Source organism: Nyctibius grandis, chromosome 28 (assembly GCF_013368605.1).
Source record: "Nyctibius grandis isolate bNycGra1 chromosome 28, bNycGra1.pri, whole genome shotgun sequence".
NCBI lineage: Eukaryota > Metazoa > Chordata > Aves > Nyctibiiformes > Nyctibiidae > Nyctibius > Nyctibius grandis.
In genome coordinates this window covers 1,201,742-1,470,107 of record NC_090685.1, presented here as the reverse complement: position 1 = coordinate 1,470,107, position 268,366 = coordinate 1,201,742, and the positions used below count along the sequence as shown (strand labels likewise).

The 268,366-nt window shown below is 49.1% G+C and overlaps 11 protein-coding genes and 1 non-coding gene across 19 annotated transcripts; 3 read left to right on the top strand and 9 right to left on the bottom strand.

Annotated features, from left to right (window-relative positions):
* Window positions 1-16,854: 16,854 nt before the first annotated feature.
* Window positions 16,855-19,961, bottom strand: GDF5 (growth differentiation factor 5). Its single transcript, XM_068419584.1, has 2 exons — window positions 19,328-19,961; window positions 16,855-17,723 (listed from the first exon to the last, which is right to left on the bottom strand). The coding sequence occupies exons 1-2, from the start codon at window positions 19,959-19,961 to the stop codon at window positions 16,855-16,857; spliced, it is 1,503 nt and encodes a 500-aa protein (XP_068275685.1).
* Window positions 19,962-27,159: 7,198 nt separating this feature from the next.
* Window positions 27,160-52,262, top strand: CEP250 (centrosomal protein 250). 2 transcript variants are annotated; one of them, XM_068419560.1, is made up of 26 exons: window positions 27,160-27,300; window positions 28,025-28,081; window positions 28,795-28,877; window positions 29,447-29,612; window positions 30,337-30,443; window positions 31,686-31,913; window positions 32,496-32,592; window positions 33,082-33,180; window positions 34,189-34,350; window positions 34,663-34,841; window positions 35,293-35,475; window positions 36,416-36,560; window positions 36,844-36,990; window positions 37,177-37,407; window positions 39,632-39,825; window positions 41,992-42,119; window positions 42,304-42,473; window positions 43,804-43,983; window positions 44,261-44,395; window positions 45,043-45,186; window positions 45,627-45,758; window positions 46,629-47,990; window positions 48,770-48,922; window positions 49,333-49,440; window positions 49,608-49,658; window positions 50,977-52,262. In XM_068419560.1, exons 1-26 carry the CDS (start codon window positions 27,202-27,204, stop codon window positions 51,181-51,183), a joined length of 4,947 nt encoding a protein of 1,648 aa, XP_068275661.1. In that variant the 5' UTR covers window positions 27,160-27,201; the 3' UTR covers window positions 51,184-52,262. The 2 variants fall into 2 exon arrangements, with proteins under 2 accessions (XP_068275661.1, XP_068275660.1); XM_068419559.1 differs by having other exon boundaries at window positions 48,767-48,922.
* A 408-nt stretch (window positions 52,263-52,670) lies between these two features.
* Window positions 52,671-71,910, top strand: ERGIC3 (ERGIC and golgi 3). 2 transcript variants are annotated; one of them, XM_068419586.1, is made up of 13 exons: window positions 52,671-52,767; window positions 52,854-52,924; window positions 53,140-53,227; window positions 54,484-54,603; window positions 56,434-56,527; window positions 57,683-57,848; window positions 59,474-59,531; window positions 63,125-63,156; window positions 63,809-63,905; window positions 65,285-65,349; window positions 67,904-68,040; window positions 69,009-69,064; window positions 71,113-71,910. In XM_068419586.1, the coding sequence occupies exons 1-13, from the start codon at window positions 52,680-52,682 to the stop codon at window positions 71,190-71,192; spliced, it is 1,152 nt and encodes a 383-aa protein (XP_068275687.1). In that variant the 5' UTR covers window positions 52,671-52,679; the 3' UTR covers window positions 71,193-71,910. The 2 variants fall into 2 exon arrangements, with proteins under 2 accessions (XP_068275687.1, XP_068275688.1); XM_068419587.1 differs by lacking the exon at window positions 52,854-52,924.
* Window positions 71,911-73,233: 1,323 nt separating this feature from the next.
* Window positions 73,234-77,878, bottom strand: LOC137674323 (CMP-N-acetylneuraminate-beta-galactosamide-alpha-2,3-sialyltransferase 2-like). The gene is made up of 7 exons (XM_068419590.1): window positions 77,635-77,878; window positions 75,785-76,051; window positions 75,320-75,510; window positions 74,869-75,048; window positions 74,391-74,436; window positions 74,128-74,247; window positions 73,234-74,042 (listed from the first exon to the last, which is right to left on the bottom strand). Exons 2-7 carry the CDS (start codon window positions 76,037-76,039, stop codon window positions 73,875-73,877), a joined length of 960 nt encoding a protein of 319 aa, XP_068275691.1. The 5' UTR covers window positions 76,040-76,051; window positions 77,635-77,878; the 3' UTR covers window positions 73,234-73,874.
* Window positions 77,879-79,036: 1,158 nt separating this feature from the next.
* Window positions 79,037-107,062, bottom strand: LOC137674313 (arf-GAP with SH3 domain, ANK repeat and PH domain-containing protein 1-like). Its single transcript, XM_068419571.1, has 26 exons — window positions 106,937-107,062; window positions 101,680-101,752; window positions 101,259-101,404; window positions 100,736-100,810; window positions 97,902-97,951; window positions 97,658-97,787; window positions 95,373-95,458; window positions 94,840-94,915; window positions 93,369-93,455; window positions 93,054-93,154; window positions 91,570-91,639; window positions 91,027-91,114; window positions 90,483-90,531; window positions 89,989-90,152; window positions 89,644-89,777; window positions 88,890-88,981; window positions 86,917-87,094; window positions 85,291-85,376; window positions 84,854-84,969; window positions 82,926-82,993; window positions 82,323-82,430; window positions 82,001-82,205; window positions 81,204-81,380; window positions 80,155-80,300; window positions 79,338-79,460; window positions 79,037-79,111 (listed from the first exon to the last, which is right to left on the bottom strand). The coding sequence occupies exons 1-26, from the start codon at window positions 107,060-107,062 to the stop codon at window positions 79,037-79,039; spliced, it is 2,829 nt and encodes a 942-aa protein (XP_068275672.1).
* Window positions 107,063-109,058: 1,996 nt separating this feature from the next.
* Window positions 109,059-146,695, bottom strand: LOC137674308 (fer-1-like protein 4). Its single transcript, XM_068419557.1, has 45 exons — window positions 146,617-146,695; window positions 146,460-146,515; window positions 145,671-145,759; window positions 143,512-143,611; window positions 141,187-141,278; window positions 140,575-140,616; window positions 140,291-140,461; window positions 139,941-140,001; window positions 138,541-138,672; window positions 138,341-138,403; window positions 137,056-137,140; window positions 136,642-136,801; window positions 136,260-136,443; window positions 135,310-135,496; window positions 134,735-135,099; window positions 133,832-133,940; window positions 132,873-133,071; window positions 131,981-132,101; window positions 131,304-131,404; window positions 130,673-130,760; window positions 129,255-129,371; window positions 127,698-127,850; window positions 127,265-127,448; window positions 126,578-126,702; window positions 126,053-126,187; window positions 124,640-124,813; window positions 124,280-124,396; window positions 123,780-123,941; window positions 123,304-123,463; window positions 122,133-122,236; window positions 121,614-121,745; window positions 120,947-120,995; window positions 119,744-119,850; window positions 119,256-119,387; window positions 118,411-118,521; window positions 117,829-117,956; window positions 117,166-117,336; window positions 116,223-116,377; window positions 115,523-115,701; window positions 114,369-114,454; window positions 113,304-113,402; window positions 112,769-113,010; window positions 110,581-110,861; window positions 109,773-109,873; window positions 109,059-109,239 (listed from the first exon to the last, which is right to left on the bottom strand). The coding sequence occupies exons 1-45, from the start codon at window positions 146,693-146,695 to the stop codon at window positions 109,059-109,061; spliced, it is 6,069 nt and encodes a 2,022-aa protein (XP_068275658.1).
* A 3,657-nt stretch (window positions 146,696-150,352) lies between these two features.
* CPNE1 (copine 1) lies at window positions 150,353-196,491 on the bottom strand. 4 transcript variants are annotated; one of them, XM_068419578.1, is made up of 16 exons: window positions 196,407-196,491; window positions 168,016-168,144; window positions 167,285-167,464; window positions 166,474-166,548; window positions 166,181-166,252; window positions 165,437-165,520; window positions 164,881-164,970; window positions 161,017-161,115; window positions 159,325-159,411; window positions 159,171-159,230; window positions 158,786-158,919; window positions 158,075-158,129; window positions 156,249-156,300; window positions 154,714-154,847; window positions 152,763-152,999; window positions 150,353-151,529 (listed from the first exon to the last, which is right to left on the bottom strand). In XM_068419578.1, the coding sequence occupies exons 2-16, from the start codon at window positions 168,142-168,144 to the stop codon at window positions 151,413-151,415; spliced, it is 1,605 nt and encodes a 534-aa protein (XP_068275679.1). In that variant the 5' UTR covers window positions 196,407-196,491; the 3' UTR covers window positions 150,353-151,412. The 4 variants fall into 4 exon arrangements, with proteins under 4 accessions (XP_068275679.1, XP_068275682.1, XP_068275680.1 ...); XM_068419581.1 differs by lacking the exon at window positions 196,407-196,491 and adding an exon at window positions 195,255-195,272; XM_068419579.1 differs by lacking the exon at window positions 196,407-196,491 and adding an exon at window positions 193,590-193,646.
* On the bottom strand, window positions 184,409-193,676 carry RBM12 (RNA binding motif protein 12). The gene is made up of 2 exons (XM_068419570.1): window positions 193,590-193,676; window positions 184,409-189,107 (listed from the first exon to the last, which is right to left on the bottom strand). Exon 2 carries the CDS (start codon window positions 189,083-189,085, stop codon window positions 186,443-186,445), a length of 2,643 nt encoding a protein of 880 aa, XP_068275671.1. The 5' UTR covers window positions 189,086-189,107; window positions 193,590-193,676; the 3' UTR covers window positions 184,409-186,442.
* A 17,260-nt stretch (window positions 196,492-213,751) lies between the features above and the next one.
* On the bottom strand, window positions 213,752-226,666 carry NFS1 (NFS1 cysteine desulfurase). The gene is made up of 13 exons (XM_068419585.1): window positions 226,545-226,666; window positions 226,349-226,428; window positions 225,412-225,528; window positions 224,725-224,808; window positions 223,905-224,057; window positions 222,770-222,863; window positions 220,480-220,614; window positions 218,898-219,055; window positions 218,130-218,235; window positions 217,873-217,954; window positions 216,373-216,456; window positions 216,157-216,246; window positions 213,752-215,542 (listed from the first exon to the last, which is right to left on the bottom strand). The coding sequence occupies exons 1-13, from the start codon at window positions 226,663-226,665 to the stop codon at window positions 215,479-215,481; spliced, it is 1,368 nt and encodes a 455-aa protein (XP_068275686.1). The 5' UTR covers window position 226,666; the 3' UTR covers window positions 213,752-215,478.
* A 36-nt stretch (window positions 226,667-226,702) lies between these two features.
* On the top strand, window positions 226,703-229,456 carry ROMO1 (reactive oxygen species modulator 1). The gene is made up of 3 exons (XM_068419596.1): window positions 226,703-226,773; window positions 227,346-227,476; window positions 229,103-229,456. Exons 2-3 carry the CDS (start codon window positions 227,346-227,348, stop codon window positions 229,209-229,211), a joined length of 240 nt encoding a protein of 79 aa, XP_068275697.1. The 5' UTR covers window positions 226,703-226,773; the 3' UTR covers window positions 229,212-229,456.
* A 1,497-nt stretch (window positions 229,457-230,953) lies between these two features.
* On the bottom strand, window positions 230,954-262,948 carry RBM39 (RNA binding motif protein 39). Of its 3 annotated transcripts, none has more exons than XM_068419582.1 (17): window positions 262,778-262,948; window positions 259,477-259,539; window positions 257,545-257,594; window positions 253,735-253,929; window positions 248,214-248,279; window positions 248,053-248,106; window positions 246,609-246,726; window positions 245,826-245,978; window positions 245,144-245,281; window positions 243,471-243,536; window positions 242,340-242,544; window positions 242,060-242,137; window positions 236,329-236,361; window positions 235,119-235,194; window positions 234,855-234,960; window positions 232,061-232,139; window positions 230,954-231,955 (listed from the first exon to the last, which is right to left on the bottom strand). In XM_068419582.1, the coding sequence occupies exons 2-17, from the start codon at window positions 259,525-259,527 to the stop codon at window positions 231,855-231,857; spliced, it is 1,569 nt and encodes a 522-aa protein (XP_068275683.1). In that variant the 5' UTR covers window positions 259,528-259,539; window positions 262,778-262,948; the 3' UTR covers window positions 230,954-231,854. The 3 variants fall into 3 exon arrangements, 2 of the variants coding, with proteins under 2 accessions (XP_068275683.1, XP_068275684.1); XM_068419583.1 differs by having other exon boundaries at window positions 248,053-248,103; XR_011049812.1 differs by lacking the exons at window positions 230,954-231,955; window positions 232,061-232,139; window positions 234,855-234,960 and adding an exon at window positions 240,231-240,411 and having other exon boundaries at window positions 235,143-235,194.
* A 4,413-nt stretch (window positions 262,949-267,361) lies between these two features.
* On the bottom strand, window positions 267,362-267,433 carry TRNAE-UUC (transfer RNA glutamic acid (anticodon UUC)). The gene has a single exon. It is a non-coding gene; the product is annotated as a tRNA-Glu (tRNA).
* Between the last annotated feature and the right edge of the window lie 933 nt (window positions 267,434-268,366).

The window sequence follows — 268,366 nt, the reverse complement described above, 5'->3', positions numbered from 1 at the left end:
CTACATAGGCGTACAGAGAAAAGCCTTCTGTCCCTAGCAGCGAAGTCTCACAGTGGTGTGTAGTAGTCTGTCCAACACAGCGGACACTTTCTAAATTGGAGCTGTGTGTCTGATAGATAAGCTGAGTATGCCAGTTCCTGTCACTCACCTGGGTTTATGTTAGTCTTATCTAACGATGCACGGGAGGATTTTGACACATTTCAGTTGGAGGAAAATTACTGTCTTACCTAAGATTCCTCTGCCTATCACTATTATGTCATTCTCCATGTAGCACTACCCTTTTCTTGTCTGTCTAGATGAACACAGCTACCTCATATGCACAGAATAGCACATCAGACTGCTTCCAAAGTGAACACGGAGACAGAAGAGTTGGAGGTGGATCTGAATTTCAATTTCATCTCTAATGCTGAAAGGAGAGGTCCTGCCCCTGGCTGTGGTAGCACTAGCATTCATCTAATGAATGCTGAGCCAATGAGCTGTTTGAAGGCGCTAGACCAGCAGAAAATTGTCTTTTTGCTGTGTTTAGTAGGATTAATTTTCTGTGAGCTTAGGTACCTGAACCAGCTCGCCTCAGGACCAGAGGAATGCCAGGAATGTGTATCTGGGGACAGGATGAGGAGAGCAGATCGGCTGTTTTGGCAGTAGCCAGCTATTCAGTCAGCTTAGCCGTATTGTCAAACTGCATTAAACTCCCACCCTGACTGCGGCTGCTGTCAGCAGTAGTGGTTGTGCTGGCAGTGGTGGTAGTGATTCCTTTCCTGCGGGTAACAGAAGGGGGTACGGGGAGAAATAGTAACAATCACCCCAAAGCCTTGTCCCCAAACAGGTAAGCACAGGGACAACACCAGGATACTTGAACTGCTCGTGATGAGATCCTGTGCTGGAGTTTCACAGCAGAATCCAGGCAGGCCCAGGATGCCTTCGCAGGCCCTTTTTGGATCATTCTAGCCCAGATGTGCAGAATGACTAACACTTTCCTGAAGCTGTGCAAGAACAGACACTGTGTTGGGGCCTGCTTTGGGTTCAGTTTGAGTTTAACTTTGGCTCTGCGGAGCATAAGGTTCTCTAGAGCACACTGGGTCTAGGTTAGGGCTGTTGTGGTGGTTGGCAAGGCTTCATTTTGACAAGTCAACTACTGTGCAGAACAGGAAGGAGGGTATAATTCCAGCCTATTAGTTAAAGCTTCAGTCCAACAAGTGTCCAAACACAAAAGGGTGAGTGTGAAGATTATCCAGACCTGAAGAAACGCATGGAGGAAAAATTCCACATCCACCTGTTATCCAGATATGAAAAGACAGGATAAGGGTCCAAATCCCCTCCTTACCAAGAATGGAGACAACAGGGGACTGTGATTTTTTTTAGCCCAAAAGCAGAAGCAAGCTGGCAGTGTTAAAGGGCTGGTGTTAAAATCACATCGGCATTTCTTTGGTGTTAAAATACTACACCAAAATCAAGTGGATTGACAAAACTGAGCCCATCAAAACAACTGACACATCCAAGTTGTGCCCAGCATTTCTTTTTCACAATTTTGATTCGGTTTACCATGTGTAAGCCAGCATAGGAATTTTTAGCTTATTCTTACTGCTCTTTTGATCCAGTCTCAAGTGGCCTTCTACTGACTTAACCATTTTTCAGGACCACAGCCCCATTTAGTTCCAGGCAGCCGATTTGCAGAGTATGTAAGGAAAGAGAGTTGAGGTGGAAGAGTTGAGTATTACCAACTGTGAGACTGGGACACCTGGTAATGAAATATTTATCAGACCAGAAAGTGACTTTCTGATTCAGTGCACTGCTAATTAGTGATATAAAGTGCCACAAGACAGACTGGAAGAGAGGCAGAGGCCTCTCTAGCATAATTGCAATGACCACCCTTGGTGTGAAAAATTCAGATTAAAATCCCTTAATCTTAATCAGGGCAGAGGTTGAAGATTGATAGTATTGCCAGCAGTACCCCAGCCTAGCTCACGGGCTGTTCTCCATGGGGAGAGTGGGACAAAGGCTCTGTGTTTTGCCCGACAATTCCATGCTGGTCTCAGAATGCCACCTTGTCAGTTTTGAGAAACTGTCATTTTTACATGAAGAAAAGTTGTCAAAATGTTCCAGGCCAGCTATGATGCTTACATGATTTGCTAGTTTTAAAATGTTTGCCCTCACTTGGGTGTTCTAGGCTATGGTAGAGACTGAGACTTTGGTTCTGGGTTGTTGTATTATTCCTTGGTTGGCATAATTAGTGACAGACATTTGCAAATCCTGTAGGTATGTAGCTAAAAAGATAATCTAGACCATCCTCTACTTCCAGTACTAAATGTTCTTAGACCTCTCTGGTGCATGTTTCTCTGACCTGCACATAAAAATTTCAGTAAGGGGATTCCCAATTTCCATATGAAGCTCGTTCCAATCTTTCACTGCGAAAGTTTTCTCATACTTAACATAAAGATGCTCAGTGTGAGCCGCATTCTTCTCCCTTTGATGTCAAGTTCCTAAAGGTATTAGGTAACAGCAGAGTTTGGCTAATACTTTAAGAAATCAGCCTCAGGCTATTTGCTGTGAGAAGCATTGTAGAGATGTGGAGAAACTCTTGGTTGGCTGTTCTGGAGATGAGGCTTCATAGCACAGCTCTGCAAGTTTTTTCTTATTTATCCTTTTCTTATGTATTTTCTTATTTTATCTTTATCATATTACTTGTTTTTTTCACCCTGTTAATGGATATACACATATTTCCTCATAATAAAAGAGAATGAAACAGTTTTGATGGGTTTTTTTAAGCAGCTGGTTGTAGTGCCATCAGAAATAAGAAGCACAATGGGCGTGAGGAGACTATATTGTCAAAAATGCCAGACATAGTATGGTGAGCCAGCAGTCCAGGTCCTGTGTGGCCTCTGCTTATCTCTGACCTGAGGATTGCTTATGCCTTTCAGAGTGAGCAATACAGTACTGAAAAGTCAAAGGGGCTGTACCCAAGAATTTAGCACAGCGAGAACTGCCTGATCTGCCAAGCTGGAATCTCCAGGTTAAATCTTTCCTGAATTTTCCTCTTTTTGGATTTCAGAGACAGGCACCTCTGTGACCACTTCAGGTATTTTTTACTTGCCACATTTCCCCCTCTGCAGCAGTGATGATGTTCTATGCAGACCACTCTGCAGTCAGACTTTCTCTGTGTAACTCACTGGGAAACCCATTTTCTGTGTGTGTTTTTTAATCTGTGTATTTCTGTCCACTTTCAAAAGACCCTCCATACACTGCACAGAGCTCCTTGGGCTATTGCAGTCCTGAGATTACATATGCATTTAACCTCTCCCAAGCTGATTCAGTGGTCATCACTACAATTCTATTTCTTTTTTGACTTACTTAACAAGGAATGATAAATAACTTTTAAACAAAGGCACTTAAAAATATTTGATGTTCCTGTCCTCCTAATTTCCCATCAGCACATGATTTTATTTCAAATGTTATCATAGAACATGCTTTTTCCATTTTCACAGAGAAAAGCAGACTGATCATGTTTATGTAGGCCTATGTTTTTGTATTTTAAAGTGTAACTATGCAGGTTAATCAAGCATTTTGAAATATTCTAAATATATAAAGTCCCATAAGAATTTCTTGTATTTTTTTCTTCTCAGTCACATGAAGAGTCAAAATCAACTTGATAAGGCAATTGTTTGTTAGCCCAGCGTTTGCTGGGGAGAGCTCCCTCCTTCTGAAAAACAAACATACTTTAGACTAGGGCAAAAGTACAGATCTTTCAACTTCAATCTTTCCTCTGCTCAGTCTAGAATTCCTGTCTAAGTGCAGATTTAAAATTATATTCATTTTCCTTCTTAACCACCTGCTCCTGCTTCTGCAGAAGAAAAGGCAAAGGAAATCTCGTGATCATGAGGAAACAGGATCTCTCCATGTTACCTGGGACAAGCAGGACTGGGGCACTCCAGATAACAAGAGGGAAAATAGTCCGTATGGGTATTCCAGGACGCTCTGGAGATCATGATAAAGAGAAACCCAATTGAAAAATCTCTTTAGGTCCAGCAGGTCTTATTAACTCTGGTTCAGTGCCAATACTGCAAGACTGCCAGCTGGCCCCTGCAGCTCTTGGAGTGTCTCTGCAGCATACTTTCCTGGTGCTCCAGGTTCTGAAAGGGCCTTGTATGTACCAACAGAGCCAGTGCAGGTCTGGCACTCCGTCCTGTCTAATGCACCCTTTTAGGACTTGAAGCGTAGATCAGTGATAACAGGCCCTTGGAGCCTTTCTGTATGTGGATTGACTTCTTCCAGAGCTTACTTGGATGTCTCTGCACTGCTCTTACCAGAACTCCGAGTTCCAGAAACGCAGTGAGGGGCCGTCTAACCGCATGGGGAAACCCAGGTTCTGCTGGATTTCTAGCTGTGGCTGCGTGCTGAAGGAAAATGGCATTTCTAAGGTTGAACTGGTAGTTTATAACAAATCTGTCATTCTTCGCTTTTGCAAAATTATTCTCCTTTGCACACAGAGTAAATCTGGACACTTTGAGACCAAGTCCACCCTTAGGATGACATTACGAACTGAAAAAGGACTTTTAATGGAAGCTAATTATATTTTAGCAACTTAAAGATGCTTAGTCTTCTCCACAAGACGGAATAGTCAGTTTGGGGTGTCAGTGTGCAAACATTTGCTACTGCTGTTTCTCAGGATAAATGCTATTTAAAAATATGAAAATAAGAGAATTTTTCAATAAAAGTAAAATCCTTACAATGCATTATGGACCTTGCAAGGTTTGGCAAGTATGGAGATCAATTCCCTGATCTGGAATTCCTTGGCTAGGGGTGCAAAGTGGTCCTTGCTCTGGTCTCCAGGAGGGAGTTACCCCTCTCCTGCACCAGTGCTGCAGGAGGAAAAGCAGATGTGAAGCAGAAGAGGCTCCTCAGTGCTGCACCTCACTGAGTTTGGTGAAGCCTAGCAAGCAAAACCTGAACTTCATGACTGAACTGTTCAGGGGAAGTAGAAATAGGACCTGATTACTTTTTCCGAGCTTCTGTATCCTAGTGGCTGCTGCTACTGTTAAATATGATAAACTCCTGTTTGTTCACTTGAGCTGGCCATCAGTACTCCCTGTCTGCTGGGGCAAGCCCAGGACGTTTCCCTCCCCACCTGTCAAACTCGGAGTGTGCTTTGGCACCCTGCCATCGCAGAGTCTCAACGACTTGAGCAGGCCGCTTCAGAAACAAGACATCCCAGTACTTAAGCCGCCTCTGCTTCATGAGCTTTTCTTCCCATCTGTATGCTCTCTGAAGAAGAAAGTGTTTGCTGGTCAGAGAGGTTTTCCACTTGCGCCTCCTTCAGCTTTCCATTACCGCTAAGAGGTTATATGGGGTGCAGTGCTATACACTGTACTGTACTATATGCAGAGGTGTTCAGACTTAATTTATTCCCTTCTCCTGGATAAAGATTATTGCAGCTGTGTGTTTTGGAAAACTATCAATGAAGGGAGTTCAGCTCATACAACACACTTTCAATAGGGTACTGTACTCTATATTTCCAGGTTCTGTTTTAATTACACTTGCATATTACCTTGGAGGAAGCTGAAATCTGGAAAATGTTTTCTCATATACCATGTCTTAAACCTTCCTGACCTTCTGTTTTATACCAAGTACATTTATGTTTGTGATGAAAACCATATAATATGAGACAAGGTTTGGCTATCCGGGATAATCTATCAGAGGCAAGCTGTCAGTCCCTCCTAGCAAAGACTGAGCAATTTTCACTAAGAAATGTCCCCGTCATCCCTCACCCCACCACCTTCCAGCAGTCATTCCCTCTTCCCTCCCTTCACGTGGCTCCCAACAAGAGCCACAGGAGTTGGCCACGTGCTGTGAATAGGGCAGAACAGTAGCCCTCTCCTGTGGCAGCGAGAGGCTCCTTCTGCTCTGATGAACCTTGAGGGACTGAGCAACAGGATGGCTCACACAGTGTCAAGGTATCGTCCATATCCCCAAAAAACAAGCCAAAGGCCCAGCCTCATTTAGAGGGGCTGTGCCCAGCAGTGCACTCCCACAGCTTCTCAGAGGCTGGTGAGCAGGAGCAGCACAGAGTCCTCGGTGTGCCTCACACCACTCCTGCCGGGCGCTGCTGTTGAGCTTCCGTATTGGCTGCACTGGAGACCACTGGAAAAAAACAGCCCAATCTCCAGAATTCAAACCTCCTCGAGCCAGCCGGCACTGTGCAGGGAGAGCAGGGCACTGGTGAGAACTTCTGCATGCTACTTACCCTCTGGCCAGGAATAAGGGGTTACAAGCAGGATACAGAGGTGCCCTATGGACTCGCAGCAAGAGGTGCAAACCTCCTCCAGCGATCGGCCAGCATGTGCTTCTCAGGGCTGACAGCAGAACAAAACCTGTATGAATCAGGCATTTGCTCCAGAGCAGCTTTCAGGTAACCTTTAAATCCAAGCCAGAGACAGCACATCTTGATCTTCGCATCCTTAGGTTGTCTGGAGAATGTCCTGAGAGAAAGGGTTTTAGCAAACGTGTGAGCAGCAGAGGCTCTGTCAGTCCTCTGCCCAGCTCCTGAAGCCCAACACTTCAACGTTTAAGAGGTATAGATTATATATAGATTATATAGGTATAGATTATATAGTTATAGATTGCTGTCAGCATCTTCTATTACTTCTTGAAGAGCTCACTCCTGCTGGAGGCACAGGAAGGTGGTGGGCCCTCCAGCCTGGGACACAAGTGTCTGCTCCTGAGTCCAGCACTGACAGGGCTCGGAAGGTTGCGCCTTTACTTGTCTCAATGCCTCACCCTAAAAAAAGAAGTAACTTCTACTTCATAATGAGTAACAGAAGTTATATAAATCTTGTCAAGCAGGAACTTTTTAGTGGGACTAAGCTGCTTTTTAACTCAGCTGTAAACAAGGATTTTTAACTATGAGGCAAGAACTTATAAAATGGAAAGTTTTTCAGTAGAAAGCAGTGATTATGGAAAAGCAGTGTTGGTCATAGTAGAAGGCTGAGTTTGAACTCCTAATGTGGTGCTGGCTGAGAGGGAAAGCTGAACCCTGGACAATAATGAAGGTCAAAATCCAGTTAGTAGTGTCTCTATGGCATCGATGAGACACTGTTACTGCAACTTTAAATGAGTTCTGGCGTTCACACTAGAAAAAGCATTTGGAGAAGTGAGAGTCTAAAGAAAAAAACACAAGAAGAAGAAAAAATCTGGTAAGGAAGGTGCACAGCCAAACATAACCATGTTGATCTACCTCTTCCATAGAAAATAAAAGAAAAAAATTCATCACAGTCTGCATTGGTAGAACAATGCCTGTGGGAATAAGTTTTTTCATGTAGCAGACAAAGAAGCCAATTCACTGATTCAAAGTGGAAACTGGACAGTAGGTAGAAATAGCTGCTTATTAAAAAATGAAGTGCTAATATTCACAGAATTAGCTTAGAGCTGCATGTGGTGAGCTTTTTAAAACTTTCGGTCTTTAAATCAATCCTGGATCTCTCTTTCCAAATGCGTAATACCAAGCTATTACGTAGCGTCACTTAATTCCAAGGAACTTTAAAAATAGGCTTCCTTTAAAAAAAAAAATTGTGGGAAAAGAGAGACCACATCAGAAAGCCATGCTTCTCCAACAGGACAGTGGCCAAAGCCCTGGTAAGTTCTACTCAACGGATTAAGCCAGGAGGTCCCACTGTACTAGTTCACTGCAAGTTTTGGGCTTCATACAGAACATAAGAATAGTTTTGCCAAGTCAGACCATGGATCCACCGAGCCCATCTCCTATAGGCAACAGGAGATCCCTAAAAAGAAAATAAGGACAGGGCAAACGTGCAGCGAGGTTTTTCTGGCACGGCTTCTCAGCTTCCAGCTACCAGTGGCTCAGAAAGTTGCGTGGACTCATGTTCAGCAGCTTTTCGTGGATTTTTCTTCCATGAACTTACTCAGGTTTTTTAAACATATGTCGACTTTTAGCATCCAAACCAGGGTAGGGTCAGGAGTTCTGCAGCTGGGCTACACTGTAGGAATCAGTATCTTTCCATTTGTTTCAAACCTGTTCTGAACTGGTTTCATTTGGGGCATTGTGATTCTTGTTTGGGAGAAAACTTGCTCCCCGTTCACATTCTTAGTCCTCATCACTTTTCCTTCTTGCCTCAGTCACCTCTCGCTGAAGGGCTCCAGTATATCTAATTACTCCTCTCACAGAAGCTGTTTCATACTTCCAGTCCTTCTCATTGCCCTTCTCCAGCTCTACTGTATCGCGAAGTGTTCAAGAGTCATGGAAATCCCTGGAGTGCCTGCATATTGTATTCTCATTTGTTCTCTATTTCTCTCCCAGTCATTCCTCAAGTTGCGTTTGCTGCCTTGATATTGCTGTAAAAACTGAGCTGGCATTTCAGGGACTCAGAGGTAAAATTTTTTACTTAGAGTAAGCAGGGCTCATCAGGCTAAATGATCTTAATTGTTCTTCCTGCCCTTATTGCCTATGAATGAAACTACCATCCTTCAGTCACGTTATAAGAGTCAGTCAGTATCAACAGTCTCATAATTTGCTTATGATTGCCAGGTCAGCACAGTGACCCTTTATAGTACTGAATTAAATTCCTTTTCTCCTGAGTCTCCCAAACCTCTGGAATTTCCCCAGAATTCCAAGATTTATTAAAAATCAGTAGGCTTATTGCTGCAGGTTAAATGTTTTAAAACTCTGACAACGCCAGTGCATGCTCCTCATCACTTTCTTATCTTACTGGCATGGGGAATATTTCATTACTGTTGCAAGAAGTAAATTACTTCTTATGGCTTTTTCTCTTACCAAAAACATTATAATGTTTTGGGAGACAGATAGCCCCACTGTGTTTATATTTTGAGATAAATAGCAGGTCATTTTTCTTAGAACTCCAAAGAATTAATCTGTTTTTAAAGTTTCTGTGCCTCAGAAAGATTCCAGCTTACATTTTCTGGAACTTATTGATCAAATATTATTCCCACAACATCATTCCACAGGAAAAACAAATGAAGTCATCAATAAACTTGTCCCATCTCTGTAGTATTTCTGCATACATGTGAGATTCATCTTCCATCACTGACCCACACCACGTGGGTTGAAATTCCAGTATAGATGCTATGAAGTGAATATGCGTGCACTGTAGGCACTAGATGTTCAAACTTCTCAGCCTTGACCGAGCCTGGGCACCCTGGGCACATAGCTCAGGGATCTGTAAAACTACTGTGACATGGATCATCACTGGTGTCAGTGACACCTTCTTGCAAATGTGTTCATGTGCTAGAGTAGCTGTCTGGATGCACGCCCAGAGGCTGAGTGCCAACTATGCTGCTGCCAATCGCTCGAGTCCTTTCTTTCTCTCTTCTCTCCCTCCTCACACTCGGTATTTCTTGCCTGTAGGACTCATCCAGCAGCAGTTCTCACAATGTACCTAAAATATCAGGCTGGCTGTAATACAGCTCTTTACCTAAGGACCCACCAGTAAAAGGAATCAATTGGATGTGGAAGCATTTACTACAAGTCCTTCCTGTGTGCGACTTATATCAGAAATCTAGGTGGATCACCTCTTCCCCAAAGGGCACGCGCCCTGCAAGGTGTGCTGGGGTAGATGTCTATCTCAGCCCTCCTTTGCAAGCTGTCCAATTTCATATTGTAGGATACAGCCAGGAATGTAACTTTCCCAAGTAGCAGCCTGAATGCAGCTGCACAGTGGGAGACATGAAGAGTTCCCCCCTCCCGGTGCCTCCAGCCAGGTAGAAGTGCAGCAGGGAGAAGGAACAGGGCCCATGCCCATGGGCAAGTAGAAAAAAAAAAAACAAAACCAGGGACTATTATCTTTAACAGGAGCCTCTCCACTGTTTTATTTTCCTAGACAGTAAGACCCTCTCATGCCTGCAGCTGAATCCCAAAAGGATAGAGGGACCCAATCTGCAGGTACCTGTCCCCAGAGAGGAGACTCATTTGGGGCACTGTGCCTGGTGTCACCCATCAGCTCCCTGCTCAGCACACAGACGCTTCAATCTGCTCTCACAGGGCCTGGCTCTTCCCTCTGACTCTCTGGGAAGCCACTTACTTTAGCGCTCTGGAACAGCCCACTGGAGCCAAGGGCTGTTGCGAAAAGCACCAAAATGCCAAAGTTCGGCACTTGAAGTAACTGTCCAGGGCTGCACAACCAGTTGTTTTAACCACAGGCTGCACATGCCTTGGAGAAGACAGACTGCTTGTCTGCCTGTGGCCCAGCAGTGAAAATCATGATCCATCCGAAAATCTTGTAAATGAAAGCACCTCATCATCCAGACTCAGGTTTCTCAGCTGTTGCTCTGGACCTCCCGTCACAGCACCCATGGCCACAGTCAGTATTGTGCTGATGCTACCGCTGCTTCTGGCTGTTCAGTGCTGCTGCCAGAACCTATTTGCCTTTGCTGGGCTTCAGCACCCTGCTTTTGCTCTAAGCCTTCAGCAGCTTCTGGGCCAGAGATCTGAGTAAAGACCTGAAAGTCACTACCATGAGAAGGACAGGTAGAACTACTCACACAGAACCCTCAGAAAAAGGTTTTTTTTCCTGGTAGGCATGTAGCCAATCTATTCCCACCAGCAGCACTGCCACCGAGCCCATCTCTTGTTCCATTTGAGTGTACACTCACTCTACACTTACTCCTGAGTTCAGTCCATCTTATTATTATTTTGGGGTTGTTTAGCCTGGAGAAGAGGAGGCTCAGAGGTGACCTTATTGCTGTCTACAACTACCTGAAGGGAGGCTGTAGTGAAGTGGGAGTCGGCCTCTTCTCCCAGGCAACTAGTGATAGGACAAGAGGACACAGCCTCAAGCTTCGCCAGGGGAGGTTCAGGTTGGACATTAGGAAGCATTTCTTCTCAGCAAGGGTCATTAGCCATTGGAAGGGGCTGCCCAGGGAGGTGGTGGAGTCACCATCTCTGGATGTGTTTAAGAAAAGACTGGACATGGCACTTAGTGCCCTGGTCTAGTTGACATGGTGGTGTCAGGGCAATGGTTGGACTTGATGATCCCAGAGGGCTCTTCCAATCTGGTTGATTCTGTGATTATTAAATCTTTCACCCAGTCCTCAGCCCCTGCTGTCCTCCACTCCTGTGGACTGCCTATCTATCTCCCTCACCCCCCAAAGCCACTTCTCCCAGAGCCCTTTCTCCCAAGCCACATTCCCTCAAGCGTTTCTTTAGAGCACCTCCTCCTGCGGCATGTGCTTCTCCCCGCGCTACCATTAGCCTTTTATCCTCTCTAGCTGGGTTCCTGTAACCTGATCACTAACCGTATGAGTTCATGACTTCTTTGCCATCTAAAGTTTTATGAGGCTTATTGCACCTTTGCAGAAAAGAGAGCTCCCGTGAAGATATACAGCCCCTTCGCTAAGCCCGTGGAGGACCCAAGTTGTGTTTCTCTTTCAACATTTCTGGAGAAAGATTAATGTTTTGAAGCCAGTTGCACGAGCAAAATGAAATGTGTCTGTTTTTTTCAATAAAAGGCTTATTTCTGACTTTATGCCATGATAAATGGCATCTTGTAAAAAACAGGCAGACGGTAACTGAATGTGCAGGAGCAATACCCTCGTTTTAATGGCATTTCTCTGGCAGTACAATGGGCAGAGTCTGCTCAGCCTGGACTCCTGCATGGCAAAGCCTGGCACAAGATATTATAGCAAAGAGACTCTTTGCTATTAAAAAAAAAACAGCGAAAAGAGCATTTTCCGTCCCCTAGCAAAGGGTCAGCCAATTAATCACTGTTATTATTAACGGAGTCATGTTTTTCTTGACAGCTGTGCCCTTCAAAATGACATCAGGGAAAACTGAATCCATTTGCATTACTTCAGCTAGCCAAATCATTGCAAAAAGTCGAAACTAGTTCTGAAAAAAGCCCCCAGCAAAACAGGGACATCAGTGAGCTCAGAATGACAGAATAAATGGGCTATTCTGAGCACTCAGCAAAGTGTATTTACTGCACTGTGTTTACTGTTTTTCAAAAAATGTTAAGATTTCCTTATTTATTAAATTTGCTGAGAAGCAATGAAATCTCCTGCAATTTTATTTTTAAATATCATTTTACTACCCAACAGCAACAGTAAACTCATAACACGTGATTGACCAGGACTACAGAGTAAAAAAAAAAAAAAAAAATTTGTTTGCTTTGTACATTCTTATTAGTCTTGGCTAAGATGTTATAAAAGCAGTATCTTTTAACACCTTTTATTATACAAGGGTCAAGGGGTTTTTATGTTTCTTAAAGACAGCTTCAAATAGCCCACATAGCGGGTTACTGCATCTTTCATACGGCTGCTGTATAAACAAGCGCGTTTTACACAGGAAATGACATAACCATGTAAAAGTGTACATGGAGTTTAGGCACATATTCAAACGCTAATGGGAATGCATTGTTTTAAATGGCATACTTTTATGTTTACCTATTGAGCTTAGGACCCATATTTTAGCCAAATACAACAAAAATTATCCACACATACCTGTCTTATAGTGTACTGTTTATTTGAAATTTGGACCCTCACAAAGACTCTCGTGGGACAGATAATGACCCTAAAAAGTAAATACAAATGAGGCATTCTCAGTGAGAGAGTGAAACCTGCCATCATAAAGGTGGAAAGCTGAACTTTTAACCCATATTGCTTTACAGCTCAGGTTTCTGTGCGTTTCTACCATCCAGTTGCTAACACCAATTCATCCATGGGAAAAAAGCCGTAACGATAATTTAGGGTGTCTCTCTTTGCACATTATATAATGACCAGGCTCGAGAAAGTAGTGCCAAACTTCTGCAATTTCAAGGACCTCTGTTTCTTTCCAGTTTCTTTGCTGTGTGTTAGCCCCAGGCTGTGCCCTATCCCTAAACCTCTGTTTTCAGAGAGGAATGAGGGTTGAGCAAAGTCCACCTGGGTTGTGCTTTTGTGCTTATCAGTGATAATTAATGTTTGTAACGGCTCCCGTTGGCACGACTTGGGAAGTTGCGATGCGTGTTTCTGTTCTCACGCCAGATAACTGAAACTGCAGATTTCCATGTAAAGTCTTGACAAGATTTGCAACGGTTTGTGAGTAGAAAGCGAATGGCTATGTGGAATTCAGAAAAAAAAATGACAGCTCCCTGTGCCAGCATCTTTTTGTTGCTATTGAAATTTTAGGTGAATTAAGAATACCAGAAACTGCTTTGAGAAGAGCAGTGAAAGAGGTCACTCCCTTCAACACTGTCGATTAAGTGATCATAACCATTCAGTAAGTATCTTATAATTAATTACACACACAGAAGTCTGTGCCAAATGATCCCAATGGCTCAAACAATACACCAATAAAGCACTTATAGGCTAGTATACTTTTACACCACGGTGAAAGTCAGTAGACTACTCCAGAATAAAATAGTGTTGAACTGGAATTCCTGGAGTTACTGAACAATTTCAGTAACAAAAATGTGAAAGGATACTCTGGACAGCACAGCACTGGTTTGTAACCAGTGTTATAAACCAAGGATATTCAATTTGAGAGTTAAAAGTGAAAAAACTACCCTGATCCCGCTGTCTACTATGCCTGCCATTATAAACTCCTCACTTTGAGCTGGACCAAACTTGAGTAGGGCCAGGACCATCCCTTCTGGATGTCACCACATTTGAGCTACCAACTAAGCAAAATGAATGTCATGTTACCTCCTAACCTGAACATTTGGTCTGAAATTGCTCTTGTTTAGGCCAAACCCAATATCTGGCAATTTGGATGCAGTAACGATCCATTATAATTCTAGCATTTTAGTGTCTGTAGCTTCAAATTTGTTTAAACTGATATTAATGACCTACCAGTGTTTTTTCTTTTCTTTTCCCTTCAAGGTGTATCTACTACCTAGCAGAATTTTTGTTTCTGAATGATTACCAAAGGGTATTTTTTAAGACTTCAGTATGTCAGTATTTCTTTTAATTTTTCCTCAGTCCATGCTGTTTGCTTTGGGATAATTGCAAAACCTTAGCATTATTTTTTCCATTTAGATGCCGATACATATTCAATTTAATTACCATTTACCTGAATCTTTATCTTGCTTTATTCACGTATTGAGAAATTCATACAAGGACAGGAAACAAGAACCTCAGAGAGATACCTACTAGGTTTTTAAAGCTTTTTATCATGACCAGCCACACCAGGATCCTCAGGCCGATCAACAGCTCTGCAGTGTGAAGCGGATAGCAATTTTCCTCCTCAGATTTCCAAACTACCATGCACTGCATGTAACACCAATACTACCTTCCTCCAAAGCTGTTGCAGCATCTCATGAATCCAGCTGGAACTGAAGCAAACTGCCCTTTGCAGGCAGTTATAATCCCAGGAGTTAACTTGTCTGTTAAGACAACTTAGATTTGCTTCAAGTGAAATGAAATAGGCAGGATTTGCTATTTTAAACTGATCACCCTGAGCCATTGAGGAATGTGCCTGTGTGGCTGATAGATGGCAGGACACAGCTGTGTCTGTCACATGTGAGAACAGAGATTTCACTGCAAACAGGCACATGCATGGGGAGCAGCACACTTTCATGCAAGGAAGGAAGGAGACAACATGGTCATCTAGCCAACCTCTCCAGAAGGTAGCTGTGGTCAGTGCTAGAGAAAGGATACTTAAAAGCTGCAAGCCAGTGACCTAGAAAACAGCCAGGAGCAAGAACTGCTTGAACAGAACGGGCAAGAAAAGTCCGAGATGCCCTCTTGGCTGTGGACATGGCAGGAGAATGTTTTCTCTCCTACTGTAGCAATGGTAAATCAAATCTAAATAAGCTTGTAATAAAGCTTAGAATTAAAAACTCCCTGTTGTTTTCAAAGTCATACGAGACTGGTTGGTGATAAGCAGTTAGTGCAGGGGACAGTAACTGTTGGTCCTGGCCTAAGACTCCATCAGGAAGAGCAGGACCTGGGAAGCGCACACTGAGAGCCCAGAAGGGAGACAGAGGAGCCCTGGGGACAGCCCTGACCCACAGAATAGATCCACAAGATGCCAGAATTTCTCATACACAGGTTACGAAGTAGCTACAAGTGCTCATCATTCTACATGCCTGTTAACCTGCTGGTTAGTGACTCGCCCTCCTGCCAAGCACAGCGTTCTGACCCACCTCGGTTTGTGTTACCACAGGGCCTGCACCAAGCAACATCAACTCCTGCAGGCAGAAATCACGGCGCTGAGCTGTTACAAAGAGATCATACATACGAAAGCTCCCTGCAGTGCTTTGTGTGTATCACCATGCTGTAGATTATGGTATGTGACACGTCTGCCAGCACGGGGGAACCCCCTGTGTCTGGCAGCAAGGCCGCTTAACCGGGTGTTTTAAGCTGGTTTAAAGGCCTAGAGAGTGCTGGAGGAAAGGCAGAGCTTTTTGTCACTCTTTCTCTATGGCTATCGAGCAGGAATCTAGCATGGTTTGACGCTAGTGTGAGCTAGAGCATGTCCAGTCTGGGGTACTGACCAGCAGGACCTCAGGGGCCATATCCAGCTCCCTGCCACTACCCACACCAGTGATGCTGTGCAGAGGAGAGCTCAGATCGAGGAAATCATGTGACTTGATCGTTTAAACTGTGCTGAAACAATATCAAACCTTAGCATTTATATTTTATACTACTGATAAGCTACTTCAATAATTTCTGACGCTTCTTTTGGCCTTTCTGATCTGTCTACAGTTGAACATCTGGTACCTAGTTTTGTAGGTGGAAACATAGACAGAGTAATCCCACAATAAATTTATAATCCATGCCTAGAATAGATAAAGGGGATATGCAAACACACAGCCTTTGGAGGGTGGAATAAAAGGATACCAGAGCTCTTTTGCAATCATCTGTATAACTCATTTTTGCTCTAGTACATCAAGTGATAATGTCATTCCCCACCAGATCAAACCATAACATATTTTCAGATCTTTCTTCCAGTGTTTCCACAGTTTCTCTCTGTGGCAGCTGAGTTAGAGGCAAGCAAAATACATGGGTGTGTTTTGCATACCACTGGTGGTGTGCTGGACTGAAAAGTCCCTTTCACTTGTATTTATTGTACAATAACATTAAAAACAATTTCTTAATAGCATTATAATTATGCAAAGTTGGACAGCTAGACACAATGTAGCACTGTGTCAATAATTTATTACATCTTATGCCATAATTGAACACTTTTACTATGAGCATTTGAGAACTTGGATCTTATACAGAGTAATATATCTTGCTACATAATAATGGAAAGGTGGATACTTAAGAAAGATATGTAGCTTGGAGGAAAACATACATGGAAGCAAATACCTCCTGCATCACCTATCTCCACGTAAAACTTAAGACTAAATCAACATATTATATTTAATGACTCCTTTTTCATATATGCGTAGTTTCAAGAGCTAATCAGAAAGAAATCATATTACAGTGTAACTATTTACATCAAGATGGGAGCACACCAGAACACAACCTTCTCTTCTAGACATCAAGACTCTTTTCTTACATTTCTTAATGGACAAAGCACATGGGACTCAGACATAACTTCAGTCTCAAGAACATTGTTCAAAGGATCCAAGAGGTCATATCCACAGCTCATTGATACCATATTTACCCACTGCCTCAAGGCTAAAAGCAGGTAATCTAGAGGTGTGGAGGTGTAATCTTCTCTATAATGGACTTCAATTAAAGCCAGTCTTGTGTCGCCAACACACCTTGTATCAGGCTGCATGACAGCATCCAAATGCTACTAAAATATGGCCACAGTGGAGAGACATACAGAAGCACTGGATTTATTGCTACATCCTTGTAAACATACTTACCCTAGAAATCTAGTTAACCTTGTTTGAGGAGAGGTTATGTTCAATGTGTCATATTACCTTTCATAACATATTCACATGAGCAACTGTTCTGCTACCTACAACCACACGACTCCACCACCATGTCCTCATACTGCTTGTAGACCACGTTGTTTGCAGAGTCAATGAAAAGAATGCTAATAGGACTCAGCCTGGTTGGGACACAGCAAGTCGGGGGCGTCGATTCTGGGTCCATTGAGTTCATTAATGTTTGGATAACTGCATGATTGGTGGGCTCCAGATGGGATCGAAGGGGGAATTCACAAAGCCCTTCGCAGTGATACGCTTCATACTCTAGAGGAGCTATTATCCAGTCATCCCAGCCCATATCCTTAAAATTCACGTGGAGGGCTTTCCTGCTACACCTTGCCTTCAGATTCTTAGTGGGCCTCTTCCCTTGCCGTGTTGCTAGAGGAGCTCTTCTCTTCCGCCTCTGGTTGAATAAGTACTCATAAACAGTTTTGTCATCTTGGCCAGATCTAGCTTTGATTTCATTGAAGAATAAGTCTCTTTTTTTTGTCCTCCCAAATACCAAGAAGAGAGCCTTTTCATTGACCTGTCTTCCTGTTCTATTAAATCCCACACTCCTGAGATCAACAGCTCTCCCTCTGTCAAAAGTTTCGAGTTCAAAACACAAGTTAACCAAGTTTTTAAAGTTCCTGAAAAGTTTCCAGATGTCAAACACTTCCCACTTGGGTGTATCTGTGATACTGACAGTACGAGAGTCCAGGAGTGTTGCTGCTTGTTTGTTTGTAGAGCAACTAAATAATTTCACTTGGGAAGTTTTTCCAGAAGAATGAGACTTCCACGTATCAGAAGGCTTTTTCCTCAATATTCGAAGCTCTGCTCCCAGCAAACCGTCTTTTTCTAATGCACTGATGTCAAAAATATATTTTTGTTTTCTTATAGTTGGCGCTCGCTCGTCTAAAAAAAGCACACACATTTTAAAATGTATATTAAGCGCAGATCAATATCAGTTATTCAATTCGTAATGGTTTTTCTGAAGTTTGCTCATAAGCCTAGAAGTTTCCTTAATTAGCTCACCAAACAGAAAGAGCAATTTTTGTCCCAGGGATCAGCTCTGTGCAGGGACCCAGAAGAACTCAGTGACTCAACAGGGAAATGAGTTTCTGAGTTTACCTTGTAGAAATCTCATTTCTGTCACCAGTGGGCATTTTCTAGCTTCGAAGTAGCAATTAGCCAATTGAAAAATAGTCCTTTTTCAGGGCTGAGCACTCACAGGGCCTATTCACCACTTATATTCTACTTAAATTACCGAAACAGAGCTTCAGCGGTGCCCAGGCCTCATGCTGGCTCCAAACATGAGCAAATTTACCCTTAGATGATACAATAGTGAATTAGTCCTTTAAAACCAACATCCCCCAGGAACTGCCAGACACAAGGATAATTGCCTTATTAACTTAACTCCACGATTCACAACTTTTTCAAATTGGGCAGAAAAACATACCTCCCTTTAACCTGAGGTTACATGCGCTTGGTTAAGCTCATGAGCAGCACTAACGAGGAACATGGCTGAGCCAACCTTTTAGCAATGTTACATCAACAATGCTTTCCAGCGGTGAGCTGAGAACCTGAACGCAGCACTTGTGAGCAGCGTGTCATCCCTTCCCAGAAGCCAGGCTATTAGTAATTAAATGGCAAACAAACCTAGTCCTGGCTGAGTCTTCCCTCACCATTACCTTATCAGCTGTAGCCTGTGTTGCTTCCTTAAGTACATGACAAAGCTCTTACTAACATCACTGGAAGCAACATGGGCCTCTCTAACCAGAGTGGTAAGGTGAACATCATTCTTTGGGAGCCTGCTTGTTTCTTGTGTCAGAGAAGACACTAGTCCAAATTTCAACAAAAGTTTGGAACCAGAATGTTGAACCGTAAGTTCTGGAGTCCCAGAAGTTATTTACTTTTGTTAGTCTGTGCTTAGCTGTGAGGTTCTGTGGATAGAAGGTTGGTGGTACCTGAAAGCACGAGCTTTGAGCTAGTACAGATACACCCACCCTACGCTATAATCACTGCAGTGTAGTTCCTCACAATTCTACCTTGAACAAATCAGGCTGACCCTTTGATACTGAAGCATGTTTTTTTCACGGAATAGCCCTGTTCTTAACATATCCTGTGTTTTTAGACATACTTTACAATAAAATCTAATGTTAGCAGTTCCCAGGAACTAGTTATGGAAAGAAAATAAGACAAAAATTTAAAAGGTTTTTAAACACCTAAGCATGCAAAGACTGATTGATTTTCAACAATATGCATCTAAAATATTTTCTAAATGTTTTGTTTGGCTGCCACACAACCATCTAGTTCTGCCTCCAAATGAATTTTCCAAGATTAAGCAGGAGAACAAAATATGCAGAAAAGTTGTATGATTTCATTTACATTGAAAAGAGCTATTTGACTTTAACAAAGCATGATTATTTTCTAATACTCTTTACGTGTATAAACACACTCAAACATCTCTCTCTGTCCACACACACACACACACACACACACACGAGCTCCTTTCTTACCTTGTCCTTTGTCTATGAAGCTGGTTATTGTATTGGCAAGTCCAGCCTCCAGTTTTACACTTCCATTAACACCTTTTCTTTCTGCATCTGAGAGAGTCCTGTACAAAGAGAGCATGTATTCATGTGGCGTTATAGAGGGATGTCTGAAAGTTTCCTTAGTTTCCCTCTGGGTTACAGGCTCTTTAGTCTTTTTGGTTTTGAAAGAATCAGTGTCAGTACTGCTTGTGCCAGTTTTTTTCAAAGCCACCTTGCTGCTAAGATTTTGAACCTTTGGAGTCACTGTCCTTACTCCAGAAGGTCTGCTGGGGAGATGTCCTACCTTGCCCTCCGTGGCTGCTGTTCTTGAGAGAACCTTCTTTGATTCATCGTTCTTGGCCAGCAGAGCTCCAGCCTGAACAGCACTGCTTTTAGTCCTAGCCTTTGCGGTCCCAGTACTATATCCATGGCTTGCAGTCCTCAGTGTACCTGCCCGTGCTGAGGGATTCCTCTCTTTTCCTTCTGTTTTTAAAAAACCTAGTTTAGACCCTGGATTACTCTGGCCTGCTTCAGAATTACTCAGTGCTCCAGGAACTAGATCCAGAGACAGCCAAGCCAAATGCCAAAGCAGTAAAGTGAGAAAATGCAGGATTTTCATCCTCTGGTCTTCCTCTGAATGCCACTAAAGAAAAAATCAGAAAAGGTTCCTCCAGTTTGGCAGAAGAAAACATGAAAGAAATTAAAAACCAAAGTCAGCAAAAATGGTTTTCGTTTGAGATTAAAACATTTCAAATCTCGTTGTTCAATACTTGTATCCAGTCCCATAGTGGAAATGCTCATGTACTCAGATACGATCTCCCCTGACTTCAGTTAGCAGCTATAAAGAACTTGTTCTTGAAAAGAGAAAGTTTACCACCTCGTTTTCTTCTGTAAAACTGACTGAAAACTTGAAGGAGTCCTGTTTAAATCCAAGGGCTTTTTTTTCCAAGAAGGAAGAATGGCGTAATGCTGCCTCTGTGTTAAAAGGTTTTTTTAAAGTTTTGAATCCTTTCCAGTGAAAATATTTCACACACAGAGACCTGCAGGTGCTCAGAAATCTTTTACAAACCTGAACTCAGGAATTGGAAACGGAATTCCAACAAACCTATTTAATTACTCTCTGATGTCATGCTGTCTAAACTAATTTAACTGTGATATATTTCTTTAAAAAAAATCTTCTTTACCCTTTTCATTAGCATGAGTCATACTCTGCCTCATGTGAAACAGCTCCACAGGCTCAAAACTCCAGAGGATGCCTTTTCAAGTGGCAATACGACCTCTACCTTAGCCTTCGATGAACTTCATGTTTAACGGGACAAACTGCAAGATCAACAACTGAGACCTGTCACACAGTCCACTGGACACGTACATTAAAATATCTAACTATAATTCCTTTAGCAATTTTCCAGAGAACAGTAACAGTGGCTTCACTTTGTCCTCTGGTGACTGGAGGGTTGAGCTGGTAACGCAGGCAACTTAACAAGGGTAAAGTTTAATTCTTCACAAACACAACACGGCCATGCCTACAGTCAGTGTATTTTGGTGTATTTATTGCTATATTTTAAAACGATCCATGTAAGCCCAGTTGGAGAAGCAGCTGCTGGCTGTGGGGATGCCCTGCAGTGCGGGGCAGCAGTGCACCCTGCAGGCAGCCAACCTCCTCCTCCTCCAGCCAGAGCCACTCGGGGAGCTGGAGACACCCCGAAACCCCCAGGCTTTCCTCCAGAGGCTACTGAATGCCAGCCTTTGTTTTAAAATTAGACACAAAATTTTCAAGAGCCGCCTACCCCACGGCCGCAAGAAGGCTGGTAGTTAGAAACCAGCGTTACTTACGTGTCAAAGCCATCCCGCTGCGTTCAGCCGTACAAACGAGCGTGTGGAGCAAGCGTGTCTTTCATAAGCTGCAAAAAATGAACTGTTGTTGTTCTAAACGAGCCTTCGGGAAATGAGGCGCTGGGCTGGATTGAACAGGGATTAATGGGACCCTTCTGTCATCTTGCACTGACACTAAGCCCAGTCCTTCTCCCTCAGTTGTTTTTATTTCTGAGGCAAGAAGAAATGGAAAAGATACAACACTTTTTAGCTTGACTTGTGTGTGCTGTAGGATTTCCCACCCTGACTAGTATCAGAAACACCAAACTACTTTCATAAATAACAACCTGCACCCCTTTCTACATGAGGAGCTCTGAATGCTTTACCTTGTTTTGATGAAGAAACTGAAAGATAGAAGAGTTCTGTGATTTCACAGATGCCACAAACATGGTAGATCCAAAAACCCACCCTCCTGATCTTGACTTAATGGCCCTTCCTCTGATGTCAGTTGTCGTTTTGATATTCCCCATCAAAATGAAGCAGCTTTTTGCTGAGTTGCTTCTTATAAAACCATTCCCCAGCAGTCACTCCATGCTGTCCCCATGGCCCTCCCAACCATGCCATCCTTGTATCCTTCCTGTATTGCCCACCTTCCTGCTGGGCAGGAGGCGGTGTGCTGTGTCTGGTTCTGCGCTATGGGGGTATTGATTAGCTTGCCAGTAGGCCACAAAACCAGTTAAATGTTGCATTCCCACTTTTAATCTACCCAGCTTCCAGTTTTCACAGCACTTGTAAGAATTTAATATCTTTGAGAGATTTATTGCTCTATCAAATTTGGCTGAGATTTGCAAATAGATTTCCAAATTATTTAAGAGATGGACACAAAGGAGCAGGAGGGAAGACAATGGGATGACATGGGCCTTGTCCCTTAGTAAATCCAATTAAAAGCACAATCAATCATATGTTCAAGCAATGTTTACATGTCTGAGATTAATAGAACTTACTGAGCTGGACAAACCTAGGAAGAAATAAAGAGCAGAAGCAAGAAAAGAAAGCTCTGCAAACTATTCTCTCTCTTTAAAAGAAGCTCTCTTGAGGCACTCTCCATCCAGGTGCTTGGAACCACGGGAGCACGGTCACTGTACAGAGCACACTGAGTCCCATGGCCCCCAGAGTGGAACGTTGGCCTTGAATAAGACCCACAGACTAGGGTGTCCTATTATGGCCCTACACTAATGTGGAGCTATTCCAGCTGGCCAAGCTCAAACTCAACTGGTATCTTCAATATGTGGATGGAAACCCTCACTCTGGTGCAGCCTTTAGATCAGATATAGGACACAGTGGAAGAGATGTTCAAGGCCTGTTACTTCTCACCACTGGCCAAGTTTACGTGTACCACTCGAGTGGCTTGGTCCATACAGCCCACTTGTCCTTCTCGGCCCATTCTGTAAAGGCAGCTCCTCACACAGTGTGTGTAGGGATTTGAAAAGGGAGGACCACCCGGGTCCCTGCTCCTTGGAAGTCCGTTGCCTCCTGTTCTCCAGATTATGTCTACATGAGCAGTGCCACCTCAAACAGACAATTTCAGTGAGTCCCTCTGGACATCCAGAGTGGGCTAGAGGAAGGGGTTATTCTGGGGAGCCAAAAGAACATTTCACAGTGTTGAAAAAGTTGCTGTTCCCTGAGGATAAAAGGCCCTACCCAGATCAACATATCTGCACGTTCCATGTGACAATGAGGTAGACCCTGGAGCCACAGTGCATGGACCCCTTCCAGGATACAAGCATCTGTCTATACTCATCATTAATGCTTGGGCAGAGGCACACGCTAACACCTGATGTGCTCCCTGTGATCATATTGCCACCTGTAGATGTTTGTCATCTGGATGCAGCACCGCCGCTGAACTACAGCCAACTGAAGTCCTACCTAGTGTTGCAGCAGGCAGCAACAGGGTCCTTCTCAGGGAAAGCTCAGCTCACCTGCTTGATCTGTCAAAGAATGCTGCAGAATAAAGGTAGGGGCTGGGCCAAGCAGAAAATGCTGGGCTTGCCCACAGAGCCCAGAACTCACTGGGTATGCTCTAGAATATTTGGTCGCCCCAAAATAGCTCCAAGGAGGCTCCATTGGATATGTGGTGCCAAGAGTCAGAATTTGTTACCTACTGCAAACTTGCAGTTTGGAAATCTTTATTCTAGTGATCTACCAGGAATTTCATTGTCCTTTCCCAGGTGAACTGACTTCCAGAAAGGACTTAACAAGATTGAGTTGAGTAAACTCCATATATTAAGCCATTTGATGTCACATTACTTTTGCTTATTGAAACTAATTAACATTCTAGTTCTGTGAGAACTTAGATGTCTGCACCGTAGCTTTTTGGGGAATGATTTTTAAAAGTATGAAAAGATAATTTTAGGAAGGAACTTAACAGCTCTGTGCTTTTTGAGAGGAAAGAATTAGAGAAAAACTCAGAGATGCTATAATTAAAAATTACTCATCTTGCGCCAGAGGAAAACAAAGATCATATAAGTTCCTACTAACATGGGAAATTGTGGCATAATTTTAAAAGACTGTGATGATAAATAAAAAATGGAAGTCCAAAGAATTGTCATTGGTTATCAAGAGACTTGGTTACGCCTCTGAACAGTAGTGAGCTATGGATGGGACAAGCCTAGGGAAAAACACAGGGGTACTAACCCCTATGTGTCCTGTCTCAAGAACACTAGTACTAAAAAGTACCTGTCTGCTGCAATGATGCATGTGTGGTAGGTGCAGGAAGCCAGGCACAGCATGAAAAAGCAAACAGCATTTTTGGATGTCACTTGGAATCAATGGAAAGCCAGTTGTCTTGGGATCTGCGTAGTCTCAAAACGGTGATGATCTGGAACAAGAATGAATCTCAGGAGACCTTATGCAAGAAGTTCACCTGAACCACTACAGGCAAGAATGAAGCCAGGCCACTGGGAATCAAGCCGCAGGATGACAGCCCAGCTGAGGTCACAGCACTTTGCTAGCAAGGCTGGAGCACTCTTGTTTCCACCGTGGATGTAAGGACACAAGAGCCTTAGAGTGCTCCAAGCTGCCCCCACCACGTCCCACACGCCAGGCACAGCAGGCTGGGAGGGGTGTGAGAGACCACATAGTTGGAGCCATCCATCTGCTTGTGACTCTGACAGTGAGTCCCTTTGGAGACGGAGTTGGACATGGTGGAGACACAAGTAGAGGCTCTGAGCTCTTACAGAGCAGCACTTTAGTTCAGGAAGATATGAGAAGTTGAGACAGCATAAAATGATCCACTCAGCAGCAAGCTGTATACGGAAAGGCATCATATTTATAGATTGAACTTGTCCAACTGCAGTTTCAGAAATTAGATTTCTTTTCTATCTTTGTCTCATTTGGCAGGAATTTATAGCTTTAAATTAACCTCTCCCTTCACCTTCTGATCAATAAGCTAGATCAGCATCCTTCAGCTGCTTCGTATACAAAGGTTTTCAGAGCTCATTCCCTAAACCCTTTTCTGCAGTCACCACTTCACAAGATGCTACCCCCAGTTCTGAATATTTTTGGTTTTGCCTAGATTTCTAATGATGCTTCAGCTATGTTAAAATACATGGAGCTGAAGCCATCTCAACTCTATTTAGGCTTCCACTGTACTGGAGATGATTATCTAGACAGCCTTAATAGTCAACAGAGAAAAATAAGATACAAACCAGAACTGTAGAAAATCATACTTAGCAGTAATGATCTGGTAATTGCTTCACCACCTTGCCCCATTTGCACGCTGCCACACTTCCAACACTTCCAACTGGCTGCTACGTGCAAGTGAAAATGTCTCCTACCCAAACCACTGTGAAGGCTGTGCCAATTGTGGCTACCTTTGCGGCTATGTACTGGACTGGCTTTTGCTGTAAAAGCTCTGAGAGCTCATGGCTTAGTGACACCTTCTGCAGTTCATGTACTTTTGTCCTTCTCACAGGAATTGCTGTCGGCACTCGTCCTACTCCCTGGGTGAGAGGAGGGTGCACTGGTATCTTTGCATTCAGAGGACCTTACAGAATCACAGACGATTCAGGAGTTTCTCCTCATGCCCAGCATAAACCCCTGCTGCAATGGGTGACCACCCCTCCCGACGTACCCTGTGTGCCTGGCACGGCTCATGACACATTTATGCTGCGCACGCTGGCACAGACCCCCACTCTGGAGCAGAGCGCTGCCGGGGCAGCCTCTGATGCACTGTGTTGTTCCAGAATAATTATTTTTCCCTCCTGGAATTTGATCTCCTGGTCTTTCTCCTCCAACTCTTTGCTCATCTTGCTGACAGCAGTCCTCTGCAATTCTTGCTGCTTCTCCAGCTCCCTTAGCACTTCTTGCTGGTGCCACAGGTATCTGTTACATAGACTCAGTATACTCTTAAATGGAAGACCTGGAATCCTTAATCACCAGCTATAAAAAAGTTATTACATACCAAAACCAAGTGACTGTTGGTTGGACTATCAAACACGATACGGGCCGCATGGTCAGAATCACAACAGAAACTGAACAAGGTGTTGGACATCACTCGTGTGACATTGTTAGGGGCTATGCAGCACCTGCAACTGGCATATTGCATCATGTGTTACACCCTGTGATCGTTGTCTCATTGGGTTCTGGTTTATTAGTTTTGTTATTAGTATGCCTGTGTATCTGTGTTTATCGCTTATCTCGCCGTGTTGAAAGCACGCACCACCAGTTGTTACCCGATGACAAACTGTGAAGCCAGAGTTCCGGGAAAGCACTCAAAACCTTCCCCTACCCTCACCCCCCGCGAGGCATGAGCAGTAACAGTCCCTCTGCTTGCCGAAGCAACAGGTTTGCCAGATGTTTGACAGTACCAAGGGGTGGAGCGTGACTGTTCACTCAGCTCCTGCTCAGGCTTTGGCTAACCCTGCTCATGCTGAGGCCTGATGGGTGCTGGAAGCAGGGCCATTAGGGTGAAGCAAGAGCACCAGGTAGGCAGCCCAAGTGGCCAGAAGGAGCTAAAGGGCCATGATGCAGCTGTTATCACCTGCAGCTGGCTGTCTCCTGCAGCCATCATCTTTGTCTGGCAGCATTGTCAGAATCTGCTGACTTGTGGAAATGGTACAGACCAGACTCCCAAGCTGGAAGGTATAAAACACCAGCTTGCCCAGAGAGCCTTTGGAGCAGATCCAGCAGCAGCGGGACTGCTGGGGCTTTCGGGCTTCCCAGCGCGGTGCAGGAGACACCTGCACTGTGACAGAGGAGGAGGGATGAGCACTCCCACTAGGGAACTCCTGGGTTTTGGTTTTATTTTGCTGCTCCTAAGGGAATTCACGTAACAGACTGGTCTGGGCAAAGGGGACTGAGCCCTGTGTGCGTGCTGTATTTCTGCATGAGCTCCTGAAATAAATCTTCATTTGCAGAGTACGTTGTCCTGTGTGGGTGAAGTTTTCTCTCCCATCCCAGCTTTTCTCTCGCTGCTGGCAGTCTGGGCCGTTGCTGCTGCAAAGCAGAGAGAAAATGATTCGCCAATTCCACGTTTGGTTCCCGTTCCCGACCGGAGCTCCAGCCCCCGGGCAGCGCAGGGCTGCGGTCTGAGCCGGGAGGAGAAAGCTCCGGCTGTGCAGTGGCTTCCCCGGGCGAGGGCCCTTCGCTGCTGTCCCCGCGGTCCCCCCCGCCCCTTCGCCCCGGGCTCTCCCCGCCCCACGGGCCGGGGCCGGGGCCGTTCCCACCCGCCCCTTCTCGTGCGCGGGCTGCGGGCGCGCTCCGGGGCCGGTGACGGTCTCTGAGGAGAAGTCGCTGCAGCGAAGCGCTGCCGGGGCGGCCTCTCCCCCGCAGCAGCAGCGCAGCCCGGCGCCGCACCCTCAGCGAGCAGCGAGAAGGGAAGCGCCGCCCCAGAGCGGCCCCGAGCGAGCCCGGCTCTCCCGGCCCGCGGCCCTGCTGCCGGCGGCGCCCGGCGGGCAGGGGGAGCCGCTCCACCCGCCCCGGCAGGCGCCAGGCCGCGGCCCGGGGCCGCCTGAGCGCGGTCCGCCGGGACAGGCCGCGAGCGAGCCATGGCGGCGCGGAGCCAGGCGTCTCTGGAGCGCCGGCTGCGGAGCTCGGAGGAGGCGCGGCAGCGCCAAGCGGGGCTGGTGCGGCAGCTGCAGGCGAAGGTGAGGAGCGGGGGCGCCGGCCCGAGGGAGCTGCCCGGGGCCGGGCCGTGGTGGCGGGGCCGGGGGACTGTCCCGGCGGTAGGCGTGGAGCCGGCGGGGGTGGGTTTGGGCGGCCCCGGGCAGAGGCGGGCGGCTCTGGCCTGGTGGGGCCGGGGCGCGGGAGTGCTGGCAGCGGGGAGGGGGCCGGGGCTGGGCGGAGGGTCGGGGCAGGCCGTGTCCTGCCCGGCCCGGTGCTCCCGGCGCTGCTGGAAGGTCGTGCTGCTTCCCTGGCCCGTGCTTGTCTTGCGCAGCTGAGCAGACAGCCGCGTTGTGCAGTGTCTGAGCAGGACTGTGCTCAGAACCAGCTCGAGTTGCTGAATATTGAAAAGCAATTCTGGAAACTCGTCTCTCTAACGTCGAGGGCCCACTGGACTTTTAGCTCGTGGGAAATACTGCTTTGGGGTACAGGGTGGCCATAGGCCGGGCACGGCTGTCTCAGGCCGTCTCCTCATTCTGCTTGCTGTGGCTGTCTTAGGACTATGTGTGAAAGAAACCCTGTCTCACTTTATTTAATATGAGATCAAGGGAAGCTTCCCTGTGTCGTAACAACTTGTGCTGAGTGTAGGAGCAGCACTGGGAAGAGTCCTGTGCTTGGGCCGTAAAGACTTAGAGAAAAGCTAATGCCGGAGGTGCCGAGTCTGTTACAAGCTGCAGTCGCTCATCTTCATCCTGTGTATCCCTGTAGGTACTGCAGTACCGGACTTGGTGTCGAGAGTTGGAGCAGCAAGTGGAAGCAGGAGGGGTGAGTGTGCAGGTTGCTGACTAAAGACATGTAGCATTCACTAACACAGCCAAAAAAAGCTCCCCAAAGCAAGGGCAGAGGAAAGCAAGATTTGGCTGCCTGAGGGTTTAAAGAAGCTCTCTGAGTTTGCCCGTCACTGTGTTTTGTCCAGTTGCCGTTCCCAGAGCAGCCAGTAGTCCCAGAAATGCCAGTCCAGCAAACTCTATCAAGAAGGATTTTAGTTTTGTGAAAGAGTTGTTATTGCTGGAGTAACATTTTGTCCGAGGTCTCAGGAGAGGGCCACAGTGCCTGTCACGTTCTCTGGCTGTCTCTGAAAAAGAATCGGTTGAAATGTAACATTTTGGAAGGCAAGAATGCTGGTGTTCAACATAGAGAGCTGGCTCTGTGCTTTTCGTTGTGCTTCACGGCTAAAGTAAACCCAGGAAACAGAGGGCAGGAGCGTAGGAGAGCATCCCCAGGCTTCAAGTGGAAGTGAGCACTCGCAGTCATGAGCTGAGGACACCTCACTGTGAGAGTGCAAGAGTGGAGGCCGAGGAGAGCTACTCGCATTGAGTGACACCCTTCCCCTCCCTTCCTCTGCATAGTCACGGCCGTTATGCCTGGAAGAAGCCACGATCTCCTGAGATACCCAAGAAATGGAGGGGAAAGCGATGGATGCTACCAGTAGTGAAGGGAAGACGAGAATTTGACTAAACATTTCCTTTCTTCTTAAGGGATCCCTTGCAGGCAGGTGGGAAGGCACAGCAGACCACAGCTTGGAGAAGGCACTGCTTCAGGTGGAAGAGGAGCAGCAAAGGTACAAGGAAGAAGCGATCCCTCCTACTTGGTATCCCGGGTGCTCACAGAAGTGAGGGAAAAGCTGTCAGTGCTGCCTAGTCTCCCCAAGGGTAGCGGTTGGGCAAGCCGCTCTGAAAGGAGAAAGGTCCACGATGTGTTTTCTGGGGTGCAGGAGTAGTGTTGTGTGCTGAATGGCTCTGTTTTGAGTGGGGGGTTATTGCGGGTGACCTCCAAAGGTCCCTTCCCAGCCTAACTTATTCTGTGGTTCCGTAGGTGAGTGACTCGGGACAATGCTAGTGAAAGGTGATGCACGCAGTGATCAGAGAGGATGAAGGGGAGGCAAGGCGTTAACTGTGGGCGTCATCAGATTTGAAGAGGAAGGGGAAACCAAAATTGCAGATGGAAATGGAAGGCTTAAAGCAAGGAGAAGCAAACGAGTTTGCCATCACAGAGAGATCTTAGTTAATCCTAGACAGCACTTCTATTGCCGCTCAGTTTGACAACAAACTCAGTGTTGAGGGAGCTGGAAAATGGTGCTCGTGGACAGCAGCTGTTCAGTGAGCTCACTGCTGTTTCTCCCTTTCCAAGGTGTGAGGATCTGGCAGAAGTGAACGCGCTCCTGCGGGAGCAGCTCAGTGAGGCAAATGAGGTGAGTTCAGCCCTTAAGGAAGATGTTGGGAAACTGACGGCGGATTGGATGAGGGCCCGGGAGGAGCTGGAATTGAAGGAGAGTGAATGGCGCAGTGAACATGAGGTAAGGACGAGCTACGGGAATGTCAGACGTGACACCAGAGTGGCATGAGAATGCATTTTATTTCTGGCATAGAGAACCTGCTGTGTGAGAGTTGTGGCTGCACTGCGGATGTATTGGTGTTGATGAGCAGAAGGCAGGGGTGTGAGATGGAGGAGCGTCAGCACATTGTGGTGGTGGAAGGTGCCCCCCTGCTGTGACCATACTGCTGGGTGTTAAAGGCAAATGCTTGCTGTTGCTGGGCACTGTAGGGCAGCACACTTGAAGGCTTGTCTTTTTTAATAGTTCCTAATTCTCTGTCTGCAGCAGTGGAGACCGGAGAGGTCTGTGTGCTTTCAGGTTCAGGGTAGCCAACAGAAGAAGAAGACGGGCCTCCCGTAGCAATAGCCTGTTGTAAGCAAATCCGGCAGTGGTCTTGGAAGGGCTTGTTTTTGTCTTCCTCCACCAAGACCATTAGACACCTCTGTGAGGCGCGATGGTGAATGACCATCAGTTTGGTTTGCTGATGTCCACTCCTGCAGCAGAAGTGTGGATGTTCCCTCCTTTGAAGTCAGGTGGCAGGTCTGCTGAGGGTGCTTGTGTGGTGCCTCTTCAGTCCTTGGTGTCCCTATTGGAATAGTTAGTAAAGGAGACCTGGTGATGGTGGTTGTAGTCTCTCCTATCTGAAAGACTTGTGCAGTGACAGTGAAGGCTGAACTGGCATTTCTTTTTGTCTTTGCACGTTTAGCTTTATGACAGCTACTTAAGGGGTGAACATAGCCGTCTGCTCAGCCTGTGGCGCCAGGTGGTGACCTTCCGCCGTCATTTCCTGGAAATGAAGACGGCCACTGACCGGTGAGTAGGAGTTCAGGCAAGACCTCTTGGAGAAAAAACGTAGCTTCCCTTCACACCTGCTTTTTGAGCCTCAAAGTTCCGATAGTTGGGGCTAAAGATACGATTTGTCCTGTGGTGGTGTGAAGCAATGCCGTGAAGCCACCTTTAGGCTGTTCTCAGAGTCATTTAGTTTGATGCTGGTTTTCAGCTAAAACTGAGGGGCTCGGGCTATAGGCAATGCAGAGGCCCTGAACAGATGAACTTGACTGTGGTGATGTTTGGGCATATTAACACAGACACAGGCGTACGTGGACACATTGGAAGAGACTCACCAGAGCTACGCGTGCAGCATGCAGAGCGGTCCCTTTTGAAGAATGATGGAAATCTGCCTTAAATCTCCCTGGCTTTGTTTACCCACTGCTCCCGATGGAAAGATCATTCATGAATATATTTTTTCCTTCTCATTTCCAGCTTACATCTATTCTGGTCAGTTTGTGTCCACTTATTCCTGTACCAGCATTGTTGAGAGAAGGAATAGCTTCTCTGCCCTGTTATTGCACGTGTCCAATTGATTTTGCTTAGTCTGATACCTCTTTTTACGATTGTTTTCTTGTTCTTGGGCTCTCTGAGGTTCCTTTCTCACACTTGCCTTCTACGCAAACAAAAATCCTGTAGCTGTAATAGTACATTCTTCTGGTGTCAGCATGCAATTTCAAACTCAGGGTTACTGTCAGCCATTTCTCTTATTGATGATAAGCCTTCCTCAATGCGTAGAGTACGCCTGACCTACTGTTTAATTCTTGTGTTATTTGTGCTTTTTTGTGACAACATTTTAGGCTTATTCCTACACCACCTTCCTGAAATGGTTATTACGTAGGTATTGTCAGGATCCTCTTAGCAGTCCAAGTGCTGATAATGATAGGTCTCTTAAGGCTGATCCCCTAGGTATAAAAGCAGAGGACCCTGGTAAAATTCCTTACATCTATTAATGATAATTAGAGTGTGTTAATAAGGTAGAGCAGGAGCAACAGTTAATAAGAGTGATTAGAGGTCCTTCAAACCTGGCTGTTCCATATATCTCTGAGAAGAAAACAGACTCATTCTTCAACTATCCAGTAGACTCATTGCTCAAGTGTCGAGATGTGTCCTGATCCCAAAGTGTCAGCTGAATGACTTGTGCCCAACAAAGAAGATGTCATTTTTCCTGCCAGCTCTTACTGTTGCACAATTATGAACGTTAACTCTTTCTTTATTCTCCTTCAGAGATTTGTCAGAGTTGAAGGCAGAGCAGATGAGGCTTTCTGGATCTATACTTGTGAGCTGCTCCCGTCTGAACTCCAGCATACAGCTCTGTGAGCTCGTCGCTCTGGGCAGACCTGTCCTGAAGGATCAGGCAGAGCAGCACACGGGACAGGAAGTAAGCCAGAAGACTCAGGAAGTGATGTGCTTCCAAGTCAAGGAGGACCTGGAGAAGAAGGAGCTTCAAGACAGGTAAATGTGTTTTAAACTTTGCTATTACTGACATTCTCTTTTGTGGCTGCTTCGTGGACTCCTAGATGGGCTGTGTTCACATGTAAACCACACCCATTCTGCACAGCCTTGTTTCTGTCCCTGGTCAAACTTCACCAGAAAGGGTGGGGGAAAATGTCTGACTGCCAGAAGCTCTTCTGAGTAAGACAAGACTGGAAAAGAGATTGCATATGACAATGTTTTTGCTGTTAAGCGATTCTTAGTGAGAAATTGAGACCAGTATAAAGAGAGCTCTGTCCCTTGTACAGCCCTTTTGCTCCCCAGGGGTGTGCTAAAGGAGGTGGGAGGAATTTGCCCAGGGCCATCATAAGCCATGTAGCACCTCTGTGCTGACTATTCCTTGTAAGACTGAGTGCAGAAGGCCTTTGGGGCAAGAAGTGCCATTTTGCCACATCAAGCGTATTAACCTGTAGAGATGAACGCTGCCTTTGCTGTATTTTCTGGGTTGAGCTTTCTCTGCTATGCTTCTGGGAGCTGCTTAGCTCCTGAACAGGGGATGGTGTGCAATGCTTTTGGAATGGCACGTGGACCTTCTCTTCGCAGGGTGATGAAGCTCTCAGCCTTGCTTGTACAGTCTCAGAAGCAGACCGAGGAGAAGGAGAAGACCGTGAGAACACTTACCGACACTGTGGAGATTCTAGTATGTTTTAGCTTTATCTGGGAGATAGCCCAGTGTTTGCTCTCCAGCCTGAGCACAGAGAGGTGTGGCTTCCTCAAGAGAAAGAGCAGTGCAGATGCTGACTGTACGGGAACATCAGGCACATCGCCAAAATGTTCCTTGTGCGTTTGGCACGTGTGGAGTCAGTCCAGGGGCAGGCAGTGGCAGGGGAGCTGCAGACAGCTCAGGTGTCTTCCTCAGGGAGGTTGCACCAATGCTGTTCTGCCTGTGACTTTAAGTCCCTAGGGCTCAAAGCTCCTTGGAATTGGCAGCTTCGTAGCAGTCTATAAACACTAGCTGTTGGTCTTTCTCGTGTTAGTTTTAGCAAAGAAGAAATTGAATAGCTATGGGAAGGAGCATACTGGAATGACTAGGGCTGAGGCTTCTTGGCATGACAATGCTGCTGAGGATGGGAATGCTCCAGAGGGGAGCAGCTCTCCCCTGCCCACCCTTTCCTTATTCTGTTCTCAGGAAGCGAGTCGGTTAGAGAGAGAATATGAAGCTTCATTGATTAAAAGTGCCAGAGAAGAGAATCTTTCCCTCCAAAAGCTGATAAAAGATATAACTGAGGTGAGTACAGAGTTGGGACCACGTCCCTGTAAATTGGATTTAAAAGTACTTGAGGAAGGCAGCAGAGCAGCCCAGGGAATAGATGGATGTGTTGAATAGTGTCTGTGTTAACTGCTACTGGCTGTTTAATTTTTATACCACTTTTCTGACATAAAACCTGTTACGACTTCCGAGTTGGCTGTCCTGGGAGACTTGAGCTGAGTCGCCAGAGGTTTCAGTACCTTTGCCTTCACCGTCCAGCTAAGGTCTCTCTTGGACCCTGCTTTCTGAGCTGGCTACTTGGCGTTTGTATTCCAGTGTTGCTTGGAGGCTTCCCCCACCCTCCTTGAGCAGCGACTCCCTTGTTCTTCACATTTTTATAAAGGTCACTGACTCAATCGATGCACTTGCCACCTCTGTTCCTTCACTCTACATTCACTGACCATTATTATCTCCCCAGAATCGCAGCTGATCTGACTGTTTAGGGGTAACTTTGACTTAGCCCTAAACTTCACTCTATGGAGGGGGCTTAAATCATGAGATCTTTTACACAGCCTCTCACAAACTCAGTTCTTTCCCCTTATGTAGTCATTTTTATCCTCTTGTGCTACTGCTCAGAGTAATTATAAACATGAGCTTTTTCATTGCTGTTTTCCAGTCTTCCTCAGCTTCCTTCTTCCCTGGGCAGCGTTACTGTTTCCTTTCATTGCTATTTCCACTGTTGATCTGGTGGTCGTGGATGTGGCTCTAAGAAGCTGAAGGAGACCAAAATCATTCTTGAGAGCTTCAAGAAACTGAGTGTTCAGGCAGCCTCCAGGCTCTTGCCACTTGTTTCTTCTTGTTCATAGTAGCTGTATTCAGAAATCCCTGGAGCAGTTGTGGCCACAGGGACAAAACTTCTTTGTAGACGGAAGAAATGAGGGAGCTGAGCTTTTAATGACTCTAGGGTGAAGTGGGTGAAAAAGGAGAACTAGATAAAGGAAAGCAAGTAGAATGAGCAAAGAGTAACAGCTTGCTGTGGGCTTTCAGGTGGTGTTAGACGAGAGTGACAGCATGGTCAGCATCATCTGCACTGACAGTTCCCAGCACGCAGAGTCTAGCAACATCCTCTCTTGCGCGAGCTCCGTCGATGCAGAGCATGCCTTTGTATTGGTTCAGGAAGCACTGGCAAGGAGGCGAGGAGCAACACAGGTGAGAATTTCTGCTTGTCTTCAGCACTGGCCACAGGCTCAGCTGTTAACGCCTCCCTTGGCTTGAAACCTTTCCATTTCCTTAGCCAGTTTAGCCAGTTTCTTTCTAGCCTTGCCACCCTTGGTACCCTATTGCCTTGCCAGTCTCAGCAGCTCTATGTTCTGCTGCTTTTCTCTCCTTGATCTCCACCCCCTCATCACAGCTTTTGCCTTGAGGTGAGCTGTCTCTCTGCTTGCTTCTCCCAGCTATCTGGAGCCATCTTCCCTGCTCCTTATTGCTTGTTTGTGCTCTTTCCCTGCCCATTCCTTGCAGGCCCTAAAAGAAGAGCTTTCTGCCAGGCAGGACTCTCTCCATTTCCTGCAGCAGCAGCACAGCCAGCAGGAAGAGAAGTGCAGGAAGCTGCAGCAAAGGGTTGAGCAACTGGAGGAGGAATGCAAGATGTCCAGCAGCCACCAGCAGCACCTCCAGTCTCTGGTAGATGCACTGAGAAGGTGAGTGTTTCCTCCTCCTCCTGTGTTCCTGAGGCAATCTGCTTCCAGTTGTGGGAGTTCAGAGGTGTTATGGGCACAGAACTCGCCTGCCCTACCATGTGTATGCCTCTGTTTGGCACTTCAGCATCCTCCTGTCACTGCTTTTCATGCTCTGCTGTGAATCCTAAGGCTGTCTTGGAGACTGAGAGCGATGTTGGAATACCAGACGCCTCCCTGTCGACACGGTGCTTCTCTGAATGGTGTTCTTTGGGTGGCCTTCCCTAGCCACTGCTTCTCCCTGAATGAAGGCAAAAGCCTGCCTTCCTTTCTCTTTCCCTCTTCAGTTACCTTGTGAGGGGAAGAGCAAGTTCTTCCTTACCGTGCTCCCCACAACTCCATCCTGGAATGATGAAAAGGGGATCTGTGGCTCTTTGGGCCTCCTCATTCTTCTAACTGAGCCTTGTCTCTGCAGTGACTGTGCAAACCTCGAGAAAACCAGGGAAGAGCTACAGCAACAGCTTGAAGTAACGGAGCAAGAAGCCTCACGTCTGCGTCAAAGTAACGCTGAACTGCAGCTGAAGGAAGATTCAGCCCACGGGGAAAAGGTGGAGCAGCAAGAGGTGATGGAGAGAGCACGTCGTGACCAGGAGCTCCTGTGAGCGTTAAAGCTTTCTCTGGGCAGGGGTGGGCATTGCAGGACTTCAGGAGGCCCACCATAAAAGAATGAATTTTGCATGCTCATCGCTTGTAGCGTAGAAGGGTGAAGGGATCTCGTGGGCAGGTCTGGCTGCGTGCTGACATACAGCATAGCTGCCTCCTCGTACTTTCTTTATGACCCTTTAAAAAAACCATTCCAAACCTGAGCAGAGTATTTGATGACGGGCGTAAGCTGAAACAAGAGAGGTTTAGGCTGGATTTCAGGAGAATAAGAAATTGAACCATGAGGCAATCATGCAGTAGAACCAGTGGCTCATAGAGGTTGTGCAGATCCCACCCCTGACAATTAGGAAGACCCAAGTGGGTAGAGCCTTGAGCAACCTGGACTGATCCCATCGCTGACCCCAGCTGCTTTGAGCTAAAGATTGAGCTAGAGGCCTCCTGGGGTCCCTGCCAGCCTGAACCGTCCTGTGATCCTATGATTATTGGATTGGCAACTCATACACATCTCCTCCCCAGATTGCAGGGTCTTCCATCTTTTCACTGCTGAAGGCAAGAGTAATTGTGGGAATATTAATCTGGACTTACAAAGTCCGTCTTACCCGAAGAAGGGCTTTGGAAAGTCTTGTGTGCAATGTATCAAAAAGGAGTGAGAGAGAAGTAACAGGCAGGAAGCTGTTGAGAGTACCAGAACTTTTTGGAAACGTTCTGTGATTTCTGGAAGCTTGTTTTACTTTCTCAATGACAACCGTTTCACCTACAGGAATGACAAAGAGTGATGCAGGTCTGGTCAGGAAATTGGAGCATTCTTTAGGTGTAACTAGAAAGCTGTTGGAAATCATTCAAACTGCCCTATCTGGGACATAGGATGTACTCTTGGTTTTGGAAATGAGAATGTTTTTACATTAAGAACTTGTTTGTCTTACCCCTTGTCCTAGGCTGAAGGACTTAGCTGCACTTGAAGGAAGACTTTCATTATTACAGAGTGAGTTGGTGCTTGCGAAAGAGACAGTGGAGGAATCGTACCTTCAGAGGGATCTGCTGAAGCAAGAGAAACAGGAGCTTACCATGGCCCTGGAGAAGGTATGGTCACCTCACTCCTAGGCAGCACTTGTGAGAGAGGGAGTTGTGATAGCAAGACCAGCACAGGTGCTGTTTCTGGCAGTAGAAGACAAGGACCATGTTGTTCTCCTTCTCGGTGAGTGGTGATCAGCCCACCCAGGCTCTTTGGGGTAGTTAGTCCCCCCATGCTTATTGGGAGCACTGAAGTGGGAGTATGTGAGAGACACGCAGGGGATGTGGAGTTGCTGCTTGAAGTCAGGGATTTTCTTGCCTCTGGTGTCATGTTGCTCTTTTGTCTCTTCAGGCAGAGCAGTCAGTAGCAGAGTTGACAGGGGCTCAGAAGCAGCTGAGTGGTGAAGTAGCTGATCTGCGTGTTGCAGCAGCAAAGATGAGCAGTATCAATGAAGCCCTTGCATTGGATAAAGTGCAACTGAACAAGCTTGTGCTGCAGGTGAGCAGAGTTGCCAGAGATCTTGCCAGGTGTTGGTCTTCAGCTGCTGCTTCTTCTGAGACTTTTTGCCTTCCAACAGTATGACTGACTGAATATGGAAATGTTGTTCCTTTTTCTGTCCAAGATAAAACTTCTACATAGTAAACCTTACTGTATTTTCTTTCCTCCGTGCTTCTGTGTTTGTAGCTGGAGCAAGAGAATGACGTTCTGTCAGGCAAAGTGGACAAGATGGAAAGAGCAAGGATCTCTGACCAGGAGAAGCTGACCCTGTGTGAAAGAAGAAATGAAGAGCTCTGTGCAGAGAAAGCCCACCTGGAGCAGCTGCTGAAGAAAGCAGAGGAGCAAGAGGAGGAGCTGCAGGTAGAGCTGAGGATACTGGCAGAGGAGAAGGCAGAAACCCAAGAGAAACTCAGTCAGGTGAGCCCAAAAACCTGGTGCTTCTGGGTGGGCTTTTGGCTGCTTGGCTCAGTGAAGCTGTGTTTGTTGGATTCTGCAGAGTTTTTGTCAAGGAGACACTTGGTGGTGCTGGAGGTCAGCAGGCTTTGTTTGCTTCTTTTTGGAACGGTGTTGATGGCTTGCAGAGCTGTTCTGCAGTTCTCTGAGTTGTCCTCTGCTTCTACAGGTTCCTTTAACCCACCTGTCTGTGTTGGCCTCTTGTTTGGCTTTTGATAAGCTGCGAAGAGATGATTGTGTTGTCCATGAATCTGAGGAGACTAATACTGTCACATGTGGCAAAGGAAACGAACTGTGTAGCTCTGAATCCTTTCTCTGAGATACAAAACCCAGGGCTGCATGTTTCTATTTATGCTTTTTGTTGTGAAGCCTGCGACTTTCAAAAGTCCATTTGTTTGAGCCTAGAGAGCGGGACAAGGCTGCAAGTCAATGTCTGCTGTCTTGTGCTGCTAAGAATAGGAATGACACCTTGAAATTGTTGAAATTGTATTTTAAGACATGCATGCAACTTTGTGGCTGAAAATTTGGAAAAGGATCTGGGGATGTTGGTCAAGAGCTGTCTGAATATCAGCTGGCAGTGTGCCCAGGAGGCCAAGATGGCCAACAGCACCGTGGCTTGTATCAGCACTAGTGTGGCCAGCAGGACAGGGCAGGGATCGTCCCCCTGTACTCAGCACTGGTGAGGCCTCACCTCGAATCCTGGGTGCAGGTTTGGGCCCCTCACTACAAGAAAGACCTTGAGGTGCTGGAGCGAGTCCAGAGAAGGGCAACAAAGCTGGTGAAGGGTCTGGAGCACAAATGTGATGAGGAGTGGCTGAGGGACCTGGGGGTGTTTAGTCTGGAGAAAAGGAGGCTGAGGGGAGACCTTATTGCTGTCTACAACTACCTAAAAGGAGGGTGTAGCGAGGGGGGGTTGGTCTCTTCTCCCAAGTAACAAGTGACAGGACGAGAGGGAACTGCCTCAAGTTGTGCCAGGGGAGGTTTAGATTGGAGATCAGGGACAATTTATTCACTGAAAGGGCTGTCAAGCGCTGGAACAGGCTGCCCAGGGCAGTGGTGGAGTCACCATCCCTGGAGGTATTTAAAAGACGTGTAGATGTGGTGCTGAGGGACATGGGTTAGTGGTGGCCTTCGCAGTGTTAGGTTAACAGTTGGACTTGATGATCTTGAAGGCCTTTTCCAGCCTAAATGATTCGATGCTTCTATGAGTTGTTGGAGGCTCTTTAGGCTTTGAGGAAGAAGATGAGAAATAGGTGATCACACAAGACACTTCACTCTGGATTTCAGTACCCTGGAAAAAGAGCTTGGGACAATCAAGTCACTGGAGGAGACTAGGGAGTTTGCCATCATTTAAGGGTCAGTTTCATAATGTACACTCTTGGGTATTATGGGATAACTTTGAGGGAACTGTTTGTTTCTGATGGTCTGTTCTCTGTTAGATGGTCTTGTTTTGGAGCACATACCCAGCTGAGGTGTTATACTGAAGAAAAAAGCTAAAAAATCACAGTTAATCTTCAAGCTTGAACACCAGCAAGGTGTATTAGGCAACTCCTTTGTGTAAGACAAGGCAACAGTATCGTTGACACGAACTACTGTACAGAGTCTACCGTCGCTTTGGCCACATCAGCCCGATTTTCATAAATCCCTGAATGACACTGCTCACCACAAGGGCTGTTTCCCTGCCAAGCATCTCCTCATTGCATCCAACTGCTTTACACACTGGAGTAGGTGGCACTTTGAGCTTTTTTTTTTTTCCTGCAAGGAGAAACCATGTGTATTTTCACTTTCTTCAGCGAGCAAAGTCGCTTTTGCTCAACCTTTCCCGAACATTTCCATCACTGGAATAGATTCTGAGAGCATTTTAGTTTGCAAGGTGGCAGTTCTGGGAAATGCAGTATTTTTGGATGAAAACATGTAGTCTGGGGTAGGTATGTTTGTCGTGAAGGAGCTGTGTGGTCCCAGGCAATGCAGGAGGGCCGTACACATCACTTTCAAGTTAACAATCCCCGTGCCTCTTGGCAGCCCAAGGTATTAGTGCCAGGGTATTAGGGCACACAGCAGATGCTCTTCAACTTTCAGCCCACAGTACAGGAGCTCTTTCTTCTCTGGCTGATTCGGAAGTGGCACTCTCTGGCTCTGCACAGAACTCCAGAGAAAGGACTCTAACTGTATTTTGTCCCACTTTCAGGTTTACCACCAGCAAGAGTCAGCTAGCAGTGATCTGGAGCAGTTGCGCCAGGAGTCCTCTCGCCAAGGGCAAGCACTGGCCAAGGTGTCCGAAGAGCAGGAGTTGCTGGTGCGTGAGAAGGCTGCCCTAGAGGTGCGACTGGCAGCCATGGAGCGGGACAGAGAAGGCCTTTCAGAGCAGCTGGCAGAGGCCAGGTAAAGGCAGGGAGGAGACCCTAGGCAGGACAGTATGTGATGTCTGTAATTAGAAAGGTCGTAATCATTACGTGATGATTTATTGCGTCCCGTGTGCTTTTCAGATGTTTTCACCTTCCATGGACAGAAAATGGAAGAATTTTGAGGAAAAAAAAAAAAAGCATACCATGATTGGAATGTTATTTTCTGACAGCTGAAGCTAGCAAAGCTCTCCTGAGCCTTGGGCTCATGTTTATGCCCCCTTTCCCATTCCTGTGTGAACTCCAAAGCAAGCAGTTATAATTCCTCAGTACCTCGTACCTTGGCTCTGCATTGCATAATGATTAAACCATGCAGACGTTTACTGAAGCCTGAGGCTTCCCTCTGGGTTTGGTTTCTTGTTCTGTGCACTTGAACATAGACCTTTACTTATCGAGTAGTTTGACACAGGATCTTCAGAATTCAAGGCCATTGCATACGGACATTGTGAGTAGGACACTGCCGTTTAGGGTGAAGCTAGAGGCTCATGCTGAAAATCTGGAGGGCCTTCCGTTTCTAAGCTAACTCTTGTCCCCTGTGGTGCAGGGCCTGGAGCTGGTCACACCAGCAGCAGGGAAACCTCTTCTGAATTCTCCCCAGTCTTTGGGGATTTTTGCCCATCACTGATGTCCGGTTCTTTTACTCCTGGCCACATGCTGTTTAGAGACAGACATCACGGAGAAGTTATGCAGGGAAGGAACAAGAGTCTGTCCTCCTGCTGTATCAGCTTTCTAAGATCAAATGTGAACAAGTACTGCTTTTCTGAAAAAAAAAACCCAAAATCAACCCAACGTATCGAGATGTTTTAGAGATTGTTTGTTATGCTTCTGGACTTTTACGCTTTACCACTCCAGAGTATGTTGTTAGCAAGGCTGATATACACCATTTTGACTCAGTCTGTTTCTTGAGAGCTGCTTCTGCTGAGCTCCAGCTTCTCTTATTTGATCCAGCTGAATTGTGTTTGGTCAATTATTGGGCTGTTATTAAATTATCAAATGTTCAGCTCTTTTTTTTTTTGAAGGGTTAAATTATTTTTTTAAAGAGAAAAATTAGTTATGAAGAACCTTTGGCAATAGATAACAAAAAATCAGCAACTATTCTTGCCAGATGTTGTTTTCCAGAGCCTTTTGTTGTCATAGTTTATCTTTTCTGTTCTGTTTTTAGACACTGACTTCTATTTATTCTTAAAATGCAGCATAGTTACTTTGGACTGCCAGAGATTGGTGTAATCAGAAATATGTGCTTGTTCTCCTTCTTGAAGACCACTGTCCATCAAAGTAGTGAAATCCTACTGTTGTGGGGTTTATTGTTGTACCACTCAGGTGCCCCTTTCCTCTGAAGGATGTTTTCCTGAATGCAGCCCTGTAGCAGTGAGGCAGTGCTGTGTATCGTAGGAACCTGGCATGGATGTAATGATTTTCATCGTCAGTACTGCAACTTCCCTTTTAAAGAGTGACAAGTCATTTGGGCTACTGCCTGCTTAGTTAGCAAGCCTTAAGGAAAGGTGGCAAGTCTTTCTCTTGAACTTGCAACAGTTTAAACTGAAGGATCCCTGTCTCTCCTTTCAGGTAGTCCTTGTTCAGGTAAAATCTACTTCAGATTTCTTACAAATGCTGCTACAAGCATGAGGTTTTACTATATCATCTGATGCATTTCTGTAGTCCCTTTTAAACACCGGGAGTCTGGAAAATGACCTACCTCTACCTACACTATGAACAGCATCAAAAAGTCACGAGTCAGCCAGGGAAATACTCTTATTCTGTCCCCCTGCAGAGCAACTTGGAAGAGCTGATGAGATAAGGGCTGTGAGCATAGGCTGGGCTCTTGCTTGCTGGCACAGACTCTGTGGGCACAGCTACCCGTGTGTCACAGATCAGGCAACAGCAATTTAAGATCTCAGTGGCTGTTGAGATTAAATTCGGCTGGGCTTTCTGTGTTGTGCTAGGTCAGAAGGAAAGCCTGGCCATGGCCTCGGAGGGGCCTGCATTGCTGTTGTAAACGGTAGAAATAGGTTTTCTGTGTACGAGTTTCCATGCAACCCATTTTCCAGACTCAGGGGTAGGGATGTTGAACCACTTCTGACTGGAATAGCTCCCTGTGGGTGTCAGGAGCAAGAAGCTCATTTCTCTCCGTATTCACAACGTGCAGGTCAGTGAAGGAGACCCTGGAATCCAGCCTGTTTGAGGCTCAGCAGCGCTCATCTCAGCTGGAGATTGTCCGGAGTCAGCTTGAAATGCAACTCCACACCGTGACGGAGGCCAAGGATGTTGTACAAGGTGACAGCCCCGTGGACTTTGTTTCCGGTGACCCCCCTGCCTCGGGAAAATGGTGTAAAAAGAGCTCTCTGTCTGCAGTGCTGCAGGCAGATCCCTCCTACACTGAAATTCCAATGGCTTAAGGCCAGTGAAGTCAGAACATTGTTTGTGTAGACTCTGAATCTTGCGTTTCTCGTGTTTGCAGGGGAAGTGAAGTGCCTTCGATGTGAGCTGGAAGCAGAGAGATCTCTAATGAGGCGGGAACGGGAAAACATGGCACAAGAGCTCTTGCGGATGGAACATCAGTGTGACAATACCCTCAAACTTCGGGAAACTGATCACGAAGTGGAGATAAACAAGCTGCTTCAAGACCTGGTAGGAAAGAATATGCTTCTGAATTCTTCAAGCAAGCTTTGTGGGCTGGCTTGAGAAGAATAATAGCCTGGGCCTGTCAAATGGCAGCAACCATCTGTCATAGGCCACACATTGCTAGGCCAGGCAGCAGAGCCAATGGCTCATACTTGAAGGCCCATGAAGACCCACAGGACTATGCTGGGACAGTAAATGCAGCCACATATTCAGTGTGGGCCTAAGACGAGTTCAACAGACAGTTGGGTGGTCCCCACCCAAAGCATGGCAGCAAAAGGGGTGGGATCTTACCAGACTCCTGCCTACCATGAAGTAGACTCCTAACATTCCTTCACGGGGGCTTTGTTCCTTACTTTCTGTCCTTTCATGGTTGACAGAGGTACTATCTTTGGGCTTAAAGCATATGCAACAGGCCCCTTGTTCCTGGTACTTCAGTTCGTGGCTTGTCTTGTCACTAGGGCATGGGAGTACTGTTCTCTTTCTTAACCCTGCAGTCCATCTGCATCTTTTCAATGATGGAATGGAGTTGAGCTTTGAAAATAGAGACTCTGGGAATAGAGAGAAATCACAAGGTGAGAGGTGCTAGGAAACAGGCAGCCATCAGAGAGGAGAAGGTAACATCTCCTTTTCTTCCACCTGCTGACCCTCCTTTTAAGCTCCTTGATAGGACATGATTTATGGAGGGCACAAAGCCACTACTGTGCACTGCTGAGGTGGGGGTTTGTGGGAGGGATGAAGCTTCACCTTGTTTTGTTTTCTTTATAATTCCCACCGGATCTACCATGCAGTGGGTGAAAATAACATTGGAGTATAACAATAGTATGTCTACTTGTTAATTCAGTTTATGCCCATGTCTTTTGAATCATCCCATGAATAGCGCTTGCCAGACAAAAGATAGACTTGGTGAAGTTTGTCCCTCTAATGTTCATAGACGAGTGAGGGGAAAAAAAAAACAACAAAGAACTAAAATAGCACTAGGACACTGATTTTAAAGGGAAAGTGTATTTCAGAGGGCAGCCTTCAAAAACAGTAAGAGGCAAATCCTCCTTTTACAGGTTCAGAAGCCAGTTCTTCTAGCTAGAGGAGGAACTTCTTTACTTTGAGGGTGGCAGAGCCCTGGCACAGGCTGCCCAGGGAGGGTGAGGAGTCTCCTTCTCTGGAGATATTCAAAACCCGCCTGGACACGACCCTGTGCAACGTGCTCTGGGTGACCCTGCTTTGGCAGGGGGTTGGACTAGATGATCTCCAGAGGTGCCTTCCAACCCTTAACCATTCTGTGATTCTGTGAGGAGCTTGCCTGGGACTTCATCTTGAAGTCTTTTCCTCCCCTCATCAGGCAAGCGAGCGGGAAGGGCACCGTTCAGAGCTACAGGAGATGCTGGAGCAATGGGAAAAGGAGAAGGCAGAGACAGAAAGGGAGCATGAGAAGAAGCTGTTTGATATGGAGCAGAGAGTTGCTACCATGCAAGCTCAACAAGAAGAGGAACGAACTAGAGTCGAAGATGCCAAGCAAGAGGTAAAGACTGCGAAAGGAGAATCTGTGTGGTTTTTTTACTCTCCTGGGCTCTTTATTGATCCTTAGATGGCTAAGAGTTTGTTGAAGAAGCAGTCATGGATGGAGCATGTTTACACTGCCAGTCTCACTCAGGAATCTGCCTCCAAGCGAGCAGATAATGACCTAGGAGACCAGCAGCATAGTGCTTTGAGAATGTGTGAGCCCATCATTCTTTGAGTCTTACCACACAAATTTTGAATGGGAAGTTTAAACCCATCTTCTCTTCATTTCTGGGCAGGTCCTGCTAGAAAAGGAGTGTGAGAAGAATGCTTTATTGGAGACACTGCTCCAGACTCAGGGAGAGCTAAGAGAAGCCTGCCAGCAGCTAGAGCAGCTCAGGCGGGAGGCAAAAAAGCAGCGAGAGGATGGGCAGGTAAGTCTGACTAGTGGGGTAGGTTGAAGGAACAGGCCGTTGGCAACTGGGCGTAAGCTGGGAGAGAGGCTGAGAGAGCCGGGTAACAGAGTGAAGGGCAGTAACAAGAAGAAAGAAAGATGTTGAGGTGTTGGAGCGAGTCCAGAGGAGAGCGACCAAGCTGGTGAAGGGTCTGGAGGGCCTGACCTATGAGGAACGGCTGAGGGAGCTGGGGGTGTTTAGCCTGGAGAAGAGGAGGCTCAGAGGTGACCTTAGTGCAGTCTACAACTACCTGAAGGGAGGTTGTAGCGCAGTGGGAGTCGGCTCTTCTCCCAGGCAACCAGCGATAGGACAAGAGGACACAGCCTCAAGCTTGGCCAGGGGAGGTTCAGGTTGGACATTAGGAAGCATTTCTTCTCAGAAAGGGTCTAGGAAATAAGACATAAGTCCTGTGACTGAGGAGGCAAGGACTACTGCAGGTACTGAAAGCACAGAGCCTGGTAAACTCCAGACATGAGCAACAGGAAGGAGGAGGGGTTACAATGGAAGCAGAGGTGGGTAGAGAAGCAGAAAGAAGTGGCTGAATGAATGTGATTTTGAGACAGAAAGAGAAAAGGGCTGGGCCTGATGTCAGGTCCCAATAGCTTGCTCTCCATTTGTGTTTACAGAACATCACAGAAAAGCTGCAAGCAGAGCTGCAGGAAACTCAGAGTAAGATCAAGGTGGTGGAGAATAGGCACAAGGAAGAAATCCAAGCTGTTGAAGAGGAAATGACTATCCTTCTTCAGCAGAGGGATGCTCTACAACAACAGGTGACCGAAACAGCAGTAGCTACTCCAGTCATCAAACAGGTGGTCTCTCCCCTTCTTGCCTTTCCATTGCAGAGCAGCAGGCTGATGGGGTAATCCCTCTGACTGCCGTCATACTGAGGTCTCTGTCTCTGCTGGTCTGAAGGAGTCTTACCAGCCAGCTGAATCTCAGCTGCTGCCTGGGACACATGGGCTAGTCCTTTTGCCTGTTTGCCAGTAATCATCAGAATGGATTTCTGCCGGTCTTGGTTTTTAAGGTGTTTTTTCAGATGACCATGGTGGCCCACTTAGATTTTTAAACAAGTCGGCTGTATCCATTGTGAATCTGGTACTCTCGTAACAGGGTGAAATTGAAAGTTGGTCTTTCCTTTTCCTCCTGGCACATGATATGGCTGACACCTACAAGCTGTAGTCTTTGACTGCTTTGTTATGTTTTACTTGAGGTGGAAGAGCTGACATCTCAGCTAGCAGCCTCCGAAGAGTCTCTGAAGAAGGAGGGTATGACTCTACGTCAAGAGGTGGCGTCTTTGGAAAGGAAACTCGAGAGCACTGAGAAGCAAAGAGAGGATGTCCTGGTGAGGCTGGCAGATGCTGTAAAGGGCCATTTCTTACTTATTTTTTGTTAATAATTCTGAGGAGCAACCTTTTCTAGTGGAGAGCTGCTTTTGGGTGGTCTTGTACAGGTTCAGTCCGAATCTGAGAAGATACAGAGTATGCAAATGCTAACCAAGTTTCCCTCCTTTTCCACTTCCTTCCACTCATCACTAGTCCTGATTTCAAACACACAGAATGACAGACTGTGATCTGACCTTCAAGAGGGGACAGTGGGGTTCTAGAGGATGGTACCATGAAAACTCTACACAGTAGAGGTCCAAAAAAAAACCCAAACCCCCAAGATGGGAAATTAAATGTTGGGGTTGTTCTCTCTTCCCTTCCTCCCTAATAGAGAGAAGATCATCATGCCACTGCCTAAATCATGCTTAGTCTGGACTTTAAATCCTGGCTGCAGTTCCAGCGGCTCCTCCCTAAAAGAACACACTAGAGCTAGAAGAGGTTCAGAGAAGGACGAGAAGGGCAAAAACCTCTTTACTTTGAGGGTGCCAGAGCACTGGCACAGGCTGCCCAGTGAGGTTGCGGAGTCTCCTTCTCTGGAGATATTAAAAACCCCCCTGGACATGACCCTGTGCAACATGCTTTAGGAGGGGGTTCGACTAGATGATCTCCAGAGATCCCTTCCAACCCTTCAGTTCCGTGAAGATGGGACTGCATGAGTAGAGTGGGAAAGATGCAGCCTAAAGTGTGGCGAAGGAAAGGTCTGCAGCATCCCGAGAGGCAGAGAGAGAGGGGCAGCCCTTGACTGCTGCTGAAGCAGGAGTTCAAATCTAGTACGAAAAGCAAACGTATATAGATGGAAATTATTGACTCTTTTTCTCACTGTTTTGCAGCATGAATGGGACAGACTGCAAGCAGTTAAAGAAAAACTGGTATGGGAGGTAAAACTTCTTCAGGAATCAGTCACAGCCTCTGAAACCCGAGCAAATACAGCAACAGATATGAATCACTGCCTCGAACAAGAACTTCATAGCACATTGTCTATCTTAAAAATTAAAAACGAGGAAGTGGAAACGCAGTGGGAGAAAATCCAGATGCTGCAGAAAGAGGCAGCACAGGGACAAGCTTTGCAGGAGACTCTCACTCGTATGACTGCCATCCTGTCAGAGAGGGAGGGAGAAATGAAGTTGTGCCAGGAACACGTGAGAATGCTGGAAAACCAGGAACAAATGCATAAAACTGCTCTTGATCAGGTTATTAAGGACATAACAGAGAAAAACCAGAAGATGGAATCCCAGCAAGAACGGGTGCGGGACCTGGAGAAGCAGCAAGAAAGACAAAGTATTGCTGTAAGCAAAATGAGCAAAGAGCTGGAAGAGAGAGAGCGGGAGATCAGATCCCAGCAAGAACAGATACGGGAGCTGGAGAAGCAGCGAGAATTGCAGAGGACTGCTGTCAGCAAGATGAGCAAAGAGCTGGAAGAGAGGAACCGGGAGATCAAATTCCAGGCAGAGAAAATGATGATTCTAGAACAACACGGTGCATCGCAAGTGAGAAATCTGCAGGTGGATCTTGATCACATGAAAGGAAACTTGAAGCAGAAAAACTTAGAGGTGATATCTCTGACTCAGCGTATCCAAGGACTGGAAATGGAGAGAGAACAGGTGAAGTCCCTGCATGCAAGCCTTGAGCACCTGAGGGCAGTGCTTAAGGACAGAGAGAGCGAGTGTGATTCCCAAAGGGATCAGTTAAGACGCTTGCAGCAGCACAAGGAACAGCAGGAGGGGTACCTGCAAGAGCTTCATGGTAAAGTAGAAAAGATGACACTTTCTTTATCTAAAAAAGATCAAGAGCTTGAGTCACAACAAAAGCAAATGCAGGAAGCTGAAGAAGTCATGGAAATGCAGTTACGGACTGTCCGTGGCCAACTGGAGCAGACCTTAGAAACTTTAAAAGAAAAGGACAGACTCATAGGCATCCAAAAGCAACAAACAAGGCACTATGAGGAAAAAACAGAAGAACAGATGAGTGTCTTACGCAGAGACTTAGAAAACACTACAGCAATACTGAAAGAAAAGGATTTAATGATTGTATCTCAGAAGGAACTGATTGAGACCTTCCAAAAACAAGAACGAGACTCTGAACAGCAGAAGGAAATTCTGCAACATCTTGACGTGGCACTAAAGGACAAAGAGCAAGAAATTTTATCCCTTAGAAAGCAATGTGAGGCATGGAATGACCGGTTTCATCATCAGGTAGGCAGTGTGATTGATTGTCGGTCCACTAAAATGTCTATGAAGGATTGTAACGATGTTTCCCATAAAGATATGGGAATATCTATTCCCGTAAACATGGGACCTGCTTGGCCAAAGAAACTATGACTGCAGCCAGCAGGCTTGCTGGTCTGGACAGCTCTGGCCAGAGACCATTCACCTCTAGAGTGTTGTCTGTCAAGTGCAGAGCTACTGAAAGAACTACAGAGCTTGCTGTTAAAATTAAATCAAGCCTGAACGTTGGGGGTGGGTAATTGGTTCTCTCCCATCTAGGCAAGCTTAGCCAACGTGCCATGGATAGGATTTGGCAAGGAAAGGAAAGGGCAGGGTTGACCAAACTAATGTACTAAACTTAGTAGAATTTTATAACGATGGCTGACCAGCAGCTACACTCGTGGTGCTTAGAGGATGCTTTCAGAGATGTAGATTTCTGAGGCACAGCTTTTCCGGTGTATTAAAAAGAATGCAATTTGTACCATTGTCTGACCAGATTAAAGGCTTCATTGCGCACACAGGATGTACTTGTGCTGCAGTTCAAAAAAAGCATGAAGGCAAACTTGTGTGGATTCCTCCAAGGTGATGTGGAGGAGGGCCCCTAGGAAGAGAGTGTGGTGTTTTGGCCTGTAGTCCAGGAGGAGAAGAAGGGACTTGGCACTGTCCTTTCCTGGGTCCGGTCACTCTCCCCACCACGTGTTGATTATGGCTCTCCTAACCTGTATGTGGCACCAGCTCACGCAGTGTCCTCTCTGAATACCCAGCAGGCTGTTGCAGAAGGGGAGCAGCTCCCATGGCTCTCGGAGAAGAGACTCCTGTTGCAGCGGCTGGAATGTCTGCAGCAGGCAGTTGAAAGGCTGGAACATGAGAAGATGGAGCTGAAACAACTCAATGCTGAGCTCAGGAGGACTCTTGAGCAGGTAAAACAGGCTTTGGCTGCCTCTGCAAAGCCTCACGGTCCTCTGGAATACAACACATTTCCACAGACAGCACTTTGGAGTCCTCTGCTTGTTTCCTTCCCCCTCTTGCTTCCCCCCCGTAGACACACACTTCTGTGTGTGTCTTTGCCTTTGCAAATGCACATTCACTCCGGTACCACCCTTCGTGCCCCAGTGTCCCCACACACACACATTTGACACTCTTGTGTCAGGAACTGTTTCCTCTTGCTCTTTCTCTTCCATAGTCTACTTCGAGTGCTTTTTGCCCCCAGTGTTCTCTGGTGCAATTAACAGTCTCTGAGCAGACATCTCCTCGCCGTGATGTCCCAAGGTCCTTTTGCTTCTTGTTTGGTGGCAGGTTTCTGTGAGCCTTTCTCCTATCCAATGTGCAGGTGGAACGTGAACGGAGGAGACTGAGGAGATGTTGCCGTGGCCAGTCACTGCCAGGTGCCTGTGGATGTTCTCTGTCTGGCCAGCACAAGATCCCTGCTTCTAGAGAGGTGAGAACAGAATCTTACTTGGTGGCAGGAGGCTCTGGCCATACGGAGCAACGATGGTAGGTGCCAGTGGCAGCAGCCCTCCAGTATAGACCTAACAGAAGTCGAATATAGACCATGGCCCTGGCCAGACTGGAGCCCAAAAAGAAATCCTTGTGTTTTCTTCACAGGAGGAGTCTCATGCTCGCTGCAGTCATCGGTTAGCGGAGTTGCAGAACCAGGTGAGGAGTAGGAAAGCTGTCGTCAAAAGCTGCTGTGGCTGTACCCATGGGCACAGCTTTGCCCGATGCTACGGCCCGAGCTTTGTTTGGCTGTCGGGCAGTGAGCACGCCAGGCAGTGCAAATACCCAGTCAGACACATCTGTTGGCCGTGGCCGAACAGCATCATTCACCCAGGTCCAGTCTCTGACTTGCCTAAAGGTCAGCCATGGTGGGAGAGGGGTTGGAGGGAATTCAGAAGAGTGGAACTGGCCAGAAAATAGAGAATATTCTGAGGATGTTCCCCTCGAGTCTTACTCATCTTGTTGACTCTTTCCACTTTCCCTTGACTCCCTTAACAGTGGAGCTTGCATCGTATCAGAGCTCCAGGGATGTGAGGCCGTGCCAGAGCTGATGGCCTTCAGGCAATCGTTAGTCTGATGTTGCTATTCTGCACTGATCAGGATCCCGATATCGGACCGAGTCAGAGCCCTAAGCGCTGTATGGACATTTGTTTAATCGGTGTAAGAATGTACATTCCAGCTACTGAACCCTATTGCATCCTTTGACAGTGGTTGTGGCAGCAGCAGCAGTTGCCAGACTTCTCTTCCCTGTGCTTTTGTGGGTCTGGTACACCCGGGTCTCCCCGAGGAGGTGAATCCTCACGGGCATTGAGGGCCAAATGCTTGTAAGATTTCTGTGGGTAAAGTACATGGTGCTTAGCTCTGGCAAGTGAGACAAGAGTCCTGCTGAAGCCATCAGGTTCTGTCTTCAGGATGTTTTCACCAGGAAGTCTCAGTTGTCTGAAGTTGTGTTGCTAGAGAGAACTACCTGAGCCCCGTTCCCCTTGTGACTGTCGTGTCTGCCTGCACTGTGGACCTCCCTCAGCAGTCCATCAGGGAAATGGAGGTGCTCTGCTCAAGGAATGGTCCTCAGCTGGCTGCTTAGGGCTCTCCTCGGAACAGTTCTTCAGTACCTGGTGTAACCAGTGGTCCTCCTGCTGAGGAAAAGGCATGTGGAACTAAGGGGTCAGGAGCCCAAATCTCTGTTTTGAGAAAAAGAGTTGGGTTGCTAAATCCTGTAGGAAGCTCTGTCTTTAATAGCCATGGAATGTCTTGGTGTTGTACGTGTGAACGTCTGCCAGAAAGAAACTCTAATTGTTGATAACGCGAGTTCAGTTCAGGGTGATGCTGGGAACCTGTTACTTCCCATTCCACAAGGACAAAGTGTTTGTCGGGGCTGGAGTTACAGGGTGCGTCTTCACTGCCAGCCGGTACCGTGGAGCTCCGGATGGTCCTCACGGCGTGGGCTTGTCTGAGCTGGGCCTTTTTTCTCTTTCAGGTGTCCCTCCTGCAGACGCAGCTGTCACAGGAACGAAGATACAAGCAGAACTATGTTGAGTGCTGTGCAAAGACCAGCCAGAAGCTGTCAGCTCTTCACCAAGAGCTGTCTCACTCCTTAGCAGCTGTGGTCAGGGAGCCCAGAGCTGCTGTTCTGGCAGCAGAGACCGAGAAGCTGGGTCAGTCTCTGAAGCTCCATTGCCTGTAGAGGAGCAGCTGCAGCGTCACGGAGTTCCTGCCTTGTGCCCTTCGCAGAGCTGTGTTCTGTTTTGCTGTGGGAAATGGGGCTGCGTTTGTTGTGTTTCTGTTTGGAAACATTTCCTACTGACAGTGATGGTTTAATTTTTTTTGTTTAATAAAAGAAATGTTGCAGGACTGCACTTTCAGTAGGAACACGCAAGTGGTCGGTGAATATGTGGCTTAGGAAGAGATGATGCCAGTTTTTTACTTGCACAAGTAAGCTGTTAGGAGCTCTCGTCTGATTGAACCTGTTGCGTTCATAGCTGTTGCCTGGGATGAGAAAAGACTGGACATGGCACTTAGTGCCCTGGTCTAGTTGACAGGGTGGTGTCAGGGCAACAGTTGGACTCGATGATCCCTGAGGTCTCTTCCAACCTTGTTGATTCTGTGATTCTGTGAGAGGGAAATGGAGGTGTGCCCAAAATGAAGGGGTGGAGGGTACACGCCAGGGACTGAAGGTTGGGCAAGAGAGTGGGGTTTTTTCCTTCCTCCTTTCCTCCCTCCCTCCCTCCCTCCTTCCCCTCCCTCCCCTCCTTCGTTTCAAGGCCGTGCAGCCAGGTGTGCGGCCTTGTCTGGGAACATGTAGTCAGAGCCAAATAGATAAACCCGCTCCCTTCGTTCCTCCTCGAGCCCTGGCCGGGCTTTGGGTGGCATCTAACAGAGTGAAACCAGACTTTTCCACATTTGAAGTTCTGTCAGCTTGTTTGTTCCATCGTACGAAAGCTGGACCCTCTTACAGCGACTCTGGAGAGCTCACCTACGCGTGGCCGCACTGCGCAGGACCTCCCGAGGGCCGGGAAAGGCTCTCCAAATCCTCGCTGCAACCGGGGCTCCCCAGCGCCTGCGGGTCTGGGTGGTGGTAAAGCATTAAGGCAAATGGTGATGAATCTTTCTTACTCTCTGTGGGTAATTCTATGTAGTAATGATTAGGTGCGTTACCTTGCTTGGGTTTGTTCTTGCTGTGTTATTTCCCTTATTATTTTATTGCTGCTTCCTTTCTTTCTCTTTCACTGCTTTAAACTAAAGTAAAAGTAAGCTTATCTTTGAGACCTGGTGTCTGTGTCCTTTGTGCTGAGCCCGTCCGCTGGCAGAACAGAGGGACAGCTCGGGTGTTCTCCAAAGGGCGTCAGCCCCAAACCGCAGAGCGGCCAAAGCCGGAGGCACCGGCTGGGCCGGGGGGGATGTGAAAGCGAGAGCCAGGGGCTCCGTGCAGCAGCTTCGCCCTTCGCAGCTCCCCGGCCTCGGCACGGGCAGCGTCTGGCCGGTGTCCTTCAGGGGCCCGGGGGCCGTTGGCAGAGGGCGCGGCGGCAGCGAGGACCGGCCCGTCCCGGCCCGGGGGAGAGCGGCAGCCCCAGCCCCTCCCCGCCAGCCGCCTCGGCCGGCTCCGGGCCGCGGTGCCGGGGCGGTGCCGGGGCGTTCCCCAGGGCCCCGGAAGGCGGGTTTGGTTCCGGGGCGAGCGGCGCCATGGACTCGCTGTGGCGGCTGAAGCGGTTCGATGCCTTCCCCAAGACCCTGGAAGACTTTCGGGTCAAGACGTGCGGGGGCGCGTTGGGTGAGCGGGCGGGGTGAGGGCGGGCGGCGGGAGGCGGCGGCGGGCGGGCTCAGGCGGGGCTGACGGCGGGTCTCGTCTCCCCGCAGTGACGGTGGTCAGCGGGCTCATCATGGTGCTGCTTTTCTTCTCGGAGCTGCAGTACTACCTCACCAAGGAGGTGAGTAGCGGCGGCGGGGGCGGCCCGGCCTCCTGCCCGCGGTGCCCCGGCGGAGAGGCGGCCCGGGGCGGCCGCCGTGGGGGAGGCAGCAGCTCCGGGGTCTGGCAGATCCCGCGGCTTAAGAATCGGCTCCTGAGCCAGAGCAGTGGCGGGACAGCGGCTTTTTGACTTGCTGCCGAGTGAAACGGGACCCTGTGTTTTTCCTTTGTCCCTAGGTTCGTCCGGAATTGTACGTTGACAAGTCAAGGGGAGATAAACTGAAGATCAATCTGGACGTTGTTTTTCCACATATGCCTTGTGCTTGTGAGTCGGGCTCCTGAGTACGGGGGTGATGTTTGTGCTGGCCGAGGGCCCAGCAGGCTCAGTGTGCCTCTGCCGAGCGCTGCGCTGCTGCCTGGGCCACAGACGGGGGGGAATTGGGGATCCCCTGTGGTTACACAGCGTTTAAACCAGCGCTTCCAGTCAGTTGGTGTTATTTTTCTAGATTACAAGTGAGGCTAAGGCATAAACCCACTGACATTTCTATATAGTGCTGTACTTTGTCAGAGAGCCCAGTAATACTGAAAAAGCTGGCACAGAGTTCACGCGGGACTCAAGATTTGTCTGAATTGTTGTTGAAAAACTTTAGAGTCTCCTTTGGAAGTTACTTGACGAGGCACAGCTTTTCTGTGATTTTTGTAGTTAAATTCTCACTGTAATGCCAATGCCACATGATAATATTTCTCCAAAATTTTTAAAATCAGAGTGAGCATTGATAATCTGATTGCCTTTTAACTAAATTCAAAACAAAGTTGCAGGAGGAAGTGACGGAAAGTTTTGCCAGTCTTGCTGGGTATTACTGCTGTGCACGTTATCCAGCTGTCCACTGATCTTCCCTGCCTCTTGTTCTGTTGTAGTGATTCCTTTGGGTAACGCACTGGGCTCTAAATGTCGTGAGTCTGACTTCCTTCTGCCCACCCAAGATATTGGGGGTTTTGCCTTCCTCGCGTGTAAAAGGGCGTGGGAAGGCCAGAGGGACTGGAAGCCTCTGCTGTTTTGTGCAGAGAAGCTGTCGGTCTAGAAGAGAGCATGTAGCCAGCAAGTGCCTCACGGTGCTTCGATACCAGGCCGAGCCCAGTGACTTTCTCCAGCTTCTTTGTGAAAAGGGGTCACAGGGAAATGTGCTGGTGTTGAAGGGTGAGGGGGCAGAGGCAGCAGACAGCGTTCAACCAGTTTTAAGCTTAACTCCTGAAGATGGTTCTGGGCTTTGAGGGGTTTGGTGTTTTTTTTGCCTTAAGTGTGTTTACCTTCCAGGGTAACGCTTTCTGTGGCAGTTGGAGACAGTCCTTCTAGTACACCAAACCAAACCCCGTATATGGGAGGGTCGTTGAGGGTGCTGCAACTTGTGTTTTATTCCCTAGACGTCACTTGGCCCCAACCATACGCGCTCTTCCACTTTGGCACGTTCTTATCCCCTGGCTGAAAGGTTCTGTATTTTCACTGTTGAGTGCTTCCCCAGCCTGCCACAGGCCATAACAAACGTGTGTTTACAGACCGCTTTCCTTGCTCGCTGGTTTCAGATTTGAGCATCGATGCCATGGACGTAGCAGGAGAGCAGCAGCTGGATGTAGAGCACAATCTGTTTAAGCAACGTTTGGATAAAGCTGGCAATCGTGTGACTCCAGAGGCCGAGAGACACGGTAAGATGCTACTCTGCCTTTCTTGGGTGGGTGTTCTCGTAGTCTCTCCATCACTGTATGCCTGGTTTGAGATTCACAGGAACAAGTGACAGCCGAAGAGCGTTTAAGCATCACAAACTCTGGCAGAGTTGATAGCACGCAAACTGGCAGATCAGACAAACACCTAGTATAGTTGCAGAACAGTTTGGGTTGGAAGGGACCTTAAAGACCATCCAGTTCCAACCCCCCTGCCACGGGCAGGGACACCTGCCACCAGACCAGGCTGCTCCAAGCCCCATCCAACCTGGCCTTGAACACTGCCAGGGAGGGGGCAGCCACAGCTTCTCTGGGCAACCTGGGCCAGGGTCTCACCACCCTCATAGGAAAGAATTTGTTCCTAATATCTAATCTCAGTCTTCCCTCTTTCAGTTTAAAACTGTTCCCCCTCGTCCTGTCACTCCATGCCCGTGTAAAAAGCCTCTCTCCAGCTTTCCTGTAGCCCCTTCAGGTACTGGAAGGTGCTAGAAGGTCTCCCCGGAGCCTTCTCTTCTCCAGGCTGAACAGCCCCAGCTCTCTCAGCCTGTCTCCATAGCAGAGGTGCTCCAGCCCTCTGAGCATCTTCATGGCCTCTGGACTCGCTCCAACAGCTCCGTGTCCTTCTTATCTTGGGGGCCTCAGAGCTGGGGTACTTTCTAATTAAAATCTCTTTTCTTCTGTGGCTAATACGAAATACAGACATCTTTAATACTCACTTCCGTTCACCTGTTGTGCCTCCCAGTCTCAACAAACAAGGCCCTGATAACGTTCTATCCCCTCAGCAGTGTCTGACTGTACCTTATCACCTTCCCCAGCAGCATCCAAGGAGCCACCTTTTCCAGGCTTACAGAGGGCAGTGCAACAGTGCCTGGATAGTGAGCCTTAGAGGGCTTTTGTGACCCAAGAGGCTTGGTCCTGTCGTTCAGGATTTGTGAGTTGAAACAGCCTGATTTTAAGGGGGCCTCTTCTTGTAACAGCCAATGTTTCTGAAAATTTTAGACACAAAATTCCTTGCCTCACTTCTTAACTCCAAAATTTGCAGACACTTGGTATTTGTTTTGGTTCTTGACAAAACAAAAGTCCTGTTTAAATTTTCTGTGGGCCATCTCCTGCCCTGTGGCGCATTTCAGTTGTCACCGGCTCTCATCTCCTCTGTGACAAGTCCCTCGTCAGCCCTCTGCACATAACTCCATGAGTTCATGCCCCAGCTGGCTGCGCATGCAGCACACACGTGGCACAGACATTGGCAGAATTACTAAGTCACAAAGAAGGCAGAAATTCCTTGGGGATTTCTAGTGAGCAGCGATTCACGTGTGTGCCTTGTCATCCTGGAGGACGGGGTGTCAATTTTGCACTCGGGAGACTCCCACTCTGATCTTGTTTCACAGCAATATGTAACCGTGTTCCCTACATGACTTGGGACAGGATTATCCGTTCTGCACGGCTGACTGCTATTTAAAATGTTGTTTGTGTAACAGGTCCTGTATCAGTTGCAATTCAGTGACTGGGTCCACTTCAGACAATGTTTTAAGAAAGCCTTTATGGAAGTAACATCTGCTCAGTGCTCCAGCAAGGCTTAGACAGCCAGTTCTTTCTATGGAGGGTGTTTCTGAGATGACAAATGCTCCTCTGCTTCTTGGTCTGACTTCACAGGCTCTATGCATGCTGTTTCAGGTGGGCTTTGGGTGCAGATTGCGCAGCTTCCGACACAAAATCGTTGCGTTCACATGTAGAACAGTTCTTGTGTGCAGAAGAAGAGCACAAGATAGCTTTTTCTAGACATGCCTCATCACTTTGAATCCTCTTTTGTCTTAGAGCTGGGGAAAGAAGAAGAGAAAGTGTTTGATCCAAATTCTTTGGACGCCGATCGCTGCGAGAGCTGTTACGGGGCAGAGTCAGAGGACATTGGGTAACCTTTACACCTTTTTGTATCTTCTTAGCACTTGAATTAATACAGTTATGTTGCGCACACATTTCTTTCCAAAATGTCTGTGAACGTCTGTGCAGTGAAATCCTCCTGGGCACGTGTTCAGGGAATGATGAGAACTGTTGTGGTTCTGGTCTGCCTTTGGAAGCTGCGTGCGCGGTTGTTAAGAACGTGCAGAGTTGGGTTGTCTGGTTTGTCTGTGTGCCTGTTGAGGGGCAGTGCAAATTGCACTACCTTTGCAGCAGCACAAAGATTGTGTCTCAGCAAACGGGATCTTTTCTGGCGTTATTTGGTGTCCAGAAGGGAGCCGTGTAGATTATTTCACCGTTAGCTGAGCTGTCTTGGAATAAAACCTGGTTATGGCTTTGCCTCCTCACTTCTGCTGCAGGCTTTGCATCCTTACGGGAGCAAAGACCAGACATTTACCGCTCTCACAAACAACGGGTGTCATTTGGTGTTTCTCATTCCTTTTACCTGCAAATTCCTGTAAGAGTGGATCCGTGGTAGTCCACAGGTTCTGGGCTCTCCTTCGCTGTTATTGTCTCTGTAGTAATTTGGTTTGTGCCATCTGTCAAGTTGCGTCCTCCTCCGGAGGTGTTTCCATCTTGAGGCATTCGTGATTCCAGCCTTCGCCTTTTTCTTTGGCCCAGCAGAACATGGAACCAAGAAAGAAAACTTTTTTTTTTTTCCCCAGTGATCTAGAGGTAGAAAAGTAATGAAGAAAGTTTGCCATGTTGACAGTCTTGCCTTAAAAACAGAGGAAAGAAGGAATAGAAACAGGCAGATGCTTTGTTCACACGGGGAAGCTCCAAACTGCTCAGAACTGTGGGACACTGATGTTGTTTCTGTAGCAAATTTCTTTGCCAAGGAGTGACTTGGCTGTCTAAGCGGCCAGGCAAAGCCCTCTTCAGACTCAAGCACCGCATTGCAACAGCTTGTGTCCTCGTGCTAGAGTCTCAAAAAGTACATCAAGAAGCTGGAGCTCCTTCAGGAGCGCTAGGCCACCTTTCAAGGTCCACTCCCTGATGTTTGCTTTATTGCTTTGTTGAAGAAGAATCTGCCAAGGATTCAAGTCCATAGCTAGAGCATCTCTTTATAGCGATAGAGATGGTTAAGATGGTGCTTGTGCTTTTGCAGGTGTTGTAATACTTGTGACGATGTCAGAGAAGCGTACAGGCGGCGAGGCTGGGCCTTCAAGAACCCGGACAGCATCGAGCAGTGCAAGAGGGAAGGGTTTAGCCAGAAAATGCAAGAGCAGAAGAACGAGGGCTGCCAAGTGTATGGTTTCCTAGAGGTCAACAAGGTGAGAGGTGGGTTTTGCTGTGAGCCTGCTGCATGATGGTGATGACCGTGAAAAGGCAGGGTCGGGGCGTTCCTCTGCTTTTCCAGCTTCAGGTGTTCACAGGACTGTAGTATAATAACCCCTGGGCTCAGCGAGGTACTTGTGTCTGTAAAGGGTTCAGTAGGAGAGTCGGGAAAAGCGGTGGGAAGGGGCTGATTCTCTGCTTCGTTGTGTGGGCTGGCAGGAGGCATGCTGGCTGGAGACGCTTGGCTTTTCCTAGTGTCTAGCTAGTGAGTCTTTTTGCTGAGGTTTGTGGAGGAGGAGAGGCAGCTTCTTTGAGGTCAGACTGTCCCACCTGCCCTTCTAGTGTTAAGACAGAGACCACCAGGGGATGCTGGAGAAAACAGTAACCAACAAGTTGGCAGCAGAGGTGCTGGAGAGGATGAAATGTTATGTTCTTTAGAAAAACAGGGGAAGCAAGACTGTTGGAGTTGGCTGTCAAAGCTGAAAATGCTCAGAGAGGTGGTTTTTGCAGCTGGTGTATGAAGATGCAGTACAGGATATACCGGGTCACTATGTAACTACCTTGTCACTTGGCGGGTTACCAAACCCAGAACACTCGGACACGCAGGTTACGTACCCAAGTACATTCTAGAAGTCGGGCCCAGGCTAATTTTATTTTTTATAATTCAAACTCTAGGGTTTTTTTTTTTTGTACTCTTCCTGGAGACCACATTCTTTATTTCTGGAAAGTAAACCTTTTACTAACGAAGGCAGACATTGTGGTTTGAGCATCATCGTGGGTACCAAACTGTTACGGGCCCCTCTGTCACGAAGTGTGACGAGCAGGAAAGATTCAAAGGGGAACGCTGGAGGTAGCAAGGGTCCAGGGGTGGGTGTCACTGGGGACATTTCTGGGGCCGTCGTTATGCACTTGGAATTTTGCACATCTCCCTTCTCATCAGGTCTGCAGTTAACATCAGCGACAGGTTTGCACAGGCATCGAAGGTCTGTGCATGGGGACACTCAGATCTTCCAGGTGAAAGTGTGTATGACTGGTAGTAAGTGCCAGGGAGGATTAGCACCTAACACCCATGTGCTTTTCAGATTCCAGGATGAAATTTTAACAACCTTCGTCTTTTGGGGGTTTTTTTTGGGTTTGTGGGGTGTTTTTTTTGTAGTTTTAGTGCTTTATTTTTGCATGCAGCTTATTTTCATGGATGCGTACGTCGGATCGCTGTCGTTTACTGTATTCAGGGTGTTTCTACCCCTCTCACTCTCCCTCTCAGTTAGTTTCTCCGCTCCTTTTCTGTGATACCTTTTTGTATTTCCTGCAGCAGCAGTCAGTTCCCTCCCAATAGACTTAGTTCCTTCTTCTTCCCATTTTTATGTCCACTAAAATAATCTGCCTAGAACAGTTATTATCAACATCAGTGTGTAGTTATGGCTTTCCACGTGACTGCCTGTGAGGAATAGAGGAAATTCATATCTCTTTTAGGACAGTGTCTGCTGATTTTGTCACCTATGAAAATGAGTTGCTTGGTGTGTATCTTGTTTAAACAAAAATTTAAAAATCCAAGCACCAGTACGACTGCTTGATTTATGTAGATTCAGACCTTTTAAGGAAGGATTACTATCTCCTGCAGGTAGCTGGAAATTTCCACTTCGCACCAGGAAAAAGTTTCCAACAGTCTCATGTGCATGGTAAAGTATTTTCTTTTCCTGCTTATTGTGACCTTTGGCTTCCAAGTGTATCTGACCGTTTGCTTTGCATATCTTTGCATTGCTGTCCATAATAACAGCAGCACTGCTTCGGTGGGGAGGGTGGGGGTGAAGTTTCGTTACAGGGGTTTAGAACCATCATGAACAAAGAGAAAAGTGTTTTCTGGAGGTGCTGCCGCATGGATGTAGAAGAATTTGGAGGAGAATGTTTCTGGGCAGTCTCTCAGTCTCACTTGTTCCTCAAAACTTTTCTGCTCTGCTTTAAAACCAAGTCAGGTGTTCGGTCCAGGACCGGAATATCAGTATCTCTGGAAGGGCTGTTTTGGAGAATACCTCAGGAGAATTTTAAAGCAATTCAGAACTTTTAGAGTAAAGTTTAAGTTGTAAAGGACTTCAAGTATATATGTGAATGCACAGTGGCCAGAATAATAGTGGTAGTTTATAGAATCACAGAAGGGTTTGGGTTGGAAGGGACCTTTAAAGCTCATCTAGTCCAACCACCTTGCAATAAGCAGGGACATCTTCAACTGGATCAGCTTGCTCAGAGCCCTGTCCAACCTGACCTGGAATGTTTCCAGGGATGGGGCATCTACCACCTCTCTGGGCAACCTTCACTGTAAAAAAATTCCTCCTTAGATCTAGTCTAAATCTCCCCTCTTTTAGTTTAAAACCATCACCCCTTGTCCTGTCGCAACAGGCCCTGCTAAAAAGTCTGTCCCCACCTTTCTTGTAAGCCTCCTTTAAGTATTGAAAGGCTGCAATAAGGTCTCTCCGGAGCCTTCTCTTCTCCAGACTCAACAACCCCAGCTCTTTCAGCCTTTCCCCATAGGAGAGGTGTTCCATCCCTCTGACCGTTTTTGTGGCCCTCCTCTGGACCTGCTCCAGCAGGTCCATGTCTGTCTTGTACTGAGGACTCCAGAACTGGACGCGGTACTGCAGGTGGGATCTCATGAGAGCAGAGTAGAGTGGTTCTCCCCTGACCTATTGGCCACACTTCTTGTGATGCAGCCCAGAATACGGTTGGCTTTCTGGGCTGCGAACGCCCGTTGCCAGCTCAGCTTTTCACCCACCAGTAACCCCAAGTCCTTCTCTGCAGGGCTGCTCTCCATCCCTTCATCCCCCAGCCTGTATTGATACTGGGGGTTGCCCCGACTCACGTGCAGGACCTTGCACTTGGCCTTGTTGAACCTCATGAGGTTCACATGGGCGCACTTCGCAAGCTTGTCCAGGGCCCTCTGGATGGCATCCCATCCCTCAGGCATGTCAACTGCACCACTCAGCATGGTGTCATCTGCAAACATGCTGAGGGTGCACTTAGTCCCACTGTTGATGTTGTTGATGAAGATTTTAAGCAGTACTGGTCCAGTATGGACCCCTGAGGGACACCACTCGTCACTGATCTCCATCCAGATATTGAGCCGTTGACCACTACTCTCTGGATGCGACATTCGAACCAATTCCTTATCCACTGAGTAGTCCACCCATCAAATCCATCTCTCTCCAGTTTAGAGAGAAGGATGTTGTGAGGGACCATGTCAGAGGCCTTACAGAAGTCCAGATAGACGATGTCAGCAGCTCTTCCCTTGTCCACTGATGGAGTCAATCTGTCATAGAAGGCCACTAAGTTGGTCAGGCGAGACTTGCCCTTGGTGAAGCCATGCTGGCTGTCTCGAATCACCTCCCTGTCCTCTATATGCCTCAGGATCAGTTCCATGATCTTCCCAGGCACAGCAGTAAGGCGACTGCATCAGGTTGAGTGATCTGGCTTTTTAACCTCCTGAGGTTTGTGGTTCAGGCACTGCTGCCATTTCTGTCCGTGCCTGTACAGTAGCAGCAATCTCCTGCTTCAGCTGCGGTGGTTGGCAGTGAGTTTCCAGCATGCAGGAGAGTCCTTAGTGATAGGCTCCTCAGGAGGGAGACAATTGTCATACCACTTCCTTCTTCCTTGCCATATTTCTTCTAGTCAAGGGGAAGCTGAGGCTTCTCATTCATCCTTTAGATTATCTTTGGACCATTCTGTTGCAGAGGTGCCATCATCACTATTTTTTAGGGAAGACAATAAATCACCATTGTGCTTTACTGACAGCCAGAGAGCTTGTCAGGATTCCTTAAAACGTATCATTAAATTCCTTTAATTCCCTAGAAAAGAAGCTGATGCAGATGACAACATTCAGGACATTCTCTGTCCTAAAGACACACTCTCAATGACCTTGATGGTGTCTGTGGATGAAGCAGTTCTCTACATGGTCTGAATTTTGTGGGTTTCTTACACCCTACGTGGTCAACTGGCAGAAGAAAGTTATCTCTGAAGGCACTAATTTTGTGATTACTGTTTGTTTTCCCCCTCATTTGTCGTGATGATTGAGGAAGGAAAAAGCCCAAGTAAGCTGCTCTATGAGACGACAATGGTTTTGGAAGAGGAGCTGCCTGCTCAGAGCCACTGAGCTTTGCCTAGAAACGGGCGAAGCTTTGTTAGCGCTCTGAGCACAAATCACTGGTCAGTTGTACATCTTCATTGATGTTCTGCCGTGTACTTAAGGGAGGGTTCATTCCCTTTTCTACTAGAGATTTGTTTGACAGCCAGAACCTCTTTGAAGGCCTCCTTGGACACTATGGATGACCCCTAATAGCCTCTCTATTTTACATACTTCTAAATGTTTCGAATGCTGAATTACAAAAGCACATACAGTCTTTGACTGAAGGCTGGTTGTCATGTTTTAGGTGTCTTGGCATCTTCTCATTGGCAGCCAAGAGCAAGTGACACTAATTCTTCTTTTCTTTAGAGACTGCAGCCTCTTTCTCTGTTCCTTTCCTGGAGCCCTACTAGTTGTGGGGCTGTTACTGTTGCACAAGCCTTCTACAGATCCCAGTTCCTCATGTGAGCTCTTCTGCCCATCAACATTCGTGAAAAAAAATAACGTGGGACTCAATCTCCATCAGTCAAGGACACCATTTCAGTGTGGAGGAGACCCAAATCCTCCGGTTGATCCCCTGTGCAGTATTCCTGCCGTAGAGGGTGTTTGTGTGAGCTCATCCTAACTTGTGTCCCAGAGTAGTGTCTGCCAGGGAATGAACCGTTTTCATCCTCAAACGGGATACTGGAGGCTGAGATGATGATGGTTGCTTTAGGGCACTTGTCTGTGCTATGGGGGCAGGTGCTCTGCTCAGGTGTTGGTTTAGCTCTGTTGTGCCTCTGTGTTTTACAGCAGTTAGAGGAGTTATGTGTATCGGGTGATGACTGAGAGAACAGTGTTTTCCCTGCGTGCCTCTAGGATCTTTTTGCACTAGATTAAGAATACATGCAGGTGAGGGCTGAAATACCTAATCTGAATTAACCCCAAATTAAAGCCACTTCCCTGCGCTCTAGCAGTGGCTAGTCTATGTCAGGAGGGGAATTGCAGCAGTTTTATCTGTCACGTGCCCTACTGCAAGCAAGAGAGAAACCCAGGTGATTTTCTTGCCATTTTAGATTGCGATGGAAATGAGAGGAGCTCCCTTATAAGCTAGAATAAGGTAAATAGATACGCTTGCTGTCACAGTCGGAACGATATTGTTAAACAACTTTTCTATTACAGTTCACGATCTGCAGAGCTTCGGTCTTGATAATGTAAGTGTTCCCAAGACAGTGTTCTCGTTCTCTTGGTCTGTTTTCCTTCTGGATTTCCCTCCCTTTGCCACATCAAGATCCTCATGTCCTGATCCCGGCCGGATTTGGCTTTATGAGTCTGAGCAGAACCTGGGGTCTGCTTTCACACAGGGCTCTGCAGTATGTTCTGGGACATCTGCATGTTCCCTGGCAAGCCTGTTCCCCCTTTCCTGAGGCTGTCTTGCTACTTCATCTGTGCTTCCCAGTTTTCTAAGGTTGACATTTTCACAACTGCTTCTGGATCTGTTGGAGTTTACCTTGTGCTGGGAGGAGAGCAGATGATAGCCATACCTGTGCCCCCGAGGCAGCTGACAGCATGGTGCTCCTATGGCAGGGAGAGGAGTGGGTGGGAGAGCCTGCTCTGTGGGTGGGAGGGAAGGGCACCGGGATCTGCGGATTTCCAGCAGGGAGAGGAGAAATTCCACATCTTGAAATGCCCCATGGATATAAAAGTAGAGCAAGTGCTTTGGAGTTTGCTGTTAGGACACGCAGAGTAAGGGAGGACCTGTCTCTGTTCCACAATCAGAAAAACATACAAATCATTAACTGTAGGCCCCTTACCTTGCCCTCGGATGCTGTACTGTTGTTTGAGTTATTAGCATTTCCGTTTCAGATCAATATGACGCACTATATCAAACATCTCTCGTTTGGAAGGGATTATCCAGGCATTGTGAACCCTCTGGATGGGACGGACGTCACTGCACAGCAAGGTAAAAGCCAGCTGAGAGAAATATCTCTTTAAGTGTCTGTATTAATAAGTGTTAGAAGAGAACAGGAGCGAAGTTCGCGGTCTTTAACAAGAACCCTGACAGTGTTGTGTAGAACTTGGACTCCTCCACCTTGTGCTCTCTCTGGAACAAACCTGCCAACGTGTTGTGATTCTGTGACCTTTCTGAAAGGTCTCTCTTTTCAGTGTTTGTGGGTGCACAACAGCAGGTACAGCACATTGTTATTAAGCGCCTGCATCAGGTGTAGTTCGGGGAGAGCTCTGTCTAGCTACTGCGTGTAGTAGGAGATAGCCAGAAGATGCAGGATCAAGAAAAAAGGCCTAATTGTTGCTGGAGAGCCATGGTGTCTGCCTGACCTTGATCTACCCAAGAGTAACAGCAGAAGAGTTGCAGTGAAGTTGAAATATTGCTGATCTTTTCTAGATAGCTCTTTGCTGGCCTGAGAAGAAAGGGCAATTCTCTCCTCATGCTACTGCTGCTCAAGCTGTAATCTTGGTTTATTCACACAAGCCTGCTTGTGTGCATTTTCCGTGAAAGATCCTGACCGTCCCACTTCATGTGCCACTGCAGAGATTATTTTAGATCTGCTGAAGTCTGCAGAGTTTGTCTTTGCAAGTGTAACAGGGTGCTGTTCTATAATAAAGCTTGGAGAAAGAAGTCGTTTGCTTTGAGGTGGTGGTAGGATTGTTAATCCTGCCTGAATCCATTCTTTTAAGTTTTTCACCATTGATTTTAATTCTTGTACCCAAATCAAAGGATGGTGCTTAAAATAAAATGCAGAAAAATGAAGAGGTGTCGTAACGCTCAATACAATCGTGATGCTGTAGTTTTTCTGTGGAGTAACAAACCCTCTTGAGAGGAGGCCCATAGCTGGCTGGTAAAATTCTCTCTGTAGGCTGAAGGTTTCCATCCTGGGCCTCAGAGAGTCAGCTGGCAAAGTCTTGAGGAGCTGGGACTGAAGTTCTCCTCCTGTTTCTTTCCTTATTGATCCAGATCTTCCTTTTCATCTCCTGATAGGGTATAAAATACAAAGGTTTTTCCTGTGCTAGAATACAAATTTTCAAGAGGTTGTACTGGTAAAACAGTAGCAAGATAACTGGTTTGTAGAAAGTTTTCCATTTAGTCAAGGCCAAAATGCCGGTAGTTTTGGGTTTGGTTGGAACAGGAGTGAGATTCACTTTGGCAAAAGGAAAACTCATGTCAGACATTAACTTTACTGTCCTTGAAAATGTCCAGGAGCTGTTGAGCAGAAAGATGTTCCTTGACACGTTGAACAAAACCCACGTGTGTCTACCTAACCTGTCAGTTGAGCTTTCCAGTTCTTCGCAGGTTATTAATTGTGTCTCTGTCTTTGCTTACAGCTTCCATGATGTTCCAGTATTTTGTCAAAGTGGTCCCCACGGTGTATATGAAAGTAGATGGTGAAGTAAGTACCTTTTTTCCCTATTGCTTTGGTAAGTGAAAGCCTTCAGACTTTCCCCTCTTACTCTGATGCTGACCATATCTGACCTCTGGTGGAAGCAACACAATCTGTTCACCTTTCTGCATAGAACCACCCCGGCAAGAATAACAGTATCTATGGTGTGATGGTACCTGTAGTGTTGCAGCAGTGATGAAGCAGATTTCAGCCTCCTCCATCCCACCTAGATCAAAGGGACCGTGCCGTTTTCATCATATTACCTCATGAATCCCTGCTAGTGCATGCTCAGGAGAACTCAAAGCAGCAGGGACATCCTAAAAACGTTCTTTGGCGAAAAACCCAAGATCAGCTTGTCTCCAATCCTTTAGCCTCCAAAAGAGCGTGGCTAGATTTCCAGCCCTGCTTTCAGAATATGTCCTTCTTTTGGGACAGGTAGGATAAACAAATTACTGAGGAGATACCAGGGTGAGACGAAGATCCTGAGAACAGAGGCAAACTTGTACTTTCTCCTGAAGCCTGAGGGAGCAGAAAGAACTGTGATTTCTTTCATTTCTTTGGAAGCGTTTATTTTGATTGCCGTCATTCTGCAGGGGACCTCAAGAGCTATGGAGAACCTCTTTTTAAAAAACAAACCAAACCAAACCTGTCAGTTGTCATTATTTGGGCCCTCATAGTCTTTGAGCAGCAGAATGATGTAAGCTGTTAGTTTCTTCTGCAAAGAAAACACCCATAGAGGCAGCAGTTCTGCTGTTGTACAGACTTCACCACCGGTGCTACCTGGTGTACTTACCTAACCCTGGGAGGAAGAGGCAGGTGCCACACGCCCCAGTACCTCTGTGAACATTCACGTACAAGGTGGCTGAGCTCCCTGGCTGTCTCAGGTTTTGGTTCTGTGTCTTAGACGCTGCATGGGTGATCCACGCCCAGCTTCACTTTAACACCAAACCAGTTTCCTCTGAGGTGAAACCCAAGTGTGGTTCTGGGGCTCGTTCAGTGCAAGGGCTGATCTACATGTGGATGAAACTACGAAGAATTGGACTCCCTTGTCCTGCGCAGTTTTATAAACGCTGTGCAGACCCCACAGCACTGGGAACCACCTCAGGCTCCTTCACCCAAACTCATGCCGCTCTCGGGCATGTGCCACACACGTATCCTTGCAATCAGAACACATCCCCACAACCTTCATGTTGCTTTAGGCCCTCTGAAATGTAAATCATTGGCAGATATTAGTTATGTCAGAGGCTGCGTAGGAACCACAAAGCTGAGGAGCCACAGGGCCGCAGTAGGTGCAATGCAGACATTGAAGCGAAGCTGTCCTCGAGCAGTGTGGGCAGAGCAATCTGACAGAATCCATTGGAAAGGTAGACGTAGGTTGTGTTTCTTCATCTGCCCTAAAGAGTGAAACTGTTTGCAAGACTCGGTTCTCATGGGATAAATCCTTATGTGGACCTCTCGTTCCTCAATCCCCCACCTAGAAAGGACCCATCTGTTCCTTCCTGGAAGTTTGATGGAAGTTACTTGCTATGAGGTGACACTGGGAGAACCTTCAGACCATGTTTGAAGCTCATTCTGCTTGGATTCAGGATGCCTCTGCAGTTTCTGTGGATGATTGAAATTCCTGAAGTACAAAGGATAGTTAGTTGGAGCCCTACTCTTATGGCCACTTCCCGGTGCCATAAGCCACCATGGCGTCTGTTTCTCTTGATGAAATCTTGCGCTCTACTGTAAAGCTATTGTTCAAAGGACCTCTCCTGTCAAAAGAATTGCTTTTTATTAGTCACCAGGAGAGGAATCCATGCAGGCCTTGATGCTTATGCTTATGGTAACTATGGATCCAAGTGTGCTGCCAGATGTATACCAGGGGCTGTGTTACACATTCAGTACTTGGAACCCCCAAATGTGGAATTTGGTAAAGAAACTGGATAGGATCTTTCTCAGCTTGGATCGTAATTTGTGTCAGATAGCTTATTAGGGATGACAGAACATAATTTCATTTTACAGAAACCCAGTTGATTTGCTCTAAGAATAGGACTGGTATGAACAATGTGTAGAATGGCAGGGGGCAGAAGAATGCTACAGGGTGATCTTCATTTATATAAAGACGGGCAATCTGTGTCCTTTTGCAACCCTGGCACTATCCTGCCTTTAGGTATTATTTCCTTGTTTCTCACTCTTGAATATATATATGGCTTTCTCACATCGGTGCTGTCTCCTGAAGCATGCTTAGGTGGAGTACATTTTGGTAGGGGATGACGTGGAGTTGGGGTTGAGGTCGAGAGGGACAGCTTATGCCATTACTTGCCAGCAGAGACCAAAACAGTCCAGCCTGGAGACTGAGGCATCACTCATTCTTTGGGCTAGCTGGGGCTTTAACTGATAGCCTGCAGTAAAAATAGACTTGATCCTGGTGGCGCTCTTTACGACCCTTTTTAAGCACTGTCAGGCCCCCCACAAGTGAGTGGGCAGGGCTGCATTGATACGCTTCACTGAACTCATCTCTTAGTAGCCTTTCCTGTTCGTCGTTAACAAAACGACATTTGCTGTGTTTGTTTCCTGCTAGGTGGTAAGGACTAACCAGTTTTCAGTTACGCGACATGAGAAGATAGCCAACGGGCTACTAGGAGACCAGGGTCTGCCTGGTGTGTTTGTGCTATATGAACTTTCGCCCATGATGGTGAAGCTGACAGAGAAACACAGGTAAGAGACATTTCAACCTACTTCATTCACCCTCCGTTGATTTTGTCATTTTGCATAGCTTAAAGCTCCATCCTCGCTTAGACACGACAGCACAAATGCCTGAAAGCCATCCAAGCCCCTTCCCAGTCAGTGCAGAGGAAGAGGCACTGCAGATGCCCTTCCTCTCAGTGTGAACATCTGAAAGGGACTGGGGTTTTTCTGATACTACCTGGGGCGTTTTAATCCGGTGTCAAGATGGAGAAGGAAATCAGTGCAGCGAGCGGAAGTCTGATAAAATGGTTCTCAGTTCAGACTAATTTCCTCAAAGTCTTTTTTAGTGGGAAGACTAGATTTACACAGTGTACCCATCCTACCAGCACCTACAGCAGCACCCGTGCTGATCCAGCCTGGGTACTTACTCTGCATTTGCTGTGGCTTTTCTGCATGTTGTAGGCGGTGTGGAACCTCTTTCTTCTTTCCGGGTCCTCCCTTAGTCACAGGCAGGGGAATGGAAAGGGTTGTAGCTGTCCGATCTTTTAGGATCATAATGAGGGACAGCCAATGTCTGTACCTTAAGATCTATTAACGTGTGCTTAGGGATTTAGTTTTTGTGTTCCAGCAGCCTGCTGTGGATTCTGTCTGGGTAGGAATGGGTAAATCTTAGGGATTAAAAGTCCATCCTGTAGGTTTATAAATTCAGTACTTGCCTCCTGGGGTTGCCATTGAGCTCATTAGAGCACACTGCTCTAACGCTACTCAGTGCTGCTCAGTGAAAGTATCAGTGACAAACTCCATTCTGTAGCCAGTAGAGGTTATTTAATTGTTAGATCTGTTAATTATCAGCTGTTCATATTTATATAATGCATACTTATGTGCTATGATTAACGTTATGATAATTATGAATTAGTTTTTATTAGCTAATTGTTGCTTATCTGACATTTTGGTATCAGAGCTCATGCTGGTGGTTCAAATTGTTTTCCTCATTCTAGGTCCTTTACACACTTTCTCACAGGAGTTTGTGCCATCGTTGGAGGCATATTTACAGGTATTCAACCTTTCAATCTTTTTTCTTTCTGCAGTGTAAACATTTGCCATCTTACTCTTCCTTAAGTCTACGTGGCTGGTAATAAATCCCTGTTTGATGGGGAGAGATGATTTCAACCTTCAGGAGGGGGTACAGCATGTTCTGCAGAGCCGGGGGAGTGGCATCAGATTGGAATTAGCACTGCAGACTTTTAAGATGCTGTAGATGATGTAGATCTATTATAATATTTCATTTGATGAAATATTTAATTTCTTTATGATGTAGACTTATCATAATCCTTCATTTTGATGCTCTGCGGGGCATTTTGTTTTCAAATCATGTGGTCTTTCACATAGCACATGAATGTATCTGTACCATTTTCTTGGCCACCTTGAGTCTGTAAGCAGGTAGTTGCTTTCATGGGGAACCAAAGCCAGTAATACCAGTGAACCCAGGTCGCCATGGGCATAGCCATCTCGGAGGTCTCAAACTGTGTTCCCAGACATAGGAGCTCCAGGGAGTGCTCTGCAGGGACTAAAAGTAGCCCCCACAGCTAGACAGGGTCTTGTAAGGAGAGGCTGTTCCTGCAGAGCCATTTGAGTGTCTGGACTTCATTCTCAGTGCTGCCTTCTGGAACAGCTAATCAGCATCTGCTCAGCTCCATGCACGTGACAGAGCCCAGCCTTGGGCCAGCCTTGCACTCCGGCTAGTAACCCAGCGTGCTCTGAAACAGAGTCAGAGATGTTCGCGTGGCTGTGAAGGGCCAGCCTGGAGATCTGGTCAGCAGATCTTACTGGACCAGAGAAGCCAGCTGCTGTATCACATAACACCTGTATCACATAATACCTTTATCTGCAGGGTTTTCACGTCAGATAAACGATGCTCAGTTAACCTGATACTGTTAAACAGGATTTCTGTCTGTAATAAATTTGATTATATTCATTTCTATGGTTGACTCAGGGAAAGGCTTTCAAAAATTATGTTCATGACAAATGCCAGGTGCCCTCTAGCACTGCTGAGGTCTGACAGCCAGGTCAGAGTGTTTGCTGCTGTACGCCACGTTCAGACTGTATTCTAGAGGACAGATCACATCAGCTGTATAACAGCTTTTGTGTTACAGCATCAAGTTGATTCCACAAATAGAGTTAATTTCAGGGCAAAACAAGCACAAAAGAGTCATCTGAAGCATTACTCCCAAGACCAGACAGGCAAATAATTCCGTATTCTACAGTAATAAACAGAAGACTCAGTTCCCATTTTAGGTGCTGCTCTTTATATAGTATTGCAATGTCTCTGTAGGGCCAGGTAATTGCTTACTTATTCCTTAGATTGAGGTGTTGAATAAAAGAAAAAAAAAAGAATATGAAGCTTCATAAAGGCATTGACTTCTCTCCCTGGCACCCTGTGTTCCCTCCCTGGCAGGAGCTCAGGGTTCCTGCCCTGTGAAAGCTGCCTCGATGGATGCAGGATCGTCTGGGGTTTGGGGTGCAGTAGAGCCATTCTGAGCTTTTCTGTGGTCCCAAACAAGCACTGATTCATCCATAGGCTCCTTCAGTGCTGGAGGGATTTGGGGAAAATACTGCAGAAAGAGCTAAAGGCATCGGTTTGTTTTGCTTTGTGTCCTTGGTGGCTAACCATTGCAGTCTCCGATAAAGGGCAGCAGTGGGTAGAGTAGCTTACTTCTAAGGGTACTGTGAAACGAGCAAGAAATGAGAAACATGCTCTTGGCAAGCTGGGTCAGGGCAATGACGTGGCATAAAGCTCTCAGCATCCGCTTCCTCTCCAACCTCTTCTCACTCGTCAGTGAACACATGTGACTGCCTGTCTCGTTTTTACTGCTGTAAGAGAGATCTTCTTCTGGAGAAGCATGATCACCTCTGCCCTGCAAGCTGGATCTTCTCTGTCCTAATGAGGTGAAGACCTTATTCTTCTGAGCAGCAGCAGCTGTTTTCTGTCTGGGGGAGCTGGAATTCCTTTCCACTGACAGAAGGGTTTGCATTTTTTCTCCCCTGGGAGTTGTTCTCTCTTTGAGGCATGTCTGGCTTGATCCATCTGTTTTTCCCTTTTAGTTGCAGGATTCATTGACTCCCTGATCTATCACTCAGCACGTGCCATCCAGAAGAAAATTGAACTTGGGAAGACAACATAAATAAGCAACGACCTCACCCCACAGAAAAAGCTCTAAGGAGAACTAAACAGGTTTTTTGAAACACAAATGATCTTCTGGGTTCACAAGAGAAAAGGTTTGGAATTACCAGATGGTCCTGGCTGCTCTTACGTTACTGTCCCATCGTTCTTTGCCATTAATTTGTGGATGGGACTGCTTGAACCTTGCTGCTATAAAGATTAGCCATTTGTCTGGCTGTGCAGACCCTACTGTAAAAACCCTTTTGTGCCCGTCCATGTTCACCCAGTTGTGCCCCCCGCCCCAGAAGAGATGCTGAAGATACTGCATTCTGTTTTCCTCCAGGAATAATGTACTGTGTTGTCACGAGACCTGGAATGGGTTGAAGTTGCCATCAAATAAGCTTTCTAGCAACACCATCTAGCTTTTTAAATTTTCCTTACCAATGTTCCTGAGTGTGCTGATGCTGTATGCCAGACCTCTGTGGAGTGTGCTGAACCCCTGCGCTTTCCTGGCAGCTGTCCTGGGCAGCGAGGTGGGACCTGGCACTTGGGATGTGCTTACTGTACTGCGGAGCGTTGAGTTGCTCCAGATTGATCTTCTTACATTCAAGTTGATGTTTCAGCAAAAAAAAAACTGTTTGGAGTTTTAATTGATTTTTAAATTGGATTAAATTGGATTGTGTTTTTCACTTCCCCTCTGTTTATATTTTGAAATAAAGTCCATCCTCTTTGGTAAAGCATTTGGAAGAATAAGTAAATTATTTGAATTAATTGTGGCACTCAACTGGAAATTTAAAAACACACCTACATTGTGGCAAAGTGTGTAGATATCATGATGATGATGGGTTTTTTTTTTTTTCTTTTTAATGATCTACACAAGTGAGTATAGGGCTTGGTATGTGAAATTTTATTGGGAGAAATTTGAAAATAATGAGGAAAAATAAAATATTGTGGATTCCTGCCTCATTTTGAGGCAAACCAGAGTCATTACTCTTAAATCTCAGCTCTGGGATTTGCTTTGGTATTGACTCTATAAATTTGGTCCAAGCAATGGTCCAGCAGTGCACAGTGAGTGTGACAGGCACAGGATCAGATAAGGCAGAGAGAAAGCTATTTTGTAATTCATTTGAAAGCAGTTTTTGTTGTGGGTTTTTTTTTTAATTAGTTGAACTTCTCTACAAACAAGGGAGTATAAAAACCTGTGTTGTTTTCAGTCAGGGAGAGAAGCAGTTTGAGGGGTGGGTAAGGAGACTGATTAATCTGCAAGCCAGAATACTGAAAAAAATGGGTTTGTAAAAAAAATACATTTGAAACGAGGCTGTTTAATAAATCCATTGCATCAGGATCAGGTAGTGCTCCTGCAGTGTGAGGAAGGGGACACAGTGTCTGGATTTTTTGTCAGAAACCAAAAGTGACCTGACCAGCTTCAGGCGCTCAGCAGAGCACACAGCGCTAACTAAATTTGGAAGAATAATCAGGTGGAAATAATGCGGCAAGAGTTTAACCTGCTGTTAAACAATTACCAGCTAATCACTTGTCTTTGGTAAGAAAGCCAATTACTTGTAAACCTCGGGAAGGCATTGGAGGGCGTTGCACAGAGCAGTGCCCAGCACCTAGAGAGAACAGGGAAGGTGAAGGGGCAGGTGCGAGACGTACTCGGTGTGGGAAACTGCGTGTAATGAAGAGAAACAGGAGACACAGAGAGAAGTGGAGGTTCTACCTGGAGAGGCAGAAAATCAGTGAAGCGAGTAGTCGCCTCAGGTAATACGGGCTTCTGCTGTGAAATGGGAGCTGATGAGTAGGAGAGATCTGGTGATTTTAATAGCCTGAAAGACCAAGTGACTAATGGCTGTGGAAAAGCTGAGTCTGATTGAAGGATGTTCGTGTTTGTGATTGAAAGTAGGAAAAGATGCTACTAACCCTGCTCTGGAGGAGAAAACCTCCTTTGGGGAGCTCAGTCTCCAGGGGCTGCAGTCTTGTTCTGCAGGGTGGGGCTGGGATGGATCGTGCTGTCTTTTCAAAGCAGTAAGGGCTCAGAAAGTAAAGCAAATGTTAATAGTAGATTCATGTGTGTTTTCAAAGTTTATTCAGCATAAGATCATTTCAGCTGTACTTGATTCTGTCACCTGACTTGGCATGCTTGAGTTCTTCCTCTCTTACTCTTTGATACAATTTTTAAAGTATTTCCTTTGTTAAAAAGACAGGAAGGGAAGGTGCCCCTCTCCCCCTGCCCAAAGAAAACTACAAACCTCCCCAAAAGCCATCAGCGGGTGGCAATGTCAGCTCCATCACGCAGACAGCCACGTCTCAGTGGCTGCCGGCGCCACCACCGCTGTCACCCAACAGCTCTGCAGCCGCGGCAGGGACACACACCAGCTCACGGGCTCCGCACCCACCTCCAGCCCCAATGTCTCCCCTCCCTCTCTCCCAGCCAGCGTGGGCAGAGCCGTGCCCACCCTGTGTCTGGCCAAATGCAGCATCCCTGGTGCCGTGGGAGCGTGGCACCTGCTGGCACCTGCAGTGCCCAGCTGGTGGGACCGGCACAAGCAGTACCGAGACCCCCGGGATCGCAGGGTCTGTGAGCCCGGGCACGTGGCAGCGCTGCGGGGGGAGAAGGAAGCTGAAGAGCCGAGGCAGCTGCCGGGAGCGCAGGGGGCTGCCAGCGCCCGCACTAACGGCCTGGCTTCAGTTTCTTGGAAGTGCATCATTTGTAGAATAAAATCCTGCCTTCGGCTGCCAGTCTCTCGATGAGGCTGAACTCGAAGTCAGCGTCGTGGACCCTCGTCCTGCGAAAGGCTCCGGACCAGCGGTTTTTCTCCCAGTAGTGGTGCCAGTTCCCTTCGCTGTCAGCTCCAAAGCCAAACACGGAGACCTGCGCACAGGGAGCCATCGCTGCGCGGGCGCTCGGCCAGCCCGGGGCGGCTCGTGGCTGCGCCGGTGCCGCCGGCCGTGCTCACCTGCTGGCAGGCGTGCAGGGCGAAGAGCAGGGCCGTGAGGCCGGTGGAGGGGTACCGCCCGTGGGCCTGCGTCCAGTTGTCCTGGATGTACTTGAGGAAAGCTGGGCTCAGGATCAGCACCTGAGCGGGGAGGAGAGGAGCCGTCAGCGGCGAAGGGGACAGCCAGGCCCCGCCACCACCGCAGCCACCGGCCCTCCCGCTCGCTGGCTCTGCCCACGTCCCGCTGAAGAATGAGCCCAGTCTCTGCCCCAAGGAGCCTTTACCTTGGTTCTGTCAGCTGTGATGAACCGTTTCACTCTTACATACGTGCTGCAAAAGCCAGAGGACAGCAGTGAGCGTGGGGCCCTCCCGCTGCCGGGGCCGCTCTGGTTTGCAGAGGGTGGCCTTGTCCACCCGCGCCTGGCCCCGTGGCACCCCCAGCCCCTTGGGCTGGCCCAGCAGCATCCCCTGGCCTGGCTCTGGGAAGGGACAGGTCAAGCCCATGGCCCCACAGTGGGGACAGCCACCATCCCACCCCTGGGGGTTATGGGACCGCAGGATGCCCGAGCCCTCCAGGGATGGGTCAGTGCCCACTTCCCCAAACTGTGGTGCAGAGGGATGCCAGGACCCTCTCCCAGGGGCCCTTCGTCCCACCAGGACAGTGGTGCCGGGGCCCCAGTGAGGCACCAACATCCCCAGGACCACCCCGCCCCATCCCCAGGTCTTCAGCATTAGAGATGCCGTTCCTGAAAGCTGACGCACTGCGTGAGCTCTCCAGTGGAGAAGGCACTGGCCACCCACTGCAGGTCCAGCGGCTTGAAGGGGACGAGGACAAGGTGGACGCCGGGCCCGAGGTTCACTGCACTCTCCGGGTACATGAAGTGATGGGTTGTTCTCGTGCCAACATCCCACTCAAAGCCAGTGATCTTTGCTCTGTTCATCCTAGGGGACAGTGGGAAGGTGCACACCGTGCTGGTCCCAGGCTGCTGATCCCACCCGGCATGGACACCAGCTCACCCTGGCCAGCAGCAAAGAGGGGACATGGGTGACACAGGGCTAGTGTGTGCCCCAGGGTGGGGGGCTCCAGGGAGTAGGGCCAGCAGCCCACCCTCCTCGCCCACCCCCCATCACAGGGCTTGTGTTGGCGGATTTCACAGGGTGGCCAGCGTGCCTGTGGAGGCAGGGAGGGGCCAAGCCCCTTCAGGTCACCCACCTCAGCACCCAGTCGTGGGTGTCAATCCGTGGTCCGTGGCTGGACCCCTTCAGCTGCCCTGAGTTCCCCACCACCGCACAGGTCCTGCAACGAGACGGGTCCCACACGCCACCGGTCGGGTCCGGGAGGACAGTGAAGAGCTGCCGAATTATGGCCTGGAGCTGGACGCCACTCGGGGGACCCTGCAGAGTCTGCGGGAGCAAGGGCAGCAACAGGCAGCGTTAGACCCTCGCCAGGATCCACAAAGGGATGGAGCCCCCGCTCCTCCCTGGGAAAGGCATAGAAAAACCCAATGGGCTGTTAGGAAAAGGGTGCAGGACAGCCCAGAGAGGGGAGAGGGCTGGTGAGCTGGGGCCCCGCACCCTCTTCATCCCCCAGCACGTCTGGCCAACCTGACCTTGGCCCTGCCTCACCACAAACATGTGGCAGGAAGAGCCCCAAGTGCCCACCCATGCCCCAACTCACCAGCCACCACTGAACCACGTCAGAGGAGAGCTCGTGGGCTGCCCCCATCAGCAGAGGCCCCACGGCCGTGTCGTAGCGGGCGTTGAACCACGCGGAGCCGTTGGTGCCGGCGGCACAGCGGGCAGCGGGGGCGGCGAGGAGGGAGGGAGCCCGTGGGCCAGGGCTGAGGCCGTCCGGGGGGGCTCGGAAGCATTGCCACAGAACCAGCAGCAGGCACAGGGCCAGCACCGCCTGCGTCCACCTCTGGCTCAGCATCCCTCATGCCACCTGCAGCGAGATGTCACAGGGACCAGTGGTACCCCAGGACCCCTTCCCACCCACCCTCCTGGGAAACCCCTTGTCTGCGGGGACTTGGCGCGTGTTTCCTTGCCAAACTGTTCAAAGGCTTTATCGGTGCGCGCTGCTTCTGGCCCTGCCCTGGTTACGCAGGTAGGAAGGAGCAGGAGGTACCAACTGCCGTGTGTGTGTGCAGCGCTTTCCTCAACACCCATATTTAAGTGACATTTCTGGGCTCCATCTAAAAGCACTCATGTAAACCTTAAGTTAGAGGGGAAAGGGTTTTCTTGTCCTCGGGGAGTTCCCAAAGTGCTCAGCCCCCCAGGATGTGGTTCCCGTGGGCCAAAGTGAGGGTGAGGAGCAGGGACGTGGGGGACAGCCTCTATCCAGGGTCAGAAGTGACTGCAGCAGGTTTGGGGAGGGCGACAGGGATGACGGACACACACACACCCCCCTCTGTACTGGGAAAGCTGAAGGAGAGAAAACCCCCCTCGTGTCCTCACAGGAGCACCCTGTGCTTACCCCGGTCCCCTGGGTGCTGACATGGGGCCACAGGTCAGCACCAGCTTCATTTCTCCATATTAACCATTTTCTGTGGCTCCTGCACCGCGGATGTACCTGCTCGCTGTGATATCCAACCAGCCGCACTCAAACCTGACCTGCGGGACGTGCACTTGGGGTTTTGCAGGGGCAGGTGGTGAGTGTTGGTCCATCCCAGGTGGCCACAGTGGGTTGTGCTCCCCTGCGAGCCTGCCCTTTCAAAAGGCAACTGAACCAGCACCTCCTCTTGAAGGGAAGCACAAACAAGCCACCACCAGCAAGCCGGAAACACAGACATGGGTGCTCCTGAGCAGGAAGCGGCCACGAAACGCTGGCCCTTCACCCTGCGGGCTCGGGGGGGACCCCCAGCCCCCAACACTCTCCCTGCTGCCAGCATGGGTCCCCGTGACTTGTCTTCTGCACTCCTGCAGCAGCCATGAGTATTTGCCGTGATGGAGGCAAAAAGCAGCCATGTGATGTCCCGGTAGAGCCAGGAGCCAGCGGTGCCCCGGGCTGGTTCAGGTGCTCATGGAGCCTCAGGGGTTATTAAGGCACAGCCCGTGGAGGGGGACAAGCTGGCCGGCACCAGCAGCTCTGTTAAGCCCAGAGCCGGGGGACTCCGGCAGTGCAGTGAGTATTTCATGAAGGTTTTGGCAGTTGCCCATGGCTGGGGCAGGCAGGGCTCTGGACAAGCAGGGTCGAGCTGCGCAGTGTCCCTGCCTGTGCCCACGTGCAGTCCCCGCCCCGTGGATGGGACCTCTCCACCTGCACCCCCCACGGCAGCCGAAACACCTCCTGGCCCCGCGCCCAGAGCTGCCCTCACCTTGCCCGGCCCGGTGCCATCGGCCACAAGCCACCGCACACAGCCATGCAGCTGCCAGAGCGGGCTGCACCCCCTGGCCACAGACCCGTCCCCGTCCCCGCTCAGCCCCAGGGGGCACCGCCAGGAGCTCCCCAGTCCCACAGCCAGGAAAGAGGCCCCCACAGTGCTGCAACCCCCTGGTCCCCAGCCAGCTGCCCCCAGGGCCCTTCACCTCCTCCGAGGACACGCCGCTCAGCGGGGCCAGGCGAAGGCGACGCTCCCGTCCTCCGTGGCCTCGCCAGTGCTCGTTGCGAGCTGCAGCAACCACCCCGGGAAGAGGAAGTGTTGCACCATGACGTGGGGGAGAAAGGAGCCTCGCGGTGAGCGGCGCAGCGAGGTCAGGGCTGCTGTGCCTCCTCCGGTGGTGCCCACCACCCTGGCATCCCGGCACGGCCCTCCCGGGCAGTCCGGCACTGTGGCGGCCACCGGCCCCACTGGAGCCGGATGCCCTGGCCACGTTCCCAGGGCCGAATCAGGAAATTCATCATTAAAATGTTCCTCTGAGGGTGGGAGAAGCTGCCTGGAGCGGAACTGCCCTCTCGCCCTTGCAGGTCCTGCTGGGACAGCTCAGCTTCTGCTGACACCGGAGCCAGCAACACGGGGGTCTCAACAGCCTTGTGCATCCAGCCCCTCACCAGCTGGGTTCTTCTGCTCACCTGGGTGGGGTTTTGGCTCACAGAGGACAGAGGAAGGCTGTGAAATGTGCCTCGGCAACTGGAAAAACACAGCCAGTGTAGAAAAGCCGTGCAAGCTGAATTGTGATTTTTATCCAAGGGGGGAGGTCAGCCCTCTCTGCGCTGATGCCTGCGAGAAGGTTTGGTGCCTGAGGGAGAGCGGCGAAGGGGAAGGATCTAGAAGTTCAAACTAGACCAGCCCTGCGAAATCCAGAGCACTGAGGAGCCAGATTTATTGGCACAGTCTCAAAGGGCCTCTCCACCGCCGCTGGGGGCCAGGCACCAAAGGAGCGATGCCTCAGGCTGCCACAGAGCACGTTTTCTGGAGCAAAACCAGTGAAACCTGGGTGGGAGGAATTAGGGACGGCACATGCTGGCGGTGGTGCTGGCTCCACGGCACTCGGTTGCCTTTCCGAGCTCCCGGTGCGCTCAGCCCTCAGCAGAAGCCCTTTCCCAGGGGTTTGCGTGCCGGCACAGCTCCGCTTGCAGCCCCAGAGCCCTGCGGGGCACCGCGCCGCTCCACGAGACCCTTGTCCCACCAGCACCAGCAGAGCAGGGAGCACCATGGCCCGGCAGCACGGCCAGGGCGAGGCAGCAGAGTGAACCAGGGTTGCTGCTGGCATGGGGACGTGGCCGGGGCAGGAGCACATCTGTGGAGCACGTCCGTTGCCGTGTCCTCTCAAGTCGCCTGGCCAAGGGACTCTCTGGGACAGCCTGGCACTGCTGGCAGCCCACGGGAGGAGCGGGCTGGGGGCTCCAGCAGCAGAGGGGAGGGACGCAGTACCAGGTCAGCTGGTGCTCCCAGCCTGCTCATCCCTGGGGCCCTCAGTGCAGGTGGCAGCATGGGGAATTGCATTTTAAGCAGCTGATCAGCTCTTCCTTCTGGAATTGAAGCAGCTCCTACTCGTTGAGCACGTGAACGAATGAAGCAGGGAAGACACCTTGCCTGTGAGGCTGTCCTTCAATCCACCCTTTCTGCGGGGAGAAACGAAGGAAAAGGAGCGGTGAGCATGGCAGAGGGGGACGAGGAACTGGCCCCATAACAGCTGCCTTTGGTTGCCAAGGAAAAGATGGAAGATGGAAGATGGATGCAGAGCAGGAGATGGCAGCGGGTGCAACAGTCATGGGAGAGAGGCAAGAGCCAGATGGAGAGGGGATCATGCACATCCCAGTGCTGGTCAGCATAGGCAGGGTCACTCACCCACCAGTTGCTGTCCTCCTTCTCAGACACAACAATGATCTCGCCTGTGCGGAAAGTCAGCTCGTCCTCCCGGTCAGCGTCACAGTCATAGAGAGCGCGGACCCTGCGGAGCAGCAGTCTGTTCTGCAAGCAGGAGAGCACATCATCAGGCCTCCTCAGCTTCATCAGACTCAAACTAAAATAGATCCAGTGTCTTGATCCCAGAGCCCCCGGCAAAGATGTGAGGAGCAACGATGGGGGACTGGGAGGTTTCCTGTGCAGGAGGGCAGAGGTGGTAGGTCGCCTACTGGGAGTTCAGGTGGGACAGGGACACCTCCTTCTGCTGGAGCATCCTTCCAGGGGCTCCTGCTTCTCTGCCCCAGGAATGCAGCATGGGCAGTTGCACTGTCTGAGGTCCCAGTTCCCTCCACGAGGAGTCAGCGGTGCTGCTCAGCACAACCCCAAGACCAAGCAACCCAAGCAAGGTTCCCCCCCTAACGCGAGGGCTCTCCCCCTGCACAATGTCCTCTGGGAGAAGGGTGTCCCCTGGAACACAGAAAAGCAGGGCTAGTCTGGACAGTGCACCCTTGTCTGTGTCCAAAACTGCATGCTGACCTGCCAACAACCCGAAATCATGAACAAGGCTTCCCTCAAAAGGCAGTGGGGCCTTACGAGGATTTTGGTCATGTTCCCAGCACCTAGCAGGGAAATGGCAATGCCAGGGAGTCCAGCAGAAGTGCTGGGAGAAGAAGGTGCTGGGGCCAACTCCAGCTCAGTTCAAAACCAAAACTGATAAACTTGGGCAGATGTGGGAGCTGAGCTGATCCTGGCTACCTACCAAACTGCTCCTCCGAGGCAGAAGAGGTGGGATATCCCGGGCATGGCCACAACATGGATCTGGCTCCTGGAGGAATTGGTGTGGGCCAGACTCTGCCACTTTGCTGGGGCCAGGCGTGCAGCGGTGGTCCGTGGCTTTCAGGGAACCTGTGACACAATCAGGCTGGTCATCTCCTCCCACCTTTCATCATGAGTGATCAACAGCAACCACCACTGTCAGGCAACACGGTGCAGCACGGCCCTCCTCCCTGGTACAGCATGGGCAGCAAGCACCCCATCATCCTGGGAGCTGGAAAGGGGAGGGACTGGGGACAGGGTGGAGAGGGGCAGCAGGGAAAGGGGACATGGCCAGGAAGCAGAAGGACATAGAGTGGAGGCTGGGGTGAGGAGCGTGTTACCAGGAGGTGAGAGATGGGCTGTGCAGCTCCAAGGTGCCCCAAGAGCTGCCAGCACCAGAGGAAGGATGTGGCTGCCATGGGTCATACACTTGGCACCCACCGTCCCCCCACGCTCCCCACGCTGCTGAGCTCTGCAGGGGTGAGGCTGTTTCCTAGAGGCACCTGGAGGCTCCAGGTGGCCAAACCTCCACCCCAGAGCCCCCAGGGCTGCTCCTGGCAGCACTCACCCCTTCATCAAAGGGCTGTGTTGTGCAAGCTGCTGCCTCAGCCCCCAGCCTGCCACCCTGCCTGGGTGCAGAGAGAGGGGGCATCTTTCTGCTGTGGGGCATCTGTGGAAACAAATCCACTGCCGGAGGGATGGGGGCGGGGGGTGGGGGTCATTCCCTTCACAAATTCAGCATCTCCAACAGCCCTGCAAACCGCAGAATAACCCTGCGCTGGAGGCACCGGTGTCTAAGGGCCAGGGTGCCCACCTCGTGCTCGGCTGTGGACGTGCCATCCCACAGCCCTGCATCCAAGCACGGGGCCTCATGGGCCTGATCCACGACGGAGGCTCAGCCACCCTGACCTAGTGCGGGTGCTGGACCGCAGACCTCCAGCAGGTCCTTCCCACCAGCGTGGCCTGGCTCCTGGCCCCTCCTGAGCTTGTTACCTGAAGCCAATCTGGCCGGGCTGGGCTGCTCAGGGCTGAGCGGTACCCACGGCGCCGGCTCCGAGGACGTGCGCTTGTGCTTGATGCTCAGCGGTGGGGGTGGGCTCCTCCTGCCTCTTGTGCCCTCAGCAAAGACGGACGAGCTGGTGAGGAAGGATGGGTGTGCCTGCTGGGGAGCTAAACAGAGCAGAACAGCTCGGGGTCAGCAGCACGCTGGTGCTGAGCAGGGCTCCTGGGAGAAGCTCCAGGCACAAATATCTGGGCAGGGACTTTCTTGTCTATGTTTGCGAGTCTGACTTGAGAAACGCATCAGGTTGGAAGCAGAGCTGGGACAGGCAGAGGGGAAGTCAGGCAGGACTTGGTGAGTCTCCCAGAAAGCAGGGCAGCTCTTGGAGGTGGGACACACCATGGGAAGGCTGGGCAAGGACGGCGGGAGCTGGTCTTGCTGAGGAGCAGACCTCTGGTGCTGCTGCTGTTTCTGCCAGCAGCTTTGTCTTCCCAGCCCTGTCTCTGAAGCGCTCCTCGGCCTCCCCGACAGCAGCAGCATTCGGGAGGGGACGCTCCCAGGGCGAGCGCACGCTGCACTGCTCCTCGAAGCAGCAGTCAGTGCCAGGACAGAGTAGCCAGCACAGGCCAGCCTTGGTCCTCCAAGGAGCAGAGGAGAGGAGGGTGCCCCAGGGCACCAGGCAAGCCCTCGCACCCCGCTGGTGGCCCAGCTCCCTCCCAGAGCACCCTGTGCGGGTGGAACCAGGCTGCAGCAGCCGCAGCACCCACAGGACCCCTCCGCGGGCTCTCACCTGGCTTTGCCCGCTGTGGTGGGAGCGGAGGAGCGTAGGAGGGGGCCGGCGGCACGTCCAGGCCGTGGAGGTGGGCGGCTGGCAGGGAGCAGGTGTCCAGCCACCCCCCCCAGGGCGCTGCCCCTGCTGCCCCTGGCCTGGGGGCGGCGGCAGGGGGGTGGTAGCAGGTCTGGGGCCGGGCAGAGCCCCTCTTCACAGGACCCAGCTGGGAAAGGGAGATGTGCGAGTTGGACGGAGCAGGTACAGGAGCGCCTGGGCCAGCACAGCTCCGGGGCAGCAGTGGCACACGTGGCCCCAAGCCAGAGCCTGTTGGGGGCCTCACCTTCTCATCCAGGTCTTCATCACTCTCATACATGTCGTCTTGGCCCAGCCACCACTCGTACTCCACGTGGACGTTGGGGTTGAACTGATTGCTCTGGGCCTGCAGCAGCTGGAGCACAGAGGAGCTCCCTGAGGACCCACCAGCCCGTCCTGCCCCACCAGCAGCTGCTGCCCCATCTCCAACCGCCCACCCGTCAGGGCAATGTCCGCAAGCTGCGAGCGGTGCCTCCCAGCAGCAAGGGGGTTTGGGGAAGGTCTCTGAACACACAAATCAGGACACGACAGAAGCAAGACTTGGACTTGCTGAGGACCTCCGCTCGCCCCGCACAGCCTCAGTACAGCACCTGGTCCCCCCGCCCAGGCACGGTGTGACCCTGCCTGTCTGTCCTGTCCCAAACCTGTGCCCTGAAGGACCCACGCCATCAGGGCCAGCGCCCGCTGGACCCCTCCGCACCCTTCCCTGCACCCCACACTGGCACTGGAGCTGCTGAGGGGTGCGGGCGGCCCTGCAGGATGCGTCCACATGGGTGCGGGTCCCCTCGCCACTCTCTGCCACTGGGACGTGTTCCCAAAAGCGGAGGGGGGATGAGACACGATGTCTTACCAGCTCTTCACACAGGGGATGTCTCATCCTCCTGGCGACATCCAGGGCCGTCTCTCCTGCTTTGTTAGCTGTGAGGTGGAAACGGCAGCTGTGACCACCCTGAGCCCACCCTGCGTTCAGCGAACTGAGGAGCAGCGCTGTGTTCAGGGCATCTGGGGGCAAATCAGCCTAAAAGAAGGGACAGCCTAAACCCAGACCAAAACAAAGGCTCAGGCCATTAAGGGGTGGTGGTGGTAAGATGAAGAAGAGGGCAGGAGCTGAGACACCCAGATAAGGAGAGAAAAGAGCACAAGTAAATGTGTGATGACTTACAGAGATGGGGCAGGGTAGAGGGACAGAAGAGCTCAGTCACTGCCAGGGCGTAAAGGCCACAAAACCAGAAGAGGACCCCATAGCTAGCACCCCCTGCTCTCTCTGTCACTGCAGCAGCTTTGGGCAGACCCCGTACATGTGTCCTGGTGCCTGGTGGACACCCAGACCACCCCGACACTGAGGTCCCAGTGCTGGCAAGCAGGGGTATGAGTGCACGTGCGAACAAGTGACAACTGTTTTACTTCAGTTTCACTTTAAACTAAAACCCTTTCCACTCCGGGGAGGGCTGAGGGTGGGACCTGTGATGGCCTTGCTGTGATGTGGCAATGTTATTATTTCTGCAAAACCCCTCCTTGCAGAGCCGCAGCACAAGCCTGGCTGGGGAGGGGTGGGCTGGGGGGACTCTGGGGAAGGGGGCGGGTGCAAGAAGGGAACAGCAAGAGGTCTGCACCCTGGGGGACCGCAGAGCATCCCCAGAGCAGCAGCAGGGGCTGCTCTGTGGACTCAAGATGCTCGAGGTACCCATGGTAGTCAGTAAAGACAGCTGAGACATGGCTGCATCCAGCATGGCCAAGGCAGGGAGGAGTTTGGCTGCCAAACCACCGTGCAACTGGGGGACATGTCCCCAGCTCCTGCCACCCCGCCGCGGTCCCTCTGCCCTCCGAGGGGCTGCCACCACGCTGCCTGGAGCAGGAAACGGGAGCATCTTAGGAGCATCCCGGAAGGCACAGCTCAACACACCTACCAGCTCAGCCGATACCTGATGATGGAAACATTTGTGCCCTCCCCTTTCACCCAGGATCCTAGTTTTAAAGCTCACTTCTGTCTTGTGAAGGGGAGATTTATGGGCAGTATAAATGGTTGGACCTGTGGCCTGGGCTCCAGAGCACCAGCACACATCATCTCTGAACCAGTGCTTTGGCAGCCCTCCCACCTGCTCTCCAGCATTGCAGAGTTGGCTTTGAAGATGAGTTAAGTGCCCATTTTGGCTCCTGCTGTGCATGTGCTTTGTGTGGAAGAGCAGCTCAGGCAGTGTTTGCCTTGCTGGGCTCCGCCAGCTCGGTGAGCCCACCCCAGCGCAGTCCCACCACGGAGCTGTCAGGCACAGGCAGGCCTGTGGCTGCCCCCCTGTGAGGGGGACAAATGAAGTGAGGCAGAGGCATGAGCTCCGGGGGTCAGGAGTACCCCAGAGCAAGCTGGTTCCTTCCTGTGGAGCAGAGAGGAGCATCCCTTGCTCCAAGCTGGAGAGCAAAGCCACCGCTTCTGTCCCAGGCTGCCGAGAGCAGGAACCTGTGAGATGTGGTCACCCACTCGCAGAGGGCCATGTGCACTCCAAACCGGCTTGTGAATGTTGCTGAGCCTGGAGAGCCAACCAAGAGCAATGTCACAGCAGGGCACCGCACTGGACATGCGGAGAAGAGCCTGGGGCCGAGGCTGTCACCCCGTGGGTAGGGTCCCCACCCAACGCTATCATCAACCCGCCTCTCCCCAGCCTCTTGCTGGCCACAGGCAAGCACTGCTGAGCACTTCAGCAAGGCTCAGGAGGTGTTTCCAGAGAAGAGCTGAGAAGACACCCCATGTATGCATGGGGTGGGGAGGGTCCCGCAGCCACTCACTGATGGCGATGTTGGCTTTGGCCTTCAGCAGCAGTTTGACACACTCAGGTTTGTTGTGAGAGCAGCAGTAGTGGAGAGGCGTGTTCCCCTCTGCCGTCTGCTTTGCCAGGCTCCTGCTGCAGCAGAGGGAGGAGAGTGTCAGCCCTCCCGGGAAAAGCTGCCAGCCCCAGCCCCAGCAAACACTGCCTGGTGCTGGCACACGTGTCCTTCCCACCTCGCCCTAAGAAGAGGTGGTCACCACCACCATCACACCTCAACCCAGAGCAGACAAGGGAACCTAAGGCCCCCCTGATCTAGTGGCAGTTTACCCCAGCCGACGGCACATTTGCCCTGGTGATTTTTCTCTTTTTTGGGAGCATTTGGGAGAAGATCATCAGTCTTGCACCTTTCACTAGCACAGCTGAGCCCTGGCAAGCTGACTGGTGTCATGAGCTTACCTGTTCTGGACAAGAAAATCAACGATATGCAAAGAGGTTCGATCAGACAACAGCACTGCCAGGTGGAGAATGGTCTCCCCAGGTTCCTGTAACCAAGAAAAATACAGCAGGGATGAGACTGTGTCTGCCGCCCCCACCACCACAGATAGGAGCACTGTCCTTTAGGGACCGTCCTTTCGCATTTCCAATCCCTGAGAGATGAACAGGCTTGCCTGTCCCTTCAGAGCCATAGCCACCAAGGCTGATGGTAGCCTAGTTAATGTGTAGAGCCGTGGCTCATGAAGAAGAATCAATCATCCCCTTTTCACATTTAGCAACTGGGGCAACCAAAGGTGACTTTTCTCCCCAGGTCAGCGGCTGAACTTTGCTGAGTCCATGATCTCACCAGAGCCCCGGGGTGTGTGACGGCTGCTCCCCACAGAGCTGCTTCTTGCTTGCCAGTTTGTCCCAAGACATCCCATAATAATGATGCTCCTTGCTCACTGCAGCATTTTGCTCCTTCATTTTTACTCTGGAGGACACCCACCGGCATCCTTGCTGGCAAAGGGGGCGGCAGCTCCCAGGGTCAGGGCTGCACTCTCTTCTTGCACTTACTTACAGTGAGGACCAGCAGTGTGCCCAGGTGGCCAAGAAGGCCAATGGCATCCTGGCCTCTATTAGGAATAGTGCAGCCAGCCTGTCTGGGGAAGTGATCGTCCCTCTGTACTCGGCACTGGTGAGGCCGCACCTTGAATCCTGTGTCCAGTTCTGGGCCCCGCACTTCAAGAGAGATGTTGAGGTGTTGGAGCAAGTGCAGAGGAGGGCGACCAAGCTGGTGAGGGGTCTGGAGGGTCTGACCTACGAGGAACGGCTGAGGGAGCTGGGGGTGTTTAGCCTGGAGAAGAGGAGGCTCAGAGGTGACCTGATTGCAGTCTACAACTACCTGAAGGGAGGTTGTAGTGAAGTGGGATTTGGCCTCTTCTCCCAGGCAACCAGCGATAGGACAAGAGGACACAGCCTCAAGCTTCGCCAGGGGAGGTTCAGGTTGGACATTAGGAAGCATTTCTTCTCAGCAAGGGTCATTAGACATTGGAAGGGGCTGCCCAGGGAGGTGGTGGAGTCACCATCTCTGGAGGGGTTTAAGAAAAGACTGGACATGGCACTCAGTGCCCTGGTCTAGTTGCCATGGTGGTGTCAGGGCAATGGTTGGACTCGATGATCCCAGAGGGCTCTTCCAACCTGATTGATTCTGTGATTCTGTGACCCAGGCTGCAGTTCTGCAGGAAAAATGCTGCCCTGATCTTTCAGCCTACAGTGAGACTTGGATGTCGTGAGAAAACCCGCTCAGAATTTTACAAGCAAATCTCAGTTTCAAACCAGCCTTTGGAAAGCCTTGGGCTTGTGTTATGCCTTCTGGCCCCCCCACACAGCATGAGGACGGCTGTGGGGTCACGCTGTGGGGTCACAGCCAGAAAACCTCCCTCTGCCGTGATGTGCCTCACCCTGCTTGAGTCTGCCTGTTGCTCCCAGCTCACAGAAAGCACCGTTTTCATCAGAAACCTCTGTCCCCTCCTGGGCACAGGGACCCTATGGACAGGATGGAGAGGTGACAGCAAAGCTGTGGGCCCACGAGGTGGGTGGCCATACCTGCAGAGGTGCCAGCACAGGCTCGCTCAAATCCACGTTCTCCGCATATGCTTGGAGCAAAGAAAATATGTCCTTGTCCTTGATGGCTTCCGGGAGGCCGGAGCGCTGAGCAGCAGGTCTCCTCTTGGCATACTTCTTGTCGACGTACTTAGAAATGATGAAATTTTTCCGAAAGGCCCTGGCAGAGACCAGACAAATGAGAGTTAGGGGCCACAGAGCGACCCAGTGAGTGTCCCAGGGCCACCCCCCTCCTCCACCACTCCCCCAGCCATCTTCTCTCTCTCTCCTTCAGACCTGCCAGGCAGTTCAGCACCTTTCCTCTCCCCACCCATTCCCCAAGCTCCTCTGCAGCAGCATTCACAGTAACTCTTACAAAACGGTGGTTTTCTTAAAGCTTCCTCTCCTGCAGTTACATAATTAAACGAGAACTTGACCTTCATGCATCTAAAGTGCGAGCACTGCCCTCACCCACCACGGGGAGCCAGAACCAGCTCACCATATTTCCTTCCAGCAGGGATCCCACCACCTTCATCCAACACCCCATCGTCTTGTGCTGGGAGGGACGGGGATGGGTCTGTGCTTCTCCCCCTCTCCCAGGCACTCATTGCTTTCCAGAACGCCCTCCATCACCTCTGCTCTGGATGAGGAGCCCTGACCCCGCCACCCTTCCTGGGTGGGAGATGTTCAGGGGTGCACTGGGATTTATATATGGTCCTGGTGATGTTTTCTGCTCTCTTCTCCCTTCCCTTCCTCCCCAGCCCTGACCCGTCCTTTGCCTTTCGGACGCCTCTGCCCTCACAGTTCAGTACTGGGCTCAGCTCCCTGAGGGTGAGAATTAGGGGAAGGAACAGAAATCTCAAGGACTGGGAAACACCACGGCAAGGCTGGAAACCCCACGGGTCAGGAACAACTTCCAGACAAGGACTGGCTGCGTAAGCTGGGTGTCTCCCCTGGAGAGGTCGAGAACAGCAGAAGTGGTGACCGACCAGGGGATCTGGGATGGCCACAGGTGCCCTGGGGAGAAGGAGTCCTCCAAATGGAAAAGGCCATTGAGGAGGAACTGAATTATTGATTTCATGAGGTTTGTTTCCCCAGCATCCAAGCGGAAGGTGGATCTGGCAACCTTGACCATGCTGTTCCAGTTGTATTTTCCTGTTCTCCCAGCTCCCTGCTGCTCTCTCCCTGCCAAGTGCGGTTCCTTATCCACCTACTCTCTGCAGGGTAGGCCCACGCTGTCTGAACAGTGCCCTAGTCAGGACTTACACATCTGTGATGGAACCTGGTCATGCCTGGTCTGCCTGCTCTCCAATCTCCTGACAGTCCCCTCAGCCCCTCACAATAAGCTCCCCAGCTAAACGTTTGCCCCAGGAGCTCTGCTGCACCCCAGGTGTATGGCACTAACCCCTGGAGAGGCTCCCAGCTACTGCTGGTACCAGCCACACCACCCCAGCTCTGCAGAGCCTAGAGGCTGGGGCACCCCAGGATGAAGGGCAGGGGCTCCCACATCCCCAGCAGATCCTTGCTGGATGCCTACCTGGTCCCACCGAACCTGGGCCCCAGCCACTGGACACAGTGAAGTGCTCTGCACCGTGCAAGTCCCTGTCCCCCATCCTGCTCCACCCTCCTGTCCTGGTGATGTTCAGCCAGCGCTGTCCTGCTTGGCAGCTCTGCTCATTTCTCTTCTTGCCTTTCCCTTTCCAGCACCAATTTCTCAGTCCCTGTCCTGACCTCAAGGCCAATCCTTGAGCTGTCCTGCTGGCTCTTCCTCACTCTTCTTCTCTCCTTTATCAAACCTTTGCTGCTGGACTTGATGAAATTACTTCTAAAGAGAAGTTATGGTCTGGGGAGGACATCAGGCAGTGCCATGTGCCTGGGCACTGCAGGGAGCACACAGGACTGCAGAGCGTGTGCCCATGGGTGAGGGCCCCATATCTGATCTCCCACAAAAATACAGCTTTTGCAGGGCAACTCACATGTCACTGTGCACTGTGGGCTTCGCAGAAAAGCTGGGAAGATTCGCTTCCATGATGTCGTTGAAGACAGAGTTGCTGATATTCCTCGCCAGCTGCAAAACAGCCAAGCTAGAGGTGACATGGGACATGCAGCAGCCCTGCATGTGTGGCAGCAGGAGAGGGAGCTCCAGGCTGAGATCCTGACCAGGTATAGAGGGAATGTGAAGGGGTGCCAGGATGTGTGTGCCCAACGCTGGAGGTGCTGCCCTGACTCCTGCTGCTGACATCTCCCAACTCCAGCAGTGCAACCAGCACCAGACCTGACCCCTGGGCTCAGAGCTGGGCAAGTGCTGATCCCTGCCCTAATGCCCACCAGCTGCCGGCAGCTCCCATCACAGCCCTACCTAACCCATGAGCACCTGGAACGTTGTGGCCCTCGAACAGCCCCATGCAAGCTCTCTAACCCACTGCCTGCCCCACACTCTGCTCTGCCACAGTTCAAGCTTGTTCCTGCCCCACAGCTCCCCTGCACCAGGGGACGCAGATGGGGTGAGGGGACTGAGGAAGATGGGTGACCCAGCAACAGCGAAATGACTCCCCTCCCTCCTCCTTGAAGATGACAATTCCTGCCACAGTAACCACTAAACTCTGGGAATTACAGGTGGGTATGGGTCAGGTTAACAGGTGAAAAACCCACTGAATTATCTCAGTTTCGGGAAGGCCACTGCAGAAGCAGGGGGAGGCTGGAGGACAGAGCACACCAGCAGCATCCTACCAGCAATTCGGAGGTCGCCAGCTTGTCCAGAGACAGCGACTGGATGCGGGAGAGATGCACACCCATCTCTCTGTGGATCCCAGAGCACTCAATGCAGATCAGGATGCCCAAGTTAGTGGAGAGCCAAGTGGGATCTGTAGAGAAAAGGTCGCCAGGCTCATGAGCATCTCCTGCCTCTCCTCCCCACCGGCCCCCCACCACCCCAGGGCACAAGCTCCACAGCAGGACGGAGGGGAAGGGCAAGACCGCAGATTCCTCCAGGAGCTGGGTGCCGTGGAGGGCAGGGCTCTGCCTGTCAGGGGAGGAGGAAGCACGGTGGCCCCAGGGCCACGGGCCGGCTCTCACCTGGGGCTGAGCAGTCACAGCACTCCCTGTTCCCAGGCATGCCTCTGACCTCCTCGATGATGGCCCGGGTCAGCTCCTCCCGGCTGCTCTCCCCTCTGCCCGGTGCCTTGCTGAAGGCCACGTTCAGCGCCTCCTCCTTGCTGTTGCTGAGGACGGACACCCAGCTGCAGGGGCAGAGAGCAGCTGGGCAGCGGGGTCCTGTGAGGCCACGCTCAGGCTGCAGGACTCGACCCACTGCTGCGGGGGACGTCCCGCTCTGCCCAGCCTGCACAGCAGCCACCACACACACAGGTCCTGCACGGGCCAGGAGCCTCCATCGAGCTCCATGTCCTGCTGGCAGCCGGCCAGCCCCCGGGGTGACCAGGACACAGTGAGGACGGGAAGGGCATGGGACAAGGGGCTGCGGCGTGCTGCACAATTAGCCAAAGAGCCGGCTCCTCGTGGCAGCCAGAGGAGCATTTTTCGGTCCGTGGCGAGGTGCTGGCAGTACTTACGCGACACAGTCCTGCTCGTCCTCAGCCAGGAAGCGGTACGTGCGGTTGTCTGAAACACACAGAGCCGGTCCCCTCTCAGCACCCCGCTCGTCCACCTCACCTGCCAGGCTCATGGCAGGGCACAACACGCCTGAGCTGGGCTCAGCAGAGCCGGGAGCAATCTCCAGCCCTGGGGCAGCTGGGGTGACAGTCACCTCTGCCTCAGCCCCTCCCCAGCGCACCCCGGGCAAAGGGACCTGCTCCTGTACCAGGAGCAAGGGATGCTGGCGTCAGCTAAGCTGCAGCCCAGGAACTACACTTGCGTGGTCCCCACGCACCCCGCACTGCCCCGCGGCAGCGCTGCCTGTCTCACACCCTGCGTGTGCATCGCTGCTCCTGAGCAGAGCTGCCTCCTGGCACAGTTTCCCCAAGGTGATACCCCCAAGCTGGTCCAAAGCCGCAGAGCTTCCCCTCATCCCTGCCCACACCGACTCGCTGAGGCCGAAGTGCTGCCGCCTCTCTGGGCCCTTCCCAGTGGGACCGCGGGGCAGGCACCAGCACTCACGGGAAACCAGATCGAAGCACTTCTTGTCATCCATGCTTGGCTTCACCTGGCAGGTCAGTAAGTTCAGCTTGGCTGGTGGGCGGTTGAGCTACAAGCAGAATGAGGAAGCCTCAAAGGCCTGTGGTGCGGTGGTGATGAGCACTGCCTGGCTCCAGAGGCAGAGCCACGGACCTGCCCTGTGCCCAGAACATTGTCTTTGGCTCCGCTCTCAGGAGCAACGCAAGAAATAGCAACATAGACCTTTTCTTTCCCAACAGCCACCCCACGCTTGGAGCCACGTCCCCAGGCTCATGCCCCTCCCTGCACAGAGGCACGCGAGGACCTCCTGTGTGTGTCTAAAGCTCTCTTGGGTTGCAGGGACTGAAGTCTCAACAGAAAGCCTCCTACGTCAGGGCAGCGCAGCAGGGCAAGCAGCAGGCACGAGGGCTCTGAGGAACCCAGGAAGCCACCGGCATGCCTGGCAGCGGCAGGCTCTGCAGACCCTGCCGGGGTGGGCAGCAGCTCCAGGCACGAGCAGAGCAGAGTGGAAGAAGCAGTTCTTACCGTGCTGTGAGAGATGGTCATGTAGCCGTTGCTGATGGTGCATTTCCTCTTCTGCCAGACTTTTCTCAACCTGGAAACGAGCGGAGGGTGAGCTGAGAGGACACACACATGGAGGAGCAGGCGTTCAACGCAGCACAGCGCTGGCAAAAGCAAGAGCCATGCAAGGCACAGCACAGGGCCACAGCTCTCATCAGCCATGCCAGCTGGGCTGCCACGGACAGGGTCTGTCTCTCTTGGTCTGTTCTGGGCTGAGAAGGACCTGTCATATGGCATAAGACAGGCTTGTACAGACAGGCAGCACAGCTGCTATGGAGGTGATACAGGTGCAGAGCATCAAATGGGGCAGCAGGACCAGCTAGCAGAGCACAAAGCTCTTTGCAGAAGCCCTCAGCAAACATCCAAGACCACCACCTTCAACCTGCTCCCAGGCTGGCTTTCCTGTGTAGACCATAACACGGGGGAAAGGTGGAAGAGGTACACCCAAAATCGGAGAGAGACTGAAATTCAGTCTGCAGTGAAGGACACTCCTGAGCCCCAGGTCATTGTTTTCTGTCCAGTTTCAGGTTTTTCTAGGACACTTCACAGTCCTTTCCAGGTATGCAGGTTTCCCAGCGCAGGACCCCAGCAAGCATCCTCCCACACACTGGTGGGAGATGGTTGTCTTTCCAAAGACAGTGGAGTGCTTTCCAGGAGCTCAGGGTCTGGCTCCTGGGAGAGGGGCACAGGGTGGCTGCTGGCTTTCTCTCTCCCCTCTGGCCCACGATGCCATCTCCAAGGCAGCACTGACCCACGCTGTGTCTAATTCTCCCCACATTTCTGCTCCTTCCCCTAATTCTCACCCTCAGGGAGCTGAGCCCAGTACCGAACTGTGAGGGCAGAAGAGCCCGAAAGGCAAAGGACTGGTCAGGGCTGGGGAGGAAGGGAAGGGAGAAGAGAGCAGAAAACATCACCAGGACCGTATATAAATCCCAGTGCACCCCTGAACATCTCCCACCCAGGAAGGGTGGAGGGGTCAGGGCTCCTCATCTGGGAGCAGAGGTGATGGAGGGCGTTCTGGAAAGCAATGAGTGCCTGGGAGAGGGGGAGAAGCACAGACCCATCCCCGTCCCTCCCAGCACAAGACCATGGGGTGTTGGATGAAGGTGGTGGGATCCCTGCTGGAAGGAAAGATGGTGAGCTGGTTCTGGCTCCCCGTGGTAGGTGTGAGGGTCCTTGCTCCCAGTGCTCACAGGGCTTGAGAGGACATTGGGCACCTTCATGGGAGGAGAATGCCCTCAGAGATAAAAGATGGGCACAAGCTGCCTGGAGCTTGTTGTTGAAAGCTGTTGGTGGCTGGGACAGTGTCGAGCACACCTTCATGCATGCTTGTCCTGTTCCTCTGCCTTGTGACCACCGCAGGGAGAGGAGTTTGGTCTGGGTGAGCCCTGCTCTGGTCCCGGGTCACCAAAGCACCATTGAAAGGGGCATGCTGGATCCCAAATTACCCATCACTTTTCTTGAAGAGGGTCCCCGACTTCTCCGTGCCGTACTGCTTGTTCCCTTGCAGCTGGTGCATGTTGTACCCTGCCTGCTTGTTCCCAGGGTCCTGGCAGAGGGAGAGAAATAGCATCAAGGCTCTACCCCATCAGTACCACTGGCAGCCAAGAGCGTGTCCTCACAGGACTGCCGGGGACCCTGTGCTCCCCCAGAGCTCACCAGAAACCCTGCGGCTTTCTGCATCGGCAGGCGGGCACTGTGCTGCCATGCCATGCCCTCTGCAGGCACCACCCCGTTCCCTCACAAGAAGGACCAAACTTTACCTCTTTCTGCTCCAGCTGCAATGCCGTTTTCAGCTGATCCCGAAGGGAGCAGAGCTGCTTCTTCTCCTCGTCCTGCCGGATCTTCATCTGAAAGGCGCCAGAGCACGGTGAGCCGCTCACGGGTCAGCAGGAGACTCCTGCCTCGGCATCCCACTCCTTCTCCTGGGCCCCCACGCCACCCTCTGCCCTCGCCACCTCCCCCATCTGTGGGATGCACCAAGCCCCATTCCTACGGTGGGAGATCGCCGCTCGTCCCCTGGTATGTGGCACATGCAAGGAGCACTTCAGTGGGAACCTCGCTGAGGGGAGGGAGCAGGCATGTCCCCAGCACTGGGACTCCTGCGACGTGAGGCCACAGGAGAGCAGGTTGCATTTACTGAGAAAACAGCTGTTTGCAGCTCTCCGCGGTGTAAAAACAACCAACAGCTTGAAGGTCACTGTGGTGGTTGGGTTTTTTCCATTGGTAGCGTCAGCAGTTAAAATAATTAAAAGGTCTCCAAGCCATCAAACAGTTGACAGAATGTGGCCCAAAACGGAGCCTGAGGATTTGTGTGCGGGAGGGATCCGTAAGATGCTGCTTGCTGTGCTCGGTTACCTTGCTCTGGGGTGGCGCCTCCCCTCTTTTTGCTATTTACATAATGAATTTTAATTTGAATGACTACAAATTATGGAACAAGCAGGGTAACACCCCTAAAGCCGATTAATTCAAACAAAGCAGCGGATGCCCAGAGGTGACCTGCACTACAGGACCAGGGGAGACGAGTACAAGTGATGCTGACACAGTATCTGGGTGAGGACTATATCCCCAAGCCTCTACAAATCTTGACTTGCAAGGAGGTACGGAGAAGAATGAGCAAGCCCAAGCAAGCTGGAATGGAGGTCTGGAAATGCTGGGAAACTGACATAAACCCTCTGCTGCACCCGGGGGACGTCGTACCACCTGGGACGCGAGTGCTCCGACTGTCTCCGAAAGCCTTGCCACTTGGAAAACTCCTTTCTGTCTCCGGGCTGTCTATGACTGACAGAGCCTGAAGTCAAAAGCTAAAGGTCACAAGGCTTACGTGGTCTGCATCTACAGCAAAACAAAGCCCCCGAGGAAATGCAGTAAGAGCTTGAGTTGGCAGCAACAGGCATGGAAAGCTAAGAGCACAAATGAGAAATCGGGAATTCTGCAGAGCAGCTAGGGCTTTGGCAGATGAATATGTTAGTGCCTCCTTGGTGCCCATGTTTATTCTTGTTCTTCCTACTCTGTGTCCTGGGGCATGGCACCGTAATTTTCCCACTGCCAGTGATGGCTGCATTTCACCCCCCACAGGCCACTGCGCATCAGAGGGTCAGGAAATAACGATTAATGGATGTGAAGAGCTGCAAAAGTCCTCAGTTCTGCTTCTGCAGAGGAAGAGGAGGCCCTGGGGAAGATACCCCTGCTCTCCATCCTGCTCCCCTCACCCAACTTCAGATGAATACTCACACTCTGCAGCTCTGGGGTGAGCTTCTCTGTAAACTGCTTAAGTTTTGCCATTGTGTTTAAACATTCCTGGAAAAAACTGAGAGGAGAGGCTAACGTAAGGGCATGTCCTGAAATCCTGCTCTTAGCACTGGCTGTGAAGCCTACAGACCCCGAGCTCCTGCCTCAGAGCCCATCATGCCTTCAGCAGATAGTGCTTTTGCTTCATAGCTGAAAAAATCTTTCTTAGGAAATGTATTTTGGAAAGATTTGGAGGCAGTTACGTTCATTGAGAGTGCTCAGCACTGTCGTCTTTGCATCCCAGGTCTCTGCTTTACGCTGCCTTATGAAAATGTCAGACTAGAGAGAGGAAGCCCACCCTGCTGAGATCCTTGCCTCGACCGCCTCCAGGAGAAGAGGACTTTCAGCAAGTTACAGGACAGGCCAAGGCGACTGCAGGAGCCCAGGTCCTGCAAGTTAAGCCACCCTCAGGCCCCCTCTACAACCAGTGCTTCTGGAGAGAAAGGGCGTGCAGGCAGGTTACCGGTCGCTCTTACTTGAACTGGGAGCTGCAGTGCTTGATGTGGTTTTGCAGTAGGCCGATCCCTTTCTTGGTTTTGATCTCGTTCACTTTGATTAGATACTGAAGGGAAAAGGACACAGGGACTGAATTTGTAGCTTAGAGAGAGAAATGCTTTTTATGCACTTTTTGATTCCCCCCCCGCCTCAGTGTATTGTGGCCCATCCTGGCAGTCATGCCCTGATGGAAGCAGCTCAGGTGGCTTTCATGGGGTGAGAAGATGGCAGTAAGCAGGGCCCAGTGCTTTGATCTGGTGTATCCACAGTGGTGGCATGGACCCTGGGCTTTCTGGGCTTTACTTATGCAGGGCAAACACTCAGTTAATGCACCCTCAGAGATTCACCATTCATGGTGCCTTCACTGAAGAACAGCCAGCTATCCCATAGACCTTCAAACCTCATTGCTCAAGAGCCAAGTTCCTCCAAGACCCACTAGATTTGATCCATGAACTGCACCACCTCCACCTGACCCTGCCGACAATGTCAGTGCTGTGAGCCTGCCTATATCATACACGCAGCTGGCATCTCAGCCTGCCTTGAGGACCTTCAGAAGAGAGCTGAAGGTTCAGATTTCCAGCCCAAACTTATCTGCTACCTCACCCAGCCTATCTTCCACCATAACAACCTCATCCATGAAAACCAACACTGGCCCTTTCAGTTGGCAGACTGACAACATGAGACAGTGTGTTGTGCTGTGGAACATGTTGAGTATTTCTCCATCCATCTTTGGACTACTTCTACACCAGCACCAGCTCTCTTGACATTGCAACTACTGTAAAAACAGCAACCTACAAACAACCATTTCCAGAAGACCCACAGGCCAGCACAGTAAATCACCTTCCAAAATACATGTTCACCATGGCCAGCCTCAGACTTCCCTGTTATTTATTCTGAGGGTATCACGCAAAACACCCTCGATCCATCAGAAGAAGTGTTTCCTAGAAGACACCCTCTCAGGAACCTGAATTCCATGTGTGGGTGCACATCAGCACAGAATGAAACCTCCACGGAATCATAGAACCAATCAGATTGGAAAAGACCTCTGGGATCATCGAGTCCAACCATTGCCCTGACACCACCATGGCAACTAGACCATGGCACTAAGTGCCATGTCCAGTCTTTTCTTAAACACCTCCAGAGATGGTGACTCCACCACCTCCCTGGGCAGCCCCTTCCAACGGCTAATGACCCTTTCTGAGAAGAAATGCTTCCTAATGTCCAACCTGAACCTCCCCTGGCGAAGCTTGAGGCTGTGTCCTCTTGTCCTATCGCTGGTTGCCTGGGAGAAGAGGCTGACTCCCACTCCACTACAACCTGACCTACTGGATCTGTTTAAGGAAATGCAGCTCTGTAGCACAAGGGCTTCTGATATTTGAAGAACAACAGTTTCAGCATGGAAACAGTAACTGTTTCCAAAACATGGTTACAAAGAGCTGGATATTTTGAATGAAATCAGTATCTTCAGATTTTTCACTCTTGCTGTTGCTTGTGACGTGTGGCAGTGGGAGCAGGAAGTCCCATTTGCAGGGGAATTGGGCTGAGTTTATCCCAACAAGCAGAGGGAGGGCTATGGTCGGACCATGTGAGAGGGAGCAGGGACCTCAGTGCCAGCAGCACCCACTGTGGGCAGTCGGGAAGAAGCTTGGATCCAAAGCCTTTGTGGGATTTTTCCCAAGTTGCTATCTCTGCTGCCAGGTTAATATAAGCTCAAGCTCTGGCTAAACTCCTTGAATCAGCCCCTGCCCCAGGTTGGCTTGAGCCTACCACAACCCTGGCAGCTCTCCAACTGAGAGAATATGCCCAGGGTCTCGCCAGCACAACGGACATGACCTGCTGAACAACGGTCCCTGGGGATCTGCTGCCCACCTCGGTGCCGCTCCCCAGGGGCCGAGCAGAGGGAGCTGCCAGATGCTGCCGGTGCCTGGGGTAGAATCTGGGGGACTTCAGCATCCCAGGAAGGCAGAAAGAGACCTGCAATACCCTGGACACAAGCATCACTCACTGACCAGGGACAGAAGATAACCCTGAATGAAAAATCAGAGTGGATTCAGACAAAAAAGCTACTTTGAAACAATCCCAGGTCGGAGGGTGCGTGAGAAGCACCAGTGGGAGAGTCACTGCTGATGTCTGCCCGCTCCGGACCGGGCTCTGCCGGGGCTGTGGCACAGCTGCTGTGATCCACTGGAAGGGAAATTCATCCCCTGGGGGCCGATTCAGCGAGTCTAACACTGCCCTGTGCGACACAGGCTGGTCCCGTCCTCACCTCACACATGTTCAGCTGGAAGGTCCTGCGCTCCTTCTCCATCTCCTCGGCGATCTCGCCCCCGCTCACCTCACTCCGCACCATGCCATGCTGCTTCGCCAGCTCACGCTTTTCCTTCTCGATCTTGGCACTCAAGGAAAGAGGAGAGATGTGTGAAAGGCTCCATCCAACTGCTTGTCGGCAAAGGCAGACAAAAACCGGCCTCCGAGTCCAGACCTCGGGGTGGGGGAGCCTGAAGACTTACAGTTTGTTCTCATAGTCTTTGCAAGCCTTCTCAAAGGGCTTCTTGAACTCCTAGGAAGAGCCAAAGGCACCATTTAATGACTACGACCAGGCCAAAGCCTTCCTCATCCTCAGCGTACTGCGGTCCCACTGGGTCACCCTAGCATCAAGGCCCTTGCAGACCCAGGACGTGGCTGGCACAGGAGCGTCCCTCCCCAGGAAGGTCCTTGCCTCCCCTCAGTGCACAGTGGACACGTGTGCTCACCAGCGTGGGTTCACTCATGGGCACATGCTTACACACACACACAAATGCACAGGCTCCACCACATATATCACTCATACGTACATCACAGAGGTGTGTACGTAGCAGCACCCAGCTATACCACCTTTCACAGAACCACCATTTTAAAGGCAGAAGAAATTGCTCAGGCATGCACAAGCCAGAAAGTACCAACCAGATTCTCACCTGCTGAAGCCAGAATGTCATGTTTAACCAAAACATCACTCAGAGAGACATCAGAAACCCACCCAAACCTGGCAACATCAGCACTATCTGATTCTTCCCCAGGTATTCATTTAATGGTGAATTAGTCTTGCTGCTAAAAAGCCATCATTTGTTTCCCATTTGGCTTTGTGTGACTTTAGCTTTTCTCCGGTGGTTGCCATCTTGGTATGTTCATCTGCATTTGTCCATTAAATGCATTTACTCAGATCACCCGTGTTCTGCCCTGTTCCCACCACTTAGTGCTCTGCAAACCTCTGTGTCAAAGACAGACAGAGTCAATCAGGTTGGGGTGGACTTCAGGAGGTCTCCAGTCTAACGTCCCGCTCAAGGCAGGGACAGCACTGAATTCAGACCAGGCTTTGTGCCGGCAGATGTTGAAAAACCCCGAGGATGGAGATTGCACAGCCTCTCTGGGTCCCGTCCCAATGCCTCTCTGGCCCCTGAGGTGCAATTTCTTTATTCATGTCAAGGCAGAACCTCGTTAGGACAGATCTTGCATTTATCTCCATTCTAATGAAAATGTCAAACTGATTCAGGCCAGCCTCTGATTCCTGTTGGATCCCTCCAGCTTAATCATGACCCCTCGCAGGCAGCTGGTTGTTTTTTCCTCTCTCTCTGCCTGTTTTCTTGGTTCCCAATGTTCTTGACATCGTCCTTAACAATGCAAATAGTGGATGTTTTCCCTTCATATTTTATATTCTTTTATCAACTTACTTCACAGCAGAAGTTCCAGAATTTGCTCTCTCCTTCCACTTTCATGATCCTGTAGAGCACAAGCTTCCAAATGGATGCCTAAATGCTCATAATTTGTTTCAGTATTTGGCAATTAGTCCTTTGGCAGTCCCCAAACCCTGCCACAGTTCCCATCCCTCTTTCTGCAGTCCCATCCAAAACTTCCTCTCCACTTTCCCAGAGGTTCGGCTGTTTGCTCCAGGATGCCCAGCCCAGCTCTGATACAGCCCAGCTGCAAAACCTTCATCAAGCATCTGAGGAAACTGCAGAGCTGGGAGAGAAAGCTAGGAGAAAATCTATAGGGTGGAACTATACAAGATTAAAGCAGTAAAATTACAGAGTTTGGGTTGTTGAAACAGGTTCATTACTAGCTCAAGGATTCAAGAGAAAAAATAGTATCAATCATGGAAAAACAAAATTCTCAAAGAAGAAAACACAGATGGTTTGTCAGAGTATCAGCAGGTCTGGTGGAAGACAGCGATGCCCAATAGCGAGGATGTGTTGCAGGGAGCAGCAGCGCTGTCCCCACTCCTCCCGAGCTGGTCTGTCGGGCCAGCACAAGTCCTCAGGTGTCTCATCATGGTGCTGAGTGCATTAATGCCAAGCTCATTAAATCCTAACAACCTGATGTGTGCATCAGCCGATAAATAACGGGTTTACTGTTTCAGGTCGTACATACTCTGCTCGCGGAGTCTCTGTGCCCAAAACCACACAGAGAGGAACAGTGCCAGGCCCCATCTGGACCACGCTCTGGTGGTCCACCACGACAGACACAGGCTGTAATAAGCAACCCCTTGACCTTGCTCTAGCATCATGGTTGGGATCGGTCCAGCCTCCTCATCCCGAACACCCAAGGCACGGGCACGCCTACACAGGCAGAGGCACCCAGGGGCAACTGCTCAGAGCTGATGGCCTGAGATGGCCACGGGGACTCAGAGGTAGGAATGTGTGTGCAGACTTACCAAGGGCCATGATAACCTTCTCATTGGTTAAAAACGGCAAAAATTAAATACTAGTTTGATGCTTTTCCTAAAATCTACGCTGCTGAGCACTGTGAAGATTGCTGATATCTCCACAGTGCTGAAGATCAAATTGCGTGGTCACTTTAGGACTTGCTACTCTGCAGTCCCTGAGAGGCACCTGCAGCTGGTAGATACACACACGCATGCTCGGATTCACACCAACACACTTGTGCTCACACACATAAATGCAAGAGCCACAGGTGGGTCTGGGGTGGGGGAGGGGGTGCCTCACTGGGAGGTTGTGGGGGAGTTTGTGCACTAATGGCCAGCGAAAACATCAATATTTGGTGCACAACACCCTGGTTTTTCCCCGCACAGTGAATGCCACCAGTCTCCTCTGGATTCAGCCAGGTGCCTGCAAACAGGAGAGGTCCCAGCTGAGGGGCACCACCAGCCTGACTCGTGGTGTGAGGCGCCAGCCTCGGGAGGGAGCAGGGGCTGGCACAGAGGAGAGGCAGGCAGACCTGCCCCTCCAACACGCATCCCTGCCGGAGGGCAAGGCGTGAGCCTGGGATGGGACCCCCACAGCTGGTACCCGCTCTGTCTCCAGCCACTCACCAGCCCCACCTCGGCGCAGCCCCTTCAGCCCCTGCTTACCGCTTTGAGGTCTTTCATGTCACCCTTTATTAGTGACTCCAGGGAGAAGTTAATGTTGTGGTACAAACTCTGCCACTGGAAAGGAAAGAGAGAGATCACGCCACTAGCACCACATCCCTGCACCACTCCTCGTGCAGAGAAAGCTGTTGGTGAGCCCGCGGAGGAACCGCTGCAGAAGTCAGCTGAAAGCCTCCATCCTTGGAAATCACCAGGCTGGAGAAAGCCACAGCCAGCCTGACCCCGTGCTGGTGAGAGCCTGTCTCCAAGCAGGGTGGTGGGCAGGAGACCTCCAGAGGCCCCTTCTGAGCACCCTCAGAGGCCTGCGCAGATGGCCCCGTCAGCGCAGCCTGTGCCTCTCGCTCTGCAACCGCGTGCCATGGCCTCCTGCCTCTGTCGGGGAAGGGATGAGCTTGGATCTCCAGGCTGCAGCCCAGAGCCTGCTGCTTTTCCTGGGGACCCCACCATCATCCCCGTGCAAGCCAGGGCCCACTCTGCGGTACGTGCAGGGGACAGAGCTGCCTACCAGGCTCCTGACAGCGGTCAGTAGCTCCCGGGAGAAGGCAGCGAAGGTGCTAAAGGCACTGGCCAGCTGCTCCTCACTCTCCAGCTGGTAGTTGGCTGAGAATTTCTCCTGGGCAGCGATGTGGGCTTCGAGGTGGCTGATGAGGTCTGAGGGAACAAGGATGGTCTCCAGCAAGCGCAGGGGGAAGGTCAGGATGAACACCCAACCCCTGCCTCCCTCCTGGGAGTCACCATGCCCAGTTCTGCTCATGCACCCGAGCTGGCTCCTGTTGCCTTCTGCTGCCCGTCCCCCCCCACCACCCAGCTATAGGGACCCTCGAGACCCATACTCCCTGCTGCCATCAACCCGACCTGCAGCAAGGACTCCTTTCATCCATCCATCGCTGCCTCCCCCCCGCCCTGAGGCTCCGTTCTGCCCTGACCTTGTCCACAGCCATGCTCCGCCTTGGCTGCTTTCCTCATCTTCTGCAGCACAGCTCGGTCAGCATCCAAGGCCTAGAAATGCAGAGGAAATGGTCACTGGCTACACCCATACACGCATTTCTGTAACCCACAGGGCTCAGCACCAGCCTCAGCACCCCCGAGCCAGATTGGCCTGCCAGCAGGTAGGTGATGATCTAGTGGTAGTAGTCCATGTATATCTTAAATATCTGCAAGCCTTCCTGATGTTCTTCTGGAAGAAGTGGTCAAGAATTAAGAGAGAATTGGAAAGTATATTAGAAAAAGGAACAAACAGCACTGACAGAAAATGGGGATTTCAGTGGTAAGAGACTGTTAGTTACAGATTTTATTTCCATCACTGTCAGTGTAATTCCTGGGCTGAGAAGAGGAGGCATAGGTGGCTGAGGGGAAATGTTTGGAGGCATCTAACTCTCTGCCTAGGAGAGACTGCATTACAGATGTTATTTCATACACTACTGCTTGGAAGGGCTCTCATGCAATCTCTTGCTGGGAGCAGGATTATTGGCAATACCAGATCAGGCTGGCTGTGCTTTGCTTAGTTGGGCTTTGAAACCCTTGAAGGATGGAGGTCACCTCTCTAGTGGCCTCTTGCAGGGCTGCACCACCCTCTGCAGAAGAAACTTTTTCTAACAAACACCCAACCTGAACTTCCTGAGCCTCAAAGGGGATATTGCTGCATGTTATTGCATCTGATGCTGCCCAAGAGAGCTTGATACCATTGCCTATATCTGTCCTTAGGGGAGTTGTGGGCTGCTGTCAGACACCCCCCTCCTCATGCAGCTGGATCAGCCCAGCTCTGCTTCGCTGTTATCATCCACTGACTCTCTCTGGTTGCTCCACATCGCTCCTGGCTGGGGACAGTGTTTCAGGTGTGACCCATTCACTGGACTGATGTGAGCTCCAACAGCTCCCACATCGGGCTGGCCCTGCAGGGAGTGACACAGCTTCGCTCTGAGTGTTGTCCTGACGGTGCCAGAGCTCGAAGCAGGGCACAGGCTTTTAAGATACGTAAACACTGATGTATGGGGGCAAACATTATTACAGCAATTTGGGAATCCAAAGAACAGCTCAGGGTGGGCTTGCATGCTACAGCTAAGGCTATTTAACAGCTGAGTGGGTGGGCACCCAGGGGAGTGGTACTGCCACTGGCTTTGTCCTCTGTTGTGCACCGCATCAGCCAGGCGACGCCGCTGAACCCAGGTGGTAGAGGACTATGTGTCAGGCTCTGTGTGGGCCAGCACAGTCAAGATGATTGTGGCATGCAGGGATGTCACCATAAACATTTAGGTACCCAAGGAGCAATAGTGCTGGAAACTTATCTGCCTGCATGTTTCCAGAGTTCCGTGCAGCAGGGATGATGAGAACTTGAATTATGGGGACTTATACCCCAAAACAGGAGTTTCCAGACTTTCTGCTCCCCAGGGAAGAGCTGCCACCCACAACTCTTAACAACTGCACCTTCTTGTCCAGCCCAGTTTGGGACTGAGGTTATGCAGCCAAGCCCTCAAACAGATATTGCTGGACCAATTAATGTAAGAGCTCTAGGACCATCAGGACTGTGCTCACACCAAGCATTGCAAACCCAGGGAATGCAGTATTATGGTTCACAGAGATCCCCACGAGCCAAGGTCAGAAAGGCAGTGGCAGGACAGGGTATCTGAAGCATCTGATCATTGTCCTTTGGCAAAGCTGTTGGAGACACTCATACCCCCATGTTCAGAAAATGACTTTAGGTTAATCCAGAACTTCAGGGACTAACACATCCCCCTCACAACCACATGGTTATTGTGAGTGCTGCCGTGAGGCAGGCACAGTCCCCTCCTGGGCCACAGCTCCCTGCAGTTGTCTGAGCCATTGCATGTGGGAGTCAGCTTGCTACCCTTAGGTATCCCTTTACCTTTCTTCAGGTGAAGCCCATCTCCCTTGCAGAGGCTCCACCGGGGCGGCTTTCCCAGTTCCAGACTTCTCTCATCTCCTCAACCGTACAGCAGCTTTTTAGCCACACAGTCTTACTGGAGCTCTTCCCTTCCCTGCCTGCCCTCGTACATGATACTGGGAGGGAGCAATTTGGAGCCTTCCGCCACCGAGACCCTGATCTCCAACCTCCCAGTGGCCTCCAGAGCCTCTCTCCCCCTCGCTCTCCTCTGCTGCTGGGACCCACCTTGACCAGGATGGCTGCCTCCTTCCCGAAATGTCCCTGGAGCCTGCCCAGGTCCCTTGTGATGCCAGTCATGTTTATACTTCATCTTTTACCAGAAATCCATCTCTCTACACACAGCTGCTCAAACCTCCCACATCTGTGGCCTTCGTCTTCCTTTCTCCTGACAACCCCCTCCCTGAAGGTGTAACCTCAGTCCACAAGTGACCTGTCCCCACCTTTGGGACGGTTCCCTGCCTGCTGGGCTGATGCTCCCAGGCCAGGAGGCTTCCCTGCTCTGGAGGAGCAGCCCCAGGGTGAGACTTCTCCGCAGCGTCCCAGAGGCCATCACCAACAGGCACCTCCGCCACCCTGGCTCCCCATCCAGAGAGCCCAGCAGCAAGAGGCAGCGCTCCCTCCAAGGACTGGCTAGTGTGTACAGTACAGCCGCCGGCCACGGGCAGGGAACCCTGTACCTGGTGCTTGGCACAGGACGCCCCAGGCTCCCTCCCCTGCCTGCACTTTAACCTGCGGCCATTTGCCTTGCAGGCGGATCTGGTTCTGCCGAGCTGCATGACTTCCCCTTCCTCCAGCGGTGGAAAACTGGCTGATGTCCTCGGCCTGCAGCTCAGCACCCTCCCTCGGCTGGCCACGCCGTGCCAGGGTTCCCCTCCCCTCCAGGACAGGCTCTTGCTGTGGTCAGTTTTATCGCACACTGGTGCTGCTCCCCGTTACGAGCACGCACCTGCTCACGGCTGTTTGCACGTACCAGGACTCTTTGCTGTACAACGTTCCCCACACCATCAACAAAAGCTGCTGGCTGAACCACTGCAGAAGTCACCAGCACTGGTATTTCTGCCTTTCAGAGGTGAGACCAAGGAATGGAAGGACCCTGTGGCTCCAGCTCTGCCAGATCTGTTTTCACCGCTGTCTATGGCTTCCAGAGTGCTGGGGTCACAGCACACTTCTCCCTTCTCACTAGGCTTCAAGAGTGCAGAAAAACTCAGACTGAGAGTGACTGTCAGGTCACATCGTCTGCATAGACAAGGCATTAGCACTCACAAAGCAACCTTGCATGAGCCTGCACCCTATGTGGGACTCAGCAGTCTCCACAAAGACATCCAGGTTGCATTTAAAGAGGATGGAGACCAAACATTCGCTTCACCTTTTGGCCACGCACACCAGTACTTCATTAAGTCACAGCTGAAATATTGCAACTACTATCTCTTTTCATTTCAGTTTCAGCTTCAGCTCCCAGCCTCTGGCTCTCACTTGCCCTTCTCCAGCACCAGAGTCTTCCTCCCGGTGAAAGCGCACAGAGGTGGCAGCTGAGCTACTGCACAGGTCAGGAGGAGTTAAGTCCCAGGCGAGAGCCAGGTGGGGCTCCCCTGGCTGTACACTCAGGGAGGTAGCAAGTCAGAGGCCAGCGCTGGTGCCAGCAGAGAGGACCTTCCTCCAGGACAGGCAGCTCCTGCAGACACCAACATCCAAGCCAGAGCAATGGGGGACACCCCACGATGTTGGAATTTCTCCTGGCCATCTGCTCACTCCAGCCCTGACCTGCACCCGAAGATGAAGGCATCTCCCCGTGTCTCCTGGCTCACACAACGCTGCTGCCCAGCCGGCGGGGCTCACGCCACCTCTCCTGGCTTTCACTGCAGCAAATCCCCTGCCGACTGCGTAGCACCAGGACCGTGTCCCGAGTTTTCTGTCCGCTCTGACAGGCGAGTCCCAAGCCAGGAGCTCTGCAGACATGAACGCGGTCAGCAGTGTTTCTCTCTAACCACAGCTTCCTGATGTAGCAGCTCTGTTTTAAAGGACTGAAGTTCTAGCTTTGCTTGTGGTGCAAGTGACAGAGTAACAGTTGAAAATTAAGCAACAGAAGGAAGTTGCCCCATGCCCAGAGGCTCCTGAGCAAGTCCTGGCCTCCAGAGGCCTGAGAACCAAGAAGAAAAAAACCTCAGTGACCACGACTGACAAAATGATCTACAGGAGCACAGCCCCCATCTGCTCCAAACCTGCAGGCACCGGGGGACTCCAGGGCAGTGCAGCAGCCAGAGCCCACAGACAGGCCCTGATAAATCCCTGGGCACCATCCCCTCATCTGCTGAAACTACAAAACAACGGGAGGTGACGTCGTGGTGGTGTGGTTTGGTTGCTCCCAGCACATCTACCAGACGTACCAGGAGGAGGCACCAAGAGGCTCGGAGCCCTCTGGACCACCATACGGAGAGCCCCACCGCAGAGGCAACATCTCGTGGCTATTTTCCAGGGCAGGGGTCAGGACCTTGCTTTGCCCAGGAACAGGCCAGCATGATGGTTACAGGGTACTGACCATAGTTTTCCACTAAGTCCCAAGGCAGGTCTAGGTGGGTGGTGGGACACTCTCCATGGGAAGCCTGGACCCTCCACTGAGCCGATTTTGCTCATGGTCATCCCAGGGCATCAGGCTCTGCTGCTTGCTCCCGCGTGTGCCAGCAGCTCTGCTTCCCCTCCCGCACTGTGCCCCATGATGCCTATCAGGGTCTTCTGCCTTTTGCCATCTGTCAAAGGCGTTTGGCCCCAATAAGTTTTGCGTCAGACGCTGCTCTCCGCAGCAGCCCCTCACCTCAGCTCTGTCAGTTTTTGGGAGCACTCGTGCATTTGGCCTCCGAACATCCCACGTCAGCGTTTCCCACAGCTTAACTTCGGACAAGTGAGAAAACCCTCCTGTTGCCTCCAAGAACTTCCTTTAATTTCTTGTTTTGCTTTTAGTTTGATGCTTGTCTGGTTGAAGGGTTCTGTCCTCTCTTTACCACGCAGCATGAGCCCGGTACGAGGTGCAGCCTTCCCCACAAACCTCTCCCCTTGGCCCCTGTCCCCACCGACTGACGCCTGTCACCCGGCCACCACGACCCGTCGCAAGCCTTCGCCAAATCTTTGAGTGTTTTGCAAGCACCCAAAGATGCTCACACCACTCTCCATTCACAGTGAAAAATGACATGGTGATGCCTGAACCGGGGAGCAGATCCTGCGGGACCATGCTGGGGGTGCCCCTCCGGCTCCTCAGGGTGCCCCCCGCAGCCCCCGCCCCTGCTCACCTCCTCCAGGTTGTTGGCAGTGGCCTTGCAGCGGCCCATGTGGCTGGCGAAGGCAGAGGTGGTGGGCGAGCTGAGGTCCTCCTGCACCTGCCGCACGAAGTCGCACACCGAGATGAGGGCGGCCATGGTGCCGCAGCGAGGTGGTGCCAGGAAGGGGAACTGCCTCCGGGCGCCGCGGCCACGCCGGGGCTGGGCAGGGGCTGGGGACACGCTGCTGCCAGCAGCGAGGGCAGGAGGGAGCCCCTCGCCCTGCACACCCACACCCTGAACAAACACCCACCCCCCCACAGACCCAGGCACGCAGCAGCACGGCTACGAACCCTGCAACTACAAGCTGAAATATTTTGAGGAAGCCTGAGGCAGACACGCTTTGGGTCAGGGAGCCCCAGCCTGGAGGTGCGGGGGGAAATGCAGTGAGCAGGGCTGCAAGAGCCAAGGAGCTGTGTGGGGACGTGCGCTGGGCATGCTGGGGTGCACTGAGCTCACTGGCACAGACCGGTCACCCCTGAGGCGCACCGGGTATGCTGGGATGCACTGGGCACTGCTGGGGTGCACCAGGTGTGCTGGGATGCACTGGGCACTGCTGGCATGGACTGCTCACCCTTGAGGTCCACTGGGTATGCTGGGATGCAGTGGTCACTGCTGGGTGCACCAGGTATGCTGGGATGCACTGGGCACAGCTGGGATGCACTGGGTACCGTTTGTGAAAGCGATGTCCACGTGACAGGCCCTGCAGAAACCTGGGGGTGACGCAGCACCCGGAGCAGCCCTGTCGCCCCCCCCAGGGCCCCACTCTAGCCCCACGTGGGTGCTCCATGACCTGAGCCCTTTGCAGCCTGTTTTGCCCCCCTCGCAGCCCAAGGGTCACCTGGGGGGGAGCGGGCTCCCCCTTTGCCACTCTGGGCACCCCCCCAGCAGCTGAACCCTACTCTCCCAGGGGAGCACCATGTCTGCCCCACACCCTGCCCCATCCAAAAGACAATCAGGCAGCCACCTTCCCTATAAACCCCCATCATCAATTAATTTCTTTGGAAACGCAGCACTCCCTCGGAGCATCATTTCCTGCACCAGGATGAGGCCCCTCAGAAGGAATCTGTCCTGCCAAACCTCAGGGTGAGGCACCTCCACTTGAGATCAGATCATGTCAGGGCTTGTCTGTGCAGAAGACAGGAACCCTGGGGCACCAGGAACCTTGCTGAGAACAAGTCTCATTTAATTTCCATCAGCCCAACACCACAACACAGACTCATGCTGACAACCCCATGCCGATGTCCCAGCGCTGTGCTCTCCGGGAGGAAGGGCAAAGGGGCATCAGCGAGGACTGGCCCCAGCTCCAGAGAGCAGCTACAAAACACAAGCAGCATCAGAGAGAGCAGCCAAGGAGCTTTTATTCCTGTGGAAATGGAGAGCCAAAACGAAGGCTGAAGCAAGCCTGAATCCAACCCAGCACACGCAGGAGAAGCTGTTAAGCAGCTTGTAAGGAGTGACGACCAGAAAGTCCATGTCCCGGGGAGTGCTACCACATCTGAGCCAACTCCAACTCCAAGAGCTGTTCCTGTGCTTTTGGCACGGCAGGGAGCTCATGGCTCTGTCATCCTTCTCCCTGGGGACCCCCATTCAAAGGTCTTCCAGGTCCTACCGCCACCAGGACCCTACGCCAGACCTGCCCTCTCCCTGCAATGTGTTTTGAACTCTTCAGGCAAAGGCCTGGGAAGTGCCAAGCGTTGTCAAGCCGGGGCATGGATGGCTCTGCATGTCCCCATCTCTACCAGAAACACTCCCAACGGCAAGAGCTGGTTTCAGCTGCCGTGTCTGTGGGGTCAGCCCCAGCAGACCCTGTTTTCCCACCCTCCCACCCCAATCCCACAAAGAACAATTTTTTTCCCAAAGTTGTAAGTGTCCTTCAAGGAGTTTGCCTTATTTAGTAGGTTGGTTACTTGGTTTCTTAGCATCTCATTGATACTTAGCATGAAACGTGACTCCCCAAAGAGAGGCCCCTTCTGCAGGTCTCTCACTCTGAAGGTTGCCTCTGCACCTCCAGGATTACCTTAAGCTTTCTGGTCCAGTCTCTATTCCTGCAATAATCACCCCTATCTTTGAGTAGTTCTGTGCTGGAGAGCATTTATCCATTGATGATCTTCTCGCTGATGTATCCAGGCATGGTGTAGATCAAAAGAACCAGGAAGATGGTCAGAACAGCGACAATGAACAGCACAATTATGTATTTCTTGTACCGCTTCCAGATAAAGAACACAAAGGTCTTCATGGGATTCACAAACCAGTTGAAAGAAGTTTTTGGCCGGCTGGAACAGGGAGGGAAGAATAGATAAGCACGGGCCCAATCCACAGAGCAGCACGTTGTCCCCTCTGCTTTGGTGCCCTGCCACCCTCATGGGTCACCAGCTCTTCCTGCTGCTTTCCACACAGGGTCACCCTAGGGCTGCCATAACTACAGGTCCAGTGAAAGCGCTGGAGACAACAGGACCTGGACCTCAGGACAGCCCCTGCAGAGCTGTTCTGCACCCACGTGGCTAACGGGTGCGTTCACATGGTTAAACCAGAGCTGCCCTTTTGGAACAAGCAATGTTACGGCACAGCTGCCTTGAGCACCTGACTGAGATCAGCTTTGGCCCAGATGCTGCAGCCACAAGTCCTGCTGGAACCACTCGAGCCCTTGGAAGCCCTGGTAGCCCCAGTCCTGCAGACCCCGCTGCCCAGGGCCTCACTGATCGCTCTCGGCTTCCTGATGAGCAGATGCTCCCTGTCCCCACACAAAGAGCTGCCCAAAACACAGCACTGTCCAGCCATGCTAAAGGTGATGAACACAGATACTCACTTGGGCTTTTCCAGGGGTTCAGGCTCTTTTCGACCCAAACCAACAGGACTTTTCTCAGCCTCCTCCACAGTCAGCAGCTGGAACTCTGCCTCCACCTTGCCCTGGAGGGGGAACACGTCTGAGCCACGGCCACTCGTGTTGCTTCACAGGCCATTCTGCTGACCACACGCCCTGCCAGGACTGGATGTTTTTCTCCCCGTTCCACTTACAGATGCTCAGAGCAACTAACTTTTCTCTCCATTAGTGACAGTCTCTCACTTCACAGCCAGTGGAAGCCGCGGCCTGGCCAGGAACTAATTTGCAGACCAGGCACTGCATCATAAAGCACTCCCCGGGTATCTGGGCATGTCTGCAGCCTCCCACACTGGCACTGAGCAAAACTCACCCTTGGGGACAAACAATGGTCCACTAGCACGGCCAACGGCAGCAAGTCTGCCCTGGGGCAGTTGGCACCTGCCTGTCTGGGGTAGGCAGAGACGCTAGGATGAGCTTTTGCTGCTGTCCTCTCTGGTTAATGGGGAGCCGTGTGCCTCTTGCTTTGCTCCCCTCACTGAGCACTGCCCTATGGGAAGCTCAGAGGAAGACATGAAGTTGGATGCCCCCTGCACGCCACCGCAGCTGGCACTTCTGGGTAGATGAAGTGCTGGATTTGCAGCAGATGGGACAAGTCTCCAGGACCCCGCACAAAGTCCTGGGCAGCTGGGTCACTGCTGCCTCTGTAGGTTACGTGCACGCAGGACAGGTCACCATGTCAAGGCAGAGGCAAAACACTGTCTCTCTGCTCACCTGGGCCATCACCCTGCCTTACCGTCAGGAGGTACTTATTCCCACTGGGGTCTGAGAACTCCACGTCCTCTGGTTTGACTGAGCTGCTCCTCTTCTTTTTCTTCTTCTTCTGCTTGTCCTCCCTCTCCTCTCTCTCCTCATCTTCTTGATCTTTGAGTTTGATGAAGGGCCACCAGCCCCTCATGCGCTTGTTTCGGAAGATGGAGAAGCGAGGTGTTGCATTCTCCTTGGCCATCTTGATGGTGCAACTCTCTGAGGTCTTGGCTGCCCGCACCATATCATGCAGCTTCAGCTCGATGGAGCCTGCAAGCACAATGAAGAGGAGAGCTCACGGTGAAATCCTGACATCAGACCCACACAGCATTTGGCTTTCTGTCTCAGCCACACTCCCACTACCATGAGTAGGTCCCAGCTGCTGCAATGATCTAGCAGAGTCCTGCACATTTACAGGTGGGGAACCTGAAGCTCAGGATATGAAAGGACCAGCCCAAGAGTCAGAGACTAAGAAGCAGAAACCACAGGCGTCGTCTCATCTCTGATGTAGCTAGTTTGGTTTGCGTGTGGTACAGTGGGTTATTTTCACTCCTTTACCATGTCCCACCCTGCTCTTCTCACATGTCCAAGCTCCTCTTCCTCTCTCATTCCTGCAGATGTCAATAAAAAATTATAAAATCTGGGAAACTCTTTAAAGGTATCAGGTCTGTCTTATATCTGAAACAGCCTCAGTTCATTTCCCTGCTTGACCTTGCACTCCTGTCCTCCTTGGAAGGAGCTCCTGTCCCACTTCGGCTCTGAGCCCTTGCAACCACGTACTGGTCTGTATTGGCAAAAGCATAGCCAGCAATCAAGGGATGCGGGTCTTCTCCTCTGCTCAGCTCTGGTGAGACTGCATCTGGATGCAGAGTCCAGTTTTGGGTCCCCAACACAAGAAAGGTGTCAACTAACTAGAGAGAGTCCAGTGGCTGAGATGGTCAAGGCTGGAGTATGTGTCACAGCAAGATGGGTTGAGAAACCCATGCGCGTTCAGCCCAGAGAAGAAAGGTCAATGGAGAAATCTTACTGCATCTCTCACAGCCTAAAAGAAGCTATAGAGCAGATGGAGCTAGACTCTTCTCAGAAGTGGATGATGAAAGCACATAAGGCAACGGACACAAGATGCTGCAAGTAAAACAAATTGAGAATCATGAGAATAGTGCAGCCAGGAAAAGGGGCCCAGAAGGGTGCTGGGATCTCCATCCTTGGAGATACTCAAAACTCACCCAGACAAGGCCCTGAGCAACCTGACTACATTGAATCTAGCTCTGCTTGGAGCAGGAGGTTGCAATAGACTGCAGAAGCCCCTTCCTGCCTCGAAGTTCCTGAGATTGTATGTGCCAGGAACCGTTGGGATTGCTGTCTAACACTTTCTTCAGTGCATGAGTAGCACAGCTGAACCAACCACCATTGGAAGTGCCTCATGGAGGTAAAGCCCTTTAAACACACCATGGAAGGCTGATGAATAAATAGAGTTTTATCCTGCCCAAGAGACAGCAGGGCAAAGGGGCTGCTTTTTTGGTGAGGCCAAAGTTTGAAGAAGGGAGGGACAACTGAACAGAGTGCTACAAACTTGGGGATGGCAGCAGAAGCAGGAGAGAAGCAGCAGCGTTTGTGCTAGTGTAGTGTGGGCGGAATCACCGCCAGCCCAGCTTCGTCACCAGGCCCTGCTGCAGGCCCAGCTCAGCAGCTCTGGTTACTGGGAGGTACCAGAGCAGCCGGGGAGCTCTGAGCCCCCAGCGATGGGATGCCACAAATGGTTTCATGAAGGTTGCCAGTCCCTGTGCCCACAACGTAAGCTCCTGGGAAAGCTGCTCTTTGGCCAAGTCTTTGGGATCTGCAGATCTAAGTGAGAGCAGGGAAGATGAGCAAGTTTATCAGACAGGTTGTGAGGAAGCAGAACCTGGAAGTCCTGTGGCATGACAGGCCCTGAAAAAGGACACCAAGGCCCTGGGACAAGCATGCAAGCTCAACATGTCTGTGTAGGAGAGGTGCATGTATCCAGTCTCTGCCTATAGCTCACACATGAAAAACCAGCCCCAGTGACTGCTGAGCTGAAGAGCTTGATCTGATGCTCCTGGTGTCCCTTCTCATAGAGCTGGGCCCTGAGCGACACACTGTAACACTCCAGCAAGGTGAGGGACAGGTCACCCCACTTCCAGCAGGTCACACCATACCTAGAAAGTCATTAGCTGAAATCCTGTCGTAATCCCAGACCTGGAGGACCAGAACAGCCGGTTCCCGAAACTCTGATTCCTCCACGGAGAAGACAGAGTCCTTCTTCTTGTAGGTGATCTCCTTCTCGGTCGGGAGATAGTTGAAGCGGAAGATGAACCTCCAGTTGAAATTGCCCTCCCCAGTCAAGGAGTTAAAGTGAACATCTGTCTCCTGCTTGTCGTGGTCAAGACCCTTTATCCAGCTGCAGGAGAAACTCAGTTATCTCCTACACCCTGTCAGCCAGCCCCAAAGGCAGAGCAGAAGGATGGAGGGGCTGAACTCCATGGGGCAGCAGGAAAGGAAGAGTCAAAGAGCCAAACTGGACCAACACCTGACCAACACCTTTGGGGGTACAGCAGTCCATGCAGGGGACTGGAGTGGGTCACCTTGTGCTGAGGCAGGGAGGAGCAGAGGTTTGGAGGAGGCAGTGAGGGTGTGGGGCAGGGCAGGGAGTAGGACAGCCAGGCTCTGGCCTCCCTCTGGCTCCCGTCAGACCTTTTCACGTAGATGTCGCTGGAAGGCTCTCCTGTTATTGGGTTGACATCATCAAGGATCACGTCGTCCGTGTTCCAGATAATCACACGCAGCTCGTAGCTGTGGGAAGGACACAGGGGTGAGTCAGACACGTGCTCTTGCCCCTGGCGCCTGGGAGGGCAGGTCAAGCCCACCCTGTCAGAGCAGCAGGACTTGAACCCTCCTAGCACTGTGGTCCCCTGCCAGGGCTCCTTGGCCAAGCACAGCCCAGCAGTCTTGCTGCCATGCACAAAGCCCTTCCTGGGGAGCTACAACCCCACAAGACAAACACCCACAGTCAAAACAGGCAGCTTTTGCAGAGCAAATCCCTGTGTGTGGGAAACCCACCCGGTACCACTTGGCCATAGGAGCACAGACAGGCTTAGGCAAGAAGGGACCCCTGCAGTCTCTGCTCCAGCCTCTTGCTCTAACTTCATAGTAGATCAGATTGCTCAGGACCTCATCTGCATGAGTTTTGAGTACCTCCAAGGATGGATATCCCAGCACCTCTCTGGGTCACTCCATCCCTATCCCAAGGTAGCTTCACTCACTGGGAAAACATTTTGCCCATACCCAGCTGGAGTGTCTTTTGCTGCAATTTGTGTCCATTATCTCTTGTCCTTTCAAGTGCACCTCTGAGAAGAATCTGGACCCTCCATTTCAATAGCCCTGTTAGATTACTGAAAATAGCAGATCTCCTCCTTTAACTTCACTTCTCCAGGCACCCAGAGGACATCTGCCCACTAGCCAAAATAGAGCTAGATGAGTAGCTCTGACCTGGGTTTCTATTACCTTCCTGTCCAGTCTTAGAGAGATCAACCCTGCCCTTCACAAACACTTGGGCAGCTGAAGCGCTTATGCCCCATGCTGGTACACCCAAGAGACCATCCGACGGCCAGAGCTGAAGCAGAGAAGAGGGCTGCATGCCAGGCTAGGACAGACGGTCAGCCTGTGCCGGACTCCACAGCACGCCCCACCAGGCATGGCGAGGGACAGTGACCCTCCACGCAGGCTCACCAGCCCCAGCCCCGCTCCCATGGGTGCTACCTGACAGGCAGTCGTGGCTTGATATTGACAGGTGGTGGTGCAGGGACGTCATTTGGAAACATGTCAATCCACATGTGCAAGGAGCCCTGACAAGAGAAGACAGCAGAGAGACTTCAAAAGACAAACCACCCTCCAGCTCTTCAAGGCGCAAGGGCTTGGTCCTGCAAGGAAAGCTCTCATGGGAAAGCCACTGCTTGGCTCTCTCCATCCCCAGCACTTCAGAGTGACGCGTGACTGGATTTTGGATAGGGGAAAAATTAAAACCACCAAAAAATTGCTCATTTCCCTCCTCACCCTGCTCCCAAGGAAAACCATTTCAGCTGAACTGAGTTCATTTCAGAGACAAACGTGTCCCTCTGTCTTAACAAGAAGCACACGATGATGCAACGCTTCGGCATAACCAAGAAAACTAAAAAGTGATGGGTCTGACCCTCCCCACATGCGTTTCCAACGCCAACCAAAGCCAGAGGGACTGCGGAGCTCTGCTTTGTTAGAGACCTCCAGTGTCCGAGGGAAGAGGAGACGTTCAGTGCAGGACATTGAAATGGTTGAGCTCAGATCACTGCATTGCACAAAACTGAGGAGCAATGTTTCTCCTCCAGCCAGCAGTTATGTCGTGCCCTCAGGGAGAAGCCAAGGGGGCGGAATGGGGCTCTTGCAGGGGATCAAAGCAGCAGTGATAGTAGATAAAGCAAAGGAGGAGGCAGGGATAGGCAAGGACACTACCACCCACTGTGGTGCATGGTGGCAGGGCTCAGCAGGCAGAGCAGGTCCCTCGCCACCCACACAGCATCCTCATCAGGGCAGTGCTACATGGCCTGAGGAGACAGGAAGGACTCTGGGCCACCAGCATTGTGACCACAACATCAATGGACAGAGGACCCTTGAGGAAAGGGTGTTCAGAAGCATCATGAGAGGTCAGAGGGTGGATCAGAGCAAAGGACACCCAAGGCCAACAGTCCTCACTTCATAGCAGGGCCAGCCATCCACAGACACAACTCCAGTCACCCACCCAGGAAGGGGTAACGCATGGGATTCATACCATGATGAGGAGACAAAAGGACAACAGGGGACCAGCCAGGGGGCTGGGAACCAGCTGCCCCGAAGGTCCTTCCCCAGAGCAATATCTAGGCTGGGCAAGGAACACATCTCACCTGCACAAGCCCAGGGTTCTCCGGATTGTACAGGGACCGGATCTCCACGTGCTCTGGTACCAGCTTGTACCCGTATCCTGGCATCTCTTCCCAGTGCTGCAGGACGTACAAAGCCTTATGTTCATCGTCCACTGACCAGTTCTCATCTGCCACTCCTCTCGCATTCCTCACAGAGGCCTCTGCAGCAGGACATAACCACGTAGAAGATGAAGGCATGTGGCCAGCAAGAACCACGTCAGGACGTTACTCACAGGCACAACTGAGGGAAGATGATGGACTGGGCAAACAAGCACCTCCCCAGAAAAACAAAATGGGGAGAAGCAGGAGGGTGAGGATGAAGGGAATGAGTTCAATATGTTGCAGTGATGAGGAAAACTGCAGGCAGGAAGACAAACAAGCTAAGAGAAATAAGACACAAAGGGAAAAAATTAATTTACTATGGCCCTGGGAAAAGGATCCAGGGGACACTGAGGAGGATGTGACCCTCTGGGGCATTACTGCTGGCAGAGGGCATGAAACGTTGCTGTGGTGTTGGACATCCGTGGCCCTGGCTCAGGGTTTGTAACACCAGTGAGGAGGAAAACAGCAAAGGAGAAGCAGAAGCTGCCCACAAGGAGGAAATCAACAGTAGTGAGGAGCAGTGGGGAGTCCCCAAGGCACCCAAAGCCACCAGGAGCAGTGTCCTCCAAGCCCTCTGTACCTTCAGGAAAAGCCTCTGGAGGGACCTTAAATATTTTATTGTCCACTTTGACCTCCTCCCGTCTGTACTCTGCTGCAGGGAGCGAGTTTTTCTTGCACAAACTATCCAAGATCTGTGTGGGCTTGAAAGCATCTCGCCACACGTTGTAGCCATTTCTGCATGGAAGGGAGAAAATCGAGAACATCTTCAGCTCAGACACAACAGGTTTTTTTCCTAGGCTGTGAAACGCCCTGCCTTCCCTACAGCACAGGCTATGCCACCAGATCCCTGCTCAGATTTTCACTGGGAAAACCACAGGCACACAAAACTTGATGAATAAAAAGCTTAACAAGCTCTCCTCCCCCAGAACAAGCCAGGCTGGCACCCCACAGAACCATTAGCTTCAGAGCAGCAACGGGAGCAACTCCAGCTGCAGCTCCTAAGTGGGAGAGAGGTTTTAGCAGCGCTGGGGACTCAACTCCATGCCCACAGCTAAGTCTCCAATAGGGGGGTAGGAGAAGAGAAGTTTACAGAAAACTGGCCAAAGACACCAGAGAATCCACACTGAACGAGGCCAAAGGAAAAGAGATGTCATGAGTCTTTCTGCTCACAGAATTAGCTACTGCCAGGGAAACCGCCCGACTTTCAGAGATCAAAATCCCATCCATGCCACGGGAGAGCTTTCCTCACAGAACACCAATATGAAAGCGTTAAAGAATTTGTTGCTACTATATGCAAAATATATTAGTCCGCAGTAGGAATTAGAGCTATCACAGGAGGCTGGTAGGAGTCCAAAGCAGATGGAGTTATCCGTGTAGCTCGTAGTGATTCTGTGGGGCATGTGGTCAGAGGATCCTGCAGACGCAAGCTCCGTCCTGCAGAACTGGAGCTGCTCTGTTACCTACCCAAATGGTGGGCAAAAAGAAAGCATCTCGTGGCCCTAATGTGTCACTCCAGTACCTACATGTCATACTGAGAAGCCACTCCACAGTTGGCCCTGTGCTGGCTGTAGAATCGATTCTCCAAGTCAATCTTGGTCTCCCCAATCAGATCGTCAGATCCAACCAAATCATGGTCAAATATTGCCACAGTGAGCTCTGATTCCATGGGAAAGGAGACCGTCAGCTCCACAACTCTGGACAGAAGCAGATGGGGAGAGTGCAATTAGCAGAGAGGATGGAAATGAAACACGTGCTCTGCTTTGATCATCCTACACACTTAAGAAGTGTATTTGACAACTCAAAGACCTCTGATAGAGTTTGGTTCTTCGTCAGTTCAGTGTGTGCAGTTTTCACTGTGCATGTTCAAACAAAGGAGTTACTTTTCCAGGAATGTGTGCCCTTGGATAGAGGTCCTGGAGCTAGAGAAAAAGCTCCCCAATGCTCTGTTGCTGCTTGGCTTGCTAGTTTGCCTGTTAAATCAAGCCCTTGGGAGCGCTCCCCTCCTAACCCAAAATACTTATGGCTCCTGTGTCAGCTGGAGGCAAGAGTTGTGCCTGGGACCTTTGTGTTACAGCAGAAGATTCTCCAGCAGAAAGGAACAGAAGACCACACATGCTGAGCCTCAGCCTAAACCCCAGATTTGCGCTATTCCTATTAAACCTGCTAGATGAAAACTTCCCACATACTCTCCGAACACAGGATTGAGCTGCTTTGGGATGTATCGCTCCTTTGTGTCCTTCTGCTCCTGCCCCACAGTCACCACCACGTAGGGGTCTGCCTTGCCATTGGGGTCTGCTGGAGACAGGTTCGTAGCCTGGAATACACAAGAGGTACTGCCATACATCAGCTGCAGAGAGCAACCTGCACAAGGAACACTGCACAGGCCCGAGACCAACCAAGCCCGCTGGTCAGGTCCCTCCAGCAGCTGCCCTGGCAGTGAAACAGGCACTTGTTCCCACACAAATCCCCACTCAACAAGCCACCGATGTCTCCAGCTGTCAGCCCACCTACTTGCTCACTGTCTCAAGGCAGATGAGAGGAGTCAACAAATGCCCATCTGGATTTTTAGCACCTCCTGAAGCTACAAAGCATGGAAGGTTCCCCATGGACAAGCTGTAGCTGACTTCCACTGGGCTGGCAGAGCCTTCAAGCCAGCATCGAGCTTTTCACAAGTGCCACTGCCCATATTTACTGAGCAGAGAATGGCAGGAGGTCCATAGGGAGGGACAGACCTCCAAGCATCACTGCCACCACCACCAGAGACTTACCTTAACGATGTAAACCCTTAGAAGAACCTTGATGGGTCTGTTCCTTGGAACACCCTGGGAGACCTTGGGCTCTGGGCCGGCTTCCTCAGTGGGGTAGACATAGAAGGAGCCCTGCAGAAAAGATATTGCAAGTAACAACTAGATACAAATGAGAATATCTCAGATGGGATTGCAGCCACCAAGACCAGCTTCACCTGCCAACTGGAAAATCAGAGCCGTTACCCCATGCAGACCACAGACACCCTGTGCCCATGGGGACAGTCCTTTCCAAAGGCACTGTCAGGTCCACATGGGCCAGGCAGTCCCTGTTTGCAAGTTAGGCTGCAGGGTGTCAGACCACCACTGCCAATGCCAGAAGATCTGAACATCTCCAGGCACTTTGGACTGCCAAAGACAGGGGGCACCAAAGGTTTTCTAGGGACCTTCTTAAATCAGCTTCTGTAGTCGATATTTCAGAGTCTTCAAGAGCTTCTGGGTGGGAGGATGATGCCTCTTTTAAACAAGTTTTACTAATTTTAAAACCAGTGAAGCTCACTAATTCTTATCTGTGTACTGAACACACCCAGAGGCCCCAACCAGAATGAGTCCTTTATACTTCATGTTTTCTCCTTGCTAGAGCTGAAAAATCTAAATCAGGTGCATTTATCAACTAACAAAGGACCACAGTATACGATTGCTGCAAGAAGCACCAACAGTACCCTGGCCATGCCACACGTGGCCTCACATCACCTGGCACACACATGCACTCTCCAAGGCTTTGCTGGCGTCAGCATGCTCTGAAATACAGACTGGCCCAAGAATTTTCTGCCACATGCAGCACAAATGTCACTCAAATGATACAGTACCTTGTACTTCCCCACAAAATGTTCATCCTCGTTTCCATCTTCATCCTCATTTGCTTTGCCACGATGAAGGGGGAAAATACACAGCCAGTCTTCAAAATTACCAAACTCATTTTCCAGCTCAGAGTTGTAGATCTGAAATAAGTAGAAAGTAATTTTGGGCCTTTTCCTGCCACCTTAAGGGAGAGGAGCGTCAGAAAGACTATCCTTCCCCTGCTTCTACCATTTCACCTGGTCCTACCTTACCCCTGTATTAGTCAGTGTGGGTGTTATGGTTTTCCCTTATCCCCCCCAGGTCCAACCTCAGGTGTGCACGCACAGCCCAGCTTGGCTCCAAGGTCCCAGTAGCTGTTTCAAAGCCCAGCAATGATGGGGGCCCAGCACACACGACAGCTTCTCCTCCCAGTCTAACATCCACTGCAAGGAGGTGAGTAGGACATGGACAAAGGGCCAGGGTTGAAAGAGGACAGGTCTGTCACCACAATAATCACCTGAAGGGTGGCGATGAGCTTCCTCTTGGGTCGAGCAGGTTCAGCCTCAATTACTGCCTCATCTTCTACTTCCATGTCAATGGAAGATGCATTTAAATTCCCTCCATCTAGAAACAGCAATAGGAGATTAGGAAATGCTCTGATCTCTCCCATCACCTCAAGTGCCTGTCCATGAAATGACCCTAGCAACAGGGCTTTGACCTGGGCCAGGGTAACTGGAGCCATCGCTGTCTGTCACACGTGTCCTTACAGCATCTCAGATCTCCCAGCAAGGCATGGCCGGAGAGGTGAGGGGACAAAACTGGCACAGACTTGCCTGCCTGCATGGCTACTGTTTGGGAAGGAAGTGGGCAGAGACCAATGGAGGGAGGTGGCTGGAGCAGCCCAGTGGTGCTGTCAGGGAAGGCACAGAGCTAACCCTCTTCTTGGGGTGGATGCTTTTTGATGGCCTGCTGGTTTGGGTGCATGTCTAACTGAAGCATCACTTCCACTTTGGGCACATGCAGCTGGGCATGAGAGAGCATAGCTAGACCTTTCCTGGGGCACCAGCAACCCAAAGAGAAAGAGGGTGCGTCCTTGCCCCATTTCCCAAAGACCCCAGGTCCCTTCAGCACTAACAGCACGCAGGTGCCTTCCAGCCCTCTCTTAAATAGGACTGACATCATTTCTATACTTACTGTCTCATCTCCCCAGGTCATTGCTAAGCAAGTTACTGCTTCCACCTCTGCAAACCTGAGCCTACAGCTCTAACACTGTTCTCAGATCACCTGTCTTTCTGTTCCCTCACAGTGAACCCTGTACCCCAGGAGAGCATCCCTCATGCACAGAGCGATGCCCAGCTCCTGGACAGTTTTGTCTCTCCACCCTCTCTCTCCATCCCACCTTTGCTTCCTGCTCTCACCCTGACAAGCCCACAAGCCTTGCAGCTGATTTTGCTGCAGGTTTTTGCTCACTCAGGAAGGCTCTTGCTGCAACACAATTTTCCAAACTTTTCTGAGGCAAGTTCGGTGTTTTCAACTTGAAACAGCCTTCATTAGCCCTTGACAATGGTTCCAGTCTCTCTGCTCCCTTTTGTGTTGTTTTTGCTGAATGTTGCAAAGCTGCTGCCTGCCCAGACCCCATTCCCACAAGCCCAGCACCCTCTGGGGTGGTCTAAGTCCTGGCTCTCCCCACAGAAGAGCTGGGTATTGCTAGAGGACTCACCTGCATCATTCAGGTCATCATTCTCAGCATCTTCCTCATCACTGCGTGTCTGAAACACACACAAACAGTCACCCCACATCCCTGACAGCAAAGGCTTCGCCATCCAAGCACAGGACACTGTCAAAGCTTTCCTGCCAGACCAGTCAGTAACACCTAGTCTGAGATCACTTAGCATTAACATCATTGCAGGAGGGTGTCCAAGTGCCTTAATGACCTTTTCTTCTTCCCAGATCTTCCTGCTGGCTTTTTTTGATTGGGATTTAAGGGACACAGGGCAAGGAAGGAAATTTGGGGCAGATCTGCTCCCATGGCACATCCTGGGGAGACAGCCAGGACAGACTAAGCAGCACGAAAGCCCCGGCATCGCAGCTAAAATCAGCAACGTCACATTTTCAGGAGTGCCTCAACGAAAGCCCGGTTGCATTCTCAAAACCACTTGGGCACCCGGCCTCAGGGTTGTTTCAACATCCATTGCCTGCTGAAATGAGTCCACCTGGTGGGTGCTTGGTACCTGGCTACCTTAGGTGTGCTTGGTACACAAAAGCCCACATCTTCCTGCAGATCCACACCAGGAGGGCTCCCGTGACACTCAGTGCTGTTGGGAACATCTTCCTCAATCCACTGCAGCCACTTTCCCCCTCTGCTGGCAGCTGTCACAAGAGATTACCTGGTTATACAGCTCCTTCAGGGACTCGTAGTACTTGGACCACCAATCCAGTTCTTCCAGCTCTGGTTTTTCCTCTTCATATTCATCCTCCTTCTTTACCAGCTTATTAATACGAATTTTCTTCAAAGGAGCCTTAAAAGAACAGCGAAAAAGGTTCAGAGGGAGGAAACACCCACCCAGGACACCCACGCACCCTAGTCTAGTGCCCCTGGGGCCTCTGGCAGAGGCTCATCTGTCAGGCAGCACACAGGAGGTGCAAAGCCACCTGTAGCCCCAGGTTTGTGCTTTGCTACCAGAGCAGCAGTTTTCAAGGCACGAGGCAACACAGCTCCCCTGCCTGTGCCAGAGCCCAGAGCCCAGCAGTGCCGATGACCAGGCAGGGGAGAGGAGTGTCTGGGTCCAGAGCAAAAACTGGTGGTCGAAACCTAACTCTGAACTTCTCAAGTTTCTTTTTGTGTTTGTAACCTTCAGTTTGGCTTTCCAAACTTCAAAATTAGCTGTGCCCAACACATCACTCACCTTCACAAGACTGAGGGGGTGAGTGCTGGGACCTGGGTCACCAGCTGCCAGGCCAATGTTTACCACAGTCTGAGAGGGAAGACGCTGCGATGAGACTTTCCGAGCTGAGATGAAGAGAAAGAGCTTCATGTTTCCATACGTTTATTTCTGCCCACTGCTCCCTACTTTTTGGCCAGTTGTCATTCCACAGGAAAAGCCTTCCTGTTACCCCCCTATACTGTGATTGCTTTTAAAACTTTTAAAGCAGACCCTGCAAAAATACTATTGGAAATCCAAGTACAGTGCTGAGACTGGCCACCATCACCAGCACACTTGTTGCTGACTCCCAGGAATTCAGATTTATGAGGTACACCTTCCCTACTCAGAAATGACCACAGATCCATCAATCCTTAGCTTCTTCCCTTTTGTGCTGGATTTATTTACACACTTCCAGATCAGGAGCTCTGACTTTGCTGTCACAGAGCTATTTAGTGAGTCCATTACCCAAGGAACAGACCTTGACCCAACGATGTGAGAGAAGCATAAACCTTTCAGTCCTTGGTCCTAGTGGACCAGCTCCCTAAAGCTTGATGGACGTCTCACTGGGGACAGCTCTCCAGCCCGGTTACACAGAGGGTTGAAATAGGTGGATACAATAATCCTTCCCAGGTTAAATATCTCTGATTCTAGACACAAACTTTCCACAGGGATAAGTTACTGTCTAGGATCTAGCCCCAGCTAAATGTCCTCCTGGACTGAGACAATTCTCCCTCCTCTAGTTTCCACAAATGTAAGGCGAACAATGCCTGGGAAAGTGACCCCAAGGAGATGCCACATCCACAGAGGAACAGTCCTGCTGGTGGTGGGGGGGGGGGGGAAAGTTAAACTAAGCTTGGAGAAAACTGTCTGTAAGTCGCCCTTTGCCATGCCCAAAGAGGAATGCCAGCCCTCACACAGCGCTCCATCACTTGGCTGCTGCTGCTTCCCGAACACCACTCTGGAGCCAAGTGCTACAGACCAGGATCACAACCTGCCTCCAACCCTAACCTGCCCCATGCTGTGCTTTTGCTGGGCATCTTATGGGCCTGAGAGGACTTTGCTGCCTGGCTAGGAGGGAGCAGAAGGGCCAGGGATCTCTGCCACTGGCAGAACCTGCCTGCAGCCTCCACGGGAACCTTGCCAAGCAGCTCACCTTTGGGCACATCTTCTGGTTCCTCCTCCAGCTCTCTGGGAGAGAATTTCATCACGTCAGACACAACGTGGGTACCCACCAGCACAGTGCGCCCAAACGCCCGCTTTTCCACCACAAAGATGCTGAGGGGAGGGTGCAGGTAGACCTGCTCCGGGAGCTCCTGCAAAAGAACCATGCATGGGATTCGCAGGAGAAAGGGCGATACCCGTGACAGCCCCACCATACAGGGATGTCTGACGGTGTCTTGCAGCTCTGCCCAAAAACAAAAGCCTTGCAGTGACAGGCGATGGGTGAGACTGCTATTGGTGGGCAATTTCACAAAGGTTTCGATCTGCAGCTGCACCATGTGTCCACAGGAGAGCAAAATCCCAGGAGCAGCTCCCATCCTGTTAGCTTGCCCCATGCAGACAGGCAGTGCACAGGTACAGGACGGCCAAGGTGCACCCTGGTGTGACGGGACCCCCATTCCCACTCACCACATCCATGTATTTGACCAGCTCAGTGAAGTTGGGGTTCTCTTTGTAGGCCACAATCACCTCTGACTCCACCTTCTTGCCAGCACATTCAATGATCACCTGGGGCTGATCCACCACAAACAAGTTCACACGCTTCAGGTCCCGCAGGCCCCAGAACAGGATCTGAAGGACAACACAAAGCTGCTGGGCTGATCGAGACGTGCCAGGCATGGCAGGGCCACACAGCACGTAACCCTGCCCAGCGCCGCCACCCCCTCACCCCGCAGGACACAGACCCCAAGAGAGGCATGAGGCCGCTCTCCCAACCCAGCCACCCAGCAGCTCTGGCTGTTAAACTGCTGAGGCAGTTTCTCCCTCACATCAGGCACCTCCATTCCTGGCATCTGCTCAGGCCCCAAAGGCACGTCTAAGCTCCCTCTGATGCCCTCCCCAAGGCCTGCCCTGTGTGCTGTCCGCGTGGGGCAGCCCTGGGGGAGCCAGCCCTGCAGAAGGCAGCGCACCTCTATGCGAAACTCCTTCAGCACCGGGCGGATGCCCTCAGGGATGATGAATCGTCCATCGTGAGGGTCTCCCAGGTAGTCAGGTTCCTTGGGGTCCACGTCCTCGGGCACTGACGGCTGAACAGGTGGAGCCAGGGCACACCAAGTGATGAAAGCCATTTCTACTCCATGCCATGCCCCCTCTCCCTCCCCTCTTGATCTGTGCTCACAGGCTCTGTCCCTGCAGCCTCCCTTCAGTTGAAAGCCAGATGTGGCTTTCAACAGGGAATCCTCTGGTGGTTCCCATGCAACCAGCTCCTCACCCACGCAACTCTCCCCAGAGAGCTGACAAGCACGTGCAGCTTCCTGCGAGCCCGTTACCTCCAAATAGCCACTGTAATCCAGCTCAATCAGCTCAAAAGTGGCAATGAGCTCTCCCGCTGCTTTGGTGCCTTTGTATACGTCGAAGAACTGCAGGGCAGGTTTGGTGTACGGCTCATCGACCAGCTTCACCTGCGGGACGGCAAAGGCCTGCCCCAGGAACTCGGGGGAGCCCTGTGGGGAAGGGGGGAATAGGTCAAAGCATCCCTGTGTTATTTCACCGCTTCAGAGAAAAGTCCACCACTAATTCCAGCCAATCTGGGACAGCACAAGACTGCTCTTCCACCCTTGCTACCCTCTGCTTTCATTTCCTCTGCTCCATCCAGAGCCCAGAGCAGATGAGACGTGTCTGCAGCAGCTCCTCTTAACTCCCAGTCCATCTCCATGCAGAACTGGGCAAACAACCTGGGACCATGCACCAGAGGCCGTCAAAGTTAGCTGAGGTTGCTCAGAGTCTCCTCTAGCCAGGGTTTGAATGTCTCCAAGGATGGAGATCCTACCAGCTCTCTGAGCTCCAGGCCCAGCATTTGAACTCCTTCTGGGTGAAAATTGCTTCCTTATATCAAGTTGGATTTTTTTCTTGTTCCAACTTGTGTCCATTGCCTGCCATCCTGCCCCTGGGTACCTCCAAGAGAAGTCTGACTCCACCTTTTCTACCCTCTCCACCAGGCAGCTGCAAGCAGCAATAAGACACTGCCTTTGCGTCATCTTCTCCAGGCTGAATATACCCAGCTCTCCACCTCTCCTCACTCCGTCCTGTGCTCCAACTCCAACCATCTTGGTGGCCTCCTCTGGACTCACTTCAGTATGTCAGCATCTGTCTTGTACTGGGACACAGGAGATGGACCCAGGAAAGCTGCTGAGCTACACAGGAGAAGCCGGTGCGAGTCACACCATTCCCCTTACGATAACGAAGAGGCCCAAGGAGAGGAGTGTGACTTCAAAGTACTAATGAAGAGAGAACAGGGTGGCTGAGGAGGGACGGAAGATGACACCTGGGGGCCAGAGAGGAAGGAACAGCCCTAAGAGCTACCTCGTCTGCCCCTGGCTATGAGCCCTCTGCAATGTGAGCCTGCTGAGGAAGCGGGACAGGCACTGGGAGAGGTGTGAGCTTCTGCAGAGAGGACAGATCCCGGATCCGCCGAGCGCTCATCTGGCCGTGGCTCAGGGCATCTCTGAGCCATCTGCGCGCTGCAGCCAGCAGCTTCACCCCAGCTCATAGCAGAAGGCTGCAGAAAGTCTCAACCTCAGCCACAGCGCCCAGAACTCACCGCCACCGGTGGACCAGGATCAAGCTGAGCCACGGAAACCAGAGATGTGGCTCCTAAGTGCCCGCTCATAGCACGCACAAAGAGCTCCTCTGCCTTCCCTGTCCTGGAATCGACAGCAGGAGGGAGGCGTGGCCATACTTACAAATTTACTGTGGCTGAAAAGGTTGATGATGACGATGGGGGTCTCTGTGCTCAACTCTTCTTTTTTCCCATCAACAATGAGCTGGTCAAACAGAAGTAGCTCATTCCACATGGGGCTCAGTGTCTCCTCCAGCATCTGCAGACAGAAGCAGGAGGCCTGAATGTACCACAGCCAGTGGAAACAAACACACGCACTTTGTAAAGAGAGTGAGGAAGCGTGGGCTGATCCCCTCTCCCACACAGCCGGTGCCTGGCAGGAGGGGAGATGGTAAAAGCATGAAATCAGCACTTGGGGCCAACTAGCACGTGCCAGTCAACCTTTGAGACCATGGTCAATGATATATGTTTTGTCAAATTTTCCCTGAACGTAGTTACACCTCCCAGAGCACACAAATACCTCGTGCCTGGAGTTACGAAATTTCCAGGACGGCCACAGCACTGGCCTTCCACATGTCAGTGAGGACATGATGATTTTCCTGTCCCCAAGTCCCCAAGAAGGCAGAGGTAAGAGTTTAAGTGGTCTCACCCTGGTGGTCTGGCAATGAGTCGAAAACACCACTCTAGCAAATGGATCCGAAAGGCCATTGTCATCTGCAGGGAGGATCCCTCGAGCCTGATACAGATGGGCTCGGAGCTGGAAATAGCTGAAATCTGGTAAGAAAAAGAGCAGAGAGGTCCCAGTTGCCCAGTCCAGCCCTGCGTGAGGCCAAACAATGCACGAAGGAGAGGGCCAGCGAGGTAGGAGTGGGCACACCCTGCAAGGAATGGGTACCACTTCTAGGGGCACTCACTGAGGTTCTCAGAAGGCCCACACATCTCTAAAGGTTTGGCCAAGCAAGACAAGCTCAGCAGGATCCCCAGACACCTCTGGGAAGGACACACCTTGTGAAACGTGCAGTGATCTGCTGTGAGCATCTGCTGTGGGGAAGCACCACCAGGTCTCAGCAAAGGGGCAGACCTCATGCCTGTTGCCAGTTTGGCAGCACATTCAGTGCCTACGAAGCAAGCGCCCGTCTGCCTGCTGCTCCAGCTGCGAGTGTGCAGACACATCCTCACGAGAATGAGGACCCACCTGTCCCAGTCATGCCTTGGAGTTGATGTGGACATGATAGATCAGGTTCTACTCCTCGGACACTGACCCTGGGGCAGGACCTCTCATCTCTCTGCTCTCCTGCTCACAGTTAAGTCATGGAAAAGTGGCATCTGCACTTACCATCCCTGCTGAGCCGGCTGGGAGGACTGTAGGCCGAGAGCTGGGCTATCTCCTGTCCACTCTCAGACAGGTACTTGAACTCCTCAGGCAGCTCTGCCAAACAGTTCTTCGCATATTTGGTTACCCCAAGCCACATGTAGATTTCCAGTTTGGCAAAGATCTCACCAGTGTGTAAGTGAGGGACCTGAAAGCACAGGAGGTTTAGCAGGTTTCCCATCTCAGCCATGCCCCCTTCAGACCAAGACGATCACCATCAGCCAGTGATGGACCAAGAGCACAGCAGACAGGTCACCACACTGGCAGAGGCAAATGGTGGTGGAGCAAGAGCTGTGTTTCCTTGTGAACTCCAGGATTTCGGGAAGGAGGGCTGGGAGCAAGGAGGGAGAAGCAGTGTGAAGCAAGCAAGAGCACACTGTTTTGGTGGAAACCCTACCTTCATAAAGACAGTTTGGATCTTCGCACAGTCCTTGCCCTTCTCCTCTTCGACTACCGAGTAGAGGATGTTCTGTGCAGGAACTCTTGCATATGCCACACGCCTGTTGTTGCTGAGCATCCAGATGAGGACATCGGGGAGGGTGCACTGGGGCTGGAGAGAGGAAAGTCAAAGCAGAGGAACAGCACGTATCTTGTCCTCCCTCCACTGACACGGTGACAGCTTTGTCTCCTCGCAGGAGGGACTGCTGCCTGCATGGTGCTTTGGAAATCCAGAGCAAACAAAGGGCCTAATGTTTGGCACATGCTTCTGAAAGCCTCAGCCCTGCAGTACGGCTCTGCAGGTTTCTTGGGGGGATCTGTGATCCACCTTGTTTGTCACTGTGAACACCAGAAGGATGCACTCAGCCCCGTGCCATGACGGGAAGAGGGAGCCCCACGGGACTGGAGAAGTGGCATTTTACCCCACACCTTTGACAGGAGCCCGAGTGCTGATCCATGGGAAGGACCCACATTAGCTGGCATCCCAACAAGCTGAGTGCCCAGCATAAAGTTGAGAGCAGGACTTACAACAAAGCAAATGCAGAGATGGAAGGAACAACTTCTTTTAAACTCTAACCTCAGTTCTCTTCCCCGTCTCAGTTTCCCTGCCATTAGTGTTTGCACTTGTACTTGGTGCTTGTACTTGCAATTTTTCAGTACACGAGTAGCTGAAGCAATTTATTACTGATCTAAACCAAGCCTGCCAGCCTCCAAGCAGCGACTAAAAGTGGCAAGCGCCTGTGAGGGGTGACTCTACAGAGACAGCAACACTCCCACCCGATGGCAGGGAGCAGAAAGGGAGGGGGTTCCTCTCTGTCTGGGGGATCAGAGGCTGGAGCCTGAGGACAGCTTCTCCTCCTGGTGGGGCGAGGGGTGACACCATGCTAAAGCCTATCCCCACATAGCTAAAGGTGTGAAATGATTTGACTTCACCTAGTCAAAGACTTCCCCAAACTCCAACAGTGTCTGTCTACCCAATCCAGCGAACATCGCGGTCTGGTTTACGCTACATGAACACACTGATTTTCCAGAGTTACTTAAAACAGGGCCAGTGAAACTCTGAAAATGGAGTGTCTGCTATGGACGAGAGACTTATTTCAGTGCAAGTCTGAATTTGCAGAAAGCGCCCAGGCTCAGTCCCTGGTGGGAGCGCGGGCAGCAACAAGGCTGTTTTCCCAACCACCTGCAGCCCCGCTGCAGGCACGGCCTCGCGCTGGCCAGGCAGGGAGGGCAGGGAGCCCCGGGTGGCCTGGAGCTGGCCCGGCTCTGCCTCCAACCCACCGCTGAGCGGCTTGGACCCTGCTCCGTCACCACCAGCCCTGCAAAGCTGCCAAGCCTCATCCCTCATAAGAGCCGTTACGTGGAATACGGTAACTTCCAGCAGCTGGAGCTTGGGGTTTCACACAGCAAGGAGAGTCAGCAGAGGAGAAGCCCCAACTCAGGTTAGCGAGAGCCCCGGCAGCCAGCCCCGCGCCCTCTCCTGCTCAGAAACAGGGTGCACTGGGAGCAGCCGTACCTCTTTAGCCATGAAGCGCAGCTTTGTCAGGACCTTCCTTGTCTCCTTAACCTTCTCCTTGACGTTGGCTCGAGTCAGGCGCCGCCTCACGCGGAGCCCCTGCTTTGCGTACAGGACCTGCACGGAGCATGGCCGTCACCGCCCGGCCCTGACCCAGGCACGCCATGCCAGCACCCCTCGCAGGGCTCGGGGGGGAAGCACCAGTGTGCTGGTCGTGTCCATCCTGCCCCATCGCACCCTGACTCCCACCACAGCTCGCTCCCCAGCTGCTGAGAGCAAACCTCCATGAACCTCAATGAACTCCTCAATGAACCGAGCCATTTAGTGAAGGGTGTGGAGAACTGGAGGCTCCAGTAACTCATCAGCTCTGCCGATACCAGCCGGTCACAGAAGTCCACGAGCATCATTTGGGGCAGAAAGACATATAAGGAACAAACATTTTAGCAGCTGGTGGTCTAAGGCTCCAGACAGTGCCTAGGGGAGACTTTGCACAGGGAGCAACCTGGGGCCATGGAAGTGTGGGAATACGAAGATGTAGGAAAGTGGAAGATGGGGCTGGGCTTTCATGTCCATTAGTTGACAGTGTACACACCCGAGGAGAGACTTTGTGATGAACCAAAACTAACAATGAAATCCCAAAGGAATTCAGGGTGCAAACACAGTCTGAACTGACAAGGCCAGAAAACTCATCTCTTGGGCTGGGCCTCTCTTCCAGAGAGTCTCAGACTTACCAGAGTACCTTCACCATAGCTCAGGGAGGCAGAGGGAAGGGAGCTGCAACCCAGACATGCCTAAATTTTATTTCCTGCTGCTGCCATTGCATTCTGGTCAGCCTTTCAGAGCTTTGTAGTCTGATGGGGACTATGACTACAGCCGTGCCCTGCTGTGCTGTGATGGAGTAACCGTGCTCTCAGCTAGCTGGCCTTGTCTGCAGGATTATGAGTGCCTAGAAGTTCCCCTCTCCAGGGACAGGCAAACGGACGGCTGTTGTAGATCTGCTGGATCTGATGGGGTACCCAGCCTACGGGCTGCATTTCCAGGGGCAGTGGTTCTCAGTGAGCTCACCCAAAACTGCCTGCAGGAACAGCTGCACCAAAAGGCTTCCAGGAACCTGCTGGGCAGCAACATGCACGTGCTCAGCCACACATGCCCCACAGGAGAGGAGGGATGGCATCAGGGCACAGCATCCACATAAAACTGGAGGCAGCTATGGCCAGTCCCTGCCTCTGTTCCCTGTGCTGGAAGCTGCATTGCTCTGAGCAGAAGTGGGAGATGCTGCAGTAAAAGCCTATGACTGATACCATGAATCTAGCCCCAAGTTTCCCTCTTAGCATCAACTCTAGCTGGTCCTCCAGAAGCATCCCCCAGAGCAGGGATTGCACAGACTCCCACCACCACCACCAACCCCCACAGCTTACGATGTTGTGCATCAGGTACTTCATCCGACATCTGTCAAGGTTGTTGGGATGTGCCATTGTTTTTCTCTCTGTGCTGAGTGAGTATTGCCTGCAATGAGAACAGCAGCCCAGGCTGCATCCCCTGGCAGAGCTCGGCTCACGCAGCAGGGGCACAAGCTCCAAATCCCTGGTACTAGTCTGGATGCATCAGAAACCCCCCTCTCCGCAATGCCCTCTCTTCTGCAAGCTTTTTGATTCGGAAGGTACGCTGGGGATTGCTGAGCACCTTCTACTGTCACCACCACAAGGCTGGGGACTGAAGTGCTATCGGAGCCCACTGGGCATTCACAGTGTTTGGAACACTGATCTTCTGTTTGCGTGATTGAAGAGAGCGAAGGAAATGTCCTAACGTTTAGGAAACACCCAGGAGTCCAGGAGCATTAAGGCTGCAGTCTGTGGCACCTGTGCTTCCCAGGACTGGGGTCTCCTTTCCAAGCTTGAGGAGCTACAGGGTCCTTTCCCCAGGTCATCCTGGTTTTATTCTGCTCACCTGCCTCAAGAGGATGAGAGCAGGCTGCGCACAGCGCAGGCAGAACATGATACGACCTCTTAACCTGCAAACAAGAAACCTTACAAACAGGGACATGCTAACCTGCATCCAGCTACAAATTCCTCCAGCACCTCTCTGAGCCGCTCTTCTGCTTTAGCCTTTGGCCTTCTCATGAGCTTCTCCACATCGTCCAGCCCCTGCTCCTGGGGGGAAAGCACAACGTTTGCCACAAATGGCTTGTGCCCTTCTGCGGAGCTGGGGAGCATGAGAGTGCTGCAGGTCAGCGCTGTGCTGCCCAGGGCTCTCTGGAACCTGGGGATAACCTTAACACTGGTTGTTACAACACCTTGTGTCTCAGTCCTTGAGCAGCCACTGAAACACACAAGCAACCCGGCAAGCTCTGCTTTTGGATTTCTAAGCCCACGAGGGAAAGACGAGGCCCTGGAAAGAGCCTGCACTCCCCTGATGAGAGCCCGAGGCTGAGAGCCTGCTTGCAGCAGCATCTCCCCAGCGCTCCTGCAGCTCAGGACGGGCAGCAGAGGAGCTTTTTGTCACAGACGTCCTGTCACGCACACCTCCCAGAGACACCCCCAGGCTGCAGCACTCACTGCCCTTACCCCACACGTCTAAAGGGCAGGTGGGACTGAGCCCTGTGAGACACGGACTCACAGCAGGGCTGAGGCTGTTTGAGGGAAACATCTCACAGAGCAACTGCATGTGCTCCAAGGAAAGCACACCAGGAAGGACCGAGCCGCAGACAGACACCCCGAACACGCTACCAGGCGCTCTGCCAGCTTGACAATCCAGTTGGAAATGTAGAGTCTCCAGGTGTGATCCTCCCAGTAGCTCCACACGTACACGCAGGGCTTCTCGTGCATCATGGGCAGGCAGCTGTATGACCTAAGGGCAGCAGGCACAGGCGGTCAGGGCCGCTGCTCGCAGAAAGCACGTGCTACATCACGATGCAGCGCTTGCGCTCTCAGCACAGGGAGCAGCATCAGGGCTCTGTCCTCCTTGCAGAGAACCAGCTGTTTCGGGCCCTGCACCACGGATATGGATGCAAGCTGCTGGATCTGCCCTTTGCCATCCCAAACTAGCACACGGGGTTTCTAGCAGAGGGAGCAGCGCGTGCCCAGATGAATGAGGCTGATGGGAGCGTGGGATGTGGCTGAGATCTCTTGCTGTTATGGGACTGAGTAGCAGCAGGCACAGGGCTCACAACGCAAACACCAGGACATTGCCAGCCGTGTGGGACAAACCAGGCAGCACTCCCAGAGCAAACAGATCTCCAGAAGAGCTCGTGTATGTGTCTCGCCTGCCCAACACAGGACAGCATGTGCTGAAGTACTCCTCTCCTTCCTCCGCGCTGGAATCAAGCCCTTAGGATGCTGCTTGTTAACCAGCAAAGGGGCTGCTGTTACTGATGCGTCACAGTTTCCCTGGGCCCTGTCCTTGGCCACCTGCACACATCAAGCAGACCCCGTAGGGCCTGTAGGGCTAACGGGCAACAGCAGCCAGCTAGGCCATGGCAAGCTGCAGGGTTGCAAAGAGGAGAAACACCTGCACAGCACTCGCATTGCTGAGCAGCCTTCTAATAACATCTGGAATAACCGACCTGGGAGGCTGAGGCAGGGTCAGGGCAGGTGGGAAAGCAGGACGAAGAAGACTCACCTGTCATACTCCACAGGCTCTGGTCTCTGGCTCTTTGTCACCGACTTGTTCAGTGCTGCTGAAGCTGGGGCCAGGACTTCAACATCCAGCTCACCATCTGAACCAGGGTCCAGCAAAGGCTGCTTTTCTTCTTTCACTTCTCCCTTTTCCACTTTTCTCCATCCTTTGGTCACAACTTCTTCAGCTTTGCCGTAGTTTCCTTGAAGTTACACATTAAACAGTAAACAGATGAGTGGGATCACTGTTAAACAAGTTTGCTAGCTTGCAAAATCAGAGCGCAATCACCCTGCCAAGAGAAGCACATGGGCATGCACTGCTTTTGGAACCAGCAGTTCAATAGCATCCAACCATCAGAGCATCACAAGGACCAGGAGGTCTGAGAGGGAGCTGGGCAATTGCAAGTCCTTGTGTATGCCTTCAAGTTCCACCAGCTCCACCAAGTGCCTGCTAACTGCCATCTACAGCCCTACACTGGGGTCAGCACCGCTTAGGAAGACTTCCCAGCATCAAGCATCTCCACACATCCAGCTTAGCAGGTGGGGGCTCGGACCTGCTCTCCTGCCATTGTTTCCCCATCACCTGCTGTCACAGCCCCCCAGCACCATATGGCCAACCCCAGTATCCCAGATTCCCTCCTTTGCTTCCCTTTCTTGCTCCCAAACGCTGCTACCTCTTCTCAGCCCCACTTCCGAGGAGGGCTTCAACAACTCTCCCCAAACAGGCCGTTCAGACAAATACTGAAAATCTCCAGTCCCACAGGAGAGCATCCAGACTTTTAAGGTAATTAAAGCACTGTGCGCACTCCCCGGCCTCATCCCCTGTTCTTCCTGAGCTCCTGTTTTGGAGGAACCCTTGTGCAAGGGCTGACACCTTGGGACTGCAGTGCTGACTTGGGCTGTCAGAGGGAGATTCTCACTGTTCCCATAGCTTCTGGACATGGGTCCCCGGGGAATACCCACCTATAGAGACTTCAAAGCTGACAGGCTTGGAGCCGAGAGAGGAGTCCATCATTGTGGCTTCAAAGAAGGCAGCAAAGAGGAGGAATTCCTCCTTCTTCCCCAACGCGTTCTGAGCAAGGAGACAGAAATCAGCCCCAGAGCCTTGTGTGCCAAAGCATTGATTGCCTCAGTGGAAATCTGGAGGGCACCAGCGCATGGCCAGTGCCTGCCAGCCCTCCCAGGGGACATCAGCGGGATGCTGCTGAGGCTGGTGCCTGCCAGCCCTCCCAGGGGACATCAGCGGGATGCTGCTGAGGCTGGTGCCTGCCAGCCCTCCCAGGGGACATCAGTGGGATGCTGCTGAGGGCGGTGCCTGCCAGCCCTCCCAAGGGACGTCAGCAGGATGCTGCTCAGGTCACCACCACTGGGTTGCCAGATGCGGGACGAGTTTTCTTGGCAATCCTGAGGGCTTGGTGCAGAGCCACGGCTTTGGCTGATGCTTGTGTGAAGCCACTGAGCAGGTTTGTAGGCTAAGGGGTGGCTACTGTACCCACACAGCTGCATCTCGCCTGCCTTTCCCAGGCCAAGTGGAGACCCAGGGCCAGCTAACAGCTCCCTGGCTCCAGGGGAGCGGTAGTACATGCCCAAAGGCAGCTGTGCCCTGGGAATAACACCCGCATGAGTCCTCCCTGCGCCAGGAAGGCAGCACATGTGGGGATGCTCCAGCCTTGCTGTGGAAGGCAGTTTTGAGGTTGCGGGTGTGGCCTCGGCCCTTGCAGAGGCTGAGAGAGCCCTGGACAACCCAGCAATGGGCAGGGTGGGTTTACTCCAGCACTGTTACAGCAGCAAGTGATCCCACTGCCCCTTCCCCATGAGGCCCATGCATGCTGCAGGCTGGCATGGGTCAGCCACAGCAGGACTCACCTCGGGGAGTGGATGAAGCTCTTCCACCTCCACAGTGACCTCCCCAGGCTGCTCGGCCTCCTGAGAGCCCCCAGCTTCCTCCTCTCCCAGCAGCTGGCTCAGTTCTTTGGCTTTCTCCTTGGATTTCTTACTTTTCTTCTTCAGCTTCAGTTTGCTTAGGGCACCTTTTGTCTTGTCCCCAAGCTTCCTCTCTGCCACGCTGGGGCTGCTGAAGATCTCCACTGTGACGGCCATGAGGATGCGCCCGCGGTAGAAGATCCCCTCACCCATGCCCTCATTGAGGTCCTTGTGGATGTCCCTCAGAGCCGAGTTCTGGGGGGAGCCATACAGGTTCACCCAGGCTGGGCCAAACGTGGGGTTAAAGCCTGCGGCGACAGGGACGGGGTCTAATCACACCACAGGGTGCTGCTGCAGAGAGACCCTTCCCCAAGAGGACAGCCCAGGACACAGGGATGTGAGTGTGCTTCGGCCACTCCTGCTTCCCACCTCCAGGACACTACCACGGCCGAGCAGAGGGTGTGTGGCGTGGGGCGCCCAGGACGCCCGGCCCCGGGGGCAGCCGTGCCAGGTCTCACCATTCCTGCCAGGGTCTGAGATCTGCTGCAGGTCAAGGTAGTGTGTAGCGATGGCCACGTCACCAACATTGGCATCATCCAGCACCTGGACCTTTATCTTCCTGGCCAGAGGCGGAAACATCTCGATGAAGCCGATCTGCTCGTTCCACTCAGGCTCGGTGGTGCTGGTCTCCACCGATGTTTCCCCCTGGGAAGGAGAAAAGCGTGAAAGCCACGCGGTGCCAGTCGGTGGCCAGAGCCCGGGCTGCCTCAGACCCCCCGTGGGAACAGCACATTCCCCTGTTCCGCCTGCAGACGGGGCTGGGCAGGCTCCCAAGGTGGCAGTGTCCCTGCTCCTGCCCCGGCCCAGCCATCGCTCTTTGCTTCACCAAGGGGGGCTGCCCCAAGGCACAGCCGAGGGAAACGCTGGAAGAAAGCGGGCAGCACCACCAGACCCAGAGGCACCGCAGGGTCCCCTGGGAGCACCCCCAGGCCCACCATGCTGCCCAGGGACTGATTCTCATCTTAATGGATATCGCAGGACCAGAAACCCTGGCCTTGGGTGCAAGAAAAGGGCCGTTAGCTCAGTAAATTCTCCTGAGGGTGTCAGGCTGAGCCCAGCTTGCCACAGAGGACTTCTGCTCCAGGATTTATGCGACCCGTTCCCTGCGTTTCTCTGCCCGCGCAGGCAGTAGCCCAGGCAGTGGCTGTGCTCAGGGCTGGGGCTGTCCCGCGTGCAGCTCTCTGCAGAGACAAAAGTCCCATGAAGGCCTTCTCACCCAGACACCGCGTGTCCACAGCCACCCAGCTCCGGCCACTGCCAAAGACAGCCAGAGCTGGGCTCTCCCACCCTGTCTGTGGTGGGATTGCTGTGTCCCACGGAGGTTCCTGGTAGCATCAGCCGAGCGCATGCTGCTGTGCAGCCACGGGAGGACCAGCCTGGCCCCATGCAGATCCCCCCACAGACTCACCTGCTGCCCGCAGAACGAGACCTGCACGTATGGGTCAATAAAAACTTTTTTCTCCCCTATGATCTTGGAGAAACCACCCATGATGCCCGCGCTCATGCTGGGCAGGCCCTCGGCACGATACAGCTTGATGCAGACCCTGGCCCAGGGTCTCTCTGCGGGGACTCTCTTAGGCAGCAGCAGGTTCCTGAAAGACAAATTCATGTTCTGGCTCTCTCCTGGAGCCCAGGAAACAAGATGCAGGAGGTTTGGATCCTGCCCCACCACAGGTCTCTCTCCCTGGGTCTTTCCCCGTCAGAAGAGGGAAAAAATGGAGCAAAAAAGGTAGCGTGAAGAGAGACATGACTGTTTTCCCCAGGGCCATGCAAGACCGCTCTGCACCTACCTTTCAATGTCCTCATCCCGGCTGCTGGAGGAGGTGGGAAGGGAACCCACAACGTCCCCGCGTGCGGTGACGGAGATGTTGCACTTTACAAAGCCTTTCACGCCTGCCCGGGTGTCCGTGGGGTCACTGATCACAGCCCACTTCTGGAAAAATCTGTGGTCTGAGAGGGAAGGTAAGGAGGTCCCTGTGAAGAGCCCAGGTTACCACTGCACATCCCAACTATGTCTGCCTCTGAAGGTGCCTCTGAAGGGGGTGTCACCAGCCCTCAGACAGCCGGGAGGAGAAGCAAGTGCTGGTCCTCATGTGAACTGAGTGCTTTAAAGACAGGGCCCTCACCAGACCCAGCAGAGCACGGAGACAAAGTTTCGGACAAAGCGGGGCCAGGGAGCAGGTACGCAGTGCAGTCGGTCATACCTGGCTGGCTGTACACTGTCACAACGTCCATCTTGAACGTTCCTATGCATGTTCCCAGGAACGGTATCGTCTTTGAGTGAAAAACCTGCAGAGAGCACAAAAGCCCCTGAGCACCAAGAGATGTGGGCAGCCAGATGACACATCCAGACATCTCTGAGGAGGACAGGACTGCTAAGAGATGCCTGTTCCAATGCACAGCTAGTGGTTGCAAGCTCCTCACGCACACTGACCCATCTGAGTTAGTCCTGGGACAAACCCATTCCTGCCCAACCGTTGCCACAAAGCCCACCAGTTCATAGCCCTCAGTCAAACCTGGGCCAAGGCAAATCCATGTGCAACCAATTCAGCAGCTTCTGCCAGCTCCAGATAAGCCAAACCCCTATGACGGACCAAGGGCAGACCTGCTTTCCCACAGGGAGTCCTATGTCCATATCCCACTGGGTCAGGGCAGAGCCATGTCCCCACCAGGCTAGTGTCTCTCCCAAAACCCAAGCCTTGCTTGGTTCTTGCTGAACCCACACCAGCAGAAGAGACATGCAGCCTTTCACAGGGAAAGCGCTGGAGATCGTGTGGCAAAGGAGGTCTGGCTGGGTTTAGCTGTCTTCAGAAAAGTCCCATGTCTTGGAGGAGCCCCTACACTTTGAAGACTCTGCCTGCCTGGGCTTATCTACAAGCACAAATCACTGCTGAGCTCCCCTCACAGTAGCCATTCACCTCCACAACCTGCAGGATGAGGCTCCAGGGTAAGGGGCAGCAGGGAATCACCCCCAAAAGAGCGGGGCAGCAAGGCAACAGGCAAGAGTGGGTAGTGAGACACTGGCCCAAGTTGCCCAGAGAAGCTGTGGCTGCCCCCTCCCTGGCAGTGTTCAAGGCCAGGCTGGATGGGGCTTGGAGCAACCTGGTCTAGTGGAAGGTGTCCCTGCCCCTGGCAGGGGGGTTGGAACTAGAAGATCTTTAGGGTCCCTTCCAACCCAAACCACTGTGTGTGTGGTTCTGTGCAGAAACTGCTCCAGAGGCCCCACTTCGGTCAGTGGATGCAGAGAAAACCTGACACGGAGGAGGTGGGAAGGCAGCAGTGCCCAGCGCTGGCCCAGGGTGGGACCGGGTCTCTGCCCCACTGTGGCCGCAGGAAGGTCCTGTGGTCTCTCTGCAGGGCAGATGCCTCTGGCTGGAAATCCTGCCTGGCACTGGTACCCTTGCTTTGCCCATCAATCCCAGCGTTCACATGCAGAAGCGTTGGGCTGTACCAGTTACCGACAAAGGATAAAGAGGAGGACGTACTTACCGAGATCTCTATGAGTCTGTGGAATAAGATGTCCCTTGGCTCATGGAATTCGAACAGAAAATACTGAAAGAGAAGACCAAGACAGCTGAGCCCTTGGCTCCATAAGTGCCTCTGCCCGAGGCAGCATCCCCTGCAAGGATGGCCCCAGCCACCTGGGACACTGGCAGGGCAAGGACAGGGTCTCGGTCCACATCACATACTTCATTGTAGAAGGGGCAGTTTGTTGACTTCTGCGTCGCCGTCTGCCTCTTCTCCTCTCCAACCTTGACTACCACAAAGGGGTTAATGTTCACCCCCACCAGCTTCTGCGCTTCAATGATATTAATCCCAACCTGAGAAAATGTAGGAGAAAACCCTCGGATCAGCTCTCTCCTCGCTTCCAGCTCCAGCTTGAGCTTGTTTCAGCAATACCAGTACGCAAATGCGCAGGGCCCTCTCGCCGCAGGGGTGGACGCTCAGAGCTGGCAAGAGCATGGCTGCCAAAATCTGCTACAACCAGGACAAACCAAAACAGTCTTTGAGATATTTGTTTCTTTCAGACAAGCAAGGAAATGAAGTGTTAAATCGCCAGCACCTTTGACAAGAGCGGCCTCCTCAACGGCACTGTCCCCCCAGCAGCACTGTCCCCACTCAGCTCCTGATCCCAAACCTGCTGCTCCCACATGGTGGGGTCCACAGAGCATCTTGGAGAAGATGCTCTTTGTATCTTCTGTCAGTACTTCTCTTTGGATCCTACTGAGATGGACACCATCGGAAAGACTGGAAGGCAGCAGTCTCGTTTGCTGCAACCGGTTACAGGTCTGAGACATGGGAGAAAGGTTCTCACACTTGCTCTCAGTACAAGCAACCAGGCAGTTGTTCAGGGGAAGAATAATAGCTTCAAGAAAAGGATGGTGGGAAATTCCAGCCCCCTACAAAAGCTTCCTGTTTGGTGGATAAGACCCAGCCCTGAAAAGCAGGAGACCCAAACGTGAGTACATGTTTACTTAGAACCAGGAAAGGATTTAAATCCATGCCAGGCTGGGAGACCTGCCCTGAAACCTGCAGGGTGAAAGATGGGACTGAACTCCATTTCCAAACTTCCCAGTGGTTTCAAATAAACCTGATGCCAGAGCATCGGCCAGAGCCACAGCTTCACATCAGCCTCCCGGCATCTCCAATAAAGCCCCTGCAGCAGCCCTCCACCCCCAGCCATGTCCCACAGGTGTCCCTGGGGGCCCAGGTAAGGACCTGGAGAAGCTGGCAGGCACCAGCCCTGCCTGGGTGCTCTCTGAAGCTCTGCTCAGACAGCGTGTTGCAGTGGCACATGTGGCTGTCAGGCTGGTCCCCTTCTCCTGTACACCCATAGCTAACCACATGGCCCAAAAAGAAACCCTGCTCTGGGCTGGCTGGTGCTGGAGCCAGCACTTGTGGACGCAGTTCATTCAGGGAATCTCACACGTCACCCAGGGAAGCCACACAAAGCAAGAAGGCGTCTTCATGCTAGAGGCCTCACCAGGGTATGTGGCAACTGGAGAAGGCCCAGCCCGCAGCAAGGCAGCGAGGGACCAGCCACGGGGGCAGGGGCAGCTGCAGGGATGCGCGCTCAACGCTGCAGTACCTGGAAGCTGTGCGGGGTTGGGGTGGCAAAGAGGTCCCGTGCGAAGCAAAGTCTGGAGCGGCTGCACAGAAAAACAACGTGGGTGAGCAGGTGTCTTCATCTGCCTGGACCCGAGCAAGCCCCCACCAAGGGAAGCAATGGAAACCCTGGCAAATAACGGCTCCTTGGCCCAGGAACGAGTAAATCCCCAACAGTCCCTCTTTGGGGACACGGAAGGTGGAAGGTTTCTGACATTTTGCAGAAGCAGAATGCCAACAGGTGCAGGATTCCCCCAGAAATCACCCCATGAGCTGGTACTCCCCACCCCAGGGCCCAAGCAGGGGCAAGAGAGGACAGCACGCCATGGGTACCTCTTCACAGGGCTGAAGACAATGCCCGACACCTCCATCTCAGACACATCATAGAAATCTTCCTCCTCCTCTTCCTCCTCCTCCTCCTCCGTCTCCAGGCCCTTCGCCAGCCTCCTGCCCAGCGCGGCGGCCCTCCTGTCCAGCTCGCTGGCTCTCGGCCCCTCGGCTGCCCTGCAAACCCACCGCAGTGTCACGGGCCGCAGCGTCAGCCCCGACGAGCGCGGTGTGCGCTCTCCTCCACCCGGGAGGGTGGGCCGATACACTGACAAAGCAGAGCTACTTACTCCACCTCCTCAAATCCATGGTTGCGGATGATTAACTCTGAACTGTAAGAAAAACAGATGCTTTGCTGAAAAAAACAAGCGTGTTGCGGCTGTTCGCTGACAGTAACAGTGCCACAGCCACACTCCTGCTTGGCTCTCGGCAGGGACACGAGTGTCCTCCTAAGCGATGCTTTTCCACTGCCCACCCCATGTGCCTCTGGCACTCCAGACGTGACCCTGCCCAGACCTTGCTGCTGCCTGTCATCCTGTCCGCCCAGACACCCGCATCCCCCCCGGCTGTGGGCACCACCCGTGCGCAGGATTGCCTGGTCCAAAGCCACGCTCTCTGCAGCTTTGCAACCACCGTGTCTTGCTCCCATCAGCCAGGAATGCTGCAGAAATGCTCTCGAGTCCAAAAGGACCCCCAAGGTGCAGCGGGTTGTTGCAGTCATGGGCTCTTTGTGAAGGCGAGGTATTTTCTTTCTGAGAGCCCTGCTCCCTTATTGCTGCTGGAGAGCAGAGATGCATCAGCCCGGCCAGAGGTGGAGAGTAGCCAAGGCTGGATTGCATCCCAAAGGCTGCCACTGGCAAAGGCAGCTGCCTGGAAATTTGCTCCTCCCGGGATTTCGGTACCTGTCTTGCATCTGATAGACAAAGTCCTCTTCAACCCAGGTCCCAGCTGAGCCATCTGGAGGCTGGTAGCGCAAATCCAACTCAATGTAGATCTACAAACAGAAAACTAAACTGCCTGAGAGCTTGGCAGCCACAAGACAACTGCAGAAATGTCACAGAAAAGGGGAAGGGGAGTGTGGAATTATAAAAGAAGTGAGATGCTGGCGGAAAGAAGGGGAAGGAATGGAGTCACAACCCCATAAGAAGCCTATTTATACCTATTCAGACGTTCCTTGCCTGCCTCCATCAACAAGCTAGAGTTAACAAAACGCCCTCCCCTACAGCTTCCCAAACTCCAGGGTTCACTGAATAAAAGCTGGCTCAAGTTTCCAAATCTAAAATATACCACACAGAGGCCCCTGAGAGCCATCTCGGGGCACTTTAGACAAGGAAAGTGGGGACAGCCCTGCAGCAGAGCAAACGTGCAGGTGTTTGGAGCAGTCCCTCTGTGGGAGGCACGAGACAGCTGGCAGAGCATCCCCAGGCACGACAGCTTGGTTTAAAACACCACAGAAGCCATAAGCACACCCAGAGTTTGCATCACAGGAGACATCGACTTAGCGTTCATGACAAAGGACAGCCCAAGAAGTATGGGGCACGTTGGGTATCGGCACAGGTTCGAAAACACTTGGTCTGCAGGTGACCAGCCTGATCTCAAACCAACACAAACACACAAGAATTTCCCAGCAGAGGCCAAAATCGCAGCCGTGGAGGAGGTCACTTCCCACAGGCTGAAGGGGACGTACAAGCTGGGTTCATAGCTCAGCCCCTGGAAAACACGTGTTTCTGGGAGGAGAAATACAGCCCAAGGGAGCAGTAGTGTGGTGGCCAGGAAAGGCAGCAGCCAGCAAAGGCTGGATGGATGCCAAAGCCTGAGATAAAGCTGGGTGAATAGCTGAGGCTCTAAAACAACCCTTCAAACCACCAGGAGAAAAACACAGTGCAAATAGCTGAAGTCCCACAGAAGAACAGGACTTGGAATAACAGGAAGGGCTTTGCTAAAGGAGCAGCAGTTGAAACAGCCTCCCTCCCTTGGGGACGTGTCTCTGCCCAGCTGAGCTGAGGGAGAGGGCTCAGGCTCTCCCGGGTGGGTGTCCAGTCTTGCCTGCCCTGTTTCTGTCCCCCACAGCCCTTGTGCAGCCCCAGGCTGCCCAGTCAAAAACTAACCTGGCAAAACCGAGCGGGGCTGGTTTCTGGCTGGAGTGGCCCATCAGCAGGAGCGCTGCTGTTAGCACCAGGGAAGAGGCAGCTGGGGCAAAGTGATGGGCCGCAGAGCAGTTCTGACCCTACAGCGGTGTAAGTGCCCCCAGCTCGGTCCCCTCAAACCATCGCCAGCGTGAAGTGCTGCCGACGGGTCGGACTAGTCCCTGTCCCTTTGCCGGCACGAACATTACGCGGCGAGCTGCATCAGGCTAAAAATCATCCTGGAAACGCTCAGATTCCCCCTGGACCTGCTCCCTGATCCAGCCAGCTCAGCAACAGGAGAAAGCTGTGCCTGTTCCACCCCAGCTCATGGTCTGGTAGCCACAGGGCTGCATCCCACGTGCCACCGCGGGGGTGAGTCAGGTTGCCCGTGGGAAGGGCAAACAGGGGTGCAGCACATGGCAGGGCTGCCCGCCTCCGCCTCCCCTCCTCCCGGCCCTGCCCGCGGCCCTGGCACCGCGCCCCGGCTGCCCAGCGCTGGCTGAGCCGGGCCTGGCAGGAAACAGTTCACTTGTGGGTCGAGTTCATTTTCCACCAGCACGAAGGGCCCAGCGAGCCCCAGCGTGGGGCGGGAGGGGAGCAGGAGCAGCAGAGCAGAGCAGCGGGGCAGGTGGGCGTCAGAGCTGCTCACGCTGCCCCGGACCACCGTCACGCCATCGGGTCAGCGCTGGTGTTTAACCCAACAGCTCACAGGGTCCCGAGGCAGCTTCAGCCTCACCCCGCCAGCTCCCCTCTGCTTCGCACCCTGCGGCAGCCCACACCCATGCGCTGCGCGGTGCAGGAAGCAGATGAAATGCTTCCTCATACATCCATCGCCAGGAGCTGGGGAGGTTCTCCCAAGCCTCCCTCTGCTCATCCAGGCCCTCGGCAGGTCTCCAGGGCCCCCTGCCCACCCCACACACTTCTGGATGCTCCTAGAGCCACTGGATGGGTGCGAAGTGGCTGCAGCCCCGCGCAGAGAGGGCACAAACGCCACAGTGCTCCCAGGCCCAAAGCAGCACCTTGGGCTCCCCCTCAGCCCCAAATCCACCTGGGAAGCGCCACACAAGGCTTCCCACAAAGCCTTCCAAGGCCACCACTTACACCAGTGACTCTGTGGTTCCTGTCGACCAGGGCCTCCCGCAGGATCAGCCTCCCAGACGTCGTCAGGTGCTGAAGGCTGAGGATGAGGGTACCGAGAAGCCTGAAACAAAACCAGAGGCTGCAGCAATACTGTACGTAGCATCAGTGCCTGCATCCTGGGGGAAGAGAGTACCAGACCCCTGCTCTCCTGCTCACAGCACCGCCGAGCCGCGGCGCAGGCAGTGAACTGCTGCAGCACCTTCCCCGGGGAGTCTGGCAGCTGAAACACCTGAGACCCACGGACCCTGCAGCAGGTCGTGCCTCCATCCCAGTGATGCCCAGGGACCTGCTGGCAACCGAGCTGTCATCAGTGGTTAAAGGCTTGTGCAGACGCAGTCCCACCGCGTGCGAGGGGCCTCTCCCCTTGGGCAGAGCTGGGCGTCACGGGAGCCAGCCTGGGCCCGGGCACCTGGCGGAGCTGGCAGACTCTTCCCAGACACAACGAGGAAGCAGAGTCTCCACACAAGGAAATACAGAAGCAGGACATAAAGCCTTGGCCGCAGGGATGTCTGCAGCGAGTTGGGCCAAAATTTACCTGCTCCAAAGGGGCTTCTCCCTGGGGAAGGGTCATCTGTCTCCCTACAAGTAGCAGTAACACATGCAGGGTCGCATTCAGCCACTCCTAACCCCACCTTGTGCTACCGCTGGCTGGAGCCTGTTTGTACCCCGGCCTCCATCTCCCCGTGGCAGCTCTGCCGCAGCCAAGTAAAGCCCCGCATGAAGCAGAGCTGCCTGCTGGAAACCACCATCGCAGCATTCCACTGCCCTTCCAGGACCCAGACGGGAGGAATCATTCCCCGGTCACCTCCACTTGAGCTGAGAGCTGCTGATCCCCTCTCACCTCCCTCTCTCTGAGACACTGCGCCTGGCTCGCCTCCTGCCCCGGAGGAAGGAGTCCCGCCGCTCATCCCCCTCCTCTCCAGCTCTCCCAGCTGTGTGCTGCTGCACAGAGAGGCCGCACAAGTCCAGAGACCACAGATCAAGGCAGCGGCATAACAAATTTTCCCCTTCTGTCTTCCACACTCTCTTTATTTTGATCATCCCAGTGTGCTGACCAACTGCTTTTAAACTGTAATGTCTGTCACGGGCCATCACTCTGCTCCCCAGCAGCGGAGGTGTGTGGACAGATGCTGCCAGGGCCAGTCCAGCCATTTCCCGTTGGGCTTCTTTGCTCAGCACCATCAGGTCCCGGTGATTTGTTACCGTTTATTTATTTGTCCTATCGCCGTTTCTATTGACATTTCAGTTGGAGACAATTCCTCTGATCCAGCTCCCATAAAGAAAGCATCCAGTAAACACTGACCCAAAGTTCAGCCACATTTTCTGCTCTGGCTTTACCTTTAAATGTCTTGCATGTGGTGTGGTCACCTGTTTCCTCCACACCCTCTCTGGCAGGCTTGTGATGGCTTTGAAAAAGTTTGTATTATTAGCTGCCTCTAGAAAGTTTTTCCTGTTGATTTTCCTTCAGTTGTTACATTTTGGGACCCTTCCCTCCATCCTCATGTTTCACATGTCATGAAAGGACGTGCCTCTGCTCCCTTGCTTGCTCCACCACCACTACTCAACTTGTCACCTCAGCTCTTGGTTTTCCCTTAAGTGTTTTACAACTGCTGGAACAGCCGTTCATAGTATTGTGTCTGTGCCACCTGGAAGCATTTTAAATTCTGGCTGATCCTTTAAATTTAAATTGCTGTCTTTTTTAAAGATTAAACCATACTACCAGGGGCTTGGGGCTTTTCCTCGCTGACAGGCACGTTGAATTTTGAGTGCAGCACGGTCACGGTCACAACGTGGATCTACAGCATGAGAGCAGGTCCCCACTCTGCTGCAAGTCCTGCCCTTGTAGCTCTATTTTTTAGGGCCCTGTTTTATCTTTGTCCCACGTGGGGGTCTGATCTGGATCCTTAGGTAGGCTTTGTTAACTACTGGCACAATTAAATCACTCCCCTTATCTGCCCCACCAGAACAACCAGCTCCATCCCTCTTCTGTAATTTGTATCCTGCTCATCTTCCTTCCATCAAATTTCCAATAAACATTTTCTACTCCCAGTAGAAAATTTAAAGCCCAGTATGTCTCTTCCCCTGCCTCTGCTGGTCACCCCAAGAACCAAAGGACCTACCTGTTACTGAAAACCTTGCTGCAGTTGTAAACTTTAATGGACAGCATCTCTCCCGCGACAAGCTTCCCGTAGTGAGGCCAGCGAAAGAGCTATGAATAAACAGCATGAAGAGATGACGATTCATTCCCTGCCACACTTTCCCATGTTTAGTGGCTGGTTGGTCTCCTCTGCAAGGTGACCAAACCAACGAGCACCACAAAAAGCTGCTGCAGTTGGAAGTCACTTTCCTGCCGGCCAGGGCAGACCCTGCAGCTAAGAATGGAGGAAGGATGGGGAGAGGGCTGAGTGCCCCTCCAGCAGCACAGAGCCGCGGGTCGGCTGCTAAAGAAGCCAGAGCATCATCACCCTGGCAAGAGGAGAATGCTTGTGCCTGCTGAGGTGCCTGAGGTGGCAGGTTGTGGGGTGAGATGGGGCATAGGGAGGTACAGAGGCACTTGGGGAGAAGAGACCCCCCAGGGCAGGGAGCCACGAGGCACACGGCAAAGCCGCGCCCCGAGGCTGCGATTCACCTGACACCCAAACCGGCCGGTGGCCTCGGGGCTGGCAAGAGGGAACGGTCCCTCCTGCCCTCCCCTCCTCTCCGCAGGCGGCACAGAGGCACCGGGCGGGGACAGGAGAGGAGCGACGGGGACCACCCGCCAGCCCGGTACGGCCGGGACCTGGTGGAGAGGGTGGGTGCCAGGAGGGACGCTCCCCGGCTCGCACCGTCCCTGCCGCCCCTCCGGCCCCACCAGGCACCCACCGGGACGCTGCCGTGTCCCGCCCCGCTGCCCCGCGCCTTGCCCTCACCTCCCCGACGGCGGCCTCCGCGCCGCAGCGGATCCTCCTCGTCTTTTGGGTGAAGCCTGAGGAAGGAGCGGGGAGGCGTGAGGTGCCGGTGGGGGGGGCCCGGCCCGGCCGGCCCCGCCGCGGCGGAGGCAGAGCCCGTCCCCCCGCCCGCGCCCACCTCGGAAGCTGAGCTGCACCTGCCGCTCGCCGCGGCCCGGCAGCCGCGAGAGCCGCCGGACGCCGACGCTGAGCGCCATGGAGCCGGCGGCGGCAGCGCTGCCCGCTCGGCCCGGCTCGGCCCCGCTCCGCCCGCCGTGACTCAGCCCCGACTCGCCCGGCCGGTTCGGCCGCCCGCTCCCCACCCCGGCGCCCCGCGGGCCCCGCCGAAGGACCGGGGGGGGCAGCCCCGGCTGCTCCGCCTGCCTCAGCCCTGCGGCACGGCGCTGGCTCTGGCGGGGGGTGGCCCCGGAGGGGCGGCCGGCCTGAGCCCCCCGGCCCCTGCCCGGCCGGGCGGAGGGAGCAGGCGGCCATGGGGGTGCCCGCCCGGTGCCCTGCAGTGGCCGGAGCCCGGTGGCACCGTCCCCCCGCGCCCCGTTCAGCCCCAACCGCGGGCCCGCCGGGGCCGGGGGGCGGTGGTGGGCGCTCCCGTTCCCAGGGCTGGGAAAGGGGGAGAGGGGAAGGTCCCCCTGCAGGGGCCGGTGCACAAAATCACGGCTTAAAACCCCTCCCAAGCAAACAGGGCGGGCTCGGGGCCCTCCGGGTGGGAGGGTTGGGCTCCCCTGACACGAGGAAACCGCGCCGGGACCAGCGTGTGCTCAGCTCCCCTCCACGCCCCCCGCCCAGGAGGGACCGGAGGAGCCAAGGGGTGCAGGCAGGACACCAGAGCACCTCCCGGGACAGAGGCTGCAGGCCGGGCGCCAGCCCTGCAGGACAGGGACGAGCACTGGCAGCCCCGGCCGGTGGGGTGGGAGCTCAGGCTGCTCCGCAGGGGCTGGCACCAGCCCTTGGCAGCAGGGAGACCTGGGGCACAGCGTGCCAGGAGCCAGCTGTGCTCACAGCTGCACCCACCGCCTTGGCCTGGTCCAGCTCATCTCACCTGCACGAGAGATGCTGGAGCCCTGCCAGAGCACAGATTTAGGCCAGATGAAAGAGATTGTACAGTCATGAGCTCAGCAGGATTTAGAAAGCATTTGTCCTGGGAGTCTGGCTCTCCCCCTCAGCGCCCAGCACCAAACGCCTGCACCCACCCACAGGGCTCCTTGCAGCAGGCCAGGGTGGCTACTCCGGCTCTGCAAACACCGAGGAGTGAATCATGCCTGTGCAATGCCAGGCTGCTCCGAAGTAAGCCCTGCGGTTATTCCCTTTCTCTCCCCCTTACACAAGAGCTTCCTGGAGCACCAGGGAGGCAGTGGAAACAAGCAATGGTGGCGAGGATGCTGCTTCATGGTGCAGCAACAGAACAGAGCAGGCCAGCAGCACTCGGCACCACTTTTGTGAACCCAAACGATGGAGCCCATCAGTTTAGGGCAGCCCAGAAAGCACAGTGCACCGACCCCACACCCAGTCACGGCTGGAGGGGGACAAGGGGTGCAATTGAGGCTGTTCAATGAGACATTCAGACCACCAAAGTGTGCTGCTGATGGGCAGATCCAGTATTTGCTCAAAGATGATCAAAAGCGATCATCTCCCAGCGGAGTTTGTGTGGCTTCCTCAGACACCTGGAGCGGCCCCAGCACTTGCATTCACTTGAAGACAAACAAGTGCCTCAGTTTTGGTGAAACAGTCCCTGGGGAACCAAACATTTTAGATCCCAAGTAGGGCCCTTAGCCCAACAAGGTCTCTGGGCAAAGGGGGGTGGAGCTCCCATAGAGGAGGGAGCTCTGTCAGGTAGCATGGCACAGTCTGGCATGAAATGCCACCAGTATTTATTGCCAGGTGTCCTAGAAGCAAGAGGAACCCTCCCTGATGAGCTCCCCCATGCAGTAGCTTTTCATTTATACAAAGCCCCGAGGCTGAAATACCTTTGAGGACCACAAGTACAAGGGTGCTTGCTCAATCTCAGCCAAGGGCAGGGGAAAGAGACTTCTGGGGTGTTCCCTGTGCTTACCGTGGAAATAAAGCGAGAGTGTGATCCGGGATGATGGAGAGCACACACCAGCACTGGATGACAACAGCACGTTCTCCTCAGGAAGAAAACCTGAGCTCATACCTGAGGTCTCATCTACCTGAAGCGACAACCATGCCATAAATCTATACTCCAGCTACACCCAGGGCAGCACAAGGCAGGACATACTTCCCAGCCTCTCACCAAGGCGCCCAGCAGCCATCTTCACTGCCTCTAAAACCAGGAGCCCTGGCAAGAGTCAAGAATGAGAGAAAACAGGCAAAACCGCGCTGTCCTGGCTCAGCAGCTTCCAAGCTTGACCCTCCTGTGGCTTTTCACGTGGGCGCACACCCCTGCAGCTCTTGTTCTCGTGACAACCACAGGACCCGCGTCCCTTTGCTCGTTCACATTTCAGCCACTTACCTGCAGGTAAGTCCTTACCTGCAGCATGTCCTCCAAATTCTCCTCTGCTCCCGCAGGGGGAAGATCTTCCTCAGACCTGCCTCTACCACATCTTGGCCTTTTCCTCCCCAAAACAGGGAAGGTCTCTCCTACCGTCTGAATCCAGCACCTGGAGCCACCTCAGCTACCTGCAGAACAGTGACTCCACTCCTCACAGCCAGTGCAGAGAGACAGAGGATTCGCTTTCTTCCTTTTGAGTGGGAACTGGCAGAGGTTTAAAAAGGAGAGGGGAAATGGATTTCCCACTACACGTTCTGCTGTCTCAGAGCTCATCTTCTGCCCCTCAAGGCTGCAGCAAAGGAAAGTCCCAATGTGCTTCTGACATCTTGCCAAAGAAACCATTCACTGAAGCCAAGCACTGCACGCTGCCACCGGTACTTCTTGGTCCAAATGAGGGACTGGTGAGCCTTCAGAACTACTGCTGTAAATACCCTCTACAGAACACTTTATTAAAAAGAAAAAAACAAGATTCTCACACAAAAAAACAGCCTTAGGTTTGCCTGTAAGCATAATGCAGGGAAGGAGAGCTCTGCCTACAGGTTGTAAGCAGCTGAAAAAACGAGTAAAGGATGCTCTCAACCACAGTGCAGCTTCTCAGAGAAGACTTGGAAGTCTTCCTCCCTCTCTTCCACACTTGCAACACATTTTAGTTTAAGCAGCCACTCAAGAAAAGAGGTTGCTCGGTTTCCTTCAAGAATCTAAGTAAGTGCAAGAAAATTGGGTGCTGCAGGCTAGGTGATGGAGTGTTTGGGGAGAGACAGCCCAGCTTTCTCTAGAGGAAGCTGTCTGCTGCCTGTGGAAGCTGGGAGAACACATTGCGGTCACAACTAGGTTTGAATAAAACACTAGCACAAGCCCCTTTTCGCTCAGCAGGGGTCCTAGAGCCCCCACCCTTCAAACCCAAGCTACGTACTCGTTTGGTGGCAGATACCATCCAGAACAACTGATCTGGTTGCAGATGTGGATTCACACCCAGGTTCTGCGTTCACCCAGGTTTGTAACCTCCCAGTCTCACAGCCTGAATCACCAGGGCACTCTTCCAGTGGGTTCTCGCCATTTCCTGGTTTACCCGGCAGAACAGACAAGTTCTTTCATAATTCCATGTAAAGAAACAGCTCATGGTACTGCAGGATAGACATTCCACAGCCTTAGTGATTAACAGGTAACAAAACCAACGCCGATGGACAACTTGCTCTGCTTTTGCAGCTGATCACACTCAACCCAGGCTAACTCAGACGCTGAATCACCACCACGCCAGTACTATAGCAAAGACCTTCCCAAACCATAACATCCACATCACTGGAAAACAAAAGGAAAAGTCCAGAAAGGAAATAAGAGCCCAGGCACGTTATGTAAGTCAAAGCAGATTATTTATTTATGAAAATGGAAGTGATGACCACTTGTAGTGCAACGACAAGCCCAAGCTTCTTTATCTATTTTGAAATGAACTGTCAACTCCCATCTCTCAAAACAATTGTGCTTTGCTATCACGTGCCTGTTCTACAGTCCCCAGGCCACAAAATACACACTTCACACTTCTGAGGACAAGGAAGCACCTCTTTGGAGGTCTAGAGAGCTGCTACTTCATTTTGTAACTTCTGTGACACAAAGAAATCACTCAAAGCACCTTTATTCCAATGTTTCCAGTTGCTGGATTTTGAAAGTCATTAATGCCACTCATTAAACCCATCCCTCAATTAATTAATGATTAAGCCTCATTAATCCCCCCACAAACAAGCAAAGTGCAGTGTTCTTAAATTGCTCCAAGCAAGAGGCCATCACAGAAGCAATTTTTGCCAATAGAAAAATGTGATTTCAAAAAAGCTGGCAAAGTGTGGTCACTGAAATTTAAAAATAAACCTCTACATATAAAAATATACGGGCACTTTATGAAGGCACAACAGGAACTGCCTCAGGCACCCAACCCACAGACTTTGGCACCAACCAGTACAGAAGGGTCCCCATTCCCAAGGCAGCCTGATAGAAGGAAAAAAAAAACCTATCAATGAACACATGGTAAGTATCATGACAGTAAACATGATTGCAATACCTCTCTTACCAAAGTCAGCCCTGAAGCAGTGCTGCGTGAGCAGCTCAGTGCACATGCCCACGCTGAGACCAAGCAGCGGGTGGGCCGTGTCCAGCAGCGATGCATGGCATGATGTGTCACTGGTGCAAGGTGGAAAACCAACTACATCTATTTTTCTGTGACAAAAACTGCCAGCAGTTGTGTTTTTTCTGTATTTACATTTCTTCCAGTTAGGAACAGGAAAGATCAAAGATACAGAGCACAAGCAGGTAAGAGGATTAGTGTGGCTGGTACAATCTGGAGGCACCGAGCACCCACAGTGTGGGTGCAGACAGCTCCTTTGCCCCAGTGATGCAGGCGGCCAGGGCCAGGCTGCCATCTACACCTTCTTTATTTCGGGCGGTTTCACAGGTGGCCATCCCTGCCACTTATAGTACGACACCAGCTGCTTGGGCACTTCAGCCAGAACCATCTGGGAAAGAGCTTCCCGGGGAGCCTGCAAGGAGAACGGGGAAAATAAATCCGAAATACTGCAGAGAAAGGATTCATCAGCCCAGTGACAAACGCTCTTACAGAACTCAGAGTGCAGCCCCCCGCCCCACCACATCTCACTCCCTGTTTCAGGAGTTCCTTGCTGCAGTTTTAGGAGCACTTCCAGTCAGTCCCAGTGAGCGCTGCTGATGAAAATCACTTGTTCCCACCCCCGCACTGCTCCCATCTCAGGCCCAGGTGTCCTCATGTACCCACACCCAGGGCTAAACAATAGCAGTTTTTCTCTCACCCAATGTCCCTTCCCCAAATGAGGAAGGGAACTGGGAAAAGGAGGGAACCTTGTAGGGTGAAGTTAACCAGATTTAATGAAATGAAGAAATCAATATAAATGACAACACAAAACAGACAAAAGTGTACTTGTCACAGAGCACTGGCAAGTTGCTCCAGGAATCACGATGAGGAAGAGGAAGAAGGGAGGAGAAACAAGGAGAGCAGGAAGAGCCCCACCTCTTCCCAGCAAACCCTCTCTTTTATAGTGAGCTCGATGTCATGATACAGAACACACCTGTGGCCAGCCAGGGTCAGCTGCCCTGGGTTTAACTGCTGAGGGCCTTGATCACCATGGCTGGCCACAAATTGAAGCCAAATCCCAACGAAACCAGGACACCAGGCTCACACAGCCTTTATGTGGCCCTGATCTGGGTGGAAAACCGCCCCAGCCACTAGTGATTTCTCTTATTTTGGATATTCATTTGACTCCACTCCTCAACCTAATTCACTGTGCAACGTGCCTGAATGCTAGTGCCAACAGTGGAAGTAGGGAGGAGCTGGGGACTGACAGGACTGCTTTCAACAGCAGGGAAGACATCTCAGCTTAAACTCATGGGATGCAACATCAGAGACTGACAACACGATCTCAGTTCCTTGCCTAAATGTTTGCATCCCAGGAGAGAAAACATCTCCTTTACTCCTTTAACTCTGCCACAGCCAAGAGACAGCACACTAAATCAATGACACAATGAGAGCTCTTTAAGAAAGGCTGCCAGAGAGCTGTGACAAGGCACACAGTTTTGAACACAGAAGCAAACATCTTGACTCTCGCTGGGAACAAGCAGCTCGGACAGCACTTGGAGCATGCAGCTTGCTGCCTGGTCTAGAGACAAGCTCATTTTTTTTTTGATGTAATAACTGCATATACACCAGCACCAGGACTCGTCTGAAGTTAAAGGCAACTTACGTTTTTGAACTGTCGGAAAGGCACAAACTGGACGATGTCTCGTGCAGCTGGCTCTCCTGTCAGGGACTTCAGGACACCGTTGTCTCCGTCAAGGAACTCCATTGCTTTGAAATCAGCTTCACCAACTCCAACAATAATGATGGACATGGGCAGCTTAGAGGCATTAACAATCGCTTGCCTAGTTTGGTCCAGATCAGTGATCTCTCCATCTGTGATGATCAGCAAGATAAAATATTGCTGAAAAACATTAGAAAGCATCCAGTTAGGGAGTTAACATCAGAACTCACGTAACGGAGGGCAAATGGAGCAATTTCTTACTCTAAAAAAGAAATCAGATGGTGCTGTGGATAAGACAAAACCAGAACGTTAAAGAAACTGATGCTTATTCCCATTTTTCATATGCATAACACCTTTCACTGTGCACTTCAGATTTCCTCTGTACTAGAAAAAAGACAGAGGCTTAAACTGAATTTATAAAGATCAATTACATCAATTGGCAGAAAGTACTGGAGATGAGCAAAGTCCTACTAAATCAACAAAGCTGCACACAAAATTCACTGATGGATGCTGCTTTACTCAACAACATCTCAAAAAGGCTGAAGTTTCATATTTAATATCCTGGAGTGTAACTCAAAAAGACTTCTTTTTTAGTTACCAATAATTTAAAGTATTAGAAATCTCAAAATACAGCAGTGACAAAAGTCATGACACAAAGACACTCTAGAGATAACGAGGGAAGAATACAGGAGCTTTTGTAGAAAGAAATACCTCAAACCAACACAGAGGCTAAGGTTTAGTACCCAGTTCTGAAATGAGCAACCACTGTTTTATAGCAGCTATCTACAGACTTAAAATGAAAATAAAAAATGAGACACACAATGAAAATAAACGAATAGTGAATTTCCAATTCGAAAATCCAGTTAACACAAGTGTTACTATGGTTGTACCCCACTAGTGACAGATTCTTTATTTAAAGAGTCAGTTTTTCATCTGTAAGAAAAAGTAGAGATCCTTAACACATAAAGAGAAATATGAAGACTCCTCCAAGTGTTGAGAAGGCTAAAAAACACCCTCAGAAATGTAAGAAATGGATCTCCCTAGACCAAGCGCCTCACAGTGTGGGAAATGTATTCGATGTAAACACAAACATCAGCAGAATCAAAAATACTGACACAGCTAGACCACAGAGCAAGTGTCAGAGTGTACATCAAAATTCCTTCTCATTGGTCTGTCAAAACAGAATCAGTTAAATCTATCAGGAAATAGGAGTCCTCCATCCTTATGCAAAAGGAATGAAGTTTAAAGAAATGGAGGTGAATTTTAACTCCAGCCATGGCTGCTGTTAAAAAAAGTGCACAAATGAGACATTCAGCACAACTGCAGGGCAGCACGGATGCCCTGCAATGCCATCAGCACACTGATTTAACAGTTCTCAGACTCCTTTGTTGATCTGGCCCTCTAGATTCTGCATGCCACCATGGTGGGACAGATAGTCGAGCCCTCTGATAGTCTTTGTGTACATTCTTGAGAGCAAAATTGTTTGGAATAAAATATACAGGGCCCCTCTATGCTGTATGCTTTCCCTACAGGTGATGGAGCTTGGCAAGAGAGGTTAGAGCGAGGCAACTGCTGACACGAGTCCAACCGGTCTGAAAGGCAACACAGCACCTCTGTGTACTTCAATAGTAAGTACCCTGCCAGCAAACTGTGAAAAGGAGAAATAAGCATCACTTGAGCAACAGAAACTGATGTCAATGTCTACTAAGTACAGGTTCACGCCAATAAGTACCAAGAGCCTCTCTGCAGGCTGGCAGGAGAGGACCAAAGATCAAACACAGGATCCTAAGGAAGGAAGACAACATTGCTTTACCATTCCATTCTATCCCATCATGAGCATGGAAAACAGAAACATCAACCCGATGCAGACCCACTGGAAAGGACAAGCACTCACCGAAGCAGTTCCCTGTTGTGCTGAGTGTGCTGCAAACCTTGCCACGTGGTTTATAATAGGAGAGAAATTGGTTGGCCCATAGAGCCGGATCTGCGGAAGGATCTGGCGGTACGCGTCCACTATGCCTTGGACCCCTGCAACACAAGGAAGGCGAGTTGCCACCAGAGCCTCACAACTTCTCCACTAATTATTTTATAAGCATTACTAAATAGTACAGCAAAAGGCTAATAACTCGCACACAGCTGTGAACTCCTAAAGGACAAATAAGCAGCAGGATAACAGTGAATATGCAAAGCACAGGGCTGAAACCAGTGGACATCTGCAGAGAGAGGATTTGCAGAGTTCTCTCCCATTTTGCATTCTTCACCTTACTCTTCTGCCTCCAACATCACAAAGCTCGTGGAAGTTGTGGGATAAATAACCCAGTGAAGGCACACTGATGACAGCGTTTAACTTGTTCTTTCTACGTTGTCATCCAATTTGTCTTGTTTAATTGCTTATAGTATAATTAGACAATGAGGCCAGAAGCTCTCTGTAACAGTAACTTTTTATTTTCCTTGCGTGAAAGTTAGACAATGATCCCTGATTCAGGAGTCAAACATTTCTGTAACAGAAATTGCAATCCCTAAGGTTCTTCCTATGCAAGAAGCTTTTCTCAGGTTAACTAAAAAACATTTTTTAAAAAGTCTGATTTCAAATGTGCATATTCTTCTGTGGATCCATCTAAACCGGCCTGTTCCTGGCTTGTATCAATGTAGCTTCATTTGCCACTCAGTGCTGCTTGCACTGTCCACCACGCAGGTTTTAGTGCAGTAACTCCCAAAACTACCGCAGAGAGATCCTTACAGGACAAAGACAGATCCCAGTGAGGCAGACAACACTGAACTGACCAACGAAACGCTCGGATTTTAACACTGAATCTCAGACTCCATTTTTTGTTGGCCTTAGACCAGACAGAAAAACTGAACTGAGTTAAAAATGTTTGTTCAAGAACAATTCGGTGTCACTGCATGCTGAGAGAGTTCTTAGTCCTAAAAGGTCATAATCCAGCTTACAGAGCAGTCATTAAAAATAGCTGAAACAACCTCCTCTAAAGTAGATGGCTAAAAAGAAAATAAGCTTTTAAGATGATCCTCTAAAAGATAACATTCAAATATATACACATTGCTGATGCAGTAACCGTGGTCTCTAACAGTCTCAGCAGATGGTCCCTCTGGAAGCCTGACTAGCACAGGCACATTGCTGAGCTGAATCCACTGCCACCTACAACAGACCAGAAGTAACCAAGTTGCAGCAACAAAAATTTCAGCACAGACTAACGATCACATTAAATCTAGACCCCTTCACTGGAGCTTACGCAGACCGCACAGAAGTCTGCATCAACACACACCCGCTCTTGTCAGCATCCAGGTGAGAATAAATCTAGCTTGCTGCATGTCTTGGTGCTGCATCTGTTTTTTACCAGTTATGAAAGACATGCAACACTTCAAACATCTGTCCCTCTCAGGGAAATATTAACAAAGAGGTGTCCTCACCTTGACAATAAGGGTTGCTGGGGTTGAAGTTCAAAGCAAACTCATGAGATACCTAGGAAAGGGGACATTAAAAACAGTTAGGGAATCACAGAATCACAGACTGGTTTGGGTTGGAAGGGACCTTAAAGATCACCTAGTTCCAACGCCCCTGCCATGGGCAGGGACACCTTCCACCAGACCAGGTTGCTCCAAGCCCCATCCAACCTGGCCTTGAACACTGCCAGGGAGGGGGCAGCCACAGCTTCTCTGGGCAACCCGGGCCAGGGTCTCACCACCCTCACAGCAAAGAATTTCTTCCTAATTTCTTCCTAAACTCTTTCAGTTTAAAACCATTCCCCCTCGTCCTGTCACTCCATGCCCTTGTAAAAAGCCCCTCTCCCACTTTCCTGTAGCCCCTTCAGGTACTGGAAGGTGCTAGAAGGTCTCCCCGGAGCCTTCTCTTCTCCAGGCTGAACAGCCCCAGCTCTCTCAGCCTGTCTCCAGAGCAGAGGGGCTCCAGCCCTCTGAGCATCTCCGTGGCCTCCTCTGGACTCGCTCCAACAGCTCCGTGTCCTTCTGATGCTGGGGCCCCCAGAGCTGGACGCAGCACTGCAGGGGGGGTCTCAGGAGAGCGGAGCAGAGGGGCAGAATCCCCTCCCTCACCCTGCTGGCCACGCTGCTGGGGATGCAGCCCAGGACACGGTTGGCTTTCTGGGCTGCAAGGGCACATTGCCGGCTCATGGTGAGCTTCTCGTCAACCATCACCCCAAGTCCTTCTCCTCAGGGCTGCTCTCCATCCATTCTCTGCCCAGCCTGTATTTGTGCTTGGGATTGCCCTGACCCACACGCAGGACCTTGCACTTGGCCTTGTTGAATTTCATGCGGCTCGCACAGGCCCAGCTCTCCAGCCTGTCCAGGTCCCTCTGGATGCCATCCCTTCCCTCCAGCGTGTCACCGCACCGCACAGCTTGGTGTCATCGACAAACTTGCTGAGGGCGCACCCAGTCCCACTGTCCATGTCACCAACAAAGATGTTAAACAGCCCCGGTCCCAATACCGACCCCTGAGGAGCACCACTCGTCACTGGCGTCCACTTGGACATCGAGCCGTTGACCACAACTCTTTGAGTGCGACCATCCAGCCATTCCTTATCCACCGAGTGGTCCATCCATCAAGTCCATGTCTCTCCAATGTAGAGACAAGGATATCGTGTGGGACAGTGTCAAATGCTTTGCACAAGTCCAGGTAGATGACATCAGTCGCTCTTCCCTTATCCGCCAACGCTGTAACCCCATTGTAGAAGGCCATCAAATTTGTCAGGCATGATTTGCCCTTAGTGAAACCTTAGTGTCACCAATTACCTCCCTGATTTCCATGTGCCTCAGTATAGTTTCCAGGAGGATCTGCTCAATGATCTTGCCAGGCACAGAGGTGAGACTGACTGGCCTGTAGTTCCCTGGGTCTTCCTTTTCTCCCTTTTTAAAAACAGGGGTTATGTTTCCCCTTTTCCAGTCAGTGGGGACTTCACCAGCCTGCCACAGCTTCTCAAAAATGATGGCAGCTTAGCAACTTCATCCGCCAGTTCCCTCAGGACTCGCGGACGCACCTCATCAGGTCCCACAGACTTGTGCACCTTCAGGTTCCTTAGATGGTCTTGAACCTGATCTTTTGCTACAGTGGCTGGTTCTTCATTCTCCCAGTCCCCGCCTTTGCCTTCTGCGACTGGGGCAGTATGGCTTGGGCACTTGCCGGTGAAGACCGAGGCAAAAAAGTCACTGAGTACCTCAGTCTTCTCCATATAATGCATGAATGGACAGAGCAACTGCCCAGTGCTGTGAAGGCCCTACCTGCCAGCTAGGAGGAACCTGAGCTCCAAACCCAAACGCAGGAAACAGCTTGTCCCTGGGAGAAAAAGAGCAATAACAAGAAATGAGAAAGAGCAAATCTTTAATAATTCTGTTTTATTCCCAGAAAGCAGCTGGAGACCTTAAACTGTGACAAGACCAAGGCTCAATTCCTGCCACAATGAATGGGCACACCACCTAGCTCCCCATGGCCAGCCACCAGTTACCCAAGGGCTGCAGGTTTGGGCTTAACAGTTTAAGAATTTCTTTCAGTGCAGCACCCCACAGGACTCTCAGGAGATTTTGAAGGAGCAAGAGAAGCCAACCCAACCACAGCCTGGCTAAAGGACAGAGCTGACAAACATGCTCCCATTGAATCAAACAGGGCATCCATGTTTGAAATGCACCATCAGCAACAAGGGACTAGTGACCACCTAAAGCGGCATTACAGAGTAACCCAGGGCCATAAAAGGGCAGACCTGGAGGGACAAACCAAGCAAATATGCCAAATTACAAAGGGCTGCCACTGCCCTCCCTGGCAGTGACAGAAGCAGGAGGAAGCAGTAGCAGCTCCTGAAGGGATCTCCCAAGGAAAGGTAACACCTCAGTCACTCAAACGCTATAGCTCTGGAACAAGCTATCAGCCTTGATCCCTGACACCCGCTGTGACACATTTTTGACGCAGTGGCTAGATCAGTTAAGATCATTACATACGTGTCATAATCCTGGACTACACTTCCCACGCTCCAGATGGCAATCAGGTACTCATTTACCCCATCTGGGCTGATGTAGTGAAGAGAATCTGGTGACCTGGGATCTCCGTTGGAGCCAGTGAAGTCTACACCCACCTAATCAGTCAAGACGAGGACAGCAAGTCACTGATGCACCACCAGAAGCAAATGAGGACTAACCATGCCCAGAAACAGCGGGTTAGACCAGGCCCACACAGCTCCCTTCCTCCCAGGCACACAGGCAGCCCTGTACAGGGACACCCAAACAAGCCCGCGCGCTTTTCCCCACCGGGGTACATGCATGTTTAGGACGCAGTAACCCCTCCCACTGCTCATCTACTAAGACGTGCAGTGGGGAAACAACTCACTGTGAAGTTAATCTGGCAGCCTCCCATGACGTAGTCCAGAAATGAATATTCCGTCTCAATCTAGAGGAACAGACAGTGTTACACCTCCTCCCCCTATCAACAGATGTCATTACGCTCAAAAAATAAAGCCAAAACCCAACAAAAACCTGCCTACCTTACAGGATTTTATCCTAATAATGCCAGAGTTTTTGTAGCTCTTTTTCTTTTGTTTTTTCTCAGGATGAATGCATTCAAATTCCACCTACAGAAAGCAAGCACACAAGAAGCGAGTTCCAAAATATCTGCATTTACAGCAGGGCAAATTATTGAAACAGAACAGTGTCAGACATCATACAACTTCAGAGTTACCCAAATATCTGCCAGAATTCTGAAACTTAATTTTAAAAAGGTTTGCGACTACTTTGGCTGCTATCTGGCGAGTTAAATGGGATGCTTTTGCTACCAGCGCTGTGCAAAACATAAGGAGAAACCTCAGAAAAGTCTCCTCCTCAACAACATAACAGTTACGTATGCAATCATGGAACAGTGTCATTGTATCAGAGGGGAAAAAAGTCGATCACAAATACGAGCATTTCCCTTAACGTAATCAGGTTCTTCTTCAGTCAAGGGAAGAGAATGCACTCAAACAGAAGACAAGGAGGCAAAATCTCGGGCGGGGGGAGGCCAAAAAAGCCTAGGTCACGGGTTCCCAGTGGCAGTGTTTCACTGTTTTATCTCACACTCATTACTTCTGATTTCACGCGGGCCAGGGAAAAAGGCAAGGATCTTCCACCAGCTTTAGGATTACAGCCACAGAAATAAGTTGGCTGGCAACTACAAGCAGTCCTAGGCTACGCCCTGTGTGTGGATTCATCTGTCCAAATTCAGACGAGACATCTCCATGAGAATGAGAGTTCAGGTTTTCACTGCAGACAACAGAAAGAAACCAGCACCACCAGCAAATGATTCAACTTCGCCTAAACTGGATGCCCAAGTCAAGGTACGAAGGGTGCCCCTTGGAAGCACTGCTTCTCTCCGTTCGCTAGACAGGCGACCAGAGCGCTCGTGAGGGTGACCAGCTCAAGCACAAATGTTATCCAAGACCAGCCCTACCTCTGGACTCGTCTGTTAAAGCACGAACAAGCCCTTTTATTTCCGCTTGACTCGGCAGTGGCAAAAGCAAGCTGAACTGCTGGGAAGGGTGGCTGGCGGCCAGCAGACAACGGGCTCGAGGATGTCTTTAGGAATAGCAATGGCAACAGTACCCAAGGAAAACAGAGCAATAATTCCCACACCAGGTTTTATTCTTCACAGAATCACAGAATGTCAGGGATTGGAAGGGACCTCAAAGATCATCTAGTCCAATCCCCTGCCGGAGCAGGATTACCTTGATCGTGTCACACAGGAACGCGTCCAGGTGGGTTTTGAATGTCTCCAGAGAAGGAGACTCCACACCCTCTCTGGGCAGCCTGTGCCAGTGTTCAGTTACCCTCACCGTAAAGAAGTTTTTCCTCATATTTATGTGGAACCTCCTGTGTTCCAGCTTGCACCCGTTGCCCCTTGTCCTGTCAAGGGATGTCACTGAGAAGAGCCTGGCTCCATCCTCATGACACTTGCCCTTTACATATTTATAAACATTAATGAGGTCACCCCTCAGTCTCCTCTTCTCCAAGCTAAAGAGACCCAGCTCCCTCAGCCTCTCCTCATAACATCCTCCCAAGATGTTGGCTTAGTAACACACAAGATGCATACAGAAAAATTTACTTTTGGAAGCAACAATTAAAAACAAATCTCTGAGGTCAATATTAAAAAGGGTTCGTGAAAGACTGAATTAGGACTAAGTCAGCAGGGGCCTGAGGAAGCTCACCGCAGAGCTGTCACCCGCTTTCTGCAGCTCAGTCAGCTTAGTTTCAAACGCGCCTATCAAGTCGTGCGAGCCATCGCTGTCGTGATCCGCGCACTGCACCTGGACGGGGAGAGAGAGCGAGCGATGGGCAAGCGTGTGGCGCCAGGGAGAACGGCAGCTGCTCACCACGTGGCCCCCTGCCCCGACAGCTCTGCAGCGATGCCAGTGAACTCCCCACCTCGCCTGAACCGGTGCGTCATCCGTGCCACTAACTGAAACCTGACGGCAAGACAGACACCCGGAGCGAGGCTCAGAAACAGGAAGATGTTCAACTGCTCACCCATTTAAGCACGCACAGTGAACGTTTTAATTAAAGGCTTTCCCTAATTTAAATAGAAGGAATAAAAAAAAAAACCAACAAACAAACAAAAAAAAACCCAAACCCCCCAACATTTCACAGCCCAGATGTATAAACACGAGATCATTCAGGATAAGACATGCAACTGGGGTAACGGGAAGAAGCAATTAAAAGCTTGTTATCTAAGCACCTCCTGAATATACTCTTTTCTTCTGCCCAGCAACAGCACCGATTTACAAAGAAATTGCAATTTCCGCAGAGCACTAAGTCTGTCTTTTTCTGCATCTTATACCAAACAAATTATAAATACTTAATTAATATCCAGTCATGTTTAAATCAGCATGAAAGCTTCAGAACTAGATAATGCATTTAAAAATAAAAATATGCTAATAACTATGGCTTAGAGCAAACACAGTAAGACACATATCATCAATAGCTCTCCCCAAAACCAACATGCACAATACACACGACTGCAGGACACAACTAATTCCAGAAGCAGTAAATCAAGAAACAGTTTGTGAAGAGCTGCTTCCTCCCCCGTTGAGGTTCACACGCTACACAGATTAAAAGCTCACTCTTTCTGAGATCTGCCTTTAGTGTTCAAGAAACTGATGTTACTCTGGTGTAAGCCACAGTGACAGCTTTCTCCTCAGGACGAAGGGACAAGATGAGCCCATGGGTAACACCTTGATAAGGATGCCGAATTCAATGGCTAGATATCTGAATTTGAGACTGGGTTCTTCTAGGACTCCTTTGAGCCACTGGGATCTTCTGCTGCTATGAGTGGGAAACCTGTACAAAAACCCGGGTGAATTCTGCCCTAATCTACCCCCCTAAATGGGAAGCACCGTGTCATCCTTCAGTCTCTTATTTGCAAAACAAGATCACCTTAAGAAACTGTGCCCCCCTTCTCCTCCTTTATCCTTCCCAACCCACCACCCTTCCACTCCTCTCTTCTGCACACTCCACCATGAAGCAACTCCCCCCTCCTGCCTGAACTCCGCTCCCCCTCTCCCAACAATTCTGACGTTTAATCACCCAAAAGCAACTGCATCATGCCAGGGAGCCCAACGAAGGAGGCTCCTGTGCAGCAGCCAGGGCGCGGACGCCCGGTGCAGGGTCTCCTTCATGCCAACACACCTGGGGAGCTGCAGAGCATCCAGCAGCTGCCGCCTCCACGCACCTCCTCTCCTCTCCCCTCCTCTTGCTCCTGCCCCCCCTCTCAGCCACTCCAATAAAATTGCATTTAGGACCAGTTTCATTATTAGTTCACAGCATGATAAGGCTTAAAACAAACCTCTTTTTCAAGGGTTTTCTAAAACTGGCCAAGATTCACTGTGTGCAGCCCAAAGCGTGGTGCTGCTGCAAACAAAACCCTGCCAGCAATACTGCAGGACACCGTCGTTATTTACTGATGAGTTGTTTCTTCACAAATGAGCTACCCAATATTCATTACAAGCCCTGGGGGAACAGGCCCCTTTCATCTACAAGAGGAACTTTCAAAATTCGCAGAAAATGGATTTGCCTTTATGTATATGCCATCAAACACATGGACTGGCAGCTTTAGTCCCAATACCAACACCCACAAATTTCACATTTTCTAATTCAATTTAAATAACGATGGGGTAGAGACGCTGCTTTCATTTGCCCCTATTTTTAAAGAAACTCTCAAGAAGATTAGGCTGTGTCACAAATCTGAGCTGTTCTTCACACAGAACAAGAAGAACATCACTCTGCACCACAACGAAGAAAGAATTACTGAAATATTAGGTAGCATCATTAATTTGATCAAAAGATTTATGTTCACACACATATGCAGTACATAATCCTCATACACAGCTGGCAAAGCTGACGTTTAGGGGACATATCAAAAAGAGCTGTTTCCACTGTGCTGAAGTACAAGGAGTTCTCCCTTCACTGACTACTGTTATTTTCATGCGTAATTGTTCCTGCGTAAATTTTTGGAAGCCTCAAACGAGGTTCAGAGCAGCAAATACCAGATGGAAAATTAACCACCAGTGCAATACTATATTCCTTAGTGCTGCTAGTGAAACTCCTGCCTGTCAGCCTGCACTCCCCTTTGTGACTGACTTCCCCAACCTGCTAAGTACAAGAACAGTATAATCCTTTTTCACAGCTGCACTGTGAAATTTAGTAGATTATTTGCACATGCACTGAGAATTTTAGCTGAAACGAACTAACAGCAAAAATCTGTCCTTTTTTAGAAGCAGATCATTCCACAGCACAGAAAACTTCTGGAAAACAAACAAATAAAAACCCCCAAAATGAAACAAAAAACCAAACTAAAGCAAACAAACAAAACAAAAGCAAACAAACAAACAAAAACCAAAATGAAAACAGAAACAACCACACAAATCTTTTTGGACTATAGCAAATACAGCCTCATGTAACAGAACGCCTAAACCATGCCATCTCATGTCAGTTTTGACAAATGATAACAGGCATCTCCTTCCCATCTCCTTTCCACATTTGCTGCTCACTTTTGGACCAAGAGGACTTCTTTCTGACCCAAGACTGTCGATTCCCCAGCAATAAAGGCTCATGAACACCACTTAGAACACTGCCATGTACCAACAAGCCCAGCACACCTGAACATCTGTTTCCAGGTTAATAATCTCAGTAATTCTTTGGACCTGCCACACTGCACAAATAAAAACACTAACGTGCATGCTTTTTGCTAAACCTTTCAGATCAAACTTCCAGCATGAGATTTCTTCACAGACAGGATGAGGCAGGAAAATTCTGCAAATGGAAAGTGTTCAGGAGTCTCTCACATAGAACCATCTATGGATTTAAATACCTTTACTTTATCAATGCATTGCTTAGAATAGAAATTAACAAATTCATTTGCTATCAGATTTTCTTTTGTAGAAACTTATTAAAAGATGTAATTGTTCTGCTACCACCTCCATAAGGCAGGACCAGAGAGAACTAGTCATCATATACAAGACCACAAGGAACTGCAGTTCTAACTCAACCCCAAATTTCTAGTTGGAACAGAGTGAAAGAGTTGGGACAAGCCTGCCAGTCTCATGAACGGATGAATCCGACAGATGCATTAAGGTCCTCTCTCTCTGTCAGTATCCTAAGCTACTCAAGCTTGTCCAACATATATGAGCTCCTCAGTTAACTTAGAAACAGTGCTAAAAAGCCATAATTTAAAAACAAACAAACAAACCAACCAACCCCAATTCAACACACACACCCCCCCACCCCAACCTGAAGCCCTGGCCAGAATAGTGAAAAAATCAGTTATAATTCTTGTTATGACTAATCGTTAGAAAGTGTGTCACTCCTGCACTTCCTGACTTCTCAGTTTGACAACTCATGATGTTTTGATACAGACTTCATACTTAATAGATGTATAATCACTTATCTGCCACACTGCTATTCTAGAAAGGCAATCTAAAAACTTAAATATGACTAGACAACTTGATTAATTCATAGTTAACATCAACCGCGACTGGATTACTCATAACAACAAGGAGAATTTCTGAAGGCTGTACCTTGATAGGTTTATTAAGATCTCCACCACAGAACGTCTGCAAGGGAACACTGAACTTCCTCCAGCATGGATTTAAGTTGTTCTTAATCACCTTAAAAAAATCACAGCATAACGTCACGTGAGGGATGTGGCATGCCAAGTCACTAAGAAACGTAACACGGGGGCTCTGCACGGCTGTCTAAGAGCAGCCTCAGTCAGTTCAGCCCTGACATGCATGGACGGCCACGCAAAAGCTCTGTAAGAAATAAAAACTTGAAGTTCAGGGTAAAGTGACATTTTAGAGCCAAGCCAACCTAATAGCTCATCACCACGGAAAGGGAGGACAGTCCTGCCACTCCTCCCGCTTGGTGCATGGTCGGACTCTTAACTGAGCCAGCTTAACCCAGTCACCAAGCAGCAAATAAACAATTTTCTGCCAGGTCAGTGAGCAGAATCCCTTTTTTAGGATACAACTTTCACTGCAGAACTGGTGCAAAGCACGACCAGGAGTGGGACTCCCACTTTCGGTAGCAAGCTGTCTGATCAACTCAAGAAAAAGATCAGCGTAGAAATACTACCTCTGATCTGTACACCAGCTGCCACGTTCCAGCATCACTCGGCTTGTAAAACTCCAAAAACGGATCCGATTTACCTAAGAAATCCTGCAAACAAAAACCCAACACAAGTAATCAGCCTCCTGTATTTTACTCAGATGAGAGAAGAGCTGGCTAATCAGAACACAATACTTCAAACAAAGCACAAAGTCAAACGAACTATACATTCGTTTTCCTCTCTTATTTTACTTTTCTCTCTTAAAAAAACTGCTGCACTTTCTAAGTGATCAGAATTTATCAGCTCCGATTCCAAGACCGCCTCCTCAGACCATTTTTGTCACTATAAATCACGTCATTTTGCCGACTGAGCAGTGAGGTCACCAAACCCCTGGACTGGTCCTTGGCTTAAAACAACATCGAGGCAGCATACCTAAATTTCTACCTTTTCTTCCTTCGTAACATTACAGAAAGCTCAGTTCACAGCTACAACATTAATTGGAAACAACTATGTAAACAAACTGTATTAATATATAGAATATTCCAAAGCCAAAATAATCCCCCAAAACCTAAACCCAGCGGTTAATTTTCTGGTTTGACATTGTGGTTTTCAACATGAAATTATGTCTCCAGTTTACTTCACTATAAGTAACGAAACACAGTTAGCCTCGTTTTGTACATGGGTTACCCAGCTTAGAGAGAGATTCCTGGCCAAAAGGCACTAACTGTAAATATCACAGAAGCTTCAATATAATTTAAAAAAATCAATACCTTTTTGTCCAAGTTTCGGGCTTCAATTTCCAAGTACACAACTCTGGTATCTTTAATCTCCTCTGCTGAAATCTGTGCCACAGAAAATAATAAAAAAAATAAATAAATAAATAAGAAAGCCCACAGCGATTTGCTCCTACTTTGTCCATGAAAGAAGCCGTAGTTACAAACCTCTTTCCCGTACATGTGCAGCATTTGAAGATATACTGACAGAAAACCAGAAATGTTACGTCGTCCCAGACAACACATGAAAAAATGCAAAACCATTTTTTCCACACAACAACCTTACTTACCGTAATGGTGCCCTTTCCTGCTGGCTTTCCCTGCTTCAACTCCAGCGGTCGGGTGAACACCGAGCTGGACACAACCTAAGGGTGAAAGACAAATAATATAAATACCAAGCTGGACAAAGAGCAAAGAATTACTCTTCAGGAACAAAATGTTCAAACTCTCCTAAAAGATCTAAAAGGATTAAAATGCATTTCCAACAGCGACAGCCGTCAGTTTCTGCTCCTGAACAGTCTGAAAATTCTCTTCTCTCACTATCCACATAGCAGTACCCACTAACACGTCTCCAAACTTAACTTTAGCCTCCTATTTTTGCTACCCCCGAGACACAAGAGGCATTTTAATCACAAGTAGCCAAAAAGCTACTAAAAATCAGAAAAACACTATTTAATTTATTAAGCCTTTCTTTAATAACATGAACTGCACTTTTCTCCTACCTGGCTATACAAACCCCTCCTCAGGAACTGAATACAGACTCTCCAATGCCCTTATTTCCCCAAATTTACTGCCTGATGATCACTTTGGGCAAAGGAAACTCCATCAGAGCTCTCCAAGCACCACGCCTTCCTTACTCCCAGACTGCCTTCAGTGCTACAAGCGCCTCCCAAGTTAAGCAATTAACTGGAAACCACGTGTATTTCTAACCTTCGCTTTGTGACTGACACAACGATGTTTCTAACGATGATCTACAGGACTGCAAACCGCAAATCCGAACGCGCCAAAGCCTTCGATAAAGCAGTCTTTCACCCCACGTTTCATAATAAACCCAGCGCCTGCTGCCACGTTGTAGATCACTCAACACGCCTCTACTCATACCTGTCCCAGCGTGCACTCGACCCCTCCGAGGTAGTCATCGTCGTTTAAATCGAAGGACTTGTTATCGATATCATACACGCCGAACCTCAGCTTCTGCACTTTCTCAAAGTAGTAGTCCACAACCAGTTTCTTGCAGAATTCAGGGTTTTGGCAGTTCTTGATCCTCTCCGTGCGATCCAGCTGCACAAACACGGAAGCAAAGCCGTTGATGATGAGTAAGAACCACGCTTTCTACCACACAGCTTTTAATCCCTGCCCCCGGGGCTCTGCGCCGGTCGAACGCAGGCACCAGCCCGGCTGTGCACCCAGGACTGTGCCCTGCGCTTGGTGATGAACCAGGCCGCTGCCGCCAGGCTGACCAACGGCTCGCCAAGAGAGGAGACCGCATCGGATAGTAAATGTTATCATTTGGGAAAACTCTGAAAATCAGGCGAAGAAAGGCTGGTGAAACACTGTATTCTGGCCTGTGCGCTCTGGGTAAAGGGAAGAGGACTGGCCGTATCACAGCAGGCAAATAAAGTCCCCACGCAACTCAGAGCAAACGTACAAGCAATTAATGAAACCCATGAACTTAAAACTCCAGAGTGTGAGCGCAGGCATCGGGGACTGCTCGTTGAATGCAAATCTGAGCTAAACCTATCGCGCCCCGCCAGGAAAACCCACGGGATGGAGCCGGGGCAATGCGGGTGTGCCCGCGCCCGAGGGCTACGCGGGCCGCCGGCCGCCCTTACCTCGGCCCACCGGCCGCCGCCCACGTCCTGGAGCAAGACGCAGAGAGGATCCGACCTGGAGCCCAGGTCCCTGTCGAGGAGGCTCCGGCAGGACACCGACAGCTCCACCCTGGTCACGCACCCGGCCATCTGCGGGCAGAGCACACGGTCAGAGGGTCAGGCCGCCGCCGCGCCCCCGCCCCGCGCTCCCGCCCCGCGCCCCCGCTGCTCCCGGCGGCGCGCGCGGCCGGGGGCGGGGCCGGGGCTCCTCGGAGCGCGCCCGCAGCACCGCCCCAGCCGGGGGGGGAGGGCCCGGCTGCGGGTCCTGCCTGCCCGGGGAAGGGGGGGGCCCGGCTGCGGGTCCTGCCTGCCCCTGAGGGGGGGGGGCCCGGCTGCGGCCCGCGCCTGCCCCGCAGCGCCGCCGGCCCGCTGCCCGCTCCCCAGCCCCGGCAGGAGGAAGGAGCGCGGCTACCGCGGCGCCGGGCACCCACCGCGGCCCGGCCCGGCCCGGCCCCGCCGCCCTTCCCTCCGCCTCTGTCCTGCGCGTATTTTCCTGGGGCTCTGCCCGCGGCCGGGCTGGCGGGAGGCGGCGGAGCAGGGGCCCTGCCCGCGCCCGGTGCGCGCCGCTCCCGACCGCCCCCCGCTCGCCCCCGGGGGAAGCGAGTTCCTGCACACTCCCTGGGGGCAGCTGTCGATGGAACAAGGGCCGAGGCCCACGGTCTGCCCGCGCAGGTGCTCTCACAGCCCGCACGGGGAAAGGGAACGCTCTCGGGGCCTGCGGGCAGCACCCACCCACACCGAGGGGCTGAACCGGCTCAGCGCGGTGGAGGAGCTGTAAGAGCCCCCAGCCTGCGAGACCTCCCTTCCCTCCTCACGGGCTCGGCCACGGCCCCCTTCCTTTGCGGTGCTGCCTTCAGACAAGAACGTAACAAGGCGATAGCTAAATTTTATTACATATCAAGGAACAGCTATAATTCTCAAAACTGGATTTATAAATAAGCCTTCAAGCATCAAAACATTCAAGAGACTGGGCAGCCTGAGAGCTCTAACAAGTACTTCAAATGTGAATATTTCACAGAGAAGCGCCTTCAGAGTTTCAAAAATAAGGAAATAATTGTTTGCTCTTTCTAGCGTCTGAGTATCCACGTGGCCTTCTCATACTTCCATGGTGTAAATATTTATCTCAATAAACATGAGCTTTTATTAGACAACATTTAATCCCTTAGACCTCCCAGTCTGCAACCCACCCTGGACAGATGTTAACGACGTCACTTAATACACTACTGCATGTCACTCGGATGTTCCAGGGATGGCGGCAGGACAAAACCGGCCCTCAGTAAGAACCAGCAAAGCTTTAGGCAAAGAGGATCATAGTTCAGCTTTCTGCTAAGGATGTCATCATCATCTGCTTTAACAACAGCATTTTCAAAGAGGCTAGTTTGACATAGTCTGGTCAACCGTTCAAACTACTAGTTAGAGCCATCCATCTTCCACTTCAGTTGCCTTCAACACCAAATACAAGTCACAAAAGAAACCACTGCCCTTAATAAATACGTTCCTCCTAAAATCACAAGTCACAGGTATCAATTTTTTCTTTAGCTACACGTACCATTCCACCAGACCAGCTTACACCTCACACAATCTCACACCTGCGCAGTCTGCGGTTCTACAACCAACTGTACACATTTGTATGACACCAGTGGTTTGACAACAAGGAAGATCAGGACAGCCAGCCTTGGCTCCCGTGCCAACATTTCTCCTCTATTTTTCCTCTACCGCAGAGATTTCTGTACCAACAGGAGACAGAACCAGGAGCCACCTTTCCTCCCCACTAGAGCACAAAGGATCCGGAGTAAAGTTAACCTCAAAGAAACAGCTCGCTGTAAGCTTTAGCATCCCCAAACAGCAGCGGTCCCTTTCTAGGAGGAAACCATTACTACAGGTCTCAAGCCGCACGCAGAAGCAGTCCATACATATTTATTCCATATTACAAAGACACCGCTAAGGAAAAGTTAAAAGTTCGAGATGGGAACTGTTAAACCACACGATGAAGCCAGGAGGTGAAGTGATGCAAGTCCTCAAACCCAACCACCTCCCATCTGCTATCTGAATCTCTCCTCCAGATCAGCAGCAATGAAATTATTAAAGCCCTCCACTGTTTCACGGATTTATCTTTCAGGACACCAATACCCAGAAGCCTGTCTCATCCTACTGTTTTGGATTTAGTAGCGGCATAGGATTTCCCTTGAAACGCAGCCCAGGTGTTCTGGTGAACCCCTGGGAAGTCACAAACCACAAGGGATCCTTTCCCGCTACATCCCCCAGCTCCACCCGGAGATCGCAGGGCACCAGCTGATGCACATGACAACCAGGACGCAGCAGAGCGCAGCCAGGCCGGCTGCTCGGAGCGCCTGAGCAAGAACTGTTCTCCAACAGGCTGTACTCTCTCCTCACCAGCTCAGTAGATAACGAGCAGGTTTAAGAAGTATAGACAGAACCCTTAAGGAGCTATCACTCCTCTTTCCATAACACATTCAAATAAAAAAAACTCATGTTTAATCTGAAAACATCAGTTTGAACCTCAGCCAGCAATTGTTTATATATTGCTGCCTACAGACATCCTTCAAGAGCCCACACACAGGTTTTTTCACTTCACAGCTTTCCAAAAACACTGTATGGTGTTCTCCAGTTTCAGTCCATTCCTTGAATAATAGAAGAAAATCCTGCTCGTAGGCTAGTCTGGGTATCTCAGCAGCAAGAACAAGGAGGAGGTGGTCTGTTAAGACACAACACCCATTTCAGTCAAGCCTGAAGATCTGCTTAGGCTCTAGATAAGCACCTTCACCCAGTTATCTGGCTCGCACGGTTAGTGGGAGAAGTGCAAATGTCTTGAAACCTGTCTGCATCTGAAAAGCTTAAAAAAAGATCAAAAGCTTAACATATTTTAATTCCCAAACACACACTTACAAAAATACTGAATGGAGGCGGGGGGGGGAAACAGTGGAGTTGGTCAGCAATTAGGAGAACTGGCCCCAACTTCAGTTATCAGCTATTTTTAAACAAGATTTAACGATGATAAGCATTGGCTCAAATATTCTGTTTTCCTCCCTAAAGCAAGAATTCTGGAATTTACTTTCATTCTTCATAGCAAACTGTATTTTACTATAGTAATTGCATCTCTTTTCCCATAAAAGAAAAAGGAATTGTTTATGCGAGATCTATCCGTGGACTTTCATCTCCACCTGCCTCCATAAAGGCTCTGCTCCTCTTCCTCAGAGGAGTGACCATCCTGAAAGCTCTGACAATGCCATCGATCGGCACCTGGACTTACAACAACCCCACGCCTAATGCAACCTCCCCTCCCGTTTCTCTTTAAGCTGAAGCCTGCAATGCTTTATCTTTTCTCTTAAGCTTCTGTTCCAAACAGAAGCTGTTCCACACAACCCTGCAACACCTTCTTGATATGTCATCGCTGTGGAAGCTGCCCAGCTGGCCCGTGGCAGCTCGCTCCCGAGGAGCCAGCACTGCACCGTCGGTACGGCTCGGAGCAACGCCGACCGAGCAGTAATGCTTCATCACTTACCAGCTCTGTGTAACTCACACATGACGAGAGAAAACGGCTCTAGTGCTCAAACAGTGCACGAAGGCTCTGATCCCAGGCTAAGTATAGAGTTTGGTGTAATTAAACTGAAAGAACTTGGGGGTTTATTATTTTTATTAATTGCCTTCCTTTTTTCCTTGGCATGCACTCAAAGAACACCAATCTCACTCAGCTTGCAGATTCGAGGCAACATTTCAAAAACAAATTTCATGTTGTTTCACTGAGTTTTCCTAGAGCATACTGATACTTATATCCATTCATACACACAAAGAAAATGTAGCTTGCAACAACTAATCTTTACTACGACAGAACATTATTTACATTTGTTGCAACACTCAAATTTTTCTACTTTCTAACAGTTCCAAAAATTCTAAAATTCCTTGATTACTTATTTCCCCCCCCTCACAACCACCCCTGATAACTAATCTTTGTCTCTTATTTGAAACATCTGGTTTACAGAAGACAATGAATATTTCCAAAGCAAAAATAGCAGCTAAAGCAAACTGCTTTCCATAAATGTATTAAAACACATTCAACTTATAGACGATTTATTACAGATTGATCCTTAACAGGTTGCAAAGACGACAATTTAACAATCTCTCCAGCTTACTCGCCACTAGCAGATTAAGGTACAGCATGGTCTGGAAGTCACAAAACTATTCTAGCAGCAGAAATTCAGTTTGCCATGTAAAAATGAACTCCAAACATGGTAATAAATTCAAACTCTATTTAAAATACATAAAACAGAGCCACTGGGTGCATCCCAGCATGGCGGGTTCACAAGGAAAGGCAACGTAAGCAAGCCACGGGGTGAGTGCTGTTGTTGGAAACAGCCCGTAAAATCACAGCTGATGTTCTGTTACGCCCCCACAATCAACAATTTATGGTGACAACAGCCACACACACCTGATCCACTGCTCGCACAACTCAGGGATCTCACTGTTTAGAGGCATCCCCTGTGAGGTTTCACCTTGAGCTGAATTCTGCACATTCCTTTCTCAAGGGAAGAATTTCCAACACTCAGCTTCAGATCCATCAGGCACCTGTTTTTTTTTTTCCTTTAGTTAGAATTGCACATACCACCACATTTTAAGGATAAACAATACATCACCCATATTATCCCTATCCCTCCAGAGCCAAATACTATCCACAGAAGTCTGCAAGATCGGGAGCACACACTGCAGAGAAGTCTTTCACTGCTCAACCAGACGTCATTCCCAGTTATTCAAGTAAAACACACAATGGCTCCCGACTCAGTGAGCTTTAAGAAGTGCTCAGACAACCAAACCGACATCCAGTTTAAAAAGTCAAAATTATTTTTACTGTGCATACCACCTCTTCCCTGTAAAGGAGATCAAACTCCAATAGTTGCGTAATAAACGTGGAGAAGATAAATAGAAGATAAACCCCATATTCCCAACAAAGCTGTTTTACACTGAATTGAAGCACACCAGTAAAGAAGTTGGCCCTAAATAATCAAACGGAGACCAAAAAAATGCTACATTCTAGGAGAATCACGTAGGAGATCCATGTAACACATTGAGAAGAACAAGGAACTACCTGCTACTTTCTGAAGTTTTACATAAGCATTTCAGAACTTCCAGCCCTTTTCACATGGTTCTACAGAAAAATCAACTTCCCTTCATACAGAACATTCTCCAATGTAAACAAAATCAACTCCAGACAAGTCTAACATTAATTTATAATTATTCTTCTAGTGATTCAGCTTAACTAAAGTTTAAAAGCAAATCAAATATAAGAGAAGAAAGCCCTGTCCACTTATGCTTGAAGAACGTGCCAGAACAAGAGTGCTGGAAGGTTCTGACTGTCCCAAGTCAGAGCTTTGGAGGGTCTCGCATTTCCCCAAAACGTCACACATGGGTGTCTGAAGCATAAACAAACTCCTCTGTACTTACCCCTCAGCAGCAGCAGTGCCATCGTTCAGTCGACTAAGGATCGAGTGTTGGACCACACAAGGCGAGAATTACTGGTTTTATATGCTTCCATGCCGCACTAAGGCTGAAAGCCAGAGGCTCCCCTTTCCCTTCAGGCTGGGGAGGACGGGGTGAAGAAGGGAAGCACAGGGCGAGGGGGGTGTGACTCAGGTCACCCCAGTATGGCAGCTCACAGAAGCTACAGAGTCACCCGGAGGACAAGAAAAATCTAGTAACCTCATGGCATCAAACACCACCAGCAGGATTTTTAGTAGTGCCAGGAATGATGTCATCTAGAGAGAAAATGTTAGCGTTATCACAGAACCCAGCCTTGGGGGTCAGCTTGGTTTCACTGCTCCACGTACGATGGAATATAAGCAAGGATTCGGCACAAGAAAACATGCAGTTTGTTCCTAGTTAATCACACTAAAATTCTCCTCAACTACATCACCCTGTACAGGATACCCAACACGCTCCATTTCAGTGTACACCAAATATTACACATTAATTTAAAAACTTGGTTAACTCAAGCTTGAAGCTTTAATACATGTGCTTAAGGACAGCTGATTTCCAAGGAGCTTATTTTGTACTGGGCTGACCACAGCTTCTGCCTCACGTTCTGCTTACAAACACAACAGGAACGCCAGCAATCCTGCCAGCAGCATGGACCAACTGCAATTTTCACCATCTTGGCCTTATGCTACCCCACAACTCAAGAAATCCACCCAACACACGGAACAGAGCAACCCAGCTAATAAATCTTGCACTTCCCAACAACCTGATGCAGTCCCCTCCTTGTCCATGGCTCAGTTTAACCCCACATCTCGTGGTTATCACCCTACTTTCTTCAGAACAGCTCCTCTCTTCTCCCGCTGCGATCCCCGAATGTGCAGCCCACCAGAAGCAATGCTTTCTCACATCACTAGTTCAGCTTTCAGGGGGCAGCCCGTTACGTTTCAGGTTTTGATATGACAAAGCTGACGCTGGTGCCAAGGTAGTGTCACAGCATCACTTTCTAAATGTAGAATCAAAATAAAAATTCTAATGTGACCCTACTTTCCTGAACCCTATAAGGCTCCAACAGAAATAATAAAGCTAGGTTTGTATCACTAGACGCACTAAAAAGCATCTTTATTTTAAGATGAGATTAAGAGAGTCTCATGAAAAAGACCACAGCCCACAAAAATTATTAGTAAATACAGCCTCTTTCCAGCACACCAGCTCCGCCATGGGCCCAGAAGCTCTGCAGAGAATATAAATGCCTACAATTTTTGCCACCATTTCATTATTCCTGGGGGCTTGGAGTCCTGGGACCTTGGACGGTTAAGACCAGCATTACTCCAGGCAGATAATACATCAGTATTCTCTATACCGTGTTCCAAGTTATCTGCCACCATACATTTTGACTGATCAATCAAAACTTTGTGGAAAGGGGGTTAATTAACTGTTATTACAAATTTGACATAAAACCTGAAACAAAAGGCATCTGCTAATTGTTAAAAAAAAAAAAACCAGAATACTGAATCCTCTCAAGAACACCTTTCTAACCAAACGGCTCTGGCAGCTGATCCAGTCCTGGTTAAGGAGTGTCCGTCATCCATCAGACAGCCTTGATTTCCAGGCTGAGCTCCCCGGGGAGGACAGACACACGGCGGAGAGCTGGCAAGTGTTTCCTACAGGGTGCACCAGCGAGGCTGTGCTGACACCGAACCACCCCAAGCCCCGACCAGAGGTAAGCAGCAGCACAGCCACCAGCCCAGACAAGCCCTTCCGAGCTCCGACTCCGACTGCAAGCCTTATGCAAAGAGGTTATTGACTCCTGCGCACCTAAGGCACTACTGAATGCACGTGAAGTTATGACCTACTTCTGCTTACTGAGTTGTCTCCACATGAACTGTGAAGCTCCAGTATCACCAGGAGAATCTGGGTTTCTCGTATCTGAAGGCAGCCCGTGGGTACAAGTGCTGAGCGTGCGCTGTGGCAACCCGACCTCCAAGACATTCGCGGAAACTGACTGAGAAGGCAAAGTTCCCATTTATAGAATCACAGAATTGTTTTGGTTAGAAAGGACCTTTGAGATCGTTGAGTCCAACCATTAACCCAGCACTGCCAAGTCCACCACTAAACCACATCCCTAAGCACCACATCTGTATGATAAAGTATCTACACGATAATATCTATCTATGTAATATATCTATAGAACATCTACACAATAATAAAAACAAGTTTATGACAGCTTAAAAAAAAGCTGAAATAAAGCACAAAAATCACAAATGGGATTGTAATTTCCAGCAGAAAATGCAAACAGGAACTCCAGTCATTTCATTTTCTTCACTGGAGCTTTCACCCCCCCAACGAACAAAAGCCAAGTCCCAGCTCTAGGGAAACACCATCTCCTACAAGTTCACCTGTACACTGTTCAGTGTTCACCTTTAGCTTATGCACCACCAACATCCCCCTAAATCACAACCAACAAGCTCAAAGACAGGCCTGTGTATGCCTTTACTATATATATATCCTCCACTTTTCTGAGAAATAAGTAAACCAACCGATAGAATCAACGTTGACCTATTTCAAGTATTAGTTTGTAACATATTACATTACAATGGGGTTCAGATTAACATCTGAACTTAAGCAAAACCTAAGTGACTTTTCCAAGCTCTTTATGCAAAAGAAAACCCATTTCAAAGTTCTTCATCGCATTCAGCAGCAGACTATCAAAAACCACTTCCTTGAAAAACTAACTTAAAGCAGGCTGGGGCTTTGGAGTCAATTATTCATTTGGCTTAAGCTGGAACAGTAACTGCACTCCTAGAAGTGCTCACTGACTTCTACCACCAAATGTATTTTTTTCATTCCTTTCACATTCTTTTGTTCAGCTGCTTTCCCACCCACCCCATGATTCTCAAGTATTTATTACTGAAACGTAAAGAACAACTTCATAGAAAAGCAGACTGAAAAGCTCAACCACACTGCCCTTTGTGACAGCCCCAAACACGCCATTTTACACTGCCAATCTTTGCCTTTCTCAAGCAAGGCCTCATTCTTTCCCTTAAAACCCCAGCTGTTCCCATCTCAGGCACAAACACCTGAACATTCTGTCCCATGCCCCAACTAAATCAAGCTGGCTATGGCTCCTCCACTTCTCAGTCCAAACTCCCTAAGCCGAGATTGAAGACAACGCCATATTCCTCCTCTTTGGTTCAACTACACCACAGCTTCACCTACAAGTACCTCAACACGCCACTTCTTACCTACACACATCCATGATTTCTGAGGCAACGTCTAGGCGTTCATTCTGCCGATTCCTTTAGCAACCTCTACCCTTCCCAAAGGCTGGAAGTCTAAGCCATCCTGTACTTCCTTTAGAGCCTGCATGATTTTACCCATTCCCACAAACGTTGCCATGGTATTATGCAGGTGACTTCAAGGCAGAAGCTCATTAAGGTCCATCTCTTTAGACTAGTACGTACTGTATCAACAGCATGAGTCCAAAGTAAGACTTTAAAAAGAAACATGCCAGCAATACATTTTACCAGTCTTTGCTGTTTTAGCAAACAAATTCACATTACTGAAGAATTTGTGACCACATAGCACCAACAGACACTTAGTTAATGACAGGTTTGCCGTATTTGTTGTTTGTATCTCACTGCTGAATGATCAGCAAAAAAAGGCTGAGATACCCCAGATGAATTCTTTAGACTATTCTCACTTGCCCTGGAGTTACTACTGCACAGTGACAACTCTTGCCTAAAAAACGAGTAAGGACAAAGCAGAAGTGACCTTTCAAGTCCTCACACATTACAGAATTACACTCTCTCTCACGTTATATAACTCAGGCTTTCTTGTTTATGGACTTTAATCTTGAATCTAGCTCCTCATGAAATACGATCTGGAAGAAAATCCCATAACACTGCTTCTGCAGTGCTCATAAGAGACCGATTTCTTCAATTTATTCATTGCAAGTTCAGCCTTTCTTATGCCAACACTGTCTTTTAGTTCTTCTTTCTCCTTTTGAGTATATGCTGCTTTTTAAGAAAGAGATTTGCATGCCCATAATAATTTTCTGTCACTTAATTATTACCATCTGTAGTATGAACATCTTCACTTCTCCATCCTAATCTGTGGCAGAATAATGATGCTTCAAAACAGAAAAACCTACCAAAAAACATCACCACAAAACCCTGACATCAAGGAAGTAGAACAAAGGAAAGGATGTGGCAAGGGATTTTAAAAGTTGTTTTTTCTCTCCCCCATCCTGACTAACAACAGAAATATTTAAAGGCCACAAAACACCACAGTGATCTCACGTCCCTTTTCTGTTCTCCTCCAGATCCAACTTCTCCTGCCAGTGTATCTTCCCAAAAGCACAAACCCTTTACAACGACAGAGTCAAGCTATTCCGCTTCTCTCGGCACCAAGGGGGCCAAAATGTCCATACAATCTCCCTGCATTAAGGGGGAAGAGATTCCTCAACTGCAAACAGACAGGTTATTCCCTCAAGTGCTTCTTCCACATCTGCTATCCATAGTATATATACTGGAACACTTTTCAACCTCTACCCTAAGTCTGTTGTCATTAAGTTTGAATTTGCTACAAGGGTGTTCCACATCCTTTACAAAACATGCCTCTGCACGTTAAGAACCTGAAAACCCCTATAACCCAGTCCTGGTAAGCCTTAGACTCTCCCACAGGCGTGCAGCTTTATTTTCTCAAAGTCAAATGAATAGTTCCAACAATTTTTTAACAAATATGACCAAACTAAGGCAGAGAGAAGGTCTCTGAGCAAAAACCTCTCTGACAAAAAAACTAGAGTAGATTTAACAGCTGTAAAAGCATGAATTGAAGTACATTTCCTCTAAGTAGAGAGACTTGGAGTTACCACCATTAGGTGGAACCTGGACACTCAGGTTACAAACGGCAGGTTCTCTGGGCAGCAGAACACTATCTGCACAGCAGGAGAACGGCTGAGTAACTGAGACAGGGAGCAGCCAGGACAAAACATCAGTCAGGCTCGGCACATCAGCGGTCTGTTCAGCACAGATTCTTCCCCAACAGGGCTTTTATGTGTACCCAAAGCAGCAGCAGAGGGGTTTGAAGATCACAGAAAGATTAAACAGTATTTGTTTTCATGTTACACATGTAAGCGACCTTGGAGTGTGGGCTGCTCAAAAGCATTCAAAACAACAGGTTCTTATTACCTTTCCAAGACTAAACAAGGCAGAGAGGAAGGTTACAGACTACAACACCGCACCACGGCTGGGCAGAACTCCATTACAGGGATTCCTCTCACCTTTCACAGTAACAGAATTAAATTATGTTACTGCGGTCTTATTCAGTCAAGTCACTGCACTGAAAATAGCTGATATTTCATAGATATAACATTATCTGCAGACTCATATTAGGATTTGTATATTATTATTATTGGTTTTGTTTAAAGCAAAGCATTTTTGGCTTCAGAAGACTTACTCTTGTTTCTGCCTGAAGTTATTTTTACAGGCACAACTAAGGACAAATTTTAACATGAGAAGTAGCACAGGCCATCCAGGAGATGGAAAACACTGTTCACACACTCTCCTTTCTGCTCCTGCAGTCATTAGGGTAGCCAAATACTACCCTCTCATTCAAAGAAATAGCATGACATTGCTTGCATTGCAAGGAAGAAATGCCATTTGGATTATTGTCTTAATAAAAATACGGTGTCAGTTACCCAAAGGGAGGGATGAGTGTCTAGATGACAAAAGGTGCCTTCAAAAAATACAGGATATTTGTGCAGTCCATCATGGTGTTGTGTATGTAATTTTTCAGATATATTTGAAAGGCTTTTTTCTTTAAGAGATGCATCCAATTTACTCAAAATGCTTTTATATACACACAGGGGTTACCACTGACTTAAGTGACAACAACTACAGTTGTCTTTAAAAACCTTAAAACAGACCTGATCATTAAAAACAATTCTGATTTACAATCTAAGAATACATAAAGCTGTGTAGGGCTCAGGTTTAAGTATTCAACAGCAAACCATTTGGATTTATTACTTATCTCATACATTCTATCATTAACAACTGAATTTAAATTTCAGATTAGTTTAAGAATTTAATTATCTACTCACTGTTTTATTCTGTTCTTTTTCACACAAGCTCAGTGCTGAAGTTTCTGAACCGACGATGTTCTTCACTAGATTAGGGCATCACTTGGTTGTTTTTACTAAAGCTGTAGAGTGAAACTTTGGTCTCAACCTTTCAACTTCAACCCTGATGCCACTTCACTGCTGTTGAAGCTGGTGTGCCTTTAACGTGAGGATGAAAACATTCTGCCGCTGCCTTACTGGTTACTCAGAGACAAATTAGCTACACACCACCACCCTGCACACACACTCACCTCACCTCCTAAAAGCATTCAAGTCCATAGATGAAAAGAGCTCTAATGCTATAAAAAACACTCCATTTATTCATATGAGACTGGACCTATGTCACAGAAGAGTGGCTCTGCAGCAATGCTGGAATACAGTGGGGGAACCCTAGGAAAGTGAATTAGTAATATTTAACAACTCCACCTACCTCCCCTCCTTAAAGAAGGGGGCTTCCCCTACATTTAATGAACTGCCAGTGCCTAATTTTACGTTAATTAGCCTCTTTGCTTTTGTAGCTGGTTGCATTAGTGTTCGTCAAGAACACAGGATTTATAAATACTGCCATTTTATTAGAAAAATTTGGCTAATAATGAAATGGTTTCAGCAACCATCATTTTAGCTTTCAATCTGAGCTTCCTGTTCAAACAAGCAAGGACTTTTCACATTCCATATCCATCCTCCGCCAAAACAAGCAGCAATGCTTTGCTTATACTGCTGAAAACAAGTTTCATAAAAAGCTCACATCACGGAGCACATTCTGGCAAATGCCACCACAGCAAGGTTGCTAAGCAAATAGATGCTACACAGAGGCTTGAAATCTTAGTAAAGCGACAGCAGTCCTATGAGTTTTATCATAAAAGGCATTCAATCAGAATTACCTAAAAGGAATTCTTGCAGTAGTTTAGGTTCTGACTATATTGCTATTTTCCTCCCCAAATCTGCCTTCATTTATAAGTGACTAGAAAGCATTTCTACGCTTTCTACCGTCACACAGAGCAACACTACATCCACACAGTCACATTTAATGGGAAATTGTTGAAATGAAACTAATGGTTCGAAACTCTGAAACAGCTAGCTGGAAGTTCCACCTACCTTCAGATGGTCAGAAGTCAGAGCGATACCATCCTACTGATCCTTTGGTTAACAATATTCTAACTGCAATATGAAGATTTCAGCAAGTCATCAGCCTTCCAGAAGCAGTGACAGGTCCAAAATGCCAGACTATGCCAACCAAGAGGGTTTTAGGCAGGAGCAATTCCTGTTTCCCCTGTGCAAGCCTTCCAAGTCCTAAATTTTCAGTTTTCAACTTTACAGGGAAATTGTACTCCTTCAACCATGTACTGTACAGGCAATCCCTACTCTACCCCTCGAAGTTATCCTGGCTGCGATCTATTATCAACTGAACGAGGAACTACAGTCTAGTTCACTGGTAACACATAACAGAAGACCTCCCAGAAGTTGGGGAAAAACAGTGAAGCTGGTGTGAGAGCAGTAAACACACAGTTACAAAATCGATTTTGTGGAAATCGGATTCACATTAAAAGAAAATATATTCTCTGTTTCTGAAAGTTTACTTTAATGTATTTGGGAAGTAACTGGTATGACCATTTGAACTGAAGGCTGTAGGCATGAGAGCATGCAAGAGAAAAACAGCCACAAAGCAGTAAGCTTTGACTCCACAGAAGCGGTACAGGAGCTCAGGTCAGAATTCATCTGGTCACTCTCTCCTAAGCTGCCATGCTGTGAATGTATATATAAAGACAGGAGAATGATAACAAAGGAAGCTGCACACAAGTGAGCACCAGTGAGTGAAAACAGTCACAACTAGACCAACTGACACCCACTTTCAGTCTGGAGCTATGGAAAAGGAACACTTCTAGGGCTGCTCTTCTTATATATGGTATTTGTACCCACGAGTGAAAAGTATCCAAGTCAGGAAGCTGGGAAGCACTCCCTGACAGACAACAGCCAAACGCTCCACGTAGTAACAAAGCTCTGAGCAACTTACTGACAGTGTCATCTCTATAGAAAATAAGCTACAGTAAACCTACCTGCTCGTAAGATAGGGCAAGAGTAGCGAAGTTCAGCACACAGCCACAAACCTTAAGTCGAATGCATACTACCAACCAACAGATTTTCATTCTGTGCGAAAGCCAAATCTTTCCCCTACAATCACATTCTCAGTGCCCAAAACGGATAGGAAGGGAACAGAACCCCTTGAGGTTACTCTTCCTGCAGAAGCATTTAACAGACAGTTTCACCTCCACCTCCGCTGGGAAGAGGAGTCACTCACTCTGTACACAAACCCTAGCTCAGTTTTCCCAAAACCATCAAAGAACACAGAGCCACAGAACCGAAGGCAGCATCAGCAACCCGGCAAAAGGGCAAAGACGAACAAACGTATTTGGCAGCGCTGCTTCCACGCCCAAGGCACTGTTTCTGAGAAACCTCTTACAGCAACAAAATTTAGCACCTCTTTTTATTTTTTCATTTTAAAGACCTGCACAATATCTGAAGAAGCAAACTGACATAAAACTAATTTGTGTATGTCTCTAGACTCAAACTAAGTGTTTCCTGATACACCAGTCCAGTTTCAAACCTGCTTCCTTCCAACCAGTTACCTTGTCAAAGATACAAACTAGGCCTTTGCTTGCACTAGAGTCTGTATTACACAGGAATTGCAATCCTTTGATTCAGGGTGTAATCCATAAATCTGGATAGTCATCCTAAAACAACTGCTCTCAGAGTGGTCTGCTGTCCAGCCAGAGGCTCTAAGTGGTCCATAACATGTAGCCGTCTCAATTTTGCAGATCAGAAGGCCCACACAGTTCAGAGGCGCGCGCTGCTGAACAACATGCTGAGGACCGACAGCATTCGCTGCGGGAAGCAGCAGCTTTGGAACCACCACAGCAGAAGGCTGAGGAGGAACAAAATACAGAAACTGAAATCGTTATTTACAGTTAATGCACCGCTGGCATGCCTAGGGACCTCGAACTCTAGACTTTTTCTAGAGTCTGCAGTCTTTAGCACACCAAAATAGTCTCAGCAAAACCAGGTGCTAAGTTCACACAGTACAGGCAACAACTTTACAGTCTGAGCAATTCAGCAGAACCAACCAGCACGTACGTTCTCTAGAAGGCAGACCTTCCACGTCAACTGGCGCACGACTATAGTCTTCATTTTTGCATCGATCTTCCTCTGCACTCACAACAAATTCAGAGCATAGACATTTAAGAAAAACATTAAATGTTATGAAAGAACACTACTTAGAATAAAAAAAGAACTATCTTTCAGTTTTGTTTAAACCTACAAAGCCTCAAAGCTCTCACAAATCTACATTTAGAATGTGGCAACAACAATTCATCATTAAAGAACTGGCTTTGATGTTGTCTGTGATATTACAGAATTGACTTGTGTTAAAAACAAAATCTGGCTGCGATGTTTACGTGTAACTGCTTGAAAACCTGGTAACTTTAAAGTCACGCTTTCATCTAACCATTGCACTTCTTCCATGCAGGTCACAAGTTTATCATTGAATAATTTATTATATTCATACTTTCTCTTGCGAATGGGATGACAAACATGTATGTTTATAAGAAATCATGTTGTGAATAACACTTTACCACTTACTTTTTACAAGTAGTGCTTGGACACTAACACTTAAGGAACTGCTAAAAACACCAACGTAGCCAGTTATATAAACACAAGTACCTTCTTCCCACAACTTGAAGAAACTGGGACATCAGTGTCACCGACCGCATTGTTCCAGCGAGGCTAAGCAGGATGTCGGTTCCCGACACTGAAAGCATCAAGGCCAAAACAACTGCAAATCTGAGCAGTGTCCGTTAGCTGATTCTGTTGCTACCTCTCATTAGCAGCCAGCCTTGAAGTGTTTGTGCAAGGGCAGTTACATACCGTCCACACTGGAGACAGGACCTCAGAGGTCCTGCCCCTTATTTGTAAGGCTGCTCACGAATATAAACATGTGCAAAGTAAGCCATTTTATCAAATCTAGCCATGCAGTCTAAGAGTATCCTTCAAAATTTAGCATGACATGCAGTTTAAGGCTGCTTCTAATGTGAAAGCAAGTTGTTACAGAAAACTTCTTGTATTTGCAAGTGTCACTTGATAACGAACTTTTCTCTGTATATGCTTTAAAGGACCAGCCGTAACCATTTGGGACAGCAGCTGTATTGCTTATAGTACATCCATAAATTCTACACATCCTACAACATCCTATTTTTTCCAAGAGCCTACTCTCGAGGAAGGGGGGATATTTACTAACTAATTTACTACTAATTTATGATAAAAGACATGGAGCATGAACTGCTTGGCAAGGTGAAGAGCCCCTTCCCCATCCCAAATCCTCCACTTAAGCGTTCCATCCACGTCAACGTTCCCAGCACCGATGGCGTTTTGTATTGGTTTGCACTTTTTTTTAGATAAGCATTTAAACATCTTCAGACCGCACAGAAAAATCAAGACTCAGAAAACGAAAGATTTCCAAAACAAACCTGCACTGTTAGAAAGTCCAAAGGAACAGGCACACAAGCACGTTTTGCAGCACATGCCATGTCTAACACAAACACTAATAACCCTGTATCCATTTCCAAGAGGATTGAGACATGAAATCAAAAGACAGTACCACAGAACTGTGAATCTCCTTCCACACCTGTAGTTTAATTACATTTCACAACAAGGCAAGCATTGCTGTGACTCATTTGAACTTGAAAAAAGTTATCACCAGTTTCCGCAAGTCAACACACACTAATATCTTAAATCAATTCTGTGAGCAATGAAGCCAAGTTTTCCTTCGGTAATTTTATTCTAATGTGAAACATGAAGAAACAAGCACCCAAATAACTCCAATATAGTATGAAACTTTAATAAAAGTTGTTTAAAAAACAAAGAGCAAAATTTTAAAAATAAACTGAAAGGCTTGTCTCCTAATCACACATCTTTCTGACATCAGCAAGAGTACTTTCAGACTTTTAAAGGAAAAAAAAAAAAAAAGGAAACAAAGATCTGCTGTTGAAACATTACTCCGAAAGACTGTTGAAACGCATAACATGAAGCTTCAGAGACAGACAGCTTTATTAACAGGAGGCTTAATTTTAAACAGTATATACAAATCACATGACTTTTCCAAAATTGGGACCACCTAGTAACCTGTCAAAACAAAATTATGCTAACGAATTACAGAAGCATCTGTGTAATGCGACCGCCTCTTTATCGACGTACACCTTCACACAATCCTTCCGCACATTCCTGTACTGGGAAATCCTCTCAGGACGGAGCGCTGCACAGGTTTTCAAATCTCTCCTACACACCACACGAATAAAACTGTTGCCACTTGCACCTCTCAATTTTGCCTGACCATACACTTCAGTGTTCCATGATATGCAACACCAAAAGGCACTGGTTTTCTTTGTCCAAAAACCAAAACGGTTTGAAGTTTACTATGTTTAAGTACAATGATTTGCAGGGAATAGCAGGGTTTTTTCAGGCAATGCCCAAGTCTGAAAATTTATCATAAGCCAAGCAAGGATGAAACAAAAAAATTCTACTTTGCACTTCTGTAATTACTTCCTTTCCAATTCTCTGGTTTTCCATGGAAGGTTTTACTGCACAGCAAAGAAAATGGCAACTCTTTACAGACTTTGAACACAACAGCACAGCTTTATTGCAAAAATATACAGTAAACTCCGTATTTTCAAGTTTTGGAGAAAAATAAATTTTTTTATCTCTGAATTCACCCATAGCAGTAATTCATGACAGAGTTGCTGAAGATAAGTTTCTTTCATATATAAACTAATTTAAAACTTTAACTGGACTCCAATCTTCTACTAATCATCCCCACTTTGGTTCTCTTAGCCGAGACTATGTAAGGAGTTCAAGAGACACATGAGAAATACAACATCAATACCCAACTAGTGTCAAAGATCCTACCCCAACTGGTTCATGTAATCCTAACAAATCAAGCTACTTAAACAATAATGAGTATTTTCAAGTTGTCACTTCTACTGCAAATGTTTTATAAGTGTTCTGTAAAACTCATATGACGTTTGAGGTTAGCTATACTTGTGGCAAAAGTCTTATTCTGCACAGTTATAATTGCAATATATAAATAACTAAAGGTTATTCCACAAAGAACAGCTTGAATTTTACAGAATGATTCTGCTCATACTTATAGGAATTAGTTTGGTAGACACATCAGCAATGGGCATAATTCAACTGTTCATACAGTGAGAATCTTGGAAAAAATAAAGATACATACACAAAACAATTAATCTGCATACACTGAGAATTCGTTGGGTTGCAGAGTAAAATCAGGACTTTAAACAAAGCTTTGACCTGTAAACAAAGCAAATTCAGCCAGCTTTTAACCAAACCTAGAAAGAGCTACCTATTTTACAATGGCTTGCAAGAGCACCCACTGAAGAGCTTCACTGACTTTATCTAGTTCCCTTATCTGAAACTACGTAAAACCAATCTAGACTCCTTGATAAGCACTGCGGCCAGTACAGTTTACCAAACTTCTACGATGAGTAAGAATCTTGTCTACCTTCTCCACATATCTGTACGGTAAAACCCACTGTGCATCTATCCTTGCAGTGTTTCTTGTGTAATGGCTAAGCCAGTGCTCTGTCTTAACAAAACCAATCTGTTTTACAATTGAAACAATCCACAGGTTCTATCCTGGAAACACTATAAAACCAATCTGGATGCATTTACCACAGCACTATGAATATCTATTCTACAACTACTTCCTATTAACAGCTACCCTAAAACAAGTTTTACTTTTCTGGAGCCTATAGGCCTGTCATTTAAATCAACAACAGCTGCCATAGCTTCATCACGAGACTCAAATGCAACCATTGCTTCTCCAGTGGGCATGCCTTTTTCATTGTATTTTAAGCACACTGAACCAGGGATCACTTGGTAACCGTAAAAGAAATCCAAAATTTCATCCACCGAAACAGTAAAGGGCATATTTTGCACTTTAATGACAGTTGGTCCTGGCTTCCCAGACCCTGTTCCAAAGCCTGGGGGTCCACTAATATGTATATTTCCTGGTCCAGGTCCAAACCCTGGAGGTCCACTTAAATGTCCAAGACCACTAGCAATTCCTGGAGGACCAGCACCAAAGGCAGGGGGTCCACTTAAATTGCCAGGACCATTACCAAAAGTCTGAGGACCCCCTGCAAAACCTGCTGGTCCACTCAAATTACCAGGACCACCTGCAAAACCTGGGACCTCAATACCTGCACCAGGTAAACCGCTAGTTGCAACTGTAGGTATTCCTGGTCTAGAATCAGGAAAGCCACCTATTCCAGGTGGTGGTAGAGGGGGACCAAATGTGCCAGACCCGCTGAAGTTACCAGGGAAATTAAATGGAGGACCATTGTTTGCATCTTTAGAACTTCCCCCCAAGAAGGCATGCTCATCCCCAGCAGCGCCCTGTGCTCCTGGCACGGGCGCGTTTCCTTGTATCGGTATTTTCAGTATCTTTTTCGCTTGAGATGGTGGGCTTCTCTCGATCTCCCTCATTTCCTCTACAGTTATCAAACGCAAAACAACATCTCTTCCATTCAGTTTTTTACGGTGCAAACGCTCTGCCTTACGAGCATCATCTTCAGCTTTAAACTGAACCAGTGCTTGTCCTAAACCTTGCCCGTTATTATCAACAAGAATTTGTACAGAACTTTCTTCTACTGCCAGTCCCTCTAGAAACTGAAGGATTTCCATTTTTGTTATATTGTATGGAATATTAGAGATATGCGCACACAATTTTGGCGAGCCTGGTTCTCCCTCAGCATTCATGAGGATTTCTCTCTGGTCATAGTTGAAGTTCTGCAATCTTTTACGAATCAGATCTATCTTTTCTAACATTGCCTTTTTAGTAATCGGATGAACTTGAATAAAGCGATTCCCTATGTACTGCTTATGATGACACAGAGCTGCTTTATAATCAGCCTCATTCCTGAACTCGACAAAACCCTCTCCGATCGCCTTCCCATTAGGTCCATAAGCTATATAAATGCTGTCTTCTACTATATCCAGCTTTTTAAAAAAATCTATCACATGTTTGTTCTCCGACTCAAAGGGAAGACCTTTCAAGTAAACACAGAAACCCTGCTCATGGGGAGATCTCGACCGTGACCTTTTCTGCCCACTGGGAGATTTGGACCTAGGATGAGCCTGGGGAGGAGGAGGGTGTGACTGCCCAGAGGGACCCAGGGTTTGCTTGAAAGTTATGTGGCCTCCAGCAGCCACCCACTGTCTCTCTGTTGCAGGACTAACTTCAACATAGCGCTGAATCATCAGCATTCTGTTTCGCTTCAGTGCTTCAAATGTGTCTTGAGGAGAAAAAAACTTAACTAGTCCATTTCCATTATTTCGACCTACATGATCCTTCAGCATATGGACTGCATCCACACGGAGCCCAAGGAAAAACTCTTTCACATCAGATTCTGTTGCAGAAAAGGGCATTCCATGAACGCTGACATACAAATCGTCTGGATTGATTGGAATTGGCTTGACACTACTTTGAGAATTCATCTGGATAGGATTTACAGGATTCATGGGACCAATAAACAATGGATTCAAGCCGCTGTTCATATTCACTGCTGCTCCAGACCCATTCATTCCAGTGGGTAAAGGTGCTACGGGTGGAGGATTCATAGGAGGCATTCCTGATATGGGAGGCATAGGTGTCATTGGAGGTACAGGGGGCACAGGGGGTATCGGAGGAACTGGAGGAACAGGAGGCAGTGTGGGCACAGGAGGTGGAACGGGTATCGGGGGAATAGAAGGCATTGGTGGCAAAGATGGCATAGCTGGGATAGGAGGGATAGGTGGAGGAGGTACTGTATTCATCGGGGATGCTGTGCTAGGTATAGTTGAGCTAAATGTTGGGCTACCAAAGGTAGTCCCAAGATTTGGAGGTGCACTCCCCATACCGGCAGTAGAAAATGTGGATATGTTTTTATTGCTTTCATGCACAGTAGTAGAAGCGGTTACTACGCTAGGAGAAGGATTATTAAAGTTAGGTACAGTAGTAGGTAAGTTCACCCTTCCACTCATTCCAGAACTAGGCGGTGGTCCCGACCTGCTAGCATTTGCTGGTGGCATATCTAGATTGGCAGTTTCGAAACGCCTCCGACTAAGTTCTATCATGTTCTGCATTTCAGTTTTACTACTCAGCAACAGTGTTACTTTCGACCCTTTAATTGTACCACCTGTGCGCATCATACCGAGCCTCGCATCTTCATCAGTGGCAAAAACGATGAAAGCCTCACCCAGTTCACCCCCTACAATATGCACGCCCCCATCGGGAATGGTCAATCCAGAGAAGAAGTGGCGAATGTCCATGGTCCCCGCCACAATCGGGAGACCTTGCAAGCGGATGACCACAGCCATGCTGCGCTGAAACAACACACACCTGCAGATGAGAAAAGGCAACGGCTATGTCAGACTACTGTTCATGACACCATGCAATTACCTACAGACACCATCTACTACATTTGTTTACATACACCTAACAACATCTTGCAAAGATTAAGCATGTTTATATTCCAAGTTCCTTATTCATGTTTGTTTACTTCATATAGATTGAAGTATTAAACATTTACCAACACAATTAGTATACATTTTGCACTAGAAATTCCAAAATAACTGTTGAACTAAGACCCACAAGTGTCAGTTAAAAAAAACCCAAAACGTAAGGAACAGCAAACATCAAAACTATTTTATCGGTAGTTGAATATTTAATGCAACGTAAGCAAAATGAGTGTTTTAGCCAAGCAAACAAAATTAATTTACCATACACTGATATGGTATCCACTGTATCTGGCAAAGTGACTGCGAAAAATTCTGCACACCTATGGGAAATAAACGGTTCTCTTTCATTTGGGGAGGGACTTTATCTCCTGCCAGGTGAAGACGACCAGGAACACAACAGTGGGTTGGTTACAAACAAAAAGCCATTATGGACAACCAGCAACAGAGAGACTCACACCACATCCTGACAGGGGCCATCGAGATTATACTGCTCTTGTATTTTTCTCTTAGCAAAGGCAAGAGGTCTAGGTGACCATGAAGCTAGCTAACTGTTACAAACTAGCCCCAGACATTTTGTGAGTATACAGACCTCACCTAAACTAGATTAACAGCTATGCACATCCTAGCTAGATATTTGGCCTTTACAACTTTCAAAAACAGTATAATTTTTCAGTAGTTGCAGCTGTTCTGTCTAATGTTACACCTTCCGTCTCGGTCACAAGTAAATGACTTTTACCTCTGCAGCTGAGGTTAGTGGAAGCTTAAGATCAATTCTGAGCAGGTAGATCTTGACAGTTACCTTGTACACATTCTAAAGAAGAGAAGTTCAAGATAAACAGGAAACCAGGTAATTCTCACTTATTCTTGACAAACCTTCAGTAAACACTGAAAGCTTTATAGTAATACCATCACAATTCACCAGTTCAGAAGCCAGCCTCTCATCCTGAACAGCAGCAGCACCTTGTTTCACCTGAGCAACTTCATCTCTGAAAGTTGTTGACTTCCTAAGTACAAGCCAGTTCAGTATCTGCATGGCAGACCTCTTAAGGCTCCCATTAGTCACATACAAACGGTGTTAACCAAGCATTTGAAATCAAGGATGAACGAGAAGATACAAGGCAACACCAGGAGGCAGCACACCACCAAAGACTTCTGGCCGTATGCCAAAGCTATGACCAACTACGATCAGCAACTGTCTCCCAACATTTCACGGTCAGCTAAGTACTGTACCCCAGCATACAGTCAAACCTCGGTCAGCTGCATTTGCCTGTCCAGGTCTTCCAATTGCTTTAGAGTAGACACACCTCGAACACATCCTTAACTACTAGGTAAAGTCACTATCCAACAATTTAACCACGCCAGGTAAGGCTGAATTCAGTACTTAATGAAAACAAGAGTAACAATTCTTCTACAGGGAGAAAAAAAGAAGCAATTCTTTTGTTTGCATGATGGAACTTCAGATTACTTAAATGGGTACTTAACGCAGTTTGTTTTGTCACCCAGTAAACCAGAGCTAATCCCTTCCATACACTAATGAACTCAAGCAACATACTGGGGTATTAAAGGGCACTGGCCCACATCCAGTTGACACCAGAGAAGTGCAGAGGACCTTTCTCGCTCAAGGAAACAGCAGACAAGCCCACTGGCCCAAAGTCAGCTCTGCTGCTCTAGCCACTGTGAATGAACGTCCGATCCCTTACTACATCGTCTTGAACGCGGGACTGGAACTTGCAAGATGAACATGAGAAGATCAAAAAAATTCTAGCTGTACATACCACTAAGAAAACCCCTACTCCACCAAGGGATGGCAGCAACAGAAAGGGGAATATATACTAAGCCTCAGGGGATTTTTTTTTTTTTAAAGCAACTTTCCCGTCTCTATGGCAAGGTAACAAAAGCAACATCTTGCATTTATCTCATAGTGGCACATTTAACTTGAGAATAAAGTTCGTTGCTCAATCATTTTCCAACAGCAAAATAACTGGTTCATATGAAAAAAAAGAGGTCAGAGTAAGAACCACCTATGCTATGTACACATGTAAGAAAGCATGTAAGCCTTTCTGCACTGTTTTACAACAGCAGTATTTTTCAACGATGCTGTAGTTTTATGTTAAATTTGCCTAGCGTTGATAGCAATCTCTGAAACTAAAGTTAAAATGAAAATTCTGCCTACTTTAAGGAAGCCATACCAAAGGGGATTGTGAAACCTAAGTTTATGACACTACGCTACAGGGGATTGCTGATCTGGAGGGAAGCAAGCGGTACAAAAGCATCCCTATTTTTGCATCTATGCTTTGAAAACTAAAACAATACTAATAGCAAATCGTGCTAGGAGGTTTACACTTTCTGTTACCTATTATACAAAGAAATGAGTTTCAGAAATTTTTCTGCATCAGGAGTTAGACATTTGAAGTTTCTTGTGTTAAATGGGAGATGACTTTTAGTTACTTCCTAATGCAAAAGGGATGACAATCTGATACAGCCATTAGTTGAACAAAGGCAACTTGGAAGGTTTTTCTGCTCAGATCTGTTGGTTTAGAACATTATATATTCTTTATCAGAACTGACACCTGCTAGATAACTGCATTTACTAATGATTCCATGAATCTAGCCCAGAAGACAAATTAACAGATAAGGTCACAAAAGAATTCTTAAGAGTTCAAGTATTTGAACATTTACATAACTTCTGGGATAACACAAGTGTTTCAGTCTGGCACTAAATTCAAAACTTTATAATGAAGTTTGCTAAGAGATACCTCGAAGTTTTGTTACTAGGTATTCTATTTAGGTCCACTGAATCACTATTGACAAAAAAACCCAAACCGCTGCTTAGCCATATAGCTGCTAGAAAAACCAGCTCCAGTGACTTCAGCAGAGTGAATTCCATGCATGATATTAAGCAAACGCCTGCTATTAAGCAAGAGCTAACAGTAGCATGGTATGAATAAAAAAAATTTTAAGGACTTTACTCCATCAAATATTTTTGGCAAAAAAATATTTTGCCAACTCAAAACATAATTGCTTCAAATTTTTCAGGATTTCAGTGCTTTAACAAAGTAATAGTTTCACTTCTGTGATTTAAAAGAAAAATCACAAGGACTAAAAGGGCCGAATTTCACATTTCTAAGCACTCACAAGTCCCATTTTTTCCAAAACGCACTTCAGAGACAGTAATCCACTCACTCACATTTTCCAAAGCAAAGCCTGCTCAAATATTTCACTGTTCACTTGTAAAGATCAACGTACATGCAGAGGCAGCGTGAACTGCAGACACAGAACAGGCTACAAGCCTGCTAAGTGTGCACTGAAGGCTTTTTGTTGGGCTGTTAGAGGTGTCCCGGGCTGCCTGCTTTTCCCCCAATACAAAAAGGTACTTTAAGGCAAAAGTGGGTTTTCTTGTCATTTTGTGTGTTTGGTATATTTTTGGAGAGACCAGAAGCACAAAACCCTAGAGCTGTACTACGGACAAGCCATCCCCATCAGGAAGCAGAGATCAAAAATGGAGAGTAAAGGGCTGCCAACAATCAATCTGATTCTCTACTCATTTAATGAGCCTTAACAGCACTTTTATGTGTCTTGACAGTAACATCTTTAAAAACGTTGATGTTGTACTGGAAAAAGGTGTACAAGACGACAACATTATTTCTTCCATCTATGTGCTAGTCAGTAAAATAACCAGAATTTGGGTCACATGCATAAATTGATAAAACCCCCAGACTAGCTTTTTAAGATATATGCATTTTTCAAATTAAGTTTAGAAGATTCAACCTAGTCCCTGGGGAGTATTAAAGTACAATACCCACGCAGTACACACAGACACAACGTATTTGGCAGTTCTTGGATGAAGATTAAGAACTGGAGTAACACTGGTATGGTAGGAGGAATTTTTAAGTATCCAGTCTGAGACTGTCTAGCAAAAGCTAAAACTGCAGTTTTGCTGGGTTTTTTTTAAAAAAAAGGCTAAAATCAACCTGTTAGATTAAGATAGTCATCTCCGAGCTAATTGGAACCTATCTTATCCTTTTAAATGCTGCAAAACCTAATTAGAACCAATTATGGTACTTCTAAACTCCAATAGTTAGAAACATGCAGACCTGTGGCCTGCAGCAAAGTAGCTACATTTTCCAACAGTGCAAAATAACTGGGAGAGTGTTCCAGACCACCACATGCTGATGAACCAACAAAACATTAGTTTGGCAGAAAATTCTGTTTACAAGAACCACCATCACCAGTGGGAGTCAAAGTAGAGACGAGCTACAGATTATTCGACCCAATTGTTTTGATACCAATCCAAAAGCTTCAAATATTTCTTAAGATATACTCAATATGCACATAAAGAAGTCTTCAATTCAAAGGCTCTTACCTGCAAAGACAGATGTTTTTTTCTTAACAAGTAGCAGAAGCCAAGCCAATCCTGTGGGCAACCAATTAAAACCAACTTTTAGACTGCAATAAAGAATAAATGGAGGCAAAAATCAATGCAGGCAACACAACAGCAGGAACAGTCCACAAAGAACTGTATATATAGAAAGTTCAAACCTGCGACCACCACAAGGCACTGCGACATACAGCAACCACACAAGTAAGAGTGCATTTTCTAACATCTTATCCCTGTATGACTTGTCGGTAACTGCATTGCACAGTTCTTGTATGGTTTCGAGACATGAATATGCCCTCCACAAAGAATATAAAAAGAACCAGAAAACATTCAAAGGATCTTTCCAATTTTCCCATCACCAGTAGGTGGACAAGTCACTCCTTCAAAGGCAAAGAGCAAGAAGACTTGAAAATCCTGAATTTTAACAAGCCCTTGCTCCATCAATACCGATACTCCTTCCTCCAACTGCACATCTTCTTACCTAAAGAAAGCAACATAAGCTGCACCTCAGAAAACCTCCCTAGAGCTGCACGTGAAGAATTCTTCAGGAGTCACCCAAACCGGTGAAACTAGTGACATTTCACAGCCACCTCCAGGCAGTCACCCCTGCAGAGCACACAGTAAGAACTCCCCACCGAGATACTGTATTTTCAGTTGTAACCTGTCACTTCATTAGCCAAATCCTGATCAAATGCCCATATTTTTCATCCCGGTATAAAAACTGTATTCCTGGGATTACAACTTAACAAAAGAGCCAAACATTTTCAGTGGCAACATAAGTATGTTGTATTTAAAGAGGGGGTGGAAAACCCTTGCTCTTTCATTGCTTAGAAGACCATCTCATACTAAAACTGTGATTCTTCGGAAAACCATCCAGGAAGGAATCACACGAAGAACAGGTAACTGCCTCCTCCTCAGACAACCCGTTTTCAGTTATAAGCATCATTACCAAAGTGAACTTAGAGAAAGAAGGACTACCAAACCATCCACAAACTCCCTAACAGAGGGAATTAAAACACAGATATTCACAGATCTTCCAGGACATTAACAGCAGACTTACAAGTGAGAAAGCTACAACTACGCTCTTCAGACTTATTAAAATGGCAAATGCATTTAGGAAAAGAGGACCTTTTATTTTGTTAGACCTTTAAGAGAAACAAGCAATCCTGTATTAAAACGATTCAACTATATACTTTCATATCTAGCAGTGTCACACAGTAGTTTACAATGCAGGAAAGAATGTAATCACCTGAAAAACCAGTTTCATGCAAAAACACATGGGCTTCAAGAAGCAGATAGATCTTTCATGCACAAGAAACTTCCCATTTGGAAGAAAAACCCAAATAATTTCATGTATTCCCAGTACAGCAACCACAGCGTAGCCTACGTTCCTCTTCACAACACTGAAAACAAGCTGAAGATTTGCAGTGGACTAAGACAACATGCTGTAATGTGAAACACAAACAAAACCAAGCAGCATTCTTCAGAAAAGGTGCAGAACTCCACTCTACTATGTTTAACCTTTCCACCAAACATCATCTACTTTTTTTTTTGCAAGTCTCAATTCTCTCAACTTTAAAGAAAACCATCCATCACTCTTGTAGGTAAAGGCATCCTTTCCAGTCAACCCGGTGCACAAGAGCGTGTTACCTCGGGCAAACATCGACTAGGGCACGGGTGCTCCCACACAACGCTGACACCGCACCTCGGGGACTTCAGGGAGGGGCTCTCCACAACACCCTGTCAGCTATGCAGAAAGAACTACCATCCGCTGGACACGAAACAGACGAAGAAACACCCTTAAGAGGAGTCCACCGAGGAAACAACCTGCCGATTTTTCTGCCTAACCCCAGCAGATCGAGGTGGGTAAGAAAATCACTAAAAGAATGGGTAAGTTTAAGAGTGAGTAAAACCTGAGCCAAGACTTTATTCGAAAGCAAGCTCACACAGACTCCTGTTGAACTTCTGGGACCCACTTCAACACTAGGTTGGTTTTGGGGGGATTTTTTGGTTTTGTTTTGGTTTTTTTTATGGATTTTATTTTTATTAGCGGAGAAGAGGGTTACGTTACTGCACGGCAACTTCACTGGTGTTCACAGGGTAACCCCATCGAGCGCGGGCCGCGCCGCAGGCACCAGGGGCCTCCTTCCCCGCGAGGGGCAGAGCTTTTGCCGGGGCCGGGCGAGGAGCAGCCACCGGCGCCCCGCGGAGCCCCCCGGGACCGGCCCCGCGCCGAGGGGCCCAGGCGCCGACACCCGGACCGCGCAGCCGCGCCCGCAACTCCCGCGGCCCCGCCGCTCCCCCGCAGCTCGGGGCCCGCCGGGCGCCGCTCCCCGACGGCGCCACCCCCGCCCGCCCAGCCCCGGCCGCCGCCGGCAGAGCCCCCGCGGCCCCGCCTCGGGCTTCGGCGCCGCCGCAAGGTCACTCGGCCGCCCCCGCAGGCCGGGCCCCCGCGCCTGCGCTCGGCCCGCACATACTCACCTGCCCGCGCAGCTCCGCGGGCCGCCGGGCGCGGGCGGAGGCGCGGCGAGAGGGAGGGAGCGGGAGGGCGGGGGCCGGCCCAGCCCCGGCCCCCCAGCCCCAGTGCGCCAGGCCGCGGCGAGGCCGGAGCGGCCCCGCTCGGCGCCCCGGGCCCGCAGCACGGGAGGCACCGCCCGGCCCGGCCCTTTGTGCGCGGGGACGCGCGCCAGCCGCGCCGCGCCCGGCCTCCCGCCCCTCGCCTCGCCGCCTCGCCACGCCGCAGGCCCGCAGCGCGGGGCAGGGCAGGCGGCCCGGCCCGCCCGGGCGCTGCCGCGCTCTTACCGAGGGATCTGCACGGGAGAGAGGGTTAGAACGGAGCCGAACCGCCCCGGGCCCCGCTCCACGCCGAGGCCAGCACCGCCGGCCGCGCCGCGCAACAAAATGGCCGCCTCGGTGTGGGGCCGCCAGGGAGGGGCGGGGCCTGGGGCAGGCGGCCCGGGGAGGGCGGAGCCCGGCGGCGTGCGCAGGGCCTCTGCCGCCCGCCCCGCCCGGGCAGACGGCGCATGCGCAGCGCGTCGGGCGGGGCGGAGCTGAGGGGGCGGTGCGGTGCTGAGGGGGCGGTGCGCGGCAGCCCCTCCCGCGCGCCCCGTCCGTGAGGCGGCGCCGCAGGCGGGAGGCTGAGGGGGACCACGCGGTGCGGGGGTCGTAGAGCTGCCACCGTACAGCAGTAATTCGGTGTGACACAGCGCGACACATTTTCTGAAACTGATGGCGTGGCTGAGCGTCACTGCGGAGGACACGGAGCCTCCAAGGGAGGCCTCGGACTTGCAGCGATCAAAAGAATCCCGGGGACAGTGGTTGTTCCGGACTTCCTCACTTAGGCCCAGGTTGCAGAATTAAAATGAAAGTCAGATTGCCCCGGGTCTCTGCCCTTTTGAGTGTAACTGACTGCCCCATGCTGGATTTGTCCTTTGCTTGGCTAAGTACACGTGCAACACAAATAACTAGGCAGCGTCCTGAGCTGAAGAGCAGCGTCTCTCAGGAGATGCTCTGTCGCTGCTTCAGCGGACACGGGTCCTGCAGCAGCATCCATTTTCAATTAAAAATCCCTGCATAGTATGCTGCAAGAAAGGAATGAAAATGAATCACCGCCACATATGCAAACACTTTTCCAGGAAATTTGGGCGATCAATAATTCAATTAACTTAGTTGCTTTTCAACACTTAACAGAAAACAGGGCGAAAATATGATGAGTGCATTGTCCCGAGGCAATGGGATCAGGCCCGGGGGTGCTCAGCACCACAATAACTCCCACATCGTGATTTGTTTCGCTGTATATCCCCTCTTTCTACTCCCAATTTCTCCTCCTCCACCACCCTCATGCCCTCCCAATAAACAGCCCACACTTGTTTATTTTTTCCCTATTATCCCTGGTTTTACAGATTTTGTATTCTATTTGGTATTTATTGCTGTAGGTAGTATCCAGTAATTCGTCTTTTTATAGCAGGGTAAGTTGTCAGCACGCATCCCGTGACACAGCCCAGAGAAGGAGGCGCTGGGAGGCACCAGAGCTATCCACAGCCAGGCTTGCCGGACCCCCCAGGGAGCTGCTTGCCCAAGGTACGCGAGGGGCAGCAGGAGCACCTGCAGCTCAGGGCCCACTCAGCCGCACTGCAGCACTTCCCAGGCTGCACTGGCCACCCTGCAGCAGGGAGAAGCTGTAGGATAACAAAGGGCAGTGCTGGAGCAGCCCAGGGCAGAAGAAAACTCAGACCTTTCAGCTTTTGTGCAGAGTCACCACATTGTTTTTGTTGCTGAAATAAAGTCTCATGGAGAAACTTGGGACGTTGACTGTGCGGACCAGCATAAAAAAACAGAACCAAACTACATAATCCTCAGTAGGCCTCTAGACTATGTCTGTGCTGACTCCACGAAGGCACACTGGAGAGCAAGTCCTCATGCCCTGGACAGCTGCTGCAGACCAGCACGTGTCCTTGCACCTCAAGCATTCTGGTCTGTGCTTCACCTCAGCTGGAGCAAAGTCTGGAACAGATGCCTGTGACACAGATCACCTCCACAGGTCTCCCACTGTCTTCTCAGCCATACCCAAATTTTCAGGGGAAGAAAATATTTAGTTCACTCAAGATTAATAGAAGCAGATTTGCTTGTAGAGTGGATGACAGGGAACAAAATCCTGGACTATATTAGGAGCATGCCAAGTGACCAAGGGTACAAAGAGGAGTTGGCAGCATGATGCAGTTAGGAATCAATAGCAGGGGGGGAAGTTGTCTCTGGAGAGCAAAACACTGGTAGGCAGAAGGTTAAAAGACAGGGATCATTAGTAACAATGTCCAGTATGCTCCCCTGTAACACGCATGTGGTGGAAGGCAGGCAGACAAAAATGGTGTTAGAAAAGAACAGGACTTGCCTTTATTAAGTACAAGGAAGCTCTTGAGAGTGAGCTAATTTATCTGTCTCCTTCACCTAAACCAAAACTGAAGCAGGGTGTAAGGAACACAACTAGGAAAAAAAATTTAGAATCAAAGAATCGTTTTGGTTGGAAAGGACCTTTAAGATCATCAAGTCCAACCGTTAACCCAGCACTACCAAGTCCACCACTAAACAATATCCCTCAGCACCACATCTACTTGTCTTTTAAATCCCTCCAGGGATGGTGACTCAACCACTGCCCTGGGCAGCCTGTGCCAGTGCTTGACAACCCTTTCAGTGAAGAAATTTTCCCTGATCTCCAATCTAAACCTCCCCTGAGGCCATTTCCTCTTCTCCTATCACTTGTTACTTGGGAGAAGAGGCCAACTCCCACCTCGCTACACCCTCCTTTCAGGTAGTTGTAGACAGCAATAAGGTCTCCCCTCAGCCTCCTTTTCTCCAGACTAAACACCCCCAGGTCCCTCAGCTGCTCCTCATCACACTTGTGCTCCAGACCCTTCACCAGCTTCATTGCCCTTCTCTGGACTCGCTCCAGCACCTCAAGGTCTTCCTTGTAGTGAGGGGCCCAAAACTGCACCCAGGATTCGAGGTGCGGCCTCACCAGTGCCGAGTACAAAGGGACGATCCCTGCCCTAGTCCTGCTGGCCACACTAGTGCTGATACAAGCCAGGATGCTCTTGGCCTTCTTGGCCACCTGGGCACACTGCTGGCTCATATTCAGCTGGCCATTGACCAACACCCCCAGGTCCTTTCCCACCAGGCACTTTCCAGCCACTCTTCCCCCAGCCTGGGGCATTGCATGGGGTTGTTGTGCCCCAAGGGCAGGACCCGACACTGAGCCTTGCTGACCCTCACACAGTGGCCTCGGCCCATCAATCCAGCCTGTCCAGACCCCTCTGCAGAGCCTTCCTGCCCTCCCGCAGATCAACCTGGTGTCGTCTGCGAACTGACTGAGGATGCCCTCAACCCCTCGTCCAGATCATGGATAAAGATATTGAACAGAACTGGCCCCAACACTGAACCTTGGGAACAGCACTTGTGACCGGCCACCACCTGGATTTAACTCCATTCCCCACAACTCTTTGGGCCCGGCCATCCAGCCAGATTTTTACCCAGTGAAGTATCTGCCCATCCAAGCCATGAGCAGCCAGTTTCTACAGGAGATGCTGTGGGAGATGCTGTCAAAGGCTTTACTAAAGTCCAGGGACACAACACCACAGCCTTTCCCTCACCCAGGAAGCGGGTCACCCTGTCCTAGAAGGAGATCAGGTTAGTCAAGCAGCACCTGCCTTTCATAAACCCACCCTGACGGGGCCTGAGCACCTGGTTGTCCTCTATGTGAGCACCTGGTTGTCCTCTATGTGCCCCATGATGGCACTCAAGATGATCTGCTCCATGATCTTCCCCAGCACAGAGGTCAGGCCATTAGGACTGTAAGCTCCCCGGATCCTCCTTCCAGCCCTTCTTGTAGATGGGCGTCACATTTGCTAATTTCCAGTCCCCTGGGCCCTCCCCGGTTAGCCAGGACTGCTGATAAATGGTGGAAAGGGGCTCGGTGAGCACTGCCGCCAGCTCTCCCAGTACCCTTGGGTGGATCCCATCCGGCCCCACAGACTTGGGCGTGTCTCAGGGCTGTAGCAGGTCACTAACCATTTCCCCGTGGATGACGGGGGCTTCACTCTGCTCCCCATCCCTGTCCTCCAGCTCGCGGGGCTGGGTACCCGGAGGACAACTCGCCTTACTACTAAAGACTGAGGCAAAGGTGGCATTAAGCACCTCAGCCTTTTCCTCAGCCTTTGTCCCCACGTTTCCTCCCGCAGCCAGTAAAGGACGGAGATTCTCCTTGGCCCTCCTCTCGTGGCTCATGTCTTTGTACAAACATAACTTATTGCCTTTTACAGCAGTAGCCAGATTAAGTTCTAGCTGGGCTTTGGCCCTGCAGAGCGTCACAACATCCCTGTAGCCCTCCTGAGCGGCCTGCCCCTTCTTCCAGAGCTTGGAAACTCTCCTTTTTTTCAATTTTATTCATTTTATCACAAAACACTAACACTGTCTCTGCGACGTAACGATGACGACTCACGGCAGATCACACACGTTTCACCCCCCGACCCTCCTGCCACGTCCATCCCTGCGGGGCCGCAGCACTCGCCGGTGGCAACACCAAGAAGGGGACACCAAGGCGTCGCGTGCAGCCCCGCTCCGGCCCTCGCCCGACGGGAACCGCGCGACAGGAGCCAGCACCTCGTGTTTGCCAGAGCCAAACGACGGAAACCTTTGCGTTTGGAGGGGGAAGCGACGGAGCTGCGACGCGATGGCAAGTCCCAGCCCGGAGCCGTCCCCAGACCCACGGGGTCTGCGCTCTCAAGCTGGAACTGCCAAGAGAGTTTTAGGCACAAGAAGGATCCATCCCTACGCCCCCACCGACCGAGGGGCTGCGGAAGCACGTGCCCGGGGTCTTCTTTCGAGACTGACGTACACGCAGCACGCGGCGTGCGCGACACCGACCAAGCGAAACGAGCTTTCTCTTAATTATTATTAATTAAAACACAAACAACAAAGCCAACAAACCAACAAAACATACCAAACAACTCCAAAACAACTTCTACACCTACTAACAAGAACCCTATTAATTATCTAAGTATGGCTAAGGACACAGGAGCTCTTCTGGCTGGTCGTCCTGCCTTCCTTGGGCACTGCACAGCGTCTCTTCTTGGGGCTGCAAACACTCTGTAAATCAGAGAGCCTTTATTAATTCCTTCTCTTCAGAAAGGTGCAGAGCTCAAGTAACAAACTAGCTTGAAAAAATCTCAGAATGCCTCACATCCTCCACAAAGCTCCGCAGTTTAAAGTGGAGAATTACCGAGCGCTGGAGTTACGGGGTTACCCAGTTTCTGCCACACAAAACAATATTTCTGGGAACCAAATTCCTGTTCACGGGCAAGGAACGTTTCAGCACCCCCCGTGCAGAGCCGCGTCACCGGCAGTTCCTTTTACGGAGCACCAGGATGTTACAGAATAGCCCTGAAATGTCATCGGCATCAAGCTGAATGTGAGCAGGATTATTAATGTTAATAAATAGCTGGGAATTATCTTATTTCAATGAGCAAGGGTGCCAGCACTACAGACTGCCCGGGACGAGTAAGAGCACGCTTCAGGAATGGTGCTAACTACGAAATGCTGCGTTGTTGTTTCCAAGTTATTCCTCAGAATAAAGTTTATCAAAGCAGCAGCAGCAGCAGCAGCGTAAAAGCAGAACCTCTCCCTGGGCAGCATCTGCTGCACCTTCCACAGGGCACCAGAAGATGGGTTCATTGCGGAGTGGCATCTCACACAAACCCCCAGCAGTTTTTATACCTTCTCTTTGCTTCACCTCCACCTCATCCCCGACTCTCTTGATGGCTTTTCCTATTACTTGAATGCGACTCTGGTTAAATTTCATCTTCTTTTTGTGGGTATAGTAAAACTCCACACACTGCGCCACCGTCTTCGTCTGAACCTATTGTGAGAAAAACAGAAGCAACCTATAACGGAAACACTGCAGGAAACCATTTAGGACACAGATACACAACAAATCCATCCAGGCCCTTTTTCTCGCCCCAGTCTCTCCGGTTACCCACAACGCACCGTACGGGTGGGATCAGACAGCAAACAAACCTCCCTCTGCCCACACGGCCGCTCAGAAGCGCTGGACGGGCAGAACTGGACGTTTCACGCGGGCGCTCAGCACAACGCTTCGGTATTATTTTAATATCTCTGGGATTTGGTACCAGAGACAGGGAATGTTCTGCTGTAATTACACACGAGGGCAGATAACGTCTCGGACCAGCGTCTTTTGAGCATCCAGCAGCAAACACCGGGTGTCAAAGGACAGGATTCCAACACACAACCCAACACACGACTTTCTGGGTTAGAACTCCCACCACTGACAGCCCCGGACCCACCCCGCTCTAGCGGCTTTACCTGCTTCTGGATCAGGTGGAAATCCTTCTTGTGCACCCGAAAAGCCTTTTTAAACAACTCCTGCTCGAGCGGAGTCCAAGTGTCCGACCCTAGTAATAAACAGCAACACGCCAATTCTTACATCACTCGCAGCCTCACGGGAACCAGCACAATTTATTATTCACGTGTTCTCTCTCCCCCTTCAGAAAGCCATTAGCAAACACCGCCGGGAATTCATTAGCAATAGTCGTTATCGCTGCAGATAAGCCCTGCACGCGGGAAAGCAGGGGCACAGCCCAAAGGGAGAGCGTTCCCACGTCAAACAGCACCGTAACCAGATTAAAACTGGAGTGCTTTGCTGCTGCTTTACCCGCCCCAAAGAACACGAACCGCTGGTCACGTGTTTTTATAGAATAAATTCTTTAAATCAGAGCACGGGAAGGGAACCGCGGGATCTGTCAGCGCTGCAGGGGAAGGAACAAGCTCTGCTCCCACTTTACCTGCATAATGATAATCTGCAAGGGGATGGGATTCATGTGTCTCAATCTTCCCCACCCGCAGCATCTCCACAGCCTCCTGCAAGGTTTAATAGAAAAAAGACTTTAGATTCCCCCTTCAGGAGGGGCAAAAAGGTACATTTGTGCTTTCAGCTATTTTGCTACTTCACTGGAGGAAGATTGTGCTCAGCCAATGCTTCACAACAGCGCTTCGGGGTCACTTCATACCCTGAAGTGTAGGGAAATATTTCCTCAATCCACACCAAAACAGACGCTCAGGAGATCTCTGGGGTCCAAGCTGCGGGACCCCACCTGCCACCACCTCCAAGAGGAGCTTTCTCTCCGCTGGAGTCATCCTCGGCTCGTCGCTGCCGCAGCAGACGGGCTCTCGTAGAGCCTCCACGCAGAGAAGCAGCACACACCGAGCCCTCGGCTACATTTCAGTGCTGTTAAATCCCTCCCTCAAAGGACACGGAGCAAAGCAGACCCACCCGGGGCTGAACCAGGGCCTGGCTGGAGGCGTTGGCTGGGCAAGGAGCACCTGGGAACGGTGCCGCTGTCGAGCACAGGATGTTTGTCTGGAGCAGACCTCGGGTTTTAGCTAATATGGCAACACCTTCATTCCCAGCTTGCGGGGCAGCAGTACTTACACTCCCCAAACCGTCACATCATTTACAAAACAAGCTCTTGTTCATACACCAGGACAGGGCCTGTAACCCCAAAAGGCGTTAATGCAGACGTGAAGAGGCTGCACGCAAGAACGCTGCACGTTTAGCAAAGAGACCAGATTCCAGCCTGGGGAGCAGGAAACTCGGAGCAGCTCCCAGCTCCCACCAGGAGCAAAGGCTGTCCTAGTCTGGTACTGACGGTGACCCCGAGCTGCTGCTTACCGGAACATTGCCCTGGGCTTCATGCAGGCAGTGCAAGGCCAGCTCGATGAGCTTTCCTCCGCCTGGCGTGGCACTGGAGGAGGCCGTGTTGAGCAGTTCGGTCACTACAAATGCAACGAAAACCAACAGAAAGTCAGTTTGTGTCCAGAAAGGAGAAAAAGTGCGACAGGAGGCAGAGGAAAAGCAGAACAAGGGCACCAGAGAGACTGGAGACCGAGAAACAGCTCAGAAAAGAGTCAGATGTCCCAACTACCCGGGTATCGCTGTCTCTGCCTCGAGAGCAGCTTTGGGACCGACAACCCCAGAGACAAATCTCCCCTCCTGCAGATGAGGGGAGACGGCTACAAACGCTGACTGCTTCTCACAGAGGAGGCTACCGAGAGCGTAACAGCTATTAGTTGGTCGCTGTTCTGCCAGAACCGAGCAACCTCCTTCCCCCACGAGTGAAGGCGGACAAGAAAAGAAGGGAGAGAGTGAGAACGTAGCAAAAGCCGCTGTGAAAACGTGGCCTTTTTGAGCCCTGGTATGTCAGGGGTGGCCTTGGGAGAGAAGCGTTCAACAAACCTCTGTCCTCTGTGTCCGGATCTCCCCAGGGCTTCCAGACCAGAGACGCCCCCTCTTCCTCCTGTTCCAGATCTGATCTGTCCCGGAGTTCTGGGATCTCTGCCTGGAACTCTGTTCCGATGTTGATGTGCCTAAATAAGAAAGGGGAGGTGAGGAAGGCAGGAGCCTTTTGTCCCCAAATCTATCAAGAATGTTTCTTCTCCCTTCCTCAAACTTTGTGAGGTTCGCTTTGAGGCTCGTAGCGAGCAGCAAGAGAGAGAGGAGGCTGCGACCACGGACAAAAAAACGACGCCTGAACGTCGCGGAGAACGAGGGAGGCAGCAGCTCTGCTTGTGACGCCAGCCTAACTGGTGAGCGAAGCCAGCACTTCACTGGGACAGCGCTGGGCATCGCGGTGGAACTTCATTCTGGCCAACGTGTGGCATCACGCGGACAAAAAATCCGTTATTGGTGTCACCAGCGCTGGGCCAAGCAACAGGATCGTGGGAGGGAGAAGGTCAGTGTCACCTTCGAAGCCCACACACTTGAGCCACCCGCACAGCAACTCCCAAACCGCGGGCCCCTCACCACCCATTTGCCCAGTGTCTGCCGTTATTCCCGTTGCTGTGCCACAACTCACGGCTCAACGCTGACTGTGCCCGCCTTACTCTTCCTGCCACGGAACTTACAGTCCCCGTCCATTCTGCCTGAAAGATAGAAAAACACTCGAGATCAAAATGGTGCTGCCGAGACCTTCCTTTCGCCTCACTTCCCATCCTCGTCGTCGCAAACCGCTGACTATTCTCTCAGGATTCCCCTCGTCCCAGTGAAATTGGTCACTTTTTCACTTGGAAGCTCTCAAGATGGACCACCCCATCTCACAGCTGCATCTGAGCACGGCTCAGAACTCAGCCACGCAGGGACCCAACAGCCCTCTAGTTTTTAGCAAGTGGAAGCCAGAATCGGGGCAAGCCCCGGCAGGCTGTTGCCATCCCCTCTTCCCCACCAGGAATCACACAGTACAAGTCACCTACTTGAAAAAAGAGCTTTCGAGCCTCTCGGAAAGGGACAAGCAGAGTCACACGTCTGGCACCACTCCCCAACTGCCTCCGAACCACGGACCGTTAGGGGTTGTCACCTTGGAGACCACCGAGTTCCAACGGCCGCAGCACCGAGTTCCACCCCCCACCATCCCACTAGACCAGGATGCTCCAAGCCCCGTCCAGCCCTTCCAGGGAGGGGGCACCCACAGCTTCTCTGGCCAACCTGCGCCACTGTCTCCCCGCCCTCACAGCAGAGAGTTGCTGTGAGCAGTTACTACAGGTGACAAACCACCGAGCAGAAGCCGAACTCGGAGGAAAACCGCTTCCACCGGGCTGCTGCCCCTGACACACAGGCGCCCGCTGGAGCGCCTTCGGCAGCTTTACGCCGCGGTTGTTTTGGTGTCACCGCTGCGTATTTTTCATACTTAGATTAAGACACATTTGTACGGCAAACGGGTACAATAAAATCATCCGTTAGGAGTAACTTCACTACACGTAAAAGTCTGTGTTTCCACTGGCCTGCACACGGTGCAATAATTTCATAGAATGGTTTGTGCTGGAAGGGACCTTAAAGATCATCTAGTTTATCCTAGAAATTTACCCTACAGGAAGGTGGAAACCATTTTAATTTATAACCTATCCTGGAGAAAATGACTAGGGGTCAGTTTTCTCCCTCTCTGCAGTCCGTATGACAGCCAGCTTGATTCCTTTCCTTTCCTGCTACCTGCTGAGGGCAGACAGGAGGATTTTCTTACCCAAGACAGCACCAACAGCTGGTTGAGATCCCCATAGCGGCGGAAGAGCCCAGAGTGCTGAAGCAGAGGCCCGATCCTTCGCGCCCGGGGCTGAGCATCGGAGGGGGCGTGTAAGGAGGGCCCTGGAGCAGGTCTCTCAGCAGATGATCCACCAGGAACACGGGCCAACGAAGGTCACTCTGGTACCACCCTCCCATCGCCGGGTGGGCTTCGGGGGCCGGCGGAGGTGGGATAAAGAGGGATTTTGGCGGCGTTTGCCTCTTCCGCCTTTTCTGGTGCAAGCTTCCTCAGAGGTCCTTCCCGGCCGGGCTTTCCTCTTCGGTAACCTGGGCACACAATTCAAACAAGCCATCAAAGCCCTGGTTATCACAGAAAAGAAGCAGGACAAGTTCAAGGCGCTGGAAAACACATAGGAGAAAGCTTGAAATGGCACAGGATTTTTATCTGGTTTTCCCCTTGACTCTCGGTGTCATGATTTATTATTCTGAGCTCAATAATGAGCACCAAATTCCAGTCAGAGAGCGCTGACAGGAAAAAAAAGTCAATTCTGAAACATCTTGAAATTCTTTAAATTGCCTAATAAAATTCCAAGTGTTTTCCCAGGCTTTAACGCCACGTATCTCTCCTGCATCAGGCTCTTGATACTTCCCACGTCACCTTTTATTGTCACGCGACTCAAGGTGATCAATGGATTACATATTGCCAAGAGTTCCCGAGCGTCTCCTGCGCCGCACACCTTACCACAGACACAAACAGGGGTGCGAGGTGTCATCTCCTGGCATCGGCCAGCTGAGGACCTCAAAGCGCTTTGCACACTATTCTCTCAAGTCACATCTGTTTCTCCATTACATAAAATAATGACGATAGTAAAAGCTACTACGCTGAGAAAGTTTCCCTAAGCACAACACAATTTAGCCCGACCCCAGAACAGGAACCCGGGAGCAGGACGGGGATTCACTCGTGCCCCGTGTGTCATCCAGGCTCCCCAAAATCTCCTGGAGTTAGAGGAAGGCAAATCTAAGACCTCACTTAAATAACACCTGGGTCACGGAGCGCCTTTTTAAGGAGTCAGAAAGGAAGGAGGAGCAGCACGGACTGGGTTTAACCCCCGTGTGGTCGGGATTCCCTGTCCCGAGGGCTGCCCATCGCCTTGGCCCCACGCATGAGGCAGCAGCAACCCCCTCAGGACAGGGCAAGAGGTGGCTGTAAGCACGACATCCAACCGATAACCAGACAGCGCTTAAACCAGCAGATGGTCATTCAAAATTCGGAGATACTCAGTCCCCAAACCAGCCGCAGCACATTTACCCCTAACGCAACCTTCCACGACCACCCTCAGTTAATATATTTTGACTTTGACCTCCAGAGACTGATCTCTAAAGGTGGAAGGTTCGGTTAAGTTGGCTCTTGAACTCTCTGCCCTCCCACGGGCAACGAGACACCCATTATTTCCACCCGAGAAAGCGGTTCCCCGTCCCACGGGCACCGAGCTCACTGAACGTGCAGGTGCTTGCAGCTCAGCATCATCACCGACCTGTAGCAGCCAGCTGAAAGGTTACTAAATATCCCAAGACATGATCTCGTTAAATTATTTCTGAACCTTTGGCACTGGATTAATTAGTTCATGTTTTCAGAGCACTCTGGGTGCCGCGTAAGTGCTAACTACTGTCATTGGTGAATCCAGAGCTGGCAACACCGGTAAGAAGCACTTAAAGGAGCGCAGGAAGAGAGGAAACAGCTCCGAGACCCCAACTCCAGTAACAGGCGGCTCAAAGTGACGAACGAGCACGCTGACCTACTTGAACCCTGTTGAAAATGGTCAGCCGGCGCGTCGCCCTGGCCAGGGCACCGACCAGAAGGACGCCACGGCCACCTGGCTGTGGGGAGCGGCGCAGCCCCGGGAAGCCCGGGCCCTGAACAGAAGGAGAAAGCGATATCTTCAATTTACTCTTGCAATGACACGCTTCTCACTTTTGTACTAATAAAAACGTCTATTTCTATGATGCTTCTGTCACAGGGCTCCGTCCCGCGGGCTGTGATGCTGCCTGTCCGCACTAAAACGAGTACCAAAGTCCCACAAACCTGCTCCACCTCTTACGATTCCCAGCTCTGGAGCTGCTTTATTGCTGGGGTCTCCACAAACACCTCCCACCCTCACACACATTACATCTGTTGCCAATTTGGACCTCATTGTAATGAATTTTACCATTTTCCCTCTTTCTTGAGAAAAGGAGGAGGGAACGTTGACAACTCCAAACCCCTTTCTTTGTTCAAGGGATTTTATCCAGAGCGATGTGATGAGCCAGGCACCTCCGGGTTGGACTTTGGGAGACAATTCAAGGTTCCCCACCCAGTAACAAATGAGTCCTTAGGAGCTGTTGCTAATTGGCCAAGCAGTATAAACACAGGCCCTAACTGTGAGGAGAAAGTCTCATTTTCTTACTAGTTAAGGAGTTTCATTTGTTTTCTTTTCAAGCCACTCAAACAGCGTGTGCTTTTACAACAGTTAAGTTATCCCTTCCCTCCAGAAAAGCGTTTTACTACAGGCGCTCTCCGGGCGAGGGCAGACCCAGACACAGCCCCTTCCCCTGAATCCATTTCACAGGGAAGGCAAAATGCAAAAAGAATTAAACGGAGCGTCTCCTCTCCGCTGCAGGGGAAGGCAGCAATACAGATGTTTGCAACATATTTAGCCAATCAGCCATTTTAATGCCTTCGCGTTTTACGTTTGCAGCTGGAGAGCAGGTTGCTCTTGGAAAAAAAGAAAACCCACCGTATTCCTGCCTAGGGTGTAATTTTAAGCAAATAGGACAGAGTTGAAATTCCTGTGAACAAGAGGTGTTATCATTATTATCGTCCTCTACAGCCTTATCAACCTGAACATCATTTTACAGGTAAAAAACAAGAAGAAACGTTTTCAAAGTGCTTAAACTACAAGAATCTAAACCTGACTAAAAAACCCCACGTGCCTCCACCACATTTACCCCAAAGATCTTCCCACGTAACAGACTCCACCCCCTCTATAAAGCTACGAAATAACTCCGGCTGCTTTCAGCTGTACGACGCCCTCCCAAACGACAGAGAGAGCAGAGCCCGGCGCGCTCACCGTGCTGCGAGGGCGGCCGGGCGGACGCGCCGAGGAGCTGAAGGGAGTCGCAGCCCTTCGCCAGGAGCAGACAGAGCGCGTTTAAATCGGCCTCCAGAGCGTCGCCGGCCGCATCGGCGGTGAGAAGCCCGGGCACCACGGCCCAGACGCTCGGCCCCGCGCACATCACGGCTTTTGTGTTCAGGCACAAATCCTGGTTGAAAGCGTCGCTACAGAGCGGCCCTCGGCTTTCGGAGAACCCACGGAGATGCATCTCCCAATGAAGCGCGTTCTCCTCGCCAAAGGGGCACTGGTCCATGCCCGATGACGACCTTACAGCCAGTTAAACCCGGTCTCGTTTCCACCTAGAGCAAAACTCGAGGGTGTGAGGACGACGAGCCTCCTAAACAAAATGGAAAAAGGAAAAGTTAAATAGAAGCAAAAGAGAAGTATCCCGATTCCCGTTGCAAACACGAGGCGGGCCCCTGCCTCCTGAAGCAGAGGAGGGCTGCTGAGACCCCGCAAGCAGGCTTGGAGGGCTGCGGGAGACAAAGGGGTTCTTCCCCTACCCTGGAATAAGCTGAGGGGCTGCCCCAAGGCTGAGGGGCAGGAAGAAGGTGGGAAGGAGGGAAAGGCTGTCCCAGTAGAGTGGGGTTAGGGTGAGGGGGGCTCTCCCTGTGGAAAACGCTGCTCCCAGCCTTGCAGGAGGCTGTAGGGCCACCCTAGGGCTGGGGTTGGGGGTGTGAGGGGGTTTTCCCTGAGGGAAACGCGGCTCCCGGCCAGGCGGGAGGCTGCACAGGGCCGGCTCTGGGTGAGGGAGGGCTCTCCCTGAGGAGAATGTGTGGGGAGGAGGGAGGCGGGGGCTGCCCCAGGGCCGGGGCCTCTCCTGGAGGGGCAGGGGGGGCTGCAGCCGCCCGGGGCGGCTGCCGGGGACCCTGACGGGAGCAGCGGGCCCGGGGGAAGGACAGCGGGGAGGGGGAGAGAGGAGAGAAGGTGTGGGGGGAATGGCGGGGGTGAGGGCAGGGAGCGGGTGAGGGGGGAGTGAGGGGAGTGGGTGTGAGTGGGGGGGGGAGAGGGGAGGGAGAGGAGCCCTGGGGGTGAGTGGGAAGGGGCTGAGTGTGAAATAAAGGTTTAAGGGGATGGGGGGGGTAAAAGGGGAGGGAGATTGGGGTGGGAAATGGGGGGGCAGAGTGGGGGTGGTGTTTTTTTTTCCCCACTATTTATTTCTTTAATGCTTTTTGTGGTTTTTCCCCCACTCTTTCTTTCTTTAACATTATGATTTTAAGGAAGTCACTTGGGTTGATGTTAGCAGGCCATCCTTCTGCCCCAGGACGAATGTCAGGCCATTGCTGCATCAATAATGGTAATAATGCTTTAAGTGTGCTGGTGAAAAAGCTCTTGTTAGTGTTAGAGTCTTGATCTGGCTGATGAAGCAGCCACCTGGATCCCAGCAAACCAGCTTGGGAGAAGTGGGAGTGTGTGGGAGGAAGCACCTGAAAGTAAATAAACTGTGTTGTTTTAAATTGTGAAGGTGTCACAGCAACTCCTGCTCCTGCAGTCTGGTGGTTGAAGCAGGAATCACCTGTGAGGAGATGAACAAGCCTCTGAGTGTTCAGTCCCAGGGTGTTAGTACACAAAAATGGTCTGTAATTCTCTTAGCTGTCAGCTCTGTATTTTAAGCAAACCTAAAAGTAGCAGCATTTGGGGGGTTCATTTGTTACTGCTCTGCTGTGACAAGTTGCTCTCCAGAGTGAATGTTCGTGTCCACGTAGGTATCGTACTAATTAATTAGAATCATAGAATTGTTTTGGTTGGAAAGGACCTTTAAGATCATCAAGTCCAACCATTAACCCAGCACTGCCAAGTCCACCACTAAACAATATCCCTCAGCACCACATCTACTTGTCTTTTAAATCCCTCCAGGGATGGTGACTCCACCGCTGCCCTGGGCAGCCTGTGCCAGTGCTTGACAGCCCCTTCAGTGAAGAAATTTTTCCTGCTATCCAATCTAAACCTCCCCTGGTGCAACTTGAGGCCATTTCCTCTCATCCTATCACTTGTTACCTGGGAGAAGAGACTAACACCCACCTCACTACACCCTCCTTTCAGGCAGTTGTAGAGAGCGATCAGGTCTCCCCTCAGCCTCCTTTTCTCCAGGCTAAACACCCCCAGGTCCCTCAGCCGCTCCTCATCAGACTGGTGCTCCAGACCCTTCACCAGCTTCGTTGCCCTTCTCTGGACTCGCTCCAGCACCTTGATGTCTTCCTTGTAGCGAGGGGCCCAAAACTGCACCCAGGATTCGAGGTGCGGCCTCACCAGTGCCGAGTACAAAGGGACAATCCCTGCCTTAGTCCTGCTGGCCACACTAGTGCTGATACAAGCCAGGATGCTCTTGGCCTTCTTGGCCACCTGGGCACACTGCTGGCTCATATTCAGCCAGCCATCAAACAACACCCCCAGGTCCTTTCCCACCAGGCACTTTCCAGCCACTCTTCCCCCAGCCTGTGGCATTGCACGGGGTTGTTGTGCCCCAAGGGCAGGACCCGACACTGAGCCTTGCTGACCCTCGTACAGTGGCCTCGGCCCATCGATCCAGCCTGTCCAAACCCCTCTGCAGAGCCTTCCTGCCCTCCCGCAGATCAACACTCCCGCCCAACTTGGTGTCGTCTGCGAACTGACTGAGGGTGCCCTCGAATTTAAGCAGGATATTCTAAAGTAAAGCTGGAAGTAACCAGCACCATTGTGCAGATTCCACATCTGAAATAAAACAGTCTTCCTCCTTGCATTATACTTTTGCTACACCATTAGTCTGGAAACGTTACCTCAAATCCCAGGCTCCTTGCTTCTCCACCACCCTAGAGATACCATTCTGCAAACACAACCTCTGGTCCTGTTCCCTCATCTGTACAAGGATGTGGTTTGGACCAATGAACCCAGTTTACGAAATGATTCATAATACTTCGTATTTTCCTTTCTGATTACTGCGTGTCTTAATTGTTTACAGATCATTTAGAAAAATGTTCAACAGAAATAATCCTCACAGACACCTCCCAGAAATACTCCTCATTCCTATCTATACTTAAAATCTGTCAGTCAGCTATGATGTGCCTTATTGATCCTGTATAGTTACTTTTCAAAACTATATTAAACACCTTGTTTGTTTTACTACACCTACTCAGCACAAAACCACTTTGATTGCTCATTAGTATGAGCTTTTCTTCTTATAAGAACATCCTGTACCAGCCTTTTTTTTTACTCTGTTTTGGATAGGTTTAAGTAACATCAGCTGTCAAGAGCACTCCATTCTTCCAAGCATTCAGCTTGTCCATTTTAAAAACTGACATTTGCTTTCTTCCCGTGCAGGACCTTATTCACCATCCTGAAATTTAATCAAAACTGTCTTCAGTGGAGAAGAGATCTCTAGGCCAACTTTTTGGGACTCACCTTTGGGCAACTATCAGTTGAAAGCACAGAGCATACATGTTGTAAGCAGAAACAATTTGACTGAAAACAGTTGGACCATGACTGAAGTCACACCAGACAGGCACAGAACAGCAACCCGATCAGTCAGGCAGATGGAAGATGGAAGATAAGAGGCGGTATTTTGTTGGGAGCAATAGTGTTTGTGTTAATTTATAATTTTAAAAAATCCCCAGTAAGTTTATGGCTGGCTGTATAACATTGTCAGCAAATCTGTTAACTGACCCTCTTCCTCTCTGTCTCCTCAAGTCCAGAACAGAAAACTGTCTAATTCAATATTATCCTTCCTGAAGAAATAGTCAATAATTTTTGTAGTTAGGTGATATGCTAATCATATCACCTAAGAATGAAGAATTTTTTGCTCCCCTTGTGTATTACCTAACCATCCTGCACTACTGGAAGTTTATTTTATTCCTGTTTGTCACACTGGTTCAATTTTTATGACACTTGCAAAATGGTGACACTAAATCCTCACCTATTATTAATTTAATGCCCTGCAGATAGCTCCAATTAATCACCAAAAACAACCCCACAAACCCCCCCAGATCCCTCACTTCTGACTCACAGGCAGTTCCATTTGTAACCATTCTCCTCCCAAAGAAATTTCCTTCCCCGCACAAAAAGCTTTAACCGCATTCAGTGATGTACAGCCAGACGCTCATCCTGGGCATTACTTCTGTCATGGGGAAAGGCATCTCCACTGTAATTTTTCCTCATCTTGTCCTATAAACATTTTCAATCAAACATTTGTTAACAGTGTGAATGAGTTGCCCAAACCTTTACGTGTAGAATTTGTATTTTAAATCTTAGCACGTAAAGGTGCTCAGAATCTTCAAGATTTGGGGCTCCCTTTTCTCAAAATAATCACAATTTAAGCCATTTGAGTTTTTTTTAAAAAGTAGGTTTCTCTGTTCTCTAATGAAAGGCTGCAATTTGCCAACTTCCTGATGGTGCTGCGTAGTTCAGCCAGAAAGGTGGATCCAAAAAGACTGCAAGTAGCCAAGTTTAAGTCTTATCTATATTTTTTTTATCATCCATGAAACACAAAAAACAATTTCATAAGCATATAGTTCTAAAACATGCTGGGAAAGTGTTATCACATGCTTAATCCAGGAAACATGTACAGCTCAAGGATAAAAACAGTGCATACAACACCTCTACAACCTATTTATGCATATGGTAGTTTTTAAAATGTTGTGATGAAATATAAGGTGCCAGCCCTACAATATTAGAACTGCTAAAGCTAATAACTTCAAATGGAACAAACTGAGGATTAGCTTTGCATTACAAACAATCAGATCTGTCCTTGGTAACAAAAGCACGAGCTTCTGTAACACAACCCACCCTGTGAGCCTTAGCTTCAGCTTTTACATTACATGGTTCATCCTTGAGGTAGGTACCATCCAGAACTGAAGACGTACTGTCTATAGGGCATATTAAATTCAGCAGCTAATACAGCGTCCATCAATCAACAAAACTAATTTGAGAGCTGTCTGCTTATGCAACTGAAACAAAGGCACTTCATCATACAGGGTTAAGTTTCCTACAGCAAAGATCAGCAAGGGTAAAAAGGAGAAACACTGATATGAATTGATCTCATCAAACCCTTTTTACCAGACACTTTCCCCCAGCATTTGCAGGGAACAGATTCCCATCTAAGTCTCTAGTCAGAAGTAGCGTCTGTCACGCAGAGAAAATTCCAGAGCTGGGTGTTCTTATCTCCAGACAAAACATCCAGGCTCCACTGGGCAAGACTCTCTGAAGTGACAGAAGCCAACGGCCCAGAGGCAAACTGAGTAACAGCAAAGGGCTCATCACAGGGGGAGGAAAAAAACCCAAAACAACAAAAAACCCAGACTGCATTAGGACATTGCACTTCATCTGCTCTCCCCCCCACCTCCACCACTCCTGTTCCAACTAAACTGGTACTGCAACTCAAGCTGACACGTTCTGCCTATCCCCCTCCCCAGTCATTCAAGTTTTCTTTCCTTAGAAAAAAATTGCATGGAAAAAACACAACGGAGGGGACAGCAAAGTGCATCATCATTGTACCATAAACTCTATAACGCAGGAGGATACTTTGGATTAATGCACATTGGTCTGTACAAGCATCACCCAAAAAAAGATAAAACCAAGGAAAAAGAGCCAAAAATACTGAGTTTCAGGAAAAAAAATTGTTCTTAACTGCATGTACAACTTAACTGCGAAGGCACATAGCCACACCGAGGCATCCTTTTCCTCTAGAAATGCCAAGCTGCTTCCCATCTGAGAATTTCTTGCAATACAACACATTTGAGCGGCACAAAACCAGCTGCTGTCGCAGGATGCCCGCCTCAGGACGCACGGGAGGCCTGGCAACAGGTCTGTGCTGCAAACAGAACAGCTGCACGGGGTGTTTTACACTGAGAAGCAACAACCTCTCGCCAGGATTCCACTGACCCAGGAGTAACACACCGATTTCCTTTTCTTATTAGAAAACACACTTCCAAATACATTATGTTTTCGCATAAATTTCTGTGTGTCAATATAAATGCAAGGGGTGTTATATCATCCTGCCTTTCTCCAGGATAAAGGCTAGCTTCATTTTTGGCTTCTTAGACTCTGTGATCAGAAAGGGCAGTTTTCCAGTCAAATCGCAAGTGTCGAAAAACAGAAGTGCTGCATAATTTGTTCAGGAATGTACAGAAAGCACATTTTAATCCACATCTAGTCCATGGATAGCGATGTTTTCTCAGTGCTGAGTCCATTTAATGCTTTTGAGGTCAATTCCATCCTGCACCATTTCCCAGAGAGGGCTGCAAAGAAAGGAGAAAAATGAGGACTACCTGAAATGCACAGGAGGACATCAACAACAATCAGGCAATTTCATCAGCTACGTAAGAAACTAGGAGAAACCTCTCTACCTCTCTTCTCCTTCTGGAGGTCAGTGAGCTTCAGATGATCACTCCTCCACTGCATCCTCAGCTCAAAATACAGGAGGTGAGAGGGCAGGTGCTCCACCTCATTTTTTGCTCCTACTTTGGGCATAAAGTACTCATGTCTCTTAGAGACTGAGCCCTCGCATTTGACACTGTCCAGGTGAGTCAGGAGTTTTTCAGTTTCCCCAAAATAAAACAATTTACCTATACATTAACTCAACAATACCATCTCTGGCTTAGAAACTTCTAGGTACTGCCCTACATGCTTGCCCTACCCATATTCTTTCCCTGACAAAGGCAAGATCTCAGAGAAGGTTTGTTATCAGGTTTGTTTCCTTAAAAAGTTGCCCACTACCCACTCTGGCAACACTGCTTGCTTATATACAGAGACACCACCAGATTTTTGAAGCAAACAATTACTTTCAACTAAATCCAACTCTTCAAATGATTATCACACCTAAGAAGTCTTTACACTCAATAAGATGGCTCACCTCATTTCCCTCAGCCTCTTAACATGCTGTATGCACTTCTGCACTGTATAATCCACTTCTTCCTCTGTAGTGAAACGACCGATGCCAAATCTAAACCAAAAGAAAACCATGAAGGACTAGAATAACGTGCATGTGGAGGGGTGGAACAAACCCACCACCTCCTTTCAGCAGAAAAGAAAAATATTTGGAAGCATTAGGGAAGACCACTCCACGCACCTTATAGATGAGTGAGCCAAGTCTTCATCTGTTCCGATTGCCCGCAAAACATAGGAAGGCTCCAGAGACGCTGATGTGCAAGCACTGGGGAAAGGGAGGGCAGGCAAATCTCAAACTTTTGTTCATGTGCAGATGCTACACTGAAGTAACACTTCACTAATCTCCTACAGCAAAGAACAGGTCACTTAGAGACATTTAATATGACTGTGACTCTTTACAACAACCTATACCAGCTTCCTCGGCCTCTTAGAAACCCCCAGCGAACACAAGCAAGAGCGGTATTTCTGCTGATGAAGAAAAAGAATGGAAGGGGCAGGCATTAGAGGGGAATGAGGGTAACAAACAAGAGCATGGGGTAAGAAGAGAAAGCATAGATAACACAGCAAGAATAAACACAATGCCAAACAGAAGCAGCGGGACTGCAGACTAAGAGGCAGTTGAAGTGAAGGCCATGAAAAAAAGACAAAGGAGCCAAGACAGAACCAGCCAGAGAAGGTCACCAGCAGGAACATCAAAAAAAGACTTCACAAGCTGCTGCTTGGCAGCACAACAAATCAATGCAAAACAGTGCACAGAGGAATCCAGAGCAAGATGATCTAGTTATAGTCGTCAGCAGAGAGAACTTCCATCCTGAAGCAGTGGGCAAAACTGGTTACAGGTTGTTACTCAACTTTTACAGGTAGCAACACGCCGCACAAACCGGAGAGCTGTTTACAGCTCTCTGTGCACAAAGCAGAGCCTCAGAAGAGATTTTCACATTACAGAAGTGCTTGGTTTCAGAGACAGTCATGTGGAGACTTGTTCTTCCTGTTCACAGTGCCAACATATTTCTAATTAAAATATGCCAACCACTTTGTTCTCAAAGGCGAGGACAGGAAGGCATCTTTACACTCCATTAGCTTCACCATAAGCATCCAGTTTGTCTTAGTAACAGAAACGTTACCACTCACTCTTGTAGAGTCAACAGAGCTCCATAAAACTGTATTCAATTTTCTTTCTGCTTTTGCATTAAACACAGGCACTATGAGCTAATTTAATTCAGGTATTTGTCCAGCCTTGCTAAATCCCAGTTATGATCTGCCACTTGTGTGAAATCCTGCTGAAGGACAGAAGCTGCTCAGATGCTGGTAGCCTTTAGAATGAGTGTGTCATCAGCAGTTACAAGTCAAGGCTACTCAGATTGCAGGTAACGAGTCTGCAAGGCTGGCAGGTAGGAATTTCTAGGTTGGTTTTCTGGTTTTGTTTGGGGTTTCTTTTGGGTTTTTGGTTTGGTTTTTTTTGTTTTTTTTTTTCTTTCAAGATGAGTAAATTTGACCTTCATTGGAAATGTGCCACTTCAGAGAAACACCATCTCAGAATGCAATCAGTGCCAGGCTGACTCATTAACTGAACATGCAAATACAGGGTACAGAGGAGACCACTTCTTAGCTTGTACCTCCATTAGCAGATGCTATTTTCTCTCCAAAATATAATGCTATCCTTCCCACACGTTCCACCTACCTTCCTGAAGACAGAGCCACGTCTTTCAGAGCCATCAGAAGACTCTCCCCTTCCACATATGCAAAAGATAAATTGATGCATCCTATACACAAATAAATGAAATAGAAAAAAAACTTCTATCAACTGAAATCGAGGGCAAATCCTACCCCACATGGCAGCACGTGCACAATGTGTGGCTAAAGCGCATTATTCCATCACGGCCGTTAGCACTGAGGAGCTACAAGGTTCTAAGAGGCTCAGGGTTTTGCTCACGTTACCTGGATAGCGATGCTCTCTATCTCCATTCATAACCACATCAGGAACTTCACTCATTATTTTTGTAACCAGTCGTTCTGCCAGTTGTGAGATTCGCTTATGGTCATACTAGCAAAGAAACCAGAAAAGAGACCAAAGTAATAAACAGTGCACAGTTTGACCTCACTCAAGCTGCTTTGGGTCACCAGCCATGAGCAGACTGAAGCAGCTGGGTATGGTTAGAGGAGGGAAAGAACACATCTGAAACTTAAAGAGAAACTGTCAAACTTTGCCTACGCTAGAGATTGTTTTAAAAGATAGTTACCAGTTTGGTCCTAGCTAGCTCAGCCTTCAAAAATATTCCAAAGCTGCAGTAAACTTGAACTTATATACATTTAATAGGTATGATAACGGACTAGGAAGTCTTATTTTTTTAATATACATCACATAGACATGATTTATTCCATTTCAGAGCTGCTGCTAATACACGTGTGCAGAATGATGAGTACAAGCACTCAAAGCTGTATTTCACTAGAACTCAACTGTAAACCTGTTGTAGAAAACCATGATTCAAACCACTTCAAGAAAAAAGAAACTTAAGCAAGCTGAAAATCAACTTCCAATTACCCAAAAACATCCCTGAAGATCTCAAAACATTTACTTAATGTTACAACACGAGAATCTCATTTAATTCAGGCACATGGACACAAAAAGACCTAAGGAATCGAAGACCTAACTGGACCTGCTATATTATTTTCTGGAATCCAGGACAAATATCTTCTCCCACATACCTCCATCTCTTGCTGTGCCACTTCACACGCTGCTCCCAGGCCCACTGCTAAAGGAGTGGGCACAGTCCCAGACCGCAGTCCTCTCTCCTGGCCGCCCCCGCTTTGCAGGGGTTCCAGCCGGACGCGCGGCCGGCGGCGAACATAGATAGCACCAACCCCTCGAAAACAAGGAAAGCTGTTTTAGTACACACCCACGGTTCTGAAATGATGAAGAGGGACTCCAAGGTTTGGAAACAATCCTTATTGCAAACAGCAAACACGTATTTGGACACCTCACTGGAGAAAAATGTAGTGAACACACACAGAAGCACGATACTTTCTAGGAAGTGGTGTTTTTTCCCACCGTTCATGTTCCTCTTCATTGAGTCCCAGAGCTTCAGCCATGGGAGAAGCTCAGTTTCTCCCAGTTTGCTTCAGCCACCCAAGGACTCAGTACTTCCCTGACGTCTCACAGTTCCTGTGCACAGCTGAAGTTCATCCCTTTGCACTGAAGTTTTTATGTGCAGATATTTCACTCATTGATGTTCCCTTCCTGACTTCCAACTGAAAGCTCTAGAACGCCTTTCCCTGGATTACCAGGCCAGCACCAGTCCCAGGAGTCCTCTCCATTTCTTCTCGTTAGGGAGACTCATCAGTGGCACCAATGTCCAATGGGCAGATTAGATGAGCCAGTTTTGACAGCCAGGCAATGTGACTCTCTAGTCTCCTCACCTAGAAACTTGATTTCCGTGTCTCCATGTGCTTGGGCATACCTAACGAGTGACTGTCACCGCAGGAAGAACGGTTGCAACTTCTGGTCATAATAAGTTGTGAAAGTGTCTATCTGTCACCTGCCCAAAGTTATTGGTTGGAAACCTAGTCCTCATCCAGAGAGGTCTTCAGCTCTCAGGAGAGCTTGTACAGGAAAAGACGACATATTGAAAAAATAACAATTTTGTCTTGTTCCTGAATAGTACACAGAGTACAGCAGACCTGATCTCTGCCTTTCTGCACCCAGTTTTACAAACTGAATGGACTGTGACAGTGATAATAGCTGAACTTCTACTATTTTGGAGTCAACTAGAAAATCCACAGCTGGATTTTAAACCCCGTTCTGCAAAGAAGATGCACAAATAGGGCTGAGGGGAAGAAGCCATTGGAAGTAGAAGACAACAAAAATCACTAAGAATTTAAACTTTCCAGTCACCTTTTGATCTCCTCATTGCAAGTTACACTGGGGTCTAAACTTTGTTCTATAATGCAGTGATTTCATTTCAACCATTTCAGCATCAGTGCTGCTTCACACCAAGTAGATGACTCCTGAAAAGCCACTCCTCCTAATGCTGCCACCATTATGAGATACTGTTTCTTCCTCTGGTGAAGCCACCTCACAACCCATCAGCACTGAAGATCCACTTACCGCAGCTCTAAGTCTGGCAGCAGTGCCTGAACTACTCCAAAGTCAGTCCAATACCAGTCCTAGGATAGTTTTCTACAGTTTAAGTAACAGTCACAATGTCAGACAGGTTTGACTTCATACCTTGTGTTGTTACCTTAAGGTAGGCATGGAAACAATTCTCTGGAAAAGCACTTCAGTAAGTACCTTTGGGCCCATAAATTTTATGGCCACTGATGCTCATTAGATCAATTTTCATGTCGTTGACATCCATAGGAATTTTACCAATTGCTTGTGCAGCATCTGTGTGGAAGAAAACCTTACGTGCACGGCAGATCTCACCTGTAATAAAACACAAAAGCAAAAAACCCCACATTATCTCATCTAATCGTTATGATTCCAATGATTCCAACAACGAATCTAAAGCATCAGTTTATAGCAGGGACCAGTTCTGAGGTGACAAAAAAATGGGTGCTGTCATGTTTCTTTCACAGTAACGTGTCTAAAGCTGTGTAGGAGCTACTCTGGCTGGTATCTGGCTGGGCACAGGTTTAGGCAGGTCAGCAGGTAAGACTACAGTGAATTTCTTCAGTTGAGAAGTTAAAGAGTCATCTGCTATTAAGAGGTCAGATTGCTTCCAAACCCACACCTACCAAGTTTAAGTACAACTGGCTGCACGGGACAGCCAAGTTTCCCCACAGGGACGACTCCACAACTGGACAAAATTTAATTTTTTTTCTCGATTCTTTTTCTTCTCAACACCAGTCCAGTACAAGCCACTCTTACTTTTAAGATTATACTTGCCAAGTATTTTTATGCTATTTCTTCTATTTTCCAATTTTTGCAATACTTGGCTTCAAAAATGTTCTCAGAATTGTCACTAGCCCTCACATACGCTGATTACTCCTACCTGAAGTCACTCAAGCCTGTAATCAATGTTTTTGCATCCAGAGCTAAAATACAGAATCACAGAATCAACCAGGTTGGAAGAGCCCTCTGGGATCATCGAGTCCAACCATTGCCCTGACACCACCATGGCAACTAGACCAGGGCACTAAGTGCCATGTCCAGGCTTTTCTTAAACACCTCCAGAGATGGTGACTCCACCACCTCCCTGGGCAGCCCCTTCCAATGGCTAATGACCCCTTCTGTAAAGAAATTCTTCCTGATGTCCAACCTGAACCTCCCCTGGAGAACCTTGAGGCTGTGTCCTCTTGTCCTATCGCTGGTTGCCTGGGAGAAGAGGCTGACTCCCACTTCACTACAACCTCCCTTCAGGTAGTTGTAGACTGCACTAAGGTCACCTCTGAGCCTCCTCTTCTCCAGCCTAAACAACCCCAGCTCCCTCAGCCGTTCCTCATAAGGAACAAAATAATGTTTATGGGCAGTGAACATAAATATTATTTACTTTTGTCATCAAAAAACTCACAACCCACCTTCCACAGAATCCGTACCCAGCACAGGCGCATCCCACACCTCTCCTCTGCACAACACTTTCAGCATTATCTTTCACAGAAGCTGTCCTCCTGCGGTCCAGCAAGAACAGCATTGCTCCTGCTGGTACCAGCCCTCAGGCCTCATGCTACCAAATGGTTAACTCTTAGGGGACCTCTGCAAGGCCCCAGCCCTGGCCTGTCGGACCCGTTATCAAGGTGTTATGAGCACTTACTGTGGGAGCCAGAGCTTGGTACCAGGCATCATCTCTGGCATTTAAGCATGGGACAACAGTAACAGCCTTGACAATATAAGCACAGGAGGAAAAGAGAGTCCTCAGGCCCTATAAGCAACCCACTGATGGTCAATTACTTGTCAATAAAGAAACATAACCCTGAAGAGCCTTGGGGAAAATGCTGCTTTAAGCATAATAAAGAAAAAAAAATGCAGCAGCTAAGCAAGAGGAAAATCAGGTGCACAACAGGATAAGATGCCTGCCACAGCCTGGGAAAACAATACCCTCCAGAACCATGCAGTACAAACTCTGGGGCAGAGGCCCAAGCCTAAAAACTGTCTAAAAACTCAAACATCTTATGAAAGGACATCTTGACTGTGAAGGGGGTGGAGGGGGTGTGTTTTGTCACTGTCATGGGAAACGTTATCACGGAATCACCGTGGGATCCAGGGAGCTGCATATGTGGACCAACGCTCGCCCTGCCTGCTCCAACAACCCTGGTTCTCCAGCTCTCCCTCCACCTGCTTTGCCAGACTGCTTTGAGGTGCAATTCAGACTGAAACTAGAAACACCGCAGCTGATCTGTACTACAAGGCTACGGTTGCTGCAATACTCATTGTAGAAGTACTGAATTTCATCCTCATTCCCTTTTAAAGTAACTTTTTATTTGGGACAGCATTATTATTTGTTCCTTAACTATATGACACCCAATCTTTTGCTTAACCATATGACACCTAATCATAGCCAGTAGCACTTGGCTATCAAAATATTCAGTAAAATGAAGCAGAAGCAACATTAGCTGGCCTCTGGAAGCCACGGTGTACTTACCAATGTCACGAACTGGCTGCTTTACTCCTATTTCATTATTCACAGTCATCACAGAAACCAAACTCGTATCTGGCTGGAACGCAGCCTCCAACTCCTGGCGAAACATTCAAACAGACAGAAGTTGTGACTAACAGCAGAAGCAAGATTCCTGTGCGCACCTTCAGTTTGCTAGCAAGCCTTAACCACCAGCCCCCTAACTAGCGCAGCACCAACAGACCCCTTGGGATCTGCCCAACAGCCCTGTGAGAGCTCTGATCCGTGGGAATGCAGGAAGAGGAGCGTGACCAACTGCATTTCTGCATATCCTAACCCTGGTATGCACCCTGCCACCTGGCCTGATGAAATCCAGTCAGAACAGGCTTTTGCTTTGTCTCGTACATTCCTCTGAACTATTTTCTTTAATGAATTAACCACCCACAGAACAGCTTAAGCCACATCTAGACAAAGTGGGGCTGGCTATAAAGGACCTGCAGTATACACATGAAAGCCTCATGCAAAGGCGGAGCCTGCCAGCAAAGCTCTCGGAGAACACGACCAGCACTTCTGCGCCTGCAGGCCTGATCCCTCTGCCCCACCACGTGCACACAACATCTCTCCAAGCCAGACGACGGGGCTAGAAATAAAACTGATGCTGTGCTGTATTACAGGACACAAACGATGAAATAAGCACATACAACTTCTAAATCCCAGGACTGCAGCCAGCGCACCCAGAGGGTCAGTTCATGGACAGCAGTGGGAAGGGAGTACTGTAATCGCTGTGTGTGATGCCTGGAGTAGCTCAGGTCATGAAATTCCACCGCTAAGTCCTGTACCAAAGCCAGATCCATCCTAGTCATGTACGGGGCTCTCTATAGGGTACGCAACAAGCTCCACCTGCATGGCCACGAGTGACAGCAGGTGAACGGGGAGGGGGGGATGAGAAATGGATGTTTTGACTGAGAAAAAGTCTGGAGCACCAGACAGAACAGAAAAACCTTCTCCAGCTGTGACAGAGATTTGACTGTGACTCTCATTCTACCTTGTGATATTTATCATCCTTTCCTCTTTATCAAGAGGACACAAGGTCCTCTCAAGCATTAATCTGAAGCAAAAACTTTTTCTATTTTCACTTTATTTCTGTCAGTAAACAACCTACCTTCAGATCTATAAGCCCATTTTGTTTAACAGGGAGATACGTGACCCGGAAACCTTCTGTCTCCAAGGAACGGCAAGAATCCAACACACACTTGTGCTCTGTTTGCGTAGTAATGATGTGCTTTTTTCTGGATTTATAGAACCTTGCAACACCCTGTCAGGCACAATTCACGGACAAGAAATTTGCCATTAGATCATTGAAGAAAGCAAGCTTTGCACAAAATGATTGGAAGTAAGAAATTACTATTTAGATACAATTCATTTGGATCTTCCCTGTTTGACGTGAAGTCATGAACCTAAAAGGCACTGACATGCAATTCACACTACGCCGTTCCATCAGCACTCGTTTTTCAAAGCATCTCACTTTTCAAAAAGCCTGTGAAAATGTTAACTGATATAAGTTCTAGACACTATTACTTTTAAAAAAACATCTGCAGTGGAGTCGTATACAATGAGAAGTCTGAACAATCACGTACTGAAGGTTGAGACGCTACCTAGTCCTAGTCAGAAAAAAGTTTGTAATCATCATCTCCACTATATTTCATGATAAAGATTTTAATTATGTAAGCAGAAGGTTTGTAGTTGGTGCATGTAAGATAAACACTGAGTATTATACTCTGTCCTCAAAACCACGTCCTGGGCACCAAAACATCCCAGCATTTCCTCCATATATGTAGCAGAATATCACCAGGGATAAATCCAGGAATGCAAATATTTGCTAACTAGGCCAACATATTAACATTGAAACTCTTGAAAGATGCATACAGTTCTTAAGAGCATAATTTTAACATAATAAATAACTATCAGTAAAAATCTTTTACCTTAATTGCCATATTATTTGATTCTGTTGCACCGCTGGTAAATATAATTTCCCTTGAATCAGCTCCTATTAAATCCGCAACTTGCTGTTTAAAAAGAAACAGAAATTTGATTTGTTAAGATAAAATACAATGAGTTCACCATAGCAAAACATGTGCAAAATGTTTTCAAGAATATCCCCTCGAGCCTCGAAAGGATTACAGCCAGTATCTAACAAAGTTAGGCTACAGGTACAATAGTCCGAATATCTGCATTAATACAACATACATAAGGAATTCACAGTTATCAGCAGTAGTGGTATCAAGCATTAGCCTGTCATAGAAGAACATAAAAGTTCAGACAAAAACTGGGTACATACTACTTCCAAAAAAAAATTACAAAGACCCATACAAGATTAGGAGAATGATAGAGTATGAAGTTAGCCCAATTACTGCAGCAGCACGCTTGTGACCTCGGGAAACCAAAATTCCTCAGGTTTATTGGTTTCTGCCCTTGCAGTTGCTCTAATCTCATTATTTTTTCTTGCAATCAAACTGCTAAAGTACAGCTAAGCAAAGAGGAAGCTGCTAAACCCAGCCCACAGAGAACTAACAAACTACAACAGTTTTATCATTGCTTTTGATTTTCTTTCAACACCGAATCTCCTCGCCAGCAGGAAAACCACGGCGACTGCGGAGCCGCAGACTCACCCGCCTCGCCTTCTCCATGGCGGCCTCGCTCTCCCAGCCGTAGGCGTGGGTGCGGGAGTGCGGGTTACCGTAGTAGGCGGTCAGGTACGGCAGCATGCTGTCCAGGACGCGGGGGTCCTGCGGACACAAACCGCCCAGCCTCAGAGAGGGACAAGGAACAGCATCTCTGTCCCCTCCACACACGCACCCCCTCCCTCCCTCCGCCCCAGGATTAGCAGCACTTCTGCTGCAGTGTCTGGGTCTAGCTCAGGCCAGAGCTCAAAAACTTGAGGTTGTTGTGCGCTATAAACGAGATAACCTCGGGCCAACACGAGTATCGGCAATCACGGTCTGTGCCCCCGCACGTAACCTCGATCTGCACGAAGGCGATCACAGAAGGACGGGATTTTCCCAGCAGAAGAAATACGAGGTCTTAAAAAGTCAGGAAAAAATAAGACAGGCGAGTATTTTGGTTAAATTAATTTCTTGCTGCCCCTCAAAGCAATACCCACCCCCGCGGGTGCCGGTGCCAGCTCTAAGCGGCTCTGCCGCCGCTCCTGCCCCGCGGAACACGGGCGGAGGCACCGAGCCCTGCGCCCCCGGAGAGCTGGCGGCGATGGGGCTGCCGCGGCCGAGTTAAAAGGCTTTTGGAGGGCGACCAGGACGTCCCCGGTGCCGACTGAAGCGCCTGTCGTTACAGCTGATTTCTGATGGCGCTGCGCTGTCACGGCCCGCCCGGGGTGCAGCGAGGGCCCCAACGCGGGACACGCGCGAGCGCGCCGGCAAACCGAGAGAAACCAAGTTTATCCCTGTCCTTCCCCTGCACCCGCTGCTCTTCGGGGGAAACCCGGGGCTGCGGGGCGAGGCGGCGGCTGCGGGCGGCCCGGCGGCCCCGAGGCGGTCAGAGGCAGCGGACGGGCCGGGGCCGGGCCGCAGCGCCGCGGGGGCCGGCCCTTACCAGCGGGGTGGTGGCCTGGACGTCCATGTAGAGCGGGCGCAGGGCGCCGCGTCCATCGCCGCGTCCATCGCCGCTTCGCCCTGAGGGGAGGGAAGGAGCGAGGGTGGGAGCACGAGCCGCCGTCAGGCGCCCGCGGGAGCGGCGGCACCGCGCTCCGCCGGCCCGGGCAGCGGCTCTGCCCCCACCGCGGCCTTACCCGGTGCCTGTCCCGGTGCCGGTGTGGGTGTCGGTCCCTGTCCCGGTGCCGACGCGGCCGCCGAGAGCCGCCGGGCGGCGGGGGCCGCCCGCAGGGCCGCCAGGCGCCGCCACAGCAGCATCGCCGCGGCGCGGGGGGGCGGGGCTGGGCGGAGCCCGCACCTTCCGCTACGTCCCGGCGCGCGCCGGAAGCGGAGGCCGGAGCGGGCGGCGGCGGAGGGCGCGGCGAGGTGCGGGCGGGGCGGCGGCGGCGGCGGCCCGTGACCCCCGAGGGGTCTGGCCCGGGGGCCGCGTCTCCCGGGGAGGGGGGTCGCGGCCGAAGCACCATGAGGCGCAGCGGGCCCCGGTGCACCGGGCGGGAGGCGGAGGCCGCCCCTCCCGGGAGCCGCTGGGGCGGTCTGCGGTGTGAGCCCCCGCCTCGGCCCTGGGCTCCCGCGGGGCGGGCTCGCTGCCCCCTCTCTGCCTCCGAGGCCGGTGGCTGCTCGAGAGGACGGGCCCGGCGGTGCGGCCGTGCGTGGCTCGCTGGGAGCGGAGGAGCGCGGGGGGAAGGGCCTGAAGCGGCGCTCGGGGGCACAGCGGGGCCTGTCGAGGCCGACGCGGCGCCGCCATCGAGGCGCTGGTGTCCCCTCCCGCCTTTTCGCGCTCGACAGGCGAGGAGACGGGCCTGAGAGCCCGCAGAGCCCCCGGCACCGCACTTCAAGGGGCTCTGAGCCGTGCGGGGCTGCTCTCCCGCCCGCTGTGCTTGTAGAAGCGTGTCAGAGAAAGCAGTGAATCCACGGGGGGTTTGTGCTTTCTTTTCTAGATGCCCGTGACTGTGGGCCCGTACGGGCAGTCGCAGCCCAGCTGCTTTGACAGAGTGAAGATGGGTTTCATGATGGGCTTTGCGGTGGGCATGGCCGCAGGAGCGCTCTTCGGCACCTTTTCCTGCCTCAGGTACGCTGAGGAAACAGCTGCCGCGGCCGGGTCGTGGCAGAGCGGTAGCCAGAGAGAAACGCTCCCGCTCCGGGGTGGGCAAGGGAGGCGCGGGTCCGGCCCTGAGCCGCCACGTGGGTGATGCTTCGCCAGTGGCTCCAAATTGGCCACGCTTTGGGAGCGTGCTGTCAGCCCAGCCTCGAACGGGGAAGTCTGGTGGTGGCGGGGCGTCACCTCTGGGTCAGCTGGGTACGGGGAGGTCGTGACTTCACAGAGCTTTTCCTGCCGCTCATAAGGGAGGTTGCGCTGGGGAGCTGAGGCCGTGGAAGATCAGCTCCAGGAGGAGCTGGATGACCTGTCTGTGCAGATACACGTGCAGCCCTCTCCTTACTCTAAAGCTTCCTGAGGTGCTCTGCGAGCCCTCGTGTACCTGTGTGTCCCATCCCCCTGCACAGTGCCAATCACCGTACTGACCCCGAGTCTTAATTGCAGGCGTGTGGACAGAGCCGTGGCTGGCACTGGCACAGCCCCACTGTCAGAGAGAGAGAATATTCCACCTTCCCTCGGTGCTCCCCAGCACAGAAATAGAGAGTGCTCGCTGCCCCGAGTTAGCTCTTGCACTGCTCACTCACTGGTTTTGGCACACATCTTCCATGAAAGTGAATTACTGCAACGAGCTCTTTCATATTTTGCAAAACTCTTTCTGCTTGAGGGTTTTAATCTGTGATTAAACATGGGTGATGATTTGGTAGTGAGCCTAAAAGGCACAAAGTCTAATCTGGTAAGAGTTTAAAAAGTTTTCTGATCTCTCTCAGATCCTGGAGAGCATTTGTAAGCGGTACAACGGCAGCAGAAAATACAGATTTAGGGTATTTAGAAGAAGCAGTCACAGTAGTTCTTGAACGACACAGCTACGTTACTTCTGCTGTACCATTTTTGAGGGAAAATCTCCACGTTTTAAAAATCGAGTGCATGAAATTCCTCAGGCCCTACAGTCACTGCAGTGCTTAAAGGCCAAGTATTACGAGGGCTTCCTGAGAAGGAACAATTCTTTGTTCAGTCTGACCTCAGGTAAATGGGAACTGGAGAACAGAAATGCCTCTGGACACTTCTGGGGCTTTCAGGTTTCTCTCATATTAAAAATACAGAGTCAGTGGTGAATAGGAAGTTAGTTTACAACGCGGTGTTAAGTTGGTGGTATTAAAAATACTGCCACTGCAGGCAGACAGGATGGCAATACAACAGCTCAGACCCTTTTTGTTCTTTGGCAGGTCAAATACTTGGACAGCACAAATTTTTTTGCCCCAAATTAAGGGTATTTGGGGCACTAGCAGGTAAAGCTGTTCCTGCTTGTGGCATGGCAGGAGGGTACAGTGTCAGCTGGTACCGCTGCAGGAAAAAATACACGGGCCATTGGCGAGGGTCACGCAGAGACAGCTCCGGTTTTCTTGCAGTAGCTCAGGCCCGGGGCACCGCAGCCATCTCCTTGCAGAGGCAGGCACCGTCATTTTCAGCTTCTTCTGAAGAGGTGTTTGATTGGGGCGCTCAGGCAACCATTAGCTGGCTGTATCAGATGTTTTCTGCTGCGTGTCTCTTACCTGTCAGGCTTCAGCTTTTATATAATTCCCATGTTTTTCTTTACCTCAGGATTGGCATGAGAGGACGAGAGCTGATGGGTGGAGTTGGCAAAACGATGATGCAAAGTGGTGGGACGTTTGGGACGTTCATGGCTATTGGCATGGGAATCCGCTGCTAACCTGGAGCCTGGCTTTTATCCCGGAGTGCCCCCGTCCAGCCATTCCTCCTCTGTACCGTAATAAAATCTTTAGATACCTGGAAGTGAGAGCTCTTCCTGAAATGGTGAAGCACCCTCCTCCTTGCTCTGCTGATTGTAAACATGCTTTTTACCAAATTTCTACTTGCCTCCCATCTCTTACTCCCATGACAACGAGAATTAATAATCCTTTGTACTACATTAAAGTTCCTGTTTCACAGGTGTAAGTACAGCGCACACGTTTCTCCCTTTGGTACTTGGGCAGCTACTTTCCCCACGTGTGGCCGCTCTCCTGCCTTCGTGCATTCCCGAGTCCAGGAGAGTTACTCTGTGGCGAATTCAGATCAACCATCAAATTTCTCTCCTCTGCAAGAACAGGTGGGCTGAAGCTGGCCCCGTTTCCGAGTTCCAGGTAATATGGGGCAAATGTGCCAGGAGCTCAGTGGCTTTTTTCAGTGCTCCAGCAAGGGAAGGGGCGGCACTGCAGGAGCTGCGCTGCTGAGTCTTTTCCTGCCGTCTGCCCTCACGGGTCTACAAGGTGCTCAGCGCTGCCCAGGGAGAGCCGGGGATTCCTCCCTGCCACCGCCAGCCTCTGCGGCACTGCCCGCTGCTGAGCTCTGGGAAGTGTTTAGTTTAGTGTTGCAATCTCCTGTTATTTGCCTTTTGAAACAAGGCTTAGCTTTGCTCCTCTGTTTCTGTTTAAGGACAGGCCGGGTTAGCAGCAGCAGAACCTGAACTAGCCTCTGTACAGCCTTTACAAGTGCTGCTTCCCCACTTTTTAAGGGAGAAACACAAATCTGCCACTAAAAGCCTGCTGTCGGCTGTCACACGGCTCAGTAACCTGAGAGAAACTGTGCCAACAACCACCAAGTTGGGCAACACCGCTGCTCCGGAACAGCTCAAGTTTTACTCCACCTGGCACTGGTGGATTAATGCTGGCAACTAAAAAACTAAGGTCAAGCAAAACCAGAGAGCTGCTTTGCTGGGCTGCTTCAGCAGCATCCCATACTGCTAGGACACGCTCCTGAAGGGTGTTCCTGGCTCCTCCCCACATTTCCCTCTGGTCACCCAGTCCCGATTCCTCCTGGGGCTCCCTCCCAGGTTGCTGAAGACAGGCTCTTGCCCTGCTGCAGCTCAGCCACAGCTACACCCACCCTGAACAGCAGGGCCCAGGGCTGGAGAGCAGGTCACCGCCACGCTGTCTCAGAGCACTGGCACCATCCCGGCTTGCCTGTTGCCCACCTGGGTGGAATGTCCTCTCTACACCTTTGTCCAACACAGCTTTCACGAGCCAGTGGTTAAAACGACAGGGAGGTGGGAAAGGGGCACTAAGAGGGCAATCTGCTTGGGCAGGTGCCTCTACAGGAACCAGGCTGAAAGCCAACATGAATTCCTCCTACAGCCCCCCTGATTCACAACCATTGGTGAGACAGGGGCAGAGGTGGGCAGGGGGGTGGGGGTTAGCTCCCAAACAAATCTGCAGCAGGGCCGAGAAAGGGCAAGAGCTGTCCCCTGCCCGGCAGCGAGACAACCCACAGGCCCTGAGCACCCACAGCTGCAGGACACGGAGGGTTCAAAGCAGCAGGAACCAGCTCCTGCGTTCTCTCCCGGAGGAGCGGTGCTCCCACCATCCACCACGTGAAGGCCTCCATCGCTCACCTCCCGCCTTCAGTACACACCGCTTGAACAGCGTCAGGAGAGTGGAGAAATAAAGCTGCATGAGGGCCTTTTTAAGAGAATTTTATTTGAGTGGTTCTTACAAAGATTGTTGCAATATGAAAGTCTTTGTTTGATAGAAATATCAAGCTGTCTTGTCAAACACACTGAAGTAACCCAAAAATATATTTCAGAGCTCACAGAGCTTAAAAAGAGCAAAGATTATATGCAACCAGAACAAAACACGTTTCTGTATTTCCTACCGATTTTCAGACTCTGCTGAAATCCTTCAACTGCGCCCCACTGCATACATAGAAACTTATCTGGAAATGCAGAGATCGTTTTGTTTGGAAACTTAGACACACCTCACACAGTATTTACAAAGAAACTTTTACAGATACATTAATCAAAAGTTACCATCAAGAAATAAAACCTTTCAATCCTTCTATTCTTACCAATTATCCAGCACAAAGCGAGCTGAGTGGCTGTCCAGGGCCAGCTTTCAGTAGCCTTTTGAATTTTCCATTTATACAAAACACTAAATATGTCCCTTCATAAAGTCTATCTCGGATATTAACCTTTAGCAGATCACCTACATTTAGTGAAATGTAAAATGTAATTGCTGCTTTAAAAGAAAGGCTCGTGAAACATTAAAAATGTCGTTATGTCCCACCTGCCTTTACAGAGAACTTGTTTTCTATGAGCTACTTCTCACTTCCTACAGATCACCTTAGTAAATGTACAAGAATTACAAGGCAGAACAAGAAGTCAACAGCTTTGTATACAGTGGAAATGCTAGTTAGGGAGAATGAACACACTGCATTTCTGCTTACTTCATTTTTATTTTTAAAGGTAGCAGGAAGTGTACACAAAATGACATTAAATCCTTTCCTTTAGTTTTATCTAAATAAAAGATAACTCAATCTTCCTCCAAAAAATAACTATGTACAAAACTGACTAAATCCATCTTCATCGTCGAACAGGAACCAGTAGTTGGGTTGCAGTCATAGAGTCTGGGAAAAGGCTATGGTACGTTGGAAGAGGTACATACGCTGCTGTGATCATTTTACCTGATCAGAAAATTCAAAAAATAAATTAAAAAAAAAAAACCAACAGTATTTTGTCATTTCTGCAGCCAGTGAAAAAGTGTAGGTGTCCACATGACATCCACTCACCTGCAAACCACCTCCCATGCAACGCATTGACAGCTGCAATGGCAGCAGCGATCGAAGGACATTTGACGTACACGTTGCCCTGCAATACACAAGTGTCACAGCCGTTAGCGCTCTCCACACCCCCTGCGTGGCTGTGACAGCAGGCCTGCCTCGCTGGGTTCCTACTGGTATCAACTGGTAACGCAGAACAAGCATGAGAAAAATGCAGCAGTGGACTGTTTTGTGCTGATACACGTTACCGGACTGTAGCAGTTACCCCAGCACGAAACTTTTGTAAACAGGATCTTGCAAACCAGACCAAATGCTGACTTCAGATCAAGCTCACAAGTACTGGATTGCTCACTGCTCACGGTAACCCCCAAAGAGAGCATCTAATGGCTCCTGATGACCAATCTCACGCAAAACAGAAAAGCAGGAGGAGTCTGGCTGCCTCTCCTGCAGGGCAGCCATCAAGTTCTGCAGATCACCGATGATAACCACAAATGCTTAACTAGACATGCAAGTTCACAGCCTGGTTTTCAAAGGGGTTAAGCACTCCCCACTCCCTGGGGCAGGAAGGATGTCCAGCACTTCAAGGAAGACTGGTACTGTAAAAATTCTCCTACATGAACTTCAGCATCTGTCTGTTTTTACTTGAACAAGGACTGAGACGAAGGGAAAAACCTCACCAGAGCAGGGTAAGAAGAGCCCGAGATGATATTTCACTGGAATGACAGACTGATCTCTTAACTTTGCCAGAGGTACCTGAAGTTTTCTATCTGCAAACGAAGCACTAAACCAGCCTAATCCAGAGTACTGCAATATTCACATTCAACTGTGAGACACAGACGCCCACAGAAATGTGTATGCATTTTTCTGGCTGTCTGCTTAAAAATAGGTTACCACCAGTAATTCTTGACCCAGATCAGATTCTAGGTGAAACAGATCTTACAGGAAAAGAATATATTAACAAAATCCAGGCTTCCCTTTAGCAGCCTTTGCCAGCCTGTACTAACTCTGCCCACTGTGATCTAACTCATTCCTTCTCAGGGGGGAAACTTGAGATCAGGGGCTGATGTTTAAGGCACTAAGCAACGAACACACACAGTTCTGTTCTCAGCCTGCCCCTGCACAGGCACCCAAGCTGCTTAAACCCCAAAATGAGATACAGCAACATAAAGCTTTAGTTTTCCTTAACGCACCACAGGGCAGACTGGTGTGGTACACGAGACCACGTGGTGCAGTGGGGACCGCAATCTGTCCACCCACAACAAACCACATCTCCATGGCTGATCACCTTAGCCTGGGAGGTCTGGCTGTCTGGGAAAGAGCCCTAAAAAGGTGGGAGATGAAAACACTTACAAGATAACGTCACCAGCACCTAAGCCTGGAAAACAGAGCAGCACAGTGGACACTTATGTTCAAATGCAGTATTTTTAAGTACCAGGGGGTATTTTATATCTGGGTCATCGCTGTGCTGCTGCGACAAAGTGGATTTCATGTAACACACAGCTAACTCATGACATAGTAGCTGTCTTTTTTTCTTTTAAATCCACTTGCTAATGTGAGTTGCAGCTCTATGTGCTCAGAACCTATGTGAGGTATGTTGAGGGCTGATGGGTTTTTTTGGCGTTCGGAGGTAACAGTCTTTTTGGGGTGTGCTGGGTTTTTTTTGGTTGTTTTGGGTTTTGTTCCCCCCCCCTCAATATGTCCAAAGACACTTTGTTTTCTCTAAGACAGTAATAGACTAATATACTGCAGCAAAGGTTTCTACCTCCCATCAGCCCAGTAGTCCAACACAGCAGCGATCTTGAAGATTAAAAAATGCTAGAAAAGACTGAATGTTGTTTTATGTACTAGCCTGCAGCTCATCTCTGATCTACCATCTCGGTAATCCACGTGAAAGGGTTTCAGGTGACAAGAGTCTTCTGTAGAAGCAGCACAACGACAACAGAGGTTTGTGAGTGCCAAGTGCATTACCAGGGCAGAACAATCCCATCTAAACGACACTGACAGGGGCAGCAGTGTAGATTTCAGCCTCGCACACCAGAATGGAACACAACACGACACTTCCAGGTTCTGACAGTTAGAAATTGATCTCTCTATGAGAGTGTCTGAAAACTGTACTTCAGTTTGGGCTGTGAATTCTACACAAAAGGGGTTCAAGGCGGCCAAATCTCTTTACAGACCTTCCAGAGTTTGTATTCTAAGAGACGGAAGACAGGGGAAGAGATAACCGGTCTGGGGATTGTGTAAACAAAGAAGAAAAACTTATTAGCCTTTTTAAGATGCAGTGTGAGTCCCTCAAACAGGCACTAACGTGTAATTAAGTCTGCATCAGTAGCCCTTTTTCTACTCCCTGTTGTAACTGTGCTCCTACTGCCCACTGCAAGACTTTAACATTACCAGCAAACACAACTGTCTCCTAGCTTGGGATTCGGCACACACTGCACTGCACACCTCAAGGGCATCCCTTCTGCTAAAGCCTGTATTCTCTAGAAGCAGAAGTCCCTGGCTTTTGGGAAATGCACAGCTCCAGGAAAAAGCCAAATGCCAGAACTAAAGAGGTCACTGCTCTTCAGCCTGGATTTCCTCAGGAACTCCAGCTGTGTCAATCTGTAAGAGCAAACTGCAGCACCAGAAAACTGCTCTCATACCTGCATTCAATACACACAATGACTCAAAACAGGAGGGAACCACCCACATTCTGCAAAAACTGCAAAGTAACTTCATGAAATTTAGATTCATTTTAGGAAAAAAAATAGTACTTGTAATGCTCCCACAAAGCAACGAAACTCCTTGGAACTAGGCATACCTGAGCTGAGTTTTTGTCTACATAGATGTGGATAACTCCTCCATGTTTGTTACATTCCTCAATCACATCATCTTTAATTTCTGTATCCCAGCCAGCTTCTTCTTCACTGTAAGGGGTGGAAGGACAGAGATGGAACTGTTATCACTCGGACAAAATCCACCCCAAAACCCATCAAAAAAGCCTCTGCAACATTCTGCCTCCCTTCTCAAATGTTAAAGCCATCAACAAATGCCAAACAGAAACAGACAATGATAAATCACTTACGTTTGAGGATTAAACATGTTGGAAAGCTGGAAGCACTGTGTTGCAAGTGGTTGTACAGAAGCAGCTGCAGCCAGAACTGTTGTAACGGAAAAAAGCAGTAACAGATCTAAGAACTCGCTATGCGTGGCTCCACTTTAAATTAGTATCTTCTCTCTATTCTTTAAAATCCCAACATTCAGCAGTGATAGCAACAGTTCTAACTAGGCATGAAAGAAAAATTCATAACTAGGCACTATCGATGGTAGAGAAGTTATAAATTGATCAATACAGAAAATAGCAGAGATGAACTACAGCTGAAGCTGAAAAGTGAAAAGATAACCCTGTACACTGATCTTGGCACATTTTCAGTTTAAACATTTAAATGCAGATACACGCATCTTCACATGCACCTAAAAGTTCTGCCCGAGTTGTATGCCAGCGGCACCTTTATGGGAGCCAAGCACCAGCGCGGGATGGAGTGGCACCACCCCACCCGACTTCACGGGAAGTGACAGACAGCTTTGAGAAATTCTCAAAACGTATTTTAAGTACATTGAATTATCCTTCAAAAATTTATATCTGTGCTTTTGTCCCTTAGAAACACGTAACGTAGGAAATATTTGACGGCTAAAGTTAAAAACATGTTAACTGCAGAACAGATCTATGCTCTTTCCCAGTAACTATGAAATTATTGCTTGTCATTTAGTGCTGCTCATCATCACAGCACATCTAACTAAAAGATAAGCAGTCCCATAGCCTGCCCTTCCCAGAGGCTGTAAGCTTCGGTTAATTTAGCTGAAATAACAGCCACCTTCTCTCTACACATGCAGACGTTAAGGGTTGCACAGCCAGAGTAAGAATATGGCTAATCCAGGGACAGTAACCCCAAACTCCTGATTCTCAAACGACCCCTCTAGTTCCTGCCCCTAAGGCAGGAAAAAAACCCCACACCCAGCCACACCTAAACCCACAAACAAAAACACAAACCCACTCATTTTCTAGGACTGACATATGGCTGGGGAATGTTACCAACACTGAGGAAGCACTACAAAGAAGAGGTGAAGTATTTAACCCGCGTTGTTATTTTCAGGCAATAATCAATATCTAGTGCGCTTCCTGCAGACATGAATACAATTTCTCAGGCTGTTGGCAAACTACACCAGAAGCAATTTCACTTACAGACACCCGCAACAAAACCTAGAGGTGCCAAGTTCTATCAAATGCTATTTACCTTCATTCTGCTGAGACAGTCTCGTTTGCAAATCTAAAGAAAAATATAGAGAAGTTAATTAGTACACTTGATAGCATTAGTGTATTGTTACCTGCCAGCAAGGTGGTTTAGCTTGTATTTTTGTGGTTCAGAGCTTGTTCAAGTACCTCAACCAACTCTCACTGTTCCTCTCTAGTTGTGAGTACTTGCACTAATTTCAGCTTCTCAGCTGGAATATTCTGTACTTGACAGAGATTCCATGACCACAAAGGTAAGTGTATCTCAAAGAGAAACAGTACCTTAAAAGGAAAGGCATGACCACACCCCCTTTAATTCAATGTATCATTTCCACCTTGCCTTTGCTGTGCTTGAACTCTTTGTAAGACGTATTTTGTTCCACGAGAAAATAATTACAGCAATTCTTACAGGCATTACAAGTTTGGCATCTTTACTAACAGAAAGTATTGAAGCACACAGTTATCCCAATGTGACATTCTGAAAGCAGTTACCCAATTTAATTTCAAGTAGAATAAGGTGATATTTCATCTGTTATCTTTTCATATAAATGTGACAACGACACAAGTTATATTGGGATTTTTCAAATTCAAAATTTTCAAGTGTTCAGAACACTTAATTTGCAAAAAACCACTAATTACTTGTTTAATAACATATAGCTGTCCCAATTTGCAGTAACAGGAACAGACAGATGCAGACTTTCTAAACATTTCAAGTACATGACTCCAATACTCGACATCTTTAAACCAACAGAAAACTTCAGAATGCAAGAAATGTAAAGCATGAGCCCCTTCACAAACACACAAGGAGTTACAAGACTGAAAATAACTGTCATCTTAATTCACTTGTTTAGGAAGCAGTGAAGTGGTGGACCCCAAGTAAGCTTCCAAGCTTACCTGGATGTACCTGAAGGTATCAGGTACCAACATACTTTTTCCCTTTCTAACAAACCCTTCTCCACAACACCGGGGGACCAACAAGAGTGAATTTTGGGGCTCTAAGTATCAGGTACTGAGAGCAGCAAAGACAAGTCTTCCTCAAGTGCCTTCCCAAGTGACTTCCACAGAGGAACACGTGCTGGGAATCGTGTCGAACAGTAAGAGATGGATGAAGCAAGCTCTGAAGCTGAGCTGTAACTACAACTGGCTACATTTAGCATGTTTTCCATCTGGATCTGAACACAAAGAAATCCTCAACTCAGAGTGAGAAATACCACAATTGGGAAGACTACTTAGCCTGTATTCTCTGCAGAAACCGCATGGATTTGGCCAAATCTATAACTAATTACCTCATTAATTACTATCCAAGCTTTTTTGTAAGCAAATGTGTTTAAAAAACAATAAACCCCCCAATCTCCTAAATCACTCTAGTCAGATGAGGACAGAGACTTCTCCCTCTGCAGTCTGACACAACTGCACACATGCATTATGTACAGCTGAACTCACCAACTGTTGGCCAGCGTAGGGCTCTACAGCCCGATGCTCCAGGCCACCTGCCCCAAATGTGGCAAATCTACACCAATCGGCAGCTCAAATTTTGCCTAGGGCCGAGAGTCAAATCTGTTCTAAACACAGGAAGATCAGCTAACAGTATCTCGTGGCAACAAGTTTCACAGGTTAATTATCTACCACCTCTAAAACATAACCCCCTATCCACCAAATCTTTCATCAACTGAATTTTGTTGCTCATGATTGAAGAATGGTCCTCTCCTCTCACTTGTAAATTCATGCAGATTTTAGAAATTCATTGTCACTCTTCACTGCCAACTCTTATTCTTCCCTACATGCAGTTTTAATTAGTATGTGCAAACTAAAATTAAGACATCTGTTAAGATAAAAGTAATTTTTTCAGGATGTTCTGTATATATATCATCTGTGAGAGCAGCAAGTTTAGCATGACTAAGAAGTATGTGCTTAGTACAGAGAAAGCAGAAATACAGAAATATCTATCAAAGCATTTTGTGTCTTAAAATAAATTCGTGTGTTTATTTGGATACACAGCTAGCTTTAAATAAAAAAAAAAGCCTGCCAAGTATTCCCCGGTTTAAGTCATCACTTAAAACAGAACACCAGATCCAATACGTCCTGGATAACACCTATTCATCTCTCTATTGCAGCACACTACCTCAATCTTTTTCATAAACAGATAGTTCCTTCCCAAAAGTAAGCAATATTTTGTCCCACAAAGCATCAGAAGAATGTTCTATAGCCTCATGGTTATTTTAAGTTTCAGATTTTCAGACAGAATTTACTAGATATCAGAAAGTACACAGCTACAACTGCTGAGCTTCAATTCCTTTTCCCTGCTGGAATTTTCTCCACAGGAATAACATCCAAGTTGTCAAGTCTCTTGTCGAACTAATTCTTTAGCTTCCCTATTTTAGTTTGATTCAACCCATCTTGAACGTGGGTGACCAGAACTGTTCATGAATGCGTACATCTCAGCCGCTCAAGTACGCTACCTCTAGGAACACAGCTGCCCCTCAAAAATGCATCACGCTGACAGTTCATATTCACTCACTGATAAACTGAAGTATTGAGACATTTTCCTCCTCCTTGGCCATCCTTCACTGCTAAGCTCCCAGGCTAAATAACCAGAATTTGTTTCAATCCTGAACAGGTGAACAATGTACAACACCCCAAGAATCCCATGTTGACAGCACCTCTGTATTCACTCACCTCACTCCTAACTCTTGTTGACCACTGTCATTCATGTAAATATTAAACAAGATCAGCCCAACACCTGAACTTTGACTTCAACAACAGCCCCATACCTTCTCAGCTTTCACCTGAAAAAATCCCTCTTTCTTTGAGCCAGCTTCTTTACACATCTCGTTCTTCCTGTACTGCCCACTTCCCTCGTTTAGTAACTTCCACATGACACGAGTCAGAAGTTCAGAGAGAAGAGTTCTACTACTGGCTCCTCTGTCTGGGAAAGTCAGTTTTGTCGAAGATCGTTATTACAGAATACTTTCAGAGAAACTGCATTTAAAGACTAACAGTCTCCAGTTTACCCATCCTTAGTGTGACTTCTGAAGGAGAGAAGTCAAGTCAGAGTAACAGTACTGGAAACCAGCCAGCTTACGTTCTTCTTCCTTCAAGTGTAGGTAATTTAGAATTAGATGTTCCAGTTATACACTGTATCACAGACTTAAAACTATTTATTGGCAATACCAGACCTCATCTTTCATGTACTATTCCCTCACTAATTTGATGGGAGTTTCCTTACTACTGAACTGAGTACATTTGTCTCTTTTAGCTTTGCTTCTACCTTGTGAATAATTTTCTTTTTTCAGTCCATACTCCTAGCTTACCTTCCTCAAATTCCAAACTTTATGACCAGTGTCCCCATTATGAACTGAGGCAATGCGATTCTTTTGAAACATCCTAGGAGTATGTTTTCATTCAACCTCAGCCCCACTTCCCACTTCAAGAGTTGGTAAATCTTCATTTATGTTTCATGTCTTTTACAGGGTCTACCTCAATCTGACTGTTGGCAGGTAATTCTCATTTTATCCATTTCCCAAACTAAGAACAGTTTTATCATCAGTCCTTTTTCCTATTCTCCACAGGCTCTGTGCTTATTCCTTATTTCTTTTGAAGTACACAATCACCCAGTTCAGTGTGGAGCCCATTTCTAACAGGACTGGTTCTCCTTTCTGTCGAATACAGATCCAATACAGCATTAGCAATTTGGAACTGAAGAAACTTTTTACATCCTGCCTATGCAAAAACCCAAGCGGCTTCGACCAGATGATTTTATTGCCTTGTTTCTTCAACCACTGCTTTTGAAACCAGAAGCCTTAGTTACAGATGTTTTGTTTATCCTTCCATTTAAACTTGAGCAACTCATGATCTCTCAAGTCAATGGTCATTTCTGTTCTCATCCATAACATCTTCATTACTTACCAAATTGAGCTTAAAATAGCATCCCCTCTTCATGAGTCAGTGAGTGTTTGATGCAGAAATTTGTCGGATATCACATCCAGGAATATCTGGGCCCCACCATTATTACTAGCAATTCTTCTCCAATCTGTATCAGGGAAGTTAAAGTCTCCCACAATGACATAATTCCTGGTAGTAATTTTCTCTAACAAGAGTAAAGAGATCTTTAATCCATAACCAAGTCTCACTTTGGGGATAGCTCATGACTCTACAGTAGTAAAAAGCTTTATCTTTTCCCAAAGTTACTTAAGTTGCACATGTCTGCATTACGCCTTTTGTACAATGCAAGTGGAACAAACAATGCTACTCCTACCACTTTTATTTCTACAGTTACTAAACATGCACATTCTTAAAAAACCTGTATTCAGCCCTATCATTTATTCCTCCACAGCCACGTTGTCTCACACTGATTCCATGCTATCCTAACAGTTCAGCTGTGTCAGACATTTCAGGCCATGTTCCTGATCTGGGGAGTCTGGATTTCTTTAGCTTGTTTGTTTCAAATATGGGGGTAGGGAAAGGATTGATGTTTTTTTAAAATATTTATCATCTCGCTTCTCATTGACTACACTTGTTTCCAAGCAAGACTGTCACACCCCTTTATCACCTACATTAAAGGGGATTTAATTTTAGTGCTGTTTACCTTTCCTTCTCTTTCCTTCTATCTTTCTGGACTAGATACGCTTTTTCCTTGCCTCTGTGTCTTGTTCATCTTTTTCTTCTCAAATAGAAAAAAAAAAAAACAACTTATTCCTCAACCCACATTTTTCTTTCACTTGCCCATTCTTTTTCCTTCTAAGGGGGTATCTATAGAAAGACCCTATTATATTCTTTGAGTAACTCTCTACTGTTTCACGTGTATGCTCTTCTCAAAACTACACCTGAACCTCAGTCACATGATTCAGGTGTATCCTGAGTCTGAATCACTTCTGTCACAAACCCTGCTGGAAGACAAACTAAACAATGCCACCTACTCTTTGTTGACATGCTGACACTCTCACACGTTCCAGCATCGAGTTATTTCAAGCCTTTTCTACTGCTATGACAGTTTCATGCCCTTTGTTCTTGTATTAATAAAAAATAACAAGAAGAAATTCCACTCTGTAAATTCCTAATCTCCTGTGGGAGCTTACTCATCGCTCTAGTTCTGAAGCCCTCTTGAACACTTTTGTTTAGGCCAGCTATGAACCAGCAGCAGCAATCATATCCTCATATCCTCAGCCTCTCACAACAAAATAAAGTCTCAGTAACACTTCCAACATACCCACTTGCAGAACACAAACTATAGCCAATTCCAAGCAACACACAACTTCCCTGATGCACAGTGTACTTCCTCACCAGGGCATACCCTGTATACCTAACACTACAGCACTCTTAGCTGCTGTGTCCCCCATGAAGTCCTGATAACCTTCTTGCCCCTGGTACAGCTCTGTTTTTTCAGAAGGGTCAATCCCTTTCCAATTATAAACCTGCCATTTTTAAGTCACACTGCAGTAGAACACAGAACTCCCCATTAGTACAGGGAATAGTAAAGATAAAGAGATGAAGGCTTGAGATGAATTAAATGAACTACAAAAGATCTGCCAAAAATATTGCAAAGTGAATCACGCCCAAAGCTGTCATATACTGTCACTGCTTTTTTGCTCATGGATTTGCAATGTTTTACTGTTTGTAAAACACGCTGTAATACCTATGTTCTCATTTTAAAAGATCATAAAATGTAGTTAAGTACTTCTTGTCTCAAAATTATAAAGCATCAAGCATTTTTGAAAAACAAACAGGTTATTTCTTACCTGCCACAGCTCCAAATGCCAAAGATCCGCTCATCTGCAGAGCCTGCTGTGCAGCCGGGGGAATCTGCAAACCAGTACCTAGAACAGAACATGAACAGACCTTGTAATAAGCACTTTTCACTCAGTTAGGGATGCAGTAACAGAAGCATCAGAAATCTTGCTGTTGTCAAAAGCTTAAAAATACCATTCTATGCATTTAGCATAATATTCTGTGGGTGTATTAATTCAAATGCTACAAACTTCTGTATTTTACACATTTCCTATTAATCATCACACACACCTTCTGCAAGTCTTGCCATCAACTGAAGGCGACCAGTTGTTCCCAAGTCAATTCCAGTCCGTTCCAACTCATCACTGTCCAAAAATGAACTAGCACTGGAAGCATCAGTGCGCTCGGTTACATGTCCAACTTTCATTGGCCTACCAGCCAGCTCAAATCCATTGAGTTGTTCCAAGGCCTTTTTGGCACACTCAGAGTCTGAGAACTGTAGAGTGGAAAAATATTAATTCAGTAGTTCAGCTTACAGGATTCAGCAACACTTCTCCTGTATGTAATAGCCACAGCTACGTAAACATGAGAAACACAAAATTTAAGGTGACAATAGCTACAAGCTAACTTAAACGTTCTCTGTATTTTCCATTTAAACCAAACACACACAAGTTTGGATATTTACTTTCTCACATTTAGGTAAGAATATATTTAAATATGTATTATTGAAGCTAGAGCACCTAGATATCGCAATCAACAGAAGTCAAAGCCACGGGCCTCTTTCAACCCTTTCCAAGAATGACGGTGACTTCCTTTGTAACCTTGTCACTGCCATGCATTTACTGCCTGTTCCTAACAGATGTTCTGCTTTATGCTGTGTAACATCAAATTAAATATACGAATATTTTGCCAGTGTTAAAACCATCAAATACTAACTACATAGTTAGTTTGGTTTCATTTGTCTCCAAGTGCCAGAGGTCCCAGCTGAGACTTTTTTTTTCCACGACAAACTGCCAGGTCAGTCAAGAGACCCAAGTTCACAAAATTATGTATCTGAGGGTAAAGAGGAAAGATGTTTTCAATTGAAAGTTTTAGCCTCTAATTTTTTTTTCCCCTAAAAAGCTCAAATTCAATTTTTCACAGCACTGTGAAATGCCAGCCTTTATGAGTATCTTTGCCTGCAGAAGACAGCATTGCTTTCCCAGGCACTGACCACAAAGCATACTATTCCGTTCTAAACATGTGCATTGTTCAACCACAATACCTGCAGAGAACTGGCAGAAACAAAGAAAAAGGCCGTTGCTGCATGCCCTGCAACATGACATTTCTGAGATGAGACCTAACAGATTGCTGACTAAGCTACACTACTACACGGGAAGGTTACACTCAGACATTGTCTAAGTCTGGCAATTCTAGTCATACCGTAATAAATCCATATCCTTTTGAGCGTCCAGTTTCACTATCCATCATCAGCTGAATGCTTTCAATCTAAAAATAAGATTAAAGCTATTTATTATCAGACATTTGGGAACAAAACACAAGATACCAAAACAAACCTGAATACAGCCCTGCGAAATATACAGATATGAATGCGAAACCCCTTTTTTTTTTTTTTTAAAATCAGTTCCTCATTCCTTCCTCAAGTCAAAATTAGTGTACAGGCAGCTAGGTGTGTACTTTGATATTAAAACAGAAGCAGATAAACATAAGGCTGATGTACAATTTATCCTTTGAGTCCAGCTACACGCAGAGGCTCGGTCCTGAGGTCACATGCCAGCAGACAATGAGCGTGCAGACATCATCAAATACTAACCGAAACATTATAGTTATGGCATCTCATATGCTGCAAAGCTCCGTTTTACCAGGTAAGAAAAGCCCCCTTTGACCAGGGGCTTTAAGAAAAAGGCACATATTTTAAGTAATTATTGGCATATGGGAACTCCTAGAAGTTTACAGTTATGGAATTTAAAAAATATTAGTAAGTCATCTATGAGCTATAAAATAGTGTTGGGAAGAGACAGCAACACAGAAGTAAGAAGAACGGAGTTTAAGACTGGAGTACATGGAATCAGGAGAAGAAAAAACCTTCACAGCTCTACATGTAAGCCTCCTGAACTACATTAATCCTACTGCCAGACCTTGAGAGAAAAAACAAGAACAGACAAGTGGATTAAAATTTAATAAAATGCTGCACTTTTGCACAGTTTTGCACAACAGAATTAAAGGGATACCCACACTGAATCTGAATAAAGCACCTGAAAAGCACTGTTCCAGTTTGTATGAGGCAGGGTTAATATCCAAAGATCGTACGAAAAAACATCAACGAACTTGACAATTTTTAAATTTTTTTATCCATTAAGCAGCATATTAAGTATATGACTTTTTCCCTCTCTAATAATGATATACCCATGATACCTTACTTAGCACAGCAGGGCTAACATTTATGATGACTCCACTAGAAACTTCACATTCAACCTGGTCGCTTTGATAACTCCCTCGACAAAAACATATTACCATGTTGCAAACTGGGGCCTAACGATCAGGAGTGAAACGCAGCCTGTGCCAGAGCTATATGGGACACACCGCTAGTTCATGGTAGTACCATGAGCTAAAACTTAAGCAAAAATCCTCAGAAACGGATAATTATTACATTCACAGCAAGGAGAACTCAGACCTGATTCTGTGCTTTGTGCTTTAACCTGTGAAATGGGGCCCCAATTCACAATCACATGGGGGGGAAAGTATTTACAAAGCTGCAGAAGCTTGTAGGGATATTTTGTTTGGGTTTTGTTTGTTGTTTTTTTTCTTTTTTTTTTTTGTTTTTTTTGTAATTTTAGGTACTCTTTGAATTCTCAGCTTTCCTTCATAAGCCCTGCCATTCAAAACCACTGGATCACATCACAGATCAAGGTTCTCACTTGTTCTGCAATACTAACTATGTATCTAAAGCCTTGTGGATGTACAGGTACACAAGACTGAGAAAAAAATATTTTGCAGGTTTGAAGCTGAATTATTTCCAGAAGCTGTGAGTGCTCTACAACTACTAGGTTTTTCAGATAAACTACCACAACACAACACGCCAAATTAAAATTTACCCTGCCAAACGGCTCAAAAATTCCTCGAAGCATATCTTCAGTTATGTTGAAGTGTAATGATCCCACATAGAGCCTCATAGGACCAGCACTGCCCTTCTGCAGGTTATTTGCCATTGCTGCTGCTCTGTTTTTCTCTGCCTAAGAGAAGGAAAAAAGAAAAACTCATCTTTTGTAAGAATTTAATAAAAAACCCTAATATAAGCAGTAGACACCTACCAGATGAAAACTAGGAGGTTCACCGAAATATACAAGCTGTTGTATTATCTGCACACTACCCATTGGACTCTAACTTAAAATCTACAAAATCCAAGACCATGAGCAAGTATAGAGACACAGCTCCCAAAAGCCTTCAAACTGAACAACTTAACGCAGAATTCTGGCTTGTATCCAGTAATTTCACCCTTTACTTTTTACATACGCTGGAAAGTATACATAATATATACTGCAATGTCATTATTACTACTTTCTTAACATCTGTATTTTCAAAATGCATTTATATCACTTTGAATTGCTTTAATTTGCCTGTTAACTATGGGAAGCAAAGGTCCATTTGTAATTGGCTTAAATAATCATTCTGGTTAAGGTTTTCCAAATGTCCAATGGTAACCAAATTTTCAAAGTCTTCCAGCAAGATAAGAGGCACCACTCAACAGGAATAAAAATGAGGTTTACAGCTCCTTACCTGTGATGCTTGTACTATGATTGGTACACCCAAGACTCTCTGTCCAGTTAGTCCTATTGCCAGAGGCACTGAACTAACATCAACAAATTCTACATAAGCAATTCCCTTTGAACGCCTGGAATTTCTATCTGAAATCATTCGCACATCCCGCACCTGAAAGGCAAGCACAGAAACGCTGTTAGAGAAAACGCTGTTAGGAAAAAAACCTAATGCAGTCCATTTCCCAGAAAGGTATTAATAACCAATTAATTACAAAGCCATTGGCTTGGCAAATATGCTGCACATCTAGAGTAGCATAAAGCTACCTTAACACACACATCCCAGAGGCAAGCTAGCATTAAAAGCTGCCAAAGTCAAACGCAGTATGCTACGGGAACAGGAGCGACAGAATGCTTGCAGCACAGTAGTGCTTTAAGCCAGAACTTACAGGTGATGGAACAAAAAAAGTTTTTTAAAATTAAAAGTTAAACTAGTTTTTAAATTACACTATAACTGATAGACCTATCCGCAAAAGACTGAAACCTCTGAAAAATGAAGCTGTTTGAATCAGAACTGCGTTGCCATGGTTTGTATCACATCACATGCTGAACAATGAACTCCTAATAAATTATGTTTTCATGTTCAGAGCCTTTAAGTATTAGTTGGTCATCATTCATCTCCACTTTCACCTGTATAGGAAGCTCCAGAAAGCCACTTACTTATAATTCTGCAGAACACCAATCCCGTACTAGGACAGCTTGAGGCACTGTTCATAATCATTTTACCCTCCTCCCTATTAATTACCTTCCCTACTGTAGAGAAAAATTCTTCCAGGTCTCTCGGTCGAATTCTTGCAGCCAGCTGCATGCAGAATACTGTTCGAGCATCCCTCTCTTCAGGGGTAAGATTATCAATAGGTTCTCTGGAAAGAGGAAAGTTCAGTTAAAAAAAATCATCTGAATTAAGGTAATTCATCTCTGGACCATGCATGAAGCTTTAAATAATCAGTACTTCAAAGTCTGATGGGGGAAAAAAACACCTGCCATGTTACAAAAGGCAGGGTCAAGAATAGGGAATACCTAATATTAACATAACAGTAATAATATATTTACTTCTTTAATATGCCCAAACATCCTATTTCAACTGTAAGCATTAAATATGACTGGAGAATTGTATTTTAAGTACAGAAGTCCCAACTACACAGAGGTGCCATTTTGCTGCTGTCCAGAACAGGTAACAGTACCACTAGGGAGCCTGCAGTCAAAAAGATGAGACGAAAGGACAGGAAACCAAAGGAAAAGGGCATTAATTAGCACAGACCAGCTGTCTGAACTCTCAGCAATACTGACATCTATACAAACATAATCCCCAGTCTTCACTGTATAGTTTCAGCTTGTTAACCCACAAAAAGTATGAATAGTACATAATTACTCTCATCCTTGACACCAAAAGCACTAGATTAATTTTATTTCAATACTGATCACTAGCTGAAATTAGGTGCACCACTTTTAAGGTGTTAAACCTTCAAATCTAAAAACCCTGACTTGTACTTAAGTACAGGACAGAATTAGTGTGCTGGATCCTGGACTGTCTCCAGTCAAGTAATATGCATTTATATTTTTATAAATGTTAAAAATCACTGCGAATACACACAAAAAAATTAACTAAATTATCTCAGTAAGAGTTTGCTAATAATTAAAAAAACAAAGCAAGATTTGTTAAATTTTACTGTGTTAATTTAGAGAATAATCTCATTAGCAGCTATCTAAATCCAATCCCCTTAAATGAGAAGCCTAAGAATGAATAAGCACCTTCTGGATTTCAAAGGTACCCGGCTTCTCTACAAGTAACATCAACACATACTGAACAGGAGAGAGAAGCATTTGTACAGTACTTTTCCATTCCGTGCTAAAGATTATTAAGCAGAAAATCTAGCTAATTTAAATCACAATTAACGGGAAAAAAGATTGTGAATATAGAAACACAAAAAGCAAAGCAAGACACGTTTTGCAAACAGACATTATCTACAATTAATTGTACACTGTTACTGGTGTGGGGGGAGAGACAGTTTATGACACAGGGTCAAAGCAACATATTTTCAATGCTCTCCTCTCACGGGCTTTCTGAATGAATTCCAGCATTACTTGGGGGTATAAGCTGGAGAGCAAGTAGTCGTGCATTATTTCACAATTACTTTTCCAACTTCAACTGGACAAAAAAAACCTCCCAAACGCGTAAAAATTCCTACCTAACAGGGCTCTTGTCTTTTCTGAAGGGACTTTTGCTTCTGGAGCGTCGTCTGCTATAAAGAGAGATCAACAAGATCGTAAGAAAACTTTCAAACATACCAGCCTGATTTTAAACAAAACCTGTTAATGATGCAATAAAAAGTAGAAAAAACTCAGAGACCTTAATTTGATGCTGTGAGGCAGACCAATCTTCCCTCTGATGGCACTGTTGAATTTTGGACCAGAGCTACGGCAAAAGCAAAGGCAGACGTTAGTCACCAGAGTACCTGGACTCAAGGCTTCCTGTCTGTACTCACACTACATTGCAAGCGCTCACCCACCCTTGCCCCTGAACTTGTAAAAATTTCCCCTCGCAGCACCCAGAGCATGCATAAGCTATGTGCAGCACTCCAAACCCTCAGGCACAGAATATGCTCCCTGCTCAGTTTTATCTGCATCACAAAATCCCAGAATATGCAGGACTCCAGGGAAGAACTGAATCATGAGCCAGACAGACACGGCGCATTTGTATGTGCAAAATATTCTGAGCTACACTTACTGCTGTCATCTTCTTTACATGCTTTTTTTTTGTCCACATGCGTATTCTACCTGCTGATGACTGCAAAACAGCACCTGAACGGCCTGGAACTCAGCCTCAGAGTTTTGAGCAAAGTGGTGCTGGCAGGACGATTTGCTCAAGCGTAACATTTTAAAACTGAAAGTTTCATGAAATTTAAGGTGCAAGTGGAAATAAGGGACACATTCACTAATGTTGTCTCAGCTCTAGCCACTAAAGTGCTACAAATACACAAATGCAGCTTCCTTTAAGTAAAGTTCTTAATGGACATCAAAACACAGAACCATTTAAGGCACCAGTTAACCTTATATAGACATGTCACCACAGAAGGAATTCAATCTCTTGGCTGAATCTAATTTTAGTTCTCCAGGCTTCACAGAGGCTGCTACAACAAATGGCAATCTGCCCATTGCTTCCATGTTAAGGACAGCCCTCTTGCTAGTTATCGCGGCACAGGGTAAGAGACTGTAAGATTCATCCTATCATGTTCTCCCTGAACTTGATCTCCTTGTAGATACAAGGCAAAGAACAACACCTGTTAACGTTCTTCCTGCATATCCACCGAACGGCAGAGGCACTGCTGCAGAGACAATGCTAGGGGGTTTGTCTTTCCATCTGCACAGAATTGATTCCTTCTGCCGTGGCTATAAATTGATGTGAAAACACCCTGAAAGACATGGCAGTCTGAAGACATTAAGTAGTCTTCCACTAAATCCATTTAGCCAACCAATTTCTCTGATAAAAGTCTTCTTGCTACTCAGTGGAGCAGTAATGTTTATAGTTAAACTCAGCACCCACAACAAGGAGGAGGATGCCCGTTTTTAAACATGTCATGACACTGGCGGAAGTAGTGGGCCAAGATCCAAAACCGTGCTGGCCAGGTTAAAGCAAGGGATATATAGCCCTGTATAACACTGGAAAAAAAAATAAAGAAAAAAGACCATTTAGAAACTACTTATTAAGAGAAAATAAGACATAAAGAACAGGCACATGTTGAGATGAGATCACTGTTAATAAAAAACAGACTTCTTATTTTGCCTAGGATAAATTACTCCATTTCCTACTCAAATTCAGACAAATGACTGCTGAGAGCGTTCACGCAGGTTCTCCAATGTCTATGACACATACTGGCAAAAGCTGCATCTGGAAATGTTGGTACCAAGTCCAGAGGCTGGCCTCTTATCAGAGATGGGATTACCTTGCATCTTCACCCCTCCTGATGTAATGGTGTTCTCCAATTCAAATGTAGCAAAACAAACCAATTACAGTGACTCAGAATATTAACATGCAGACCAGCTCAATGATGGTCAATAATCAAGACCATGAGTTTTTAAAAAAACAGTGAAAGAAATGTTTTAAGTGTTTGTCTAAACCTAATGAAAAAGCCTGAGATACACAATAACAGTTTTCAAATATATGTACAACTTCTGAGAAAAAACAAAACAAATCAAAAAACCCCACACAACTCCAACAATCTCTTTTCCATTTTCACTCTTGACAAATAAGTAGTATCTTATTTACGTGACTACATGGGAGAAACATTAGAAAACCCCAGCAAACTGAAGCCATAACAGACCACTGGAACAGACTGAGCAGAAAGCTGCCTGGGACAAGCTGATGGCCCCAGTTACCTTCTGAAGATCCTTTTCCAACAGTAAATGCAGGATGCACTTCTGTGGGCTTTTCTAAGGAGGCTTGCTTGTAAAGCTGTAGATCTCAGGGGACTTTTCTTCTTTCCTCCTACTGCCTAAGAACTCTTTGCAATCGTTGCCTGGTTCCTGCTATCACATGTGGAAGTACCAAGGCACAAGCAATTTATGTCTAGGGGTTATCTTCTTCATAAGCCAAATGCACCAAGTCCTGTGTATAGCCAAAGCACAGCTAAGTCCGTGTTTTCCTAAACCTCCGTGATGCCACATGGCCCCAGAACAAGTCAGGTCAGAAGACAGACAGTGAAATATCAGCTTTCACCTGCTCAGTCGTATCCAAGACTCCAACAAGAGTCTCAGACAAGGCAAGCTCTGGCTAACAAAGTCTAGGAGAAGCAAAATGAACTTTCAGTCCTCAGGTAATAACTGCTTTCCCAGCAGCTTTGCCCAAACTCTTGGTTTCAGAATAGCAACAGGACAGTCTAAGTGACTTCTAGGGTACGTTAACAACAGCTGGGATCTGGCAGACAGATGTCTAAGCAAGAACACTTGGTCAACTTCTCTCTTCTAAGAGACCCAATAATGTAACTGTAAAACACTTAAGGGACAAGATACATGAGAATAGTAACACTAAAAAACCCTGTGAACACTAAGCAACGCAAGCCAGTCACACAGTTTTAAGAAATTAAAACATTTAATCACTATCTCATCCTTAAAGCTGACAAATTCAAAGCCTTCAGGTTGACCATGGCACACTCTTCTTTTCCTTCAGAATTACCTATACTAGACTTTCTCTCCTCACTATTGCAGAGACACATCCACATCACCCCCAGCAGCAAAAACATCTCGGTTTAGAGATAGTAGCGTGAAAATGGGCCTTTATAAAGCAAATGAGAAAGATCACAAGGAGAGGAAGAGTAAAAAATAGGTTTTTTTTTAAAAAATGCAGCCACAAAGTATTTTGACCTATATGTTGCAGTCAGCTACAGCACTACCTGCAGTAACACCAACTCAGAACTGTCTGAACAGCCCCACAAGGTGAGACTCCAGATTTAAATTCTCCAGCCAGTGAGAGCATTCTGGTGGTTATATTGAAACGCTGAGCTGATGGCACTGCTACAGAGACAGTTTCTTCATATGGAAGCACGATTTTTGGTAGATCCAAAGGTATCTGATCCAAAGGAGGCTGGTGATGCAGGAGGCTTCGTCTCCAGAACTTGTGTCCCCCTGAAAGTCAGCACCTGTTATACAGCTTTTAAAGGCGAGTCTCTGCATTGAAGAGTCCTGAACAGGAAATTAAGAGTTCTTCTCCCTCACATCTTCTCAAGGCCTTCTCTTTCACGCCTTCTGAGCCAAAACTAGGATCTTGGAATCCTGTTAACATATGTATCACTTCAACAGCATCATCCATGACCTACAAGTGAACGACAGCCAACTGCTGGCTACGCAACAGTCAGTACCAATGCTTCTAGGATGCACGTAGTTGCCCTGTACCAATCTTCCACCAAACTATTTTAAACACTAAAATTCTGCTTGGTTAAATGAAAGCAACAATTCAGAAACTGAAGCAGAGAACACAACACTGCCAAACCAATAAGCACAACCTCAATCTCCTGTCCCCTGAGGATACATCTTGCCTTTTTCTTCACTCTCAATACCAGAGAAATTGCCTAGAACAGCTATGGAAAAGCATCAGAACAATGAAAGAGACCCCTTGCTATCATTTACCTTCCTGACACAACATATCTTGATGCATTAAAAGAGGCATGGGTTGTTGTACTAATGTCCATACTTTCAACTTCTACTTGAGGAAATTATTTTGGAAGACCGGAACACTGAAGCTCACAAATTTCTCCAGGTAAAGAACCTTCTCACCCAGTGACGCCAGGAAAAACAAATAACAAAACCCTCTGAAGCAGCTAGGAGAACACAGCAACGCCCAACCAAGCGATGAGATGAGGGACATCCTCTCCACGCATGCCACACTGGAGCTGAGAAGCGTGGCAGGCTCCACATACGGAAGAAGGCTGAAGATCTTGATCAAGGTTCTCTGTTTATGAGGCAGTCTGGAGAACAGTGGCACTGGCACAACCCAGCTAGCTCCTGTCATCTTACAGGTACCAAAATGCTGCGGAAAACATGCCAACTGTGCACAGCTGACATCTTCATCGCTGAAGCCCAGAGCAGCTTTACAGAGGCTCTGACAGGCCTGACACTTGAGACAAAAAAAAAAAAAACAAAAACCAAAAAACTAACAGGGCTGATGGGCTCTACGATCCCCGAGTACACAGGACCGATGGAAGCATGGGATGCCACTGTATCTCAGCAGAGCCAGGAGGTGCAGTATGTTTTCATTATGAAAACACCAACATCCAGGTGACTTAGTGCAAAATGAGATCCTGAGACCTCAGGCGTTTTTAGTTTGCATTCCAGGAGTACCAGAAGGAATGTGTTTCCTGGATTGGGACCCAGCCACCTAGAAAAACATTCATGCGCAGAAAACTGTACAAGCCTGCAATCTGTCAGAAGGTAAACACTGTCTCCAACATCTCGAGAGGTTTCTCCATCGCAGATGACGTTACATGCCATGATTAAAAAAATGTATCCTTTCCAAATGCCTGCTTCTGCCAGGATCTTGCATTGTGAGATTTGACAACAGTTGAGATGACCCGGACAAAAGCAGACACGAACAGCAGCCTCGGGTAATCAATGAAGCCAAGCATACTGCCCAGTTCTGTTTTTCTGCTGCTTTGAAGGCAGAAAGAGGTGACAAGCAAAGTGGAGGGCAGGAATACAGAACAGCAGGAACACAGAATAGATACCGATGAAAAAATGTTTTTTGAGAACTGATTTACAACTGTCAGGAACTACCTATAGCGGAAGTTCTATCAAGCCAAAGACCCAAGAGGAACTAAAGTCTGAGAAAAAAGCAGGGCAAATCTGCAACGTGTGGGCTTGACTAAGACAAGACGCTTCCGGTCTGGATGCATAAACACAGGAAGCGTTCATGCAGTAAGTGTTCAAGAGCAGCAACCCAGTAAAAACCTTTAGTAATACAAGCAAAAGGTTTTATGATCCTGTAACCAAAGTCATAGACTACTGCTCATTTTTTGACAGTTAAACCATCAGGTTCATGTACTGAAGATAGTTAGGACATGTAGAACTTGCTCGTTATTTTAATTCTGTGATAAACTTTGTTTTCCAGTCAGTTGTACACATTCTTTCACTTGCTTTTGCACCTTTCTGCGTTCAGGTAAGAATGAAAACTAGCAGGAGGAACTGGATACCTTATCATCCTCCTCTTTCACTCTGTGTTGACAAACACTCCGTATTTATTGACACTCTTCAACCTTAACCTCTCACTTTTTTTTTTTTTGAGATGATTAGTGACCAATTTAGAGAGCAGAGAGTGAAACTTTAAGCTTCCACACCATACACTGAAGCAGCACACATGCAATTCTACATAAATAACCTACTAGGGACTTCTGTAGCGGCCTCTGAATCTGCGATCTCTACTTCTAGAACGGCTGCGTCTGCGTTCTTTGCTTCTGCTCCGTTTCCTTTCCCGGCTTCTGCTCTTTTTCCTTTCCCGATCGCGGCTCCGTTTGCGTTCCTTACTTCTGCTCCTCTTCCTGTCATGGCTTCGACTTCGGCTCTTGCTCTTTTTTCTCCTGAGAAAGAAAAATACAACTTTGGTTACACATGTAGCTCAGTGTTATTATTTACCTCATATTCCACTTCCTCTAATCTGATGCCACAGACATTGAAAGGAAAAAGCTTCTACCTGTTGGTATTTATACAAGTTTCTTTCGCTAAATGGGTGGTTAAGCATGTCAGCAATCTTTTAAAACTTATCATGTGCAACAAAGTGCTCCAAAGCTAAAGAATGCTTCCAGGAGGAGCAAAAGGATTGAAAAAATATTTCCTGCATTAGATCTAGTACATACTAAATGCAGTACTTCATGTGTCTTTCAAACATAGTTTAAATACACCACCACAATGCTAAGAATAATTTTATTTTTACAGCAAAGTAAAACAGAACAACAAAAACAGAAAGGAAGAGGCAAGCCCGAGGGAAACAAAGGCTGTTTTCTCTCGATACTCCCTGCCATCAGTCTTAACACACCAAGAGTTCTGCTTCCTACTTGCTACTCCCACTCATAAGTCACTCGCTTTTTTAAGTCTGTGGCTCTTACAAGTTTGGGGCAAACTGCAGATCTTCATCATTTTAACCGTTTACTTAGAAAATTTAGACTTTTAAAATCTGTAAGTTAACTATACCTCATATCCGAAAACCAGTGAGCCACTGTTCCATGCTTGGCAGACTACTTTTGGGTTATTTGACAATTTTTTTTTTTTCCTCTATTTAAGTTCTGGACCATACAAACTTAGTCTCCTAGTTTTTGAAATATATGTGTATGCATACATAAAACACACATTAAACAGATGCTCAAGCAATTACTTAAGACAGTAATTCACCTCAAATTAAATTTTGGGAATAACCAACTTTGGTGCTAAGCTTTTGAAATTCAAAACATCCTTCGCTACTGAATCTTCCCTCTCCTCCTTTTGGTCCTCCTGATTACATACACTAGCTTTTTTCAAAGCGGTCACTCATACACTTAAAAGCTTTGTGTGCCACCCTCCCCTTTCTAAAAAAGTTAATCCCTGTTACCTTCTATGGCCATGTACAAACTAAGACTTCTAGTTCGTTTCAATTACTAAGGTAAAAATCTCTCAGCTACTTCACGTAACTGTACGTAATCATCACCAGCAGCTTTTGCTCCCCAGTCTCCACCTAGGAAGACCCATTAAAACTACCTTAGTATTTATCTCTCAAGACAAATATTTTGTGATTTGGTTTTAAAAACTGGAATATTTCATTTTTAATTGATTATTTATCTAAAATACCCCATCAGTTTCTCTAATATTTTTGTACGGACAAAGCTGCTGCATCAAAAACCAACATTCAGAAGCTTCACAATCTCTGGTAAGATCACACCACCCAGAAATCCAGAATGATCTGCATCAGCATCACTGAACGACACTTCCTACTGTAACGCAGTTTGTGACAGTCAGGCACACATAGTCTCTCCCCACTAGGATCCACCACTTACCACTATCTCCCTAAGTTAAAACCCTCAAACACTATTGTAACAGCTCCAAAAAATACTACCTGTAGCTCAATACACTGGCCAGTACCAGTAACTGCAGCTGGTCTTCAGTACAGACAGCAACGGTTCACTGTCCAGCTGTGAGCTGAACCCTCTCTGCCTGCAAGGACTCTGAACAGTCAAGATCCAAGTTCTGCCTTCAATCACGACTGAACTGGACATACGGTACAGACATCTAGTAAAACTGCAGATTCTTAATACTTCCAATTTCTAAACCAGAAATTCAGTATGATTTGACAATTATCGAGAGCTGCACACTGAATCTAATGTTATTTTTTAGTTGTTGATGTTTGCTGTGGATTATGGTTTTCCTGACAGTTTGAATCTTCTTTCAGTATTGTCCAAGTGAAGCAGATAACGAATATCTTCTAGATACTGACACTCCAAATAATTTAATTAATAAGCAAAGCAAGAAGTCTTGTAAAGCCTATATACACCTTCGTCTTCAGCAGAGTACACTGTCACAAGTCACGTACAAAATGGTGTGGTTCATGCTTTAAAGATTCAGGGGAACAACAGCTGTATCAAATCAAAATTCTGGGACAAAAAGCTTCATACTGTCAGAGAACTGCACTACAAGAATAACTAACCTGCTAGCAACTGCTAACTCCCCTGAAATGGGGAGATACCATCGGAGCAACGTTTCTGAACAGACACGAGGGTACAATCAGGAAAGCAGAAAAAGAGATGAAGCTCCATACAACAAATAACATTGCAAGACGAACAGTAGCCAAACACCTTGACTTTCTTCTATTTTACAATATGCATTTTTTTCTAAACTTAGCCTGCTGTTTTTCTGAATTAGAAATACAAACTCAGAGCGTACAGGTCCCACCTGAAAATGGGACCATGTCATTAACAAACGTCATTGCTTTAGTCTTACAGAGGTTACAGCAACTAAGGAAATGAACTGAAATGCATTCTAGTATTCTCATAATTCTACCAGGAACCAAGGACAGGACAAATTCTAAAATTTAAAAATTGCTGCTTTTCTTTCAGATCCCGGTTCATATTTTGAGACTAGCTATCCAAACAAAGCAGGGTTTTACATGCCATGTATATATATTTTAAAGCAATAAAACCTCAGAACTTAATATTGGGAGCAGCTGCTTTTGACAGGGTTTTAGGGGTCTCAGTATTTAGCATGAAAATGATGTTCACAGTATTGTTTAAAACGCAGATATAGGGTGTAATCAACTTTAAATTATTAGATTCCAACATAGGTCCGATGTTGGAATTGGACTTCTCATTTCCCAAATATTTCTACACCTGGGAAGAAATGTTCTTTGGATCCCTTCTGCATTTCATCTGTATGATTTCAGAAGATGACAACAGCATACAAGCCGACTTCTGAAGTTAGCTGTATATTACAAAAACGCACTGGTTACTCTTTACTCAACTATCAAATTCATCTTCCTACGTCAACCATCTCATCACCAAATGATGCTTGTAAGCTATTGAATTTATTTTACAGACTTAGAAACCTTCCATTTATTTGGAGTATTTAAGAGACTCTTTCATGCAAAGCATTTTTCTTCAAATTTCTGATTCGATTCCAGACTGTTTGGGCCACCAGCAGGTGTTCAGACCCTGGAATCACACCTCCTGAAGAAGGTGGGCTTGAACTCCCTTTTTTTAAAAAGGTTATACTGTAATAAACTTTAGATTAGAAACAAAAAAATTTAGAAATTTTGAGAAGGGGGGGAGGGTGGGGGAGTAGAGAGAGAGGATCCAACACCCTAAATCTCTTCAAGAAAGCACTAATATCTTTCAATGCTTTGAATTGTTCCAAATCACAAAATTCTACACCAAATGAATTTTTAAAATGCGAAATCCATTGCACTGCTAAAGCAACAAAGAAATTCAGCATGTCCCAAGTCCATGTTATTTTCTGATGCTAACATTAAATGTTTCCACAACTTTGATGACACCAGTGACAAGGGCGTATCTACATTTGTAAACAAAAGAAAATTTCGTAATTGCTGCAGTTGCAGCAATTGCAAATCTCAAGCTTTTCCATTTTACTTCCCTAAACACGACTGACATGCATTGGCAAGTTTACAAGAAGTCAGCAGCCTCCCCCCAAATATAGAGAACTGAGAAAATCCTTACTTCTTGCTGCGTTCTTCGTGGCCATTGGCACTGCTCAATTTGTTCTCATCCTAAGCAGGGTTGATAGAAGAACATCGTGAGGACGAAGCGGAAACATTTCAAGTGGTCAAAGGGTAATGGGAATAGGAATAAGAAAATACAAAACAAAAATTTTAATACTAAATTACTTGTTTACAGTTTAACGTGGAAAGCTTTAGAAAATTTAGGTAGGCACGTTTAACCACTTTGCTGCTTAACTTTAAGTCATACAATTACAAAATACAAGACTTACATCATTTAAAAGTGTATATTAAATTGTAGATACTTCCTTACATGGTTTAGAGAGCAAGTTATCCTGTAGAATTCAGCACTCAAGTGGTTAAGTGTTATTTCTATAAAATGTAAGAGGAAGTTTCAGGTTTGTGTTTGTGTGCCCCTCTGATCAGTACCAAGGCTATATCACTGCCTAAGCCCCAGTGGCTACGCTAGCAGCCAGCCACTATGGATTTCCTGTGACCGATGCCATTCCCGAGATCTTCGCTCATTTTCGTTGAAGGGTTGTAAGAGCTTGATGTCACCTCTGTCACACATCTCGCCCTGAAGCAAACAGGGATTCACACTGCTTTAGTAACGTCGACTCCCAAGAAAGTCATCAATAATCCACCAGTCCAGCCTAAACATTCCCTATTTCCATACCTGTTTACATGGAAAATATCCATGTTAAACCACGACACAAGACTTTTAACATAACAATTTACAAATTTCTCTTCAAGATTTTAACGTAAGTGCTAAATATTACATAAACTAAATATACCACTTAAAACTTACAAATGCTCATCCATAATTCATTACATGGCTGTAATAAACACTGCAGAATAGCCTAACAATAGCTGCTATATAACTTATATACTTGCTTTACAATTTAGTCACATCAGTTACATCAGAAGAACAATTCCTAAGCGACTTAAACTTAATACACATTTCTTGTGAAACCAGTGCTAAAGCATGCATAACGTTAACACTTCACCACCATTTGGTGAAAACCAAAAAAAGACAGTATGCATTTGCTGCTGGTTTAGGTAAAAAACATCACTATGCTAATTAATAAAAATTTTGCACAAAAAATGACATTTCCTAATTAAACAACTAGAACAGAAGAATACAAGAGCTTATTTTAGAATGACACCGCAGACTGTGATACTGTCTTTTACTTGCTAAGAACATTCTATTCAGGGGTCCAAGAATTTCCGTAAATTCGTTCACTCAGCAATTGATTTCCATCTGCCCTGTTAAGAGATTAGTCGCCACCAGTCTTCTGCATTAAAAGCAAGTCCCACTCTTCTTGCACTGAGCAGACTGTTCAAATATTTACTTGCCATGTGACTGGTGAAAAGGTTATTCTTGGAACCCTGCTGTTTTCCCAAACCACTGCATTCACCTTGTTGCTATACCAAACTGGACCTGGCAATTTTAGGTGTGGTTTTTTTTGGTTTCTTGCTTTTTGGGGTTGTTTTTTTGTTGTTGGGGTTTTTTTTGGGTTTTTTTGTTTTTTTTTTTTTTTTTGTTTTGGGTGGTTTTGGTTTTTGGGTTTGTTGTTTTGGTTTTGTTTTTTTAAACCTAGGGGACCACGGTACAGCGATACGTCACTCAATTACTACCTTATGATTGACAGTTCACACTGGAATCAAAGGTGAATTCATGGGAGTAGAGGTGAGATATCGTTAGGCAAGTCTACAAAGAGAGATAGATGGGCATTTATTCATCACGCTGAAGTGAAACTACTGCACAATATAATTACATTAACAGTACATATTTACTTGTAAGTTACATGTAATGCATCTCCAATAAGATAAATCATGAGGGCTCCAGGGATGTTAGTTTACAGTTCAGCAGTAGTTTCATGAATAATGCTAAATTAAGGTAAACAGGACCTCACTGGCACATTTTTCTCACCTTCTTGTAAGGAGCTTCAAGCATTGCTTCAATATCAATATCATCAGCCATTTTTCAGGACACCTGAAAGAAGAAGCAAAACCCACCTGAGACAGAGAACACCCTCGTGCTTTATATTCCAAAGGCTTTTGCTTAAGAGGCCACCGCTGCATCGGCTCAAACTCACAGAGCACTGCCTCAGCAGACACCTCCAATAAGAACTGGAATGAAGCTTTGCCCGGTGAGATGATAAAGGATGTGACACAAAGCAATTACAGCTGCGAACAACAAAACCCTATCAAACACAATTAGCCAGTGGAAGCCCCAGAGGTATTCCGTATTCCACCTCTCTCCTTCAAAACAAAGAGCACGGATCATTTATGATACAGAAACACAGCTACGGTGCCCATCTTGAGAAGTACTAGAGCTTGACCAGAGGGCCCCAGAGAGACAGGTAAAGAACAGAACAAACCCGTTCACAGCTTCCTAGCATTTGCTGCCATCCCATTCACTAAGCTGAAGGCTTAAAGTGAACACCGTGGTCCTTTAAGAAATGCGGCCTCCTGCATGACAGGGGCCACAGAACCAACAGTTATGATTCAAGCATTAAGAGTTACTAAAGCATACACAAGAGCCATCCAGTCTGGAACTCCAGGTTTCAGACAAAAACTATGCCCCATGCCAGGTAAAACTAGTCACCATAAGCTTTTTTTTTTAAATTGTTGCTCTTATTTTTCAAATTCAATCCCCCAACGTAATTTTGTGTTTATTATACTCTGAATCCCTTTGACATTTGATTTCCTTTCCCTATGCAGGTATGCTATTAAGAACCTCTCAAGACTCTCACCATTATAGTACAGAGAGTCAACTTCCTCAGATCTCTTAATATAAGTTTCTCTTTCTTAAGCTCAAAAATGGCCAGACCTCTATATCCAAGTCAGACAGCCCAACAGTGAAGTTTTCCTGCATTATGTGCCATAAAATAGGTTTTTAATCCTACAGGTTAATTCTTGCACCTTGGTTACAGGCATTGCTGCAGGAACTGCGCTGTCCAGAGACTTTGCCAGCATAATGAAATCACTCCAACATTTCAAGATCCTTTAAGCTGTTCACTCATCACCTCAAAACTGAGAATATTACATCAGAGCTGCACCACATGTAAGAATCGAGTCACGCCCCCACCCACATCTGACCCTTGCCCATCCATACAATCAAGATAAACCACAACCCTTCAGCAATATCAGAGCACTGGCGGTTCATACTCAACCACTTAACCAAGGCACACTGACCTCATTTCCAAGTTTTACCTCTTGGGCTACACTGCTATCACTTACAAATATCATCATCCTTAGTTGATGGGTAATGGCTCAATTTTACTTTTTACTAGAGTATGTACATTCCTGGTTTCAGTTCATCTACATACATGCATATGATTTAATTCACCGCTGCTGTATCAGTATTCGCTATGAACAAGCACATCAGTTTGATTAAGGACCATCACAAAGCACCAGGCCAAACCCAGGATTCTACAAGGAAAGTCACACTGGTGACAACTCCCACCCACAATTCCGTTTTCATATGTATAATTTAGCTAAGGTATCCTTCTACACCTGGGGTGGGATCCTTCACCCTGAAGAAGGGTGGCCAAAGGGGGACAGGGGCCATGACAGGCACGGCCAAACCACGAGTGGCACGGAAAAGCGACTAGGGGATGACTGTTACTGCATTCACCCAAACAGTCCGAGCGAATGAACCATCATCCGGTGGGTTCAACACAAAGGTCCTTATTCACACAGCATTAAGCCCTGGAATTCACTGTTACAGGGCACTGTGGATGCTAACAAAGAAAAAAAACCCACATGCAGTCTTCAAAACACCCAAAACAAAAAAAGCACAAAAGTTTACAGAAAAAGCTTTTCATTAAACAAAGACATGCCTTGTGACCCTGAACCACAACTAGCTGACGACTAGGAGCACACAGAGAGAAGTATCACTGTACGACTGCCCTGTGTTTATTCTTTCTTAGGCATTTATTCTGGGCCTAAGATCCATCACAGACCAGATCCTCCGTTACACGGACCTTCGGCCTCACCCCATGCAATCTGCCCTTTGTACTCCGTACAAAACACTGTCATTGCTATAATACCACGTTTTTATCAGAATACCTTCCGTTCACGTAACACAGACCTACTATTGACTTTGTAATTCGTGTAACAACGCTTATAATTATTAGTCTTTTAAAAAAAAAATCACAAATAATAGCCCTTATTAATTTCAAATGAGTAGAAAATAATGACAGATTTTTCAAGTATCTTTCATTAAATACTGAAGAAACTCAAAATAACTTTCATAAAAGCCTTTCAGCTTGCTCAAAAAAAGCTGCACACACCTGACATCTCTGTAGAGGAAAAAAACAAACCAAACAAATAAACAACCAACAACCACCAAAACTCCAAAACAAACAAGGAATGAACTCACTTGACACTTTGTGGGACTACAGAAAAGCTAAAGGGACATGAAATTTACTGCCACTGATCCAGCCAGTATTTTGAAGGCAGATTCCGTCTCGTTTTGCTGTCTTATATTACGCACAAGGAAGTTAAAAAGCTCCTCTCCTCGAAATTATTTGCTTTGGTAATTCCAAGAAATGACAATTCCACTCCTGCTTTGCCAGGAGCCTCCTGGAGACGCATCGGGGAGGCTTACGGAGAGCACCGACGCTGCGGGAGGGGAGCTCCGCGCACTCCCCGAGCGATCGGAAACTGACGGCTCCGGGCTCTCAAGCCCAGGGCTGCGCCCGACCCGGCCCGCCCCGACCTGCCGGGGCTGCCGGCCCGCCCCGCGCCCTCCGCGGCCCTTCCCTCCCCGCCCGCCCGCAGCGGCGCGGCGCTCCCGGCGCAGGCAGACCCGGAGCCGCTCCCCGGCGCTCCGCCCGGGCCCCGACAGCTCCGGCCGCCGTGGCGGGGCCGCAGCCCGGCGCGGCCGCAGCTGGTGGCTCCGCACAGCGCCATCGTGGGGGGAGCCGCGGAGGGACACCGCCGCGCGGGGACAGCCGGGCCCGCCCGCGACGTGGCCATGGGAACAACCAAACCCCACACGGCCGGGCCCCGGCCCCGGCGCAGCCCCCCACAGAAGCGCAGGGCGGATACCGGCGGGAGGCCGGCGGCAGCCCCCGAGGGCGGGGGACGGGGCCGCCCAGCCGGGGAGAGGCGGCCATGGCGGCGGGAGGGGCGCGGGCCGCCCGCAGGCCCGGGCCACAGCGCTCCGCGGGCCGGGCCGCGGCTCGCCCAGCGGTGGGGCCCGGCCCCCGCCCGGCAGTTACCTGCGCCGCGGGCGTGTGCTGTCCTCGCTCGAGCGCCGAGCTCCGGCGGCGGCGGCTCCCGGCTCGGGCGCTGGCTGCGCTGACGGCGCGGGTCGGGCCCGAGGGCGCAAGAGCGCTCTCACGGCGTCTGAGCCGCAGATTGGGGGCGCCGCTGGGGCAGCCCCGGGGCGGCGGGGGGGGCGGCGGCGCGGCCGCGGCGGGCGGTGCGCGGACCCGGCGGGGCCCCGGCTCTGGCACCGGCGGTTGCTCCCCGAAATGGCGCCGCCGCGTCTGGCTGCTCGCGGCTCGCCGCGCGGCACGGGGGCGCCCAGCGCGCGGCGCAGGGGCTCTCGCGAGAGGCAGCGCCAGACAAGACCCCGCGCGCCCGCGCCCGCCGCCTCTCGCGAGACGCCGCGCCCGGAAGCGGCGTCACAAACTCTCGCGAGACCTCGGCCGACGGGTGGGGCCGTCACGCGACTGCGCACTCTCGCGAGAGCGCGCGCGCCCGCCTGGGGCGCGGCGGAAAGGTCAAAGGTGACTCGCGGGGGTGACCCCTGGCCGCCGCCCCCCGCAGGGCCCGGCCCGCCCGCTCCAATGGCGACACCCGCACCCCGGGCCCCCCCGGGCCCCCCCGGCAGCGCTGGGGCGCTGCGGCCTTCACCCGGCCCGGGCCCGGCGCCCCGCGGAGGTGTGCGGGCCCAGGCGCCGCCCCGCAGCCGGGCAGGGCAGCGGGTGCGTGTCCGTGCCTGCGGGCCGTGCCGGCCGTGCCTGCGGGCTCGGCGCGTCCGTTGTGCCTTTGTCGGGGGCACCGCCGTGCCCTGGGTCCTGCGGGGCGTTGGGGGCTGGAGCCCCCGCACCGAGCCCCACGGGAGGGAGCCCTGTCACGGCCACTTGCCTTCTAGCCATCGGTGCAACTCCTCCTCTCCCCGGGTTTTGTTCTGCCGTGTGCCCCAGGCTCTGTCCTGGCCGCACACAGGTGTCCTGTCCGGGTTAGGCTTATTGGCTATGGAAAGTGGGGGTTTTTTTTCCCTTCTTGAGCACCATGTAGCCATAAGTGGTTTTATAGTTCCTTAACTCCAGAGGATGTGTTTGCTTTTTAAATGTTTATTGCACTATACGGTTACTGGAATAACAAGAGTGTTCCTGTGTAGACAGGCCATTTAACATCTGTGTCCCAATTTCTGCCCACATCAAATAACCTTATACTTGCTGCAAAAGAAAACTAACACCTTTCTTGAGATCCCAGCTGACCCTCACGCTGACATTTCCAGCGTCAGCACGGCCTCTTGGGTGGCAGTGCCAAGTGAGAACCGTGTTGGGGATCCCACGCCAGCGGAGGAAAGCCCGCTGCCTTTTCGACAGGTGAAAAGAACTGAACTTTTTTGTTGTTTTTCACTAGGGCTGGGGGTCCTAGTGGACAGCAGGATGACCATGAGCCAGCAGTGTGCCCTTGTGGCCAAGAAGGCCAATGGCATCCTGGGGTGTATTAGAAGGGGTGTGGTTAGCAGGTCGAGAGAGGTTCTCCTCCCCCTCTACTCTGCCCTGGTGAGGCCGCATCTGGAATATTGTGTCCAGTTCTGGGCCCCTCAGTTCAAGAAGGACAGGGAACTGCTAGAGAGAGTCCAGCGCAGAGCCACGAAGATGATTAAGGGAGTGGAACATCTCCCTTCTGAGGAGAGGCTGAGGGAGCTGGGTCTCTTTAGCTTGGAGAAGAAGAGACTGAGGGGTGACCTCATTAATGTTTATAAATATGTAAAGGGCAAGTGTCATGAGGATGGAGCCAGGCTCTTCTCAGTGACATCCCTTGACAGGACAAGGGGCAATGGGTGCAAGCTGGAACACAGGAGGTGCCACATAAATATGAGGAAAAACTTCTTTACGGTGAGGGTGACCGAACACTGGCACAGGCTGCCCAGAGAGGTTGTGGAGTCTCCTTCTCTGGAGACATTCAAAACCCGCCTGGACGCGTTCCTGTGTGATATGGTCTGGGTAATCCTGCTCCGGCAGGGGGATTGGACTAGATGATCTTTGAGGTCCCTTCCAATCCCTGACATTCTGTGATTCTGTGAACTGTTGTGACAAACACACAATGCGTGTAAGCTGTGTCCAGGTCAGGACGTCCCTGAGCTGCTGGCGCTGGAGCCTGAGAGCACAGGAGGAAGCATCACATGCGCTTACCGTGTTGAAATACTTTTGTCTTGGGCCAAATGGACGATGGTCTGGGGTAGCGGTAAAGATTTGCTGTTTCAAGCTTGTTATTTATTGTAGGAGAGAGGGATAGAGCAGATGGGGTCATAGATTGGGCACGGGGGTGCAATTGTTTGTGTTCCTTCATGATTGGTTCTTCTGACGTTACAATTTAACAGCCTCTGTGGTCTGACCTCCCTCCCTGTGGCTGAGGGCTCGACAGGACTCATTAAGCTTAAGAGTAACAGCATCTAACAGCGTTAGGGCTGTACCTGCTGCCAGAAACTACACCCCCTGACCACTGCCTGACAGCTTTTTAGTCACTATGGTCCCGAGAGTAACTTAAATTGTCAGTGCTCTGGTGTGGCTTTCGGCCCAAGCCCCTGCAGATTGCTGGAGCCTTGAAGCTGAATGGTTTAACTCGGAAAGTAAGTAGTGTTTTGTGAAACAAAACCCGCTTGTCTCATTAACAGCGCTTTGTTTCCCCTGGGAGCCCACAAAATGGCTCATTTGTATTTAAATTTAATAATATGCAGTAAGTTTTGGCCAATTGTTCGACGTAGTGCAGATAACATTGAGTGGGTTTCCTGCTGAAGTCGGCACCAGATAAGCTGGGGGTTTTAGGTTTTTTGTTTTTTCTCCTCTGAATCTGAAACAATGTAAAGGGAAGTTCTAAACAACCTTTGCCTCCTGAAATGATAATTTTGCTATTGCATGTAGAAATACTTAAATCAATTAAGGTATAAGAACTCAGGCCCATAGATTTCCAAATGGAAACCTGTTTTCACCAAAACTCCCAGGCTTCTGTGTTGTTTAATGTAATTTCTAACAAAGTTCCTGCAGCGTTAATAGCCTAAAAAGATCCTGAAGCTCTTGCATAGAGTTTCCAAGTCTTTCTAAGCTGAACTGGTCAATTGAGTTTGGGACATTTAGGAAAAATGAGCTGTTTAAAAATAAAATTTAAAAAAGCATGACTGTAATAGGTCTATTCCAACCTAATCATTTTTTGTACGGGGTGGTTGTAAACAAAATTAATAATTTTCTCAAAGACAAAATGAGGTTTATTGTGGTTGTTGCCGTAGCGCCGCGCTGGCTGCGTGTCCCTCACCCCTCTGCCGTCGCTTGCTGCTCCTTGGCGCTGCTCCCAGCCAGCCTCCCGAGGGTCAGGTCTGACCAGCTCCGCGGTCCTTGTTCCCTCGCCATGTGACTGCGACTGAAGTATGTGCCCAGGCTCATGCTGGTGGTTTCCTGGGGGTTTTCTTTCCGATCGTTTGCCTGTGGAGCCGGGCTCTGGAAGGAGGCCACTGACGTGTCTTTTTTCGTCTACTCCGCTGACACACCCCTCGCCCTTGGCTGATGCTCGGGTGGCGTGGGAGGACAGATGAACCCGACACACTTAGGGCTGGGGACTCACAGACTGGGTGGGGTGGCTAATGAGGGACCTTGGCTGGCAAGCAGCTGCACGGGCTCCGTGTCCAGCCCCGGCGCTGGCCCTGGTGTGTGGCAGTGCTGCCCTGGCCGATCACCGTGGACACTGAGCTCCGGGAGGCTGTTGGGGCGGTCGCTGTGCGGTTGGCTGGATTCACCGCTGGAGCTGGTGGGAGGCCTGGGGGAAGCTCTCAGTGACACATTTCCTAACAAAAGTTTTCCTGGTTGTGGCTTGATCCGTAGGAGAGACTGGCTCTGGCTGCGGCGCTGTGGGGGCACGGCGCTGTGGGGGCACGCTGGCCATCGCCCATGTTTCTTCATCATCCCTGACCCTGCCAGGAGCGCCAGGGCGTTCGCTTAACGGGTGTCCCTGGGGAGATGCAGAGGGTCTGGGGGGGTGGTGGTGGTGGGGGAGTCGTTCGTGTTACCCCGTGCTGTGGATGGTGGGAGGCATCTCACAGAAGTAACAAATAAAAAGGGAAAAAGGAAAGAGGGAAGGGGAGGGGAGGCAAGGGGAGGGGAGGGAAGGGAAGGGAAGGGAAGGGAAGGGAAGGGAAGGGAAGGGAAAAGAAAAGAGAAAAAAGGGAAAAGAAAAGAGAAAAAAGGGAAAAGAAAAGAAAAGATGAAAAGAAAAGAAGAGAAAAGAAGAGAAGAGAAGAGAAGAGAAGAGAAAAGAAAAGAAAAGAAAAGAAAAGAAAAGAAAAGAAAAGAAAAGAAAAGAAAAGAAAAGAAGAAAGAAAAGAAGAAGAGAAAAGAAGAGAAGAGAAGAGAAGAGAAGAGAAGAGAAGAGAAGAGAAGAGAAGAGAAGAGAAAAAATAGAAAATAAGAAAGAAGAAAAGAAAAGAAAAGAAAAGAAAAGAAAAGAAAAGAAAAGAAAAGAAAAGAAAAGAAAAGAAAAGAAAAGAAAAGAAAAGAAAAGAAAAGAAGAAAAAAGGGGGGAGGAAAAAAAAGAAAACCGAAAACACGGGTGGAAGCCAAAAGGTTAGTGCTTTCCCACACCGGGAGTCGAACCCGGGCCGCCTGGGTGAAAACCAGGAATCCTAACCGCTAGACCATGTGGGACCACATGTCTGCAGATCTCGCCGCGCCGCCTCCTGCCTGCGCTGCCTGCGCCGCCTCCTCGTCAACAGGCGGGGCTGGAGCTGACTGAACTGAAGGAGGAGGAAATGGCAAAGGCAGCCCGGCCTAGAGCGGCACAGAAAGCGGGGAAGGGCCACAGACGCGCTGCTGGACAAACCCCGGCGACCCACAAACAAGGAGGTGCCGCGGGCCCGCCCAGTGCTGCCCCAGAACAGCCTCGTCAGGGGCTGGGGCACGGCGGGTGCAGCGGGACACGGCGACCGAATCGCGCTCCTGGGGGAGCGACGCTGGCTGCCAAAGGAGCCTCGGAGTCCACGTGCCTCAGCGATTTTAATCTTCCAAGATGTACCCCCAAAGCCCTACAGTTAGAAAATTCACACCGAAAGAGGCCAAGGGGAGTGTCAGGACTGCAGTGACGGTCCTCAAAACCAGCGGTGGTGGCAGGGATCTGTCCAGGAGAGCAGAGAGGCGGCCGAGGCAGAAAACATCATCGTAACGAAGAGTCCCCAATTACCCCCACGCTGAGCAAGTAGATGTCACACCAGCATACGATGTAGCTGCTACATTTTCGATACCACAAAGGCTTCATTTTTGGAGCAGCTGGTTGGAGAACATAAAAGAAACGACCGGGTTTAGTGCTGAGACATGCGAGGGGCTTCATTGAGAAGTGTGCTATTAAAAAAGCTGTATGTAAGAGTGAGTATAATGAATTCGATCTGGTATCATTAAAAGAACAACAGCAACAAAGAAATTCCTCCCAAAAGAGCTTATTAAAAAATGAATAACCCAAAAGGATAACACAGCTTGTAAGAAGCATGGAGATTGCTAAAATGGCTCAGAACAGTTTATATCACCAGGACAAAAAAGACTAAAAATAGGCTGGAATGGCTACAAAGCACGGTAAAGAAAGCTATT

Excerpts from the sequence above, each read along its gene's own strand:
- NFS1 (XM_068419585.1), bottom strand. The coding sequence starts at position 226,665 with ATGCTGCTGTGGCGGCGCCTGGCGGCCCTGCGGGCGGCCCCCGCCGCC. Across the intron at positions 219,056-220,479 it reads TAAAATTTATGGGCCCAAAG|GGGTTGGTGCTATCTATGTT; the intron begins GTACTTACTGAA and ends CTTGTTTTCGAG. Across the intron at positions 215,543-216,156 it reads AAGAGGCTGAGGGAAATGAG|CCCTCTCTGGGAAATGGTGC; the intron begins GTGAGCCATCTT and ends CTTTCTTTGCAG.
- LOC137674308 (XM_068419557.1), bottom strand. The coding sequence starts at position 146,695 with ATGGCGCTCAGCGTCGGCGTCCGGCGGCTCTCGCGGCTGCCGGGCCGC. Across the intron at positions 136,444-136,641 it reads CGGGATGAGGACATTGAAAG|GAACCTGCTGCTGCCTAAGA; the intron begins GTAGGTGCAGAG and ends TTTGTCTTTCAG. Across the intron at positions 126,703-127,264 it reads CAGCCGGCTCAGCAGGGATG|ATTTCAGCTATTTCCAGCTC; the intron begins GTAAGTGCAGAT and ends TTTTCTTACCAG.
- LOC137674313 (XM_068419571.1), bottom strand. The coding sequence starts at position 107,062 with ATGGCCGCCCTCATCTCGGTGTGCGACTTCGTGCGGCAGGTGCAGGAG. Across the intron at positions 93,456-94,839 it reads TCACCCCAGAGCTGCAGAGT|ATGAAGATCCGGCAGGACGA; the intron begins GTGAGTATTCAT and ends GGCGCCTTTCAG. Across the intron at positions 89,778-89,988 it reads CTGTGACTGCTCAGCCCCAG|ATCCCACTTGGCTCTCCACT; the intron begins GTGAGAGCCGGC and ends TTTTCTCTACAG.
- CPNE1 (XM_068419578.1), bottom strand. The coding sequence starts at position 168,144 with ATGGCCGGGTGCGTGACCAGGGTGGAGCTGTCGGTGTCCTGCCGGAGC. Across the intron at positions 166,549-167,284 it reads TCGAGTGCACGCTGGGACAG|GTTGTGTCCAGCTCGGTGTT; the intron begins GTATGAGTAGAG and ends TTTCACCCTTAG. Across the intron at positions 158,920-159,170 it reads GCTGCCAGATTAACTTCACA|GTGGGTGTAGACTTCACTGG; the intron begins GTGAGTTGTTTC and ends TTGACTGATTAG.
- ROMO1 (XM_068419596.1), top strand. The coding sequence starts at position 227,346 with ATGCCCGTGACTGTGGGCCCGTACGGGCAGTCGCAGCCCAGCTGCTTT. Across the intron at positions 227,477-229,102 it reads GGCACCTTTTCCTGCCTCAG|GATTGGCATGAGAGGACGAG; the intron begins GTACGCTGAGGA and ends TCTTTACCTCAG.
- ERGIC3 (XM_068419586.1), top strand. The coding sequence starts at position 52,680 with ATGGACTCGCTGTGGCGGCTGAAGCGGTTCGATGCCTTCCCCAAGACC. Across the intron at positions 54,604-56,433 it reads TCCAGAGGCCGAGAGACACG|AGCTGGGGAAAGAAGAAGAG; the intron begins GTAAGATGCTAC and ends CTTTTGTCTTAG. Across the intron at positions 56,528-57,682 it reads GCAGAGTCAGAGGACATTGG|GTGTTGTAATACTTGTGACG; the intron begins GTAACCTTTACA and ends GTGCTTTTGCAG.
- CEP250 (XM_068419559.1), top strand. The coding sequence starts at position 27,202 with ATGGCGGCGCGGAGCCAGGCGTCTCTGGAGCGCCGGCTGCGGAGCTCG. Across the intron at positions 37,408-39,631 it reads CCCAAGAGAAACTCAGTCAG|GTTTACCACCAGCAAGAGTC; the intron begins GTGAGCCCAAAA and ends TCCCACTTTCAG. Across the intron at positions 49,659-50,976 it reads TAGCGGAGTTGCAGAACCAG|GTGTCCCTCCTGCAGACGCA; the intron begins GTGAGGAGTAGG and ends TTTCTCTTTCAG.
- LOC137674323 (XM_068419590.1), bottom strand. The coding sequence starts at position 76,039 with ATGCTGAGCCAGAGGTGGACGCAGGCGGTGCTGGCCCTGTGCCTGCTG. Across the intron at positions 75,511-75,784 it reads ACGTGGTTCAGTGGTGGCTG|ACTCTGCAGGGTCCCCCGAG; the intron begins GTGAGTTGGGGC and ends TTGCTCCCGCAG. Across the intron at positions 74,043-74,127 it reads CCCTGCACGCCTGCCAGCAG|GTCTCCGTGTTTGGCTTTGG; the intron begins GTGAGCACGGCC and ends CCCTGTGCGCAG.
- RBM39 (XM_068419582.1), bottom strand. The coding sequence starts at position 259,527 with ATGGCTGATGATATTGATATTGAAGCAATGCTTGAAGCTCCTTACAAG. Across the intron at positions 242,545-243,470 it reads AAGGATATGGATTTATTACG|TTCTCAGACTCTGAGTGTGC; the intron begins GTATGACTAGAA and ends TCCACTCTACAG. Across the intron at positions 242,138-242,339 it reads GATGGCAAGACTTGCAGAAG|GTACTGGTTTGCAGATTCCC; the intron begins GTGTGTGTGATG and ends GTTCTGTTCTAG.
- GDF5 (XM_068419584.1), bottom strand. The coding sequence starts at position 19,961 with ATGAAAATCCTGCATTTTCTCACTTTACTGCTTTGGCATTTGGCTTGG. Across the intron at positions 17,724-19,327 it reads CTTCATAGACAAAGGACAAG|ACGAGCGAGCGCCAACTATA; the intron begins GTAAGAAAGGAG and ends TGCTTTTTTTAG.
- RBM12 (XM_068419570.1), bottom strand. The coding sequence starts at position 189,085 with ATGGCTGTGGTCATCCGCTTGCAAGGTCTCCCGATTGTGGCGGGGACC.